General features: G+C 38.0%; 2 protein-coding genes across 5 annotated transcripts; one reads left to right on the top strand and one right to left on the bottom strand.

Moving 5' to 3' along the window:
- Positions 1–98701: 98701 nt before the first annotated feature.
- On the top strand, positions 98702–200136 carry L3mbtl3 (L3MBTL histone methyl-lysine binding protein 3). Of its 4 annotated transcripts, none has more exons than XM_070010931.1 (23): positions 98702–98804; positions 102709–102787; positions 117475–117591; positions 124590–124701; positions 125069–125143; positions 126637–126793; positions 127876–128008; positions 130073–130157; positions 132264–132355; positions 133962–134066; positions 135729–135864; positions 137324–137415; positions 139833–139984; positions 151157–151233; positions 155647–155732; positions 158388–158498; positions 163859–163973; positions 166243–166345; positions 174560–174709; positions 187089–187168; positions 195572–195741; positions 197331–197393; positions 199708–200136. In XM_070010931.1, the coding sequence occupies exons 3-23, from the start codon at positions 117490–117492 to the stop codon at positions 199849–199851; spliced, it is 2340 nt and encodes a 779-aa protein (XP_069867032.1). In that variant the 5' UTR covers positions 98702–98804; positions 102709–102787; positions 117475–117489; the 3' UTR covers positions 199852–200136. The 4 variants fall into 4 exon arrangements, with proteins under 4 accessions (XP_069867032.1, XP_069867035.1, XP_069867036.1 ...); XM_070010933.1 differs by lacking the exon at positions 98702–98804 and adding an exon at positions 100605–100890; XM_070010934.1 differs by lacking the exon at positions 102709–102787.
- Positions 200137–204482: 4346 nt separating this feature from the next.
- Samd3 (sterile alpha motif domain containing 3) lies at positions 204483–249928 on the bottom strand. The gene is made up of 11 exons (XM_070011078.1): positions 249921–249928; positions 249620–249700; positions 248736–248925; positions 245831–245938; positions 227680–227865; positions 227357–227441; positions 226667–226834; positions 213464–213664; positions 206079–206250; positions 205124–205206; positions 204483–204903 (listed from the first exon to the last, which is right to left on the bottom strand). The coding sequence occupies exons 2-11, from the start codon at positions 249696–249698 to the stop codon at positions 204619–204621; spliced, it is 1557 nt and encodes a 518-aa protein (XP_069867179.1). The 5' UTR covers positions 249699–249700; positions 249921–249928; the 3' UTR covers positions 204483–204618.
- Positions 249929–288358: the final 38430 nt, after the last annotated feature.

Below are 288358 nucleotides of genomic sequence, written 5' to 3'. Positions count from 1 at the left end.
CCTTCTTCCCCAGACTGGCTGAGTCTAGGTGCTCGTTGCTGGGATGGCTTGTCCCAGTTGGTATTCAAGGAGGATTGAACTCAAGGCCTGGGCACTGTCCCTGAGCACTTCTGCTCAAGGTCAGCACTGAACCACTTTGAGTTATAGTACCACTTGCAGAGTTTGGCTGGTTAGAGATGAGAGTCCTGAGCCATGCTTCCAGCCTGGCTCTTTGCAGGTTAGTTGGGAGATGGAATCTTAGGGATTTTTCAGTCCGGGCTGGCTTTGAACTGCAATCTTTGCCACAAAAGCCCTTTATTATTTCCAATTATAGCAACAAGGAGATCAAGTAGAATAAGTAGAGTTTACCCGGTTCTTATCAAGAATTGCCAACAAATATTCTGAAATGACAAAACTCATTGGATGTGAGAATCTTAGCACAGATATGCCCAATATTTTAGAGTCATGTAGTCAGTACCAGAATACACAACACAAAACAAAAAAGGCAAAACTCAAAACCTAAAATTTTGACAACGTTTAGACATCTTTGCTAACAAAGCATATCAGATGGTTGGGCCTCAGTTACCAGGGCCTGTGAAAAGAGCAACTTGTTAGCAAGGCACCTTAGAATAGATGGAGTAGTAAGCTTGGCGGAAGGTTAAGGGTCAGATGGGGCCAAACCCTTAAACCACCATGTGGCCAAGATGGCCAATGCAGGATGGTGAATTTATGAAAAAATGCAAAGAAACCCTGAACAAATAGATCAAGCCTACATTGGCTAGCCTTTGAGAGAGAACCTTGAGGGGGGTCCCCAGGACCCAGCCTGCATCGCACTCTTCAGGGCACAAACCAAAAAGTTGTAGAAAAAAAAGAGAGAAAGTTGGACATGATTAGCAGAGAGAGCAAAGAGAGCCTAAAAGTAAACAGACTTCTGCCCATGTACCATTGCAGAGGCAAAAACTGTCTAAAACTGAGAATGGCATAAAAATTGACTCGCAATCAGTCTGGTGAGTGAAGGAGAGCTGACCAGGCAGAAGCGGCGTCCTGACTTCCCCAAGAGCCCTCTAGAGAGAAATGGCCAAGCCCCCAAAACCAAGTGTCCTCGGCTTCAGAGGTGAGCGGCCTTTCAGCTAAAGGCCATAGGAGCTCTGGCGTGGCAGAGAGCTGGACAGAGACTGAGCAACAGAGAACCGTAGAGAGTAGTTTCACTCACCAGAGTAGAGAAGTGGTGTGGATGTGGATGTGAAGACCAGCAATGGTATCGATGCACTGTGTCCGCAGCAGACAGACCAGTTCGCAAAAGGCCGTCAGAACGGTGGGTATTCCTCAGAGCAAAAAGGGAAGAACAAACAAAAAAAAGAAAAAAAGAGGGAAAAAAACAGAGAGGAATCCCACCTATCCTGACTTTAAGCCCTTTATCCAAGTTGTGGCACCATTTATGTTAGGTTTTTAAAAAGAGGTAGCCAAGAAAGAACAGCACCATGCACGTGGTATTCAGGTAAGGGGTAGGTTTATTCATCGTTCTGGCTGGCACCAGGCCATCTTGGTCCTCCACGTGGTGGGGAAAGGCCTGGGAAAGAGAGCTGGGAGAGCTGGGAAAGAGAGAGAGCTGGGAAAGAGATTGAAAAGAGCTAGAAAAGAGAGGAAAGAGTGGAATTGTACTTTGTTACCACTGCATAACCTGATAAAACCTGACTTATTACAATGGGCCTCAGTTCCTCCAATCCTCAAATGAAGCTAGATCTGGAGGATTGAATGATACATAAAAAGAACTGCAGAAAAATACACAGCATCATAGAAGTTAGATAGCATTATTAAATGATCTAAATGATCTAGACATATTTGCATGCACCTGTAAGTCCTAGCTACTTGGGAGATGAAAGTGCAGGGAATCGCTCGTGCTCAGGGTGCACAAGTGAGCCCCTATCTAAAAAATTAGTCTAAATGCATATGCTATAAGATAATTAATTTACTGAGTTACTACTAGGCTCCATAATGTTTAACTTATATCTACTTATACAGTATCTTTTCTTAGTGTGGGCATCCTTGTTTTATAGAACAGGACAGAAACTCTCCTAGTTCCATGGTTATCAAACCATATGTGGCTAAAGACCAGTTTAATTTTTTTTTATTCCAGGACAACCATGAATTAATACTTTTGGAAAATATAAACAAAGTGAATAATTAAAATTCAAGTCAAATGAGCAATTTTTTTCCTTTCTTTTCTTTCTTTTTTTTTTTTTTTTGGTCAGTCGTGAGGCTTGAGCTCTGGGCTGTCCCTCAGCTCTTCAGCTCAAGGCAAGTGCTCTACCACTTGAGCCACAGTGCCTCTTCTGGTTTTCTGGTAGTTAATTGGAGATCAGATATCCCAGACTTTCCTAGTCTGGCTGGCTTTGAACTGTGATCCTCAGAGCTCAGCCTGCTGAGTAGCTAAGCTTATGGGTATGAGCAACCGACACCCGGCTGAATGAGCAAATTTTAAAAGATACAAACTAGAATTCCATTTTATACAATAATGCTATCAGATTCAATAGACATAAAGTTCTATTTGAATTAATATAATTGGAATAAAATATAACAGTAAAATTACAAAAGCTATTTATATCATTTCTTAAAAATGCCTATGGACAATACAGAAAGTTACCACTTTACTTAAAATTCTCATTACTTTGTAATTATAACAAAGAAATGACAAGCAGCTTCTCAACTTAAAACACTATATTCACACCCAATTTGTTTTGTGTTCCAAGTTTTAAAAATAGACACCAATTGGTTGTATCAAATGGGTTTCATTTTAGCACGCCATTTATGTACAGAATGCTTCTTAATCAGGGTCATCTCTTCCATTATTCTCCCTCCACTCTCCCTCCTTCCATTTTTATATATGTACATAAAGTATTTTGATCATACTCATTCTCCTCATTCTCTCTATTTATCTACCTTCTATCTTCTACTCCTACTATCTATACTCCAGATGAAAAGCTTACAACCTCCTAATATTAATTTTTATTTAAGCGCATATTAATTGTTCAAAGGAGCTTCACCATGGTGTATTACACATGGATTTTCCATACTTCAGCCAGATTGATCATATATGTCTATGTACCTGTAAATATATGTGTATGTGTGTGAAAGCATGTATATACTTATGTGTATGTATATTTATAATCATATATATATATATATATATGAGTCTGTATGTGTTTACATGTATGTTTCGGCCTAATATCCACATATTTGAGAAAATGTGAGTTTTGTCCTTCAAAGTCTGGCCCACTTTGCATAATATGATGGTTACCAAATCCATCCACTTCCCTGAAAATGACATTTTTCCGTCTTTATGACTGAATTACCATTCATTGTGTATACGAATCACATTTTCTTGATCCATTTATTGGTTGTAGGACATCTGGGTTGTTTCCATAGTGTGGCTTTTTGAATCATGTTGCAATGAACAGCAGTGTGTGGGTGCTTCTATTATATTCTGACTTACATTCCTTTGGATAAATGTCCAAGAACTTTTCACAGAATTTGAAATGAAACAAATAAGCATACTTCTTACTTGTTAACGTATCCAATCTTTTATTTTAGTAGCACGTTGTAGTAGAGGTGGAAAAAAATCTCATAGAAGTAATTGAGGGACTAGAAAAGATTTTAAGGCAATTCTAGCAATCTTAGGATATTCATTTTAAACTTTTATCTGAAATGAAGGAAATAATGCTGTATGTTCAGAATGTATTGTTTTTATTGGAGCTTGAACACAATAGTGTACTCTGTAGAATTGCCATTAAATGTAAATTGTTTTTAATTAAGAAAATAAATTCCAGATTTAACACATTTGGATGATGGTTAGAAAGCGATTCTAACATACAATGCTATGACAAGATCCCACTATGAGCATCTTTGAGTCTATGCAGCATCATTGAGTCCAGTTCCCCTAGTGACTTCAATTTTTCACCACTATACTGTGACAAGCCAACCACCTGGACACGGATGTTAGCTGCTTTCTAAACCCTGATGCTCAGACTCTGACATTACCTTTATAGACCAAACACAGCCCAAGCAATGAGGGCACCCTGTTGTGTGAAACACCTCTTGAATTACATTGTGCTAGTGAAGAGGTGGCAGGAACAGATTTTAGTATGATGTCCATTTATTTGACTGGTCTCCTGTATTGCAGAAGGTGCCCTTTATACTAAAGACTGCTCTTCTGTAAGCAGATCATCTGACTTACAGATTATGCTGGTCTTACTTCCTATATTACCTTAGCAGCAGGACCAAGTACCTAAAAATAGCCTGGAGTCAAGCATTGAATTGATAATTTATCATGCAAATACACCTATAAGTTTTCATACACATTGTAATAAAAAATAGAGAAACCAAGCATAGAGATGATAATTTTATTATTTTATTTTTATTATTACACCTTCATATGAATAGACACACATGTAAATACATACATACATACATACATACATATATATAATACAGTATACACACATATGTATTTTTTCTATATGCTTATAGGTTAGCATGTGAGATAAATAAGTAAATACTGCATTTCATACCAAAATATTGATTTTTAGATATTTCTTGGGACAATAAATACAATTGCTCCACTGTGCACTTGCTAATAGAAGTAAAACTTGAAGCTAATAGAAGTAAAACTTGGAAATCTGTGTAGTCCCATACCAGACTGGCTAGCATTTGGCTGGCCAGCTAATCTTAGTTGGTTATAATGTTCAAATATTTGTTGGCAACCCATTCTAAATAAGCTTAATTTCCACATAAGGAACAAAATGAAGTCTTTTCAAGGAAAATTTGACACCTATATAATTCTAGAAATCAATCTACAAGCACACGTAGAATTTTTGTCAAACCTAGTTCATTATCCACTGTTAGGTTTTGGGTGTTGCTTTGCTTTGTTTGTTTTTGTCTTGTTTTATTTTGTTTTGTTTTTTCCCATTGTTTCCTTTTCTGTTTTTATTTTTCTAGTTCAAAAGATGGTTTTATTTAGAAGGCTGAGCAGGTGGCAAAAGCTTGCATTCTTTGAAAGCATTGGGAACAATGAGTCTTTCTCCCAGTATAAACATATATCCTCCTTTCTTTTTATTTCATTTAATATTGTTAATATTGTATGTTATTTGTACAGAAAAGTTTATTGTGGTATTTCTTTTTTTTTTTTTTGGGGGGGGGGTCTGGTGTGGGGCCTGAACTCTGGGCCTGGGCGCTGTCCCTCAGCTCTTCAGCTCAAGGCTAACGCTCTACCACTGAGCCACAGCGCCACTTCTGGCTTTTTTCTTTTTGCTTATGTGGTGCTGAGGAATGGGATCCAGGGCCTCAGGCATGCAAGGCAAGCGCTCTACCACTGAGCCACCTTCCCAGCCCTATTGTGGTATTTCTATACATTCATATAATTTAATTTGATCATATTTGCCTTCTCTATTTTTTTTCTATTTTTCTTTTTTGATCCATTCCCCCCCATTTTAGTTTTTACAATTTTTAATGGATTTCACTGTAAAATCACAGGTTTATTTAATCTGGATTCTGTTTGGAGATTCGAAGCATTTTCATTGTTAGTCCAAATCATTGAATTAAAGTGAAAAGAGATATTCTTCATCAACAGGCACATAAGTCAAGGGAGTTTGTTTATTTACTGTACTTGGTATTTTTTTCTTTTACTTCACAGCTCATACAATTATTATAAAGCTAAACATAGTATAAATGCCCTACTGTGCAACTAAAACTACCTAATAATATTTCATTCCTTTTGTGTATGTGTGAGTTTGTGTGTGTGCCACCTGTGGCGTGAACTCAGGGTCTGGGCTCTCTCTCTGAGCTTTTTCGCTCAAGGCTAGTGCTCCAGCTCCACATCCAGTTTTAACTAGTTAATTGGAGATAAGAATCTAATGGGCTTTCCTGACAGCACGGTCTTTTAACCTCAATCCTCAGATCTCGGTCTTCTGAATAGCTAAGGATACAGGCCACCAGTGCCCAGGTTTATTATATTTTTAAATGTAAGTTTTCTTTAACATTAAGTTAGGTGGGGTCCTAATTTCATCAGCTTAATAGTTGTAGTATTACATATATAATCTGCCACAATATTTATAGTGTCAAGTATTTTCAGCCTAGAGTAGCCAAATTATTTCAAAGAACATAGTGCCTAAACTTTCCTTTTCTCTGAGAAAGTAACTAAAGTAACAAGTACTGCAAACAAGATTTGAGTTCTAATTCCTTGAATAAGTAGGTTCTATTACTTCTTTGCAATTTTCCTGGAAGCAGATTCATAGGATAAAGACAAAATGAGCTACTGGATTCATGAAGAGTTTTCGTATGATTCAACCATCAAAATTATCATCAATTATTCCTTAACATCTGTCTCTTTCACCAAACTCTGACATCCTTGAGATGGAAAAATGATCCCATACTCATCTTTGAACTCCTAATGCCTACCCAGTGTTTGATATATGGAGAAGCACAATAGATACGGGCCATCTTAAATCAGATAGAAATAGTTGTATTTGCAAGGTATGATATAACATTAGAGAGAAACTCTTCTGCTCTGAAAAAATAAATCCTTCTTGAGTACTTGATAAAGATTTTGACATCACATAGACTCCTTCCATTAAAATATAAAAATATGATTAGGTGGGAAAATTATAACAGAAAGAAGAGAAATTATTCCCTATAGTAGGAAAAATGGGTGCAACACCACTACAGTGTTGTCCCAAGGAAAAGAACATTCCAGGACAAGGATGAAAAGTTGGATGTGGGCACAGATCACCAGGGTCATGTGTGTAGGATTTGAGTCCAGACAAAATAAATAGCCCTTAAAGAGTATTAATATAAACACTGACCAATGACCTGATTTATCATTAAAAGATAATCTGGCAGAGACTTCTCCTTATGAAATCCAGGCTAGGCTAATGACATTGCTCTTCTCAGTAAAGACTATCAGAACATCTAGAAAAATAATTTTCAAGTATCTGTAAGGTGTTTAAAAGCCAGAAAGTAAACAAGGGAGGTCCAGACCAAAATGAAATTGAAAATAGGAGGAATTCTTGAGAGTGAATTCCAAACAAGATCAATAAGTTCACACATTTAGATATGTCATAGTTGCAGAATACCCAGAAAACAAATACTACAAAGCAAAGAAACAAAAAAAAAATTCTTGGAGCAATCGATCAAACAAATAAATAAAAGCTGGTACATTCACGTGTAGAGCTGTCATTCACAAATAACTATAAGCAGAGTGGCCTGAAACAATGGAATTTATTCTTTTGTAGTTCTGGGGACAAAACATGTGAAGTAAAAATGATAGTGATTAATAAATAATAATAATACACAAGTAAGAATCTTTCTCCTGCCTGTGTTCTAGTGGCAGCTGAACACGGCAGTCTTCGTAGGCCTTGGCTTGTAGGCACATCCTTCCAGTCGCTTCCTCTGATTCACATGTTGTTCTCCTCTGTGTCCCTGTGTATTTTCTTCTTAAAAAGACAAATCAGGGGCTGGGAAGGTGGCTCAGTGGTCAAGTGCTTCCCTCACATGCATGAGGCCCTGGGTTCAATTCCTCAGCACCACATAAACAGAAAAAGCAGGAAGGGGCCCTGTGGTTCAAGTGGTAGAGTGCTAGCCTTGAGCACAGAGAGGCTCAGGGACAGTGCCAAGGCCCTAAGTTCAAGCTCCAGGTCCCACAAAAAAAAAAAAAAAAGACACAAATCACTGGATTTAAACCTAGACTGAAACCAGAATAATTTTACTTTGTACCTAGTACAAAATAAGGTCATGTTCTAAAGTTTCAAATGGACATATATTTATATATAACACCATGTGACATAGTAGAGATTTTGTCTCTTCACATTCACGTCCTTCCATGCACAAATGTGTCAACACTTCCCCTCAAATCTGAAGTTTTCATCCATTTTAGCATCACCTCTTCATCCTAAAACTCATCAACATTCAGAAGTCCTCAATATCATAATCCAACTCAAATATGGGTGGGATGTTGAGGATAATCACCTTCAGATAAAATTTCTGTCACTCTATGGACCTGTAGCTCAGAAAATGAAGTATCTGCATCCCAAATACAATGATGAGACAGGCATAGAATAGACATTGTCATTCCATAAAGGAGAAGATAAAAAGATTAAAAGGGTCATTGGTCCCAGGCCAGCTCCCTGCAGAGAAAAGTCTATTAGCTTTGAAAGTCTGAGAGTAATCTTTTGTGGCTCAGCCTATTCTTTGGGACTGTGGAGACCCAGGGCCCACTTCCCTGGCCTCTGTTTCTATACTGACAGCTGCTCTCAGAGTCATTTCTCTTTTCTTAGGAATTATCACATATTTGTAGCCAAGCAATTCTAGCACCATTTTCTGCCCATAGAATTGCAGAAGACCAACAACCTTCCTTCATTTCATCCACTCTCTGTCCTCAGTCTAAGCTGCCAGTGAATCGTAGATATGACACTTGCAAATTGGCCAGAGCAAAGAGGTGACATCTTGTCTCAAAAATAACTAACACCAAAAGGGGATAGAGGTATGGCTCAGGTAGTAGAGTGCTTGCCTAGCAAAGCCCTGATAGTTCAAACCCAAACCCAAATACTGGAGGAGGAAAAAAAAAAGAGCATTAAACCAGCAAGGATTGAAGGATACCTTTTCACCAATCTACAAATTTGCAGAAATAAAAAAGCTAAAATGTTATTTTGTTGTATAAAAGGTAATATAGCCAAGTAACATTTTCAGAAACTTTAAAAACAAAAGTCCAGTAAGGTTGAGAACCCTTATTTTGCCACTGTTTACCTCACTCACTCCTGGCTAGCAATTGTATTCACTATTTGTATTATTCTCATCACTTACCACATGCTTTCCTCTGCACATTTAGCAATGTCTTTCTTACGTTTATCGAAGTTTCCTGGAGAGATTTTCTTATCGGTGCAGCTCATCTCTTTTTTTAACAGCTGCCTAATATTCCACCACAGGTGTGTACCATAATTGAATGAACCATTCTTCTTCTCATAGACATTTGGGTTGTATCCAGGTTGTTGCTCTTACAAACAATACCATAGTGGATAACCTTGAACATAAATCATTTTGACATGGGCAGATGTGTCAGTGTGATGCATTCCCAGAAGTGAGATTGCCGGGTCAAAGGGCAAATACATTTGTAACTATTAAAAACATTGCCAAAATGTCCTTCAGGAAGGTTGCCTCACTGTGTGCTCCCAGCAGCGTGTAGGCCTGCTATTTTGCAGCCTCTGAAGCACAATTTTGTAGAAATATGATTGGTGCCAACCTGAGAAGTAAAATAATGGTATAAGTTAACAGTGTCTGACTTTAATTCACAAGGATAGCAGGTTATTGTGAATAATGTGAGATTTGGGGTTGTTTTCTAAGGCAATTGTGTCCTTGCCACGAAAATCACAATGGTATGTGGAACTATACAGCTATAAGTGAGAAGTTCTACGATTGACACTAGGCCTTGTGGATATGTTGATAGATGGGGTAGCAAGAGTGCTTGCACACAAGCTAGGGAAGGGGGTAGGGGATGCAAGGAGTGAGTACTTGAGTCCTAGATGCCCCTGAAATTGTCTTGAGCCAGATATTGGCTCACTATAAGTTCAGTAGAATCATGTGGGAAGAGTATCCAGAAACAGAGTAAGGGGAAAGAAGGCTATGATGACTATTACTGAAGAAGGAGAAAGGGAGATGGCCCTTAGTCAAGGCATCAAAACGTGCAACTTCCTCATGCCTTCAACGGGAAGTAATGGGATAGTGGTGCTCTGGGGTGTGTGGGGGTGGGTGTGTGAATGAAATAACCATATCCTGGAGTTTATTCTAATATAATCAATTCCAACATAATCTCAGATCTGTGTGATACTAAATTCTGATTAATAGGGTTCAAACCCACTTTGAATTGGGAAAGGGATTGTTGCATTTAAACATTTTGTTAAAAAAAATCTACCATTAGAGGGACTGGGAATGTGGCTCACTGGTAGAGTGCTTGCCTAGCATGCATGCAGCCCTGGGTTCAATTCCTCAGTACTATGTAAACAGAAAAAGGCTGACGTGCTGCTATGGCTCAAGTGGTAGAGTGCTAGCCTGGAGCAAAAGAAGCTCAGGGACAGTGCCCAGGCTCTGAGTGCAAGCCCCAGGACTGCCAAAACCAAACCAAACCAAAATGAAAAACCAAAACAGAACAGCAACAAAAACCCTACCATTAGAAATAAATTAAAAATACTTAGGAGGAAAGATGCCTCTGTTAAGATCATAATTTAAGTTTAAATTCCAAGATGATCTGCTTAATATTATGTGTTAGATTTCTGGCCATTAATGTTTATTAAATCATAATTCCCTAGTTGCTAAATATTTAACTGAAAGTACATAAGGGACCCATTTCCAAAACATTTAGCAGAATATATAGTATAATCCTATTGTATTTGAAATCTGTTATTTGGTAGACATCCATGCAGAGTAATACCAGAAAGTCTATGCAATAAAGTGGATATACACTTCTAACCTAGTCTACCTAGGCTGTAGAATTTCAGAAATCTTAATATTCGGATTGCTAATATGTATTTTTGTAATTTTTCCACAATGAACATTTACTAGCTTTGAAAATAATTTTGTAAAATTGAGAAAAGTTATTTCAGTAAATGATGAGGTAGAGGAGAGCTGTTCGTTGTCAAAAGTTGAGTTAAACTCCTGTGGTGGTGGTAGTGGGGGGAGTTGAGTTGACAGAACTGTCCATCTTCATACATGCTGTTCAGCTAAGCAGAAGTATTTTAACTGAAGTAGAGTAACAATTTGCTAGCTACCTTTTTCTATACCAGGAATCTATCTGAGCATTTTCATAGTACAATTATTTCCTCATTTTACATTTTTTCATTTGAACAGAAAATAGAGGAAACCATAAAGCTTGAAGGTGGCGAAGCCTCTCAGTAGAGTATTTTGTGTGTAAACATAATTTGTCAACTACTTTGTTTTATGCCTCTCATGATTTCCATCTGATGTAATAGGTCTTAATCCCATTTTCTATTGTATTATAATGGCTATTTTCACAGGACACTGTTCACAGTATCTTTTTAACTGGTCTCCAGGCAATCCATCTGACATGCAACCAGATTAATATGTTCCTGAAACACCACTTTCACTGTGAAAGTTCTTGCTTAAAAATCTTCAACCATGTCTCTTATTTATGGTCATGATTTTCAAGCTTTTAGGCAGTAGAATTTTTTTCTCCCAAAGGAAACCTTATGCAGAATCCCTATATATAAAATACACGAAGGTAGTATTTCACTGAGACTCAATGATAAAGCCAAACAGTAAAACCCATTAGGGTATTTTGATACACACAAAAAGAAAAATAATTGAGGGTTATCACTGATGATGAAAGACTTCTACTTTCTGTACTGTACTTTGATTGCAGAGATTTAATTTATAAAGATGAGTAGATATTGCTAATAAAAGTGGAGGTTTTTGGGGCTGGGAAGGTGGCTCAGTGGTAGAGCGCTTGCCTTGCACACATGAGGCCCTGGGTTTGATTCCTCAGCACCACATAAGCAAAAAAGAAAAAAGCTGCAAGTGGCGCTGTAGTTCAAGTGGTAGAGCGCTAGCCTTGAGCTGAAGAGTTGAGGGACAGTGCCCAGGCCCAGAGTTCAGGCCCCACGACCGGACCACCCCCCCAAAAAAGTGGAGGTTTTTGTTTTTTTTTTCAAACAGAGCTAAGAACCACAAGTCACCAATTATATCAAAAGTTGACCCCAAGGTTCACGATGAAATTTAAAGGGTTGGAAGTTACTATGTTAATATGGGGTGTGTCACACATTTCAGTGTGGGATGGATTTGATTGCTTGTTTCCTTGTTTCTTTTAATTACAAGACTTAGAATTCAGGAAATACATTTAGAGATCAAATTTGGTTTTTAAAGGTTTTTAGTCTATGGGAAGATTTTTCACTAAATAAGAGTCCACTGATTCTTTGCAGCTTTAAAGTAGGTATTCTTTTCCCTTTTCTTAAATGTTGTCAAGTATATATTTCCAGAAAAGTCCTGTCTTGTCTAACCTGAAAGTCTGCTGAGGTGAGAAACAGTCTCTCTACAAATGCAAGGATTGTTCTTGTAGTTTTTTTTTTTAATTGTGAAAATACTGTACAGAGGGGTTACAATTACATGGGCAAGATAGTGAGTACATTTCTTATCCAGCATTGTTCTTGTAGTTTTGCCAGTTTCTTGGCTTTAAGATTGTGCAGACCTTGATCCTATGGAGGAAATACATCTTTCACCAAGTATTTCAAGACTATCTTGCCACTATAGTGAGCTTCAGCTCCTCAGGCCCTAATAAACACATCCTGAGTAAATGTTAGACTAAAAAGTAGGTCACTCTGAGATTGCTCCTTAGCCCATATGTGTTTTTTCAATATGACATTTCTACATTTTCCCTGATAACAAATATAAGTTTCACTTGCTGCCTGACAGACTCTTAGTTCCTCAGAATCTGTCTTCCTAAAGACTTAACTCACACAAACAAAAAGTGTATTTTTCGTATCATATTTGTCTTTTAAGACCTTTGGTTGCTGGTCCTGGGGCTTGCACTCAGGGCCTGCTTCTTTTGCTCAAGGCTAGTGCTCTACCACTTGAGCCACAGTGCCACTTCTGGATTTTTTCGAGTACTTTTATTGGAGATGAAAGTCTCACAGACTTTCCTGCCAAGCTAGCTTCAAACCATGATCCTTAAATTTTTGCCTCCTTAGTAGCTAGGATTGCAGGCGTGAGCCACTGGTGTCCAGTCTTTTAAGATTATTTTTATTTTGGTCATTGTCATATTCTGCCTTTGTCTGTGTAATAACATTTTAACACTAAAAATACTATAGTGTATGTCTAGTTATATAAAATTCCAGATTTCATTATTCTGCATATTCTGTATATTTTGTGTATATTCTGTATGTTGATCACATTCACCTTCTTAGTCTCTTTTGTTCTTCCTCTCCCTTCTTTTTTTTTTTTTTTAAGCTCTTATATCAAAGGCTCTTTTTTTAATTGTGAAAAGGAGTTACATTACTGGGCAAGATGAGTACATTTCTTATCAAGCATTGTTGCCTCCTCCTTTGTTTCCCCTTCCCATCCCTTCCTATCTCCCCACAACCCCCCGTCTATCTCCCTATAACCCCCTTCTCACCAAAGTTGTAAAGTTCATTTTTCAACATAACGACTTGTACATCTTGTTGTTGCAATGGGTCCACCTGTATCCCTATTTAAATGATTTGTTTTTTCCCTTCCACTCCACAAATTATACCAACATCAAATACAGTGAAAACAGGGGTTATACCATGGGAGAGGGACATAACAAAGCAACAAAAAAAATCATCTTATAAATATGTTAGAAACAATCACATGAAAGAAAAAACATTTGAATACTTATCTTGGGGCTCATTTCACCTAATATCAACTTATCTGACCTTTTCTGCTTGTCTCAGACATATACTAGTTATTGCAAATAAGGGAAACCATGGGGCCTATGTTTCTTTGGGCCTGGCTTACTTCACTTAATGTAATTTTTTCCAAGTCTTTCCATTTCCTAACAAATGGAGCAATGTCATTCCTTCTGATGGAGGCATAGAACTCCATTGTGTATATATATCACATTTTCTTGATCCATTCATCTACTGAGGGGCATCTGGGTTGGTTCCATATCTTAGCTATGGTAAATAATGCTGCAATAAGCATAGTTGTGCTGGTAGCTTTAGTATGGTTTTGTTTGTGATCATTTGGGCAAATGCCCAAAAGTGGGATTGCTGGGTCATAGGGGAGCTCTATGTGGAGTCTTTTGAGAAACCTTCATTCTACTTTCCAAAGTGGTTGAACAAGTTTACACTCCCACCAACAATGTAGTAGGGTTCCCTTCTGTCCACATCCCCTCCAGCATCTGTTATTATTAGAGTTCTTGATTATAGTCATTCTAACTGGGGTGAGGTGGTATCTCAATGTTGTTTGGATTTGCATTTCTTTTATGGCTAGGGAGGTTGAGCATTTCTTCATGTGTCTACTGGCCATCCTTCTTTCTTCTTAGGAGAAGTTTCTCTTTATGTCTTTAGCCCACTTATTTATTGGGCAGTTGTTTTTTTGAGGATTTATTTTGGCGGATTTAATTTTCTCCCTTCTTACTATACCCTTTTTTCCTCAAGTCTCCTACTTCTATAAAACAATTAGAACCTGAATATGATAGAAAAAAGTGATATTTGTCTTTATCTTTCTACAGCTGATTCATTTTTCTTATGTTAAGCAAAATGTTCTCCATTTCTATCCATTTTCCTTTAAATGATATAATTTCATTCTTCTGTATGAACCAAATAAACTCCATTGTATAAACAGAACCAAAACAACCCTATTACGTATACATACCTTATATTCTTTATCCATTCATCCACTAATTGACATTTCAACTGATTTCCATAACTTGGCTATTGTGAATAGTATCACAATAAATATGGGTGTGTAGATATCTCTGGTGTATTTTTACTGAAATTCTTTTGGGTATATACTCAAGAATGCTTCATCTAGGTCATATGATTTTTGTATTTCAGTTTTTCAGAAACCCCCATACTGATTTCCATTGAGACTGCACTAATTTGCATTCTACTCAATAGTGTATTATGGTTATTTTTCTGCATATCCTCACCAATATTTATTGTTGCTTATTTCTTGATAATAGCTATTCTGGATGGGGTCAGATGGAATCTCAAAGTAGTTTATATTTGCATTTACCTGATCGTGTAGGATATTGATCATTCTTTATGGGTATATTTGACATTTTTCTTAATTTATTGTCCACTTATACTTCTTTTGAAAACTTTCTGTTCAGTTTATTGATTGCATTAATTTTCTTTTGGTATTTGTTTTGATTTTTTATATATTGTAGATTTAATCCTCTGTCAGATGAATTTCTATTTTCTTCCTTCCTTCTTTCCTTTCTTCCTTCTTTCTTTCTTTTTTTGTGCCAGACCTGTGTTCCTGAGCTTCTTTACTCAAGGAAAGCACTCTACCACTTGAGCCACAGCTCTATTTCTGGTTTTTTTTTGGTAGTTAATTGAAGATAAGAGTCTTCAGATCTCAGGCTTCTGAGTAGCCAGCATTACAGACATGAGCCACCAGCAATTGGCTTTGTCAGATGAGTCTCTGAGAAAGATCTCTCATTCTATAGGCTCCCTTCACTCTGGCCCTTAATGTTTCCTGTGATATACAGATGATTTTTAATTTCATGAAATCCTATTTGCTAAGTCTTGAACTCCTGAAGTCTTATTCAGAAACCTGGTGTTTATGCCTATGTCTTGAAGACATTTTTCTCTCTTATTTTTGATACAGAGATCATTAACACTTATAAACTAATAATATACAGATGGTAGTTTCACAAGTCCAGTGACCAAGAATGTGGTGGGCAGAATGAACTCACAACTAACTCAGAAAGTAGTAATATACCTTATGGAAATGTGTAAGTCCCAAGTTTGCAAACTGAACTTTCCTAAGGAGTTTCTGTAGTTAAGAAGTATACTCTGTAGTTAAGCAGTTTTAATTAAGCATGAGCAGAATACAAGTTTATTTTAGATGTGACACTAGTAAACTTACCTTATAAAATATCAGACACAGCAGTAAATATGTATGATTATGAAAGTTACACACAATTTCAATCCTGACTACTTCAATCTGTGGTTGTAACACAAAAATGGCCATAGACAGCATATACATAACTGAGTATTACTATGTTCCAACGAAACTTTATGGCAGCAGGATAGAATTGACATACCAACTCCTGTGTTAGTTTAAGCAATTCTTTTTTTATTACTCAGTGAATACTAATAAACAATTGATAAGACAAAATGGCTAGAAATACTTCTTCCATTGAAAGGTAGAGTATAATTCCCCTTACCTTTAGCAGACATTGTTTCTTGTTTTTCCCTTGCCCATCACAGTGCTGTGCCCATGTCATTCTGAGATTCTGAGATTTTAGAGGCTGTTAGAAGCCTTGGAGCTTGTTCCTGGGCCTGATGAGGTGCTTGTGATAGAGAAGTGGCAACTCAGAGATTGACCTATACCAAAAGAGTCCAGGCCATGGCTCTCAAGGACAAGATGCCATGGAGGAAGAGAATGAGAGAGAAGCATCAAGATAGGAGATAAGTAATCGAGAATGCCATATTGAAAGTAGCTTCAAGTGGAGCCACTCCAGCAAGGGTCCAAATAGAGCAGAGATCAGCCATGTTCACCACACTGCCTGATCCACAAACTGACCCAAACAAATATCCTTTTGACTATTTTAAACCATTAAGTTTTAGAGTGTTGTAGTTATGCAAGAAATTAGGGTTCAAGATGGAGAAATCAAGGTCTTGAGGTGGCCGGGCGGTACTACAAGCTTGATATGGTCCTACAAGCCTGAGCAGGTTGCATGTGAGGGAAAAGCCCTCCCAGCAGACCTTGCAGACAGCAAGGAAGTGTCCTCACCAAAAAGAGAAGAGGGCATGAGCATTGAAAGGGGCAGGGGAAGTAGCCAGCAGGATGTATGCAAGTGACTTTGCATAGCAGTGACCCATGTCTGTGATCTCTGTGAGGTAACTGAACTGTGGGGTCACTGATAACCTCAGGATTTATCATATGCATGCTTAACACACATTAGGTATAAACTATGCAAAGAAGGCAATCACTAAATGGCTAAAATAATGTCTGTTTAGCCTGTATTTTTTTAAATTAGATGTATAAAAAACTTTGAATTTAGCCATGCGCCACTGTAATCCTGGCTACTCTGGAGGCTGAGATCTGAGGATGGCAATTCAAAGCCAGCCCAGGCAAACAGTCTATAACACTCTTACCTCCAATAAACTATTTAGTAAAAGCTGGAAGTGGTTCTCTGGCCCAATGGTAGAATGCTAGCCTTGAGCAAAAAAAAAAAAAAAAAAAAAGGGAGGGGGCAAGATTCAGGTCCTAAGTTCAAGTCCCAAGATGAGGGGAAAAAAAGTTTGAATTTGGTGCTGAAAGTTTTGAGCTAGTATTCAACTTATTGTGAATAAGTAAACAACATAAGGGCTAATGCACAGAGGCCATCTTTGGCTCATTATTATGACAGGTGGTTTATTATGCAGTGATAGATAACTAGAACAATCATACAGCTTTGCTGTATCACAATATTTTCAGGTATCTCTATTTTCTTTGCCCAATTAGATTCCATATTTCTTCAGAACACAACAGATGTCCTAAGTGTTTTGTATTCTGTACAGGATTTGACCTAATGCTTTGTAAACAGTTGCTAGGTAATAAAAACATTCTTAAATGATAGTGCTATCTCAATGGCCAAAGAAGTCACTAGACTGATTGGTAGGAACAAAATAATAGTATCTGTTGTTATGCAGAATACAAATGCAAATATTGTAGACTCCGTGGCTGAGAGAACTTTTATGCTGTTTTGGAATTTGTCTTTGCTCTGCGTGGTCTAAGCATATTCTTTGAAATTTACCCTTATTTTCTGATGATTGCATATTGTTTAAAAAATGATAAAAATGCACTGATATGCCAAAGAGAGATTTTTTTGTGTGTGTGTTTTTTTTTTCAGTAGAATTAGAAGTCTTGGCATCCTTTGAGTGAGCTGTGCTGACTGACATGAGTTAGAATGCTTATTTTGTTAAGTGGTAGATTTTAAGCACTAGAATACAACATCCATTTTGAGGACTAGGTGTATGAGATCAGAGACTGGCACAAGGTGGGTGATATAGAACATGGTAGCCTCGGCTTGCTTCTGTCTACAGAGGTTGTAACAGATTGAGCAGGAAGTCTGATGTTTCCAAATATATCTTACCAATTGTTGTCCGTGGTCAACTTGACAACTGGTCATATGGGATTTTAGAATCTGAATCTAGCAAACTGGAATAAAAGTGTTGATATTAGCAAAATTAAGGAAAACAACTTTATGGATGAGTTAGGTTGTTGATCATTAGAGAATAATGTAAATAGATTTTTGCCTATAATTTTTTGTAAAAGGATGGAGAAAACTCTTGAGAGAGAGAGAGAGAGAGAGAGAGAGAATTGCCCAAATTTTGTTTATTTTTGTTTATTTTTGTTAATTTAGCTAATTTTCTTCCTTCCCCCTTTCCTTCCTTCTTTCCTTCCTTGCATCCTTCCTTTTCTTTCTCTCTCTATTTAGTGTCTTCCTTCTCTCCCAAAGGAGAAAGCTGAAAATGACAGCTGCATGAACTTGATTTTTAAAACCTTGCTCAAAGAAAAAATCATCCTGTGGGCTGAAGATAACCTTGCGTATTCATGTCTATTTCTTGCTGTAGTGTGATCTGATTGAGCAATCTAGAGGACAAGCATCCAAATCCCAATACAAGAGCTCAGAGAATTTTCAAATTGTTCTCATCCCAGGAAATGTCTTCCTGAAAGTAAGGCAAATTTTGCTTTCTGTCACCATTACATTTTTCCCCTCTGAAGTTGTATAGGGGAAAAACATGCTAGTTGTTCATTTCTTATCTGCCATGAGTTTTAGATCCCTCCGTATTTCCTTCCCTTTCTGAGTATACTGATGATTTGCCTTCGTGTGGCCTGAGTCAAGTGCTTACAAACCTAATGATCAAGGGTTTGGTAGCTCAGGAACTAAGAACAGAACCTAGCTTTTTAATTCTAAGCATCCTTTTATCCAAGAATGACAGTGACAACATTGACAACAAACACAAGTATAGATCTCAAAGAATCCAACTGTTTCTTCCCATCCCTATGTCATGGCAGTGATAATTTTCTTCCTGGCACTAGTGTCCAAGGGAAAGTAGATAGTTATTATCAATGGATTGCTTTAAAGAGGAGAGAAAAAACTTCTACTTATCAATACTCATCTGATCTGCTCTTAAATATCTTTTAAAACCTCTATTGCTAGAGCTAGTTAATTGGTTTTTGAATACGTAATTTATCCACTTAGTGGTAGAGCACAATTGGTTAAAAAAATAAAGAAGGGCTTGCTCAGCACAAGGCCCTAGACTCAATCTCTAATATTAGCAAAAAGATACTTTTTGTACACTATAGAGTAATTCTCCCTCTGATCTAAAATTTCTACCTCTCAGGAGTCCCCTAAAGACTGATTGAGGGCTGGGAAGGTGGCTCAGTGGCAGAGCGCTTGCCTTGCATGCCTGAGGCCCTGGGTTCGATTCCTCAGCACCACATAAGCAAAAAGAAAAATACCGGAAGTGGCGCTGTGGCTCAAGTGGTAGAGCGCTAGCCTTGAGCTGAAGAGCTGAGGGATAGCGCCCAGGCCCAGAGTTCAGGCCCCACACGAGACCCCCCCCTCCCAAAAAGACTGATTGATAACCAATTTTCTTTGTAGAATTCTATGTAGACATTCTATAAATATGCAATCACATATGTAAATGTCTTTGCATTCACAGAAAAAAATTCTTTGTGCACAAATGGCAGCAATATATTTTGGAGACAACTTTCTGACAGAATGCAGAATTTCCTCTTTCTGTTCAAACATTCATTGTGCGTTCATATCACAATTTAACACTCCACCTTTGTTAGACATTTTGATTGTCTCTGTTCTTTGCTAATAAATTCAATACTGCAAGGGATATCTTTGTACATATTTTTTGCCCATATGTGCAAGTAGACTTGTAAAATTAATTAATGGAAATGAAAATGAAAAGGATGTGCCAAAGAGCATACAGATCTTAAAATTTTTTAATGGATGCCAATTAACCTCCAAGAGAGTGTGTGTGCTTAGTGTCTGAGGGTGCCAGTTTTTCCACACCCTTTTCAGAGCAGTGTGGTATCAAATCTGTTGATCTTTGACAGAAGAAAGACGAAGTATAGTGGAATGTATCTCACTTCCATTTAAACTTGCCATTTTCTTATAGTGAAGTTGAGCTTCCTTTCAAATGTTTAATAGTCATATTTCTTTTCCCCTTTATGGTCTGTTTGTAATCTTTTTGTTTCTATTGTATGAGTAGTCTCATGCAATAGTTTATTCATAGCAATGTTTTATAGATTAAGATGTTAACATTCAGTCTATAACATGACAAATGTTTTTTGAGTAATTTGTAAATAGCTTTGGATTCTAGCCAAAGAAACTTTGACCTGCAAATTTTAAATATATATATATATATATATATATATATATACACTTATATATACATGTACATGGGTACATATATACACTTATATATACATGTACTCATGTACATGTATATATACATGTACTATATATAATGTATATATAAGAATATATATTATATAATGTATATACACACTTAAAGTTTTTAGTGTTCTGTACATTTACATAAAAGCCTCTCATTTTCTTCTACTAATATTATATTTGGGGAATGTTTAATCCATCCAGAATTTATTCTGATATAGAGTGAATGAAGATTCATCTTCTAAATTTTTTAAAAGCAAGTATCCTAAGTGAAATAGGCTAAAATTTTTACTTTTAGGTTTGATAAGTTTTTGTCTTGACTATTTATCTGTTCCCTAATTTCTTTAAAATTTTCCTTATTTGTCTTTGTTCTGGATCAGCTAAATTCTTACTGGAGTTCTCTATCTCTATTCTTGGGAGATATCTGGGTCTTGTATACTTTCAGGAAAGAGTGGGATTAGAGGGGGCTGTTGGTGAATTTTTACTACTTTTGTTTGTTTATATTTTATACTTCTGTGAAGAGCTTGAGAATCCCCACAAGCTAAGCTATCTCACAGAGATTTTCAAATTATTTTACACATAATTCATTGGCATAATCCTTTACAATGATTTAAATTTACTCTGTATTTAGATTATTTCCCACTTTCATCCCCAATTGGCTTATCTTTTTATCTTTGTCAAACAAGCTAGGACTGGCTCTATTTTATTATTTCGTGTTTTCTTTCCCCAACAATCACCTTTTAGATTGGCTTTATTTGTACTTTCTGTTTCATGATCTATTGTTTTCAAAATCCTGGTCATTTTTATTTTAGAGTTGTAATTCTAAATACTGTATGAACAATCTTGGGAAGACGCATATTTAAACCTATGTCACATAGAGTCATTTGTATTTTAGAGTAAATGAATTCCAGATCCTTTTCTGAGGCTGGGTTTAGGAAGAGGAGAATCAAGCAATTACTTGAGACCTAAACAGGCTGAGTGGTGACAAGTTTAGTTGTCTGCTGGGGTCTGGTAAGGTGGGTACCGCCCAAGTCACAGGCTCCCCCATCCCACATTCGTACATTACAATGAGTCCCTGCGTATACCTCACACAATGATCTGATGCTCTATAGAAGCAAAATAAATTAGTATTTGTAGAAAAGTATTAAATGAAAATCATGCAATCCAGTTACATACATTATGAAACATGAGTCATGGTGCTTCTTGGTTGTCAATAACATAAATAAACCAAAATTAGGGAAATCACTTCATAAGGAGGCTTTTAACTAGCTGAAAATTTTTTCAAGGAGGCCATTTTATTCAACAAGATGTGCCCAGTGAGAGGAAAGGGCAGTGGGAATGGCTGACATCCCAGGACTGCCCCCTCCCTCATGCCTCTCCACACTCCGCTAACCCCAACACCTCCTAACAGGTTTGAATATTAGCTCATGCCAGGTCCTAGTGGCCCATGCTTATAATCCTACCTCCTCAGGAGGCTGAGATCTGAGGATCATGATTCAAAGCCAGATTGGGGCAGGAAAGTCCATGAGACTTTTATCTCAAATTAACCAACAAAGAGCTACAAGTAGAGCTGTGGTACAAGTAGTAGAGTGCTGGCCTTTAGTGAAAAATCTAAAGGACAATGTGCAGGCCCTGAGTTCAAGCCCCAGTATGGGCATATACACATGTTAATATTTTATTGTTCTTTTACATTATTTGATTCACTTAAGCTTCTCTTTCTCTTAGGGGCAATACTAGAGTTGAACTTAGGACCTTGAGCTGGATAGGCAGTTGCTTACTCACTCAGCCTTTTTTTTTTTTTTTTTTTTTTTTTTTGGCAGTAGTTGTTTTTCAGATAGGATCTCATGCTTTTGCCCAGGTTAAATCTCAGACCATGATGGCTGGGATGATAGGCATGGGCCACTATACTCAGACCCTTTCTCTTGAGTCTTAGTTCTTATAATAACCCTGTTAGTTTTTTTTCAATTGACTAACATCTCATTCAACCAGTCACAGTCTTTATGATCCTTTTTATTTATTTCCCTTGTTGGTGTGTTAAGTATTGAGGTTTAAACACGCCCGCTAGGCAAGTGTTCTACTCTTGCCGACACATTCCTCAAATCTCATCAGAGCCTCCTTGTGAGTTTGCCATCTAGTCATTCCCAGCACAGATTCCTGTGGTTGTCCCCCTCTTCCTCCTCATCAGCCTACTAGCAGCCAGTTGGGTTCTTGTAGAACCAACCACTTGAAAATCTTAACGGCATCCCGCGGGAAAGGTTTATTTCACATTCACATCACAGCTTAATTCACAATAAAGGCGTATTTCACATTCGTGTCATAGTTTAATACAGTGTATGAGGTGGGGCGGAGGGCAGGGTTAAAAATCCATTTCTGCCATGAATCCAAGATCTAGGCTTCAAACAGATCCAGCGGCCCATCTAAGTCTGGAAGCTTCCTGCTGAGCTAGCTCACTAGCCTCTGGCTACAGGAGGGAGGAGAGTATGCAGAGACTGTGCAGAAGGAGGTGCAGGGACAATTCTGCCCACATGCCATCACTGAAAACTCAGCCTCAAGGATATCATCCTTAACAAGAGAGGCTGGAAAATGCAAATGCAAAATATATCAGTAGCATTCATAACAAGAAAACTTCTCTCTACCTGGAATGTATGACCATTCTAAAATTGCTTGCAGTTATTTATATGACCACACCAATTATAGAAGACAAAAATTAATGAGGTACAGGATAATAAAACTATAGGATAAATGCATCATTTTCTTACTTTTTAACCTAATCCAATAATTGCTTTCAAATCCTTGTAGAATCGTCAGAGATAACGCTTAATTAATTGATCCCAAAGCTATGGTAGTGGGAACTTACTCAGTTACTAAAGTTTGCAGTTATGGGTCCAGATTGTCTTCTGCAAGGACTGGGAGTATGTAGGATTGGTCAAGTGACTCTCTCTTGGGCACAGGGCTTTCACTAGTTTGACATTTTTATTTTTTGTCAGTCATGGTGCTTGAACTCAGGGCCTGGGCACTGTCTCTGAATTCTTTTGCTCAAGCCTACCACTCTACCACTTTTTGTTTTGGTTTTTGGGGTTTTTTTTTGTAGTTGATATACAGAGGGATTGCAGTTACACGAATCAGGTACAATCAGTACAATTCTTTTTGAACCATTTTCCACCTCCATTTCTTTCTCCCAACCTTTCCCTCCCATCCCCTGCATAAGATATCCAGTTCATTTTCTACATAGTGTCTGGTGAATATCAATGTTGTATTTGTTCATTATTGTTCCACCTTTTATGTGCCCTCTCTTACCCTCCCAAATACAAAGTAACAAACAATACAAAAGGAAAAGAGAACAGAAACAGCAACAATGACAAACTAAACTAAATGATATGTTATGAAATGCACTCTACCACTTTAAGCTATAGTTTCACTTCCAGTTTTCTGGTGGTTAACTGGAGAGAAACGTTTCACAGATTTACCTGCCCCGGCTGGCTTTGGATCATGATTCTCAGATCTTAGCCTCCTGAGTAGCTAGGATTACAGGCATGAACCACCAATGCCCACCCAGTTGTCACTTTTTAATGAGACTTTTCTCCTTTGGTTACACAATTACTGTAAAATTTGGTGCAACCTTCGACTTGGGAAGTCAATCAGAGGCTACAACTTCATTAAATAACTACAGATGAAGTGTCAAGGTTAACTTTGAAATGAAATGTACCAGTGGCATCTCTTGTTCATATTTTTATTTTTAATCTTTTTAATTGATTCTTTCCTTGATTTCCTCAGAAACTTTTGAAGATTTAATAGTTTAATAGTAACTCACATATAAAATTAAGACGTCACAACATTTACATGAATGGAAAAATCTATCCTTCCTGCCCCCAAACTCCAGCTTCAAATAGACGAAACATTCCAAGTTACCAAATGATAGGTTGTCAAGCTGATGTTCTATGCTTTTTTCTTTTCTTTTTTCTTGTTTTTTTAGTCTTTACTATTTATTCTAATTCTAGGCACTAATCCATCGTAGATGTTAAAGTAGGCGTGACAATCTTGTTCATTTCCTGTATAATGTTCCATTGCATGAATGAAAAACATTTCCTCTGACCAGCCCCATCTACAGGTTGTCAACAGTTATCATCTGCCACCAATAGCACTGCAGGCAACAGCTCTGTACATCAGACACCTCTGTGTGCACACTGGAATGCATCTGAAGACAAAATACTTAAAAGTGAATGAGGACTAAGCAGAGCTCAGTGGTAGCTGTCTACCTAACCTGTGTGAGGCTCTGCTTCAATCTCCAACATGAAAATGAAAAAAAAAAAAAAAAGAAAAAGAAAATGGTGTGTATGTGTATTAGATAATTTTGGTCGACATTACAAATTGTTCCATCCATCCAGAGAGAGAAGTTCTACATATGAATAGTCAACAACAATTACTAAAAGTGCTTGTATCCCTGTATCTGGGCCAGAATATATTACAATTAAAATGTTCATTTTTAGCATTCTAATAGGTGAAAATTGGATTATTAGTCTCAGCTTAATAAATACTGTTCCTATGACAATAGGATTAAGTATCTTTTAAAAATACCATGTTAGTATTGATAAATAATGACTACAGTAATTATAGCATATATAATAGATATAGTTTATATAGTAAATAGTGCACATGTAATATATATAGTATATATTATATACACAATATATGTATATTATAACATATGTATATGTTATATTAATATAATAAATTTAATTCTATATATGTATGCATACATGTTATATAATAATATAAAATAATTATGTGTTATATATTATATGTTCATATATGGTACATATACTATATAGTATATATATAGTATATATATATACTATAGTATATATAGTATATATTGTTATATAGTGTATATACTATATATGTGTATATGGTATATACATATATATTGTATATATACATATATAGCATATATAGTATATAGTATATATACTGTATGTATAGTATGTAATATATACACTATTTGTCTATAGTTATATACTATACTCATTATATAAGCATATATGCTATATGTATATGAATGTGTATATGTATATATACATATATAGTACATATAATATAATGGTCATAAAAATGTTATAGATATGATAACAATAAATTAGATAAGTATATATACTTTGGCTAACAAAATATGTTTCTAATCTGAGGGAAACTACTGTATACTCTTCCCTAGTTACATTTCTCTATTTCTTCTTTACAGAAGTATTTGAAATCCTAAATTTATTTATTGCTTTCCAGTATTTGTTTATATTACCATGCATAAATACACTCCCAAGTTCCGTGTGTGTGTGTGTGTGTGTGTGTGTGTGTGTGTGTGTAGGCATGCACTTAGTATGCACGCTGTAAAAGTTTGCAGTGTATCCTGCATGTAGTCCTCTGCAGTGCACGCTTCATCCTCAACATTATTCTGTGGGATTTCACTCATGCTATGGCTAGAACTCAGATTTGTCATTTACAGTACTCACTGAATGACTGTGTTACTACTTCTTGGTTCTACTCTTAGTGTCTGTTTAGTCTGTTTCCCAAATTTTCTCTTCCAGACAGTTACTAGAAAAATTCCTATCAATAATTCCTCATCACCAGGAGTGGACACATTTCCAGGAGTGAGCTTGCTGGTCATTGATTTGGGTTTTTTGACTTGGGTTCTTTGCCAAATTGCACTCAGAAGTAGCTGTGCCCGTTTATTCTCTCACCAGCAGTATAGACACATTCCTCTGGTTTCACATCCTGTCCAAAACTTGACAGCATGACATATTAATTTTTGCTGTTCGGATAAGTTTAGACTGGCATTTCATTGTTGTTTTAATTTGCATTCCCCTAATTAAAAATAAACATCTTAGCTAGGGGTGGTATTGCAGGCCTGAGCAATCCCATTACTCTACAGAAATTAAGGAAGGATTACAAGATGGACACCAGCCTGACTGTATAAGGAGACCATGCTTAGTAATCATCATCACCATCTAAAGTAAAATGAAATAAAATAACAAACACAACTACGATAAGTAAAATTCAAAAATAACGTAATAAAAGTATTGCCATTAAAGCAGTTTAGTGGCAGAGCGCTAGCCTAACATGCAGGAGGCCCTAGCTTCCATCCCCAATTGGTGGTGAGACAGTACCCATGAATAAACATCTTTTCAGATGAATGAAAGCAATTTGCATTTTTCTTGTATATAAATTGCTTGTTTTGGTCTTGACTCATTTTCTATTAGATTATTGTTGTCTTATTTATAATTGCTTCATACAAAGGTTTTAGTCTTCAGATTAGCTACTTGGCAACTTTGAGGTGACTTTTTTGCCACAAGTTCTCCAGATTTTTCCGTTCCTTTTGTGCTTATTTATTCTGCCTTGGAATCAGATCAAACTCCAGAAATAGATAGATAGATAGATAGATAGATAGATAGATAGATAGATAGATAGATAGATAGGTAGATAGATAGATAGATAGAACAATTTGTAAAAATGGTAAATTTATATAAATGCTTGTTTTGTAGAAAACAATAAATTCATTTACTTATACATATACTAATATAAACATAATTTAAATGTGATGGCAAGTAGCACTAGTGTGTGGGCAATTGTTTCCCTGGTTTTGTTTATCTTTTCCTGGTCATCTCCTCCCTCTCTCTTCACATGACCCACTTTGTTCTGCAGGGTAACTCATGATGCTGACTCTAAACCCCAACCCATAGCTTCACTGCATTAGAAGAATTCCATGTAGACCTATATATACTTGTACATTTTCATACATACCACATAGGATGCTTTAACTATATTATTATGCAGATCGCAAACATGGGCAAACGTGTGTCATATTCTTGGATCTTTTACCCTTTCACCTAGGTGTACATTATGAAAACACCCTATGATTCTAACTCACACTTCCAATAACTTTTAAATTTTGCTAGGGCAACAAAAAGTCGGTTAAGCCACAGCCACAGCACAGAAATTTTAAGGGACAGAGTCAAAGATAATTGTACTTAGTGAAGATTTTCAGAACTGGGTCTTGGATGTTTATTAGATTCACAAACTTGGACATAATGAGATACATTTCCCATAAAGTCTTTTGTAGTAGAAATTGGGCATAAATCTATATTAATACATAGTCATCAACTGAAAAATATATGGTATTTATAGATCTATCCATATGTACACACGTGTGTGCATTTATAATAATATGTTTATGTGTGTAGGTGTGTATGTATATGTATGAATGTATGTGCATGCATTATGTAGGGTACAGATCCGAGTGACAGGAAGTACGTCATATTCCTGGTTCAATAGCAGACCCTATGTGGACTTAGAGGGAAAATTTACCTCTCTGGACTTTACTTATTTTATCTGTGAGATGAAGCATGCATTCCTGAGAAGATCAGTTCATCAATGAATTAAAGACTAATCCAAAGTTTACCAATGTTTTCCATTCATCAGCTGACATGGCGCCACCATGTGGCAGCAGTGTGAATAGTTTACATGCAATGGTCCATCAACTTTTAAATTATTGCTTATTAACATTTTTAACTTGAAGAATTAACATTCTTCCAAAGTTAATGCATACTCTGATGCTTTAGTAGGACATACACTAAAGGGAAGCACATTTTACACTTCAATAGTGACATAGTAAATAGAACCAAAGTATAACTTCATTTTTGCCATTTATTCTAGCATTTATGTACCTATTCTCATATACCAAAAATAACCAAGTCAACTTGACACTACTGTTTATTAAATTTATTTTTGTATACATTCTTAATTTTAGTTTTAGATTTGCAGAGCTACTAAATTCTTATTTAACATCAAAATTACCATGTCCATTTTTCCCAAACAAAACCTGGGATTTTATTATTAACCAAAGTCTACAGCTCATTTAATATTTTAGTTTTTATCTAATATCCTTTTTCTTTTCCATGATTCAATCCAGAATAACATTACTCAGTCATCATGCATTCTTATTCTTTGAACTGTGTGACTTTTATTTTTGGACTTACTGTTGAAGATTAGCAATTTTGAAGGTACTTTGTTGATTGGGCCTTAATTTGGTCTTGTCTGATATGCCTTGCAAGATTAGACTGTGGAGGTGTATTCAGGGAAGGAGGTTTCAAGATAAAGTATCATTCTCTACACACAATATCAAGTGTTCCCACAGTCAACAAGGCCTATCACAGTTGATCATTTCATCTTTTAGATTGCTCCATTTGAAACTTACTTTTCCTCCTTTCTACATATTCTTTGGAAGTTATATATAAAGTAAACACTGAAGGATAGTTATATATTACATAGTTTTATATATATTATATACTTATAAACATATATATAATATAATATATTGTTATATAATATGTAGTATATAAACCTATATTATATAATATAATATCGTTATTAATATAATTACAAATTTACATATAATATACTAGTATATTATTGTAATTTATATTATTATACATTATATTTAATTAATATAACATACTGTCTATTATATAGTTACATATTACATACTTATATCCTTAAGTAAACTTGCATGTATATTCTTTGAGATTCTTCTGTATGAGATATTTATGTATTCAATGAGTTGCTTATATCAAACACACTTATGGATATAACTTGTGATACTGATTTCTACATTTTGGAGTGTAATTTTCATGCTCAGATTGTTCTACCCATGGCTATGAAGAGCTTTTTTGTGTTGGCTTCCATGTCTTTTTGCTCTGTCACTTGGATTCTAGATACTTCCTTAATCTCTGGCATCACACAACATCCATGGTCTTCTTGCCCAGCCTTGGAGTCAGCCATTTCTCCTTGGAGTTCTGTTCCATCAACTGCAAGAAAGAATTAGAAGTTCAGATCTGGTCCCTAGTTGTGACAGATGTACTTTGAGTTCTTCCGCTGTATGGGCATGCTAATTATTTTCCCTTCACATTTTCGTCATTTTAAAATTAAGATTTTTTTCCACAAGAACCTTGAAATTTTATGTAATAATTTGGTCCACAAAACTCGCTTCGTTCTTCTTACCTATTGGTTTGGTTATTGCTACTAGGATCACACCAGTGTGAAAAGTTTCCCAAATATGAATTCAGGATAAAAAGCTTCCTAGAAAAAGAATTATAAATTATTTATGCATTTTTTCTCACTACATTCCTTTTCACTAAGTCAGCAGCCAACAAATTTTCTGTAAGTGAATTAACAGAGCTTTGCCTGTGTGCATGCATACAGGTGTTTCCCTTTAGCTTCTTTACAAGAGCACAAATGTGCCAAAATTACCAGACTGATTCTCTTGAAAGCAACACCCATGTGTTTGCCTTCGCATTTCCAGAACTAAGTTGGATGCTTGATATGAGGATTCCCTAAAGGTTTACTGAATAAATTGTACAGCCTTCCTGGAATATGGTCAAGTTTACCATCGATAATTTAACTATGAACTGGAGATGGGCTGAAGCAGCAAGATCATGAGTTCAAGGCCAGCCCAGCCTATACAGTAGAACAAATCAACCAAAAATGTCAATTGACTAACTTTTTATTCTCACATTTTGGCTGCTCTATATTTGCATGTTTTTATTTGGGAAGAATTCAGTGTCAATAGTAATAGTTGTTACTATCACAGTATTTCATGGAAAATGTTTTTTGTCTGATACTATTATATCATGAGCCATGATAAACTAAACCTAGATGTAGGCTACTATTCCGTTGGTGAAATAAAGCCCAAATGTTCTTTTTAGATAAAATGCTTGCCTGAAAAATACCTGTCAATGAACAGCTTTTCTCTGTATTATGTTGAATGTGCTGCCCTTCCACTAGGTGATATTGAACATAATCACACACAAAAAATGACTCCATGAAAATAAGGCTTTGAAAGGAACCTTGCTTCCATTTTCACATCAGAAGTCCTCAGGTCCGTTAAATGCTGGGAAAATGACACGAAAACGAAACACTACAGAAGAAAAAAGATATCCGTTTGATGTCAGACTTTCTGTGGAAAACGTCTGCATTTTTGTACTTCATCTTCCTTCTATTCTTACTTCCAGTTCCCCACTTGAAAGGAAGATGCTCTTGTATGATCTATTTTAATTTTACTCTAGATTCAGTGCAATTTTTATCAAATGAAATTCATTTAAATATAACCCAAGAAGCCAGCACTGATGAATGAAAGTATTTTTAAGACAGCACTCGACGCTTCCATATAAAAACCATCATCCGACCGTTCAATGATGCACTTATCATTACTGACATATAGCCATTGCCACGCCGGTGCGAGGGACACCTGGTTGGCAAGAGAGATGCATGCCCAGCAATTAGCTGAAGGAGAGGAAACAGAAACCGAATTATGTAGCAAGTAGCTCCGACAAGAGCATTAATACCTGGATCTTCCGTGGAAGATTCTGGAAGAGTCTAAATATGGCAGCCCGCAGGTAAGAGTGCTGTGCCCAGGTGTACAGCAAATAGGATGGGTGCGCACTGAGACGGCTGGCACGCCGTTTCTGGGCACGAGCTTGCTTCTCTTCTTTTTCCCTTTCTAAAATAGCAATTGCAAATGCCTGGCCCAGTGTGGACACGGCTCTATGGTCCTTCTGTGCTTAAAAATTGGTGCTTCATCCTCCAACACAAATCATCAGAGCATCCGGCTAGGTTGTCTTCAGGAGGTCCCAGTAGCTCTCCCTTCTCCTTAGCAGAGGATGAAATAGATGCACAGAACGGGGAAGTCCTTCCACAGCCTCCCTCCCAGGACTCCACGGCTCCATGGATAGAGCCTCCCCCACCCTTCCCTTCCTCCTCCCTCCACAACCTGGCCACACGCACACAAATGACTCACCACCTGGTGAGCTCAAGGAAAGAAGCTGTTTTCCCAAAGGTGTCCAAGGGACAAGTAGAAATAGTGAAGAGCGCAGGGTAACCAAGAGTCTGGGAGAGTGAAGCTGGCCCTGCTCCCTCCAAGGAGGGCATTGTTCTGAAATGAGTCAACTCCACGTGGATGCTGTGCCCCCTGGGAACTGGAGTGGCCCTCAGCAGTCCCTTTGGTAGCTGCAGAAGCTGAAGACAAGAAGAAGAGGTGGAGGAGGCTGGGAGGAACCACTGTGGGTAGAATGGATCAAGAAAAGAAGTGGAGCTTACCAGTGTTATAACAAACACTGGACGTGTGGGTCCAGCTGAGCTTGTTTTAATGCAGGGGACTCTTTTGTTTTTTTTTTTGAAGACAAAGTCTTGCTAGGAAGCTCGGGCTAGTCTTGAATTCATGAACCTCCTGCCTCAGCCTCCAAGTGCTGAGATTATAGGAGTGTGCTATCAGGCCTGGCATACATGAAGCACATTTTGATAGCCCTGTCCATGAAATGTCCATGACATTATTTTCTTGTTGGTTATGGAGTTCCTTCCCCAAGAAGTGCATATGACATTGATGAACTTTTCCTTGCTTCCTTGGGACATCAAGAGTTCATGAAATTATATATCCTACATCCCCGTAGATGTTTTTGTATATTTGTGGTGTATGGTTTTTCTTTGAGGCTTGTTTTTCATTGTTGTTATTTTTCTGGTTTGTTTTGTTTTTGCAGTGGTAGGGATGAAACTTGGGGTCTTTTATAAGGTGAGCCTCTATTTATTTATATACTGGGGGAAGAAGTTTCTCACATAATTTGACAGAATTGGGATAACTTCTGATGGAACCGCAGTCCTGTTCACCCAACCCATCATCAACAATACAAATTTACAACTGTAATTATTGTTCATTTAAGGAATGCTATTGTTATTAAGGAATGAAAGAAATGTAATTTAACTGAGCATTGTTGTGCAGTCTAGACTGCAGAACGAGGATCAGAGATGTGGACTAAATCTCTCCCTCCCCAGCACCTTTCACTTTCAGGGAGAGCTGAAGAAATTTGACGTGCCTCATTCAAGACGCAAGTGTGATTCTCAGAGTTGAAAGGCTCGTGTCTTGGAGCCAGCGACAGCCTTTACTGGGATGAATGCAATAAACAGAAAATTGTGCCATTGTGTTTCTGCCAGAGACTCCGGCCTAGTTTCCCTCCCATCTCTGATCTCCTGCATCTTAGCTTACTACTGTATCCACAGAAGGAAAGGGGATAGGACAAAGTGGTTCAGGTCTCCATTACCTATCAATACAAATTGTTAAACAAGAAAAAGGACCAAACAGGATAAGGCTTTATCCAAACCTCTCACTGGTAACTGTGCCTTGGAAAACAGTGTCAAAAGTAACTGCTTCTAAGTCTCTGAAGTCAAAACAACTACATGCCCATAACTGCGTCAAAACAGTGCTATCAAGATCACTCCCAAGCCCATCCCATCTAAATGTCCTGTGTCTGAACCCACCCACAAAGATGATCTCGAGATACTTCAGGCGTAACAGGACCACACTCTCCTAATAGGGAAGAGGGAAGGAGAGGAATGAGGGAGAAAAAGGTCTGAGTGGGAGAAAGCAGGTGTTCCAGAACTAATGGCAAGATGAATACAGGCACAGGGTGAGAGATTCCTGGAGGCATCACAGTTGCTCTGTCCTTAAGGAGAGACGGTGTACTATGTACTTCTGTACTTACGTTCTTGTTAGGTTGAGCTAGTACTGATTCAGACTTTTTGTCCTTCTTCTCAACGATAACAACAAAAAGTACATTTTTGTCGTACATCAATTTTCAAACAAGCTTGGTTTTAGGTTATATGGTGTTTTATTTTCTTCAAGCATTTTTCAAATTAACCTTCAACTCACTTGGATACATCAGAAAAAGGTTCTAATTTTGTTTTTTCTTTGTTATCATCTTTAAACAGATGTACAAAAGTGCAATAGTTGTAAACAGTTTCAACTCAACAAATTATTTTGTAAGTATAATACATCTTGAGCGATGTCATCCATCACCTTTCTTCTTCATTTTTCTCAATTCCACCCTCTAAAAATGCTACTAATTTGGCCCTACTGGGTTTACATTCAGTTCGCTAGGAAGATGTTCTACCACTTGAGCCACAACTCTAACCCTTTTATTTATTTTTTAAATCACTTTAATCTAAATTAAATACAAGTAAGTTACTTGACTAATTTTAAAACATACAATTACTTTAGAAATACAAACACAGAAAAAATGCTGACCTATTAACTATTAAGCATTTGCTTGGTATGCAGTAATACTTTATGAAAAGAAAAACACCAGTAATTGTTCAATTTTAATAATAATACTGTATGCTGTAAAGAATTGAAAAGCATGCTGAATCATTTGAAATACAGTATGTCAATATTCTTAAAAAAACAAACCTTAGATGTGGATTAAGTACAGATTATTTTTCTGTAACATTGCTATTAACCTGAATGTTACCATAGTAACAAGACATCTAACAGAATATAAAGCAGATAATGTTCAATTTTTAAATCATAACTCATAAATAAAAACACACTTGTAGTTTCACGAAAGTTACACATTAGTATTATCTATCAGGGTGCTGAAATTTCCTAAGGAATCACAGTTTTTAAACTAATACGTTAAATTTTATGACTAATTTCCAATTACAAAAGCAATTCATTCTCTCTGTGGAAAAAAAGTGGAAAATATATTGAGTTATATAAACTCTGAGATGAGTACCATTAATATTTGTTTTAATTATTTTTACATAGTTGATTTATCATTCTTTAAAATGATTTTTGGATCAAAATATCAATTTCATTTTGTAACCTTCATTTTTCTTCCCATGTTGTTAATTATCATTTCAATTTTCTGTGGGAGAGTTGTTATAGTCTCAGGAATGTGACTTTATGCTTATGTAATTTCTCACCAGCCTTGTAGACAAATCTAATACTTGTAGTTGTGGAATCATATTTTACCCCATCAAAAAATAACCATTCAAACCGCATTTTGATTCTTTGGGTCATTTTGTATGATGATTTTGGTAGGTTTAGGACTATAGGCTTCCAAAATTGACTGAAGTCTTTTCAGACTAATTAGTTCTCACTAAACCATGCTTCTTTGCCTCTAAAACAGTAACTAATTGTTTAAGAATACAATCCTAAACAATGCAGATTTGAAAGGGAACTTGGAAGAGTGTGAATGACCTTATTTGGAGCAAATATATCGTCATTTTCATGGAAGACTATAGCATGTTTTAAAGATTTTTGTATTTAAAATTATTGCTTTGACACACTGGAAAAATGATAACCAGAAAATGTTCTATGCATGGATCTTTTGATTATTAACTATATTTCATTACATGAACTTTGACATAGTGTCAAATAACAGAGAAATACAGTATCCCTGCTATAATGGTTCCTTTAACAGCACAGGAGCTGTAAGATCTGACAACCTCAATCTACTTGAATATATCCTCCTTGTCAGACAGGGGTTGTAAATAGTCGTGACAAGGAGAAATTCACAATCGGTTATAGAAGAGCTCATCCCACGAGGAGAAATGTACTTGAGAACCCATAGCCATTGGGATAGGAATTAGAACCAGAAGGAACTGGGGAAGCACCAAGTCTTTTCTTTCCCAGCAGCCTCTTCTCAGTAGCTCACTATCAATGGCTTCCCCTTCCCTTCTCTGCCAAGACAGCTTTCTCTGCTCTTCAACCCAAAGGGCCAGGGGAAAAAAGCCCTTTACCGTCCTGACATTCACAGGAAGGTTCCTGGCCATATTGAAATGAATTTTCAGTCCCCCTTACCAGTTAATTGCCTTGGCTTGAGTCAGATGCCCAGTCTGCGTCATCAAGCTGAAGCCAGATTGTAGAATCACCTTGTAAAACCCCAGGTTCCCTGATTTCCCACTGGGGGCAAGAGATCAGCCCATGCATGTAATCTGGGCTATTGCAATCAAGAGACTGACAGTAGGTTCAGGAGTCATATGAAGTGTTTTCATCTTACTACTTTTGTGTTGAGAATTTTATTAATAGTACATGAATACATTTTCCTTGTATCCATTGTGTAAATTTCCAGGTCTTTTTCCTCGGGGGACTCTCACTGGAGGCATTGTTCTGTAATTTGTTTTCATTTTGTCACGTAACAGTACGTCTTCTATATTAGAGCTATATATTTTTAATGAATTCATTTTTAAAGGTATATGGGCAATTCACAAAAGCATTTGTATTATAAGAAAAATTTACTAATGCAGATAATGTGGGTGAAAAAGACAAAATTCTTTTTTATAAGACTTCAGAATTATGACTTTTTTACTTTTCTAGGATCATGATTCATATATACTCATGAATCAATGCATAAATGTTCTTTCATTATTAAAAATGCATTGCTTTAAAAATATTATTTAAAAATACATATACAGAGTAAAAAAAACAAAATCCTCTTTCAACTCCTGTCACCTATAATAATCCAATTTGTTTTTCCAGAATCACACACACACATATATACGTATATATGTGTGTGTGTGTGTATATATATATATATATATATATATATATATATATATGCTAGTTGAGCTTTTTTAAACTTCAAAATAATTGGGATCAAAGTATAGAGATAAATAGCACTTTGTTTTGTTTCCCCACGGAGGATACAAGAGCATTTTTTAAAAAATTGTAGCTATGTAGTGCAGATGGTTGGTTCTCTAACAGCCCATATAAATCCATCTTAGCAAGTTCTACATAGCATTCCATGTTAAAACATACCATAATTTAACTCTTCCTTCATTGGTTGGTGTTTATTATGGAATTTGTTTATTTGGAATATGCTGAAATAAGACTAGGGAGTGAAATTTGGTGACTCATCATTTGCCTAGTATACACAGAGATCTGAATTCAAATCCTTGCATCCCTCAAAAAAATAACTGTGAAACATAGATGTACATATTTCTTCATGCTTTCATAGGATATTTCTTCTATGTCAAAGACATACAAAAGGATGTTCCAGCAGAATGCCATAGTTCTGTTCCCAGTATGAGATACCCAAGTTGGTCAGACCCAAAGATCAGTAATCCTTTTCTATTTTTGTCAGTCTGAAGGGTTGGAAACCATCTTTTCCTTTTATTATAATATGTGTTTCTTGATTATTCATGGGGATGGCTATCTCTTCATACACTCACTGCCTATTTATATTTCATCTTCTTTGTTTTATTTGTTCTCTTGGAGTTCTTACCCTACAGTTAAAAACCAATATGTAGGGCCAGGTGCTCAAGGCTTACACCTGTTATCCTAGCTACTCAGGAAGTTGAGATCTGGAGTAAAGTAGCTTGAGGCCAGCCTAGGCAAAAAAGTATGAGACTATCTCTAAAGAACTAGCAAAATGCCAGGCTGAAGGTATGGTTCAAGCAGTAAAGCATCAAGCATGAGGTTCTAAGTTCAAATCCCTATATTGCCAAAACCAAAATAACAAATGCAAAATAAATAAAAGTAAATTTGTAGAAAACAATCTATTGGTGTATAATTATTTATGTTGTAAATATTTCCAATTTAAACTTTTATCATATGAATTTTAAAAAGTTGTACTGAACATTGGAGCCAGGGCATTGTAGTCGCTAGACAAGTACTTTGCCATTGACCTATATCCCAGTCCTGAATTTTAATTTTTTAAGCAGTCAACACTGTTAGACTTTTTCTAATATGTAATGTTTAGGAAGGTTTCTTTGTTTAGTTATTGTTGTTCATTTTGAGCAGTACTGAGGACTGAACTATTGAATTCAAGGCCTGTGCCTCTTACTCCTTGAACAACTCCTTCAGTTCCTTTTTGTGTTGTTTATTTTCAAGGATAGTACACACTTTATGCCAGGGTTTTCCTGGATTACAGTCTTCCCACTTATGCTTCCCATGTTACCAGGCATGGCAGATGTATGCCACTGTACCCAGCCATTTGAGTGAGATGGAGTTTTGCAAGAGTTTCTTCCCCTCCTGGCCCTAAAACACAATTCCCTATTTCTAAATCCTGAGTAGCTAAGATTACAGTTTGACCCTCCTTGTCCAGCGAGGAAGTTGTTTTTAAGCTTTAAAGAAAAAAAAAAAAAGGTTTATTTTAGGTTACCTTTTTGTTACAAGGGCAAGGGGCCACATCTGGAGATTACTTTTCTTGCTGGCAGAATCCCAAAGTGGCCCAAGGCTTCCTGTTGTAAGCTATAAGAAGCACACATGCACTGGAAGATTTCACTGAATCAAGACAATTAAATGTTGTTTAATTTGTAAGTATTGTCAATTTGGAAACTTTTTTTTAAAGTTAGCTTTTAAAACATTCTAGAATAATCTCTTGTTAGTTGTCAGCTAGTTTTCCTATCTAAATGAATAGCTAATTGTTATGAGAGGAACTGATTAATATTTACCCACTGAATTAAAAGCTTTTCTTGTAAGTTAAATATTCATGAATAATTGGTACATTTCCAGATCTTCTTTTCTATTTATTTTCTACTCTACTGCTTCAGTTATCATAACTAAATTATGTTTTGGTATGTTTTCTAAACTTTTCCTAGCAAATGATTCCTAGGGATGATTGATAGATGATAGATCGATAGATAGATAGTTATAGATAGATAGAAAGCTAAAGAAAGAAAGAAAGAAAGAAAGAAAGAAAGAAAGAAAGAAAGAAAGAAAGAAAGAAAGAAAGAAAGAAAGAAAGAAAGAAAGATAGAGAGATAGAGGAGATAGAGAGATAGAGAAGAGATATATGAAATTGCCTATCTTCTAATTGAGTTCCATAAGCCATATTTTTTGGATGCTTTCCCAATTTCCATCCAGTCTTCCAAAAATGTGAAAGACTCACCTGAAGCCTAACTGGCACCAGTGCCTTTCTCCGATTCTTCATTGACTGCCCGCCAGTCTCTTCTATGGTTATTGGTGAATCTTATGCAAATTTTATACTCCTTTACTGTCAAACTCAATCATTAATATTTTCTAGAGAACTGTACCTTTCATCTATATTTTCAAGTGTATTTATATAATATGCTCATTCTTACACATTTCTTATGTTCCTTACATATTTCTTATGTTTGCAATTGTGTTTGAATTTTTATCTTAATCATACAAGACAAAAGATTTGTTGTTGGATAAAATCGTCTCTGAACTGTGTTGCTTTTCTTCCCCAATCAGCCCCTTCTCTGAAGTGAGATCTAATCGTGTACTGTGTGAATTTGGCAAGGCATGCTAGATGGCTAGCTTTCATTTTGGGACAGGAAAAAAAAAATTAGGTGAGTTGGTGACCTCTCCAAAAATCCAATCCAGTTCCAAAAGTTCAAGTAGCTTTTAGTTAAACTATATTTGTACCATCGTTTAGATGTTGTACGAAGGAGTTACTATTCAACACATCAGTCTATAAGGACAATGCATCTTGGTCCATATCGCCCCTTTCATTCATTCTACCCCATCCCCCCCAACCCAACCTCTCCCCTCAATTTTCTTAATTTCACAGGATAGGCATTAAATATTGTGACTGTATCCCTCTGCCCCTTCCTCTTTCTAGCTAGTAGACTTCCAGAAACATCAACCTTAGCTATACTTAACAAGTCAGAGCAATTCTTCTGAGAAGACTTTGCCTTCTAGAGCAGATTATTCGCCCTCCAGGAAGGGCTTTACTGACTATGTCCAGGGGCACACACTGCTAATCCCTGCCACTCCAAATAAGTAGAAGGGGAGAAAGGAATAAGATGCTCAACTGGCCTAGCTATTTCAAGAATGTGTTGATTCTGAGTTGGATAATCACTGAAATTCCTTTAACACTGTACGATTTCCTCCTATCCATGCACAGCCTGAGGTTTTCTTTAACCTTATTTCTTTTTCAATTCAATTTTGTTTCTATTTAGTCTTCCTAAAATCTTTCATGCTCTGGGCATCTTTTTTTTTTTTTTTGTGAAAATACCGTTCAGAGGGGTTACAATTACATGAGCAAGGTAATGAGTACATTTCTTTTCTTTTCTTTTTCTTTTTGGTCAGTTGTGGGGCCTGAACTCTGGGCCTGGGTGCTGTCCCTCAGCTCTTCAGCTCAAGGCTAGCACTCTATCACTTGAGTGTCAGCCCCACTTCCAGCTTTTTCTGCGTACGTGGTGCTAAGGAATCAAACCCAGGGCCTCATGCATGCAAGGCAAGCGCTCTACCACTGAGCCACCTTCCCAGCCCCAAATGAGTACATTTCTTATCAAGCATTGTTACCTCTTCCTTTGTTTCCCCTTCCCATCCCTTCCCATCTCTTAGCTCATTTTTTAGCCCCAGTACAGATTTATTTTCAAGAAATAAACAAAGCTGTTTCTGTCATTTCCTTAAGGAATTAGACACGAGAAAGAATGTATACATGTGCACTCTGCCACCATTTTTAGCCTGTCTTTTTTTTTTTTAATAAAATTTGTTTACACTGACCTAAAGAGCATAATCCAAAAAAGTAAATGATGAGGCACAATCAGGACTGGATTAGGAGCTCTTGCTATGAATTCCTTTTGCTGCAACCTTCTCCAGTGCTTCAGTAGTTAGACCTGTGTCCTGACTGTGGAAGTGACAGGAAAGTTAAGTAAGGCCTCCTTGTTTGTATACCATGGTTTCTCTGGTACACAGCCTCAAATGTGGAAGTTGTTCCATAAACGCTGGCTAGGGGAGCAAATGAGTAACTTCATGTTTAAGCCAAGAATGCACAAAATCAGTAGCAAGCCCTCTGAAGAGCTGGATGCCAGCTTCTCCAGGTACTGACAGTCCCCCGCCTTACCTGCTCCTTTACTGACTTTCCCAGGCTATTTGCTTTGTTATTGCGTTTCTTTCACTTACACCAAGACAAGTGAAAGGAAGTCACCTTCACTTCACAGCTGCAGGCACTGTCATCCATCCCGCCGCACACCTAAACTACTTCCCAGCATTTCAGGTTATCAGCTGGAACAACCATCCTTTTACCTGGAGTCCCCTGTTGGAGTGACAGACTGAAGCTCATGCCACCTCGGTAATTATGTTGTAAATTTTCTTTGCATGCCAGGCCTTTAATTTCTTTTTCTTTTATTTTTTATTTTTAATAAGTTTTTTTATTGTAAAAATACAGTACAGAGGGGTTACAATTACATGAGCAAGGTAATGATTGTTGTCTTCTTTGTTTTTCCCTTACCATCCCTGCCCTCCCATAACTACACCTCCTCCCTGCCCCCGCACCTCCCCCTCCACCCCCCCACCCCCCACCCCCGCCAAAATTGGAAGGTTCGGTTAGACATAGCATCCTGTACATTTCATTGCTGCAATGGGTCCACCTGTATCCCTGTTTTTCCCCTTCCCCTCCCCAAATTATACAACATCAAATACAGTGAAAACAGGGGTTATACTGTGGGGGAGGGACATACAAAGCAACAAAGAAATATCTTATAAATATGTTAGAAACAATAGCAAGAAAGAAAAACCACTTGAGTCCTTATCTTGGGGTTCATTTCACCTAACATCAACTTATTTGATCTTTTCTGCTTGTCTCAGACATATACTAGTTAAATGCTCAACCTCTCTACCATAAAAGAAATGCAAATCAAAACAACACTGAGATACCACCTCACCCCAGTTAGAATGACTATAATCAAGAACTCTAATAACAACAGATGCTGGAGGGGATGTGGACAGAAGGGAACCTTACTGCATTGCTGGCAGAGTGTAAACTTGTTCAACCACTTTGGAAAGTAGTATGGAGGTTCCTCAAAAGACTCCACATAGAGCTCCCCTGTGACCCAGCAATCCCACTTTTGGGCATTTACCCAAATGATCACAAACAAGACCATACTAAAGCTACCAGCACAACTATGCTTATTGCAGCATTATTTACCATAGCTAAGATATGGAACCAACCCAGATGCCCCTCAGTAGATGAATGGATCAAGAAAATATGGTATATATACACAATAGAATGCTATGCCTCCATCAGAAAGAATGACATTGCCCCATTTGTTAGGAAATGGAAAAACTCGGAAAAAATTAGGTTAAGTGAAATAAGCCAGGCCCAAAGAAATATAGGTCCCATGGTTTCCCTTTAATTTCTTTTGTGGAGGCAAAGATGGCTATTAGACTCAGTGGGGGTGTGGATGGGTAGAGGAGGATATGAGAAGGTAAGTGTGTAAGGCTTATTTGATTGTTGCTTTTTACAAGTTAACTTCTGATTTAGGGAGAGTAGTGAATTATTAGTAAGCCACAAGTTTCCTAGAATAAAATTATTACTTCCCAGAGAAGGGCACAATGGCCTTTTTCTCTTTTGTTCTAGCAACATAGTAACCATGAGTCTTTGAACTGAATAACTAACTTGTGGTCATCACAGAAGACCTTTCTAAAATACATTTTGATATGAAGCTGTTTGTTCTTGGGTCCTTACCATAGGTAAATGCTTGTTCTTTTCCCCAAAAGTGACTATGTTGCTCCTGTGTGTAATGTGGATGACAGGCTGGAGCCAGCAAAAATATTTTTTGCTTCCATACTATAAACTGTACACAGATCTTTAAGGATTTTTTCACTGTACCTTATTATGGGTAAACAAATGTTTATCTTGAAATTGATTATACTATTTATATACCTAATGTAGAAGACAGTCTGGGCTTAGCAAAATATTTTATGTTTGTTTGGGTTTTTTTGGTCGGCGATAGGGCCTGAACTCTGAGCCTGGGCGTTATCCCTCAGCTCATCTCTTCAGCTCAAGGCTAGCACTCAATCACTTGAGCCATAGCTCCACTTCCAGCTTTTTCTGCTTATGTGGTACTGAGGAATCAAACCCAGGGCCTCATGAAAGCAAGGTAAGCACTCTACCACTGAGCCACCTTCCCAGACCAAAATATTTTTTCTTTCTTTTTAAAATCAAAGACATAAATTTGTACTTAAATCTGCTTTTTATGGATTAATAGAAAGATGAGTATTTCTGAGGAATTTAGTAATATATTTCACAAGAAATAGATAAGACTGTTGAGATTTTTTCATAAAAATGCTTACTATCTTTTAATAGATACATGCAATAACTTCTGTTACTAATAAAGAAGCTACAGTGTTTCAGGCTATAATAAAATTAGACTCTCATAAAATTAAATCTATTTACCTTAGATTAAGAAAATAGCTGCCAGGGCTGGGCATGTGGCTTAGTGGTAGAATGCTTGCCTAGCGTGCATAAAGCCCTGGGTTTGATTCCTCAGTACCACATAAACAGAAAAAGCCAGAAGTGGTGCTGTGGTTCAAGTGGTAGAGTGCTAGCCTTGAGCAAAAAAAGCTCAGGACAGTACCCAGGCCCTGAGTTCAAGCCCATGAGAAAAAAAAGAAAAAAAAATAGCTGCCAACATATTTAATATTATTTTAATCAGGCATAGTAAGTGTAACATTCCCGCAATCTCAGCCCTGGGGAGGGAGAGGCAGGAAAATCATGCTGAAGGCATGCTGTAGGTTATATGGGGTGACCTTATTTAGAAAACAAAACACTGGGGATGTGATTTGGTGGTAGAACACTTGCCTAACACACACAAGGTTCTGAATTCTAGCCTTAGTACTTCAAAACAAAACTAAGAATTGACTTTAAGAACTGACTTTTGCTAGCTTTTATTTACAGTGGTTATGGGGTGAGGGGAGGCCAGAGTGGAAAGAGGAACAGATTATTTTGAAGGTAGCCTGTAATTCTAGTTTACAAAAAAAAAAATATCCTACAATAGGAAACAGGACAACTATACAATGTCACAGGTCAGGGTTGTCAGAACAGCATAGCATCATAAAATAATGTTTAGAAATTAACCTGGAGATATTTTAGGTCATGCATATATATGTTATATATGAACATATATATTCATTTACACACACACACACACACACACACACACACACACACACACATAAATATACTGTTCGAATTTACTTCATGTCCAAAAGGAAGACAAAATAAAAACTAGAAAAAAAAAAACATTTCATACCTTTTCCAAGTCAAATGAAGCCTTAACTATACCCCTATCTGTTAACATTCTTGAAAATCTATTCTTTATCATTTGGAGCTGTGGCCCTTTCCTTCAGTAAGAATTCAGAATCATACACACAGTGCAGTGAGCTCTGGGGACAGTCTTCAAGCCCTACATCAAGGTCCCTATGATGGTTTATTTGTCTCCTTGAAAGTTATGGTCCTCGGTTTCTTCACTAATCACTAATCTAGATGTTGCTGTGAAGGTATGTATTAGATGTGATTACTATCTAAACGAGGAAACTACCTCATCCAATTAGTTGAAAGCTTTAAGAGTAAAGATAAGGCATCCTAAAGAAAAAAACAACTCTGTCTGACATAAACCCTGATTAATGCATGTCCACATTAAATGTTTCCTGACCCTATGTCACATTCCAAGTTGAATCACTCTGCTGCTCTTGACATTCTCTGTGAGGCCTTCTGCCACCTCCAGCCATTGTGGCGCTTGCTTTGGTCCTCAAGACAGCAAGGCTTAGCATTCAGTTCCAGGAGTCCTCATGCCGACAAATCAGTCAGAGGCCCTGTTCCAGCCTGAGTCTGGGTGGCACTGGGGTTTTACTACTCTGCTACCTTCTCAGTCTCCGGAAATCCAGCTCTGTTCCAAGGTTAAACTCCCCACCACTATCCTCACTGTCGGAGTTTAGAATATGTCCCTTCCTACTCACTCATCTCCTACCCATGAGCAAAATCAACTCCCTCCTACCAAAGAGCTGAGTAAGAAGGCATTGGAAGCCCCTTTTAAAGTGCAGAAAAGCTATTTATGTATTTATGTCTTTTGGGTCTATAAGTGATAGCACCCAAGTTGGTCATTAAGAACTTAGAAACTACCCTTCTATTCCTGTGATTATCCTGTCTTAGTGAGAATTCATAAAAACGAATGTCTTATTAAACTATCTTGCTTTGGATGTAAGGAGACAAGACCCAAGGGAATTGTCTTCCTCAACTTTGCCAGAACACTCGTGAAAATATTAAGATGTTATTTAATCCCATATCCCTTCTTCTCCTCACTCCTCCATCCATCGTCTTCTATAAACTGCCATGAATATGTATGCATGAATTCATGAAGTCCTAGCATTGAAACCACTTTGTTACACACATGAAGTGACAAGTTGGAACTTGATTCTTTTGTTTAGTTTTTAGTGATATTAAAGCTTGAACTCAGGGTCTCCTGCCTGCTCAGCTTGCTTGCTTGGCTGGCATTATACCATCTGAACCTTGCCTCTAGCCCTGCTTTTTTGTTGATAGTTTTGGAGGTGGAATCTCTCAGACTTTTCACAGTCCTCTAGATCTCAGCTACCTGTATAGCTAGGATTATAGGTATGAGTCACTGCTGCCTGGCTTCAAATTTGATTCTTAAATAGATCACAGTCTCTGCTCCTCTCACAAGCACAGATTCTTCCAAATAATGTAGCCACAGGATTTCAAGGGAAGAGGGTCCCATCTCAAAGAAGTAACAGTCCAAGTTGGAAATTCAGTGGGCCCCACCTAGAATCAGTGGCCAGAAAGGTCTAAAAAGTATGTGCTTTATCTCCTTCTTGAGTAGTAATCTCCCTCTCTTTTTCATTTTTAACTGTAGTAACTTAGGACAGGGCTAATGCAAAATGGAGCTTTGACTGTGGCATTACAACTCAGGTTTTTCCTAACAATCTCATGGGCTCAATATGTAAGCTTATTTCTTGTGCTGATATAAAGCAAAAGTAAAAAGGCTGACTGTGTTTGTTTTTTTCCGGTTATACTCAGTTGTTCGAATGTGCTCAGACATTCAACAGTGCAGCAGTAGGAGCTATTTGGTCCTTCAACCAGGAGCTTGTGGCTGGAGTTTGCTTGAGAAAAATATCTGCTTTTGATCAAAATAAAATTCAAAGTGTAAATCAATGTAATTCATCACTTATAGCAAACCTTCTTAAAGTTGTAATAAAACCATCAGCTTCACGAGTCACCAGCTCTGTTTCTACTTTCTTTCCCCTTCATTCACATACTCATTCTTTATCTACTTTTGTAGTTAATGGTTTCTGTACTTTGAATTATTTAAAATAGATCTTCTTTCCATAGAGGTCATATATTGCAACCTTGAGTTTTATTTGCAACTTTAAGAATGAAGCATATGTATATAGGAAGTCAGATAAGAGAACATGGACTCATTTGCAATCACAATGTACCCCTGGCCTGCTACCACTGAACGCATCTGTGGAGCCCAGAGAGCTCAAGATTTTCCAAGAATCTATTTCTGCCACATTAGCATCTGTGACTCCTGCCTTAGGGTCACTTGCTATAGTTGCTCTAAGAGGCAGGTTTTAGATGAAAGCTCCTTTATGAAAACAAACAGAGTCACAGCGTAGGATCTTATGGAGATTTTGATTCCTCTAAACAATTTACAAAATAATTAGAGGTAAACGACAACTGGGAATTTTTACACTGTCCATACTGGATATCCAGTGTGGACAGTGTAAAAATTATGGATAATATTTTCAAGAGTGATAATTCTATCCTCGGTGCATTTGAAATAGTCCTTTTTTGCTTGCTTGTTTTTTTTTTTTTGGGGGGGGGGAAGGGCTGGCCCTAGGGCTTGAACTCAGGGCCTACATGCTCACCCAGAGCTTTTGTGCTCAACACTAGTGCTCTACCATTTGAGCCACAGTTCCACTCTTAGCTTCCTAGTGGTTAATTGGAGATAAAAGTCTTACAGACTTTCCTGCCTGGAGCTGGCATCAAACCATAATGCTAGGATTATAGGCATGAGCCAGCAGTGTCTGATAGTCCTTATTTATTTATTTATTTATTTATTTATTTATTGTAAGATACCTTCTGAGGCATTTCACAAATCAAGTGATAGAATAGCTGATATTTGCTTCAAAATTATACAGAGATGGAATGGGCAAATCGGGAGAATAACTGAAGTAAGTCTGGCAATAGCCAGTGGGCATTGCTGAAGAGACTTAAAGAAGGTCATTATTCTGTGCTTTATGTTGATGTTCCATCACAAGAAGAACACCAGAGGGAAGTACTGTATGGGGCCATGAATACACGCCTTACAACAATATGTGTTAGTAGATACATGAATGGATAACTTCTGGTTATGTATACATGCTTGCGTGAGCCTGTAGATAGTCTCTGGTGCGGTAAAGGTGAGGACTGTGAGGAGGAAGAAGTCTGGGGGACCTCAACTCCATGACCCGTTTCTTACTTCTTAGACAAAGTCATGTGTCATGTGGCTATTGTTGCACTGTTCTTTGTATTTTGTATAATCTCCTTAAATTTCTCTAAACCTATTGTCTTGAATTTTTTTGAAAGAACAAAACATGCTTTTTAGCAAAAAAGAAAATAACGTTGATCAGTAGCTACCAGGAGAAAATATGGAAACTGGTTTTTAATGAAAGAAATACAAATTTAGGTAAGATATCATGTTGGTTTCCTTTTTCCTAGCAAACTGGAAAAGATGAAAGCATTACAGTGATCAGTGTTTATTAGCACTGTGAAGTAAACATTCTACTGAAAGTGAAAATTGTTTTAAACTTTCTAGAAAGTAATTTGAGGGACAAATCAAGACAAAGCAATGCCACTCCTAGGTATTTCTGCTGTAGAAATAACCAGAGAGAAACAAAGATTATCTATTAAAGGATGCTCATTGTTTTATAGGAAATGTTGGAAACTTTCAAGTCTAACCATAGGAATCTAGTTAAATACGTGATGGTTTTGTTCACGAAACAATTGGATGTAGGAAGAGAAAAATCACATTTCTCATGATAGATGATTCATGCTCTGCCTAGTCTTGCAGTTTACAAAGCAAGATAAAGATCATGCCTGAAGTGTGATCCCATTTCTGTGAACAACAAATAGTATGTCACTGCGGGGGTGGGGGTAGGCCTCCTGTTGGGGATTGAATGGCATCTTCTGAGATGTAACAAGTCTGGGCAGGCCTAAGGAACTAGTGAGTGGCCTTTGGGGCATCTTTCTGTTTGCTTAGGGAACAAATGGACCTCACAGAAAACAATTTATTTGAAACAAAATGGGATTTGTGGAAAACAAATTGGAGTATAAGACCAAGCCTGGGAAGAAACCTGGGAAGTCTTTAGCCTGCCTTTGAAGGGTTGAACCTCCAGGCTCTCAGTGGGGAAACAGAAGACTAGGTGCAAAGGTAGAAATGGTTCTTCACCAAAAACACTGGGACACAGTGGGAACACTGCTGTGATAGAATGCAACACAATTGTGAAGGGAAGCTTTCTCTGCTGTCTTTCTGTTGGCCCATACAAAGCTTAGGACCTTGAAGGCTTCAGTGTTGTGAAAGACATTGCAGAAATTGACCTGGGCTGTGGGAGCTACTTGGAGATCTGTGTGATAATAGCCCTCTAGAAGCCTCAGAAACACAGTGGGAACAGGTCAAGAGTTTTCATGGGACTGATGTCCTGCATTTTCACAAAACCATGTTGTTGAAGAGACTCTATACTTAACTCTAGACAAGCATGGTTTAAAGAAATTTGGATTGCACATATGTGTATATATTCCCAGCAAAATGAAAATAAAGAAAACAAAACATTACTCACTCTTATTTATTTATTTATTGGGCAGTCCTGGGGCCTGAACTCAGAGCATGGGCACTGTCACTGAGCTTCTTTTGCTCAAGGCTAGGGTTGGTGTTCTACCACCTGAGTCACAGCCCCACTTTCTACTTTTTCTGTTTATGTAGCACTGAGGAATCAAACCCAGAGCTTCATGTATGCTAAGCAAGCACTCTCCCACTAAGCCATCTTATGGTAGGTAATTTCAGTTTCCCTGCTTTGTGATGGCATCAGTCAAGGATTACATATTTCTACATCAGAGATGGAAGTATCACTGAGTATGCTTAATGAGCATTATGGTGAATGTTCTGTAGTAATTAAGGCAATGATCGCAAGTTTCTGACTCTGAAAACCTGAGCATTACTCTAAGAAATTTGGCTACAGGGTTATGTATTGTAGCTCAGTGGTAGAACACCTGCTTGCCACCCATGAAGTCCTGGATTTGATCCCAGCACCAGAGTTGGGTGGGGTGGGGGGATTTTACTCTAAAGAAACAGAAAGCATATTTGATTTATGTTATTATTCTTGTCAGGAAAATATTCCATTTTAGATCAAATATTATGTATGATTTTGCAATCCTATGAAAGGTTTATATGTTTATGATGAAATAAATACATGTGACTCAAGTAGGAATCCGGGTAGATAACTAATGTTGTACAGACTGTGATTTGTTCACTCAGCATGTTTTATCTCTTGATGGAATTTTAAAAAATTAATCATGGAAACTATTGGTCATATAGTAGATTCAGCAGCTAAAAATATCTATAACAATGAGAACAATAAAAATTATATAAATTGTATTTCTATTTGCAGTAATCTTTTCAACCCTGTGTGTGTATATGTGTGTGTGTATGTGTGTGTGTATGTGTGTATAATATATGTATATATATATAGAGAGAGGGGAGATTCAACATTTTTACTATTAGTAAACTGTTTTCTGTTTTACATTTGTTCCTTCTTTGTTTCTTCTTTTCTTTGTTTTTCTCTCTGTCTCTCTTTCTCTTTTTTGGTACTAGAAATTGACTCAGAACCTCTCATACTTCATAAGAACATTCTCTTGAGCCATGCCCAAAGTTGTTATTGCTTTCAAGTTATAGGCATGAACTGAAATATAGAAATTATAGTTTTGTATTTATTAGGAAATGAACCCCGATTCAACATATAGTGCCAGGTGATTTACATGATAAATGCATAAAAGGAAGGAATCAGTGGTTATAAGGTAGAAAATTTTACAGAAGCAATTTTAAAGAAATATTAATAGTATACACTTGAAAGTCCCAAAATAAGACATTAAGGCTATATAAAAATATTCTCAATCTTTGTTCAGGAAAGTATCACATTAAGAATCTTTTCACTTCCTTTGGTGGAGATAGTTAATATTTAAATACCTCTTTTGATTAAGGAAGAACTGGCCTATTGATTAAGATTATTCATATATCATTTCCAATTTTTCAATTGGCATAAAATATTTTACCTTTAGTATGATAATTATATTTGCTTTGGCAAATAACCTTTGTCATGTTTCAATGATTTTCTTTCATTTCTTTTTTACATTTACCACCAGGAGGTTCTTAAAGCAATTTTAGCATCTAGATATATTATTCTGGGGCAAATGCTATCAATGTATTCATCAAGGTATGACATGCTAGGCTGCTATAATTAAACCAGTAAGTCTCAGACCCTAAACACAATAAACATTTATATCTGATTCATATCACAGTCTGAGATGGGTCAGTGACTCAATAAGGGATGGGTCAGACGCCATCCTCCAGCGTTTTGACATGCTACCTGGAATATATGTATTCCAAAATCATCAGAAAAGAGACCTGGAGAGGTGAACAAGATATTTTTAGGTGCATGGCCCTGAACGTGGATTTTTGTCACTTGTATTCTCACTACTCTGGCCAGATCTTGGTGTCATAGTCCCTGTGTAACAAGGAAGAATCTCTTCATGGACTCTGTGAAGAAGAAATGGTAAAGAAAGGCAGTGCTATCCCTCTTGTGATGGTAGCTACATTGCTGTGATATCATCTAGTTTTCTAGATTTTCATGTCCTTTACCATGGAATTGTACACAAATATCTTCAACAGTCCATTTTATTTTATTTTATTTATCACCTATCTTTCTTGTGTATAATTTATCAATTTTGCTCTAATCTAGCTCATCTTTACAGGAAACAAGTCTTCCAATTTTTATTGTATTGATATGTCATACACACACCTAAAAACAACAACAGCAAAAACAAACAAACAATAGCAACAAGAAAACCCAAAACTACTGAGCACCATTCTAAGTCAGTGAGTACTGGGAGTAAACAAACAAAAAATAAAAGGCCCTGCTCTCATGAAATTTGTAATTCTTCTGCTTCCAATCTCTTTTGTTAGTCTTCTGTCATAAATTGGATCATTATCATTTATCCTTAATCTTTTAATAAAAAATTTCTAAAGCCATAAATTTCCTTTCAATTTTAATGTGTTCCATAGGTTTGAATATTAACAGTTCTCATTTTCTCTTTTGTGAAACTCTTTTTTTCTTATGGTTTTGATTTTCTTCTTTGATTCAAAATATTCTAAAACAGCACAGTTTCATTCCAAGAAGTTAATTTTTTAGGAAAATACCTTTCTTACTTCTCTGTTGAACTATCATTATTAGAAAATGTGATGCATAAAATATCTACATTTTAGAATTTGTTAATTTTTTTTCTTTCTGGCTGAAAAGATGATTGATTTTTTTTAATCTGGACTACAGGTCTGAGTAGAGAATGTATGTTTTCTAATGCGATTTAGTATTATATGCAAGTTGTGGTTTCTGTTGTTAAAATAACCTATGTCTTTACTTATAATTTATCTACATGATCTAAAAAAATCTAAAAAAAGTCATATCAAATTCTTTTACTATATTTCATTTGAGATTGAGCACTTTAGTTATGGAGCTTTTTTATATTTTTAGGTCTATGGTGGTTTTTTGCATAAAACTTTATTTATGAGTTTCAGGAAAGGACTTTTCTAATGCCAGATGTCCTATATGCTTCTGATTAAACAAGGTCTTTCTCAGTTCTGATTAATATGTTTCACCTTGTTTTTTTTTTTAATACTTTTTATTATAAAAAATACTGTACAGGGCTGGGAAGGTGGCTCAGTGGTTAAAGCGCTTGCCTTGCATGCCTGAGGCCCTGGGTTCGATTCCTCAGCACCACATAAACAAAAAGAAAAAAGCCAGAAGTGGTGCTGTGGCTCAAGTGGTAGAGCGCTAGCCTTGAGCTGAAGAGCTGAGGGACAGTGCCCAGGCCCAGAGCTCAGGCCCCATTACCAGACCCCCCCCCCAAAAATACTGTACAGTGGGGCTACAGTTACATGAGTAAGGTAATGAGTACATTTCCTTCTGAGTAGCTAGGATTACAGGTGTGAGCCACCAGTGCCTAGAGTACATTTCCTATAGAGCATTGTTGCCTCCTCCTTTGTTTTTCCCCTACCATCCCTTCCTTCCCCACCTCCCCTACTACTCCCCCCACCCCCTGCTGAAGTTCTAAAGTTTGTTTTCAACATAGTGTCTTGTACATCTCATTGTTACAATGAGTCAACCTGTATTTTGTTTTTTCCCTTAGCTTGTTTCTTGATTCTTTAATACCTGTGTTTATTCATTTGTGCTTACTAGTATATGTCTGTTTATATTTTCAGTTTCAATATGTCTTTTCTATACTCTTCTAGGGAAGTTTTACCTTAAGTGATTTTTGTAATTTGTCATGGTAAAAAAGTTACTGAGAACTGATAAATTCTGTTCTACAATTTTTCCCCCAGTCATGGGGCTTGAACTCATCAGGGCTTAGGAGCTATCCCTGAGCCTCTTTGTGCTCAAGGCTAGTGCTCTAGTACTTGAACCACAGTGCTACTTCCGGCCTTTATCCTGAGTGGTTTTTATTTTTGGAGATAAGAGTCTCACAGGGACTGCTTAGGCTGGCTTCGAACCGCAATCTTCAGATCTCAACTTCTTAAAAAGCTAGGATTACAGGCATGACCACTGGAGCCTGGCATCTACAAATTATTTTGATTTTTTTTATTTTATTAATCTATGTCTGTTAGTTTTTTATTATTTCCTTTGCCTTGGTCAAACTTTTCTTCATTTAAAAAAAACTTAATCATTTTGATTTCTTCCCTATTTAAAATTCTGCTCCTGGTTAACTCAATAGTAAAATCTATACTTATCTATTATAACATCCCAATTTAATAATCCCATCAAACCCTATGTGTTTTATTTGTTTATTGCCCACTCCAAAGCCCTGGCAATAATTCAATGTCTTGCCTTACTTCCTTACCCACCCATCGTCTGTTCCTCCTGGCTTTAAGATTTTTATTCTTAGAGTTTAAGGATTTCAATAGAATCCTCATACTCTCTCTAGGCCGTAAGAGGGCTGTTTACAAAGTTCCCTACATTTGCTCCCTTGCTACTCACCACCACTGGACACTTACTGGCTGGAAGTCTTCTTAGGAATTAAATGGAAGTCCATTTAGTCTCTCTAATTCCAAGATATTCTTAAGTAAAAATTGCATGTGCTTTTTTCTAAATAATCTTTCCTAAAATTGGACATGTTCTATTAACTTGTAAACTCAAATCTCTTACTACTTGGAGACATTTTTTTCATTATTTTTCCTTCTCCCATTTGCTTCCATCTGAAGTTGCACAGGAGTCACACATACGGAATGAATCTCTTGTAGGGGATGCTGGATCCATTCTTTTTTCTTTTTCTTTATTAACTCCACGTCTTGGTATGTTGCTCCATGACCTGACACACTTTCCCTGTCGAATTTCTGCACCACTAATTTTCTTCTCAACAGTAAATATAGCCTTAGGAAAGTTGTTATCTGCTATGATGCAGATAACAAGTCATCCAATGGTGAAAGCAGAGTAAAGCTTTTTACTCATGGAAAGCAGCAATCAACCCCCTTCCAGACCATGAAGAACAAAGAGAACATTAGATGGCTGCTATTTGGGACGCATTAACTTCTTTCTGAAATCCCATGGTATCCAATATTGAATTCTGGACATTAGACTATTCCAGACTTTCTTAAATTGAATTGAGAATCTGTTTCTGAAAATTCCAGGTTTAAGCTTCACTTAGCAAAAAGCTATTGAATGTTTGCTTTGCCAAGCATGAGTTTGGTGACTAGAGAAATAATAATAAACAAAATCCTTGCTGTATTAATACTTAGAATCTAGTCAGGGAGAGGAGAAGCAGAAAGTAAACAAATACATTATGTCTGGAGGTGTGAAAAGTCCTGGGGAGGGGGGCGGTGGAAGAAAGAAAAATGGACACATGAAATTCAGACTACAATTTAAATTAGGATGTTTTGGAAAGCTTCTTTAAATGCAATCCTGAAAGAAGTGAGGGTAGAGAGCAAAAAGGGACAGCAAATTCCGTGACAGACTGGTGGAAACGGTCAAGAAATCAGCTGAACGGAGGACGTGAAGGAAGTGAAGAAGGAAGTGAAGGAAGGAGAGCGGAGATGTAGCTGCAAATAGGAAATGCAAGGCCGACTCATCCCAGCACACAGCAGGCTCTGTAGCACCATGTAGTCGGCAGTTATCTGGGATTGGCAGGGGGGCAGTCACAGATACCTTTTTAAAATCTCCCCTAGTTAACTCAAATACACAATTGAAGTTTATGTCCTCTGAGGTACAGTTTTGTGGAAAAAGTAAAGCTTCATATTGTGCACTCTGTGTGAGCTAGGCGAACGCTACATTACCGAATTAATAAGAGCTGGAGGTGTGGCTCAAGTGAATGCTAAGGCTGTGAGTTCAAGTCCCAATACTGCACAACAAAACAAAGCAACACAAAAGAATAATTAGGCACTATGAGTAAAGACTGGAAAGGTGGAGGGGAGGGAGGAAGGAAGCACAACAAAGATAGATATTAGAGGAGATTTATTTTAAGAAAAGTAGTTGTGGATGACAATTACAATAACCAAAATAATAAAAAGCTACCCCAGTATTTACCTACTGAATGCATAAACAAATGGGGTGAGTGCTTACAATGAAAAATTATTCCACTCTTAAAAATGAAGAAACTTGGGGCTGGGAAGGTGGCTCCATGGTAGAGTGCTTGCCTCACATGCATGAGGCCCTGGGTTCGATTCCTCAACACCACATAAGCAGAAAAAGCCGGAAGTGGCGCTATAGCTCTAGTGGTAGAGCGCTAGCCTTGAGCTGATTAGCTCAGGGACAGCACCCAGGCCCAAAGTTCAGGCCCCATGACCAACCAAAAGAAAAAAGAAAAAAAAGAAGAAGAAACTTTCTGACACATGACAACCTGGGTAAACATATAAAATATTATGATAAGTGAAAGAAGATAGATACAACAGAATAAATATTATAGGATTCCACTTATAAGAGGTTCCTGGAAAAGTCAAATTTTTAGTAAGAGCAAGTAGAACAGTCCTTACCACAGCCTGCATGGAAAGCTACATGGATGTTAGTTTCTGATAAGCACAAGGATTAAGTTTGGGTTGGTGAACAAATTCTGGAGGTGGGTAAGGTTGCACAACAGTGAAAACATGTTCAATGACCTTGAACTATAGATCTAGAAACACAAAATGGTATGTTTTGTTGTATACTTATCTATATAAAACATATTAATAATCCATATTTGATGCATTACATATGCATTTCAAATACAAAATTAATAGTTTAGAGAAACTCTTTGTACTTTATGTTTTTATATTGCTGAGTATTTAAAACAGCTCTAAAAGATATTCTGGTGTTTTGCTTTTTAGAGAACAAAATAAAATTCAGGTTGTTGGTGACAAAATGTATGCAGCACCATGAAGGACAGACATGTGGATTTGAGGGCTAGGTGTTCTAAAACAATTAAGGAAAATGGATACCAAATAAAAGAGTATAATTATGCAGCTATATGGTGTTCAAGGCTATTTGACATTGTTTGGAGGAGATAATGTCAGATTCCTGGTGTGAATGAAAAGCAGAGAGGGATGAGAATACATTCTGCTCTTGGCCTGCAAAGTCTGACTTTGTATGTGTTGACTATGAGGTCTCTGCACCATTAGCACAAAGTCTTGACAGCTATAGGCCTTGATCATTCTACAGCTTGTATGGGTGCAGCTTCCCTGAATGGAAACAGACAACCAAGATTACCCTTCCGCACCTTCAAGTGGTTCTTGCCTATTTTTTTGTCCATCAAGTCATGTTTAGCAATCATTGCAAGTCTATGTTAGTGAAGAAGATGTGCAGTTTAATGTATTATGTGTCCATGCTTCGAATGCTAGATAGAACTTCCTCCCAAGCCGCCCTGGGTTCTGCTGGATGGCAGCAGCCTCCAATCCCCAGCCTTGCGTTTCCTTTCTTCTGCTCTGTCTAAGCCGCACACTGGGGTGTGTGGAGCGAGGAGTGGAAGTGGAGGTGGGCAATGGAGAAGATCCTACAATGATGTCCGCAGGCTTTGCAGCGTAGGGGTGGAGCAGATTCTCCTGCTCATTTTGCTGCTGATGGTGACTTCCTGAATTTTCTGTAGATTCTCCTCACTGGAGGCATTCCTCTTGCAGTGAGTCTCTAGACAAAAGAAATGTCTCTGATTTTCTGACATCAGCAAACTTCCAAGTAAGGCTTTTAAACTTGATTCAACAGTTTTCTAACGTATGGCCTAAGTAGAATCTACTAAGAACTAAGCCTATTCTTGCTCACTATTATGAAAAAAGCATTTTATTCCTAGTATAACCTTCTTTGCTTCTTTGTTCTGCACCTTGGGCTGTTCCTCATAGCTCTTCCCTATCTTCATTTTCCAAACTGAGATTTTACAAGTCCTGTTAAACTGTTAACACTAATTCTCTCCATTAAATGGAATATTTGTATTTTGTTTTAAAAATGACTGACCTATGTCAGTCATGTTACCACCATTGTCTGCCTCTCCTCTCTCCCCCAGTAGTTTTTGTGGCTTACTAAATGACTGAAAATTTAGAAAAGCAACAGAAGAACACTAATTATCTCACTGCAAAAGAAAAAACTAGAAACTATTTCTCTCTGGCTTGACAAATCAGTTTAAAAAAAAAAACCCTCTTTCCACCATATGAGTAAGAAGAAAATGTTCTATTAGTAAATACAAACAAAGTATAATTAAATCTTGCTTAACTGGAACATTTTAAATGAATCATTTAGCTAAATTGAATTCTCAGGTTAAGCAGCAACCCATTTCTGTTTCAATGTTTGTTATTAAATATCTTTTTTAAGTTTCTTAGCTGTCTTGAATTCTTTTTTGAATTAGCATATATGTGAAGTTAAATTAAAATATAGTCATTTTTCTGCATAAGTAAGCATTGTAGGAAACTTAATTGAATATTTGAGAATCCGAGGTAACGTCAGGTAGCCTTTGAACACCTGCTGTCCACTTCTGGCTTATTCTTCTCTGGCCTTGGGAAGAGCCACACCACATAGGACATGAAACAACAAGACACGGGAAATATCATACCTGAATAGCTAGGACTCAGCTAGTGTCCTTCCAGATCCGGTTCTGTGCAAGGCTGTCAGAACCAAAGGACCTAGATCCCAACCTCTTAGTATGTGGCCAAATAATACACCATACAATAATCTGTTTATGCTCCTATCTCCTGTTGTTCTATTTCATATACTAACTGGCCTTTGAAATCTTCAATGAGAGATTTGGGCAGTAGATGCTGAGGTGTGGGATTCTCTCAGAAACATCCTCTGAATAGATCACATGGTACGGCAACAGAGTCGGGGGCAGAGTGACTGACAGGCCGAAAGGAATGGCATGGGGTTTATAAACCTAGAAAGAGTAAGGAGCCCTGGGTCTCTGGCATTGTTTAGGGAGGTGGCAATCTGAAGAAGGAATGTCTGGAGATATGTCTAGGGAGAAGGTATTCTAGGCCCATGTGTCTAGCTTATAGGCTCCCTGGTAAAAGTAGAACTTTTGAAGATAATACATATAATAATAATATTATAATAATATAATAATGATGATGACAATAATGATTATACTAAAAAACTAATATAGTCTAATAACTGGGTGGGTTTTTATGTATTCCACTCATGAAACTTAAGGTCCCCAAACTTTTGTGTAATTTAAGGTATAAATGTGTGGAATCAGGAAAAGATGTAAGACAAATGTTTATCAGACAAAGTGAGATAGAAATGATAGTCTAATAAGACTGTCGTTTGAAATCAGAATTGAGTTAGCACTAAGCTATTATTAGCCTATATAGCTTTTATATGCTATGTAATATTTTGCTTCTGTTCCTATCTTCTGTTGCTCTGTTTTATATACTAAGTGGCCTTTTTTTTTTTTTTTTTTTTTTGGTCGGTCATGGGGCTTGAACTCTGGGTTTGGGCTCTGTCCCTCAGCTCTTCAGCTCAAGGCAAGTGCTCTACCACTTGAGCCATAGCACCATGTCCAGTTTTCTAGTGGTTTATTGGAGATAAGAGTTTTATGGGCTTTCCTGCCCAGGCTGGCTTTGAACCGTAATCCTCAGATCTCAGCCTCCTGAGTAGCTAGGATTACAGGCATGAGCCACCAGTGCCCAGCTCTAAGTGGCCTTTTGAAATCTTCAATGAAAGAAAGATTTGTGCAGTAGATCCTGAGGATTGTGATCCTTTATTATACAGTGTATAATAACTATGTAAGCTAATATTCGCCTTGATTGGTGACTAGGTACAATGAATTAAGAGTCCTTAGTTGACTTTATTCACCACTGAATAAAATGATGGCAATGAGAAGATGCATAGTAAAGTAGAAATATTTTAGTCACCATCACAATCTGCCATTATGTGGTACAATAAAATAAAACAAATAAATAAAATGAAATATTGAAAAGAACTTATATCTTAGAAGGTTGTAGTAAAAAATAGAATGAAAAGAACCTAATGTTTGCTAGTCAGTGAGTTTCCATCTTCTAGATTTGCTGTGACACCAGGAAAGTGTTTGCTTTGTCTGTGGTCCCTTTGAAGACTTTCTACTTGCTATAAAATCTTAATAAACTTTTGAGAGATGAGTTTGTCTGTCTTTTCTTAGGTGTCTCCAGAAGCAGTGATTAATACCAGGAAGATCCTGAAGTGGGTGTTAATATCAACAATGGCCATCTAACTAACAGACTAGATGGCTGCCCAATAGTGTGTGGGGTACCTGCAATTACACCTGCCCCCTGCAGGATACGTTTCTCTGGATGGTTTCTGTCTAAGACAGTTAGACAGTCTGTTGGAAATTTCAAATACAAGGTACTAGTGGAGGTAGAAAGTCATCCATTCACTTATTTAAGACTATGAACTTCATGCATTATAGGAGTATTTTCCAAATGCTCTTCAGCATATGAATAGCCAATGAGTAATACAAATTTTTTCCTGCTCTCCTAGTACTCACATTTTGATGTGAGAGGTAAACAAACTCATGCTATATTTAATTGAATTAAATACGTACTTACTCCCTTCCCCTCCCTTTCCCACCCAGTTTCAGAACTCTGCAAAGAGAACCATCTCAAAGCTGTTAGTAGTATTTTCCAAGCACAGTTGTATTGGTCATAGAGTGGTTTTATTATGGGAATTTATAACTACAAACACAAATCATATGCATTGTTGGTACCATATATATAAAATTTAAATATTGCTTAAAATAACTTTCAAAGTTGATATTCTTATATGGCTGAAAATGATAAAATACTAAATAGACAAGCCAGGTTCAGAAATATAGCAATGGTCCATAAATTTCATATTAAGAAAGAAAGTACTATCATTTGAAAATTGACCACAACTCTATTTCTTGCTTTATGGGTCATAAGAAAGGAAAATACTTACAAGTAAATGAAACTGTTTTGCTTTTTATTAGTGAGAAACTGTATAGAAATCCAATAGCATTGATAATGCTTAGTTCAAGAGTAAAGCTAAAAACTAAACTTTAAAGCTATTTCAAGAATAACTTATATTACCTATAGTTTCATCTTTTGTGTATAAAAGATAAATATGTTTAAGAATCATGTTTAAGTAAGTCTAGGATCATATTTTCAAAAAGTATATAATGAATTTTTTTAATTTTTTATTGTTTTTTTAAAATTTATTTATTTTATTTTATTTGTGAACATACTGTACAGAGGGGTTACAATTACATGGGCAGGATAATGCATACGTTTCTTACCAAGCATTGCAGCCTCCTCCTTTGTATAATGAAATTTTTAAGTGATAAGCTGTCAGTTTTATTTGTCAGAGTTTCTCTTTCTCGATGGTTGAAGAACATAATGGCACAGGTTTCAGGTAATAACATTGTGAGTTGATGAAATTCAGTAGCTCTATAATGTCAGAGCTAGGTACCGTAAAGAAAAATAAACACGTAAAGGGAGACAGAGTGAACAGGAGATCATGGAGTTTTTGGATGTAGTGGTCAAAGAAAGCCTTCCTACTGAATAGAAATGTGAGTAAAAATTGGAAATAATTGAGAAAGTAGATATGCAGATATCTAGGGGATAGCTTCCCACAACTAAGTGAATTCCAAAGCAATTATTCCTCAGAGAGCATGTGTGAATTGATGAATAGAAAAGAGTTTTCTGCTAGAGCAGAGTGAATAATAGGAAGAGTGGTAGTTCCTAGAATCAGAGTTAGTGCTGGAGCTGCTCATTAAAGAACACCTGAGAGACCCTGACAATGGCCTTGGGTTTTACTCTTGGTGTGATGGAATGTCATTGAGGATTTTTCTTAACATTGAATTCTGCACTTAAAATGATGTTGACAGCAAGTTGGGCAGATGCAATGTCTGTTAATTCTTCAATGCTAGTGGTAGGAGTGGTAATGAGATTTTGAATTCCGTTTGGAGATAGAATTCACAGGAGTCACTGATGGGTTGTACATGGGGATAGGAGAATAAGAAATAATCAGGCATGGTTAAATGGTGATGTCTTTTACTGAAGTAGGCTAAGATTCTAGGAGCACAAGATCTGCATAGGGTGTCAGGGAGAGCACTAATAGGTTAAGATTGTAAGCATTAGAAGAAAAGGCAAATCCATAGTCATAGGCAAGACTTCAGTCAGAAAAGAAACTTGGGTACAGAAATTCATTTCAGAGTCACTAGAATACTGCTGGCACAAAGTCATCAGACAGACTCCCCATGGGAGTAAGCAAAGAGGGGAATTACAAATGGATTGGGGGGAAAGCAGGATTAGGAAACCAAGGAGAGAAAATGTTGCAAATATTGTAAAATGGGTGTTAAACCTTGAAGAGAAAGCAATCAAGCTGAAACTTGAGGCCTGACCCTTGAATTAATGAAGGTGAAAGCTGCGGATGGCATTGACAGAATCTGCTTCAGGGGAGAGGTAGACACACAACGGGACTAGAGTAGATTCAAGAGCAACCAGGAGATGACAAAGATGGCATTGAGGAAACAGGTAATGTAGATGACTATCAGGTGACTATTTCTTCCTATATGCAACACAGATAACATTTTCCACTAATTCTGTTTTGTTACTGAAAAATTAGGGTTCCTCTGGGGTTCCTATAGGTGGTCAGGTGTACAATATGAAAGCAATTTTTAGTGACAGAGGTGACAAAGAAAAGGACTGGCTTGGCCAGCCTTGGTTTTTCAATCACTAGAGTTTCTGAGGACCAAGGAGTAACAGTTGGTTCTTCAACCTAAGTGAATACCTCCAGCAAGTCTTTATCAGGCTAACTATAAAAGGACTGAATTTTTCATTCCTCCTTCTCCTTCTCCATTCCTCCCTTCTTTTCTACCTCCCTCCCTCCTTGCTTCTTTTCTCCTTTTCTATTTTTTTCATATATATTTTTACCGTAAAAATACTGTACAGAGACGTTATGGTTACATGAGTAAGGTAATGAGTACATTTCCTATCGAGCATTGTTACCTCCTCCTTTGTTTTTCCCCTACCATTCCTTCCCTCCCCACCTCCCTAATTCCTCCCCCTGTCAAAATTGTAAAGTTCATTTTCAACATAAGGTCTTGTACATCTCATTGTTACAACCTGTATTCTTATTTAAGCATTTTGTTATATCCCTTCCCCTCCCCAAATTATAAAAGTGTACATAAAAGATGCAGGACACCAGAGATTATTTTTAATAATAAATCTCTTTTATCTAAGGTAGATTTGGTATATCTATGGCCCTTGACAATAAAAAAGGACCTAATACAATGACATTAAATCACAAAACCTCACACATATTGTTAGTCTATAAAGAGCAAACACACACATACACACACACACACACACACACACACACACACACACACACACACACACACACACAATGAAATTGGCCTGCCTGAGGATCATTCACTTTCTCTAGAGCACAATTGTCTAATTTCAGTGTGCAAATCAATCATTTGTTAATCCTGTATATTTTCAGCTTTGGAGTAGGGTCCAACATTTTATATGATACTCTGCAAACCACATTTTGAGAAGAAAGACTTTAGAGCAGGGGAGAGTGATATGGGAATTTTCTTTTCTTTCCTGGGTTATTTTTATGTTTATTTTATACTTGGTCTCTTTTTCCCCATTGTATGCAGTTTTTAAATTATCTTTAAGTAGTTATACAAAGGAGTTGCTATTTAGCAAACTGTTTATGAATACAATATATCTTGATCACTGTTACCCCTTTCAACAGTCTCACCCTACCTTTCCTTCTCTAACTTTTCCCTCACTCTTCTTAATTTTGTAGGTTATATATTGATTTACTAACTGCATTCTCCCCATCTTCTTTCCATCTTCTTCTATTCATCTTTTGATCCCTCTCCACCCTTCTTGAATACCTGCTTCCTGGTGTTTTATTTTGAATTTGGACATTGTTCTTCTAAAGCAATCACACAATTTCATTTCTTCCTTGAAACTATCATAATTCAGTTAATACATTTATATAAACTTACAGACCATCAAACGTATTTGCTGGTAGGCTAAATCTTGCATCTACATATGAGGGAAAACATTCAGCCTTTGTCTCTGTGCACCTGACTTACTTCACTTAACATAATTTTTTCCAGGTCTTTCCATTTTCTTACAAATGGTACCATGTCATTCTTTCTAATGAGTGAACAAAATTCCATTGTGTAAACATACCACATTTTCTTGATCCATTCATCCATTGAGGGGCATCTGGGCTGATTCCATATCTTAGCTATAGTGTATAATGCTGCAATAAAAATGGTTGTTCTGGTGGCTTTACTGTATCCTGATTTGCAATCTTGGTAAATTCCAGGAGAAAAATTGCTGGATTAAAGGGTACTTCTATGTCATTTTTTCCCCAGGAAGTTCCATACTATTTCCAGAGTGGTTGAACAAGTTTGCATTCCCAACAATAGTGTATTAGGGTTTCCTTTTGATTCCATCCTCCCCAGCATCTGTTATCATTTGTTTTCTAGATAATGGCCATTTTACCTGGGGCGATGTAGAATCTCAGTGTTGTTTTGATTGGCATTTCCTTTATGATGAGTGATGTTGACCATTTATTTATGTGTTTTGGCTTTTTTTTACCACTTCTGAGAAGAGCTCATTAGTTTATTAATTCAGTAGTTTTTTTTAAGGAGGTTTTTAAAAAGTTGTTTGTATATTCTAGATATTATGCCATTGTCAAATGTAAAAATAAAAATCTTCTCCCATTCTGTAGGCTGTCTTTTTAGCTTATTGGCTATGTCCCTTGCAGTGCAGAAACTTCTTAGTCTGAAAAACCCAATTGCAAATATTTCAGACTTTGAGGACTGTACAGCCTCTGTACAGCTATAGCTACAGCTCAGCCATTGTGGCATGAAAGTGAAGGAAATGTGCCTTTGTTCTAGTAAAACCTCATTTATGGACACTAAAATTTGAATTTCTTATGATATCCACACAATACAGATTTTTGTATCATTTTTCCAAACATTTAAAAACGTAGAAATCATCCTTAGCTTTCATGTCATTTGAAAGTATATGTTAAACCAGACTGGAATCCTGAGTTGTGCTTTGGTGACTTCATGAGTTGACAGCCAATTTTCTATGCCCAGAACTTGTACTTTCTCATAAAATACCCTGGTATTTTATACCCCTACACTAGTAGTATCCTTCTAATAGCTTCTCCATTTCTCATTATCACAGTATAGGATAACCCTCCATCATCATATCCCAAATCAAACAGTAAGCTCATGATGAAAACTCAGCTCTACTACTTGAGCTACAGCGCCACTTCCAGCTTTTGCTGTTTATGTAGTGCTGAGGAATCAAACCCAGGGCCCCTGCAAGGCAGGCACTCTACCGCTGAGCCACCTTCCCCGACCCTAATAACAATATGAAAAAAAGAAAGAAAGAGAGAGAGAGAGAGAGAGAGAGAGAGAGAGAGAGAGAGAGAGAGAGAGAGAGAGAGAGAGGAAGGAAGGAAGGAAGGAAGGAAGGAAGGAAGAAAAGAAGGAAGGAAGGAAGGAAGGAAGGAAGGAAGGAAGGAAGGAAGGAAGGAAGAAAAGAAGGAAGGAAGGAAGGAAGGAAGGAAGGAAGGAAGGAAGGAAGGAAAGAAGGAAGGAAGAAGGAAGGAAGGAGTTCGCTTGCCATACCAGTGTGGGCAACACTCCCTGCACCTAGTCCCTGAAGCATGCACAGCTTCCATAGGACTGGGAAGCCAGCAGCACCTAGTGGTCAGCAGTTGCACTGGATGCTTGTCACATGATTTTTCTATAGAGTGGACACGTAAACCACATTCCTCAGTTTGTAGATTCCCAGAAAGTTACAGGATGTGTGTGGTTTTCCAGAAAATTCTACCGATGAGACATCACAATGCCTTCCCAAGTGTCCAGATAGCTATGCAATGCCCCTCCAATAATTTTGCCTAATTATGTATTTTGTCTACATTTTGGAATTTAATTGTTCTCATTCCATTTTCTTTTTCCCTGTTGTCATTTCCTTTAAAACAAAAACCTTTTTTTGACCCCACTTTCCCCCATCTTTGCTCCTTCTTACATTATTTTTATTATGACTCTTTTACCTTCATTAATGTTTATACTTTATTCTACATTACTTTTGTCTTTTCTGTGGATATTGGTGGGGTGGGAGTTGTCTTTAAACTTTTAATTGTATTTAAATATCTGGTTTGCTTCAGTAGTATTGCTGTTAAATTGATTTGCGTTCACCTCTCTGAGTAATACTGGAGATTAGAGACCCTAAGAGAAGATTGTTCATTAAGAAAATACTCATATAAAGTAACAAAAACAAGAAAGCTGAGTACCGGTAATCATACCTGTAATCCTAGCTACTTAGGAGGTTGAGATCTGTGGATTGAAGCTCAAAGCCAGCTGGGGCAGAAAAGTCCCTGTGAAACTCTTATCTCCAATTAACCATTCAAAAACAGGAAGTAGTGTTGTGGCTTAAGTGGTAGAGTGCTAGCCTGAGCATAAAGAAGCTCAGGGACAGTGCCCAGGCCCTGAGTTCAAGCCCCACAATCAACCAAAAAAGAAAAAAGAAAAAGTTTGTAAAAGGAAGTACATAATTTGACATTTAAAAAAAGAAGAAATATTAAAAAGCAAGGCACGTGAAGATAGCATTTCAATTACTTTACTACAAAGTCAGTAAAGGGGTTAAAACGTTAGAACTGAAATGATTAATAAGTTGGGCACTGGTGGCTCACATTTGTAGTGCTAGCTACTTGAAAGGCTAAGTTGTGAAGATCACAGTTTGAGGCCAGCCCAGGCATAAAAGCTAAGACTCTTATCTCCAATTAACCAGCAAAGAGTTAGAGGTGGCTCAAGGGACAGTGCATCACTCTTGAAAAAGAAAGCTAGTACATAAAGCTCTGAGTTCAAGCTCCAAAATCCACACACACACATTAACATACACATATGAACTCGTGTGTGCACACGAGGAGGAGTCAAATAACCAAAGTAAAAAAGTAATTTCAATACTTGCATAAGACACTAAAAAAATCTGAGAAAGAAATTCATCAAAGAAATATATGTTCTAAATGTATATGCACACACAAATGGAAACACTTGAAATTAAAAAGTATATACTGAATTAAAAACTCAATGGAAAGCTTCACAAATAGTTTGGATCAAGTGGCCAGCAAAGTTATCTTTTAAAAAATAAAGAATTAGCTAGGTGCTGGTGGCTCACACCTGTAATCCTAGCTACTCAGGAGGCTGAGATCTGAGGATTGCAGTTCAAAGCCAGCCGGGGCTGGACAGTCTGTGAGACTCTTATCTCCAATAAACCACCAGAAAACCAGAAATGGTGTTATAGCTCAATTGGTAGAGCACTATCCTTAAGCTGAAGAGCTCAGGGACAGCACCCAGGCACAGAGTTCAAGCCCCACAACCAACCAAAAAAAAAAAAATTAAAGAAGTGAACAACTTCCAAGGCAATCATAAACTGAAGTAATTTATGACCACAAACTGCTACTACAGAACAGAGGAACAAGAAAAATACACAACCATGACAGCTTAGGAAAAAACAAGTCACAGTAGAAGAATAGGTAAAAATAATGAGAATTAGGAAACTTGAAAACATCTAGATGAGTAACAGAAAAATTACTACATAATTTTCAACAATGACCCTAGATGTAAGTTGTCTTAATTCTCCAATAAAGAGATGAAAACTAATTCAATGCACTGAAAAACAATAACTGGCTCAGTCATGTACTGTTTAAAAGAGATTCACTTCACTGGAAAATTTACACATATACTTAAAGTGAAAAAATGGAAAATAATATGCCAAGCAAATGGAATCCAAAAGCAAACAGAGATAACTATACCCATATCTGATAAGGTTGATAACAAACAGATATTAGTTAGACGAGATAAATACATATCAATATCAACTTATACAGAGAGTATGATAGTTAAATATAAATGCACCAAAACGTGACATACTCAATCTCCTAAAACCAACACTATTGGGCATAAAGGGCAGATAGGTCCAGATACATACTAGCCAAGTTAAATAATTCCATTCTCATCAATGGATAGATCAACCATACAAAAACCAGCAATGAAACGTGAGAATTAAAAATGAACTCAAGTAGTATACCATATAACTACAAGGGAGTAGAACCCCTGCCTTGCAAACATGAGACTCTGGGTTCAAATTCCAGTATTGCCCCACAATATGTACTACTGAGCCAATCAACAACATATATCTATAGAATGTTTCATCCAACAGCCAACAGAATACGCAATCTTTTCAGTAGCCTTTGAAAATGTTCTCCAAAGCAGAACATATTTTATTCCATAAAGCAACTTTTTTTTTTTTGTCAATCATGTGGCTTGAACTCAGGGCCTCTGTGCTGTCCCTATGTTTTTTGTTGTTGTTGTTCAAGATGAGTGCTCTACTACTTTGGGCCACAGTGCCACTTCCAGTCTTCTAGTTGTTAATTGGAGCTAAGAGTCTCATAGACTTTGCTGCCCAGGCTGTGATCTTCTGATCTCAGCCTCATGAGTAGTTAGGATTACAGGGGTGAGCCACTAGCACCTGGCTAAAGCAACTTTTAACAAATAGAAAAAAAAAATGAAATAATTCTTTGCCTCTTAACACAATATAATGAAATAAACCAAAAATATTGATAGCAAAAAAATTACAGAAAATATACAAATACTTGGAGTTGAACAATATACATTGGAGAAATCTGTGGATCCTTGAAGCTTAAAATACATGAAATGAAAACTCATATACATATATGTATATATATCTACAAGTAAATCTAAACATGAAAATTAAATAGTTTGATACTCTCATTTTTGTATTGATAAACCAAGTAGAAAGAAATATAGCATAGCTATGGGACAGCTGAATAACATCATCCAGCTTGTTTTAACTAATATTCAGGAAATCCTCTATCAACCCAAGTCAGGATATATTTTATTTTCCAGAGTATAAAACACAAAATTAGCTCACAAACCAAAAATGAATCCTCTTGGAATTTAAATAGACCAAAGTCATATATATAGTACTTCTCACCCCCACCCCCACCATCCATAATCTTGTTTTCTACTGTTTCAGCCATAGGTGGAAACTATGGTCTGAAACTATGAAATATAAAATTCCAGAAATGATTCATAGGTTTAAAGTGAATTCTGCTCTGAGTGGTAGGGTGAAGTCTCCCAGTAGGCTGCTCCAGCCTGCCCCAGGATCTGAATCATCTGCTTATTCTATTGTTTCCACACTGTATATTCTACTCAACTGTTGGTCCCTTAGTATCTCACTTGATTTACAGATCCAGTGTCATGATATCATGGTTCTTGCATTCAAGTAACACACACACACACACACACACACACACACACACACACACACACACACACACACACACTCATGAAAAATTGAGATTTATATCCAGAAAAGAAGATTGAGCTAATAATTTAAAATCAGCCAAAGTAATTCACACTATTAACAGAATGACTAAGAAAAGATCATCTCAGACTAAACATTCATGCCAGAAACTGGGGTGGAGGTGGGTAGAAAGTGGGAGGCTCTCTGGTTCAAGGAAAGCATGGGTGAAAAGTTAGGGACCTTACCTTAATGGAACAAGCTGCCTTGGTGATGTAGGCCTGTCATCCTAGCTACACAGTAGGTATAAGCCAAGCTTGATCTTAGGTAAAAAACCTTTATGAAACAGATGGATCATCCAGGCAAAAGATCAACAAATAAACCTCAGACTTATATCACAATGGAGACCAAATAAACTTGACAGATAGTACTGACATAGTATTTCATCCAGCAGCTGCACAAAACACATTTTTCTCAATAGCAGAGAATTTTATGGAACTTCCCCAAAATAGATGACATTTTAGGACATTAAACAAATCTTAGCAAATATTAGAAAACCAAACCAACTCCTGTATTCAATCAGACCAAAATGAAACTTCTTTGTATCAGTAACTAGTACTAATAAAACTTTGGAAAACAAAGAAAGAATGACAGGATGGGTTATGATACAGAGATGGGGGAGATGTTCCAGCAGGAGGGGGAATGAAAGATGGAGATGGTGAATGAACATTAATATGGTCAAAGTAGTTTATTTAGATATATGAAGACCGAACAATGAAGCCTGTGGAAAATAATTTTAGGTAGGGAAATCAGAATGAGGGAGAAAAATGGGAGGGGTAAGTTTGACAGGCCTATATTGCATATATGTATGGAAATATCATTATCAAACCCTCCTAATTGTATAATAAACATATGCTAACAAAAATATTTAGTACAAATAAGAGAATATTTTAAATTAATTAACTGTTTCATAAAAACTCCATAGTATTACATATTATGCTGAAAATCTTAATATCATCCTTCTATGATCAACTTTTGCATCATTGCAAATCTACTCCATTGGATAGCTATTATTCTCCAGTAATCTACTGAATTTTTTTAGCTATTCCAGTAAGTCAAGAAAAATGGCTGCAGATTAGAATGTTAAACACATTTTAATTACCAGATAATGTGATTATGTGTTTAAGTACATGGAAAATATTAAAGAACCTACAATCTAAAAAAGCAGATATTAGAATAATTAGCAATGTCATAGGATAAAACATCAATATATTAAAACAGATTGCATTTTAGTAAGAGCAATTAGAAAGGATTATTTTAGAAATAGTATTTAAAATAGCATAGAAAACACATAAAATACTTGATATATACTCAACAAAATAGTGTAAACTCTCTGTACCAAAATCAACAAAACATTTCTAAGGAAAATGAAAGCAACTCAAATGCATGCAAAGGTTATGTTAATGGACTCAAAAACCACATAGTATCATAGCAATTTTCCCCAAACCAACCTATAGTTTTAATTAAGTTTTAGTGACTACCTAGAATTTGGTAAACTAATTCTAAAATGTAATTAAAGACTTAGTGATATAGCTTAGTGGTACAGTATTTGCCTAGCATGTTCACAATCCTAAGTTTTATTCCTAAACTACAAAAAAGTAAGCAAAAACAAAAGGCTAGGTATGGTGGCTCACACTTGTAACCTTAACTACACTTGTGGTTGAGATCTGAGGATCAAAGTTCAAAGCCAGGTCTGCAGAGTCTGTGAAATTCTTATCTCTAATTAACCACTAAAAATCCAGAAATAGAACTTTATCTTAAGTGATAGAGAGTTAACCTTGAGCAGAAAAGCTCAGGGACAGGCCCCAGGCCTTGGGTTCAAGCCTCAGGACTGGCGAAAGAAAGAGGGGGGGAGAGGAAGGAAAGGAAGAAAGAAAGAAAGAAGGAAGAAGAAAGAAAGGAAGGAAGGAAGGAAGGAAGGAAGGAAGGAAGGAAGGAAGGAAGGAAGGAAGGAAGGAAGGGGGAAAGAAAGGAAAGAGAGAAAGAAAGAAAGAAAGAAAGAAAGAAAGAAAGAAAGAAAGAAAGAAAGAAAGAAAGAAAGAAAGAAAGAAAGAAAGGAAAGAAAGAAAAAGAAAGAAAGAAAGAAAGAAAGAAAGAAAGAAAGAAAGAAAGGAAAGAAAGAAAAAGAAAGAAAGAAAGAAAGAAAGAAAGAAAGAAAGAAAGAAAGAAAGAAAGAAAGAAAGGAAAGAAATAGTAACACTTTAGTGAAAATAATAACACTTCAGTGAAAATGCAAAGACCTAGAATGTGTAAGATAATTTTGAAAAAACAAAACAAAATCAGAGGTTTCACTTCGATTTCAAGATTTAATAAGTCACTGAATTATTCAAGTAGAGGGGAATTTCTACAAATAATCTGTATTCCCTATGGACTAATAGAATGGGCACAAAAGGAGCCAGAGGGAGAGCCACACATATATTATCAATTGATTTTCAAGCAAGTTCATAAGGCAGTTCAGTGGATACACACGTGAAACAGCAAAACAAGCTCCCATCCACCTGTCACACAGCATACAGAGGAAGTTGGCTTTAAGCAGATCACAGGAAAGCCCAATACATCAAACATCTGAAGAAAAAATGTAAGTGAACATCTTCATGATCTTCTGATAGTCAAAGATATCATTTACTAATCACAAAACTCACTAACCAAAAGCTATTAAAAACCATTGTTCATTCTTCCCACTGATAACAGTGATAAACTATAAATGAAGTCTGAAAAACATTGACTTGAAAGGTTTGAAAAGATCATGGAGAGAAATCAGAATTGAGAAGTGACTGAGTCAGCATGGGTTTACTTGGGTTCTTACTGTTATGTATTATTAGTGAAGTTCTTTAGTTTTCCCCAGGGTAGAGTCATAGTCATGAAGCAGTGCAAGCATTTAAATCTCTCAAAGGAGCCTTGACTTATTTCCTGAGAAAGGAAGGATGTTAGTCTCTTAGGCAGGCTGAAGAGTAGAGAAGAAACTCCAAGGGGAGAAAGTTGAAGGAATCTATCACCTAATTCTGTTTATAAACACTCAGATAATGTCCGCCAGTCTCTAGACCCAAAACAGCAGAGCAAATCTCACAGGGGGGAAAAACTTTTTGAGTAATCACTCAAAGAAGGCAAGAAGAGGATAGGATCTGAACCAACCTAAGTTAACTGCCTACTAAAAGAGAAATGTCATTGTTCTCCAGAAGATGATAATAGATGACAAGCACATCACAAAAATCACAATATCCAGTATAAAATCAAAACCACTTATCATAAAAATAATCAGGACCATGATGAAAGACCCTGGCATTGTCAAGATACTAGATTTATCAAACAAAACCTTCACAGAAATATAACTTTCAGTGAGATAAAGATGAATATATTCAAATGATTGAAATGAAGGATAACTTATTAGAGAAGCATTTCATAAAAATAACCAGATAAGAAATATTATAATTTTAAAGACATAATGTATAGTGGAGTAGCTTGGTGATAGAGCTTGTGCTTAGCATGTGCAAGGCCCTAAATTCAGTTCTCAGCACCAGAAAGTATAACTAAACTAAACTAACAAACCAGAAACAAAATTTTCATTGGATGAACTCAAAAGCAGAATACAGATAATAAACATTAACATAGATCAACAGAAATGTTCCAGTCTTTCAAATTGAAAAGAGAGAGTAAAATATATGTACATATATGTGTGTGTGTGTTTGTGTGTGTGTGTGTGTGTGTGTGTGTGTGTATGTGTGTGTGCTTGTATATACATATATATAAAGAGAGAAACACAGAGATGTCTATGAATTTTTTTTTGGGGGGGGGTCTAGTCGTGAGGCCTGAACTCTGGGCCTGGGCGCTGTCCCTTAGCTCTTCAGCTCAAGGCTAGCGCTCTACCACTTGAGCCATACCGCCACTTCGGGCTTTTTTTCTTTTTGCTTATGTGGTGCTAAGGAATCAAACCCAGGGCCTCGGGCATGCAAGGCAAGCGCTCTACCATGGACCCACCTTCCCAGCCCCAGAGATGTCTATGAATTATGAATAGATACATTCAAATATAGTAATAAGAAATCCTGAACTAATTCAAAAGTAGGGAGGAAAAAGTGAAGAGTGACACAAAATGTGGAGAGAAAATCAGAAAGCAAAAAATTAACTGGTTTACTTAATCCATCATATCAAAACTTATCTTACATATTAGAGCCTAAATACATTGATCAAAAGAATAACAATTATCAAGTTGCACAATAGAGACCCATTTAAATGCTTTCTTTCAGGGATGAATATTAAATATTAAACAATTAGGTTGAGATTAGCTGGATAAAATAATAAGCTGTTCAAAGCATAAACAAAGAATGGAATGGTTATTTTAATGTCAGATAAATTGTCTTTAAGAGAGAAATTTCATAATGGCGAATGGGACGATTGGTTAGGAAGAAATCAATGTACAAACATCAAAGGACAGAACTTCAAAATATATCAATATAAAAAGCTTATGATATCTTCATGTAATGTAATACTGCCTAGCAATAATAATATACAGATAGGTAGCAAATAAACATATTGAAATGTTCACCATGATTAGTGATTAGGAAAGTACAACTTAATCCACAAGACAGAGCTAACATAGCACTCATTACCATGACTACATTGATGATGACAGATCAGACCAAGAATAAAGAAGGCTATATAGCCACTAGAACTCATGTATCATGGCACTACCATATTAAAAAGATGATTTGGTAAATTCAATATATAACTATATATAAATTCAATATATAACTACTCTATGAGTCACCAATTCCACTCTCATCAAAGAACTACACCGAACGATACATACACAATTAGAGCAGCTAAGTCAAATGGTTTGAAGATAGGTGAATGGATAAAACTTTTGTGGTATGTTCATTACATGGGATACTATTGAACAATAAGAGGGAGTGAACTATTGATATTTGCAATATATATGCATGTCAAAATCATTATGTTGAGTAAAAAGAAGCTAGGCACAAAAAGTATAAGCCATATGATTCCATTTATATGGAACTTTAGAGGAGGTAAAAGTAATTTAAAATGACAGAAAGTACTTCCCAGATGAGTGGTTGCCTGGAGCCAGGAAGTAAGAAGGATGGAAGATTTTATGTGATAGACACGTTGTGTTTTTTGATTGGGGTGATGACTGCACAGGTATGTACATTTGTCAAAACTCATTAAACTGTAAAGTTAAGATGGTACATTTATTTTATGTAAATCATCCTCTATCACATTGATCCAAGCATGAAAAAATAAAAGTTTGCTTCTTAAGAAGGCTAAAGGTTTTTTGAGGGGGTTGGGTGGGGGGCTAGCTTTCATGAAAAAGGAAAAAGGAGGGGAAGAGGAGGAGGAGGAAGAGAAAGAGGACTGTGTCAGTTAGTGATATGGACAAGGAAGAAAAAGAGGAGGAAGCAGAGGAGGAAGAAAACAAGCATAACATAAGGAAAGCCTTTGTGGGGACTTCATTTTTGAATCTGAATCCATCTTGACATATTTGTTTATTTTTTATTTTAGTTTTATTGTAAAGAGGCTGTACAGAGGGGTTACAGTTACATGAGTAAGGTAATGAGTACACTGCTCATCTAGCATTGTTACCCCTCCTTTGTTTTTCTTCTACTATCCCTTCCCTCCCCCACCCCCTGACTTCTCCCTTGACATACTTGTTATTCAGCTCCGGGAAAATGACTTATTCCTTAGGAATTTCTCTCTCCTGGTATATAAAATGGTTACAATACCTATCTTGCTGGACTGCCAGGATTAACTGACACAAGGTTTGTAAAGTACCTGGTGTACAGAGGAAATCTGAAGGAAATGGTGAATTTCTTCTTCTTTTTTTTTTTTTAAGGAGAATTATGAGTGCCAGATTTTCTAAAAAAAAAGAATATCCATTTCACCAACCCTCTAATAGCATTCATAGCACGCATTCTGGGTTTTCTTGGTTAAAAACTAAGTGACTATCTTCAAGCAAAGATTAGGATTTATTTCACTTATTACCAATTTTAGAAGTCTGTGAGTCACAGTCAATTATGTGTCAGGAACTTTTCTAGCTATGAGGCCATGGCTGGAGAATGGGTAGAGAATATCTAACTCTATCAGTCAGTGATAGATACACATTGAATGCATTCATTGTGTGAAATATAGACATATATATACATATTTATATTCACAAATATATATACATATAAAGAAACCTTACATGTAAAACCTATTTTATAATAATATACTTTTTTGTCCTACTCCAGGTCTGCCAAGACTCACATCAGACTAGACAAATGAAATAACTTGCATTTTCTTATCTATAAACATTAATCTGAACTGTGGTTCCTTTTAACTTCAAGACCGTATATTCTCAAAAATATACTTCTCAATTTGCAAAGACATTCACTAATATGTTATTTCTACCACTAGTTTTTGATATGCACCATTGAGCAGTTTTAATTCTGTAGGCGAATAGCAGTTTAGAAGCTGAATTATTTCAAGCAAAAATTATGATTCATTCATTCTTTCACTAAACAAATACTGTATACCTTCTGTGTTAAAGTAATCATGCTAGGTCTTAGTCATTGAAACCAAACCATGTTGGCCTCTGACACCATGGTATTAATTGGGTGTAGAGGATAAGGAAGAAGTTTTCTAAATAGGTTAACTTTTATGATCTGAGAGACATCCCAGTGGAATTAGCATTCATTCTATAATAAAGAGGAAAACATCATCAGCTACATGATCTTTAGACCCTTGAGGCCTGAATGTGGCCAATTTGAGAGACAGTGTACAGTGAGAAGAGAGCTTTTTGAAAGAGTGGAGATTGAGAAGTTCACCCTAGGTAGAAAAACTAACAAAGAAAAAGACAAAAGACAATTAACAGAGAAGGAAAGCCAGAAGAGTGCAGTACACCAAGAAAAGGCAATGGAAAACTGTCACATTACATGAGAGAAAGATCCACAGAACCTGAACAATATTACATTACAGAAGCACTTAGATGACTGGTTGAAGTGAAGCAGGATTAGGATGGTGTTCAAGTACAGAGCAGGAGTGGACAGCATCCCTTAGAAAAACATTTTATAGAGGAAACACTCCATAGAAAAAAGCTGTGATTGTAGGAAAGATGTAAGACTGTCATTGTTCTTATTTGCTTTTTTACTGTGAAGAGAAAAATCCCTGGGTGATACTAGGACTGAAAGGGAAGTTGAAGACAAAAAAAGGAGAAAGAGACCGGAGAGAGTGGCAGAGGGAGAAGGAGAGAGAGAGAGGGAGGGAGAAAGATAGAAGGAGAGAGGGGGGGAAGGAGAGAGAGAGAGAGCTCTTTGAAGGTGGCAACAATGTCATCTAAAGAGGAAGAGAAGGATTGTGTTTGACACAAAGATGGACCTAAAAGCAGTGGCAAATGTGGGAAGGCTTGCAAAGGAAGGAGAAAGGAAGAAGAGGGGGCATGGTGGAAAGTTTAGGAGTACCAATGAAGGGACAGACTCAAATCCATCTCCTTCCATCCACTGCCAGCGTGGTCAAATTATGCCATCTGTAAAATGGGGGAAAAAACTATTACCTAGGTCAAAAATTCATTATGTGTATTTCTAAATTAACCAATGTTCATAGTAGCACTTGAATAGTACCCTGTATATTGTGGGGCATAATATGGCTCATGTCTGTAATCCTTGGGACTCAGGATGAGGAGATCAGAAGATTGCAGTTCAACGACAGCCTGAGCAGGAAAGTTTGTGAGACTCTTCTCTTGAATTAACCACCAGAAAGCCAGAAATGGAGCTGTGGCTCAAGTGGTAGAATACTAGCTTTGAGCAGAATATTCAAGGACAGCTCCCAGATTCTAGGTTCAAGCCCCAGGACAGTCATACAACGCCCCCCCCACACACACACCACACACACAAAGTACCCTGTATTAACCAAGGAGCACTTTAACTCTCACTAGTTATGTTGGCTTTGATACAGAAGTCCTATCTGATAGTTTTTATTTTCTTTCTCCAGGAAATCAGATACAGACTGAAAGATTATAAGCCTTTCTAACCCCCTCCAAAATTACATATGTAAATAATAAGAATTATTATATTAAATTGCTAAAGATTTAAGAACTTTGATGCCCCTATAACTAATGGTGGACTGAATCAGGCCTCCAAAGGTTTAAATGAGTAGATCCCTTGCAATCATTATGATTCATTAGATTTTATGATGCCAGTAACACAGAGGCCATCAGTAGAGGGGTATGTTTGGTAAAAGGGGTGGGAAATAGGTCACTGATCAAGCTAATGAAGCGAGACTTCACTCCATCCCCAGCTCTCTCATTGGAGAAATTCAGTCCTCTGATTTGCAACTCTGGTAAACTCTGCGTTAGGCTCCAGTGTTTGTGTATTGTCTTAGTTCGTCTCTACAACAATGCAACCTCTTCACAAATCCAAAAGGAATCCTCTGGCAGGGTCCCATCCTTGAATCACTAGTCTGCAACCTTAATCTTCTTCACCACTGCCTCAAAAGTCTTCTCATTTGGGTAGTGCTCTTTGGCTTTTATAAATTTCGAATTCCAAAGTCAGAAATTGTTTACAGGCACCCAGGAGAGTATTCTCTGTTCTTTGCAGAGTTATCAGTGGCAAAGTTTCACTACTACTCCAGTAATCCCATGTCTAGAACTTATCTAAAGAAGTATTCAAATACTCATTTCATAATGACAAGAACACTGCATATTGAAATATTTTATGAGGAGGGTTAAGAAAGGGTGGAACGTTACACATTATTAAGATGCTATTTTGAGGGGCTGGGAAGGTGGCTCAGTGGTAGAGAGCTTGCCTTGCATGCATGAGGTCCTAGATCCAATTCCTCAGTACCACATAGCCGAAAAAGCTGGAAGTGGCGCTGTGGCTCAAGTGGCAGAACACTTGCCTCGAGCTTAAGAGCTGAGTGACAGCGCCCAGGCCCAGAGTTTAGGCCCCACGACCAACCAAAAAAAAAAAAAGTGATTTTTGAATAAGATTTAATATGGATATATATTTGCAATATGTTTTTTTAAAAATTATGCTGAATGGGATTGGTCCCAGCATGTACCAAGCCCTGGGTTTGATATTCAGCCCTATAAAAATAAATATAAGAATGAAGACACTGAGGTACAAAGATGAACAAGAAAGGGTAGACTTTAAAGTCCCTTCCCATCAACATTTTCAACAAGGGTAAAACATGTTTAGGATTGTAAATGTAGTGTAGAAGTGGAAAGAGAAAAGCTGCATTCCTCTCCTCTTCTTCCTTACTGCTTTTCCAAGTAAAGAATTGCCTGTTATACTTACTGACTTAAAAAGAGAAATCTGCATAAATTCACAACTATCTTTAATTCTCTACAACAGGGAGCATTTACATTTTCAAAGATGCTATTTACATTGTTTTTCTACTTTTAAGAAGTATGTTCTTTTGGAGATCTTTCAGTATTAGTCTTATTTTTTTTTTTTTTGTCAGTCCTGGAACTTGAATTCTGGGCCTGGGTGCTGTCCCTCAGCTCTTCAGCTCAAGGCAAATACTCTACCACTTGAGCCACAGTGCCACTTCCAGTTTTCAGGTGGTTTATTGGAGATAAGAGTCTCACAGACTTTCCTGTCCTGGTTGGCTTTGAACCGTGATCCTCAGATCTCAGCATCCTGAGTAACTAAGATTCAGCTGTGAGCCACTGGCTCCCGGCTCGATGTTTCATTATTATAATATCAACATAATAACATATTACTATAGTAACATATTAAAATATATGCATTTATCTATTGTTTAATGTAACTTAGATGGTATTCCATAATATTTATTATATCAACATATCCTTATTGATTTAAACAGTCCTTTATATTTGTAAAGCCTGTTTGCCTTATTTTCTTCCGAACTATTGCTACAATTTACACCATAACCTACAATTTGCCACATTCTCATTGCATCCATACTGACCATTACTAAAATCGATAATATAAAAGAAGTAAAAGCTCAATACAGAAATGTAAATAATGAACTGAAGTGCTAGTTAATAAAAAAACATATCACATAAGTGTTAAAAATAATAGTACAGGGCTGGAAAGGTGGCTCAGTGGTAGAGTGCTTGCCTTCTTCAGCACCACATAAGCAGAAAAAGCCAGAAGTGATAGTATGGCTCAAGGGTTATAGCACTAACCTTGCACTGAAGAGCTGAGGGACAGCACCCAGGCCCAGAGTTCAGGCCCCACGAATGACAAAAAAAAAAAAAATGATGGTACAGTTCTATAATATATGAAAGTTATATTAACCATTATTCATCACTTAAAATATTATGCAAATTATTAACAGTTCTATATAATTCTCTGTCTTTAATCTAATAATCTGGATCAGGAGATGAAGATATAATAACTAAAAGTGTGGGACGTGGTAGCATACCCTTGTAGAATCCCACCACTCTAAAGGCTGAAGAAGGGTTATGAGATGCCAGCCTGAGCTACACAGGGAGAACCTGTTGAGAGAGAGTAAGAGAGAGGAGAGAAAGAGTGAGAGCACACTAAAACTAAAGTAAAGATCAGAGCATAGAGCAAGAAATAACATGTTAAATAGGACACAGCTATTTAAGCCCAGCATTTGGGAAGCTAAGACAAAAAGATGAGAAGGAGTTTGAGGTCATCAAGTTCTACATAATGAGATCCTATCTCAAAAGGAGGATATTCTTAGGAGAGGATCACAAGGGCTCAATATCTATGTGCATATGATCACATAAAATGATGCTTATCAAAATGAACTCCAAGAAATAGAAACAAGATTTTGTATGGTACTGTTTTCAGTTCTTTTTTTTCCTTTCCTTTTTTCTTTGGTTTATTCCCTTTTGTGGCTGTTTTATTATTTCTGTACCTTTTGTCTTGTATATGAGTTTACCTGATTTGGAGAGGGGAAGGGGAAGCACAGAAATGGTGGGACAAAGGGTGAATCAATTCAGCAGTGATACTCACTAGACACTAGGTTGGAAATAAACTTTACAACTTGTGGGGGAGGGGAGGTAGAGGGGGGAATTTGTAGAGAATGGAGGAGGAGGTGATACTGTTCAAAAGGAAATGTACTCATTACCTGACTTATGTAACTGTAACTCCTCTGTATATCACCTTTACAATAAAATTTAAAAAGAATTTTTAAAGCAACAAAATAGCAACAAAATGATTTAAACTGGGCATAAAAAAGCTTTCACCCAAGTACAGGTGATATTTTACTTAAAAATTGTGTGATAATGATAACAACTAGCAGGTTGATGTGTGGTATGTATACTAGGCACCAGGCAGTACTTGAAGTGTGTTTTCTATTTTAATCTCTACAACAAATGAGGTAGATGTGACTTTCATAGGTATTTTATAGATGAGAATTCTGAACCAGAGGGAGATTAATTGCTTAACACCATGTAGCTCTTACCACACACACCTTCTGTGTACAATTATTTCATTCTTGTAACATTTCTGACGTAAGTGCTATTGTTGTCCCTTTTTACAGGTGATAAAAATAAGGTCCAGAGTACTTACGAAGTTATTTGCTCGAGGTCATGCAACAGAACAGTGGTCATGCAACAGAGCAGGAACCTGGACCCAGGCTCTCTCCTGTGGGCCCAAGTCAACCCTTCTTGAGAGGAGTAAATGAGATGTCAAAGAGCAATCTTAGAAGAAAACACGCGGAATAGGCAAGCTCAGAAGCACAGTGATGGCGTCATTCGGTAGAGAATGGACCAATCCAGTGGGACTTACAACAGAATGAAGTGAATGGAAATGAGATCCATTGCAGAGGTAGAATAAGGGAAGAGTTAATGTCTAATTGGACGTTTCAATCCTGTCAGCTCTCTCAGCCGAAGCATTTCACTCCTTTTAGTCAGAGCTTCAGCCAGCCCCTTTATGCCTTTTCTTTTGATTTTAGGGGCCTGTTTCAGGATGTTTCTGCTAGAAATATGACCATGCCTGTGAAAAGTGGACGTGAACAAGAATGATGCTAATGAGTTTTGCAGTTCAAATAGTTCCTCTCCATCTCTCAATCATGCACCAATCAAATAAGACAAGGATAGCGCTCAGTAAGCAGATTGCTAGAGAGCTGGCCTCCTACCTTCCCATTGTTCTAAGATGAATAAAGATCATTGGATTGACATTGACATTGTTCAGCGATCCCACAAATACCATCAACAATAATGATTATTTCCTCCATGAAATTCCGTAATTAACTTCTACACTATCTCCTTGGCTGATTTTCCTTCTACCTCTCTCATGTGTTTTTCCACTCCTCTTAAATGGCATCTCTTCTTTGACGCTCTTAAAGGACTGGATGTCCCAAGGTTTGCTCAGCATTCTTCAATTCCCCTCTCTATCTCAAATAAGTATACACCAAACTTTTCAGCTATCAGTCTGATGAAATTAGAGGACACTGTCCTTCTTACTTATTTCATGTTGCCATTTAGGAGAAGATTGTTAAGCTCACAACATTGGTGATGTTTTATACTGCAACTAACTTCTGAGAAATTCACGTGGGCTAGCTTTACCTACTTTCTCTTACTTCTCAATCCAATGCTTGATGCTGCCCCTCAGCTCTGATCTAGGTTCTACACCTTGTCAAAGCTAAGCCTTTAACTACATTACTTCCACCTGCTATGTATAAATCTTTCACTTGACCCAATCTATATCAGTGGTTCCCAAATTCATCAGACATTTAATTACACTGGCCTTAAAAAAATAATCCTGGGCTCGGAAGGTGACTTAATGGTAGAGTGCTTACCTAGCATGCATGAAGCCCTGAGTTTGATGACTCAGTACTACATAAAATGAAAAAGCCAGAAGTGGTGCTGTGGCTCAAGTGGTAGAGTGCTAGCCTTGAGCAAAAGTAGCTTAGGGACAACACCCAGGCCCTGAGTTCATGCCCTAGGGCTGGTAATAATAATAATATAATGATGATGATGATAATAATAATAATCTCCCCAACCAGACATGCTGACTTATTTGGTATGAGATAACACTGAGAACATTGCGCTTTTTAATTTTTTTAATTTTTATTTTTAAAGGTTTTTAATGTCAATTCAAACTTTGAGTCCACTTCTTTTCAAATTTTTATTGTTATTATGCAAGTAATGTACAGAGAGTTTAGTTACATAAGCCAGGAGAGTACATTTCTTTTTTTTAATTTAATTTTTTGTTGTTATTATACCGGTGATGTACAAAGGGGTTACAGTTACATAAGTCAGATAAAGAGTGCAGTTCTTGCTGGGTACCAGTGGCTCACGCCTTTAATCCTAGCCACTCAGGAGGCTGAGATCTGAGGATCATAGTTCAAAGCCATCTTGGGCAGAAAAGTTCCTGTGAAACTCTTATCTCCATTTAACCACTTGAAACCAGAAGTAGTGCTGTGGCTCAAAGTGGTAGAGCTCTAGCATTAAGCAAAATGCCCAGGTCCTGAGTTCAAGCTCCCAGACTGGTACACACACCCCAAAAAAATGGATACATAGCAGGTAATTCTAATCACACCCATTGCACTTCTAACTTTTGAAGGGCATCTTAGGAGAGTCTTCTTGAGCACCTGATGACACAGGCTACTTCTGCCTCTACCATGTTGATGACCTCCTACTGGGCACTCCTCCTGAGAAGATGCTTCCTTACTTACCCCTCAGTTGCCTCTTTCTCACTAAAATCTGTCCTACTGGCAGCTTTGTCTCATATGCCTGTTTATCCTCAGACGCCCAGTACAATAGTTAGTACAATAAATGTTGAATGAATTACTAGACACAAAAATAGACACTGCTGTTAAGTAGATGGGGAAAAAAGCAATAGGTCAAAACATAGGCAAAATTAGCAATACAGACAATCTTTGGAATTAGACTCTAAGGTGGGAGGTTCAATGCCAATCATTTAAAATGCAAGTGGATTTAATATAACACAGATTATAAGTACGGGATCCTCCGAGGCTTTTAATTACAAACAATAGACAATGATGCACATTGATTGAAAAAAAAAGAATTTACTGAGAGGTTTCTAGGTAGCTACAGAATTAGTAGGATGGCTAAAAGGTCAGACTTCAAAAATAGGCAGGAACAAAGGAAGGCAAGTACCTCAAATCGTATCCATCCTGCACAAAAGAGGTTGCAGCTCACCCAGCTCCATCCACCACCATGAGACCAACCGGCTGCAGCCAATGGCATTGTGTCTAATGGCTACTGCTGTAATCGCTGCCAGCTACATGGATTCTCCACTCACCCTTGTTCACATGAATGGGGAAGTGTGGGTCTAGAAGTCTATGAATACTTCTAGACTTGTCACCATCCCTGTACATGTGGAGTAAAGACAGTTTATTTGTTTGGTGTGTGTGTGTGTGTGTGTGTGTGTGTGTGTGTGTGTGTGTGTGTGTGTGTGTGTGTGTGTGTGTGTGTGTGTGTGTGTGTGTGTGTGTGTGTGTGTGTGTGTGTGTGTGTGTGTGTGTGTGCCTTACGGGCGCTTGAACTCAGGATCTACTCACTGGCCCTTAGCTTTTTAAATCAAGCCTGGAGTTCTACTATTTGAGCCACACCTCCACTTCTGGCTTTTTGCTGGTAAATTGAAGATAAGATTCTTAAGGACTTTTCTGGTAAGCTGGCTTGTAATTATGATCCCTGGACTTCAGCCTCCTGAGTAGCTAGGATTACAATTGTGAGCCAACAGTGCCTGGCTAAAGGCTCAGATTCTGATGAACTCTTCCAAATAAAGAAAGAGGTTTAAGAGCTAGAAAACCATTTAAAAATTGTTTCCCACTTTATATGATAATTTAGAATGGTAAAATTAATTAAAATTAATCTCAGGATAAATAAATAATTTTGAGCAGGTCCCAAAACACAATTAAAACCAACTCTAGGATTCTGTTAAATTAATTTCTGAGTATAATAACAACATTCACCATACACTATGATAGCAGACTCAAAGAAGGAATGAGGCATAGAAGGAAGGCAGCCAAAGTCATAGCATGGATTCTTCCAGAAAATTTGGAGGAGGAACAAAGTCTGAGGAGAAAATGAGGCTCCAAACACTGAGGACAGAGACAGCAAAGGTGGACTTCAAGGTTAATATTCCAGGGTCAAACGCTGGTGCTGGGGAGGTAGAACAACACAAAGAAAGATAAAGATAAGCTTACGTTTGGAGTGACTGCCTCATATAGAGAGAAGAATTCTAGGTTGAGGAGTTCATTGAAAATGTTATTCATTTCCTACTTAAAGATTTTTTTTCAATAAAAATAGACTCATTGAAATTTTTATGCAATATTAGAAGTGCAAAGAAAAAACTTAAAAGTCACAGCAGGGAAACACCCCTCTAACCATCTTCCAACACATGTGTAAAGGTAGAACCATCTAGACTGTCATACTGCACTATTCTACAAGTCACCATTCCTATAGATTGTAGATGACTGAATGGATAAGAGGATGGATGGATGCATGCATGCATGGATGCATGGATGTATAGATGATACATGGATACATGCATGGATGGATGGATGCATGCATGCATGCATGGCTAAACTTGTGTTATATAATCTCAGTGGAGAGAGGAAATATGAGTGAATGAAGTCATAATATTAAATGTACATGCATGGAAATGGAACCAGGTAAATTGAGAGGATGTGTGAGGTTGGGATAAATGAGGGGGACACTAGAAGGCGACCACTGATCAAGATCCATTAAACACATGCATTGACATGTTGAACAGAAACACTCGTTTATAACTACTCCAAGATAAAACATAATTTTAATTTTATTTAATAGGAGAGAAAAAAGAAGGTATAGTTTGACCTTAAATATGTTTTACCATCATAAAATACATTCTTTAAAAAAACTTCACACTAAGTGTAAAAGAGAATTTATTTTTAAAATGAGGCCAATGCTATATTCTTTTTTAATTTCAACTAAATGTTTTGGTTTTCAGCATTACCAGTTGGGTGAAGATGAGGATTGTGGTGCTCAAGCATCTTGTTACCTGCAATTTTTTTTCTCAATTTTTCCATGTTTGTTGAGTATTTATACTTTTTGCCTTACCAAGGCTGACTGTTTGCACAATTTCCCCGTGTTCTATCAGGAAATAGATTCATTGCCCAATTTGTATTCTTTTGTCACTACATACTCATTCTTCATTTAAAATTTTTGATTCATTTCTTAACCAATTAGATGCTGTCATTAAATGTCTCTCTCTTGGTGAGAAGAACTCATTGTGTCTTATTCCCTGAGATCTTTATTGTGTGTGTAAGTGACTTTTTCTAATCTAAGAAAATCTGAGTTTTGTCTGGTTTTGTTTCTGACCTTGATGTATGGAGACAGGGCCTTGTCACTATAGGCCTGGCTGCTATCAAATTCTTGACCCTGGCTTTTTTTTTTTCTTTTTGCTTATGTGGTGCTGAGGAATCGAACCCAGGGACTCATGTAAGGCAAGCACTCTACCTCTGAGCCACTTTCCCAGTCCCATCAAATTCTTGATCCTGCTGCCTCAACTTCCAGAGTGCTGGGATTACAGGCATGTGCCACCTCATCTGGTAGAATTTTTTTTGTTCTTTTTCTATTTTACCATCATCTCTGGCATTGAATAGTGCTAGAGGGAAAATGGGATGATGGTATTTTCCCTTATTTTTCTGCTTAGACATTCTACTTTTCCATATTGACATCGAAATATAAATTCACATACACAAAGGGAGGATAGGACTAAGGTTCTAGAATTCTATCAAAACCTCCTGAGTCCTGAGCATCTCTGAGGTACATGTCTGGTAGTTTTGGTTAAGAGGTTTCCCCTCCCATTCCTAAAAGGTGACTCTAGAAACTGACCAAGTACTGAACAAAGAGGCCATGGCTGGCTTCCCTTGCCTGGCTTTCCTTTACTTTGAGGTTGCAACATCTCTCCTGGGCTGGTATTTTTGCCTGAATCAATGTGAAGGTTTGAGTTTCTGACTCCATAACGGACAGAAGTAGAGAGCAATGCCATCCAAAGCAAGCCTGTGCCTCTCACAGTCTTGAGTGGGGAGGGGTTCCTATGCTAACATTCTGAGCTCCCTTAACTTAGTACATTAACGTACATGTAGTTTATTTTCCCTTAATGGGGAAGTCAGCCTTGGTTGAAATGAACTACTCTGATGAAGAGAAATGGACCAGCTGCGTTAAAATCCTTCTCAGTGTCCAGCGCCAGTGGCTCACACCTGTAATCCTAGCTACTCAGGAGGGTCAGATCTTAGGATCATGGTTCAAAGCCAGCCTGGGCAGGAAAGACCACGAGATTCTTATTTCTAATAAACCACTAGAAAACCAGAAGTGGCACTGTGCCTCAAGTGGTAGAGTGCTAGCCTTGAGCTGAAGAGCTGAGGGACAGCCCAGGCCCAGAGTTCAAGCCCCACAATCAACAAAAATAAAATAAAATAACATCCTCCTCAGCTTCAGAGGGTAGACATTAAGATATTAGAAAGTTAATTTAGATCAGAGAGGTCAAGCTCTCAGCCTGTGATATGATGAAATCAGTCCAGGCCCATGTTCTATGGCCAACACACTATGCTGTCCTTAGGGTGCACAGTGTTTAAAAAAGTTCACTTTTTAAGGTGAGAAATGTCCTATAACAACCAGATTGCCACCCTCTCTTGTAAAATGAGAGACAACAGTCACACTGAGTGTACATTCCTCATGGCTGCAGAAGATCCTGAACTGTTAAAGAGAACGAGGAGTCAGGTGCCCTTTGACATAGCCTGTGTTCTCTAGCTCACTGGGAACCCCAATACTTCTAATTATTCTCCTGACACAGAAGCCAGCTGTCAGTTCCTATTTATTATTACACCTGAACTTTTGTTTTTCTTAGGATAAAGTCAAGAGGAATGTGACACATTTGCTTTAACTCTACCTCTAACCTGAGCAGAAATATGCCAAATACATAGCGTGGCCAGCAAGCGTCTTTTCCTTCGCTGGCTTTTCTTATTAGTCTTGCCTGTTGGAGGGCTCTCAGTTTATGACTATTGCTTTACATGACAGAAGGGCAGATAAGTGAGGCAGGCCCAGGTTAGGATGTCTTCTAGTTTATAGGAAAGGGTAATTCCTCCCAAGGTACAATTTCACACAGCTGTTGTTTGAACCTATTAATTTGGGGATGTGGATGGGAAGTGTGCCTTGTGGGGGGCAGGGGGAAAGAAGTCAGAAATAATCAGGGACTATTGGATCTTCTTTTCTGTTGTTTTGTTTTTGTGCCAGTCTTGAGGCTTGAACTCAGGGCCTTAGCCCTGTCCTTGACTTCTGTGCTCAAGGCTCATGCTCTACCACTTGAGCCATAGCTCCACTTCTGGCTTTTTTGGCTGTTAGAGATAATTGTCTCATGAACTTTCCTGCCTGGGCTGGCTTCAAACCATGCTCCTCAGATCTCAGCCTCTGAAGTAGCTAGGATTACAGGCATGTAACCACTGGTGCCTGGCTTGGATGTTCTTAATCTTTTGCAGTTACATTAAAGTTTATTTTTAAAAATTTTCCTTCTCAAGTTGTATTATCAAATTAGGGTTTGATTTATTGCAAATTCCTTGCTCACTCACTATACTTGAATTATGCTAACTAGCAGTTTGTATGAGATCATAACCAATGAGTCTAGGCTGAGCATCCATATGAGCCTTGGTTCAAAAAATCATCTGAGCATTGTCCCAGACACACATTTTGTTACTGTGCAGAATATTATTCATGTATAAAATATAAGTTAACATCTCATTTGCCTTGATGCAGACTGCAAGATACTTATATGCTACAATCATATTAAAACTAATTTTAGAATGACCCTTGGTTCAAATTTAAGAACTAAAAAAAAAGCATATAGTTGAATGTCTTCCTCCCACTCCTGACTCCAACTATCCAGTGCTATTTACTGAGAATAATGTTTCCAGCTTCCATTTTATTAGAACAAAATTATTTTATGTCAATGACTTTCAATTTGTGATCCTTGGATTCTGGGAGGCCATAAGGCATTTTGAGGGAGTCCATGAGATAAAAACTTTTCTTAATGACAATAAGATATCATGTCATTTTTCAATGTTGGCATTTGCACTGGTGTTACAAAAAATGTTGGTGAGTGGTCCTTCATGGTACATAAGTGACAAGAAGTGGTACCAGGAGTCATTTCATTCTTTACCACCAGACACAAAGATGAAGACATGGAAATTTGACTTCAGAGTAATTTTTTGTGGTTGTTGTTGGTCGTGGGGCTTGAACTCTGGGCCTGAGCGCTGTCCCTCAGCTCTTCAGCTCAAGGCTAGCGCTCTACCACTTGAGCTACAGCCCCACTTCTGGTTTTCTGGTGATTTATTGGAGATAAAAGTTTCTCGGAGTTTCCTGCCCAGGCTGGCTTTGAACCGTGACCCTCAAATCTCAGCCTCCTGAGTAGTTAGGATTACAGGCGTGAGCCACCATCGCCCAGCATTCAGAGTATTTTTGATGTCTTAATTCTATTAAGTCTTGACTTGAGCAACTGTGTTGAGAACTCTGCCTGATATGACAGGAAGTAAATGGGAGGTACTTCCCATGCACACCCATGCTGCTGTGAGCTCAAGGAAAAATCTTTGTGTGACTGAGGAAAACTCAAAGAGCTCAATATTCCATGGACTATGGTTTCCTTTTGAAAAAATGATGGACACTACATGGTTAGGTGAAGGTTTGGCAAATGTCTTTTGAAAAGGAACAAAATAAACCTGTTACCTAAAAATATAATATGAATTGTCATTGATAAAGTTTGAACTTTTTATGTGAAAATTAGAAAATTAGAAAACTTGTCTTCACCATGTTCAATTGCTTCTATTGCAATCTCAGACAACTGAGCTCAATATTTTGTCTATTTGTATCTGAAGTTATATGTAAAAAAAAAACAACCAACTTACAGTACCTGTAAGTACCTGGTATTGAATGACATAGCTCTGGTTTGTTTTGTTTAGTTTGCAAGGCTGAAGATTGGACCTAGTGTTTCACATGTGCTAGGCTGGCTGAGCTACCTGAAATCCAGGCCCAATCCAAGTTATAGTTTTGAAGTGAAGGGTTTTTTCTTTTTATTGAAGACTACCACTGGTCAGGACGCCATTCCGAAGGCCTGTGCATCACGTGTTGTCATTTGTGGCCCAGAATATCATTGATGGCTGGAGTTAACTTCCATTCCATTCTGTTCTACTCTACAAGTATTTATTGAGTTCCCATTATGTGCAATGAACTGTATTAAGAGCTTTGATAGATTAAAAAATGAATAGATAAGACAGAGTTCTTGACCTCAGGGTATTTTATTATCGCAAAAGAGAGACAAATGTTAGAAGGACCAGACACAATAAGGCTATGATGAGTGTTAAGAACTGAGAGGGAAGAAAGCTCTAAATTTCAAGTGTAGTTACCTGGAATTTTCCTGTGAGAAGTAGAATCTGAGCCCTTACTAATCATAGGTGTCTCTCTAGAATGAGAAGTGTTTGTTTTTTGTTTTTGTCTTTCTACTGCCTAGCTTGGTCCCTGGTCCTTAGTATGAGCAACTGAAGATGACTTTACAAATTGTTTAAATTGTGGTAAAGCACGACATAACATTTCCTAATACAACCATTTTTAAGTATACAGTTCAGTGGCATTAAATACATTCATATGTTATATGTCATTTATCCAAAGAATTTTTTATCTCAAAAAACTGTCTTAACCATTATCTAGTGACTCCCTATTATCCTTCTTCTCTATTTCTCCTCCCTTTTTGGCTCTATGAATTTGTTTACTTCAGGTACCTCATTTAAGTGAAATAAAATTCTACTTGTCCCTTTGTGATTGGTTTATTACACTTACCACAATGTCTTTAAAGTTCATTCATTTTATAGTAAGTTTTTTTTTCTTTTTAAGGCTGGATTATATTGAATATGTGCTCAAGTACACAACACACATATGCACACACCCACACACACAAAAATACTTCTTTTGTTTATATAGTCATCAATCAGTGGACATTTGGGTGGTTCTCATGTTTTGACAGCTACAAATACTGCAGATATGAACATGACCACACAATTTTGTGTTTGAATGAGCTAAAACTTCAATAGGTTGAGATACAGGCAAGAGAGGTCATTTCAAGCTTAGGAAATGAACCAAAAGTCAATGTGACAACGCACTGATCTGGCTCCCTATAACTTCTTTTTGGGTTTGTTTGGCATGGGGCTGAAAGTGGAAAAGGTTGATCCTCACTAATACATAGGGAAATAAATATCATGCCAGGAAGCAATTAGGAATCATTTGGAATTGAGGCAGGTAACATTACTGACTCCATACTTAAGGAGTAGGATTGTACCAGTAAAGGTATCAGGACCATCATGTTGGCAGGAGACTACAGAGGATTGAGGCAAAGGAAACAGTTAAAGGGAAGGAGGAGAGTAGGATGTTACAGAGGAACAATCAATATGATAGCTTGAGTGGCAGGAAAAGGAAGTTGTTGTCATCTGTATCTAAGAGCACCTGGAAATTATACATTGAATATAAATTGAGTTGAAGAATTCAGAAGGATGGAGATGCAGGTAAAAACATCTATTGAGTTTTTAGTGTATGTGGTACATCACATATGTTATCTCATCTAATGCTGACAATGGCCCTGAAAAGAAGGAATTATTAGAAGTGGCGCTGTAGCTCAAGTGGTAGAGTGCTCGCCTTGAGCTGAAGAGCTGAGGGACAGTGCCCAGGCCCAGAGTTCAGGCCCCACGACCGACAAAAAAAAAAAAAAAAAAACAGAAAACAAAACACACACACACACAAAAAAAAAACAGAAGGAATTATTGAATATGGGAGGAAATTCAGTTCATGTAGACGAGAAGTTAAGGGTTGGAACTGGTACTCTAAGCCAGGTGTAACTCCAGTGTTTAAACACTGTTTTTAATTTCTGCACTAGATTATTCACATGGGTTTATCTTTTAAGAAATGGAAAAGCTATTTTTTTCTCTTTTTTTTTTGGCAGTCCTGGGACTTGAACTCAGAGGCTGGCATTTGCTAGGCAAATGCGCAATCACTTAGGCCACAACCCCTAACCCATTATGCTTTAGGTATATTCTTTTCCTTGCTTTCTTTTATTTAGCAGTACTAGGGTCTGAACTCAGGGCCTCATGCTTGCTCTGCAAGTACTCTACAACCGGATCCAAACTGCCAGCCTCATTTGCGTTGGTTACTTTTGAGACAGGGCTTTGTGCCAGCCCTCCTCCTCTGTGTACCTCCTTGTACCCCTGGGATGACAGGCACACACTGCCATGCTTAGCCACTGGTGCAAACAGAATCTTGTAAACTTTTGTTTCTGTTTTGGTTTTTTCCCACAGGATGGCCTTAAACTACAATCCTCTGCCACCAGAAGTAGCTAGTATGAGAGGCTTGAATCACCATGCCTATGTAATTCTTGAAGCTCAATAGAATGCTCATAACCAAAGTATAGTCTAGTTCTTCACACAAATATGAATTCAAATGATGCTGAGGAGGCTTGTGTTCTTTCAAGAGACAATGTAATGACACAAAGATTGGAACTTAATTCCAGAAACATACTGTGTTGACTCAGGGTTCTCCATATGGATAAAACTGATAGATGACAGACAGACATGTCTAGTTAAGAATTTATTAGGTGACTTGCTTCACATGATTTTGGAAGCTAAGAGGCCTCATGACTGGTTATCGTCAAACCACAGACACTGGATGCTGATGTGTCCTCAATCTATTTACAAAGACCTCAAAAGCTAAGAGGTCAATGAAGTAACTCTCAATCTGAGACTTAAGGCTTGATATGGTGTAAGCCTTCAAAGATTAGAAATCTCAAAGTACTTATGTCCAGGGACAAGGGAAAAAAGAGTTTATAAGAGCTCCATGAGCTAGAGAAGTTGCTCTTTTTTTTCTATTCAGGTCTCTAGCTCCAAGTCACTGAGCCTTTGGAAACATCTTGTAGACATGCTCAGAAACAAGTATTTGCTAGCTCTCTAGGTAATTTATAATCTAGTCAAGTGGACACATAGTTATCAGGTGAGATGAGAAAAAGGGCCTGACTGTGAAAGACAAGAGACCAACCTGAACAGCAAATTGACAGAGAAGTTGCATGAAAAGCCAGTTTCAAAGGAGAAATTAGTCAGTGCTGTCAAATGTTTGTCACATCTTAACTAGGAAGTTGACTGTGGCCACCAAGTTTGGCACATAGGAAGTCAATGGAGATTTTATTCCGCAGAAAACACAGCAGTGTCCTGGAATCAAAGAATGACTAGGAAGTAGGTAAATAAAGAAAGTGCTTCACACGGTTGGAACCAAAAGGAAAAGGGAAATTACTGAACGTTATTTGAAGGCATGTACAGATGAGAAGAGGTTCTCATCTTTAGGACTGAGACAATAAGAGAAAGTTGGAAGCTGTGAAGAAAAAGCCAGCGGAGAATAATAGATGGAAAATTGAGAGAATGATGAAAATCAATGGTCTAGAGAGAGAGAGTATGATGGAAAATGAGTGTGAAAGCCTGGCCTGTGTAGCCTGGATACAGGTCTATTATTTCCCTGAAGACTAGAAGAGCTTGGAAGTGGAATGAAAGAGCCCACAGAGTTTCCCCTTTGTGAGGGATCTGGATATTTTGATGCAGGTTAGTCTCCAGAGTAGTCAACAGTTGGTCTCAAGATGAAATGAGTTGACTAGGATCAAATGAATAGTTAATCCACAATATTGAGAGCTCCTCTAGATTATTACTTTATTTTAATCTATAGGGATAGTGACCAACATTCTCTCTCTTTCAAACCAATACATTTTCAGACTTTCCTGAAACTCCACAAAGACACTTGATTGGATTTGGGTATTTCCCGTATCTCTTTAGCATATGTATAGCCACTTAGGTTAGACTAGTCTTGGCTGATTTCATCAGTGCTATGCTGATTTTTCCCATTTCATTTTTCTCTGTTGACAAAATTGAAGAACATATGTGCGTCCAGAGGGGACCCCTCCCCACCGCAGTTATAGACACTAGGAAAGACTACTAACGTGGCTATTGTAAGGAAATATTGGGAAATTACAGAGGTATAGTAAGTATTTCAGTTTTGAATCACAAAATTTATGATTATTTTTTAATGTCAAGTGTTATCAGTTGGGTCCTGGTAACTCATGCCTGTCATTCCAGCCACTCAAGCAGCTGAGATCTGAGAATCACAGTTCAAAGCTAGGCTGGGTTGGAAAGTCTGAGACTCTTTTCTCTAATTATCCACTAAAAAAGCTGGAAATGGAGCTGTGGCTCAAGTTGTAGGATACTATCTTTGAGTAAAGAAAGCTAAGGGAAGCCTGGCACCAGTGGCTCATGCCTATAATCCTAGCTACTCAGGAGGCTGAGACCTGAGGATCACGGTTCAAAGCCAGCCTGGGCAAGAAAGTCCGTGAGACTCTTTTTTTTTTTTTTTCGTGAGACTCTTATCTCCAATAAACCACTAGAAAACTGGAAGTGGCGCTGTGGCTCAAGTGGTAGAGTGCTCGCCTTGAGCTGAAATGCCCAGGGACAGTGCCCAGGACCAGAGTTCAAGCCCCATGACTGACCAAAAAAAAAAAAAAAAAGCTAAGGGATAGCTCTCAGGCCCTGAGTTTTCAAGCCCCAGTACTGGCACACACACACAAAAAAGAATAGTCAAGCCCATTGACTATAGAAATAGAGCCAAGTGCATGGCACTGATACACAGCAAGTATAATTTAAAGTAACAGATCATCATCTTCTGACTTTCTACTCATCATTCTATGTGAACAAAGTCATGTCCCAGACTTTATTTTTTATATACAGTTACATTTGCTGTATTTATGTGACAAATTCAATTCCAGATATAGGTATTAGCAATGGGAACCATGCCTCAGTTACCTTCTTTATGAAAGATAATGTAGGAATATTATAACAAATATTTAGTTAAAAAACTGAAAGGGAATTTGAAAATGGAAAAGTGTAATATAAATGCTAAATAAAGATAATATATTCTGAACAGCAGGCTTCTTTGAAATAGGGCCTATGAATTGCATTAGCACTCTCTGTTTACATGCTTTTAGGAACTTTTAGGAGGATGTAGCCTGGGAACATGGCTGTGACATGAAGTGTGGCCCAGTTACCAGGAAAGGGGCAAGAAGTGCAGCATATAATAATGTAGAATTCACATAATAATGTTTTTTTCTTTTTCTGGTCCTGGGGCTTGAACTCAGGGCCTGAACACTGTTCTTGAAATGCTTTCTACTTAAGGCTAGCATTCTATCATTTGAGCCATACTGCCACATCTGGCTCTCACTGAGTAGTTTATTGTAGATTAGAGTCTCCAGGACTTTTCTGCTTGGGCTGGCTTTGAACTGTGATCCTTAGATCCCAGCCTCCTGAATGGCTAGGATTATAGTTGTGAGCCATCAGTGTCCATCTAATAATATTCTTCTATAACTTATGTAATAAGTGCTTATTCCACACTTTCTACATGCAGGTACTGTCCTGGCACTAGGAGTGAGGGAAATAAAACTCTGGCAATGCACTTGAACAGGCAACTTTCTAAAGAAGCCATGCAGATGGCCAATCACTAAGCAAAACATGCTCAACATTACTTGTCATCAGGGAAATGCAAACTTTTGCCACCGTGATGAATAATTACCTCACACTGTTTAGGATGGCCATTATCAAAAAGATGAAAGAGAAGAGTGGGCAAAGATATAGAATATCTATCACATATATACTGTAGATGGGAATGTAAATTGCTAAAGCCCTTATGGAAAACCATAAAGCGGCTCCTCACAAAATTAAAAGTGAGGCTGCCATATACAGTGCAATGATCCAGAGCAGGTCTCACACCTGCACCTTTTGCTCCACCTGCCAGCTAAATCTGCTTTTCCATGTAGTGTCTACATTTTGTTTTATGGGCTTTGTTTTGTTTTGTTTTGTTCTGGTCCTGGAGCTTGAACTCAAGGCCTTCAGTTCTTTGTTTAGCTTTTTTGCTCAAGGCTGGCCCTCTACCAGACAAGCCATCCCTCTCTCCTTTTGGCTCTTTGCTGATTAATTGGAGATTCAAGTTCCCGGAGGCTTTGAATCTCAATTTTCAGATCTCAGCTACGATTACAGATGTGAGCCACCAGTGCCCAGCCCTGTGTTTTTTTTTAAGTATAGTATTTTTTTGTTTTGTTATTATAAAGGTAATGTACAAAGGGTTACATGTAAGTATAGTTTTTAATACATCATTCGTTTTCCTCCTCTTCCATGCTAGGAATTAAACTTAGAAACCCCAGCATCTCAGGCAAAGGCAGGCAATCTATCATTGAGCTACATATATCTCCAGCCCAACCCCATCCTCTTTTTTTTTCTTTTCTGTCAGTTGTGGGGCTTGAACTCAGGGGCTGAGTGCTGTCCCTGAGCTTTTTTGTACTGAAGGCTCTACCACTTGAGCCACAGGGCCACTTTTGGTTTTTGAATGGTTAATTGGAGATGAAAGTCTCCAGGGGACTTTCTTCCCAGGCTGGTTTAAAACCAGATCCTTAGATCTCAGCCTCCTGAGTAGCTAGGATTAGAGGCATGAGTCACTGGTGCCCAGCTCAATCCTGTCATTTTTTAGAAGCAGTGTTTCACTGTCTTACCCAGGGCTGGGCCTGAACTTTCACCAGGGTACTGGGATTAGAACTGGCACAATACCATTTTCTCTCTTATGAATTGTTTACCTTTTCTGATTTCTTATAACCAACGTTGTCTCTATTATCTCCTGCTCATATGGCCAAATGTGTGAGTGTGATTGGCCTTTTATATAAGCAAGCTTTGTTGACTCATGTGCTACTACTACCCATGTTCAGTTCTTGTGTAAATGCATATCCCTAAACCAATCAGTTGTGGCCAGGCCAATTTAAATGGGTGAACATTCTAGAGATAAGGGAACTGAAAGCTATTGTCTCAGTGCCCACTAATACTGTATAATTATAAGGCTTCTAGATTTTAAATGAGTGTGTCACGGGGAAAATAGTATTTTTTTTTTGTTAGAAGCCAATTTATAGCCCAATATTATTCCACTCTTCTGAATATGTCAGGAATATTTCTATCTCTTATTTTTTGTATCTAAATGAAATGATGATGACATTCTCATCTATCCAGAGGCTTTTATGTATCTAATTTCCTTCAGCTGATACATACACGCTTACTTACTTGATAATATATTCTTTTTTTGACCCTCAGCATTTCTCCTTTCTTCTTTCCCTTCCCCCTCTCTTTTTTCTTCCTTCCTTCCTTCTTTCCTTTTTTCCTTCTTTTCTTCCTTCCTATTCTCCTTTAAACAGGGTTTTGTCATGTGTAGCTTGTAGTCTGTGTAGCTCAGGCTGGCCTCAAACTTGAGATCCTCCTACTTCACTCTCACGAGTTCTGGCATTACAGATGTGTACCACCATACTCCTCTTTCTCTCAGCATTTCAGTCACATTTCATTATCAAGAGTACCGTGTGTTACAAGATAGTGAATCATGAAACCAGGATTCAAGTTAAAGTATCTACATCAATCTTTCACAGGGAGATCAAGCTCAGCTCTTATAAATATAAGAATCTTGGCCAATCAATGTTAACATTATTTTATACTTAAAAAATCATGAGGAGACCAGGTGTTGATGGCTCTAGTCCGTAATTTTTGCTACTTAGGAGGCTGAGATCTAAAGATCACTATTCAAAGCCAGCTGGGGTAGGAAAGTCCGTGATACTCTTCATCACCAAAAAAACCCACAAAAAACCACCACCACCAAACAAACAGAAGTAGAGGTGTGGCTCAGTGTTAAGAGTACTAGCCTGGAGCAGAAAAACTCAAGGATGGCTCCTAGGCCCTGAGTTCAAGGCCCAAGGCCAAAAAAAAAAAATCATAATTATAAAGGCTGAAGAATGTGCAAGTTGACTCACACTTAATACATTAAAAAAGAGTGATTTTAGAAAAAGTTTCTGGAAAAACATAATTTAACCTTAAGACCAACAACACGCATTATAACATGGGAGTTTGGGTTGGGGAAGCAGTTGGAGGCTCTGAAAAATGACCAAATCTAACTAGCCCCCAAGGAATGGAATTCATGACCTTTATCTCATTAGTATTGGCTTAGCTCAACTGAATTAGCTAGTCATTGATAGCCCTTTTTTATTTTTATTTTTTAAAGATAGGGTCTTACACAGTCCTCACAGGCCTTGAAAGTCCAACTCTAGAGCCTCAGCCTTGCCTTTAACATCATTCTGATAGCAGAATGATGAACCTTCCCTTCTTACTTAAACTTTATTCCCCGGTTCCATATTATTCATACTAACATTTGAAGTGTTCTCCTTATATGGAGAGAGGCAGGGAATGACACAACTTGCAAACAGACATCAGGAATTACTGATTGTTTTTATTGTCCAACTTGGGAGAGAATTGAAGTCCTAACAAGCGAGGTGACCTGCTAAATGTGTCCCCATAGAGATAGGAGAATTGGATCAAACACCAATTCCTTGGACTTCATTCCTGGGCACTTTCTATTTGTGTGAGCCTGGCGCATGGAGGCCATCCCTGAATTCACCCATTCGAGGAGCGCGTCCTGTCTGTACAGGACAAACTTGCTACTAGGAACAGAAAGTTTGTGAGTGGGGTTTATGCAGAGTAGAGTTACAGGTTGAGTACAGTAGGGGTTTTAGATGACCTTTCCTTGGGTGCCAAAGAGTAACTTCAAAAAATCTCTGAAGTGTGAGTACTGTGATTTATTTACAATATTTTCCATGTAAAATGACATTGGCTTTTGCATATTTAGGGATGGAGTAACTTAAAATCATTTTAAGGCGTGCGGCAATTTGGACACAACACATAAATAACTAACTAAATAAATAAAGGGACGAGCCACTTCTTCTGGTTGAGACATCAGAGAAGATGCAGGCCTGGGTGTGAAGGATGAGTGCAGAAGAACACAGGGTAAAGAAAGGTGAATGGGCACGGGTGGGAAGAGTGGGGAGAGATTGTCCACATGAAGTGATGCTATGAAAGAAGGTATTCGCAAAGACTCATTAACCACAATTGCAGGAGGTTGCAAGCTTCTAGTAGTAAACCACCATTGCAGAAAGATATAGGGGAAAATACCCATTTATATGAAGAATAAAACAATGTTACCTGGATTCTAATGCTATATTCTGCTTCTGCCTCAGATGGTGATGCCAAAAAATTCTTTGTAAAAAATAGTCATTGGTACCCACTTTGGAATTATTATTCTTATGGCTGAGTACCTTTAGGATTTCCATGACCATAATTCACATCTTGAAAACAATGATCTCTTGAGGAGAAAGACAATGTATTGCAGACAGCATCAGGTCATCCTTACTTCTGTTAGTGAACCTCAGTCAAAACAAGCATCCAGAAAAACATTGTTCTCTAAACCTTTGGGCCTTCTCTGATTGGTTCATTTTCCCAGATATCTTCTGGGAAGGGGAATCACACATCCTGGTTGCTGCACTTTTAGGAATCAGCTGGACCATCATATCTGAAAAACACTTTTCTGTATTGCCTCTGGTGCTCTTCAGTCGTCCCTGTTACTATAATATTTACTACTATAATACTCATCATATTGGGCAATAATGACCAGTTCAGTACACTGTCTCTGTCACCTGATTACCTTTGAGACAAGGCCTAGTTTTGATCACTTTATTCCTCTCAGTGTGCTCAGACAGGTAGGTAGGCTGTTCATAGTATTTATAAACCCTTCCCCCACCCCTTTGGCTAGTCCTGGGGCTTGGATTCAGGCCTGGACTCTGTCCCTGAGAATTTCTATGCTCAAGGCTAGTGATCTACCACTCGAACCACAGCACCACTTCTGTTTTTTTTTTGTTTTGTTTTTTTTTTTCCTGAGTAGTTTAGTTTGGAGATAAGAGTCTCACAAACTTCCCTGCCCCATTGGTTTCAAAGCTTGATTCTCGGATCTCAGGCTCCTGAGTAGGTAGGATTACAGGCCTGAGTCACCAGAGCCCACCGTTTACAAATTCTTAGAAATAACATGCATAAATTATCTAAAGAGAATAAATGAGATTTTTTTTTTTTTTTTTGTCGGTCGTGGGGCTTGAACTCTGGGCCTGGGCACTGTCCCTCAGCTCTTCAGCTCAAGGCTAGCGCTCTACCACTTGAGCTACAGCACCACTTCCTGAGATGAATTTTTAGAGATAAGAATCTAAAATTAATTTTCATTTTTTTTGGGCGGATGGCAAGGACTTACTTGAACAGAAAACTCATGCAAAGACTTTCCTGCTCCCATTTGTAATAGTCTGCCTTTGGCCATTTGGCTACTTATTATTCAAGAGCTAGGAAGAAGAGAGTAGCTGAAATTCCTACTCTTTGACGAAGCTGTTTGGAAGCATCTTTGAGAGGTTGGATGTAGGGAGTGAATCCATAGTTAAATGGTGGTGTGGGATTCTCTACATCTCTAAAGGGAACTCAGCCTTCTTCCTTCACACCCTGAACCAAGGGCTTCCCAACCCACAGACTATGGTCTATACATTCATTTCAGCTTTGCAGGGATGGCACCTTTGTTTCAGTGTACATATCATGCCTTGGTTTTTTTTTTTGGTTTTTGTTTTTTTTGGTTTGAGGAATTTGGTCACTATACCAACATAAGAAATAGTGGAGTGGTCTGCTTCTCTAGGGTAATTTCATGGTCCTAGGGAAGAATTTCTAATAGTTTATTTTTCTGAAACCAGTTCAAGGAATATTCTTTAAGTGAAAAAAATTCAATCAAGAATAATATTACTTACCTTTCAGAAGAAGGATTTTTAATACAGAATTTCCATCTGTGATATATTTAAATTCTAAGCCTCAAGCAATAATTTCAGCAAAATGCCTCCTTTACCTTTTATTAGATACAAAATAAATATTCCAATCTGGAGGTGGTAGCATCTTCTTATCTTCTCACCCTAAAAAGTCTAAGATTTGCTCAACCATTTCTGATACCACACATGCTACTTAAAAAAAAAATTCTGGCAGAGGAAGCTCTCTTATTGGCATCAAAATGTTCATCACCACTTTAATTGACTTGAATTATTTTGTCCACACTCATATCTAGTAGAAAAGGAGATTGGTGAGTTGCCCAAAAGACAGTTTGCAGTCAATACGTGGAAAAGCTGTCAATACTGAGAAATCCAATACTCTCTTGATCTAGTTTTGACATGTTGACAAAGACAGGTTTTGCTATTTAGGACCAGATTCTTGACCCTTTAGACCAGATTCTTGACAAGGTACTTTCACAATGATTTTCAAGTGGAGGTAAGGACTCGCAGAATCTCACAACACAGGCCTAACCCCTTGAAGATATAAATACAGATCACACTTAGGAAGTATAGAACACACACGCAAGTTTTATTTGTATAATTTTTAATACATTCTTCCAGTCCTAAAAAGGGTGTGGGGGGGGGGAAGGGAGGGAGGAGAGGATTGAAGTCTATAAAAGCTTGAAACTTTATCTCCTGTGTTTCATGACCTGTAGCATACGTTTAGCCTTGGGTAGTAGGGTTGGTGTAAAAGTAAGGCCCACTCTTCTAATGGCTGAATACATATATTTAAACAGCAAGCACACCGTGGATTATCTGTTCCGAGAAGAACTGCCTTGGGGAGGAATAAGAAAAAAAAAAGTAAAGTGAAAAATAGACAAAGAAATCTATAACCTTAAAGCAGTCTTTCACATTTGTTTATAGACTGTTCTGGAACCAGCTTGGAATCGAAGACCAGGAGAGCGACAAGATGCACCTGAGACAGTATCTGCGGGCGGCTGCATTTGCCAAGCGGCTTTCTTGCTGCTGCTTCCCAGCGGCGAAGGCGCAGCAGCAGTAGCAGCAGCAGCAGCGCAGCCAGCGCGAGCCTCCCGGCAGCGGCGGCGGCGGCGGCGGCGGCGGCGGCGGCAGCGGCGGCGGCGGCGGCGGCACCGGCACCAGCGCAGTTTCCCCTCTCCCCAGCCCTGACTCTACGCGCACATGCGCACTGCGCCCGCAGCCCTGGACCATTTGTCAGGACTACTCGTGAGACGGAGAAAAAAAAAAGAGAAAATTTGGGGGTAAGAAGCGGTTGATCGGATCTAATCTGTAATTAATCCGCAGCTCTGTCCGTGCCCCAGCCATTCGTGGGTTTTTTTTCTGGGTGCGGATGAAAGTTAAAGAGCCCTAGAGAGGGAAGGAAGCGCACCCTCGTCTTGTGAAACGGATCAGGGGAGGGGAAGGACAGAAGGGGTTTCTCCCCCACTTCTCTGCGCCTCTGGGAAACAGGAGAAAACTTAATCCCGGGGAAAAAAAGTGGGCAAGTGACTCGGAAACGGCTGGAGGGGGAGTCTCTGGCATCTCACTCCCAAGTAGTGAGTGCGAGTGTGAAAGAGGAACAAAAGAGAGAGAAAAGAGAAAGGAAAAAATGGGGGGAGGAGAGACTTGTATTTTTTTCTTTGCGCGCACACGGGGAAGGGTGTGGGGGGCCGTGCGGAAGGGAGCCGGGGCGAGGCGGCCGCACCGGGCTCTCCGGGGCGCGCAGGCGGGCGGGATGCGTGTGGGCCCCCTCCTGCGCGGCCCCCCTCGCCCCGGCTTGTCACTTTGGTCGCTTTCGTGACACCGGGCGCGGGGTGGGTGAGGGGGGGGGAAGGGAGCGCGGCGGGCGCCGAGGTGCGTGTCCGGGTGGGCGCCGCGGAGCCCGCAGCCCGGGGCGGGTGAGCGGCGGCGGCGGCGGCGGCCGAGGCTGGGGCGCCGGAGGGGGGCGCGGGGGCGGCCGGGGCCGCGGATCGGTGCGGCGGGAGACGCGAGCCCCGCGCGCCGCCCCTGCGCCCCCCCCTCCGCCCGTGTGGCCTTTGTGCCGGGCGCGCACCGGAGAGCGAGCCGCGCGAGCGCGAGAAGTACAAGTACGGGAGACCGAGGCAGTGGGAAAAGAGGCCGGGCCACTTTCTTCTCCGCTCGGGCTGCGGAGAATGGACTGGTTGAATGTACAGGCGCGTCTCCCCGGCGTGTGCTGTGTGTGTGCGCGGCCGAAAGGCCTCCCCGACTCCCACGGCGCACACGCACACTCACACGCACGCACACACACGGACCCGCTGCGGGGCTCGGCGGCCGCCGCCGAGAGTTTGCGTGTGCTTCCTCGCCGCCTGCCCCCCCTTCCCGACCGAGTGTGTGAGAATTTCATATAGATCAGCTCCAATTTCCGCCATTTTGGGAAAGTTGCACAAAAATAAACCCTCCGGTTTATTTCTGCCCGAGGCAGGAAAGTGCTTCGGGGAGCGAGCGAGGCGGCGCGGGCCCGCGGACGCCGTCCGCGCGGGGGAGGGTGCGGGCCGCGGCTTGGGCCGGGAGCCCGCGCCGTCGCGGCGTTCGCCCCGCGCCGTGCCGTGCCGTGCCGCGCCGCGCCGGCTGGGTGCGGGCGCGGGCGTGTGTCGGGAGGCGGCGGCGCGGGGCGGCGGGCTTGCGGTGTGGGGCGCGGGGTGGGGTGGGGGTGGGGGCTGAGGCGGGCGGGCGGGTGGAGGGCGCGGGGCTGCCTGCCCTGCAACTTGTTTACGCCCGCCTGGTCTACTGGGCAGGCCGGCGGGGTCGGGAGTCGGGCCGCCGCCCGCCACGCACCGCGTGCGTGTGCCATTTCGGAATAATGGGTTTTGCACACTCGCGTCCTGGGCCCGGCCGCGGCGGCGGCGGCGGCGGGTTGGGGGGAAGTAGAGGCCGGCGGGGGTGGGGATCGGGAAGCGCAGGAGCAGAGGCATCCGCCGCGCGCGCCCCGCGAGCTGCGGGGGGGGGTGGGTGGGGGGAGGGAGGGAGGAGGGAGGAAAACTTGAGATCCCCGGGAGGGGAGGGGGCGCGGTGGCACGGGCGGGGGCAGGGCGCAACTTCGGGACTGGTGGTAAAACTTTAATTACCTTTAAAGAAAAAAAAAAACAAAACGGGGGGTGAGGGGGGGTTATGATTTCAATCAGCCCCCCGATTCCGGCCAGAGCTCGGCCCACCGCGCGACCGTGAGAGAAAGTTTAAACGCGGGCGGGTTCCTCCTCGCCTTCCTCGTTCAGGGGTGGGGGTGTCTGGCTCTCCTGTCTGCGCCCCGAGAGGTTTGGGGGTACCGAGTCGTACTCCCGGGTCGCGTGGACCGAGACTCTGGCCCCACCCTTCCACCGGGAGGCGAAGGTAAACGGCGCTTTGGTTTCCCTTCTCAGTTCCCCGGCCGCCACCACCCCGCTTCCTTTTCCTCCTCCTCCTCCTCCTCCTCCTCCTCCCCCACTCTGATAATTTTTTGAGGGGGGGAACCAAACCACCCCCCCCAAAAAAAACCCGGAGTCTCTTTCCTTATGCAACTTCCTCGGGCGCCTGGAGCCCAGCCCTTCCCCCTCCCGCATCCCAGGCCCGCTCCTTGGCCACCTCGGGGCCATCGCCGGAGAAAAAAAAAATGCAGACGAAATCATTCAAAGTGCACGGAAGCAAAAATAGATGAAAAAAAAAAAGGCTCCAAGTAAGGGGCAACTGAGATGAGAAATGAAGACATTTGGGGTGGTGGGTGGAAGGGGGGAGGGGGCGTCGGCCGGGGGTGACGTGCGTCGCCTCTCCGCGCTGATCTTCCCCGATCATGGTCTGGGCCATGTCTTTATCGGGGTGCGGGGCCCCGGAGTCTCCGTGGCGAGAGCTATCTTGGTCGCGTGGATTTTTTTTTTTTTGCGCAAGTTTTTAGAAAAACACTGCCTCGGAGTAGTGAGCATTTCTCCGGAAAGTTTCAAGTGCAGCCACACAGCGAACGTGCAAAAACTGGCCAAGGGGAGACCTCTAGTGGTTAGACGCATCGCAAGTTCGCGGGGCCGAGAGCAAAGTTTGGCCTTTTTACTTGTAGCTACGTAGTCCCTTCGGACGTGGAAGTCATTAGAGGACCTGAGCCGCGAGCAGCAGCCAGATGTGGTGGGGAAGGATGCTGCTGCTCCGCAGAGTTTGGGAAAGGATGAGCTCCGGTGAATTCGGAGCTTTGGGGACCCTCTGATTCTCGCTGTTGCTTCCTGTGGCATTGTGTTGCAGGCCTTCGTGTTGCTTCTGTGGGGGAAGACACTGGGCTTCCATTCTGCGAGTGGCGATTGGGCACTGTCAGAATCAGAAGCAATAGTTCGATTTATGTATTTGTCTCCCTCGGTGTCTTTCACCGAGTTGTCAGTCACGAACAGCAGCGGAGGGCTCAATTGTAAAGAGTGTTAGTAAAATACAAAGCGAAATGTGCCTAAAACTGAAAAAAAAATGCGATACACTTTGGAGATTGGCTTTTGATGTGAGCTGGTCACTTTATTCTGGGGTATTTAAGGCTAACCTTTTGTTTCTTAGCTGTATGACATATATGTACATATATATGTATATATGATCAAACATAAGTAGGCCCTTTTAGTTGTGTGTAATTTTGTTTCATTGGGTAAAGATTAGTTCTGAATACTGAGTACTTGATGTCATCTGTAATTTAAAACACTTCATTATGTGGGTTAAAAAACTGCTTACATAACCTACATAACACCCCCCTCGCTGTTTTTTAAACAAATCTTTTCAAAAAGTAAGGCATCTAATTAAAGATTAAAAACAGCAAGAGAAAGAGAAGTTGTGTCAAATGGTCCCCATAACTAGTTTCACCTACTTGTCATTCAATTCACATAATGGTGTTTTGTTTTGTTTTTGTTTGAGACAAGCCCTCCTTATGAAGCCAGGCTGGCCTTGAACTTCTGATCCTCCGGCTTCAGCCTCCAGAGTGCTGATATTGGCAGCTCTCATCTACAATAAGGGATTTTATTGAGTAAATTTAGGATATGGGAATGATATAAATGATGAAAATATCACCTCACCCAGAGCTAGTTCATTTTAATATACAAAGTGATCAAGTCAATATTTGAGAATGTAAATTTATTAATTTTGGATTGTGGATAGAACTTTTTGATGACAATTCTTTTTTTTTTTAACTCCCCCCCTTTTTTAAATGAATGTTAGATCCTTCAGAGAAGTCTTGGGGGGTGTTCACCAGTTGTGAAGTCCATCCGACTGTTCTGACTTTCATTACAACTACAAGGTAAGATCGACTTGTTGATGTGAATCACTTGACTTGCCTTAAATTTTAAAGACCTCATTTGGAAATTAGGAAGGAGTATGGGACAGAGTCAGCAGAAAACCCAAGTTTGTGGGGGCTGCTTGGGAATTACGTGAACCTATTGACACCCAGTCTGATTAAGGCTTGAAAAAACCATTAGGAAAAAGGAGATTGCCCTGGATAAATCTTTAGAGGGACTTCTTACTAGATTCTTCATTAGCATTTCAGCACCTGTTTTCTACTGAAAACAAACTGGAATTCAGTATTAGTTTTTGGAATTGAAGAAGTGGGGGAACTGGAACAAAATAAATTGTAGCTGAAAGTAACTTTCAGAGATATACAGTGATTGGGAAGATTCTGGAATTTTAAATGTCTTTGGAGTCCATGGTGAGACTTAATAGCTAAAATTTGCAGTGAGAGTTTGTATGCGATTCCTGGCACCCAGGAAGTGCCAGATACCATGTTGTGTCATAAGGGTAGAATGAATCAGCATAGATTTGTTAACTTTTGAACCAGTCTCCACAGGGAAGATAGCTGTTGTCCAGTAAGATCTTATTGGTAATTTTAGAGTGTGTTGGTTTATCCCCAATAATCCAGAACCCATTCACAGACGTATATAAATCTCTAAGTACCTTTGTGTCTCTTCTTCCCATCTCTTCTGCTTGTTTTCCTACCTTCTCTGTCATGAGCATTAAAGGGGCTGGTAATTTTTATTTGGCAAAAATGAAAAGTAATGAAAATTAGCCTTCCTTTTATGAGCAGGACTAATAATCCTGTTGACTCAGGTATGACTGAGAAGTCACATGGAGTAGTTTTCTAGGCAGGCAGTTTGACCACTTGAGCCATGCTCCCAGTAAGCTTGTTATTTCTCCATCTGGAAAATGGGAACCACAATACTTGCCACGCTTTTTAAAGATTTCTTTTAAAAATAGTTATTATTGTTTTAAAGGATCAAACAAAGTAAGATCTTGAGCTCTATAAAAAATTACTCATTTATGGCTGTCGTATTATCATTTCACCTTAGTTATGCTTTGTGAAAGGCAGGAGCTAGATTTTCTAGGGCAGAACATGGTGCTTTAATTCCTGGCTAAGATGTTTAGATTGGTTTTGGGCATGTGTATTATATACTCTTGTCAAAACATTTCTAGCAGTATTTTTCTTTCTTGAGAAAAAGTAATTTATCTTTGACAGTAGTGGTTCCTAAGGGAGGGACTGTGTTCTAACGTGGTGCTGGGTACAAAGCCCACAATTCATCTCAAATCAATCATTTAATAAGTAGAAGAGGTAAATGAAAGAAATACTTTAACATGAGGCCTACTTATGGAAATGGTCAGGTGGTGGAAGGAGAAGAGTTGTTGCGAGGGGAATTCATGTGCTGTAATTAAAACTTTGGTTTCCTGAGTCTGCTGGGAGTAGAGGATAATAAAATAGGTAAATGGGATAGTGGTGATTTAAACTAGTGGGAGACCAAGGAAATGATTCTGGTGAATGGCTGAATTTAGGGAAAGATCCACATAAGACTTTCTCCAGCTGCATTTTTAAGTCTTTTTCTGCTATATTCTGTATATAAATATAAACTTATTTACATACATGCATATGCTATATATTATAGCCAACACTCTTAAACTCTAGGTAAAAAACAAATCACAAGTACTATTTGTCATGATGATATTGAACTTGACACTTTTTTTTTGCCAGTGTACAGTGGGGCCCCATTTGACTTTTTTGCTCAAGGCTGGCACTCTACCACTTGAGCCATACCTCCACTTCCACCTTTTTGGTGGTTAATTGGAGATTAGAGTCTCATGGATTTTTTTCTACCAAAGGTGGCTTCAAACCATAATCCTTAGATCTCTGCTTCCTGAGTAGTTAGGATTATAGGCATGAGTCCCTGGTGACTGGATATGTTTTGGTTTTATTTCATCTCTCTCTTTTGTAGTTTGTCCAATCCATGTTCTAAAAAAAGAAACGTGTCCTATTCAATTACTCCTGGAGGATTTAGAGTTGGTTCTTGGACAATTTTGACTGGCTTGTTACTTTTAAGATCTATGTTCTATTTGAACTAATGCTGGTTATAGTAATATTATAGTTACTTCATGAGGTGTGGGAAAAGGATACCTTTTAAAAAGAGTTCTAAGATGAGTATCTGAGTGATCACTCTAGCAGTGTTTCTGATTATTTAACTGGGGTTTTCAGGGTCTCCCTTTATAGCCTCTAACTCCTGATCCTCCTTCCTCAGCCTTATGAGTACTGATGTAACAGGTGTGCCCCACCTAGCTGTTGTAGTGCTAACTTCAGTGCCCTTGTGGAGTTCCTAGATCCTTACCTCAGGAGCGGACTCAATTCTGAGCTCTGCAAATAATACTAAAACTATTGTGCATTTTGTCAGTAGAAAAGATTAAGGGCTTAGTAGTCATGGAATCTAGTGGGCCAAGAAATGATGGTTCTATAATGGTAAACATAGGCATTCCATTTTAATGCCTAGCTTTCAGAAATAAGTAGCTTTTTAGCCCTTTGGGGTTCGGACTGACCTTCTCTTTGACCCATGTGTTCACATGGAGATGACTTTCTGGTAAAGATCTGCAATACCACTGTCCCTACTTGATGCTGTCCAGGGATTCATCCCTCACATAGATTTTGGGGTTATTATGGTATAGATGCAGATACTATAGAGAGAACTACTTATGTGATTGTATGTGTATATTTTTGTATTTGCTGTCTTCAAGTTCAAGAAATCTGTACAAGATACATTCTGAAAAGGGTTTCATTATCTAGTAAGAATATTCTCAGGATTTCTGTTTATTGTGTTATGTTATTTCTTTGACATATATAGATATGAGTCAATAGTGAAAGATCATGAACCGAACCGATTTATATTGATTGTGGCTATTATACAGCAAGCAGATGAAAGGAAAACACCAGGAATATTTCTGTGTACCCTTGATATATAACTAAACTTGATTTATAAGGTCTAGGAAATCCCTATTTAGGAGTGAGAAAAGTTGGAGGAAAGAACAGAAACATTTGAAAGGAACTTTAGTGAGTTTTGGGAGTCTTGGGCAAGAGACTTTTTCTGATGAATCCACGTTTCTTCTTCTGAAGTAGATTTAGGATTAAGGACCAGGATTGTGATTGTAACATATACATGTTATATGTTATATGTTACATAGTTAAGTATATTCTGTGTTATACTTTCTCACTTTGTGATCAGTCAGCTCATACTTATTAAAGCTCTGTTGCATGTAAGTCAGTATTATAGAATGCTTAGAACGGTGTTAGAATGAACCCGTGTACTCTGTCTACAAAGGGATAAAACATCAGTCCTTGGCCTAGTGTTCTTGTAGTCTGGTTGGGTAAGTAAACCAACCATATAATGGTAATTTACAAACAAAGCCATAGTTCAGTGTGAGCAAATGGTAGAGATAAAGCCATTGGTTTCATGTGGGTGTTAAACTTGCTCCTGTGGTAGGGTGGGGCAGACAGGGAGCCCCTGGCAAGAAAAACAGTTACGCTGTTAAATTGAGATGCACTGGAGTGCCTTCTGAATGAAAAACATTGAGCTTGTTTTGTGTTTTTTAAAAATTTATTTATCCAAAAAATTCTTCATTTCTTCTAGGTACCAAGGTATTAGTCTGTGTGCTGAGTCTTATTTCTACTGCTTTCATTAGCCTTGAATAGTTGGTGTATTATTTCTGAATGGTTGATTGAAGGACTGTATCCCAGGCTGGCCTCCAAGTGATTGTGTAGCCTAGGTTGGCTATGAACTTTTGATCTTCCTGCCTTAGCCTTCCAAGAGCTGGAATTACAAGTGTGTGCCACAGTGTCAACCTGTGCTCAGAGCTACTTAGTAACTTGTCTCAATTCATCTTATGCAGTTTGAAAAGGCTAGGACCAAGGAAAATGATACAGTTCTATCTTTGGGTTTCTGATTTTCAAAACAATATTTCTTAGCATACTTCAAAGAAGACAAGTAATGTGTTTGCTCTTATAACTTTGCTTTGTACTATAAGGAGCAGCAATGCACATATATAGGAAACATGGATGGGACAAAAGGTCTTTTTACTGTAGTGTTTTTACTCCCTAAACCAAGAATTGAGAAAAGACCAATTATTTTATTATGCTAAAAAAAAAAGACCTCACTTTTTACTGTGAATAATGCAGTTAATAGCAAAGAATGGTAGAGGTAGTTCATTGGTAGAGCATTTTCCTAATACATAGAAGACCATTGGTTTTATCCTCAACATTAAAAAAAAAGAATGGAATTCAAATCTGCCAAAATAGACTTAAAAATGATGTAATTTATTCAAATGCCAGGATTATGAAAAGAAAGGATAAAATTAAAATAAGTGATAAAGATAATAGGTTAGAGAAACTGGAAGCATAATGACCTCAATTCAAAATCAAAATCAAAATGGAGCATAGCTAAAATGATTTTCAATAACAGTACTTTAATTACTGGTGCTTTGTCCTGACTAGAAGGCCATCGCCTGTATTTGCATGAAGAGAAGAGTGTTGTGTGGGTTTCTGGTATAGTATTACAGGTCTTGTCTAGATGACTTGTTAACTGAATCTTTACTATGAGTTAGAAGGATGTCATCATAAGGCCCCCACATTGATGGCAACTCTTCCTTTTTTTTCTTGAGAACCTACAACAGACCAGGTCTTTCTTAGGTAGATCTATAACTTCATGTTATCTTTTATTTTAAGGAATTATATTGTCAGTTTCTACAACATTTTGAACAGGATTGTATAGTCACAAAGATCAGATGAGTATTTTTATCCCATCTCTTACACTGTTGAACCTTAGGTATGAACTGAAAGGCCTTCGTGGTCAATCTGATCAGGTTACTAAATAATCTAAATAATTCACCTTGTGGGTTTGTGGTTTTATTTGATGGACTTAAGACTTAGCTGTTCAATCTATTGATAAGAAGATTGGCTACAAATTTTATCTAGATAAGCCTGGAGGCATGACTTTGTGGTAGAGGAAGGAAATCTGGTTAAATCTAATTTATTACAAGTAAAAGAGAAATTGAGTGTAAATCTTTTAATTTTATCTTTATGGTCTATAAAAATGTGAAGCAGAAAAAGATACTACTTTTAGCATTTTTAGAAAATTACAAAGTGAAATAAAAAATAAGACACTTATTTTTAATTCTTTTTAAATTTAGGCTCATGCATATGTAGTAAATGTGCAGAAATCTGTGTCAGACAGGTTCTTTTTATGGCCTTCAAATCTCTCTAATGGGTGTAAAATTTCTATTATTGCTGTTCTAGTATAGTATGTGATGGAGATGATAACACTTTTAAGGACATGTCTGCCTCCTATTGAAATATCTTATATTCTGCATGTTGAACATGAACTTCAAATAAAAGCATTTGATGGGAGTGTATTAAATAGGCCATTGGCTCATTAATATCAGTTAACATGATTTTACTCTCTGTACATGTTTTTTTTTGTTCTTGAAAGATGTTTTTTATTTTCTGTTCCTCTTCTAGAGGAAGTAAGTAGGTTAGGCCACAGAATCTCAAATTTTTCATCCTTACAGTAACAAATGAGAGGCAGGAAGTTGAGATTTTTGCAAAGGTTACCTTCTGTGGCTTCTTTGCTCTGTGGCAGAACAGAGGGCAAATCAGATAAAGCATTACTAGATTATAAGTAGAGTTGTTCTCACTAAAATACCATGGTAGGGAGAGCGGGAATGGTGAAAAAATACCAGTAAGATGGAACCACTCTAGTAACTGATTTCCTGTATAAAGGGCTGATGGATTACTTGACACTCAGATGTCTGCTGTTCAAGGACAATTGAGAACAGAAGGCTCAGATTTTCAAGGATTTGTTCTTGGTTATACTGAGGTTTCACTTGTCACATTGAACTAATCTAGAATTTTTCTTGCCTGAAATCTATGAACTTGGGCCCTGGGGGCAAGACTTTACGTCTCTGAACCACAGATCTCAATTCTAATATGTGTGCAATTCAGAGTTCTTATCAGGTTGGGTGAGTAGAATATCAAAGCTGGTATCTGTCATGCTTGATTTGAAAGGAAATTTTTTTTCTTTGTAGCAATATGTGTTTGTTGAGAGGTGCTCAAGTACGAGTTTGGGTTTTTTTTCTCATCCTTATTGAATAAGTCCTGTTTAAGAGGTTTGAATTTAACTTCTTTTGATGTACTCTTCAGTGATGCTTATGTGAGGAGGGTTTCTTGGAGTGGTAATGTTATACTTCTGCCAAAGAAGTAAATAAATACTTAGCAGATTAGTTGTTAGCTGGGGAATTTTTGCTGAAAATATGAGATAGGTGGATAAATGAATTTCTTTCTCTGATATTTCTCTCTCTTTCTCTTTCTGTCTGTCTCTCTTCCACTAGTCTCATTTTTACCCTTCTGCTTTTGGTTTTACAGTGTTGGGGATCAGACCCATAGCCTGGCCATATACTAGGGAAATACTCCTACTACGGATGTACATTCTCAGCCCTTCCCCCTTCAATTTGTAAAGTTTATTGATACCTTCTATGACTCTTCATAAGGGAGAAAACAATGACTAAATGAACATCTCCTTTAAAGAGAGGAAGAATATTGTCATAATAGTCAAAGTACATATGTGAAAATGGAACCAAATTACTTGAGAGGATAGATGGGGTTCGGAGAGATGGGGTAGAATGATGGAATCGGTCACAATAATCAAGGTGTATTGTGCTCACAAATTGACATGTTGAGTTGAAACCCTTTGACCCAACTACATAAAGATAATTTAAAAAAATAAAAAAACTATGTAAAATACCTTCTTTTGAAAGAACTCTTTTAAGTCGATGATCTTGACACAGTATAGTAGGTGTTTTAATCAGAGTACATTAGTGATATCTTCCCAGGCTGTCTTCTGGCGTTTTATGTTCACATACATATTCCAGAGCTCACACAGAGAGACTCTGGAACCCCTTTGGGAGGTCTCCTAGCTTTTATCTCTCCTTCCCATTGGCTTCTCGCCGCAGTCTGGGCAGCACTTTCTGTTCACCTCTGTAACAGCCCTCTTGAAAGCAGGTCCTGGAACCAGCGTTGGTATGTGAGGAAAGTTTTATATTTCTTCAGCACAAATGGCATCGTAAGGTTGCCAGTAGCCTAGTTTAGGATAGTTTTTCAGAAATGGTGTCCTATTTATTTATTTATTTTTGTTGTTAAAACTTTTTTTCTTTCCCTCTTCGGAGAGACTTGGCAGTGTGAACAGTTACATGTGGGAGAGCTTACAAATTCTCCCCAATCTATTTCACAATCCACTTGTCCATGAAATAAATCTCAGAGTCTTACCATTGTCGGTTAACTACCATTTCTATCCCCTTTTCTGGACTCCTGAAGAATTCACGTTGGGCATTGTGATGTCCATGTCTGGTCTTTACACAGTTCTCACCCTGCTCCTGCACTAGCTGCTTCAGATACCTGGCAGCCTGATGCTTGCAAGGGTGTGGACGTGAAGAACAGCTTGTTTTCTTTGCTTCCAGTGACTGTAGCTCTTATGAACTGAGTGTCCACTGTGCAGAGCACTCCAACGTGCATATTTTTTTTAAAGTTCTTAAGTTTCTTGGAAGTAGATATTCCTATCAGTTTCCTAGCTGAAGGAGCTAAGGCTCAAGACAGACAATTGTACAGCTAAGGTAATTGCACAGCTTGTAAATTGTGAGACTGAGATTTAACTCTAGTTGCCCAGGCTTCAGAGCCTTTGCTTCTCACGATTACAGTTTGCTCTCTTTGCTGTTGACTAACATACAAGATGCTGAGCACTGTCTTGTGAAGTATAAGTCTTGTTTCTTTGTCTAGGTGATCTCTATTATTAATATTATTATTTTATTTTTGTGAGCTGGTCTTGGGACTTGAACTCAGGGCCTGGGTGCTGTCCCTGAACTTTTTTTTCTTTTTTTTTTAAATTTCCTTGTTTTTCTTTTTTTGTCAGTCATGGGGCATGGACTCTTGGCCTGGTGTTATCCCTGAGCTCTTCAGCTCAAGGCTAGTGCTCTACCATTTGAGCCACAGTGCCACTTTCAACTTTTTCTGCTTATGTGGTGCTGAGGAATCAAACCAAGGGCCTCATGAATGCAAGGCAAGCACTCTACCACTGAGCCACCTTCCCCTTTGTCCCTGAACTTTTTGTTCAAGGCTAGTGCTCTCCCATTTGAGCCACTGCTCCACCTCTGGCTTTTTGGTGGTCATTTGATGAGATAAGAGTCTTACAGACTCTACCTGCCAGGATTGGTTTTAACACCTGATCCTCAGATCTCAGCATCCTTAGTAGATAGGATTACAGGCATGAGCTACTAGCACCTGATGCTCAGTTATTTTCTTTTATCCATGAAGTGACAATAATAGTCTGTTTTACTCTTAGAAAAAGAGTTGTGAAGGTCAAACAGCTGGTATTGATGGGATCTTTTAAAATCGAAAAGCACTGAAGAACCCCCCTTTTTTTTATGTCAGTACTATGACTTGATCTCAGGGCTCAGGCACTGGCCCTTAGCTTTTTCACTCAAAGTTGTCATTCTACTTGTACAACCACAACTCCACTTCCAAGAAGTACACCTTTAATGTATGTTAGGTTCATTGGCTGCTTTTGATTACCCCCAGGTGACCTTGTATTGCTGGAAGTAGGAATTTTCTCAGCAAAGGCAGGGAGGGCAAAGAAGTGGTGTTAAAGAAGGATTTTGAAGGAGGCCCAGAATGTTTCATCCCTATTCAAAAGTTAGATGCTTGACATTTTTGAGGAGTATGTCCCAAGTCAATTGAAATTACTAAAGTTAGTTGGACTGTTTCAGTGTTCTCTGTAGACCCCTTATTACTTAGCTTAGTTGACAAGTGATTTTTGTACTGTCTGGAGCACGTCCTGAATCAGATTCACATATCTCATCTACTTACTTCCTTTCTGAGCATTTTGTTCACACAGTGTCTGACTCATAGTTGCGTTTGACATTTCAGTCTTTAATTTATCTGAAACTTCTGTTTTGTGGCTAGGGCTTATAACTTCGATAAACATTTCCATATACCCCGCATTCTGACATCAACACTAGACTCAACTTGGAGTTAATTTTATCTGTTTCACGTTTTAAAAAGAAAGAGTTTTATCACTTTATTTACAGTGTTCACAGCACTAAGTAAGTACTATGACTAAGAGACTCCCTGGACTTTGGCCAGGCCTGACGATGTGTCCCTGCTCCTCAGCTTTAAGGCATGTGTGATTCAGAATTATGTCTGCAAAAGGACAAATTACTAAATGTCATGAGAACTTCAGGTGTCACTCAGGAATTGGAGAAACCATAAATATCACTCTGGGAATGCATACCTTTTGTCAAGTAGCAAACCCTGCACTTCTTCCTCTCCTCCTTATGTTGCGTGGAGACATGTGCGCTTATAGTTAACACCGTCTAGTTAACTTACCGAGAGGTTTGCGTAAGTTGACTTGCCTCTGTGACTTCTAGGCTAGAGTTTCAGTGGTTGACAGAGGGACAAATTATACTTTTTTTTCTTTTTCTTTTTTCTTTTTTTTGGGTCCGGTAGAGGGCCTGAACTCTGGGCCTGGGCGCTGTCCCTCAGCTCTTCAGCTCAAGGCTAATGCTCTACCGCTTGAGCCACAGTGCCACTTCCGGCTTTTTTTTTCGGCTTATGTGGTGCTGAGGAATCGAACCCAGGGCCTCATGCATGCAAGGCAAGCGCTCTACCACTGAGCCACCTTCCCAGCCCTATACTTTGTTTTCTTGAGACAGAATCTCACTCTATAGCCAGGCTGACTATATTGATCATCTTTCTATCTCAGCTTCCTGATGCTAGGATTATAGGAGTGGACCACCATGCCCAGCTCTGTAATCAACTTTTAAATAAGCCTGAAATAGATTCAGAAATTTCTTATTTTTATTTTTTTAAACTATGTTATTTGAGGGCTGGGGGCATAACACCCAGTTATATGCACATATATGTATGTGTATGTATGTATATATATATGTATATATATATATATATATATATATATATATATATATATACACATGTTATTTGAACACTCAACAAGTACATAAGAATGTATAGACAGAAGACTCCCTTTCTCACAGGGTTGTCTTTTAGCAAGTTATTTCCCATTCTTGAACATAGAACTACCAATTTCTGACAAATCTTTACTGAGATTTATGCATGCACAAGCAATCCAGACTTGTATAAACATATATATATATATATATATATTTATATTACATAAATATATATATCCCCCTTTTTCCAGACAAATTGTATTTTCCTGTTTCATAAAGTTAGTAGTGCTAGTACAGTACTTTGCAGCTGTTTCTATTTCAGAATGTGAGAATTTCCTTTTCTTTTATGTAGCTTCATGTAGCTTTGTGTTGATCTACTACAGTTGTCCTCCATTGATTGACATCTGAATATGTAATAGTCTTTTATATATATGTTCAAGTATCTACAAGCTAATTCTGTAGAAGTAGAATTGATAAATTGGAGTATACATTCTTGAGTATTGACCTCTACAATGGTTGTTGCCCCATTAGGAGTCAAACCCAGGGCCTTGTGCAGTCTGATTACCAATTCTACACGGAGTGGTGATAAAATAGGATGTTTGAATAGATGATATTGATTACTGAACCTAGAGGTCTGGCCCAGGGGAAGAGCATTTTGCCTTGCATGTACAAACCCTAAGTTTAGGCCCTAGCCCTGGAAAAAAAGTGACTCATTTTATTAATACCTAATGGAAGAGAGAAATGTTAGACGGCAGCTACCAAAGACTTATTTACACGATATCATTCAGTAGAGTATCTCAAGGAAGTGTAAAGTTACCCATGTTCGGTTTGGAGAAAAGGAATTCATGCTGGAGAGACATTTTGGATAGACAATTTGGAGCATGGTGTCCTTTGTCATTTAGCTTGCTCTCTAGTCCTGCTGGAGAATGCTTAGGCCAAGATCATTGTAATCCAAGTAAGTAAAAGCTGAGGGGAACTATTGCACAGAAAATGCTTGGGTATATCTGTGCTGATGCCAACAGTGATGGCCCCTGATTTGTTGAGGTAAAAGGATTTTGCCTACAGGTTTGTATGCTGGTGTACACACTTGTAGAGGATGAAGAGGGAGGAGGCCTTGGACTATGGGATTCTTATCCTTCATATAAGCAACAGCTCTTGTTAAAATAATATTGGTTGTTGGCTGTTCTACACGATTAATAGCTAGTGGAAAAATATTTAATTTGTTTTAGTCATTCAGACTTCTTGTGAAAATGAGTTTTGCCAGTGGCTTAAAAATTGTATGGTGGGAAAGACAATGCAGCAAATGTTTTCTGTGATACCTATATAATATATTGATACATTTTTTGATCAATACTGGGGTTTGAGCTCAAGCCCTCACATGCATCCTAAGCAGGCACCGTACTGATGAACCATGACTCCGATTCTTTTCTTGTAGCTTTTGAGGTAGGGTTCTGCTTCCTGTCTGGTTGCATACCTAGACTGTGTTTCTCCTATTTTTCACTTTCCTCCATAACTGGGATGATACTGCATGCCATTATGCCTGGGTTTTTCTGTTGAGATGGTCTGAATTATCCTGGAACCATGATCCTCTTGATTTCCGCTTCCTACACAGTTAGGGCAACGTGTGTTCTACTATGCCCAGCCATTTTTTGAGATGAGGTCACGACCACTTCTTCTCAGGCTAGCCTCAAACTATGATTATCCTGATCATCGCCTCCCAAGTAGCTAGAATTATAGTGTGTGGCTTTGTGCCAGTATTTTATACAAAGTATCCACCTTACCTTAGAGTGAAAAATAGTTAACTAATTTTGTTTTTTCTAATTTTAGGTATGGTTTTCCAGGCAGAGTAGACTTTGAAACGTTTATTATTTTGTGTACCCAAAGCATATTTTGCTATTTCCTAAAGGATGTAACATTTACTGCAGATATTGTGTAGTGGTAACTTTTAGATTTCTCATCTTAGATGGACAGGATTTTACTACCAGTATGGTTTTTACATAGGAAAACATGAATCATTCAGGTTTCATCAAGTTTATTCAGTAGGGGAAGTTACTCTGTCATGGTTTGGGGAAAAGTTGCTACTCCCATGTAGGTTAAGAGGGAGGTAGTTTCATGGCTTATCTTGGCTCATTTAGTTCAAGCTTTAATTTGTCTCATACTTTCACAGTTAATTCTGTCTTAAACCTTAATGTCTAAATTCCTGTTTGGGGGGTTGAATCTTTTTTTTTTGGGGGGGAGGGTCCTGGTCTGGGGCCTGAACTCTGGGCCTAGGTGCTGTCCCTCAGCTCTTCAGCTCAAGGCTAGCGTTCTACCACTTGAGCCACAGCGCCACTTCCGGCTTTTTTCTTTTTTGCTTATGTGGTGCTGAGGAATCGAATCCAGGGCCTCAGGCATGCAAGGCAAGCGCTCTACCCCTGAGCCACCTTCCCAGCCTGGGATTAAATCTTTTTGAGGGTGAAATTTGAATTCTTCAAATTCAAACGATATATTTGAAATGTCTTGCTGCTTTTTTGGGAAGAGAAAGGAAGAAAACTGAAGCATCTAGAAATTTTCAACAGAAGACAATTCTCATTCAAAGAAATAGATACCTTTTTCCTATTGATGATTTTTAAATAATTGCATATTTTATGTGTAAGGAAACTGCACTTCAAAAAATCCTGACCTAGTATGGTGGTACATAGCTATAAGAAACCCAGGATGAGTGGGGAGGAATTTCAACGCCAGCCTGGGCTACGTAGTCAGACCCAGCCTCAAAAACAAATGAGTACATAGTGTTCTCCTCTCCCTCTCCCCTTCTCCCCCCCCCAAAAGCAGTGTAAATAATTTAAATAAATAATCTTTATTTTTAATAGTTTAAATTCGAATCCAGGCCATCTGTAAATTGTGGTATTGTGATTGGCCACATGCTTCTTAAACTCCTTTACTCTAAGTTTCACATTTCCTCTTACGTTTCTTACTTTTTTTTTTTTTTAATGGAGGAAGCAAGTTTTATGTTGTACAGAGTGACTTTTAGATATTTTTGGTCTCAAATTTTGTTCATGCTTAAAAATAATGGAAAGTCCAGAGAGATACTGTATTATGGGATATGTATTTATATTATGGTATATATAGACACATATATGCGTATCTATATATGCACACATATATTGAATATGGTATATATATGGTATATATACATGTCTTGACATTTACTCTTAGAACTGATTATTTGAATGATTTATTTAAAAACAAATGTGGTGCACAATAGTATATATAAGCATAAAGCTTTGAAAGGTAATCATAGTTCAAAAATAAAAACATGAGAAAAAAACCTTGTTTTACATTTTTGCAAATCTCTAGCTTAATAGGAAATAGCTGGAAATAGCTGGATTTAACTGTTTCGGTATTGTCTGTTGCAGTGTTTTGGTTGAAATATGTGAAGAAAATCTGGTTTATGTGTATATAAGGTTGGAAAATATAATTTTTTGTTAGCTTTCTTTAGTTTTCCCCGGGGGACTTTTACTGTTACATATGCACACTCATTTACAATGTACATTCAAGTCAGACTCACCCCTTCTGTGACTTTCCCTGCCTCTTACTCCCTTCCCAAAACAGTTTTGTCAGGTTTCATTGTTTGCAGTGAATAATCTGTTTTGACCATACTCAGTCTCTTTGATCTTTCTTGTTACCGAAAACCTCTCTTGTTAGTACCCATCCCCTGACCATCTGTTTCTCTTTCCCATCCTTTCATCCTCTATTGATCAATAGCTTTACTGAGGTTCATTATATGTTGTTATAGATAGTTACAAAGTAGTTAAAATTATTCCCACTCTATTTTTGTTTTTCCTATTTCCATTCCCTTGTTCTAAGTAGTCTTTTAGTTAGATTAATATTCAGTATTTGTATATAATTATGGATATAAGTGCTGTACATGTCCGTGAGACCTTTTAGGTCTACCTATTTTGGTTTTTTAGCATGTCTTGAGTTGTGTAACATATATCTTCCAATTGCATCCATTCTCTTGTAAATGATATCATTTTATTTCTCTGTAGGGTTGTGTAATATTCCATAGTGTGTGCATGCATATGGTTATATGTATATGTATATATGCATGTATATATGTATATTTTTCCATACACATGTGATATATGACATACATGACATGATATATGACCAGGCAATCATATATATATATATATATTATGTGGTACAAATATGAGTTATATATGAGAGATGTTATATGATATATATAAGAATTTTTATATATATATATATGAGAAAAAATTTTATATACATAATGCAAGACTCCATAGTATGTATATGTATGTATATATGTGTGAGTGTGTGTGCATACATACATACATACACACATGTATATATATATAGTGAGAGAGATGAAGGGAAGGAGGAAGGAAAGAAGAAAAGGAGGAAAAGAGGGGAGAAGAAAAAGAGAGAAAGAGTGAAATGTTTGATTTTTTTTTCCCCCCAGGGCCTTAGCCATGCTGGGCCAAGTACACTCTACCACTGAGGTGTATATCCCAGCCCTATTAATGGATGTTTCTGAAGCAGTTATTGTTTATGGATATGGGATATTACAACCAAGAAAATTAAGAGAAATGAAGTAGTTATCACTAAATGGAACACTGTTTGCATGTGTAATATTTAGTGGTATTTCTCTTTTTCCCTTTCCAGATTAAAAAAGTAATCATGACTGAATCCGCATCTAGCACAAGTGGGCAGGAGTTCGATGTGTTCAGTGTTATGGACTGGAAAGATGGAGTGGGTACATTACCAGGAAGCGACTTAAAGGTAAGCTGTCTTTATCAAATAGAATTGTGTGTTGTATGCATCTTTGTTTTTAAGTGAATGCCTACATGAAATAAGAATTAAAAGCATTAATCCCACTCCTTTGGGCTTTATATAATACTCAGACCTCTACAATAAACTCATTGGACAGTTTGAAATGCAGATGGGTTGGCAGATGCTTTTGTCACCTGGGTAAGAAGTCAAAGGAGTAATAAGCATGTGCTTATTTTGCAGAAATCCGTCTATAGCTTCTAAGAGGAAATGGTTAGGGATTTTTGTGTCATCAGTTGTTCAAAAGCAGGTCCTTCCGGAAGTGACTATTTTGGTATGGATGAGAACTCTATAGGAGCTGCCTCTTATATATGAGCTGGTCTTGCCCCTGTTGTCATTCAAGTCCTGTCCCCCGCCCCCGCCCCCCAACCAAATCCCACTTATTTCTGCTGCCTCTTGAAACATGGTTGCGAAAACACCCATCTGGGGAGCCAGCTGCCCCCACTTCTCATTTCTAATTTGCTTTTGCTCTGCTCCTATCTCTGAGACCTTGAACTGAACTGTGGCCTTTTAGACTTTGTGTTTGTATTCAGTCATTCAGGTATTGGAACTTCCAATCTCCCTAACAGGCTGTCACTTGGCTTGTCTCTCCAAGGCTTGATGTCCTGGGATATCTCAAATAGAAAAAGTCTGTCCCCTCACATAGTCTTGGAGACTAATCCTTTTTGGTGTTTGTTTGGCAAGTATCTTGGCTAATCCTGCTCTGTCTCATCTTCAGTGGTATGACTGGGACAATCTTCCTGTTGAAACACTGTGAGATTTCTAGTTGGGCTCAATTTAATCAAGTGCAGTGTGCAAATACCTCTTATATTTAGTGTAATAAATGCTGCAGTAAGGCTTTGTGACATCTGGAGATTTAATGAGTATCAGAATACAGTTAGGCGTATTTAGTTCTAGTATTCTGTAGCCTAGAGCAGTGTAGGATATATTTTAATATAACTAAAGGAGAGGATCCCAAAGGTTTCCAACACAGAAATTATGTCAGGAGATGGGAATGTTAATATCTTGATCTGAGTATTATATAACATGTGTATATATATATATATGTGTGTGTATGTGTGTATGTATATATATATATATATATACACATATACACACAATTAACATACTCCAAAAGTGTTCACAATTATTGTGTGTCCATTTAACTCATTGTTTTTTTAAATTGAATTTTTAGTTTCTGTGACTTTGAACAAATCAGTTGATCCCTTTGGGTCAAGTTTCCTCTGCAGTAAAATAAGGAACAGAATGAATCCTGGGGATTTTTGTCTGCCCTGAGAATCCTCCAAATGTCTGTGTGGTTAAGACACAAGAGAGATAAAGGACTGAAAATGAGAAAGGAAAACAGTTTCTCCACCTCTGATGATGTCAACCACAGCTTAGTTACCTTGGCTTTGTTGCGTTACTTGAAGTCTCAGAATTTTGGAAGTCTTATTTGTAAAATGGGCTATTCTAGTCTGTAAGATTCCTAATTGTATAGTGATTATGAGTTTAAAAAAAGAATTCATAGGAACACTTAACAAACTGTGTATGTTTTGGCTTTGCAACAAATTATATAAATTGTTTTTTTAATAGTTTCATTCCCTTATTTTCTTCTACATTTTTATCCTTTCTTTTCCTCAATGGCTTTAAAATAACAGGTGGATGATGAAAATTATAATTGTTATGGTTCATTTAACTGAACTAACTAACTCTGATAGTAGAGTGAAGTTTCCATCCCTAAGAAATTTGGGTTGCTTTAAGGTATTCTGAGTAATTGAATTTAGGAATTAGCCTATTACTTTTTTTTAAAGGTAATCTGGTAATTAAGTCATTTGATGAGTATAATAATCTGGGTTACTTGATATGAATTTTAGGCTCATTTAATTGAGTGTGAGCTAATTGTCAGATGTCAAGTCTACTTCATGTCTTGTAGATGGTTTAGAAAATAATATAAAATTATTTTCACCTTTATAACCCTTTTTTTTTAAAATCGGAGTTTCAGAGACTACCATGTTGATCCTGATGCTTAGAATTTCTAATTCACCTGCTCCTTATATTGAAATCTTTGTTGTTTAAGAGATTGAGAAATTGATTTTTCACAAAACAAAATAATGGAACCTTGAATAAATCGTGAAATTTATTGCCTTGTATTTTTTACCTATTGTACACTACCCAGGCCTCTGAATTCTAATGGGTATAGGCATGTGGGGTTCAAAGCAGTGGGTAAGCAACCAGCTCAAGTTCATGAACTTGATGATGTCGGCTGATGTGTAGAGGTCCGCCTCCCACCACACGAGCTGGCTTCATATGCTTTAGATTTTGTCACTTAGAACTTTCCTCTGTGAAGACCTTACCATTGCTGACCAGGCATGTTATGTTACGTCTTCTGCCTAAACTCCTTGAGTGGTTGCCAGCATCTTTCACAACCAAATTCAGGCCTCTGAAGTGTGTGTGTATGTGGGTGTATCTGTCTGTCTGTCTGTCTGTCTGTCTGTCTGTCTGTCTGTCTGTCTATGTGTGTGTCTATTTCTGTGTTTACTCTGGCTCTCACTTCTCCGTACACATCACTCTATCTTTTCTACTCACCTCCAACAATTAAAGATTTCATGACTTGCACCCTTTTCACTGTGTCTTGTTCCTGGAACACACTTCCATTCTCCAAACTGGATTAACATCCTATGTATACAAAACAAAGCACAACTCTTCTCAGAGTGCAAAGTGTGAGGAATAATGAACTTACTTACGTTCTGCTGGACTCTTTGCTTGTAGTGTCTTATTTATCCTTTAGTTTGGTCCTGTTGAGGTAGTAGAATCTTACCTTTTTTTTTTTTTTTTGGTTGGTTGTGGGGCTTGAACTCTAGGCTTGGGTGCTGCCCTTGCGCTCTTCAGCTCAAGGCGCTTGAGCCACAGCACCACTTCCGGTTTTCTAATAGTTTTTTATTGGAGATAAGAGTCTCACGACTTTCTTGCCCGGGCTGGCTTTGAACTGTGATCCTCAGCGCTGTCCCTGCACTCTTCAGCTCAAGGTGAGCTCGGAGCCACAGCGCCCACTTCCGGTTTTCTAGTGGGTTTTTTTTTTTTTTTTATTGGAGACAAGAGTCTCACGACTTTCCTGCCCAGGCTGGCTTTGAACCGTGATCCTCAGATCTCAGCCTCCTGAGTAGCTAGGATTACAGGCGTGAGCCTCCAGCACCCGGTTTAGTAGTGTCTTATCTTTCTTGTAGGGTTCTAGATGGGGAAACAGTGTTCTAGAATGGCTGACTGATTTGCTCAAATCTAACAATTAACAGACAGAACTGGGCCCTCAGCCTGGGTTTCTCTGGTATAGAATTTGACTTAACCACAGTACACTAAAGACAAGATGTTTTCAAAAGAGGAATGAAGGAAATTGCTACAGATGTGGGAGAGGCAAAAACCTCGTTTCAGCTAGAGGGATCTGGAAGAGCAGATACCAATTGGATCTGCAGGCCTTGTAAATACGTAGGCGTTTCTATGAAAACTTGGGGGGGGGGCCCACAGCCATGGGACAGGATGAGAAAAGAGCTTTCAGAAGAGCAAGCAGTCTTGAAAATGATCATTAACAAGACATTTCTTCCTGAAGAAGCTTTTAAAACTTTGCTATTGTTTAATTCATTATTTTAAAATGCAAGTGTTTGTTGATTAAATGACTCAAGCATGGCTCTAAGGACAGGCAGGCACAGGTGACTGAGTGGTAGTGGAAAGGTGCCTGGTAGTTTCTGTGCCTGAAACTTATTCAGACAAGAATTATTCCTCTGAGTAATAAGGATTTAGTCTTCCCAAATGCTTCAGTAAAATGCAGATACCCTCCAGAGAGTGGTATCCTCTTATCTAGTAAAAAATACTGCATTTAACTGAGAGCAATACCAGCAACAGCAAGGCTGAAGCCCAGATGTAAAATTACCACACTCTTGTAAGTCTCTCTGGGCTAGCATGAAACCAAGATCCTCAGATCTCAGCCTCCTGAGTAGCTAGGATTATAGGTGTGAGCCAACCACACCCAGCTGCCTTATCTTCATTAGTATTTAAAATAGTTTAGTTATCAATCCTCTCTGCCATTTAAACACATTGGGAAGTAGAAATCAGATTTCAAGATTGAACATAGTAAAAAAAAAATGATCTCAGTAGTATCTTTTAATGATCATTTCAGTAAAGACAGACATTGCAAAAGAGCATTTGCTTTTACAAGCAAAAATAAACAAGGGAATTAAATCTGTTAAAGGTAATTCAAGTCAACCCAAACAAACCAAACCTTTTCACCATTGTATATTTCAGACATAATTGTTTTCTCATTGACTGGATATATCTACAGAAGAAGTTGGACATGTCAGCCGATGTGTTTGTTTTGCTTCATAAATCCCTTTTGTGAAGTTAATAATTTGGTTATTTCTGATTGTGGAATGTAACAGTTGACACGTTTACACTGTTTTTAGATGTCTGGGTTGAAAGACTTGATAATTAAAATATACAGATGAAGTTTACATTATCCCAAAGCCATTCATAAAAGAACATTAGCAGTTTCAGAACCACCCACACTGTTTTAATTGGGGAAAAGAAGGTTGGAAAATATATATGTCTATCTGAAATTTCATCCCTGGGGCTTCAATGACATTAACGGTACTTAAAAACATATTCTGTGTAATGTTTTCTTCATAGTGGTATTGTGTAAAACACAGTAAATTAAATCCAAATTGAGAAGTCCTTGAACTTTGGAAATAGGTTGAGGTTATTAATTTTTGAAATAAGTAACTTTGGAAAGAGCAGATGTGCTTCACTTGTTCAGGGTTATAGGGTTTATGATAAAATGTATGAGTCTCTCCCCCCCGCCCCCGCCACCCATCCCCCAATATGTCTATGTACGTCCCCGGATTTTGCTTATGTTTTATGCACCAATCCTGGAAGTCTTTCCATGGATCTCTGGTTTAGAGTTTTTCACTGTGTCCCAATGTGATACCATCTGCCACCTTTGTACTTAGACAATTAATTTTAGAAGAAGGAAAACATGATTGATAATAAATATTGTACTGTGCAGATATTGCCTTTAACTTTGAAAAGGATTGAACCAAATACTTCCAGGTGTCATAATTGTGCATTTTTACTTGGTGATTCTGCTCAGTGGTTTTCTTTCTCTTGGAGTCTGCTAGATGGGATTTTGTAGTGAGGAGACAGTTTGGACCTGTAAGTCACAGGATGTTTGCTGTTTCATGGAGATACTGGAAACTGCTTCTCACACTTTGTAATTGTCAAATAAGCATTCATTAGAATCACTATAATATCATCAAGGGAAATTTGCTCACCTGAAGTGAATTACCACACTTGCGTCTATTTCTTTTAAAAATCGAAGTTTTCTATTACGTTCTTTAATATCGTTAATTAATAATCTTGATGGCTTGTTTTTTCTACTCTTGCCCAGTAGATGGTACTGTCAGCCTTATTTTGAAATATTTTGGTTTCAGAGTTGATTCTTAAGAAGAATTTTTATTTTATTTTTAGCTTGAGGTTTCTTTTTTCCCCCAAGAGTGAAATTATCTTTAGTTCTTTTCCATATAATGTAGACTGTATCCTAGTCAGACACATCATGCTATGCAGAAGATATAGTAGAGAGAAAACATTGTCACATTTCTGAAAGTCTAGAAAGCATTTAATACTTGTAGAGTATATCTGCAGAAAATTGTTTAAGGCACTTAATCTTTATCTGATGCAAAGAATAATTGTTATGTATTTTATGATTTTTCTTACTTGGAGCCTTGATTTAATGTGGTAGAATAAATAGTTCTGTTGGCATGCTGACCAAGTAGGCCTTGCTTAGAGACTAGATGTTTATGTACTTGTAAGACCTTTAGACAGATCTGAAAAGTTTTATTGACCTTTAACATCTTGAGCCATCTGTCCATTATTGGTTAAAATTGGTGGACCCCTCATGCCATCCATTTATTGGAACCCAGAAGAAATACAGAAAACCTTTGCATTCACAAATTTCTAAATAAGAGAGTAAGCCTATGTGTTCTAGAGAACAGGAAATCTGTACATAAGTAATGGTTAAGCCTTCAACACACACACACACACACACACACACACACACACACACACACACACACACACACACACACACACACACACACACACACACACACGTATAGAAGGTTGTTACAAAAACATACTTGCCATGAGCTGGGAGGAAATTTTGAATATTAGAATTGTAAAAGTCCAGTGAAAGCAACCAGAAATTAGGTAGCAAAGATAGATGGGGACATCACCTGGTTCAGCTTGGAACACAAGAAGGGTGGGCAGGCTGTTGGTTCTTTGTCTTTGAACTAGATGATTTCAGGAGAAAAAAAGCTGATTCCTGAAAAAGCAAAACAAAAACTTGTTCTCCTGCTGCTAGCTTTTATTATTAAATTAGCAATAATATGAGAGAAAGAAAAAAAAGTCTGAGTAAAGAGTGTGTTTGAGGGGTTGGGAAGGTGGCTCAGTGGTAGAGCGCTTGCCTTGCATGCCTGAGGCCCTGGGTTCAATTCCTCAGCACCACATAAGCAAAAAGAAAAAATCCGGAAGTGGCACTGTGGCTCAGGTGGTAGAGCGCTAGCCTTGAGCTAGCTTGAAGAGCTGAGGGACAGTGCTCAGGCCCAGAATTCAGTCCCCACGACCGGATCCAAAAAAAAAAAAAAAAAAAGAGTGTGTTTGAATGACAATATAAGCAAAACTCAAGTCTGTGGCAACATGGTCTGAGAGCACAGGTTCAATGGTGGTTGCTGTTTTGTTCCATTCTCCTTCCTCGATCCCCAAAACCAGTAACATCCAGCAGTTTCACCCTTGGCAGCTTCATCCAAGATGGAATTGTTTAACTTTCAACACATGGTTAATTTGCTTTTAGAGATTGCCTCTATCAGTTATGAAGTAAATACTGTCCTGACCTTTTTGTAAGGCCTGCTCTTCCCTTCTCTGTTGCTTAGTTTCGGGTGAATGAGTTTGGAGCTCTGGAGGTGATTACGGATGAGAGTGAGATGGAAAGTGTTAAAAAAGCAACGGCTACGACCACATGGATGGTACCAACCGCTCAAGAAGGTAAGAAAGAGTCAGCCACATGGGATTTCTTGTGAAAAGATTAGAGATAAGAATATCTAAGGTTTTTATGATAGGCTGGCACATTGAGAGTCCTGGATGCTTTTTGTATTTCATGTTCTTAGGTAAATTTCTGTAATGAGCCTAACTGGGGCCAAGTGTTAGATTTTAAAATAACCATAAACTGTCTTCTTTCCTAAAGCCAGATCTGTAATAGCATAAGGTTAGTTGGAAGTGATCAAGTTAAATCCAAGTTGTCATCACCTGCTCAGGTGATTTAGCCAAAAGCCTGCCACTATTTTTTCTTATCTACTCCGATGGTTGTTAACTAACACCTATATGCTGATGACTCCTAAATCTATATCTCCAGCCCCGACCTCTCCCCCGAGCTCCAGGCCCGTATTTCCACCTGCCTACTGGACATCTCCACCTGGATGTCCCACAGGTACCTCAAATTCCACATGTCTGAAATTCAGTTCATTTTCTATTTCTTCCTCCCTCCCCACCCCGGAAACCTGTTCTTTCTTCTGTAACTCACACTTCAGTTGATGGTAGCACCATCTACCCAGTGGACAAACAAGAAATAGAGGAGTCATCCTGAGTTTGTTCTCCCCATCCCGTATCCTTTCCTTAAAGCTCTTGGTTTTTATTTCCTAAATAATGTCTCAGATCTGGCCTTTCCTGTACTTATTACTACTGCCTTAATTTAGGCCTATATTAACTCCTCCCTGAACTATCTCAGAAGTCTCTTTAAATAAAAATCACTTAGCTTCTAATTTCACCCCCTTCCAACTTATCCTGCCCTCCAAAGTCAGAGTAACTTATGTAGACTGCTTATCTGACACTTTGCTGATTCTCTGTTGCAAAACACTCAAAGGTTGTGTACCCACCCACCTGCTTGCTTTGTCTCCTCACCTTCGGTTCCCTTCTTTGTGTATATGTTGCAGCTGTGCCAGCAACATGTAATTACATGTCATTTTCTCATTGTATGATTTCATGCTTTCTTGTCTTTTCTTATGCTGTGTTCTTTTTTTCCCCTCCTGGCTCAAAAGCTACTTTTCTCTTTGTCCATTTCTCTGTGGCCTTCAAAACCCTGTTGAAGCTTTGTAGCAGAAAATCCTCTGACCTCATTCTTGGTAGAAGGAAGCATTTCTTCTGCACAACTTCTGGAATGTGTCCATCTTTCTATTATTGCATGCATCACATTTTATTATAAATATTAGTTTTCTTGCCTGTCTTCTCTTCTAGAATGTGAGCTGTCTTGGGCAAAGGTCTGTACTATCAGTATCAATGTCTAGTATAAATTGGTGCTTAATCAATGTATGCTGAATGAATGATTAGTCTGGCAATTCAGACAAAAGGAAATGTGAGTTCCTAAGACATTGAATTATTATGATTCAGGACATCTACTACATTAAAATAGAAATGTTGATTGATTCAGTTAAATCAGAAGTACTCATTAATAGGCTTAAACATTAAATAATATAAATCTTCACCACCTACTTTTTTGACATAGGGTTTTGCTGTGTATCTTGTGCTGGTCTTATACTTGTGATTCCCCTGTCTCAGCCTCCCAGGTGCTGGGAGTACAGGCTTGAGCCATCATACTCAGCTGTTTGCCATTTTCAATTTTATCCAATATCCACCTAAAGATTCAAATACCGTGGACTGATAGTTGTATTTGAATTTACAGATTTTTTTTCCTTTACATGGAATTCTGCACAAAAAGCCTGATGCCTGCTTTTCTTTAACCTTTCTGCAGGTTTTTGTTGTTGTTACAGAAGTGGTTTAAGTAATTTTTTTATTGATAGTTCAATATTTCATTCATTCAGCAAACATTACTCTTTATGTGTGGCTAACAAAAATTATTAGAAAAGAAAGTTGATGCATATAGTGGAATACCTTCTGACATGCTTTTAATTCTTTTTCACTTTCTAGTCTTTTCAGAGAAGACTGGGGTACCCTTCAGGTTGAAGGACCCAATGAAAGAAGGGCTTCAATTCTGTGAGAACTGTTGCCAGTATGGCACTGTAGATGAGTGTCTTTCTGGAGGAAACTATTGCAGCCAGAATTGTGCTCGGCATGTGAAAGACAAGTAGGTTCTTGCCTTGTTTCATCTATAAAATGAGTTTTAGAATAGAAAGGCATAATAATATCTGAGGCTGCAGAGGGTAAATGCACTCACTGACATCTGTAACCCTCTTGGTTCTCCAGAGCTGTCCCTCTGGAGACCTATGGACCTAGAACTTGTGTCACGCCAGATCTGAGTTACACTGCTAAAGTTCTTCCCCAGAGTCAGCTTCTGCCTCTGTCTACAGCCTTGTATTCACATTAATTTGATGACTTCCCCCAAAAGAGTGTTTAGATGTTTCTGGGCTCTGCATGTATTTTCATGATACTGATATTTAGGGCAACCCACTTTTGCTTATATTTTGGGACTTCTTGGTAACTTGTTTAAAACTCCACATATAGAACAAAGCTCCCTCACTTTAGGTGATGGGCACTTAACTGAACACAAATGACTGTGGTGGTTAATTTAATGATTGGTACTAGAATGATCTCAGAGTGCCGATAAAGGAGGTCACCTGTGGCTGGCAGTGTTCTGTGGCCTTCACACTTGGGGACTGTCTGCCAGAGTTCAGTTTACCAGCAAAAAGATACGTTTCTTGAATTTAATTACTACGATAAATAACTTAAGCTTTCCACTTCAGATATTTCAACCAGTATAGCCTTAGAAATTGTTTTTGGCCTGTTGATGCTTTAACAAAGTTGTAGTTGGCCTCTTCCACTGGATTTGCCATTTTTTAATAATTGCTAGATCCTTTACCTTCAGAATTGCTCCAAAGACAATTATGTTAAGTAATTGATTATTTTATTAGTGTAGATGGCAGAGAGTAGTTATAAACGTGGTAGAACTTATTTCACATAGATTGCTTGTTCCTTGTAAAATTAACATGTAAAATTTCCAATTTTTGCCTTGACAAACTTTCTGTGTAACAGTGATTTTTAAGTATCCCTATATACAGTAGATCTAATACCCGTGGATTTCTCCTGGTGATTAAATTTTTTTTCCTTTAGAGAGTGATTTTTAAAAATAATTTTGGCATTGACAATCAACATGTAGATGTTTGATAGGTATTGTTTCCTCTCACTGTTTTGGGGTTATAAACACAACAGAGATCAGAAGGAAGAAAGGGACGTAGGAGAAGACAATGAGGAAGAGGACCCTAAATGTAGTCGGAAGAAAAAACCAAAATTATCCCTGAAAGCAGACTCCAAGGAAGATGGAGAAGAGAAAGATGATGAAATGGTTAGTACTTCTTGTCTGCCCACCCAGGAGCACAGGGGTTCATGGCGGGTGGCAATTCCCAACTCTGCTCTATAACTGAGATGAGTTGCTTGAGTTCAAATGTGGGTTTGGGGACAGGTATAATGGGGAAATTACCTAACCTTTCCTGGCCTTTATCCCCATATCAAAATGGGAATCATAATTATACATATCTCGGGTGAGGAAGTTGTGAGTGTACTGGAATTTACTGATGGGCTAGGAGGCCATAACACATTTCATAGATGAAGCTTAAATTCCTATTACCTGCAAAATGCCAAACCCAATTGGTTAAATTACAGACAGATCTCATAAAACTATGTGAGTGGGTGGGAAATGATATGTAAATAGCAAGTATATTTGAGGAAGATTTATTTAAAATGTGCGGTTTAAAAAATAAAGATCTTGAAAAGTAGTATTCCTGGTTCTCTGTGAACAGAGAACTTGGACATCTTGAAGCATTTCACTTACGATCAATATATAGCAGTTGTTATTTGCTAGTCACTGCTCTGTGAGCTGGGAATGTAGACATGAGTAAAGCAAGTAAGGGACAGGGTCTTCTCCCAGAGACATGTTGTTCTGGGAAAGGGGGTGTATAATAAGCAAACAAAATGAACAGGAGAAATGTCAGCTCATCTTAAGTGCTATGTTGAGACTAAAAATAGGGCTCTAGGATTGGATGACTCTGCATTGAGTTTTCAGGGAGACTTCCCAAAGAAGGTCACCTGACCGCTGTAGTCTGAACAGGAAGGAGGAGCCTCCTTTGTGCAGTTAGTGAGGAGCCCTCTGGACAACAGAACTTCTAGAGAAGGGTCCCAAAGGTGTAGCAGGTTTAGTTGTTGGAAATATAGAAAGTTGAAGGCAAGGGAATGCTTTGATGTAGTTTATGTTTTTACAGGAGCTAGGGGCTTGTGAGCAGAAGTAGAATCACGGAAACCAGTTAGATGGTTCTTAAAATAGATTACGTAAGAGACATGTCAGCTACAAATTCAATTTTAGAGGTAGGGATGTCAGTGTGTAGGAGGGCAAGAGAAGAATCGGCGATGCTAAGTCTTAGATTTTAGGATTGAACAAGTCTGGAATTGGAAGGGAGAGGTGGAGTAGCGGCAGTGTCCTCTTTTAGGCATGATGAGTTTAACACGGTCACCGGCTACCCTTTGACATTATCATATTAGGTAATTTTTGCTTTCTTCTTGGACACATAAATAACAGTGGTTGTTTCTTTTCTATGACTTTCTAGTGCTTAGGGATTTCTCCTAATTGTTAAACATTATTCCTTTGGAGAAAGGTTTTTTTTTTTTTTTTAAATGTCAATCTTGGGGTTTGAACTCAGGGCCTGGGCACTGTACCCGAGCTTTTTCACTCAGGGTTTCACTCAGGTTCACTTCCAGTTTTCTGGTGATTAATTGGAGATAAGAGTCTCATAGATTTTTCTGCCCAGGCTGGCTTCAAACCATGATCCTTAGATCTCGGCCTCCTAAATAGCTAGGAGTGTTATAGGCATGAGCCACCAGCACTCAGCTTGGAGAATGATTTTAAAAAATAATTTTTGCATTGCTAATCATCATGTTGAGTCCAACTGAATATCCCAAATAAGCATTGAATGCAGGCATTTGGAGACAGGAACCAAGAGCTGGGGTTGGAGGTTGGGACTCTTCAGCACAGGAATGACTTTGACAACTTAAGGACCAGACAAACAAATTGTTAGATTGGCAGTTGTCAGCAGAGTGGCCTAAGAAAGGGGCTAGTGAGATCTGAGGGAGAAGAGTGGTGGTAAAGCCAGATGTGGGGGTGGGGAGCACATCATCCTTGTTCTTGCAGAGTGTAGCTCTTGGAAACATTCAGTCTTTTTTGCTAGTGACCTCAGGCCAAAAGCAACACAGTTCTCAAATGAAGACAGAACTCAAATGGCCTATATCCTTACTTTCCATAAAAGTTATGAAGTGAAATGGAAGAACAAAAAACAAAAAGCCTTCTGACAGCCCTCTGATTTCTATTGGTGCCAATTTCATGAACTTTCAAAGTCAGTATTTTTCTTTCTTACTGCAGGAGAACAAACAAGATGGAAGAATACTGCGGGGCTCTCAGAGAGCCCGGAGGAAAAGACGGGGGGATCCAGCTGTCTTAAAACAAGGTGAGCTGATGAAAGCAAGGGTGAAGTTGAAAATAGTTGATTCAAGTAGAAGTTTTAGTTTTCATCGTCCTGCACCTTGTCAGCACAACAGTGTTGCTTCCATCTCCTCTTTCATTCCATTTTGTCAATACTAATGTAGGTTTTGGAGAAAGACTTGGGATTAGTAACTTCTAAATGCCTTCAGGGTAAGTGTGGGACCCTCTTTGTTTATTCATTAAGTAGGTAGTGCCTGCATTTAAACCTTTACCAAAACATCTGTTCTTGTTCCTTTCCCAAAGTTTTAGGCCTTTTGTAAGTTTCTTCTCACAGGAAGTACAGCTCCTGACTTGGTACCTTCTCTTCTTGCTTTGTTCCGCAGGCAGCATTTTGTTCTCAGGAGGAAGCCCACCCTCACTTTCATACTTGGATTGGTAGACTTTGGGGCCTTTTCCCAGCAGCCTCAGCATCCTCCCCTTGGCTTTATCCCCAGGACCTGCTGTGTCTGTCCTGGTTGGCCTTGGTTCTAGGTCACTCTGCTTTGCCCAGCTAGCACTAATCCCTCAGAAAGTGGTCGATAAATCCTTCCACCTGCCTCAAGCATACAGTGGAAACTTGTGTGATTTCTTACGGAAATTTACTTTCCATCTGAGATCAGAGGGAGTCAGTTATATTCCTAGTTACTCTGTATCAGAATGTCTCTTTTGTGTCGCGATTTTTTCCCTTCAAAGTCTATTCTAGATGAAATTTCAGACCCTGAATCTTTTAGAAGTTCCTTTAGTCATTTTCCCCTTAAAATATTCTACTTTTACTTGTCCTGCACATTCCCCAAGTACTTTAACCACCTTTGCTACTGCTGAAGCTCTTGTGCTCCTTTCATTTCTAATATTGCCAAATTAATCCCAAACAAAAGTGTTAACTAACTGCTTCCTCTCCTTTTTGTTTTCATTTATTTTGGTAGACAAGGCCTCTTTGTAGGTAGGCTAGACTTGAATCCACCATCTGCTTCCCTTACTTAGTTCTCAAGTGCTTGGATTATAGGTGTATATCACCATGACTTGCTTTCTTCTCTGTTTTTATTACTTATTCTTTTTACATTTAAAAAATCTGACAAGAAAATGTGGTATATATACACAATGGAATTCTGTGCCTCCATCAGAAAGAATGACATTGCCCCATTTGTTAGGAAATGGAAAGACTTGGAAAAAATTATATTAAGTGAAGTAAGCCAGGCCCAAAGAAACATATGTACCATGGTTTCCCTTATTTGCAACAACTAGTATATGTCTGAGACAAGCAGAAATGGTCAGATAAGTTGATGTTAAGCGAAATGAACCACAAGTTAAGGACTCAAATGTTTTTTCATTCTTGCTATTGTGTCTAACATATTTATAATATATTTCTTTGTGGTTTGTATGTCCCTCCTCCACAATATAACCCCTGTTTTCACTGCATTTGATGTTGGTATAATTTGTGGAGGGGAAGGGAAAAAAGAAATTGTTTAACTAGGGCTACAGGTGGACCCATTGTAACAATGAGATGTACAAGTCATTATGTTGAAAAATGAACTTTACAACTTTGGGGGAGGGGTGCGAGATGGGAAGCGATGGGAATGGGAAAACAAAGAAGAAGGCAAAAATGCTTGATAAGAAATGTACTAATTACCTTGCCCATGTAATTGTAATTCCTCTGTATGGTATTTACACAATTTAAAAAAAAAAGAAAGAAAAAAAAAAGAAAAAATCTGACCTTTACTACATTGATTTATTTATTTTTTTCTTTGCCAGCAGTAGCAATCATTTTTTAAAGATTCAGTGTACTAGTCTTTTCTAAGCATCTTAATGTCTTAGGAAAATGTTTTGAGCATCCTGTTTCTGGAATCTGTTGCTTCCATGATGCTGTTCTAAGTTGGCTTCCTGCTCATCTTCATTTATTCAAAGTTCTGACACTTCTTTCTTGGGACCTCCTACTGTGGTTATATACCACAGTTCATTTCTTATTTTCCTGGAGGAGGGACCAGGACAAGAGACACACCAGCCATGGAAGCAAAAGGGCCAGGCATAGCAGTAGTTGGGGAAGTGTAAACTCACAACCATCGATTTCTTACATTTAGTTTCACTTGTCTTTCAGGTTTGCCACCAAAAGGCAAGAAATCGTGGTGCTGGGCATCCTACCTGGAGGAAGAGAAAGCTGTGGCAGTGCCCACAAAGCTGTTCAAGGAGGTATGGCATCTTCCAGAGAGATTGTCTATGAGGGCAAAAGACAAGGAATACGGGTCTCAATAAGCATTGCTATTTCTACTATCTGCTTAGGAAATGTGACTTGGGATAATTTCTTATTCTACTTTTTGCGTGTGGGTCATGTGGAGGAGCACTTCCACAGACAGGATAATGCATGTACACCTTCCCCAGGTCATAAACAGTCATATAAACACAGAAACACATACATACACACAGATTTCTCTCAACATTTACTGGGCTTTTCACTCTTAATTTTGAACAGGAATACTAATACTGTTATTGAGATATCAATACATTAAAAAATAACTGGCATGAAATTTAAATTATCATGGTCTTGAGAGAATAAAGATGAATGAATTACTGGTATTTGCATCCTATTGGTAACTTCAAATGAGTTACTTTATGATATTAGTGAAAAGAAAAATACTTCATCTAAGTAATTTAAAATCAGTTACAGATGTAGATACCAAGAATAATTTGAAGTAGGAATTGCTGTCCCAGGATTAAAACAAGGCTCAGTAAACTTTTTTCATAAAAGGTGAGATAGTGTTGTAGGTGTCTTTTGCAACAATGTAGCTTATTTGTATAACATGACTTAAACATTTTCTGTGGCCGAGAGCTTTATTCCAGTTTTTCTCAGCTTTATTCCAGAATGATGGTGGGCCAGATTTGACCCATATATTGTGGTTTGCTGACCCAAATCTTTATTTGTTATTAAATTATTTTAAGTCATAATCCGTTGTAAACCTTCCATGGATGTCTTTTCTTCTGTGAATGAATGTAAGGAAAAACTTTTCAAAGTAATGAACAATAAATGTTAGAATGGTTACATCCAAGTAAATAATATTTAATATAAACGTAATAGTAACTACATCTGTTCTTGTTCTAGATAATTTAGTTGCACATGTGTGTATGCTTGTGTGTGTATGTGTATATAGAGAGATAGATATAGATACTGGTTGTGTGTGTGTATAGATATAGATATAGGTATCATTATCTCCTTGGTTCTTGACAGAATAAACTTGTTAGTATTTTTTAAGACGTTAAAGTACAGCTGATTATATGAGTCTGGATGCATTCAGATGACTCAGGCCATAATGTAATTCATCTGATTCAGATCATATGTCAAAGAGTAAAATGGATGTTCCTCCTACCCATATCATCCAAAGTATCAAGTTTGCTTCTCCTCAAGTAGCTACAATTATATGTACATATAAACAGCCTTCGTTCGTAAATCCTCTCTTTCTTTAACCAGTTGGCATTTTAACCACGTGCCTTATACTTTTTGGACTTCATTTTTTTTTAACATGAAAAGTCTGAAGGTTATTCCATTTCAGTTTATCAGAGTCCTCAGACGGTTTGAGGCTTACCAGTCTGACAGGTGAAATACATCTTACTTTTGTGTGACTCTGATCGTAATGTTGACTATCTTTTAAAATATATAAAAGATAAAGGCTCCAAGTCATGAACTTTTCTTTCTATGACTTCTTTATAGACATGTCTGTTTTTATTGGGTTGATCTTTTAGGGTTTAGGGGTAGTTTGGCCCTTTGTGTCCATACTTAAGCTGCGGTCATCTTGTATTATAGCACCAGTCTTTTCCATATAACAAAAATGGATTCAAAGTTGGCATGAAGTTAGAAGGTGTGGATCCTGAGCATCAGTCCGTGTACTGTGTCCTCACTGTGGCTGAGGTAAGTGGTGCTTCATTTTATTTTTAAGATAGAAGTGATGATGGGGGGTATTATAGTGAGAAAAACTACCGTTGGTGGAGTACTTACTTCATGCCATAGTGCTTAGTGTTACAGATACGTTATCAACCTGATCTTCCACCTTGTGCAGAAGTCTGACTTGTTCAGGCCATGGGTTTTTTTTTGGGTTGTTGTTTGTTTTTAAATCCCTGATCTAAGGAGGAGAGAACTATGACTCAGAGGAGTGAAGTGATGTATACCAGGCCACAGAGTTGCAGGATAGGCTTGAACCCCAGTCTCTCTAACTACAGATCATGCCATGGTCCCTAATGTAAGGAATGGAGTAGCAGATAGGTTTTTTTTTAGTATTCAGGATATCTCTGAAAATTTCAGGCTAAGGTGATGAGGTCACATACAGATACTTTCATATATATTACAAGTCCACTATAGTACTGAGAGCACTTTTTAAAATACTTCTTCCTCCTATGCTGACTTCCCTGCTCCTTCCCTTGAACCAGGGTAACACATCTTTTAAAAATTCCTCCAAAATGGTTAAGAAGGCCCTGGACACTCGTTTTAGTTATTATAGTGATTGAGTGAATTTGTAAGAAGCACGAGTCCTACAGATCACATAGCATGTACCTCTGGGTGCTGGTAATCACAGGGAATAATGGTCACAATGCCTACCAAGTGCCTCCCATCTCTTAGAGCATATTACCTCTGAATGCAACAGAGTTTTGAAATGGAGCCCAGTCTCCTATCATTCAGGTAGCCCAGTCTCCAATGCTGCTTGTATGAATGAATATGTGTAAGTATATATAAACGTATCTGTATAAAATGTCTATATCTTGTGTTATGTGTATGCAGGTATTAGGGCTTGGACTCAGGGTCTTGCTTTCTCAATTGGGCTTTTGTTTCAGTCAGTGCTAGCTCTCTACTACTTGAGCCATGCCTCCAATCTCGCATTTTGCTGATTAATTGGAGATAGTATCTCAAGTACTTTTCTTCCTGAGCTGGCTTGGAACTGTGATCATCAGATAAACTAGGATTACAGGCATGAGCCAGCAGCACCTTTGCTGAATGTGTATACTTTTGATATGTATATAGACAAGTATATAACTATACACATGAACTTCCATAAATATCATTTTCCCATAAACTGACTCATCCCGAATAATCTGTTCTGCCACTTGCATTTTAACAGTGTGTTTTAGAGGTGTTTTCTTGATAGTTACTATTCAGCTCCCTTGTTATTTTGGGATTAATCTCACTGGCTCTGCATTCTGTGTCGAACTCCTTGTGTGGGCTTCTGCAGAACGGGCACTCCTGAAGTGGGTAGAGGTCTGTGTGAGCAGGTCATTTGGAATTTGTCTGCTCCTGCTAAGAAGGAAGATCACTGAGAAATTGCACTTGTGACCCAACTTCGGTCCCATAAACACACAATTTCTCAGGTATAGCATGTGTTACAAAGAGTGAGTTCTTACTAGCATTCCAGGGATCCTGTCTAGCCAGCCTGAATAGCTAGAGAGGGTGCTGGACACCTGAGCTTAAGTTCTTTGCAGTACTGCTTTTAGATATTGTGATTTGTTAACTTCTTTTTGTTGCTGTTGAGTTTGGTTTGATGGACATAGGCAGCATTATGCTCAACCTGCTTACGTATTTCAGGTTTGTGGATACCGGATAAAGCTTCACTTTGATGGCTATTCAGATTGCTACGACTTCTGGGTAAATGCAGATGCTCTGGATCTTCACCCAGTCGGGTGGTGTGAGAAAACTGGTCATAAGCTCCATCCTCCCAAAGGTACTGCTGCTTTTGTTTCATGTTTTATGTTCAGTAAAAACTTAGTTTCCTGGATATTAGTTGGAAAATTGTAAGAATTCAGGTTTTAAGATAATTCAAGTAGCCTCAAATCCATGCCTTTTTTTCCATAATGAAAAATACAAATTTATTAGAGTGAGAGAAATCCTTTGATTTTAAATTTAAAAAAAAATAAACTTAGTGGTGGTTTGTATTTCCAGATAGCTGAAGGACCTAGAAACAAAGTAAAAAAGGAAGAATGCAAGTCTTTTTCTAAATTAACCTCTTATATATCTGGTGAATTATTAGCTCTTCTTATTGCCTTTTGGACTTTAATGATGATCTAAGAGAGGGCTCATTAGCAGATAAAGTAAAATGTTCAATTTCTACTTCTAAGAAAATGTTGACTTGTATGAAATTGTGAAAATTAGAGCAGGAATATTTCTCTGACTGCAATTTGCTGATGACCATTTTTGTAGTGACCAGCTGAAGAGATTTACCTGCTTTATTACTATTGTTCCAACTTCCCACCTGATTCCATTAGTTAGCCCCCTAATTAGAACAGGTGAGGGAAAATAATTTGACTACTGCCCTTAACTGTCCACACTGCCCAGGAGTTGTACCAACAGACTGATGAAAGGATTCTGATGATTAGAAGTACACTGGTATAAAATATATTTGTGTTTCTCACTTCTTTTCTTTGTAAACATTACTACTTATTTATTTATTTTGGTTCTGGTCCTTGAGCTTGAACTCAGGGCCTGAACACTATTGTTTTTTTGTTGTTGTTTTGTGGTGGTGGTGGTTTTGTTTCAGTTTTGTTGGTTGTGGGGCTTGAACTCTAAGCCTGGGCACTGTCCCTATGAGTTCTTTCCCCCAAGGCTAGTGCTCTCCCACTTTGAGCCACAGCATCACTTCAGGCTTCCTAGTAGTTAATTGGAGATAAGAGTCTGATGGACTTTTGTGCCCAGGCTGGTTTTGAACTGTGATCCTCGAATCTTAGCCTCCTGAAGAGTTAGGATTACAGACATGAGTCACCAGTGCCTGGCTGTCCCTGAGCTTCTTTTGCTCAAAGCCTACTGCTCTACCACTTGAGCCACAACTCCATTTCCAGGTTTTTTTTGATAGTTTAATGGAGAGAAGAGTCTCATAGATCTCATACCTGTGATCCTCAGATCTCAACCTCCTTAGTAGCTAGGATTATAGGGGTGAGTCACCAGTGCTCGGCTCATTACTGTTTATTTAGAATTGGAAAAGTAATAATAAACTTTGTTGACAGAAAAATATACCTGTGCCTAAACTACAGGTATAGTTATGGGTTAAATTTTATTTACCAAAGAAATCATGAGATTGCTTGATTTTGTCATGCTTGAATTACAGATAAAAGTAGACATGGGTGATAAACTCAGTGTGAAGTCCTTTGATATTTTACTACGCCTGTTCAAATCTGGTTGTATTCTAGGATATAAAGAAGAAGAATTTAATTGGCAGACATATTTGAAGACATGCAAAGCCCAAGCTGCGCCTAAGTCATTATTTGAAAATCAGAATATAGTAAGTACCTTCAAAATACTTCTCTCTTCAAAGGAAGCGAGTTTTGAGTGTCTCACAGGATGAATTACAAATGATAACAAGGCACTGTGATAAATTTTATTACCTTGGTAAATAGACTTCTCTTATCTTAATTAAACTTTAAAATTAGCTTAAAATCTTTATGAGTAAATATCTCCAGTCATGGTTGTCTTGTTATAGGATGGTAGAAGACAACACAGTACAAAAGCTAGGTGTGATTTGCAATTAAGATACATAAAAAATAAATTGCCTGGGATATTTTATTGTTGTCATCATTTAATTAGGAGTGCTGTTCACATGGGATTCACCCAGTGAGATGAGTGTAGTCCCATTGGAGCATATAGGCAGGAGATAGCGGGTGACTATGTGCCCTCTCTCCAGCTTGTAGCCTTGTTTGCCATGCAGTGGAGGCAAAGGCTGCATGTATGTGCCTTTTTCTCTAACTTCTTGACTTGCATTGGCATGTCTGAGAGGGCCCGGTACTATTTTATACTATATGCCTCTTCCAAGTTCTGATCTGACTAAAAGAATGGTGGAAAACCAAACTGATAAGGACAAGGTTGGAGATCAAGTAGACAAATGATCTTTGGATTCGGGACCTTACAATCAAAGGGATTTATTGCCATCAGTCCCAGGACCAGGGAGTGCTACTCCCTCAGCAGCAGAGTACGAACCATGCATCCTGTATCCTAGCTTGCACACTGCCTCTAACCCAGTTCCTCCTTTCCAGATTCACTTGTCAGCTTCACTGCAAGTAAAAGGTGAGAGTTGGTGATGTCACCTGCCAGGGGCCCCTCCAAATGAAAATAAATATCAGGAGTGGGAGGAAAAAAAACCCTGCCACTTGGCAAATGATGCTAAGCAGTTGGTTTGAGGGCATACATCTCATAGATGAAATATTCTCTCATTACATTGAATATAAACCAGCTTGACTAAAAAAACTGAAGAAGTGAGTGTGTCTGGGGGAGAGAGAGAGAGAGAGAGAGAGAGAGAGAGAGAGAGAATATGCCTAATAGATCTAAGAGCCAGCTTATTACTTTCTAATATGTATCATAATTAGGAGGATAGCTTAATTGCTAAAATATAAAGACTGACTTGTCTGAAGGTATTCTCTTATAAAATGTGCCCGGAAGGAAGGCCTTTTAGGTGGAATCCCAACACTCTTTGTCTGCTCCACCCACATTGCTCCATGTTTCCTAATCCCTATCAAATTCTCTGATGATGACTACTGTCTGGGCTTTGATTTAACTGCTTTCAACTCTTCATGGCCAGCATACAACTTACCTTACCATGTGTTTTGGTATCAAAGAAGCATTTTTTCTGTTTCTTGGTTGTTGTTGTTATTGTTTCTAGATTGTCTCCCTCAGAATAGTCAAAAATTTATTGTTATAATTGATAATTTCAGAATTGAAATGTATGGTGAATTTTTCTGTATTATTTATGCTTGCTCCTTCATTTTATATAGGACTTCTAACATTTTTCAGATACATGACTGTCTATAGTGATAACTATATAATTATAGTAAAGTGAATAACATTTGGTTTTTTTCCTAACACGGAATATCTGTGTGCTTCAGTCTGAATGTAAAAGTATTTTAGAAGAGGAGAGAAGATGACTTAGTGTATTGTAATTGACATAATTGCTATCTTGAGTGCCTTGCTCTGAGACTAGGGCATTTTTCCTCACAAAATACTGTAGTCAAAGGTGTTTCAATATTACTGCCGTTCCAGCACTTACTCTTCAGTGAATTTTCCTTGCATTTGTTTCAAGTCCCAAATAGCTGATCATCTTTAGACTTTCTTTAAATGCAAACTCTCTTGAGTGACAATGTATATTAACAATGTATATTATATCCTCTGCAGTGGATTCAAAATATCTAGTGATAAGTAAGAGTTGTAATAATTTGCAGCCCTTCATACATGATGACCTACTTTCGGCAGTACTCTGGAGAGAGCCACTCAGAAGTGGGAGTGCTTTTGTACTGACTCAGGCACATTTTGAACTTGATTAAGTGCATATTCTGTGGGAAATAATTCTCATCGCTAAGTCTGTAATCAAGGAAAAGAAGGCCAGAATGTAAACTGCCTGGTGAATATAGCTTGCCTACCTAATGTAGCCTTCTAACCAAGCTAGCAAAATGCATTCAAATTTTCTTAAGCCCTGCCAGGGTGTGGATGTTTTAGTTTTGAGGCTCAGGTTGTTGAGTGTAGCCATAAAGCCTTTTTTAAAAAAAATATATTTTATTGCTGCTTGTTGGAAAGAAACCCTGCTGTGAAACTGGCACAGGATTTTTAAATTATGTGAGTAGAGGAGTAGATGCGGGGCCTTGGAGCAGGGGGTGCAGAGTGTGCTGGGTTTGGTGTGCTCTTATCTCTAATTAAATCTGCATGTTTCTGTAGACAGTGATCCCATCAGGCTTTCGAGTTGGAATGAAGCTTGAGGCTGTAGACAAAAAGAATCCTTCATTCATCTGTGTTGCTACGGTAACAGATATGGTGGACAATCGTTTCCTGGTCCATTTTGACAACTGGGATGAGAGCTATGACTATTGGTAAGACAGTTTCCATTTATGCACGCTTTTTTAGAAGTTAACGTCTGTCTGGGTAAATTTAGGTACACGTTTTTAAATTAGTGACAATGCAAAGCTCATAACAAAAAATTACAGTGATTGGCCCTATCTCAAATTTTTTTTTCCTTATTGTTCCATATTGCATATATTTCTAAATAATACCCTTCAATGCTACTTCATGATTTGTATTTTTACATGACTTTCTCCCGTGGTATTAAAATGTACACATCTACCATTCCCAACATGCACTCACATGTACACAAAAACATTCATTTTGAGTGTGTCTTCCATCAGCTTTTAGGAACTGTGTGTGTGTGTGTGTGTATGTGTTTGCTGGTCTGGGGGATTGAACTCAGGGCCTGGGAACTATCTCTGAGCATTTTTGCTCAAGGCTAGTGATCTATCACTTGAACCACAACTTCACTTTGAGCTTTTTGATGGTTAATTGGAGACTTTTCTGCCCAAGGTGGTTTTGTTTTGTTTTTTTTTTTTTTGGTTTGGTCATGGGGCCTGAACTCAGGGCCTGGGCGCTGTCCCTCAGCTCTTCAGCTCAAGGCTAGCGCTCTACCACTTGAGCCACAGTGCCACTTCCGGCTTTTTTTTTCTTTTTGCTTATGTGGTGCTGAGGAATCGAACCCTTTGCTTATGTGGTGCTGAGGAATCGAACCCAGGGCCTCAGGCATGCAAGGCAAGCGCTTAACCTCTGAGCCACCTTCCCAGCCCCCAAGGTGGTTTTGAAACATAATCTTCAGATGTCAGCCTCCTGGGTTGCTAGGATTACAGGTGTGAGCCACAAGCACTCAGCTTAGGCACTTATTTTTTATCTCCGGTTTTAGTTTTAAATCTAGTAGCCAATTTACCCATTCTTGCTAGCTGAGTACAATTACATGAATTGAGGAATATTGTTCTTAATGCTTACTATTATATATATAATATATTATATAATATATGTAATGTATAATATAACAATATATTATTTAATATATAATTGTTATATAATTATATAACATATATAATATAGTATGATAATATATTATATAATATTATATAATTAGTAAGAGCAACATAGGATAAAATTATATAATTATAAAAATGGTTGTAGCTGGGCACTGGTGGCTCAGGCCTATAATCCTAGCTACTCAGGATCTGAGGACTGTGGTTCGAAGCCAGTCTAGGCAGGAAAGCCCGTGAGACTCCTCTCCAGTAAACCACTCAGAAAACCGGAAGTGGCCTTGTGGCTCAAGTGGTAGAGCGCTTGCCTTGGGCTGAAGAGCTGAGAGACAGCGCCCAGGCCAGAGTTCAAGCCCCACAACTGACCAAAAAGAAAAAAACGTCGTTGTAATAAAGCTGTCAAGTTTGTTTGCTGGAAGGTGAAACTCAGGGCATTCCTCTGGAGTATGCTACCACTGAACTACATCCCTAGCTTCTTTTGTTTGTTTGTTTTCAATGAAGTCATTGATGTCTTTATTTACAAAGAGTTAAAAGGTCGTTTGGATTGCTAGAGCTCAGCAAAATATCCTGTGTATGCAAAAACAATCCAGTTTTTCATAGTTTTTTATTCCCTCCACCCAGCTCTCCTTCCTGCCAAAATGTAAAGTTCATTTCCACCATAGTGTCTTGTGAGTGGTGCTATTGGATTGGTTCACCCTTTGTCTTTTGTCTCACCATTTCTGTGATTCCCCTTCCCATCCCCAAATCAGATAAACTTATATACAATACAAAGGGTACGGAAATAAAAAACAGTGACAACAGGGTAAACCAAAGGAAAAATAAAAAAAAAGAAAGAAAAGTGAAATAACAACATACAATACACTAAAGAAAAAAATCTCTTGTTTTCATATCTTGCGGTTCATTTTGATTAGCATCATTTTATAAGGTCATGTACATAGCATAGCTATTGAGCTATTGTGATCCTCTGCTAGATCCTCTACTATTTTGCATTCATATGTTTAAATATTCAGCAGACTCTTCAATAACTCCCATTACTCATTGAAGTCAATTCTTTGACACTCATCAGTTTTAATTGGATTGTTTTACAGTTCAAAGCCATTTACTATTTAGATTTTTAAATGTTTTCTACTATTTGTTTCTATGATTTATTTGATTTGTTACATTTATTGTAATGTGTTAAGACTTGTGGACAAGTCATTTTTTGATTATATTACAAAAGATCAAGTTCTTCAGAATATTTAATAATTTCCATATCTTTCTGAAAAGCATAATTTTTTCTCATAAAATGTGTTTGTATTCAGTTTGGAACATTTTTTTTTCTTTTTATCAGTAGTGGCATTTGAACTCATAGCCTTCTGCTAGGCAGATACTCTACCACTTGAATCATGTTCCTAGCCCTTTTTTGCTTTAGTTATTTGATCCCAAACTTTTTGTCCAGCTCTGGCCTGCACAGTAATCTTCCTGTCTGTGCCTCCATTGTAGCTGGGATGATAGGCATATCCCACCACACCAGGCTTGTTGGTTGCAATGAGATCTTCATAACTTTTTGCTTGAGCTGGCTTCAATTTGTGATCCTCCTTCTTACCACCTACTATGTAACTGGAATTACAGTCATGAGCCACCATGCCTGGCTGTAATAAAAAGAAAAAAACCCTTTTATTGAACATAGGCATGTACAAAATCAACAACAAAGTTGTCCCCTTGAGACCTTACTCAGTACTAACAATGATTAATTTACAGGCAGTATTGTTTCCTCTGTATTTCTATTCTCAAAATCCCAACCCTAAGATACTTTGGCAGTCAACTGCATATAACATTTTGTATGTGACTAATCACTAAACATGTGAATTATTTTTTAAAATTACAGTCTAAATTATTTGGGGAGAATTTTTTTAAAGCTTTTATGTGATTTTTACAAAATGAGCAGATATTAGTGTATTTGTATGATTTTATATGTATTACTGTGTTTTAAAGGCATACATTGCTGTTTTAAAATAACATATATTGCCTTTTAAAATATTGTCCTGGGGAAAATGAGAAATTGTGAGAGGATTTGGCACATCTAGTTTTCTTTGATTTTGAATGCCTCAGGAGAAAAATAGGAAGGGTCCAAGGTTCTTTCTGAGAAAGAACTTAAAACTCTGTGCACTTTTATGAGCACAAACTGATGCTATTATTTTTTAGGATGGTGTGGCTTTGAGGATTATTTACACTTCTAACTATTGACACAAAGTCATATTTTGTTAATTGTCAGAAATCAAGTACAGTGTATTTTCCTTCATATGAAATAAAGGCACCTTGAAAATTGTTTACATATACTGGAACTTCTCTAGTTTTATTAAATGTTATATTCTTTGATATTTGAAGTGGTTTTTATCTACATCAATTGCTTAGGTGTGTAATTGAGGTTACATATTGGCTAGCCTTACTCTGTTTAAAGTAGCTTTGAAATGAGATTGTTTTTTTCGATTTGAATTGAACAGCGATCTTACATCGCTTTTTATATGCACTGGGGATTGGAGAACATGTATCTGTGTTCTACGTGTTTCGTTGTAATGAAATGTGTACCTTCTACAAAGGAACATGATGAACAGTATGTAGGATTGAAAAAATTTGTTTTGTGCGTGCGTGTGTGCGTGCGTGCGTGCGTGCGTGCGTGCGTGCGTGTGTGTGTGTGTGTGTGTGTGTGTGTGTGTGTGTGTGTGTGTGTGCTGGTACTGGGGCTTGAACTCAGGACCAGGGCTCTCTTTCTTGGCTTTCTTAAGCCTAGTTGGTGCTCAACAACATAAGCCAAACCTATACTTCAGGTTTTTTGGTTAATTTCAGGTATGAGTCTGACAGACTCAGTTCTCATCCTCCTTAGTAGCTAGAGATTACAGTTAGAAACCTTTGTTTCCCCTCTGTGTTTCTTCTGAGCTGGTTGATTAAGTTCCTTGGATAGCCATTGGACTTAGGAGTGATCTTATATGTTACAAAATATTGGAACTAGAAAGAACTTTGAATCCAGGAAAGAAAGGGAGGAATGAAGGGAGAGCCTTATATCCCCCAGCTTGTGCACACAACCTCTTTTCCCTTCTTCCTTCCCTTGACTGGAGAGTTGGAGTCAGGGGCAGAACACATAAAGAGATCAGTCCCCCCCTTTCTCCTTTAAAGCAGACTTTATTTAAAGAAATACTTCTTTCATGTGGCCTTGTCCTTGAGCATCCAAGAAGGCAAAGCAACAGGACTGGCTGGATGTTTAGTACCAAAACCTAAATGAATGAGATTGCAGCTTCCTCCAGCGCTAGATCTGTTTCATGATAGTATCTTAATGAGTAAGGGTGCCCATCAGTGAAATGTGTGCCCGTGAAGAAGAGCAGCTTCGAGTTAGTGGTTTAGAATAAACCTCTGATTGACTCTACATGTACTGCCAGCTGTTTTCATAGAGGGATCCTTTTTGTTAGGGAGAGAAGCTCTGGGTGTTGATGTGAGGGTTCCAGAGCGAAGGGAACCCAGGAAGCTTTCAGCTTAACACAGAAGCCTTATAATGTGGGGTAGTAGAGAAATACAATTAGCTCTGCTTTGGCTGGGTGTAGTTGCTGGCTAGTTAGTGCCTAATTATTAGAGGCAACCACTTGTGGCTTACAAAGATGCATGGAATGAAGGATTGGCTCACCCTCGCTGGAACATTCATGGGGAAGGCTTCTGGAAGGACATGGGAGTGAGGTATTCTGTGAAAGAAGAAAGGAATTGATACAGAGATAGGGAATGAACTGTTCCAGGCCAAAGAAAGCCTTAGCTTGTATTGTGACCCACGAGTAGGATATGTATGGACTGGCAGCAAGCTGTGGTTTTGTTTTGTTGTTTCCAGTATTTGCTTCACTCTTGTAGGCTTCAGTTGCTTCCTTTCCAACAGGTACGAACAATAAGATCTATATCATCACCTGGCATCAGAAATAAAGTAACTTTTAGGTGCAGAAACAAATGATAAAGAGAAATCAAGCAGAAAAGTTTGATGCTGGAAGCAAAAGAGGATGACTGTTGCCTGATGAGACATCTGCTGCCACGGAGAGCTCCCTGGTCCTAGAGCCTGGCTTGTGGGGCAAGCTATTTGGGGGCAGAAGAAGGTCTCAGCACGTGGAGGGGGGGAGAGTGGAAGTATCTGAGACTATGGGTTATCCCAGAGAAAAAGGAAGAAAGGAAAGTTCAACACTGTTGACACCAGGGAATTTAAGATGGTATCTATCACTTTTGTCTTTTTCAAGTCAGTAAGGGGTAGAGCTTCGAGCAAGTTAGTTAATGTGCTGCTACGAGGGGGAAGGGATTGTGTGTGAAGAAGGGATGGCAAGGAGAAGTAGGGAGCTCACCACAATGAAGTGTGGTATTTGTGGGTTAGTGGTAAAGCATGAATTTCTCTACTATGGGGAATCACAAGAAGTGGGCACTGGATAGAAATCTGGCAGTCATGTTGTAGGGTGTGGAAGAGGCCAAGTGGCATAAGGTTCTCCAAAGAAACTCAGCCATTATGATGCAGGTCTGTGGAGCCCTGTATGTGTGCATTAGCTGTGGAAGTGAAACCCCTTTGAAAAAAAAATAAAAACAACAAGGGGTTGGAGGGCAGGGAAAGAGAAAGGAATAGAGAGGGTTAAATTCTGATTAAAATAGATTCACAATTGAAATACCGTGGTGAAACAACTTGAAACTTAAAACACACCACTAAAAAAATAAGTGACAATAAAGTAAAGCAAGTTCTGTGGTTCAGGGTTATGTCAGTGGAAGAGGGAGGACTAATGAAGAGGGTGAATGAGGATGAATATGATTCAAGTTCTGTTTCTTTGTAGTTACATTTCTGCCTTTGAACACTAGGTGGGACTAAGAGATGACTTCTTAGTGTCTGAGTAGAGTTCACAGTCTTCCAACTTTTGAATGAAATATTGGGAACAGGAAAATAAATAACAGTAGTACTATTTTTATTTTTCCTATCGGCTTATTTTAAATAGAGACTTTGATCAATATGTATTTATCTTTAGTAACAATAATATGCCAAAGTATGTTTCTTAATTGCAATTTGTAAAGGAATCTAGTACGATCAAGAGTATAAAGAATATTTATTATTGGGGCTGGGAAGGTGGCTCAGTGGTAGAGTGCTTGCCTCACATGCATGAAGCCCTGGGTTCGATTCCTCAGCACCACGTAAGCAAGAAAAAAAGAAAGCCAGAAGTGGCTCTATGGCTCAAGTGCTAGAGCATTAGCCTTGACCTGTAGAGCTGAGGGACAGCAACCCAGGCCCAGAGTTCAGGCCCCACACCTGACAAAAAAATATTGTTACTGTTTTAAAATAATCATCATGAGTCTGGCAGATAATTATAAAATATTACTCTACAGTTGTAGTAGACTAAGGAGGAAAGAAATTAAAGAAGTATGAATATATATTTGTGTGTATATATATATATATATTATTCTGTTTTGTTTTTTTGTTGTTTTTTGCTTCATTGTTTGAGAAAGGATTTCATTGGGCAGCTCAGATTGGCCTAGAGCTCATTATGTACCCTTTTGCTTCTGCTACCCAAATACTGAGACTACAGGAATATTACCATGCCCAGCTGTTTTTACATTCTTACTGAAGGCATATGCAATCCTTTCCTAAAATACATAATACATAATAATATATAGTTAGTAACAAGCCATGATATAAATGATTGTCTAAAAAAATTATTAAAGCAAAGAATAAAGCTTCATAGTTAATGTATAGCCATTTTAAAATGATGCATTTTAAGGAATAGCGCATTAAACCATGAAGATATATATTGGAAGAACTGTAGTGATTGCCACATGAACTTAGCACTGGTAGATTTGTGCTTGTTTTCCTTTCATACTCCCCAAATAGTGACATCACCCTGTAACCTTAACAGATAAAAGTAATTTGGGGAAAGAAGGGTTTGAGATAACAAGTCAATGAAGGAAGAAGATTTTAACTGAACAGCTGATGGTATTTTCTTCTAAAGTAGAAAATGTTGAGTTCCTATGGTTTCCTGTACAGGGCTGTTTTCATGAGAAGGACAGAGTGGAATCTGTGAGTGGGCTGATCTTATTCGTCTAAATTTTTGTTGTCTAGAGAGTTGTTTCTAAGTATCTATGAGACTTTTTTATTTACTAGAAACAGCAGCCATTGTTTCATCCGGGCCTTTTACCTTCTATTTGCCCACCTGGAGGATTCTGCTGAAGTTTCCAGATCCTTCATTGTTCTAGAGCAAGACCCTTCTCCTTGCCAAGTCTTTTGGACTAACATTTCCCAAACTGTGTTCTGTAGAACACTAGTGTTCAGTGTAATGTTAATTTGCTGAATACATGGTGTTTTATGATTAAACGACTTTCAGCAAAAGTTACACAACTCAGAACTTGTTTCTTCACAGTCTTGAATATGTTCATGCATACACTGGAACTCTCTCCTATATCCTATTTTGTTCTGAAATATTTTGACTGTGCCTAATGAGTAGTTTAGCCCTGGTACATTCTTGTATTTATGTATTTTTAAAAAGTTCAGAGTACCTATTATGTTTGAGAATACATATGGGGAAACGTTCTAACCCGTTTTTTTAAGATGGTAATCTGATATGTCTTTAAGTGCCTATGTATTTATATTAACTACTATATTTTCCTGTGAGTTTCGTCTCCATTTACTTATACTACATTTGCCTGGCAAAATTTCAGCCTGATTGAATCCAACATTCTGTCTACCATGTGCCTGTCCCTGAGTAGTTGAATGGAAATGGAAATAGTCACATGTCATGCTGACTGGTTTGAATTCCCATTTGTGGCTGCTAAACTCCAATGGACCTGTTCTTTCAGACTATTGAACTTTATTCACCTGGTTCCCAGGCTTCTGCCCTCTTCCTGGCCTTCCTCTCAGTTGTCTTCTTTCCTGTTTTGGTCAGAAGGGACTTCCCTGCGTCTGTACCTGTGTTGCCCTCCTTCCTGTCTCTACCCAGTAACTGACTGGGTGATGGGCTCTTCAGGGCCTGCAGGGGGGAGGTAGGGGAGCACTTCTCCAGGTACCGGTTCTTTGCCTCTGCCTGAATCAGTAGGCTACGTTGCTAGTGCATAAAGGGGAGAATTCTTACTTGTCTTAAACCTGCTGTGTCTTGAGCATCTGAGAACCTCTGATCAAAGGATTTGCTTAGCATGTATTTCTTGACTTAACCAAGGGAATATTTCTCATCTGGTTAAAACTAAAATAGTTTTATTATTTCTGAAAAACAGATAATTCTCCTGTATACCTTACCTTGCCTCCTGCAACTCCCCAGATTCAACAATAAAACCTCCTTTGTGTCCTATAAAGCTCCATGGTTTCATAGAACTGTCTCTATAACTTCTTTCACTTTTTTTTAAACTTGTTGTGACTAGTTTGTATTTTGTATGTAGTGGAAGAGCTCTTTTAATCTATATTAGAGATTCTTTTATAAAACTCATTTCCATTAGCATATATTAGTTACTCGGGAGGTCTCATTTTGTTATTTCCATACATATGGGGTACCTCATTTCCTTTCTTGCTCTCCCTCATCCCCATCTCCCTGCTTAAGACAATTTCAACAGGTTCCATTGTTGTGTTTTTCCACATGTATATATAGCTTTAGTCACATTCACTGTCCTTTACCAGCTCCATTCCCCCCACACTGACCCCTATTCCCCAACAGAACCCATTTTCCTTCTTGTCGTACATTGTTAAGTGTACATTAATTGTATAAAGGGGTTTCACCATGGTATCTCACACATGCATGTATTACATCTTAATCAGATTAACTCGCTCTGTTGCTTTCTCTTTCTTTCCCTGTCATTTCCCATTATCCTCACCACTACCCCTGTGGTCCAGGCCACCAGGATCTACTTGCAGCAGCCTTCTAAATACCCTCTTTTTTGCTTTCTATGTGCTGAGCAATTACTTTAAAATATAAATCAGATTAAGTGACTTTTCTGCCTAAACACTCCCCCCCTCCCATCCCCATGATGATGTTCTAATTCACTCAGAAAAAGCCCAAGCCTTATGGCCATCATGGACCTTTCTCTTCTCTCATTTTCCTGCTTCCTTCTGTAGGCTTTTACTTACGTTTAGCCAGGACTGAGGTTAGAACTCAATGCCTTGTGCTTGCCAGGCTGGTGGCTCTACCGCTTCGCGATGCCTCCATCCCTTTACTATGTTGGTTATTTTGAGATAGAGTCTTCCTTCCTGTCCTGTCATGCACTTCATCTGTTGATCTGCCTACTTTAGACTTCCCATTGTAACTGGGCTCACCACATCTAGCTTTCATCCGTGAAAATGGATGGCCATGGCTGCCCAGATGGTCTGGAATCACAACCCTCCCAGTCTCAGCCTCACCTGTAATTTGGGATGGCAGACTAAGGATGATATTTAGCTATGGATTGAGCAGAAATCTCTGGAACTTTTGTACCTGATCTGGCTTCAAAGTATAACCCTGTTCTCCGCTTTTCCAAATAGCTAGGGTTACAGGCCCGAGTCCCCTGGTGGCTGGCTCTCATGCCTTTATATTTCTGAGACAGTCTTGCTAGGTTACTTTCCTTAACCTTTACGCTTGCTGTGTCCTCTTCCCAGAATTGATTTTCTTTATATATTTGAGTTGTTCATGTCTTTCTTTCCAGGCTGGGCTCAAATGTTGCCTTATTGAAGAGGTAGCTTAATCATCTTATTTTGTTGTTTTGTTTATGGCACTGGGTAGTGAACTCAAGGCTGCCTTACTGTTGTTGGTTTTTTGATAGAATCTTAACAATTTTCCCAGCTGGCTGTGGACCACAATCCTCCTACTCAACCTTCCAAGTAGCTCGGATTATAGCTGTGCACCACCACGCCCACCTGAGGTTGTCTTTAAAAAAAAAAAGTAGAGTCTAGTTACGTAGCCCAGGCCAGCTAGAAGTCATGATTCTTCTCCCTTAGCCTTCACAGTGCTAGGATTATAGGCTTGTGCCACCACACCTGGTAAGAGGTTGTCTTGACTAGGCTGTATGAAGAAATAGAGTTTTGCACTCACTCAGTCCTCAGTTATTTCCTTTGTCTGCATAGCATTATGCCACCAAAGTACATACACAGTTTTTTTCAGTACTCATGGGCTCCACATTAGCAGATCACAAACATAGATCAAAAATGCAGTTAGTCCAGTAATGGTTGCACCTGTACAGAATATGCACAGTGTTTTCAGGAGTTTATTATCTTCCTAAACAGTTTAACAGAATAACAGTATAACAACTATTTTATATATTTGCATTATGTTATACTTAGAAACCATGATCTAGGTATTATAGATAATCCAGAAATAGTTTACAGTGTACAGGAGGATGTCCATTGAGATTGTAGGCCACTGCTACTCTATTTTACATAAAGGATGTGCACATTCTCTGCCTTTGGTGACTGAAGGGATTGTGGACCAGTGCTCCATAGACATAGAGGGGGTGGGTCCATTACATTTTATTCATTTCCTGTCTCTCCCTGCTGTACTAAGTGTCACAAAAGCAGGACTCTATCTTTCTTATTGGCTTCATCTTCCTCAGGGTCTATCACAGTGTCTGGGGGAATCATTTTGAATGAGTTAGCAAAGGAATGGATGAAGTGTTTTATGGTTAGGAACATATAGAGCAAATATGCTTAGGGGCAAGGAATCATATGCAATCAGTTTGCATGTTGATAAAAAGGCTCTGGAAAAATGTATGCTTGACTAAAGTAAAGATGACAGAGCAGAGAGGGAAGAGAAAAAGAGGCACCTTGTTTTAATACATTCTCTACCATCCCAATGGGTAATAAAACAGCATGTGACTTTCCGGGAAAGATTGAGCTTCCTGTCTTTGAACATGCCCTTAGAGAGGCCAATATAATTTTAGCCTGCGTATGCACACAGTCTATTTTCCCACATGATGTTTATGAATGGAAATTCTGAATTTTAATGATGCTATCTTTGTACTTGGGCTATATGTGAAATTTCAGGATATAAACTTCAAATATAGCAAAAGAAAACTGCTGGGTGTCAGATCCATGTGCTATTCTAGAGTAAAAAATCTAGCTGGTATATATGGCGACATTGCAACATCCTTTGGCTTAGCAATTTTGTTTTCCAGTCAGAACTCTGTAATGTGTTCATGGTGTCCAGCCTTGTTAAAACATTTACTTTCATTTGTGAGTTTTTCTGATAATTGCAACTTTTTAATTTATATATCCTCCAGGTGTGAAGCATCTAGTCCACACATTCATCCCGTTGGATGGTGTAAAGAACACAGAAGAACCCTTATTACTCCACCAGGTTGGTGCCTGACACTGTTCATATACATAGGTGCTTGGTGCCCTCAGGGCTTTGGTTCCAAGGAGACTGTTGTAAAGGAAAACAAAGTGCTCAGGATACATGGGTTTCATTGCACATGCTCAGGTCATTTTTCCCATAGTTATACCCCACTTCTGCACAAAACGTGCCACCTTTCAACAGATCTAAAACTTTCCCTTCACCCCATAAGCTCATAACGTTTCCCATTTTGGGGGGTCACCATTTGCTTCTGGGGAGGAATATTTTTTACAAAATTAAGGGCAAGGAAACACTCAGTGGATCACACAATTTAAACATAACTGTGATAACACAAAATCAAGGGGTTCTCATCAGATAAGCTGAGTAATGTGCACATAAGCCTTAGCTTCTGAAATTTCCTTTGATTCTTTATTCACTCATTGATAGGTTCTTTCATTCATTCATTTTGACTGCTTGCTCAAAATCAAATGTAATAATATTTGAGAATAAAGCAGGCCTACTGTATTTTAGGAGTTGGCAAAGTTTTTCTGTAAAGAGCTAGGTTGTTCTTTTTGTTTGTTTGTTTGTTTTTTTTGGTCTGGTCATGGGGCCTGAACTGTGGACCTGGGCGCTGTCCCTCAGCTCTTCAGCTCAAGGCTAGCGCTCTACCACTTAAGCGACAGCGCCACTTCCGGCTTTTTTCTTTTTGCTTATGTGGTGCTAAGGAATCAAACCCAGGGCCTCAGGCATGCAAGGCAAGCGTTCTACCACTGAGCCACCTTCCCAGCCCAAGAGCTAGGTAATAAGTACTTTCAAGTGTTTGTTGTTGTTGTTGCTGTTGTTGTTTTGTATTTATTTTGTGTGAGTTGGTATGGAACTTCAACTCAGGTCCTAGGCACTGGCCCTGAGCTTTTGCATTCAAGGCTAGCACTCTACCACTTTGAGCCACAACGCCACTTCATGTTTTTAGATGGTTAATTGGAGATGAGTCTCATAGAGTTTCCTGCGGGGGCTGGCTTTGAACCATGATCCACAGATCTCAGCCTCCTGACTAGCCAGGATTATAGGCGTGAGCCATCGGCATCTGGCTGCTTTTAAGTTTGTGTGCCAAAGTCTGTCACGACCACTCACCTAGTTGTAATGAAAAAGTAGCCATAGACAGTGCACATAGCAAAATGTGGTTGTGTTACAGTAACACTTTATTATACTGTGGCTACCTGTGGTCTTCTGACCCTCATTGTTCCTTCAGTCATTGTCTTAACTTTCCACGAGAGTCTGAAGCATTGTCTTTGTTGGAAAAGCAAATTCTGTTTAAAAGAAATCTTTTATGCTTCAGTTTGAGGTTCATTTCTAGACTTGATTTTATTAGTGTACAGTTAAGGATGGAATGTGCACCTGCATTGTTAAGCTTGGACAAGTTCAGACAAGTGACTACAGGGGACCTGGCACTGTAGGTATAGCATGAACAACATATGTCGTGGTGATTCTGACAGAAGCAAGAAGCTCACCTTCAACTGAGAACCTTGAGACTTTCGATCTTTTACTTACTTTAGAGCTTTCCTGTTTGCTGTCCTGTTTTTTTCTTCTTTCTGTTGTGCTTTTTGGTTCCAAATAGATTTTGCAGCTCATGTTAGTGCTGTCTCTGTTGTCTGAAGTTTCTGGGTGCTTTAGCTGTGTGCCTGTGGCCATGCAGCCTTCTCAGTTTTTCTTCTGACAGGAAGCAGTGTCACTGCTGATGAACAGTGTCCTTGTGGTATATCATTTTGAGTTATTCTCATATGCTCAGGGCATCTTCTGTAGCAGCATCCTAAGACTGTGAATAGTTGAGCATGTCACGATGGAAGGTGTTATGATCTCTGCTGATCGGAATAGATAGGCAGGGTCAACGGCTTACATGAAGTCTCGTTGGTTAGGAGGATTGTTCTGTGGACAGGCACACAAGTAAAACAGGTTTCTCAAATCACAGGAAAGAATGAGTCCTTACTTTACTGCCAGCTGTTTTGTAGATGGAGCTCCACAGCTTGTAAGAGCAGAGACTCCTTGAAGAGCTTCAGATACTAGTCTTCATTCTACTGTAACAGATGGCTTCATTGTATGGCTTGTCCCTGTTCCTTGACACAATGCCTCATTCAGGGTGTATGATAGTTTATTCATTCAAGGACTGACCATTCCTGTGATATGCAAATCTAGTACCTTCCACTTCCTAAATTTTCTTGTATGCTAAAAAGAGTAAGGGGAAACTGGTGGCCTGACTAACATATAGATCTGTTTTAAACATAAAAGAGACAAAAGTCATCCAATACTAAGACAAGTTATTAATAATGACTTGGTGGCCCAAATGTAGTTCTATCCAAAAGATTTCATGTGTCCACTTCTTCCACATCTGGTGGCTTATACAACACTCAAAGCTGGGAGTACATAGTTGACTCCCTCATTTGGTTTCATTGAAACTACTGTGAGGATTCTTGGATTTTTCTTTCTTCCTGTTACCAGCTTTTGGTAATGATGAGAGACCTGGTGAATAAACATTGACATTCTGTAGTGGTTCCTGCTGATACTGCTGCATAGGGGTGGTAGCATGACATCTGACTTCCTGGATGAGACAGAATGATCCCTGTCTCCTTTTAGGTCCTATTCCTGAGCTTTTCCTGTCCAATGCTAGTGCTCAATCACTTGAACTCTGGCATTTTGTGGTTAATTGGAAATAAGAATCTCATGTACTTTTCCTACCCAAGGTGGCTTCAAACTTCATTCTTCAGATCTTAGCCTTCTGAGTATCTATGATTACAGGTGTGAGCCACCAGCACTTAGCTTTCATTGGTTTTAATAGAAGAAAAAAATACAACTTCTGGCAAGATTTAAAAAAATTCAAAATTGGGGCTGGGAATGTCGCTTAGTGGTAGAGTGGTTGCCTAGCATGCATGAAGCCCTGGGTTCAATTCCTCAGTACCACGTAGACAGAAAAAGCCAGAAGTGGCACTGTGGCTTGAGTGGTAGAGCACTAGCCTTGAGCACAGAGAGGTTCAAAGACAGTGCCCAGGCCCTGAGTTCCAGCTCCAGGACCAGCAAAAAATAGAAATAAAAATAAATAAATAATTCAAAAATAGCCAAATATATAATAGTTTTTGAATGTTCTTAATGCTATTGAACTGTATATGTAAAAATGGTTCAAATAAACATTGTAACCTCATTTATTTTGTATTGGATTTTCAGAAGATTTAAGCTGATTTCTATGTCTTTTGGACATGTTCTTTCATTTTTTGAGGACAACTGTTCCTACCAGATTTAGGTTTGCCATATGCTTACCTTACCCACCCTACAGTTGTCCATTTCCCTGAGAATCCATGTTCTTTTCTAAAGAGGGTGATACTTACAAACTAAGATCTTGTAACTACTTATACTTGTTCTACTAGGATCTGTCTGCTTCCAGTCCTCCCCCCATATATGTATATATATAGGTATATGTATAAAATATAGGTATATATTTAATATATAGATATGTAAGTAGGTATATGTAAATATACCTACTTGTATGTTTATATACATGTAAATATACCTATTTGCATATTTGCATATGCCTTCTTAAAAGACCTATATGTAAATCAATTAGTCCCTAATGCACAAAAATTTACTTCTCTCTCTACCGATGGATCGAAAGCTGTTTGTTCTGCTTCATATCTAACATCATTGATACCATCCTAGTTTTCCTACAGGCATATTCTCTGTCAAGGAGAAACCTGATTTCCGTTGTTACCAATATATTTGCAGATTTGTTTATTCCTCTTCTGTAGCAAATTCCTACTCTTCTGGACCCCCATTAATTCCTGCTCATGCCTACTAATAGACTTTGAACTTTGAAAGGCAGTGGAATGGAGCAAATAATAGCTATTTTTACATATAATCTATAATTTTGGTATATTTCTATATTTCAGCCTAACCATACAGAAGATAATTGAGATTTTTCATGTATTAGTATCTATAATGGTTCTATATTCCTTTTAATAAATGATTTCTATTTTGTACTGATTTTTATCTACAAAGAAATCATGGGGCTGGGGAGGTGGCTTAGTGGTAGAGTGCTTGCCTAGCATGCATGAAGCCCTAGGTTCGATTTCCTCAGTACCACATAATCAGAAAAGGTCAGAAGTGGTGCTGTGGCTCAAGTGACAGAGTGCTAGCCTTGAGCAAAAGCCGCCCAGGGACAGTGCCCAGACCCTGAGTTCAAGCCCCCAGACTGAAAAAAAGAAGAAATCAAGATGAAAAAGTCATTATTGTAAATAGTTCTGAACATTGAGCAAGTTTCAAGTTATATGTGTATGAATGTTAATTCCTAGATTATAGCTATAACTATACCTCATAATTTTTTAGAATAGCTTCTTGTTCTCATAGTCATTTGGGTTAAGTTTTATAGGATTTATATTTTTCTTTGTTTCTTAGGTCATCCTAATGTGAAACATTTTTCTTGGGATAAATACTTAGAAGAAACCAATTCTTTACCTGCTCCTGCAAGAGCTTTCAAAGTGGTAAGACAATGCATTTTGTACTATTCTAGTTTGTGTTGATGATACTATTTGTTCATAAAATTTAAGAACAGAAAAAGATGATACTGGCAAACCTGAACAGGAATGAAAAGAGAAACCAACTAAGACATTCTTAGAGTTTCACAAGGTTTTTTCTTTTTTCCAGTTGTTTTACCTCAGGTCCTGGGCACTGTGCCTGAACTTTTTTACTCAAGGCTAGCTCCCTACCTCTTTGAGCCATAGCTCCCCTTCTAGTGTTCTGGTGGTTCACTGGAGATAAGAGTCTCAAAGACTTTCCAGCCTGGGCTGGCTTTGAACAGTAATTCTCAGATCTCAGCCTCCTGAATAGCCAGAATTATACCGTTGCACCATCAGTGCCCAGCTTGAGTTTTCCTTTTTTTTTTATTTTTCATTTTTTTTTTTTTTTGTCAATTGTAGGGCTTGAATTCTAGGCCTGGGCACTGTCCCTGAGCTCTTCAGCTCAAGGCAAGTGCTCTTCCACTTGAGCCACATTGACACTTTCAGTTTTCTGGTGGTTATTTGTAGATAAGATTCTCACAGACTTTTCTGCCCAGGCTGGCTTTGAACTGCAATCCTCAGATCTCAGCCTCCTGAGTAGCTAGGTTTACAAGTGTGAGCCACCAGCACCTGGCTGAGTTTTACAGTTTTTAAAGTCAGAATTTTCAGAATTGTTACCGGAATTTTTGCTGTTGACATTTTAAAAATACTTTCATTTGGACTTTAAAGTTTTCTTGAAAAATAATGCTGCTTGAGACTTGAGTAGTTGAAATCTTACAGCTAACCTCTTTTTTATATGCTAACTATTCTGAAAGGCCAAGAACAATCAGGAAAATACTTGCAAGCGAAATTATATTTGTAATTTCTTCAGATTTGTTTATGGCAAGTGGAGATGCTGTCTTTGGTTTTATTGCCACAAATCGGCACATTTAATTCCTAAGTTGCAAGGCCATTTGTGTTTAGTACGATAGTATCTAATCCAGAGTCATTACTTTTTGAGTCAAACATAGTAGGATTCAGAGTATACTTTTTTCCTATTCAAGGGAAGAGTAGGAAATAAAAAAAAATATATATATATGTTATATGTATATTACCTTAAATGAGTATCGAATTCTTAAATAGAGTTTCTCTTCATGCAGCATGGTTTTTGCTCTTTACAGTCTTGATTTCGGTTTCATCCATATCTACATCCATACTTAATTCTATCATTAAAAACCACCAAGTGTTATCAGTTTAAAGAAAAAAATATATCTTTATCATTTATATTTTCTCATGAATTTAAAGGAAAACAAACAAGCTAAATGGGGTGGTGCCCACCTTTAATCTCACAAATCTAGAAGATAAGACAGGAGGATGATGAATTCTAGACCTGTCTAGGATATATAGGTGGTAAGACCTTGTCTCAAAGAAAAGAAGAATAGATTTGAATAGGATAAAAAAATAGAATGGATAGAAAGGATAGGGTAAAAATATTAAAAATATAGCCACATCTATCATAAACAGTAATTTTCTTCAAATGATACTTTTATGTGTATATAATTTTTAGTGATAAAATTCATAGATTTGGGTTCAAGTGTAGATGAAAAGAGCATCAAGAATATGAAAAGCAAAATACCATGCTACATGAAGAGAAACTTAGAATGTTTGCATGTCCTACCCTGATAGTAAGCTTTGCAGTGCATAGCTGCATTACATGTGGCTTTAAATGGGATGAAATTGTGGCAGGATCAGCCTCTGTGTCTAGTGTCATCTCAGAGGGAACCATGAAGATGTCTCTAGTGCTCCTTTTCAGGTGGCTTGCATTGATAGTTCTTTCAATTAACTTGTACAGCAACATTTTTATTATATTGCACTCTTTACAGAAAACCAAACAATCACCTTGCCTTCTGCAGCCTGTCACTTATTCACAGGTTTATAGTTCTGTTGACTATTCAGCTATCTTATCCCTAAGATCTGTCTTGTTTATTTTGATAGCTCATTTTCTTTTTCTAAACTGTCTTCTACTTTTTTGCATCCATCATCGCTTCTAACCTTGGTATCTTGTTTCAGCATCTTCAGCATTTTTCTTCTCTCTCTCTCTCTCTCTCTCTCTCTCTCTCTCTCTCTCTCTCTCCTCTCTCTATATTTTGTGGTTATGGTTTGAACTCTGAGCCTTGAGCTGAAGGACAGCACCCAGGCTCTACCATTTGAGCCACAGTACCACTTCTGGCTTTTTCTGCTTATGTAGTGTTGAGGAATTGAACCCAGGGCCTCATGCATGCAAGGCAAGCACTCTACCACTGAGCCACCTTCCCAGCCCTTTTCTTCTCTTTTTAAAACTGAATTTGATGCTTTTATTGGCTTTTGCCATATCACCTCCAGTCAGTGCAAATAATTTCCTACCTTCCCTAATCAAATGACTGTCATATCTTTGCATCAGTGTTTCTGTTGATTCCTTGGTGAGGTTCTCATGGCATTCTCTTGCATGTGTGTAGGGATTGTGCTTTTTGATTGGGAAGGTGCCATCCAGAGCCAATCCGTAACTCGAGAGTAGTTGGAAAGGTTGGTGCCCTAAATAGCTCATCTGTTTATTATTCTTAGTGCCATGGAGTCCACCTGCTCTTCGCCTAAAATCTCTCTAAAATTTTTCTGTTGTGGCAGAAACCTCCACATGGATTCCAGAAGAAAATGAAGCTTGAGGTTGTGGACAAGAGAAACCCCATGTTTATTAGAGTAGCCACTGTTGCAGACACGGATGATCACCGGATAAAGGTAAGTGTTTTCTGTTGTGGTTTGGGGAAGTGGCGCTGTAGCTCAAGTGGTAGAGTGCTAGCCTTGAGCTGAAGAGCTGAGGGATAGCGCCCAGGCCCAGAGTTAAAGCCCCATGACCAACAAAAAAAAAAAAAAAAAAAAAAAAAAGAAAGAAAAAAGAAATGAAAACTGTTGTGGTTTGGTTTTGGCTTTTCTTTTCTTTTCTTTTCTTTTTTTTATTTTTTTTTTTGGTTTTGGCTTTTCTTTCAAGACATTTTAGCCCTACAATTAAATTAGTCAAGCCATAGGAGTATGCAAAGTGGCTGTGCATAGTTTGAAGTAAGCATTCTTCCAAGGTTTTCCTTGGAAGATAATTTCTCTCTCTCTCTCTCTCTCTCTCTCTCTCTCTCTCTCTCTCTCTCTCTCTCTCTCTCTCTCTCTCTCTGTGTGTGTGTGTGTGTGTGTGTGTGTGTGTATGTGTGTGTGTGTGTGTGTTCTGATCATCAGCATGGCTTTATTTAGTACACATATTTTGAGCCCTTTAGGTTAGACACTAGGGGCCAGAGAATAAATAGAATGTAGCCATTTATCACTTGATAATTTCTTTTTAATTATGAGTGACAATTTAGTGTTTTGAATGTGTATTTGGAGAAAGTGGAGATAGAATGTCTTATTATATTCAGTTCAAAATAAAATACTTCACTCTCTAATACTATGCTCTTTTTTTAAAAAATTTAACATCTTAAGGAATATGCAAAGATAAATTCTCAATGGAAAAATGTAGAGCCCTGATTATAGTAGTTGACACTGAGAATACCACAGTAGCTTCTACTGTATCTACAGTATATCTGCATCATATTAGAATTAAATATTTACAAGAATATTTAATACTGGCAAGTGAAATATCAGGGTATAATATTTTGTTCTTTATTTTTTCTCAGAAGAACAGATGCATAAGCAATTTTGTAAAGAGATATAAAAATATGTAAGAAGAACATCAAAACTAAACTCAGGTTTTTTTCTTGTTAATAGTTTGGTTTCTGGAGCATATATTAACTTTGTAATAAAAAAATTAATTAACTCTCAGATTTGACATGTGGGATTTTGACACAGAGAGGTCAAATATTGTGATAGGCAGTTCAGTGAGCTCTTTACTTACAGCTGAACTCTTTCTAAAACAACATCCTGGCCAATCCTTGACATTCAAACTGGAGCTGGCCATAGGCCTTGCAGTGGACATCTTAGTGCAACTATTGTAATGTCTCACAACTGCTGTGCAAATACGTTGGTATTTATGATGTCCTTTAAATAAGGTCAGTAAACAAGGACAGCAACTCAGTTCCAGCTTTACCAGAAGCTTTTGAGAATAGAAGATGCTTCCAGCCATATAAGAGAAAGAGAGAAATAATTCATGTAGTTTTCGCTTTATATTTCAAGTTTCTCAGGAATAAACTCAACTCTTAAGCTGAATGAAAACCAGCTTTTAAGTTACATAATGTATAATATTTCACATCTTGAACTAGTACAATAAAAAGTTTTAACTTTTTATAGATTGTACCACATGTTGTTGAAGAAAAATGACCAGAATATGTTTGCCAGAATCTTGCAGGTTTTTACAACGAAAGAGTACAGTCTACCCCATTCCGCCTCAGTCCTCCTCCCCCTGGTCTGGCTCCCCAGTGGCAAGAACCTTTATGTCTTCTAGTCATTACTTATATTTTGTGTCCTATTTTGTAAAATATTGCCTATGTTCCTATTTATCTTCAGCTTATCTATTTAAAATTTATTAAATATTATTTTATGGCAGGTCAGGATTTAGATCTTGCCATTGTTTTGCCTAATAGCCTTCCAGTAAAGGAATGTTGGTTTGCTTTTCTTCCAGGTTATCATTATGAATAAGCAAATCTGTTCACTGCTGAACAGTCTTTCCAAGTTATTTTTCCCTTATTGACTTTTGTATTTCCTGTAGTCAGTAATTACTTTATAGTTTTTTTTCTTTTATATTTTTGTTTTCTTATTAAAATTTACAAGGTCTCCAATTGACTTGATGTGTTTTGAGTCAGAAACTACAGTATACTAATTGTAGTTCTTAGCAGTTAGTCTTAGTTTCTTCTGTTCTTTAACTCTCTTCCTCCAGTTCAGGCAAGTACTTGTATTCACCTGAGAGGACAGACCATGCCTTTACAAAGCTTCCATCCTGAGATTTCTTTTTGCTGATATATTCGTGTATATAACATTTTCCTCAAAAGCACCAAGTATAATCATATACTTTCTTTGGCCTGGTATACTTTTACTTTGCTGAAACATCTCTTTTTGTGTCTTCCTAAGAACAGGTGTTGGAGAAACATATTTTTTGACTCCTTGTTTGGAGATGTCAGCAGACTGGCTTTACATTCACTTCATATTGTACCTAGGTCATACATTCTAGGTAGAGAACATTTCTCTCAGATAATGTCAGCATCATACCTCTGCCTTCTCACCTCTGGCATTGTTTTGCCATTCTGATTCCTTTTATCTGGGCTGTGGGCCTCTGGTCTCTAGAATCTCTCTGGCAACTGGTTCTAGCCCTGTTTTATGATGGTATGTCTGTGTGTTGGCCTTTAATTTGTCAGGTTCAGTTCTTTTCACTCAGAAGCCTCGTATTCAGTTTCAGAAAATGTTCTGTCATTGAGGCTTTGATAATTTCATCTTCTTTTTCCTTGCTTTTTGGAAGTCCTGCTACTCTGCTGTTGTCTGTTGAGCTAATCCTCTTACTTTTCTTTTCTTGTGCTTCTCTCACTTTTTTTCCCTAAGTCCTATTTGCTTAGGGATACCTGTTTTAGTTTCCAATCCTTCTATCACATTTTTTTGGTATGCCTGTGATTACTCCCTGCCAGCCTCATGTTTTTGCTCTCTCTTTCTCACTGTTTAGTCCAAGATAGCCTAAAACTCACAGTCCACCTAACTTAGCCTCTCTAGTGCTGGAATTGCATAGGTATGCAGTCCTATACCTTGTGAGGATTGTTTGCTTATTATAGTTCAGTTTTGTAAGATTTAGTTGGTTATCTCCAATAACGGGAGCATGAGTTATATGAACATTGAGTACAGAAGTTGAATCAAGAATTAGAAAGTAAGAAAATGTAGATTTTTATACTTCAAGTGAAAGAATTGTGCTTTACTGTGATTAGTTGATAATTAGAATCATCTAAACTGACTTTAATGCCAAAAATTATGATTCATTGTTATTGGTAGCATTGATGTCACAAACTCATATTTTCAGAAAATTATTGTGAACATCACTCTCAGTATCTCTTTTAATCATAGAAAAAGAAAGAGCTACTACTTAAGCCAACTTTTTTTTTTTTTTTTTTGTCAGTTGTGGGGCTTGAATTCTGGGCCTGGGCACTGTCCCTCAGTTGAAGGCTAGCACTCTACCTTTTGAGCCACAGCACCACGTCCAGTTTTCTGGTGGAGACTTTCCTGCCCAGGCTGTCTTTGAATCATGATTCTCAGATCTCAGCCTCCTGAGTAGCTAGGATTATAAGCATGAGCCATCAGTGCCTGGCTAAGCCAGCTTTCTGAAGTGATGTTTTATATTCAATGTATGTGAATGACAAGTGATTTTATTTCCAATTCTTGGATTTTAGGCCTGGTTACTTCTCTAACTAGCTATATGTAAGCTGGCCAATTACTCATTGTCTCCTCTCCTTTTTAAGATTATATTCATGATAGGTTAAAATCCTATGGGGCTTTGACTCCAAGCAAATGGATTTCTAAGCTTGAGAGAGTATATTCAATGTATCTTATTATATGTACCTTCAATAGCTGCATACAATTTATCGTGTTAATGTAGCATAACTCCTGAAAGTCTGCAGTCTGGTTACTTCTTGTTATTTTCTATTACTATGAATTATTTTAAGTGTCATAATAAAGTATATTTTAAGTGTTGATTATTATTGTCAAATAGCTCTTTAGAATTATCTCATCAATTCCTAATCCTCCAATCAATAATCTGTGGGAGTGCTCATTTATTCTCTTTTACCAACTCTAAGGATCACTGAAATGTGGGCATTTTTTTTGCTGGCTGATAGGAGAATAATTGCATTTTGTGGTTTTTAATTTTTTTGTTTTTTTTACTTAAAAAATAAATGATTTCTTCATATGTTTATTGGTCATTTATATTTCTTCTTATCTTTGGGTTTTTGTTTGTTTGTTTTGGGTTTTTTTTGAGAAATGGTCTAGCTTTAATAAAGTCCAGGCTGCCATAGAATTCATGGTCTCCTAGATTCAGCTTCCCAAGTGTTGGGGATTATAGGTGTATACTTGTACACTAAGCTCATACTGATATCTTGATAATGAGCCATTTATATGTATTTGCCATCATTCTGTTGGGTTTTCATCCATGGGGTTTAATAAGTTAAGTTTAATAAGTTTAATAAGTTAAGGAATGTCTTGTCACTTATGGTAACTGTGTTTATTTTCAAGTTTCTTGTGGGTTTTCCATCTTGCTTTGGTGATATTTATCATTGAAGCTTTACGTGTTTATTTAATCAAATCAGTCAGTCTTGTCTTTTATGAGTTAAAATTTGATCTCTTGACATGGTTATAAGTAAGTTCACCCATGCATTCTTCTAGGTTGTTTATTGTTTAGCTTTCAATGTTTGAATTTTATCTATTTGGCATCTATTGCCTTGTGTGTAATAAGAATCACAGACTTCTAAAAACTAATTGGCCAACATGATTTAAAAGCAAAATATATAAAGCATTTCAGTAGATCATTTTATTAGAGAAAGTGAAAAAATGTATGTATGTAATACCTAATATCAGGTAGCTGGTGCCTGATAATATTGACTAATAGAGCAACTGCCTCTTTACATGATGTCCATTAAAATATTAATAGTGACCATCTTAAAACCTGTCTTTGAGAGATGGTATAATTACAAGAATATTTTACAAATTGAATGTTTCTAATAGGGTATTGGATTTTTGTTTTTTAAAGCTTTGCTTTGTATTTACTTGAAAGCACTTCTTGTCCACTCCTCCCTGTAATCTCTCCTCCTCCCTCCCCTGGTTTTTTTTTATTACCTTAGCAGTATTTATTGGGTGTGTGGCGTTGATTGTTTGAAGATGTTATAACTCAGTTCTTCTTCTCAAGTTGCTCAGTGTTGAAAGATACTGACCCAGCAGTGCTTCTGTAAGGCAGTTATTGATGGTTAATTTATTGTTGGGATTCAGAAGTGCCTTTTATTTTGTGCTGTGAGCAAAATATTTTAAATAATTGAAATTGTTTACAGAATATTAAATTTTCTGTGATAAGTTAGAAGAGAATACAAAAGATAATACTGTGAGGCCAATGTTACTGTAGGAATTTTTATGATTGTTGTTGTTCCTCTGGTATCCAGGTTCACTTTGATGGCTGGAATGCTTGCTATGACTACTGGATAGATGCAGATTCTCCTGATATTCACCCTGTGGGCTGGTGTTCCAAAACTGGACATCCTCTTCAGGCACCTTTGAGTAAGAGAGACACAAGGATAACTTGACAAATGCTTTCATTCTCTTGTGTAGTTTGTGTTAATTTTCCTGTTCTTTCTTTTTTGAGAGATGGATATAAAGCTTTAATTAACAAATGTGTCAGGAGTTCATGGGCCACATACCATCACTTCCTGTTTTCTTCTTTTAACAAGTTTTTCCATTAGCATACATTAGTTGTACACGGGGAAGGTTGGGTTTTATTGTGACATTTCCCCTTAGATATGCAAGGTATTCTGATCAGCCTCAGCCCTTCTGACATCATCTCTTGTCCTCTCTCCTCCATCTTAAAACAATTTCAGTGTAGTTTATTGTCCTATTTTCATATAGAACAACAAACTACTTCAAATATATTCATCTTCAATTACCCTCATTAGCCCCATCTCCTTCCTAGTTTTTTTATATCTTCTTTCTTTTCCTTCTACTGTATGTTTTTTTCCTGTTAAACTTCTTACTCTATGTTTATAGTCATAATACTTTTATAGTCACAAAAATAGAAAAATTGCCACATGGAAAAGTAAAGCATGTGTAGCCATTTGATCACTTTTATTTAGAAGTAAACACTGTGTTCATAAGTAAGTACTTGATTTTTTGGAAGATAATTAGTGAGACTATTAAAAGTTTAATGTATTAATTTCACAACCCTTATAGTAACTTTCTATTGTAGCTTTGCACAATAGAAACTGAAAAGAAAGCTTGTTTATTTATTATTGCTAATACCTGTATGTGAACCTATATCAATAAAAACTTTAAATTTAATTTTAAAATAGATGTACAGAGATCTACCATGTTCTCAATTTGAGGGAATATTGATTTTATAGCAAGAAGTATAGTAAATGCAACAATCTGTCCTTAAGTTTGAACAATTTAGTGTTCTTCCCTGTCTAGTGGCCTCATTTCTGTATGTTATGTGCACACTGGGTTTGGCACAATGACACATGCACATGGCAGCTAGTGCAGCACATCCAGGAAACAAAACAACAACCCCAAAACCCTTGAAATCAATTGTAGGCAAGTACAAAGCATCCCATAAAACATACACATGCAACAGTCATAAAACATATTGAAATTGCAATAGATAATATCTAAGAGGAGGTAAAAAACCAAGGGAGACTGTTTCAAACACAACATCCATGTTCATTTTTATGTTTGGCAAAAAAATTTTAAACCAAAGCTTAATATATGTGTAAACATAAATATATATGTGTAGCTGACTGCTTAGTGCCACTTCCGAGGGCATCTGCACGTGCACGGTCAGGAAGAGGGAGGTAAGGGCTGGAAGGAAGAGCCTGCATGCGCTTGGTCCATGTTTTCACAGTACTTGGGTATTCATATGCAGTTTGTGTCACTTGACGAAACTTCTTTACATCTTTCTTATTAATTCAAATTTGGCTTCTCTAATTTGTGTGGATTCTTTGGTGTGTGTGTGTGTGTGTGTGTGTGTGTGTGTGTGTGTGTGTGTGTGTGTGTGTGTGTGTGTGTGTGTGTGTGTGTGTGTGTGTGTGTGTGTGTGTGTGTGTGTGTGTGTGTGTGTGTGTGTGTGTGTGTGTGTGTGTGTGTGTGTGTGTGTGTGTCTAGGATTGAACTCAGAGCCTGGGCACTGTTCCTGAGGGCATGGGAGGGTACTCTAGAATGGTGCTCTACCACTTGTACCACAGAACCACTTACTGCCTTTTTTTGGGTGGTTACTGGTGATAGGAATCTCATAGACTTTCCTGCCTGAACTGTCTCCAAACCACAGTCCTCAGATCTCAGCCTTTTGAGTAGCTAGGATTATGGGCTTCTAATTTATGTGTGTGTGTTTTGTTTTGTTTTGTCAGTCCTGGGGCTTGAACTCAGGGCTTGGGCACTATCTGGCTTTTTCTGTTGATGTGGTTCTGAGGAATCAAAACCAGGGCTTCATGCATGCTAAGCAAGCACCCTATCACTAAGGTACATTCCTAGCCCCCAATTTATGTTTTGAAAGAAGATTATATCGAAGTTTACTATTTCACTATAGGAAAAAGGTAAATTGTGTGAACAGAGTTAGTGAGATTCTATAAAAATAGAACATTTAAGATTGTTTTGATTTTTACAGGCCCAACTAATTTTTCTGTTTATTTTCTTTTTTAAAAATGTTTCTGTTTATACGTATTGATTCCAAAATTAAATATTTAGAGATTCTTTTTCTTCTTTAATCTGACTCCAGATATTTAACTTGTACAACCATTTGCTTAACTTCTGGCCCTTTCTTTCTCTTTTTGCTTTTCCATAGGCTCTGCAGAATTAATGGAGCCTTCAGAAAGTGGAGGATGCTCAACTCTAGGGTGTAAAGGGATTGGCCATTTTAAGAGAGCAAGGCACCTGGGCCCTAACAGGTATGTGCTCGCTACCTCTCACAGAAGGATTTCATACATGGTGATGGCGGGAGCCTTTGTCCCTTATGTCTAGAACACGATTTTCTTGTATGTAAACAGATGGGAGCTGATTTTACATTCAGATTCAGAAGAAATATGGTTACCACGGAGAACATTTAAAATGAAGGTTTTTATCTAAAGTTAAATCTTCCTAGAAGAAAATGTATTCAAGGTTTAAAATAGATTTACTCTAGCTCTGCCTTTCTTGGCAACCCTGACTAGTTTTACAGATATGTGGCTTCTGAAATGATTAGTTTGAGTTGTCCATTAATAGTGAAAAGAAATTAAAAATTACTGGCAAGAGTACTATGTGATCGAATGACTGAATATGTTTTGAATAGTAATGGATGAGATAATTGTCAGTTAATAGTGGGGATATTTAAACAATGCTTATACTTAGCCATAAACATGTAATGGTCAGAAAGAATTCCCTTCATATTTTTTTCTCGTGCTCTTCAGTCACTTGAAAAGGTAGCAAAAGAGATCTTTGTAGACATTTTAAAAATACTAATGAAATTACAATAAATACTGTAATTTAGCTGGAGATTTTTAAGGAACAGAAGCATACCATTTGGTTATGTATGAAAACAGTAATTTGTCAGTGCAAGTGTAAACATGGTAATTGGATTGCCCACTAAGAAAAAGAATGACTTCTCAGTCATCCAGCTTTATAGGATGGGAATTTAGATCTTTAAAAATTCTGAAATTTCATCCCCTGTTGCTCTAAAAATGAATAGGAACTGCAAATTGGTGTAATTACTTTCTCTGGAGGTAGTTGTCGTTTTCATTTCTTCAGCCTCAGTCCTGCTTATCTTCCTTTAGCAGTGTTCTTCCCTCGTTGTTATGAGATTCAGTAGATTCCAGAATAAAAAGACATATGGTGATTGCACTTAAAAATCCTTTTTATTGCAAATGGAAAGTTAACAGGACTCATTAAAACTGAGTTCAAAATATTGCCTCTTTGACATTGCTAAATATTGGCTAGTCAGGCAACTGGGTTCCTTTTAGATCAGTAAGTCTAAGTGTAAGAAATACATCATGAGTCTGTTAAGTTTCCATGGCATGTTCAGAAACCATGGAAAATATTCCCCTGTTCAATAAATATTTTTGAAGAGCAGCTTTTTCCACAAGTCAGGTAACATTGAGCATTTATTTACTCTGAGTTAGGGATTATTCTAATTGCTTTCCATGTGCTGAAAAGCTTTCAGAGCAAGCCTATGATGCAAGAATTATTACTTCTTACAAGCTTTGATGAGGCCACAGAAATACTGGAGAGGTGTGGGGAGCCTGGTATAGCTGAGCATCTGATCTTTCCTTTTTGTTTTCTTTTTTCTCCTCTATTTTTTAGATTAGAATATTAATTGTACAGAGGGGTTTCATTATAATATTTCCATACATACTTTGATCAAAATTATCTCCTCTATTGCTCTTTCTTACTCCTTTTTTAACACTTAGAATGCATTTCATTATTCTATTTTCATACATATGTATAAAATAGTTTGGTCATATCAATCCTTCACCCTTTTCTCTCACTCTTCCTTCTCCCACTGATTCCCCCCCCCCCCCCCCCAATTCTCCTTTCCTCTGCCCTCAGTTTTACACTGAGTCGCTCTTTTTATTTTTAGGTACAGATTCCACATATGACAGTGAGCATGCGATATTTCTCAGTCTGGTTTTTTTCACTTAGTATGATTTACAGTTCAATTGTATTGCAAAAGACTATTTCATCCTTTTTTTGGCTGAATATAATATTCCATTTTATATATATATATATATATGTATATATATACATATCCAACTATATTTACAATCTGTGTATATGTGTGTGTGTGTGTGTATATGTATATATATATAGTATATGTACCATGTTTTCTGTATCCTTTCATCAGTTGGTAGACACAGAGGCTGATTCCATAGTTTTGTTCTTGACCTCTCCCTCTGCCTCTCTGTACTTTGCTCTATGAGTTAGTCACAGCCTCAAATTTCAGACTCATGTACTTACTTATAGAATACATAATTTAGCTAAAATAGAAGATAGAAAACAGTAACTAAAACTAAAGCTTTGCACATGGATCTTTTCTCCTATACAATACTATCATGTTGATTAGACTGGAGATGATTTGCTCAAATTGTGATGAAAAAGAATTAAAAAACCCTAGATGAATGGTGACAATGTTACTGGGATGTAATTGAGTATTTAACAATTTGACTTGGTATTCTGTGGAAAATGAATCCAGTTGGGAGTGATATGCTTAGCGTCTCTGAATGGTAGTTTGCCTGTGATAGCGACGTCTTTGGTGATAGCCATGTCCCCTCCCAGTGTCCCCACCACTCTTCAGGCCTGCCTCCCCCCTTCACCCCCCCGCATGTTCAGGTGAAACCTCAAAGGTCTTCAGCTGGGCCACTTCTTTTTCAGTTTCAAAGGTTGTCTTTGGGGCATTTCTCCATTAGATTCAGTGTTGTTCAGGAAATGGAGAAAACTGTGAGTGATTCAGGAAAGAGTTTGTGGGGAACGTGGCAAAGAAGTTCTTCTAGAGTAATTGGAGACATACTAGGGAATTCCTCATTTCTTGAAGGAAATTAATTCATATATTTATGGCTGGAGGGGGAACCCCGATGAAGAAGTAGTATTCATTGTTCCTTATAGGGCATAGCTAGTACAGTCTGTGACTTGGGCAGTTTGTGGACCAGGGTCTCTGAATAAAGGAATACCATTCACAGAGCTAGTGGCAGGTTCTACTTTCTGTCCAACTGCTGTCTGCCCTTCTCAGCCATTTTCTTAGACTCTGTGGCCAGCCTGTCCTCTTTACAGCCCTCAACACTCCCTTTCTGGCAGGACATTAATCCTCAGCAGGCCGAGCCTGTTTTCCATTTCATTAGCAGACTTGTGGAATTGCTTGCTGCATCATGGATATTTTCTGAAAGGTTCATTTCACTGGACTTATTTCTGTCCTTGCAAAGAATGCTGTGTTTAGGAAAACATAATGAGAAAATTCTCTTTGGATTAATTTACTGGGAAACTGCATACATCAAAACATGCATTCTTTGCTTAGATAACAAGGAAAGTTGCTATTTTGGCAAGAACAGTCAGTTTTATTTTCACATAAGCAAAAGACTGTGTTTTGATGAGCATTTGTTATTACTGCCCCTGAAGATTACAAATCAAATTTGATCTAAGAAGTGATAGAAACTTCACGTATACCTCCAAACTGAAGTCTGGGAATGTGACCTTGTAAAATGTGATACGGATGATCTGTGAGAAAGCGGGATGTGGATATGCTCTTCTCATTGCTATGGATGGATATTCAGTGGCTGGCATACTAATCAACTGGCATGAGAAGCCATGTGGTTGTATTGTTTCTCTTTGTCACTTCCCACTCATTGGGCCTTTTGAGAGGACAAAGAACATGGTATATTTAGAAGTGCGTACTCAACCCAGGGTCTTCAGAAATAAAATTTATCTTGGCGACATAGAAAAGAAAATGCAACAAATCAGAGCATTTCCAGCAACCTCCAAAAAGTATTTCTGAGGTCTATGGAATGTCTTATAAAAATGTCTAGCTCTGGGTACGTGTACACCTGCAAGCTGTGAGCAGGTATTAATTGAACATCCAATTTTCCAACCCACACAGTTGGAGTGCCTGTTTTGTTCCCCTTTCTGGGTTAGGTGGGCCTTACTTTTAAGGAGGCCCCTCTGGTGTAATAGAGTCAAAATAGGGATATATATTGAGTGATCCTCAGAAAAGGTTTCTCCTTGGAAGTGTTTGTTGTCTCTACAAATAAGGCGTGTGGTGGAATTTTTAACGCTGTTTTTTGTTTGTTGATATTTTGCTAGTATTCTTTACACAGTAGGGGTTAAATGTCACTCTTCACTTTTTGAAGCCATAGTAATGTGTAGGATGGATTAATGACTTCCTATTTTGGAGGCACTCAGATGTGACTCACACGTGTGACTCACATGTGTGACTCATTGAATCCTCTCAGCAGTCTGAGAATTGAGCACAGTTTGCAGATGAAGAGAGGTCTGGATGGCTGAGTCAGTGCCCGGGATCTTACATTGGCAGAGGCAGGATGCGGCCGAGCTCTGAATGGCCCGGTAGCTGTGGAAACTCTTCTACAGAACAAGGTTGCCTGATAGAGCCTGTCTTTTGTTTTTGTCAAGACTGAGCATGAGATTGGCTACGTGAACAACAAAACTGGAGGTGTTCCCTGATTGCATAAGAAAATATATTTACAGTCAGAAGGTTTTTTTTTTTAAGTGGCAGTAGAGAGCCATGGATAAAATTGTCCTTTTATCATCTCATGATTTTAACCAGTGTTTCCTAGATAAAACAGCCTCCTGAGAGGGAATAATGAGGCAAGTGATACTCTAAATGGCTAATATTGAAGAATTTGTTAATGGAACAGGGTACAACCTGATAAAAGAAAATGTAGTCCTATCTATAGCTAACCCTCTGCTCTCTGAAGAATTGCAAAAGTGTGTGTGTATACACACATCATAGAATATACACATACTGTGAAAAATCAAGCCTTTCTTGGAAACTTAGCACATGAAAACCCACTCCTTTGCATAGATGTTTCATCAGCAACATTTTTTTAAATGATTCATATCCAGTTTTAAATGTTAATAACCTTCCATACTAGAAGAAGTATTGAACAAAATAATCAGCATTTCCAATGTGATACAAGCCACATCTCCTCTGCTCTTTTAAGTAATGATGGATACTGGAGGCATCCTAACACCTCCAAAATGAATTTCTTGTAGATTTTACTTATCTTAAAGGGTATTTCGTGGAGAGGGATGAGATAGTGACCACTTGCCCTGTACCTGTAGGTTGGCTTGCTTTAAAGGCATCTGGTAAGCATTGTTTTACAAAGATCTACCAAGATTCACTTCCCTGCACTGGAAAATTGGTGATAGTCAGTTTTGATTATAGAAAGAATGGGATGAAGAGGTTAAGTCATCTAGCTGCTTTTGGCACGTAATATAATGTACAACCCACATAAACCGTGTGTGGTACAGGAAACAGCTCTCAGCTCTTTTCTAGTAGTTGATATCCAGATCATTTCCATTGCCTTGGATTATGAATAAGGAAATTTCCTTTTTTGTTTGTTTGTTTGTTTGTTTGTTTTTTGTGCCCATAACTGGGTTTGAACTCCAGGCCTGGGCACTGTCCCTGAACATTTTTGCTTAAGGCTAGTGCTCTACCACTTGAACCACAACTCCACTTCCCAGCTTTTTGGTGATTAATTGGAGATAAAAGTCGCACTTTCCTGCCCAGACTGGCTTCAAACCATGGCCCTCAGATCTCAGACTCCTGAATAGCTCCAAATACAGGTGTGAGCCACTGATGCCCAGCTGAATAAGGAATTTTTTGATATTGTAAGCTACTGTTTTCCCAGATTGTGTAGCAGTAAAAACAAATTTTGCCAAGGACTAATTGTGTGACTCTACAAATCACCCTTAATACCTCAGTTTCTCCATCTGTAGAATGAACTTCACCATTTGCAAGAATTACGATATGGCAAAGCAAGGAAAGCATTTAGCCTGGGTAATAGGCTCATTATGCGATCACTTCTGCTGTTTTCACCCTCATTTTGCAAGTGAAAAAAAACCATGTCAGACATTGTGCTTGCCTAATGCTGAGTACAGAGCAAGGCTGCAGGGGTCTGCACACTTTGGGGGACTGTGTATCTCCTTTTCTCACTAGTCCCTTCAGGAGCTAGCTGGCTGTTGTTTCTACCCTTTGTAGGTGTGAGGTTGTGAGGCATGCAAACCTGAATAGCTTTTCTCAGGATTCAGACAGACAGAGCAGACAGTATAAAACTACATTCTCCCTTGGAATGTATTTTTACTTACTCTTTAGGGTTGCAGTGGTTTCCCTATTTTAAGTTGAGAATTTGAAATCCTTCTCTGGTTGGGCTATCATAAACGGAGATGATATTTATACCATAAATCCCCTCTGGCCAGCTTTTTGCCTCTCTCTAAGCTACCAAGTTTATACATGGTGATCTAGAGAAACATTTTTCATTCACATTCTCAACAAACACATCCAAGTCACCATCATTACTTCCGCTATTAAATACTTACCAGGCACCAATTCTATCCCTTAGAAATCTTTCCACAAAGCATCCTCAATGATTGCCTTCATTTTTTTTCTTTTTATTCTTTTTCATATATTTTAGTCTGTACCTCTCTTTCTCCTTTTTTGAGATGGTCTCAATATATAGCCCATGCTGGCCTTGAATTCACAATTGTCATATGTCAGCCTTTTGAGTACTGAGATGACAGGCCTATACTATACCATGTTGGGCTGATTCTGGGTGGGCTGTTTACATTGGGAGACAGACCTTCTCATTCTTTTAACATGCAAGCTTTCTGATGGCTTCACATAGATGCTGAAGTGAAAAATAAGAACTCCTGACTGTGCCCTACATGATACTTTTCCTACCCCAGTTTCTGAGCTCATCTTGTTCCCACACATAGCCAAGCTGTTTCTATCTCATACCAGGCCTTTCCTCTCATTTTCTAAATGTGAATGAGGATGGGCTTAGCACCATCTTCCTTATTTTCAGGACTCTACCCAAATCCTTCTCCAGGGAGGCCCTTCCTTCCCATCATCAAAGCATCCTGTCCTTCTCACTGTCCTACTTTGTTCATGACATTGATCACATTTTGAAGTTACATGATTCCTTATGCATATGGTTATACAGTGCCCATCTCCCCTTTTAACCTGTAGTTTGTCACATAAAATGCCTTTATGGAAGTTGGGAAGACTGAAATATTACGTGTCAAACAGTGAGCCCACTGCTTAATGTATAGCAAATGCTCCATAATTTTTAGTGGTTGTTTGATATTGTTTAACCAACATTATGTATATTGATGGCAACATATAATCAGATGTTACTTACTTTTTCTCTTACTTAAAACACAAAAATATATGGTAACATGTAGTTTAAAAGAAGATAAATGTTACATTTTTTGCTTAGAAGATATCTGATAAGCCTGGTGCCGGTGGCTCATGCCTGTAATCCTAACTACTCAGGATGCTGAGATCTGAGGATTGTGGCTTAAAGCCAGCCCAGGCAGGAAAGTCTGTGAGACTCTTACCTCCAACTAACCAGCAGTGGCACTGTGGCTCAAGTTGTAGAGCACTTGTCTTGAGCTGAAGAACTGAGGGACAATGCCCAGGCCCAGAGTTCAAGTCCCATGACCAACAACAACAAAAAACAACAACAAAAATTTTCCCTTGGTGATTGTCAACATTGTATCACTAATCAAAGGAACACATAAGAAACAAATATACTTTACCTAAGGTCCACAGCATTTCCAGGTTTAAGAGGACAAGACAGTATGTTGAGAAATATTGAGTATGAGACGACTTAGACACAGTGGCCCAGTTGGAATGTTGAAGCTCAGACCCAGACATGTGCTACTACTGCCAACTTAACACCGAGTACTCTCAATTTCCTCTTAGAGAAAGGTCTCATCATCTGAATTACAGTCCTGTAAGCACAGATGAAAGGAAATGAGTTACATGGATTATTCAAGTTGGCCCCTGTCCCTTTCCACATAGGGGCAGGTTGAACTATATCCCATGTATATTTTCCTTGGATATCAGCTATAGGTGCAGTTCTGGAGACAGGAGTATTCTGTGGATGGCCTTTCTTTCATTGGAAGGCAGTAGCTGTTAAAAAGGAAGTTAAATAGCCTATGACTGACCTGCATGTGCAGTAGAAGGTGAATGGTCATCTTAGGAAGCAGATCTGCTCTGTTGATCAGAGCATTCTCTCTTTACTATTTCTATCACCAACCTTCCTGTTATGTTTTAGCATTTCTGGCCTGGGCTGATTATTCCCAGTGATTGCTACAAGTCCTACCCATCCATGGACAATTCAAAGATAATCATCAGTTCCCATTATCATAGGAGGTTACTTTTTAAAATCTAGTGCAAACACATATTTTCTATCAGAATAGACTTAAATTATGTTTTAAACATACATTTCATATTTGATGTTTAATCATACATACACACACACATATATAAACATATCAGAATGGGTTCAGTTCAATTTTGGAGTTATATATTCTGTAGTCTGTCATTTTAATTGCAAGAAGTAAATATGGTTTAATGGAAGTGTTCTCTTTTCTCTCTCTCTCTCTTAATCTGTTAGTGCTGCCAACTGTCCCTATTCAGAAATCAACTTGAATAAAGACCACATTTTTCCAGACCGCTTAAGTGGTCAGATACCTCCAGCTGGTCCAACATTTCCAAGAACTAAAAGAGCAGACACAAATGAAAGCTCCTCATCTCCTGAAATCAGGTAATTAAAACGATGATATTTGCATTGTTTGGCAGCACTCTGATTGAAGAGGCTGTCCGTCTCGCTGAGATGTTTGCTTGCGGATTGCTGAAAATGCACTTGAATGAATGTGAAGTGAGATGATGATGGTAGCAATTAGAATTTGAAAGCTCCACATCTTCTATCCTGCCTCATCTTTTCCTGAAAAACTGGAGTCTTTTTTTTTTTTTTTTTTATCATATTGGTGGTTTTCTTACAAAGCTTCACGTGGAAGGGCAGTGGACACTTCGTACGTAATTCCAGCTGCTTGGGATTGTTTGAGGCTAGGAGTTTGGTTCAGTAAGATCCCATTTCACTGAAACTTAAGTGTAACCCAAGGCTGGAAACATTGTCTTAAGTAGGTTAAGAAATGGTCTTCCACTTGTTTCCCAATGCATTTCCTTCTCAGGAAAATCCTGTACCTGTTACTAGTAGTAATGGTAACTGGTAATCTTTGTTTTTTTGTTTCTTTTCTTTTCTTTTTTTCTTTTTTCTTGTTTTTTTTTTGGGGGGGGGGGCAGTCATAGGGCTTGAACTCAGGACCTTGGCACCGTCCTTGAGTTCTTTTTGCTCAAGGCTGATGCTCTACCACTTTGAACCACAGCTTTACTTCTGGTTTTCTGGGGGTTACTTGGAGTCTCACAAACTTTCCTGCCTGGGCTGGCTTTGAAGCATAATCCTCAGATCTCAGTCTCCTGAGTAGCTAGGATTACAGGCATGAGCCACCATCACCTGCCTGGCTTGGTATTTCCTTGTTTATTAAATATGTGCATTTTAATATCACTGTGTCTTATTTATGGCAAAAGTGGTTAGGGATGTCCATATCTAACTCGTGAAGACACTGACTGAGTCACGTGCTCTGCCTCTGTCCTTGGAGGCTCTTTGGAGGAAGTCTACTTGTCATAGTATGGAGAAGACTAGGTTTTCTCTGCAGAGCATCTTAGGAATTTGCCTTGCTATTTAACACTGAACACTGTAAACTTTTTTTTTTGGGGGGGGGTGGGTCCGGTAGTGGGCCCTGAACTCTGGGCCTGGGCACTGTCCCTCAGCTCTTCAGCTCAAGGATAGCGCTCTACCACTTGAGCCACAGCACCACTTCCGGCTTTTTTCTTTTTGCTTATGTGGTGCTGAGGAATTGGAACCAGGGCCTCGATGCATGCAAGGCAAGCGCTCTACCACTGAGCCACCTTCCCAGCCCCCGAACACTGTAAACTTTTGCTTTAACTACATCTTTTCAACTCTCACTTTTCTGCCTCACCTGTGACAAAGCTATGATTTCAATATGTGAAAGAGTCGCCAGGTAGATTTTAACAGCTGGTTATGTAGAATTCTGCTTCTCATTTCCAGTTCCATCAGTGGACAGTCATTATGCCCAGAGGTTAGAATAAAAATGACTTGGAGGCTTATGAACTTTCTGCTTAATTAAAAGAAGTTTAGTCCGTTAAAACCTGAGGGTAGTAAGTAATCCTCATATTATTAAAAGCTTCAGTTATTCCTGGCAGGAAAGTAAAACTTTTCTAAAAATAAATTAACACTGATATATGAAAATTCATTATTAAGCAGCTTCTGGTGCTATAACTAGGTTTTATACAAGGATAATTCTTGTTTCTCATACACATCTTTTTCTGAAGTATTATTTTCCTGGGAAAATATTGTTGGAGGCATCCTTTTTCTGTTAGTAGTGCTTTCTCACAATCTTACAGATGAACTGATGAGAACTGCTAAAATGTTGGAGGTAGAAGTCTGTGATTAACTGAAACTCCTTAGGTGTTTGTTTGTTTATTTATTTTTATCCTAGACAACTTTAACACTTCGCCTTGTGTCACATTCTCTGAGTATGGACCTATGATGAATTAATCAATGTTTTCCTTTGTATCTCAGTTTATGAGGCTTTATGAGATGAATATTGTAAATGAGAGCTCTTAGAATAGTGGATAGTACATAAATAATAAATTAACATGATAATATTTTTATTCGTATTATTCAAAGTAATATAGATTTATTACTTGTTTCATAGTACAAGCTCAGTGTTATCTGTCCACAGTGCTTGGAAGCAAAAGTGATTCAGACTTGGGTTTTTCTTAAGTTTTTGTTTTATCTTTTGTGGCTGGTGGTGGGGAGTGGGTATTAGCAAGCCATTTCTAATCAGAAATGCTAATCATCACTCTGTTTCTGCTCTTTGGAACATGTTTGCATTATAATTTTTTTCATTTAGAGATACCCAACCTGTATTTCTTTTGTTTCTTGAGAGCAAAGGAATGGTTGGCCAATTTCATTAAAATTCCCAGGTTAAACTTTGAATGGATTACTCAAGTATCATGATTCTTACAGTGAGCCATTGTGTTGCTCTTCTTTTCTCATAATAATTTGGTTGTTTGAATGAAATTTTTTCACTCAGGTTCTTAGAAATTTTATTTTCATTTTCCTTAATAATGGGTTAAAATTTGAGTGCTGTTCCCCATGCATTTTGCACTGCAGGAAGCAACCCCTGAACCAAGGGTTTGATTGAAGGTGGTTTGCTTGGAAGCTAAAGTGAGGGAGTGAGGGAGGAAAGATGAAAGGCAGGGCGGGAGCTAGAAGAAGCTTAGTTGTCACACCAGTTACCTTCTGTACATCAGATGTAGAAAACCACTGGGGACACTCTGGGATTCTATGTAAGCCACACATCTCAGAGCTGCCCAGCATGGGCATGAGAAGCTGAGCTATTCACATACCAGTTTTCTTCAAACCCTGCAGGAAGGCAGTACACATAGGACGGGGGGGGCATTAGGTAGACTGAAGTGGTAACAGTGACTGGCAATATGGATAGAATATTGATAGTGGTAACTGTACCATCCCATCATTCATTTACCTGTTTCAAATGCCAGACGGTCTCCTAAAGGAGTGATATGCTGGTGTGGCTATTGATTCAGGATCTGATAGAATGTAGCCAAGAAAAAAATAAAAATACAAAAAACAAACAAGGCAAGCTACATGTATATCCTTCTCATACCATAGCATCATTTTAAGAAACACCTAATCAAGACAGGTGTACAAGTAATGTCCTGTATCCTGTAGTAATAATTCCCAAACTTGGTTTTACATCCCATTCTTTACAATCTCTTTAAAACTCAGACTTAGGAATCTGTCTCAGACCACCAGAATCTTCTAGGCTAGAGCTTGGAGTTCACATTTTAAAAATTCATTTGCCAGTGTATCTCTCTGCTTAAACTTCCGGTAACTTCCCTTGATGAGGACTAAGACTTTTTATAAATATATATTTTTTATTGTAAAAATGCTGTATTGAAGGGTTACAGTTACATAAGTAAAGTAATGAGTACATTTCCTATCGAGCATTGTTGCCCCTCCTTTGTTGTAAAGTTCATGTTCAACATAGTTTCTTACCGTGACTAACAGAAAGAAATCCTTCAATGTCTGGCTCCTGCTTAACCCTCCAGCTTTAGGCCTACTAGGCTCTTTTCATATCCATATGATTCAGTCAGCCTGATGCTGAAACCTCGCTTTCCCTCTTCATAGAACCTCTGCTGGATTTTCATCTTTCAGGTTGCAGACTTACTGCCCTTCCCTCAGAAAGCTTAGAGAGCCTCCACACTATAGATTGAGTCCTCCATCACTTGTTTCATAGCACATACTGAAGTTGTGCTATTGAAGCTGTGCAAATACTTCCTCGGTCAGTGCTCTCTGCTTGGTTATCGGCCTCGTGAAGCTAATGGCTTCAGAGGCATGGCCTGTCTAATCCTCTGGCTTCCCCTCAGCATGGCACACAACAGGCACCAAGGGTGCCATCAGTCTTCCAAGGAGTCATGATGATTGTACAGGCAACACAAATCTTCTTCATTTAAAACTCTTCTTACATTTTCCTTTGAAAAGTCACCCTACAAAGGAGTGATTGCTACGCCATGAGATAAAATATCCAAATACACATTTGCACTCTTTTATAAAGTTGGGTGATGTTTCCTTAACCTGTTGTTTACCGTCCTGGCCTCCATAGATAAAGATACTACCAAAGTAGTAACATAGTTATGGCATATATCTGCCTCTCACTGACCAAAGAGAAGTGGAGAGCCACAAGGATCAGTGTCCTAGAACTCTGGTACTTGGGATTCAGGGTGTTCTCACTGACAAGCTGTGGTCCACATCTGCACGGCTCCCCCTTCAGGAATTTTCTAAAGTGCTGAAAAAACTTAGACCTGTTTTTCTAGCTACTTGTTGAGTGGGTAAGAGCAAACCACTGTGCTTCTCCATAACAAGAACATGTGTATTTCTGTGTGTCTTTATAAAACTGTGCATTTCAAACTTAGAGTTGCATTCTAAATATTTGTGATGCTTGTTTGAAACATGGCTTTGGGACATCATTGCCAGAGATACCAGTGAGGAAGTGGCATGCATGTGAGCTCTGTGTTGGGGCTTTGGGAATGATTCTTGGTTGTAAACACCCATGTGAGTGGAAGCATCAGGCATCTCTCTTACACAGTCTATGGAGTCGTCTTCTCCTGAAGTCTGTTCTACAACTGCTGTACTTGTGTTCTGATTTAGGTGCTATCTCTATTAAAACTCACCTAACATGCCTGGAAGCAGCAGCGATTCACACCTTTTGTTCATAGCTACTTGGGAGGCAGAGATCAGGAGGATCAGAAGTTGAGGCTAACCCAAGGAAGAAAAAGCTCTGGAAACTCTTTTCAACTAATAGTCGGGCATGATGGTGCATGCTTGTCAAAATCTTAGCTACATGAAGTCTGCAATTGAGGAGATTGTGGTTCCAGGCCACCTTGGGCAGAAAAAAAATCCCTGAGATTCCAGGGTAGAAGAAACAGAGTGTACTAGCATGGGTGGGTTGGGAAGCCTAGTATAAGTGGATTTCAGTCTAGTGTGTAACTGGTCAGGAAGCAAGGCTGTCTCAGAACATAACCAATGCAAAAAAGCACTAGAGACACAATTCAGCAGTAGAGTTCCTGCTTAGTAAGTGCTAAGCCCCAAGTTCAAACCCTGTTACTACCTAAGATAAAAAAAGGCCAGGCACCAGTGGCTCACATCTGTAATCCTAGCTACTCAGGAGGCTGAGATCCTAGGATCATGATTCAAAGTCAGCCCCAGCAGGAAAGGCCAAGAGACTCTTATCTCCACTCAGAAAACCAGAAATGGTGCTGTGACTCAAGTGGTAGAGTGCTCGCCTTGAGCTGAAGAGTTGAGGGACAGCACCCAGGCCCAGAGTTCAAGCCCCACTACCGACAAAAAAAGAAAAAAGAATAAAAGAAAAGAAAAAAATCACTTAGTGTTTTAAGCTCCCATGTTGTTTAATTCTGCTTAAACTAACCACAGAAATACAATAAAGCATCTTTAAAATACTTGCTAAGTAATTGTATTACCTTGTAAGGCTTTTTGATAAACTAATCGAATGAAGTGCAGTTTGTTGTAAGCCATCAAAATGGCTTCTCAGTGTTCCCACTACTGAGAGATGTGGAGATCTCATTGCTCCCATCAATCTGATTTATGTTTTTCATGCAAATCCAATTTTGCCAGTCACACCAAGAACCCATCTGTACCCTATTAAACAGATGGGAAAGTGAGCTAAAATAAAATACGGAACTACCATATAAATATATACACATATATATGTATATATATGTAAATAAATAAAAAAATATATATATATATTTTTTTTTTACTTGGCCAAAGTATTGCACCAAGCAGAACAAAATTAATTTAGAGCCACAGTTCTAAAAGATTGCAAGACTTAATTAGTTGTCTTGGGGAACCTGGCTTTGCCTCTGGAGGCTTTCCAGGCCTGAGGGGTTGGAGTAGAAGACTGGAGAAAGTTATTTCATAGGCTAGGCTTTCCCTGGCTTTGCAGAGGCTCCTTCTCTTGTGTCCAAGGGCTGCCAGGTATAAATTAGGAGCTGTGGGAGTTTTGAAATACTCCAACTCTTGGAAATCTGAGTCTAATCTGTGTAGCTGTTTGTGTGCACCAGAAAGAAACTCAGTTTTTAGTTAAAGCACTCACAGTTCGGCTGCCAACTGCTGTGACACCAAGGCAACCATTGAAGGTGTCAGGAAAGAGATGAGTGTTGTGAGATGCCTGGGAAGTTGTTGAATAGTGTTGTAACAGGGTCTTACTTTATCTCCTTGAGTATCACTAATTCCTGCGCAGGAGGACTCTCCCACTTACGGTAACATCGGTTCTCTTTTGTACAACAGAAAGCACCGCAGCCTCCATCTTTCCTGTGCAGCTCCATCTTTCCTGTGCAGCGCCATCTTTCTCTCCCAGAGTTCACCTTCCTCATAGGAAGAGTGCTTAATTAGTTGCTGAATGAGCTTTTCTGGAGAGTTTTTCCCTCGGTATCATGATGATACCCACTGTATTTACTCGTTATATTCCTTTTTTCCCTTTACTAGCTGATGTTCTCCTTGCAGTTATATTTTAAGAGGTTTATTGATCAAAATGTCTTCCTCTTAAATCACCAAAGAGTCTCTTCTGGATCCTGTTTGTGAAAAGATCCTTAATAAGTAAAGCTCTTGCTATGGTGTAACCTCAAAAAGAGTTTAGCTTTCAAGACTCTTTACTTTAGAGTTCTTTTCTGAATTTCCCTGACGGTGGTACCTTCCAGGTTCTGAGGCATTTCATATGTAATAGGCATTTTAGGGGCAGCTAGTATCTCTTGGATCCTCCTGGGAGTCTCCATCTCCGATCTGTTTTCCTAATGAGTGTGTTCTGCACTGGAATTAAAAAAAATAAAATTGAGGGTGTGCAGAGACATAACCCTTTTGACATTCAAAACAGGAAAGCCTACTTTTAAAAATGTATTATCTTTAGTTGATCACAGGTGTTCCACGGAGGGATAAAGGGTGAATCATTTCAGCAGTGATACTCACTAGACACCTTGTTGGAAGTGAACTATACAACTTGCAGGGGTGGGAGACAGGAGAGGGAAACCGGGAGAGAACAAGGGAGTAGATGATGCTGTTCAGAAGGAATTGTACTCATTCCCTGACTCACGTAACTAGAACCCCTTTGTACAACATGTTAGTTCAACATGTCAGTTCAACATGTTAATTTACTAGTACAATGAATCTTGGTCAATATCACCCCTTTCATAATTCTTCCCTTCTTAACCCCTTAGTTATCCATTTTCACATCTATATGTTGAATATTATTGTCCCCTACTTGTTAGTGAGGGCAAGTCCTCCTCAGCCTTGACAGCCCTTCATGTGACGGGGGTAGTCCACCTGGAAAGAGAAGGATGAGGCTGGAGTTAGCATCTTATTCTCCTGAGAAGTCCCTGAGAGACTTAAAGGGATGAAGCCTTCAGTCACTTGGCCCCATTGCTTCTGAGCACAGTGTGTTCATCCTGGCAGGAGTGAACAGACAACAGACAAAAGGAGGAATGGGTTGGTATCCTACTGCCCCCAGTAAGGAAACACGCTAACTCCTTTGACCAGCTCCACTTCCTAAAGCTTCCACCAGGCCCCAGGAGCACCTCAGGCTAGCAACCAAGCCTTTAACTCTTGGGTATTCTTGGGGACATTTGGAATGTAAACATTCTAGCCAAGCCACAGAATAGGGCTTTTCTGTGTGAGCTGTGGACCATCAGTGTCTGACACCAGCCCGCAGTGACTCTAGGTGCTGAGCTGCTTCACTTACACTTCATAGTCAGCTGTCCCTTTCATCTGATTTAGACACATGTCTGGAATTAATGCATCCTGAAATTGAGGCAGAATAATGGATTTTTCAATACATTTTCAATATATTTTACTATCTTTAAGTAGTTGTACAAAGGAGTTGCCATTTACCAAAGCAGTTTATGAATATAATGCATCTGGGTCAGTGTCACCCCATTCGACATTCTCACCCATCCCTCCCTCCCCTCACTTTTTTTTAATTTTGTAGGATGGATATATATATATATAACTTTTAGTAGCCTGGGCCTGGTTGAGACATAATTGGTAAAGGATTGCTTTCAAATAAAAAAAATGAACAAACTTGAGGAAATGCAGGTGTGGGCATTCACACACTGTCTTGTTTCTAGACATTGGCTCTTCTCTTGTTTGTTTTTCTGTTGTTTACCTGAGGCATAATTAGAAAAGGATAGTAAGACATCTATCTACACTCTGACATGTAATTACAGAGAAAAAGAGCATTCTATCCTGTGCTGCATGTGCTTCTCCATCTGAGTAGATTCCATGGCTTACTTAGAAGCCAAAGGAATTTCCTTGACTTAAGATTTTGCTATGATTATATTTCAGTTTAAGGTTAAAAAATGTCAAACTGGTTCTTGGAAACACTAAAATCCCCAAAGACACTGCCAGGTTCAGGGCACTTTTCTGGGTGCTTTTCCCTTCCTTTGCTCATTTAGCCCTCATGGCACCTTATTTAGATGGTACAGGAGCTCTGTTATGCCGACTTTTTACATGTACAAACTTCTCATGGTTACAAATTGCACAATTAGCCATAACGTGGAAAGTGTAACTATAGGAACTATTAACCTAAAAGTTGTGCTATTACTTGAAAGGAAATAGCTTACTTAAATAAAACAGCTGGAAATAGGACAATCATGGTTCAGGGTCAGCCAGAGAAAAAGACTCTATCTCAAAACAACAAACCGGGCTTAGTGGTATACATTTGTGACTCCAGCTATGTTGTATGTGTGTAGGAAGGTGGACTGTTGTCCAAGGGCCTGCCATTGCAAAAGGCATGAAAACTTGTCTGAGATCTAACTAACACGGAAAAGGCTGGGAGAGTCATTTATGTGGTAGGAAGCTTGCCTAGAAACAAAAAGGCCTTAAATTTAACTGCCAGTACCGTCAAAAGGAAAAACAATTTTTTTTTTTAATTTAAGATAAGGGAGAGAAGGGATGGGAAATAGGTAAACAGGTAGCTGTAGGCACCTAGTAAATAGTAATAACTGCCACGTGTCCTGTTCCTGCCTACACTCCTAGATTCATGCTCAACACCTGTGCGTTATTTTATGCAACTCTCACAGTGCTGTGGGAGTCTTGATTACACTCAATTTTTAGAGGAGAACTAGGGAAGTTAGGTCATGCTGCTAAAGGTCATGTAAAACTGTAAGTGGCAAGCTGAAATTTGAACCAAGTCTGCTGCCACCAAGGACCACATACAAACCACTATTACCTGGCTACTGTGGCTGCTTTGTCCATGGAAAGTCTCACATTCAGGCTCAAGCAGTCCTTGTCCCTACCTCAGGGAAAGTGATGACAAAGAGAGCTGTCCATCCTAGAGAGCAGGTCAGAGTGCTTCTGTCACACAGTATAGTAACATTTTAAATACAGCAGAGGGCTGGGAATGTGGCTCAGTGGTAGAGTGCTTCTCTAGCATGCATGAAGTCCCAGGGTTCAATTCCTCAGTGCTACATCAGTAGAAAAAGCAGGAAGTGGGAGCTGTAGCTCAAGTGGTAGAGCCCTTGCCTTGAGCAAAAGCAGCTCAGGAACAGTGGCTAGGCCCTGAGTTCAAGTCCAATGACTGGCTAAATAAATAAAATAAAATATAGCATAAATCTTGTCTAGTTTTAGGAAAAAATGGCGTAGGAGTGTATATTGTCCTAAGCTCCAAAGCATATAATAATAATATTCCATAGTATAATCATATTTTGTGTGTAACTGGAAGATTAGCTAAAGTAAATTTGCCAAGGAAGTTGAAATCCAGAAACAAGGATTTCAGTTTTTTGCATAGAGAAATTCTCCTAATACTCCTTCAGCCAGAATTAGGGTAATGAAATTTCTAACCTGCTAGAATATGGAGTCAGATTCTTTGTTCCTGACCTTATTGACAAAGGACAATTTGAAAAGAAGATTTTGGCCCCAAGGGCATGTTCTCTTTCACTTCATAAAACAAAGAGACATAATACACTTTGGAAAAACACAAGTGTAAACACTGAAGAGTAATTGAATCTAATTATGCATTTGGGTGTTGGGAAGACCTAGTTAGTTATATTTGCCTTCTGAATCTTGACTTTTTTATGTGTGAGTGGTTATAATAGCAGAACCGTGCTCCACGGAGTGCTGTGTAATTCTGAACTCAGCCAGCCTTTGGCTTGCGGTATGTGCCTAAGAATGCTGACTTTTCTTCCTGTGATTGGCCACTTCCACACACGTCTGGATGTGCTCGATTAGGATTCTGCTTGCTTCAGTGTGCCTGGTGGCCCATCTGTTTCACAGTGCTGGTTTTAATAGACTGCAGATTGACCCCATTCTGCCGCCTCATTCTAGTTAAAGGAAACAGCGTGTGGAACACAGGACATCTTGTCACTTAGTTAATTTTAAAGAATTCTATGAATCAATTACTCAGAAATAAAACAGGCCATAAACATGTCCTGTGGAGTCTTTCGTTTGAATTGTGTTTGGAAAAGATAAATATTCATGCTTGTAATATTCCCAGGTTTACCCGGGTCCAGTTAAATGAAATATCCTGATTTAAAACCGGGGAAGTAAAAGCCGATCATGCTTTTGTAAAGAAGAGGTGAATAATAGAAGAGCACATAGCTTCCATTTTACTTTTCTTTTAGCGTGGATTTTGGCAGATCTAAGCATAAAGAAGCTTTTGGTGTTGAAGATGACTTTTTCTTTTCTATCTTTGTTTATTCCTGAGAAATGTCTTGTCTTATTTTCAAGAAAGAAGTAATTTGTGTTATGTTTGCATGGAAGAATATGAAGGAACTTTTCTCATGTTAAATTTTTGTATCTTTATTTGATCCAAATTTCTTTACTAAAACCATAGGAGGATAGTTGTTGACTATCAGTATGTTATTCCTGATCATGAAAAGTTGAAAACCTGATTTTAGTTTTTAGTCTTGCTTTTGATCATCCATCAAAGTTTCTAGGAAAAGCAAATTCTAGGGAATTTGCTCTCTCTGACTATGGGAAATGCCAGTTTAAAATTCAACCACTATAATAAATGCTTCTGTCTGACAAATACTAAGATAGCCACTCTCAACTAACTTTTTTTTGGCCACACTGCTTACTGAAATGTAATTGTGGACTCAATGTTATTTCCAGGCTAATATAAACAAGGTTAGAAGTTTATGAGTTAATTTTAGTACGAAGTACGTTTTTTTTTTTTTTTGCCATTACTAAGTATTACTTCAGCATTGTTTTTACAAAGAACAAATTTTCTATCAATACCTCAGATAATATCTTTTGTCCAATTATCAGTGATATTCTTAGTAACTTCATTCTCTTCTTCCAATGTAGTGAGCACCACCATCCATTGACTTGACCTGATGTTAAATTAAACATGCTAGGGAGAGTCTAAATGGAATGGAGTCATTAAAATCTTAGTTCAGAGCTTTTTCTTAGAAAAATATTTTTTTGTTGCATAGTCATAGTAAGTCTTCCCTGCTCTCCAATTAGCATGAGTAGTTTTCAGCCTCTGTGACAAGTTATTTTTAGTTTGGTAATTAAGCCAGAGAACTCAGGTTCAAATGAAGTTTTACATTTACTCTTGGAAATAATCTTCCTGTAAAATAGTGAATATGTGTCACATGTTTACTGTGTTAGTAACATTGTGTTCCATTATCATAATCTTAGATAGAGAATAAATTAGTTTCTAGCTAAAACTATAGAATCCCCACTTTTACATTTTGTTGGGCTATTTTATTTTAAATGTATTTACCCTGATCTTCAAATGTGATACTAAATTTATGGTTTGGGTCAAAGTATTGTAAAGCAGTAAAGTGTATCACCAGATAAGGTAAGATAGCCATATCCTGGAGAGTCAAGGAAATTGCAAAGTGGCGTTTACTTTGAACCTGAGATGTATTTACTTTGAATGGGATGTATTAGGTTGAAATTCTGTAACCCATCCTTAAAATTTAGATTAAAACTCAGTGTGTACCTAACTCCTTATTTTATTGTATATTGATTTTTGGTGCTAGTACTTGTGCTTGAACTTAGGGTCTCATGCTCTCATTTGGCTTTTTTACTCAAGGCTGGCACTTTACCACTTGAGCCACAGCTCTACTTCTGGCTTTTTGGTGGTTAATTTTGAAGATAAGAGTCTTACAGACTTTTCTGCCTAAGCTAGCTTCAAACCACAACCCTCAGCTCTAAGCCTTCTGAGGAGTAGGATTGCAGGAATGAGCTCCCAGCTCCCAGTCCTCACTATTTTAAATGTATTTTGTGCCCCTGACTTAAAGGGGGAAAGTTTTGGCGTAACAGTTTTAACTAATGCATTTCCTTCCAGAGCCTCCTGCATGTTTAGTGTTTTTAGTATTACTTGCTCTGTGGTAGATCTCCATATCCTCCCTAACATTTTTATAGCACCGTTTGTTAAGTAAAAGTTAAGATGCACTTCTGAGCCATTTGGAAAAATTCTTCTCTTACAAAATACTGAAACACCTGTTTTCCTTAGAGATCAGCATGCTGATGAAGGCAAAGAAAACTCCGAAGAAAGAAAAGAAAGTGAAGTGAGGCCATCACATGAAGCCAAAGGTATCTATAGTAATCTCCTATATTGATGGTTATAACTGTTAGTATTCAGTAATCAGAACTTAATTACAGGCTGGGAGGTAGCTTGTTGGTACCAGACAGCACAAAATAGGTAAATGAGTAAATATAGCAGCTACATGTTGCAGATAAACCTCAACCACACTTCATTTGGTTGCTTTATTTTTACTTGTAGGCAATAGAAGTTTATTGTTCAGGTTAAATATAGCATGGAATTCATAATGCCATAGCTTCACCTGTGACCTTCACATATCGGTACAGCATTGAGTATGAAATTCAGGAAGGCATTCTCTTTGGGTCTTGTGATACTTCTACTTTTGTGTTATTGATGATGTTTACTTCATATCCTTAAAACTCAGTTCAGAATGTATTCTGAAATCCAAATAGAATATGGTCTTAGGGAAAGACCACAAAACGAAAAGAAAATCACTTGAACAAAGGTTTTAAGATGTACCAGAGAAAGTAATTTGTCTTAACAGTCTGGTTAATGATTTAATTAAGCAGTGAAGTCATAATGGCTATTAGTTATAGTATAGGTTATACTTGTAGCTCATATATAACTGTATAATTATTATTTATTTCTATAAGAAAATGCCAGCCTGGTTAATGATTGTTCTTGGACACTTAGTCATGTGCATTTTATCCTCTAGATTATAAGATTCAAGAATGGCACCTAATGACTGTTTGCCTGCTAGGATTTATTCCATAAGTGCTGGTTTGGTTTCCATATCTGATTGTCATAAAGCAGCAGTTAACGATTAAATTGAAAGCTGTGTTCTATGCTGCCATCAGCATGTTTCTGGTATTTAATATATCACCACAGTCTAATTGTGTGGCTGTGCCTCAGTTTGCTCTTTAGGGCTGACTGTATCAGTGATTATACTTACAATTCCTTGTCATTGATTACTGTGATAGTATTGTGGAATAGGTGATAGAAGGCTTATGTAGATTCAAAATAGGATTTTCTAGGCTCTGAACTTTTCTTTTTAGCATATATTAGTTGTATTAGGACAGTTATATTGTGACATCTGCCATGTGTATGCAGTATAGTAGGATCACCCTCACCACCTTTATTAACTCCCCATACTTCCCCCTTTTCAAACAATTTCTACAGGTTTGATGTTCGTTTTTCATGCATACAAAAACCTACATCAACCATATTCATTCTCATTCACCGTCTGTCTGTCCTCACTTCCTCCTCCTGATGTTTTACCCATCTCAAAACTTTTTAAGTAGTATTAATTGTTAATTTGGTGGTCTACTTAAGTTTTTATTTGCAGAACTAATTTTGATCATTTTTCTGAACATGATCCATTTAATGAGAATTTAAGTTTTTTAATATTTGATAGTCACAGTACGCTCCCTTTTTTGGTAGTTTTTATTTTTTTCTTATTTTTCTTATTTATTTTGTTTTGTGTGCAATGAAAGAGGTGGAATGCATACACAGTTTTCAGTTAAGTTTTCAAAGTAAAACCTATGGTTATTTAATAAGTATAGTTTCTTACCCTTTATTGATGGAAAGGAGTCTTATATTGGACATGATACGTTGTTTTGTGAATTTAACTCAGTTGTTCTTATATCAGATTGTCGTTTAATTTTCTCCTTTCCTATCACTCCACCTTTAGCTTCCTAAGTGAGTTTGGTAACATTACTTCTTTTTCATATTTTTGAAACAATTTGAATAAAGCTATCCCAAAGAATTAAATTTATCTGTAATGAAATCTTGTTATTTCTTTTTTCTTTTTTTTTATTATCTCATTTATTTTTCCATTTATATAATAATAGATTTATAGAAATCTTGTTATTTCTTAAAGCTGGTTTTTACTTAACATCTTTCTTTGATTTAGACTTTGATCATCTCTTTTCAATAATTGTTTCTTCTCCCAGAATCATTTGGAACAGGAGAGATGTATCTTTTACTTTCTCATCTTCCCATTCAGTAGTTTATTGGCCATCTTACCCTGAAGCCAGGGACCTTCCTTCTCCAACCTGGACATCAGAGATGTCCCAGGTCCTAGGCAGTGGTTGGCTCCTAGCTTATCAGTTCTTGAGCCACAACCTGAAGTCATAGATTGGGATATCTGGAGGCTCAGGCGGAGCCTGTTGAGCTGTGGGAGGAGCACTGGTTGGTGAGTAGTAGAAAAGTGGCAGGACCTAGACTGGATGGTGAGAAGCTGAGTTGTGATAAAGTTACACCAGAGGCCTTATAAAGCCAGTGCTGTGCTTTGGGACTATCCCAGATTTGAGCGAGAAAACGACATCTTTATGTCTTAGAGCTGACTGATCCTCAGGTGCCGGCTGGGAAGGGGAAGCGTCCTCGGTGAGCAAGGCCTTCCTGCGGAGGGATACTGCCTTGCGTCATTGGCACTCAACAGGCAGAACGAACGCCTCAGTTCTGAAGAGTGACCTGAGTCCCTGTCACAGCATCCACTCTACCCTGCAAGAACTTTTGCTTTTTTTCCTTGAAGAAAAATCAAATAGGAAAGAGACTAACCAAAATATCATTTCATGCTTGTGGGATTGTTAGGCCAGCCTAAGTCAAGTTCAGTCTTTAAGGTTTTGAAAAAATGGACCTGACTCTTAAATTCAGTCTTCTTTTTCTTTTTCTTTCTTCCTTTTTTTTTTTTTTTTTGGCCTGGGGTTTAATGAGCAGGCTTGATTTTTTTTTTTTTAACTCATGTCTGTTTTAGATCTTAAAAAAAAAAACAAGACCTAACTTCCTTCAGTTATAGTTAGGCTTATTATTTCTGCCCCATTTGCCTCTTTCTTGACTGGAAATATGTTTTTCTTGGAGTGGAGCCAAGGGTTGACAGCTTCGTTTGAGAGCTCACATTGCATGGAATGGTTAAGCAAACAGTGGTGTTGCACTGGTACAGGGCCTACAGACAGGCCGCTGTGCCAGGACTTTTCCTGAGAGGCTAGATCTTAAGGAAGCCCCAGAAGGGGCCAGCTGCAGCTGTAGATGGGGAAGTAACTCTTCTCGACCAGTATGGAAATATTTCTAGTATTTTTACATCTAATTCATTTTTCATGTTCTATACATGTTTCTCCAATTACTTCTTATTGCTGCCTTTAACATAGAGTTTAGAAGCATTGTGTTTTATTTTTGTCTAATTTTCTACATTGGTTTGTTCCTTTTCATATCCTGTTTTGCTTTTTATTGTGCAGAGTTTCTGTCCCCCATGGCATACTGAAATCATAAAACAACTCCTGTCCATAAATCAATGTGCTTCTTCTGATGTTTTATAGAACTTTCATTTTTCTCAATCAGAGGCCCTGTGGTGATTATTTATGTTTGGTTATTTTTGAGTCAAGCAAAGTTCTCTGTCTTTTGTGAAGAACACTTAATGTTTATTGCTCCTATTTGGGTCCTGACTTGAATTTTTTTTAGACAGGACGCTGAAGGTCAGGTGGATATGCTCCATTCTGGGCTCATACTCCTGGGCTTTTTAAGTGCTCTGTAGTGTTTGTTCACAATCCCATTCCTGGGGCAGAGCAGCCCTTCCAAGGCTAGCTTGGTGAGCTGCCATTGGGGACACCATAACAAAGCTTGAGAAGCAGTTACTCTCAATTTCTTTTCAGTGTGAATGAGATGTAAGACTCAATGAGACCATGAGTGACCATCTTGTTTAAGCTCTTGAAACAATTGATTTATTTTTCCTCCCACAGAATAGCTTAGCCTGAACACTGTGATAGTTTCAGCTAATATACAAGATGTGGATTATCTCCTTCCTTTTATTCTTTAGATAAGATTGTGGTATTTGTGTACTTGGAAAGTGGAAGATACCAGTGCTGCTGGTGGAGAAGCCTTACTTTTTACAATGCTATGTTTGACTGTATTTCAAAGTTTTAGTAATCTCCTATGGAGCTCTCACTATTCAACCCTGATGGCTTGGGTAAAATGCTTTTAGGATGAGTCTTACTTACTTCATTCGGTTATCATTGTATGCATACAGTGGTTGTGATATGTGTTTGCTTGTTTGTTCTTGTTTTTTGGGGGACTGTTTTCCTGGTATTTTAAAACTGTCTCTTTTTTTTTTTTAAGCTAATGTTCATGCCTAGTAGAAGTTAGATCTGTAACACTAATGAAAGAAATCCTATTTAAGAAAGTACAGTTCTGCCGGGTACCAGTGGCTCACAGCTGTAATCCTAGCTACTGAAGAAGTTGAGATCTGAGGATTAAGGTTCAAAGCCAGCTCAGAAAGGAAAGTCTATGAGACTCTTATCTCCAATAAACCACCAGAAAACCAGAAATGGTGCTGTGGCTCAATTGGTAGAGCACTAGCCTTGAGCTGAAGAACTGAGGAACAGGAAGAAAAGTCCATAAGACTAATTTGCAACAGTTAACACCAGTGTAGCTGGAAGAAGGGATATGGCTGAAGTGGTATAGCTCTAGTCTTGAGCAAAAAGAAAGCTCAGAGACAGCACCCAGACCCTGAGTTCAGGCCCAAGGACCAGCACAGACAGACAGACAGAAAGAAAGAAAGAAAGAAAAAAAGAAATTTTTTATAGAGCTGTGTCATACCATCCTGTGAGCAAGTCACAAACAGTGCCTTTTCATTATACTATCTAGCATTACAGATGTAGGACTGTACTGTATCACACCTCTGTGAATGCAGAATTCCCTATGCCTGCTTTATGATAGTGGTGACAGGGCGTTATCAAAGCTGTGTTTTTAATGATGTTTCTCTAGAATGTTTTCTTTTTAGATGATTACTGAGAAGCTCATCAACAAAAGGGGGAAATAAAAGAAAAATCTCCCTAATAAAAGCCTAATAAAAGTATGCAGTTAATTCAGTACAGTAGATGTAATTGTGAGGTCTTTGTCTTGGTTCCATTCATTTACTAAGTTTCACCTTCAGAGGCTTTTACTGAACAAAAATTTTTATCCTTATCCCTTCTACCTGAAAGGATAAAAAGCTTATCCCCACCATTGTGAGAAGGTTCATTCACAAAGGATTCTATAAATTGGGCTTCAAACTTAATTTTCATATTCCTGGGGAAGTTACAGTTTGCTTTTTCTCCTGTAAGCATTCTCTCTGTTTATGAGTGGTTCATATATAAAAACAATAGGATGGTATTCTGTACTGTGCCACACTCTCAGTTGAAAAAAATAAGGCTTTTTTTTTTTCTGGCATACTTTGTAGCAGTTGCTTTGTGATTTTGATCATTAACTGTGAAATGATCTCCACATATTTTTCATGCCTGAATTTTTAAGTCTCTCAGAAGTTAATTGCACTGGGCTGGGAAGGCGGCTCAGTGGTAGAGCGCTTGCCTTGCATGCATGAGGCCCTGGGTTCGATTCCTCAGCACCACATAAGCAAAAAGAAAAAAGCCGGAAGTGGCGCTGTGGCTCAAGTGGTAGAGCGCTAGCCTTGAGCTGAAGAGCTGTGGGACAGTGCCCAGGCCCAGAGTTCAGGCCCCACAACCAGACCCCCCCCAAAAAAAAAAAAGAAGTTAATTGCATCATATTCTTCAATGCTTTGAATATGCTGATTGTACCTAAACATTTATTGTTCATACAACTTAAACAAAATGCTATTAGATGGTGATCCATGCCTAATCGTGGCACCTTAATAGCAGAGATTGGAGGATTGTTGTTCAAGGCTAGCTCAGGCAAACAAGTATGCGAGAGTCTCTCACATCCTATGGTTGTTGTGGTGATCCATACCTGTTAATCCCAGCTGTTGAGGGAAGCACAGTGGCTGGGCACAGTGATGTGTGCTTGTCATCCCAGGTGACACAGGAAGCAGAAATAGGAGGAGCAGAGAATGGGCATAAAGTGAGAAAGAACCAAAGCAAAAGGCTTGGGACGCATGGCTCAAGTGGTAAAGAGTACTTGCCTCGCAATCATGAGGCCCTGAGTTCAATGCCCAGTACTGTCATAAATAAATAAATAGTACATTTAAAAAAAATAAATAAATAGTACATTTAAAGTTCTCAGTCAGCACACTCAAGGTTGCAGAAGGTCAGTTCTTAACAAATATATCTGTAATTAGAGGAAATCTGATTGAAATCTTAGCATGTATTTTACAGCTCACTTTAAAGTTAGCATACTGCAAGAGGCAGTATCATCAAGGTAATATTGAAGAAGACTTGCACCACAAACATCAGGACACTGATGATAATGATTCATTGGGGCATAGAGGCAAGGGGATAAAAATAGATAACCTAGAAACATACATTGGTGTTTAATGTTAAACAATTTATTATAGTTAGGAATTTTAGTTTTTTTCAATAAGCAGTTAGAAATCTATATGGAAAAAATGCTATTATCGTTCTTATGTCATAAACACCCAAAAAGTAAGTTTCAGATAGATTTAGGTCTAAATGTGAAAGGTAGGGTGTAAAAAATTTAGAGGAAGACAGAATATATTCTCCTCATGACCTTGAGGTAAGCAGATATTTCTTCGGTGGACATATAAAAATACAGTAAAGGGAAAAATGAATAAATTGAAATTTATTACATTTGAATAGTTGCAGTTTTTTTCAAAAGATCCTGTTAAGAAAGTGCAAAGGAAGACTGAGTGAGGGAGATACTTACATATTTCTAACAAAAGACCTTCCCAGGGCTGGGAAGGTGGCTTAGTGGTGTAGAGTACTTGCCTAGCATGCATGAACCCCTATTCCTCAGTACAACATAAACAGAAAGAGCCAGAAGGGGTGCTGTGGCTCAAGTGTTAGAGTGCTAGCCTTGAGCAAAAAGAAGCTTAGGGACAGTGCCCAGGACCTGAGTTCAAACCCTAGGACTGGTTTGACAAGAAATACTCACTACCTTAGTTATGTAAATATAACCCCTATGTACACCACCTTGACAATTAAATTTAAATTTAAATTAGAAGAAGATACCATTTTTTTCCAAAATGTAACAAAAACCACAAAAACCTCTTGCCCAGAGTACATTTAGATAATATCTGTAAATAGGTTAGGAAAAGGCAAGACCATTCAGTGGTTAAAAGGAACAAAGCATGAATGTGCACCACAAAACAGGCTCCACAGGCACAGGTAAAAACCTATCAGCATTGGGAATCAGCAAATGCCCTTGAAACCAGCGTGTAATGGCTACAGTGAAACTGGAGATGGGAGTGCTGGTGAGGATATGCCAAGGGAACCCAGGCTTGGTGACAGTGTGTCTTCATGGAAAACTGGGAGGATTTCCTGGGGCCTCTGACCTCATTGTGTTGTGCTTTGGAAGGAATGTTTGTGTTCAGAAACATTGCACACGTTCTCCAAAAGGCATGTTATATTCACAGTGCACGCTTTTTTGACATGTTCAAAAGTCTTCTGAAGATAATTCTAAATTAGCAGAGTAAATGAGTGGATGCTGCTTGTAGACAGGGAAGTAAGTCTCCACCCAAGATATGGGAAGTGGGTGTGATTAGAAGGATGTGTCATCATTTTCTGTATGATTCAGCATTTGACTCCAGAGGTGTATTCCCTTTGTTTAAAAAAAGAAAAGAAAGAAACATGAGCTATATGCTTATGACTTGTACACCTTTTTATCAATATTAGTCTCCAGGAGAGGAACACAAAAAGCTTACTTAAATATATTCTTAGATACAAAACCCTAAACTAGATAGCCATTTATTTGGCAAGGACTCATGATTGACTTGAAGTATCCTTATGGCTAAGCTGTTTATAGAAGGAGCATCAGTGTGGAAAAAGTACCTCTCTTCCTGACTTCAAGTAATCAGGAAAGGTTTCTATGCTAAAGGACCACAAAGAGATAATCTTTGACAAGCTAAGTCAAGAGTTCAAGGGCAAATGTCATTTTTAGAGGGTTTATGTTTGGCGGGGAGCAGCAGCAATATTGCACATAAACACAACAGTCTTCAGTTTTAATTTTGATCAGCATAAACCAAGTAACAAAAAAGCATTTTGCCCTTTTCTGTTTTATTCTTACCACATCATTTCTAAATATCTTACTCAAAGAATGTTCAACTGGCTAGTCAGATAGCCAATATGATTAGTAAATTTGAAGTGCAAACCAAGGCCTGAGATAAGAGATATAACGATGAGGTATAAACATAGTTGGTTGAGCCTGCAAATGGGCAGCTTTTACCTTTCCAGCATCCCGTTTCCTAAGATCAAAGTTTCTTTCCTTGTCACTGAAGCCAAGGCACATTGCTTACCTGAAACACAAAGGAGACACATGGAGCAACATCATGAAGCGTGTCTTTAGCTGCATGTAGCAAGCATGTAGGTTGACTATCCTGGTTGTTATGGCGACCTTTAGGAAAAACAAAAAGGAGGAGACCAACACTTTGATTTTTACTACCTCTACTCCTCATACCATCTCGTTGCCTAAAGGAGATATACGGAATTTGGGACTTTTCTATTCTCTTTCTGCTTTTAGACAGTGATTTCCCACTTGTTTCATTTGACCAGGTGCCCGAGAAGAACCTACTGTACAGCAGGCCCAACGTCGATCAGCTGTCTTTCTGTCTTTTAAATCCCCAATTCCATGTCTGCCCTTGCGCTGGGAGCAGCAAAGCAAACTTCTTCCAACTGTCGCCGGAATCCCTGCTAGTAGAGTTTCCAAATGGAGCACAGATGAGGTAGGTTTTGTTTTTCTTGTCTGTGAGGCTCAAAAAACAGGAGTATTGGATTACAGAGTGTTGGATTGTGTGTGTGTGTGTGTATGTGTCTGTCTGTCTTTTTATCCCCTTCTTTTCTTTTGTCTATAATAGTTTAATACTTTTCCACTTTTAAATACAGTTGTTTGAATGTTGTGACTATAACATGGAAGATCCAACTTTATTTTTTAAAAATATCAGAGCCTGGTGCTGGTGGCTTATGCCTGTAATCCTAGCTACTCAGGAGGCTGAGATCTGAGGATCGTGGTTCAAAGCCAGCCCAGGCAGGAAAGTCCATAAAACTCTTATCTCCAATAAACCACTAGAAAACCAGAAGTGGCGCTGTGGCTCAAGAGGTAGAGCACTTGCCTTGAGCTGAAGAGCACAGGGACAGCGTCCAGGCCCAGAGTTCAAGCCCCACAACTGACCAAAAAAAAAAAAAAAAATCAGAAGCAGGGCTGGAAAGGTGGCTCAATGGTAGAGTGCTTGCCTTGCATGCCTGAGGCCCTGGGTTCAATTCCTCAGCACCACAGAAGCAGAAAAAACTGGAAGTGGTGCTGTGGCTCAAGTGGTAGAGCACTAGCCTTGAGCTGAAGAGCTGAGGGACAGTGCCCAGGCCTAGAGTTCAGGCCCCACAACTGACCAAAAAAAAAAAAAAAATCAGAGTCATAAAGTAACTATAGTTACACTCTACATATTCCCAAGATACTTACAATGATTGTATTTTGAGTCTGTTGATGAACAATTTAATCGTCCAAGTGTATTGTTTGTACCCTTAACTACTGGTTTGTGTAATTGGACATACAACTGATAAGCTAAACAAACCAGCACTGTCTCACAAGAGAATCAGTTCAGCCCAACCAAAGTTCAGTAGTGACTGTATAGTGTCAGTGTATGGACTAGCTAAGAAACCTAACACGAGGAGCCTGTCAGAGGAAGGAAATTATGCTGAGAGAAATACTTAAAACACCTAGACCAAATATTTTGAACTTGCAACATTAGATTGACTTTTTTTGTTTTATAACCATATATTAGTTGACATTTTTATGCATGCGTACAGTGTATCCCCATCAAACTTACCCCCTCCATCTTGCTCTCATTTTCCCTCTTTCTTTCTTAAACAATTGCAACAGGTTTCTTTCACTGTTCTATTTCCATATATGTCTATATATTACCCGGACCATATTTACCCTCCTTTTGCCTTAAAATTTTTTTTATTATCTTTAAGTGGTTGTACAAAGAAGTTCCCATTCTACAAAACAGTATATGAATACAGTGTCTGATAACATTGTCACCCACCCCTCCTAACCCGCCCCTTCTCTCACTTTTCTTTTCTTCTTATTTTTAAATTGAGATTAGGTGATTACATAAATTTCATATATTTTACAGTATTGTGAAATAGTGATACTTAAAGTCACAAACACATTTGAACCTTCACAAGGCAAATTGTCATTATCATGGTCTATAAAGTTTGTGGATTATATGAGCTTTGACAATACAATTATTTCTTCCACATCAGGTGATACTTACATTTCTTTTTTATATCTAGAATTTTTACTCTATTTTGGCAGGTATCAGAATTCATACAGAGCCTACCTGGGTGTGAAGAACATGGAAAAGTATTTAAAGATGAAGTAAGTGATCTGCTATGTTGTAGTGAGTTACTAAATGAGATAAAGCACTAAGTTGCAGATGTAAAAAAAGAGGAAGTGTGTGGGACCTGGTGGTCAGGAAGACATGGCTCTTGGGGAATTTTACAAATTAATGCTTAGTTGCCTTGTATAAAAATGTCATGGTAGAAGTGAGATTCAAATGAACAAGTACCATTTGATGATTCCATACATAGTAGTAGCACTAGACTCAATAAAAATCTCCCCTGGGGATAAAAATCCTCAAAAACTTAATAGTATGCACTTAACAGTCTATAGCACAGAAAAAAGCAACAGTTGTTAATAAACTAAATTAGTTCCCATTATTTTCCAATATCTCTAATAATACTGATTCATTTGATGCTTATAATAAGTAATATTACTACTCTTTTAGAAACAATCTCTTTAATCTTAGGCATTTCTCCATTTTATATGTATATATACATACATATACACACATAATGACAGTTAACTTAGCATAGACATCTTTGGGAAGATTATCTTATTGGTTGTTCTAATGACTTTTCAGAACTTCAATATAAGGATGACTAACAGTGCCATCCCCTATACTTTGCATTAGTGGATTAGAAGTGAATCAGTCAGAATGCAGCAGGAAGTTTTCATTAAAAATCTGTGAAAATAAGATACTTGCCATCTCTCCTACACTCAGAGCATTCCAGTACCCCTCTGTATAACATTGCCAAGAGGCAGTAAATAGATTACGTAATCTCAGAAGACTTTACCCAGCCTCTACTAACTGTAGTTGGTGCAGGTGTATAAACCTTGTTTTCCCTACATATAAACTCAACTATTATGAATAGCACAGTTTCAATCATTACTAGTACAGGAGCATAGGGAAACTCAGAATCTAGTAACAGTAGCTGTCAGCTGCATTTTACTGATAATTCTTCAGATGGATGCCTGTTAAGATGATGATCTGACTTTCAGCATCCTTTCCTGGCTCATGCTCTTACTGCAGAAATGTCTTACCTTTTTTTCTAACTGACTTTTAGTTGGGTTGTTCATTATTCTGCTTTTGGGTTTCTTTCCCTAAGAGCTGAAACCTGAATATCAGTGGAGACCATCTTCCATCAATTTTCCATCCCTGGGTAGATTTAGGTCCATACAGGAGCTGCTGGGCTTTCTTTGAAAGAATCATGTGTGGTCACTGATTTTGAAAATGATTAACATTCTGAAAATAGATTTGTGGGACATTTATTTCATCAGTGCTATTTTTGGTTCTACTAAGAAACAGTCCATACAGATTTGCACTCGTATTTAGTTTAAAGGACAATTTAAGTTCACACTCAAACCAATCAGATTTGCCTAGTATTTAGCTTTCATTTATTATTCTTAGGAGACACAAGACATACATGGACACATACTCTGTCTGAATGTATCTCTCATCCATATGTTTATTAACTCCTTTATTCATACATCTGGTTAGATTTCTTCCTTGTGTGTTTTCATCTATGAAATGGTTTGGTGAAAAGAATGTGTCAAAAGAAAATGCAGCCCTTGTTCTAAAGTATCTCACCAAGTCGGTGGGTATTGGTTTTGAATGCCAGAAGTAAGCCATCACAAATTGAACTAAAGCTTTGTAAGTTACCCACAAAAGGCAACAGGGGTGGAGGATAGACTTGTATTTGAAGCCATCCTTTACTTCTGTCTTCATATCTGTTGAGAACCCGATTTTAAAAATATGCCCAACACACCCTGTCTCCCTCCACAACTACTTTCCATCATCCTCCACCTGGCTTCATGAAGCAACCTTTTAGCAGGTCTCTCTGCTTCTGTGTTTGCTTCTCTGTAGTCTGTACTCAGCAAGGCCAGGGTGACCGTGCTAAAGCTGGAGTCCTGACTGTCTAACACTCTTTAAGGCTCTCCCCACCTGGCAACTTCAGTAGGCTGCCTCTTACAGTCCCACACCAGCCTGCTAAGAGGTACAAGGCCCCGAGTACTGTTAAAAAAAAACAACAAACCTATTATGACATGCATGTGGGCACCCTCATTGTTTCTGTATTCTGGACTGGGCATTAATTCAGAGTGTGTACAGGGAGGCATGGCTAGCTTCCATTTCCTGTGGGTTGAGTTTTGGGGTGAGTGAGTTTTACTTAGTTCTTAGTCCATGTTTGGATGTGTTGTGTCAGGTAAAGGTCCATGTCAGGAAATGTGCACATGGATTTCTAGTGCCTTCTTTGGGATGTTGTGTGGAAGTCGGCGGATAATGTCAGCTGATATTTCCCATGATAGTACACTTGATGAATCCACATTCTTTTGTTTCTTTGTCTTGTTTTAGCAAATTGATGGAGAAGCATTTTTACTTATGACTCAGACAGACATTGTTAAAATCATGAGCATTAAGCTGGGTCCTGCTCTCAAAATTTTCAACTCCATCCTGATGTTCAAAGCTGCAGAGAAGAATTCTCACAATGAACTTTGAAGGTGGTGAATCCTGAGTCCAATCAGCTTTCTGCTTTAAAGCTCATGTTTTCTCAAAGCACAAGGACCTTTATGACCTCCTAAGTGAGAAGTCTCCAAAATGCAAAAGAGCAACACTATTGGATTATTTATATTCCTTGAAAGACAATAGATATGAATTCTTATGAAAGTGCTTGAGCTTTTAACTAGGTACTGTCTAACAACAGTCATCCTTTGGTTCTGTTCACTGAGCTAAATTTATCTTTGTAAATCTTTTTGAGGCTAAGGGGTGGGTGGGGGAGGGGGGTGAAGGGAACTTCATTATTTATGGATAAGGGGAGGGCAAAGTAAGAACTTTTGGCATTTTGTAAACATTGTTGAATTCTCTTTCATGTACACTGTTTCTTTTTCAATACTTTGAGAGACCTTTTTATATAATTCAATTTCAACTTAAACCAAATTAGTCAAAAACTTGGCTACATTCAGCCAGTGGGACTGTTATCTGTATCGTTCATTTTGTGCCATATTTTGAATTGCAACATTATGCTAAGTATAACTTTGCAAGTCATGATATTGCCTAACTGCTTGTCATCGTTTGTTGTGGCTGTATAGTCTGTAGAAAGTACTTTTTTTTTCTTTTTGAATCAGTGTTTTTACTTTTGCACGCATTAGGAAATGTTACACGAATTACTTTCACCAGCATCTTTACTCTTATTACCAAAAACATGTATATAAAAGACTGGAATTGAAAAATAAAATGTATAAAGATAAATAAATTAGGTAGTATATTTGAGTGGCATCAGTCTCAAGAGTTGTGGTGCCCTGGGTAAGTAGAGGAGCCAGGTAGCATCAGAAGAATATGAGGTTACACTCCAAGGGAGGTTTATAAGATCTGCAGCTCCTCTCTGATTGTCGTTGAATTAACTGTGGTGCTTTACAGAGATGAAGGGCTTATTCTGTGGATGGAAACACGAATCCTTAAAGAGCTCTGTCTCAGATACTGCATTGTCCTCCAAACCCAAAGGTTTTCTTCAGGGTGGGCTGAAGAACCAGTGTATGGATTTTACCAAACTGGCGAGGTGTGTGAGAGCAACACCAGCAGACACCAAGTTCTCAGTGCTCACTGGTCAGGACATGAGTCCCAAAGCAGTTATTAGAGCACCCTCGTCTGGAAGGAGTCTTTTTTTTTTTTCTTCTAGAAAATACTTTGCTTCAATATATGAGTGTTTGGATGCACTTTAAATGAAAACTTTTGATTATCTATAAAATGATAGCTGGCAGTGTTTCTTTGTGAAGAATGCATTTCTAAGGGAAAAGGTAAATTGTTTTGTCAGTCTGGTGATGTACTTTCTAATTCCAGGATTAGACGTACAGCTAAGGACTGTTTTTAAAGTAGGAAGTAGGTTTTGTAGCATGCTGTCTGAATTCAGAGGAAAGTCCCACCCTTTCCTTAGTTGCTCTCATTCCTTTGATGTTCCCTGTTAGGAGGCTTTTATCAGTCCTTTGTGATTATCATGATAAATAGGTAAAATATGGTCAGTGAGTGACATGTACAGGGTTCCATTCATTTCTTTGCATGACTAAGTAAGTTTTTTGTTGTTGGGTTCCCCCCCTTTTTAACCTTCTGTTCATAATTTGTACATTCAAATTGTACTGTTACATCTATTGTAAATAAAAATAAAATCTTGATTGTAGATTCTGTTTTATATTTATGATTTATAAGGAAGCTTGTCAAATATGAACAAGAACAGGACCAGCATCAAGTGTAAGGACATTATTGATTGAGACAGCTATATAGGGCTGGGGATAAGGCTCAGTGGTGGATGGGGTGGTTTCCTCACATTGGATTTGTAAGGCCTTGGGTTTGATCCCTCATATCACCATTCTTGTCCCTTCCCAAAAAAGAAGGAAAGTAAGGGCAATCTATTAGTCAGTCTACTTCCCAGATTATGAGTGGTTTAAAAAAACTCCAAAATTATATTGTTAAGTAGGATTCATCAATGTAGGAAGTGTTCCTTCCTAGTGTAAACTATATGTTGCAATGAAGGAAAGTTTTAAATCTTATTTGAAATACCCATTCCTAGCTCAGTGTGATGGTGTACATTTAATCCAAGCTACAGAAGAAGTAAGGCAAGAGGAATGCAGGATTGATGCCCATCCAGGCAAAGATAGCAGTGAGATCCTGTCTTAAGATACACGAAGCCACAAACCAGTGTCTCATACCTGTAATTCAAGCTACTCGGAGGCTAAGATCTGAGGATCAGGTTTGAAGGCAGCCCAGACAGGAAAGTTCCTGAGACTCTTATCTCAAATTAAGCACCAAAAGCCAGAAGTGGAGCTCTCACCTCAAGCAAAACAGCTCAGGGACAGTGCCTAGGGCCTGAGTTTAAGGCCCAGATCTGGCACACGTGCAGGCACACACACACACACACACACACACACACACACACACACACACACACACAGCATGCAAAAGGGCTGAGGATGTAGCTCAAGTGATAAGATTGCTTATTGCCACATGCAAGTCCCTGAATCCAGTCCCTGTACTATCAGAAAAAAAATAATTACTCCTAAACAGCATATATTGATATGACTTTGAACTGCAATCCCAAGTTCTCAGCCTCCCTAGTAGCTAGGATTACAGATGTGAGCCACTGGCACCCAGTCATCATATTAAGTTTTAAAGGAAGAAATAGGAAGACCTGATGGGAATCTCTGAGATAAGAGAAGCAGGCTTATGTAGAGGATGAAATGTCATCTTCAGGAAAATGGATGGAACTGTAAATCATCACATTAATAAAACCAGACCAAAAGGACAAATATTTCAAGTTTTCTCTCATAGATAGAGGTAATAATAAGATGTGACATAATCAAAGTCCATCATATGAATGAAAATGTCAGAATTATACATTTAATACATGCTAATAAAACTTAAAGATCAAAGTAGATGTGAAGATGGACATGCTAATAGTAATATGATGAATTTAATACCACTGAACTTTATACTTAATATGTGGAGAAGGGAGGCAGATTTATGGTAAAACAAGAGAAGAGTAGGAAATGATCTCTCCATCTAAAAGGCAAAGGCATTTGTGTTTGTGTGTGTGTATGCACGCGTGCGTGCATGCACGTGCGCTAATGTGCACAACTGTCCTGGAGTTTGAACTTAGCCTGGGCACTGTCCCTGAACATTTTTTTTTCTTTTGTGCTCGTAGCTAGTGCTCTACCACTTAAGCCACAATTCTACTTCCGGTTTTTTTGGTAGATAAGAATCTCACAGACTTTTCTGCCAAGGCTGGTTTCATACTGCAATCCTCAGGTCTCAGCCTTCTGAGTAGCTAGGATTACATGTGTGAGCCACAGGCACCCTGAATAAAAGGTATTTTTTTAAAAAAACAAAATACTGTGCAAACCAAGTAAAACCTGTCTTGAGGTTGATATTTGTTACAGGCTACAATGCACAATGCATAGGTTCAGTAGACTCAGGCCCTAAAGAAAATAGAGTATTATTAGTCAAGCATTATTGAAGATTTACCAAGTGACAGTACCAAGCTGGGTACTAGGATGGATACACCAATGGAAAAGACAGTAACGTGGACTTCAGCCTTCCCTGAAGGTCAGTGCTTGTCTTTGTCCTGTGGAGCTTGTCTTTGTCATTGCTGCTGCTTCATTATCAACTATCATCATTGTACCCTGCCCCCCTACTCCATCAAAGAGCAGTTGCCATTCAGGTTCAACTATAGACAGTGCACTTGATTTGTAAGGAAGGAAATCTTTAGGAACTTTGCAAGTTCACTTGGGAGAAAATGAGTAAGCTAGGTTGTAGACTATTTCTTTTTAAATAGGAGATAATTGGAAGAAATAAAGGAAAGCTGGTAACAAAGGTGCATTGCAGTGAGAGGGAGAAAAAATAAAACTATACAAATCTTAAGAGTTCATTTGTTAACCTGGTACAGACATTAACAAGATGAAATCTTTCTCTAGTCTCCCCCAAAGCTTTTTCAAAATTAATTAGAAACACTCATATTTTGATGGTAACATCAAAGTGCAGCTTAAAACTAGTTTTGTAGTTTTTCCTGTGCAAAAGAGTCAAAGTGAACAGAGGCTAGTTAGACTTCAAAAGTACTTGTGCCCTACGGTGAGAAACAGAGCTCAAGCATTGGTTGATAGGCAGTAGCTGGTGGGTGTGCATGGATCTCTTGGAAGGAAAGCAGTGGGAGTGAAGACAGGACACAGGTAGCAGAGCCCTGTGCCATCAATGTTGGCCTGCAAGGAGGAGGCCTCAGGTTTGCAGCATACATTATTAAAGAGAACATAAGCACCTCAGGGCAGCAGGTCATCTAAGGTAAGAAGAATTGGATTGCTATGTCCCTTCTTAAAACATGCCATTTCAGAATGTTTCTAAGAAATGTTCAGAACAGAGAGGCAGGCCATAGGTCACACACATGCAGCTGCTGAATTTCCAGAAGTGGGCATCTATTGTTCAAGGTTATATCTGAATCCACAGGATTTGTTTACCTTAGCTATAATGTCTTTTAAAAACTAACACATTCTTCAAAGTATAACTTGGACAATGGAATTTCTAAGAACTCAGATCACATTAACAGCTCTTAAGTAGTATTTTATTACAGAATTGCGCAAAGAATGCACAGAAGGCATTGAGATTTATTCTCACATTTGATACAAGATGATTTCCTAACATCTACTTCTACCACACCCTCAATCAAAACAATTTTTATAAGGCGTCATTTGGCCAGAGATTACATTCTGATACACTATTTGGCTTCTATTAAGTGATTGAGGGTTGAGATCCTATTTCCTTCTCCTTTTCTTTGGAGGAAGGAAAATGGGGACTATGCATATCAAAGATCAAGGTCTCCAGGAAGTTGAGGGTTTGCGATAGTCTTCTTGGACATTCAATCCCAAACACATGAAAGGCCGCCACCAGCGCAGCCAAGGCTGTGACACAGTCATCCACTTTGGTGAGCTTCTCTTTGTCCAAATATAAAGAAAACTCACAAACATCGATGTTGAAAGGGTTTTTAACTTTCAACACAGGTGTAGACACTTGTACCTGGGGGGAGGGAATAAAGGGAAGTCATTAGTCCACAATAGCTTATATATTTAAATCATAAAACATGCCTGCACTGAACACTAATATTGCAATCGGTGAGCTTGTTGCACGTTAGCATAATTGTAACTATCATAAACTATACTTCAAAATATACAACTCTCTTGCTTGTAATCAGATGCAAATGTGACGTGGAAAACCAATGGCTTAACACACTGCATACCTTCTCATTCACAACAACAAAAAGACTGGAATCATCTCCAAAAACATCCGGGAGGAGTAAACACGTGGCTGTCATCTTCATATCTGTCAAAGCAAGCATGTTCACAGGCTGAGTAAAAATAGATTTTCAGTAACTGTAAGCAAAAGTAGTGTTAAAACATCAGGATGGTGTTTTTTTTTTTTTTTTAATTACTTCTTACAGAGAACTAGCCATCTTAGATGAGTGTTCCAAAATCTTTTAAAGCCAACATCTACCAAAGTGCTCAAAATGTCATACATGTTCTCCAGATCACTCCCTCAAGAAACAAGAGATCTTCACTCTATCCTTCTGCCAGGATGATTTTGCTCAGTGTTACCTCATGACTTGCATTATGAAAACTAACAGCATACTAGCTGGGTGCCATTGGCTCACCCCAGTAGTCCTAGCTACACAGCAGTCTGAGATCTGAGGATCACCGTTTGAAGCCAGCTCTAACAGGAAAGTCCATGAGACTCTTATCTCCAATTAACCACCAAAAAGGTAAAAATGGAAATAAGGCTCAAGTAGCAGAGTACTAGCCTGGAGCAAAAGAGTTCAGGGATAGTGCCCTGGACCAGAATCCAGGACACACACACACACACACACACACACACACACACACACACACACACACACACACAGCCCTGGACCAGAATCCAGGACACACACACACACACACACACACACACACGCACGCACGCACGCACACACACACACACACACACACACACACACACACACAGCTAATAGTATACTGCTGCCCAAATAGAAATTTATAATAGTATACTTTTAAAATGAAAACATGCACAATTTGAATTATTTTCCTAATTGCCAATTATTTTCTCGAACTTTACTTATTACCAAAGTGGAGCATTCTTAATTATCCTGAATTGTACAGACAGCTGAGCCCAGCTAACCTGTGCCCAGGTTTACTAACATTTCAGCATGTCTTCATCTGTATACTGCTTCAGTTTTTCTTGTAATGCAATGTTGATTGGATTGTCTGCCACTGAAAAGGCAGTCAGTACATTTTCTGAATAGGATTCCAAAATATGCCGTGTTTTCTTACAAATATCCGTTCTTGTAAGAAGCTGGAATTCTCTGAACATCTGATAAAAGGAGAAATCAGTAGATATATCAGGTCACCAGAAAATCTAATATAGATAGGTAAATAGATAGATAGATAGATAGATAGATAGATAGATAGATAGATAGATAGATAGATAGATAGATAGATATCCATGTAAGTAAATAACTTTGGAATTATATTAAGTTTGGAATTGGTTTAAAATAGATACTTTGTTAGCTTTAGTGGAGAAGTGAAGACTTAGGAAGAGGGAAGAGAAAATAATAAAAGGCTAAAGTGAATGAGAAATGATAAATAATGAACATGGCAAAATTCTAGATCTATAGAACTAAAAAATTGGAAGCGGGGTGTCGGTGCCTCATGCCTATAATCTGAGCTGCTCAGGAGGCTGAGGATCTGAGGATCACGGTTCAAAGCCAGCCTGGGCAAGAATGTTCGTGAGACTCTTATCTCCAATAAGCCACTCAGAAAACCAAAAGTGCCACTATGGCTCAATTGGTAGAACGCTAGCCTTGAGCTAAAGAGCTGAGGATACAGTGCCCAGGCCCAGAGTTCAAGCCCCATGACCACACACACAAAAAAAGGGAAACACTGTATTCAATGGAATAAAGAATCTTCTAATTCCAAAATTGAAGGTCAAGCCAATTAAGAATTAAAACGTAGCCAGACGCCAGTAGTCATGCCTGTAATCCTAACTGCTCAGGAGGCTGAGATCTGAGGATCACAGTTCAAAGACAGCCTGAGCAAGGAAAGTCCATGAGACTCATCTCCAATTAACCACCAGAAAACTGGAAGTGGTGCTGTGGCACAAGTGGTAGAGAGCTAGCCTTGAGCTGAAGAGTTCAGGGACAGCACCCAGGCCCAGAGTTCAAGCCCCACAACCAACAAAAACAACAAAAAAGGAATGAAAACATTAGCCAGTATCAGTAGCTCATGCCTGTAATCCTACTTGGAGGCAGAGGTTGGAAGAATCATGGTTCAAGGCCAGTTTGGGCAAAAAAGTTTATTCTCAGCAGAATAAATTGGGCCTGGTAGCATGTGCCTGTCGTCTGCCTATGGTGGGAAGTATAAATAAGAGATTGAGTGCCAGGGTGGTGAAGGCAAAAAGTGAGACTCAACTTCAAAAATAACCAGAGCAAAAAGCTGGAGATATGGGTCAAGCAGTAGAGCACCTTGCCTAGCAAACAGATGCCTGAGTTAAAAACACAAGAATAAAAAACAAAAGAAATGTAAAACTGAATTCAATCCCAGATGCAGATTCAACTAAATGAGGAAAACAAATTATACAGAAGTCTGCTATTTGGGTTGGGTATTATAGGATTCTAGGATCTTCTATCTCTTCAAGTAAACTCTGGTTTTGATTTGACAGTGTCTAACAAGAGGCAAAAGCAAGGAAACTACTAGATTTCAGAAAACAACCCTTCAGCAATACCTTATGATAGCATCCTAAGTTGAAAAAGCTGCAGTGTTCTTGAGATGATAACATTTGAAAAACAAGGAAAAACAATAGAAATGCAGAAAAGTTGACCATTGTGATGCCTACGCATAATTATCAACTTGTCTGTGACAGCTTTTCCTGAGAGGAATAGAAGAGGGCTGTGACCTAATGAATAGAATAATCCTTGATAGATTCCCAGGCTCAAGGCATTATTGTGAGATGGTTAAAAAGTAGCAGGTGGACCCTAGTTGGAAGAAGTAGGTTAATGAGAGTGTTTCCTTAGGGATTAAATCTACCTGGACCACTTCTGGTGTTCTTTTGCTTTGCAATGCGAATTACTCCATGCTGCCATGTCTTTACATCATGATAGACTGAAATCATAAGTCTTTTCCTTCCTTCCGGCTCCTAATTCCCACTCTGATAATTCTGTCTCCACTCCCATTTGATTGACAAAGTGGCTTTATCAAATCATTGTTCATTTTTTAAGGGAATGTTATGGCTACATATATTTATTTTCCCAAAACTGTAAATAACAGTTACATACTGTCTAACTGGGCCCTCATTGTTCATTGAATATTTTGGTAGATCATAACTTGAACAAACATAATTCTGAAAGGTAAGTTTTCAGAAAACTGGGATCCTCATAAATTCTCCTAAAGATGTAATGGTTTTGATATTAGGCAGCTCTCTGGATAAATAACCTTAGAAAATTGTTCTCTTATTAGGCTGACAAGAAATAAATTTTAAAAAGGTAGAATACACTATTTCCCTGGGCCCATAGCCTAAGAATTTTTAAAACTATTTATTCTGAAATACTTTTAAGTTTACATTGATGTTATAGAAATAATAGAGCTCTCAATGAAATATGGATACTGAGTGTCTACGTGAGACCATTTTGTCCTCACTGCCATCTTGGGAAAGATGGGGACTTTCTGGGAATGCGCTAGAGATGAAATAGGTCTTTCTTTGATCTGCAGATGTGTCATGTTTAGCTTCAGAAAAGTCTTGCTCCCAGGAATTCTTGCCATAATCCTCTAATTGTTCCTCACCTGGTTTGTTTTACTTATGTAAAACACTTGCTAGGTTCAGTTCCTCACACTGCATGTGGTTTTTGCCTTTAGGAGCTTTGTGCTAGCTACATTTGGGGCTGCAAGTTTGTAGACACCCATATTTTAATAAAGACTCCCAATTGGACCTCTTAAAGGTGTGGCTTCTCTGTATCTTGCTGATCAAATTCCCATATAACAAAAATACCCTTCATTCAAATGGCCCTGATCTCTGGTCTGCTTGAACATAAGCTGTAGACACAATGCCCCATTACTCCTTAACTCTTTGTTTGTATTTCTTTACCATAAAATTCAAAATCAGGGAATCTAATCCACCGGTTTCATTCAGATTTACAAGTTGTTCCAATCACGTTCTTCATAGGTCAGACATCGAATCCAGAATCACATGGATTTAAAAAACATGTTTCAAATTCAGTCTGCATTCAGTAAAAACTTCTTGAAGTCTTTGATATTTTTGAAAAGTGACCATTTGGGACATAGAAAATCCTTCGATCTAGGTTGGTTTAATGCTGTTCCTTCATGATTTACACATTCAGGACAAGGATACTTGGATGGCTCCCTGCACCAGGAAGCACAAGATGTTAATTAGTACCTATGTTGCACATACTAATTTTTATCATCTGGCTAAATTGGAATCTGCCAGGTTTTTCACTGTGCAGTTAATTCATAGCTGTTGTATTGATACCTAGAGTTTTTGGAAATAACTTGTTTCTCATGTAAATTTCATCTACCAGATTTAGCATCTGCTCATGACCTTTGTCTCAAGTATCCCTACAATCATTGCCAACAGCAACTTTCTTAGCCCATTCTTCTTTTGGCTTCCTATAATAGGGTAGAATTTTCTCTTCTTCTACATTCATTTACCTTTGCATTTATTATATCACTACAGACTAATATATCCTTATTCCACTCAAATCTGATCCTTCAATTATCTTTGTATTTTTATAATCTGCTCAGGTTTTCCAGATTCACCCAGTGGGAGCTGCTTTAAGTCTATTTCTCTGTCTTCTGGACATACTCTATTAGACTGTGAGTACTTCCTTAATTTCTGGCATTAGAACACAGTACTTCAGATAATTTTGTATCTGGAGTCAGTCATTTCTCCAAGGGCTCTTTTTCTCCTTTTGTTGAAAAGAAGCATTTAGAAACTAAAGCTTCATCCCATATCGAAGTGTTATTGCTCCAGGCTTTCTCAAAGAACAAGCTAAGACATTTATTTTTATATATTGTGACAGTGTCGGAATCAAAATGGAGTCACTGGTGTCAAACTCTAACAAAAAATAAAGCCAGAAGTTTCAAAAATAGAAAATTTCCTGCATGGATGCCTGGTAACAACTAATGCCAAACCCTCTATCAGAACCAGACTTTTCCCAGAGACCACTGCAACCCAACACAGAGAGGGCTTTGTATAGGATCACCTGTCCAACCACTACCTATCTCACCTTGGATTGATGTCACCTTTAATGGTGACCTTGAGTCAAGGATATTGTTAAAGCAACTTGGGTAATCCTGCTCAATTTTCCCTTTAAAATCTTCATATACCTTTCCTCCTTGATTACTCATTCCCATTGCAGTGTCAAATTTATTATCTCTTCAGAATCTCTTTCTGTTTATTATTTAGGTTGACTATATGTATATCTATATAGTATATAAGCATATACATGTATATATATAGACATATATATAGTTATTAATATATCTGTATATATAATAAAAACTGTAAGTTTCACTCTAACATTGTAGGGTTTTCTCTAAACTTCCTCTTTGCCTACTTCCAAGTTTGCAGTAGTGAGAAGCCTGGTTCTCATTATCATCAATGTATTTACTTATTGTCATAAATCTCCACTCAGCCATATAGCCAAACTCTAGCTGTGAAAACCGCCTTTCCCATCATATCTAATTTGGTCCCAGAAATTAACTGTTATCTTTTTCTTTGTTATCCAGATTAGTAACTTCTAGTGGTCTATTTTTAAATTCAGATTCTTGATTTTCCTCCATGTTAGTAAGGTTACCCAGGAATGTTTGCATTTCAGTTAAATATTCTTTTCAGGTCTAAATTGCTAAATTGAAATATTCATATTCCATTTCTCTACTGAGTCCCCCCCACAGATAAAATGCATGGAATTCATTGGTCTTGCCATGTTCTTATCACCCAAAATAACTAGCTTGATAAAAATGATGGAGTCACCTGGTGAAGACTTGGGTACAGCACCAGCTAAAATGTCAATACCTGGAGATCTTGGACAAAATTCCCCAGGGCTGTCTACACTATACATTAGCATTTTGATATTACTATACAGACTTTTCTATGGTCAGACTTACAGGTGAATCAAAGGGCAACCGAGCAACATCACTGATGATTGCCCAGCGATCCACTAGCAGAGGGTTTAAATTGTGTTCCTTTAATGAGTGCTTGGTTTGAGTCTGGCAGGCAGTTAAGTTGCTGGTTGTTTTTCTGGTCTTGTCAGAATTGATGTTATCATTTGTTTGGGCAGGTTTATTTTGAAGTTTCCTCTTAGTTACAGGTAAAATGAAGCCCAGGGCATAATTCTCTCTCATAAGGCATGGACTTCCTGGAGCGATGAGTCTATGCCTGAGGTGCTCGGCAATGCTTGTCTACTCTGGTCAGAATGCTTACTGTTGAGTGTGGAGGGTCTTCTGACAGCAGCTCTCTCTGTCATGTTGGAGCCCCCTATCTATCTCTCTTTCTCCTTCTCCTCCCTCCCCTCCTTCCCTCTCTCCTTCACTCTCCCACTCCCCACTTCCTCCCTCTCTCTCCACATTCCCCTCTGGCTTTGTGCAGTCCCATCCTATGAAGGCCAGTCCTCAGCCAAACACACTGGGAGGCTTTGTGTGGGCTTCTCCTTCACTTCCTTCCCCTCAAAAACCCTGTCCTACAACCTGCTTCCTCATTCCCCACCTCCAGCCTGTTTGGGCACAGCCTTTCTGTATAGTGGTCTGGAAGCTCACCTATGGCAGAAATCTGAGGCACATCTTCTATGCTTCTTTTAAGCAGGCACCTGGGCCGCCAGTAACTAATGTCAGCAAACAGTTGCCTCGTTTCTGGTTTCTCTAGTTTTAGACATGTGCGTGGGCAAGACCAGTCCAGCACTTACTACTAAGTGAATTTTTTAATTTTTAAAATGGGAAATTTCAGTTGAAAATGTTTTTGAGTGGAGGAGGTTAATGAGGAGAGGAGGAAAAGAGGGACCAAGGTCCAGGGCCTTTTCCCCTGCCCGCTGCTTCTGTTCCTCAGCAGCTGCAACACAGCTCCATCAACACTGAAGGGATTTCACAATAGCAGTAGCAGTAAGCCTTGACACAAGCATGACCATTCTGCTCTCCAAGTTGTTTGTACAAATACCTGTAGCTATGGTCAAGTTTGCTTTAATTTTAAGAAGTACAAGAGTTTTGGCAATTGTACATCGCAGCTACATGGGTCGAAATCATAGAAAGTTATGTCCTGGAGCAACCAAAAATATTTTATTATTTTGTGAAAAAATACAGTCAATAGACAATTTCATCTAATACACATAGTCAGTGCAAAAAGCAATCTTGGTCTTTGTCCTTCTTTGGTGCACATTTTAGACATAGAAAGTGAAAAGTCTAAGGGAATATGGGAGCAGCTGGGGTAGGTCATGCATGGGATAGTTTGAGATGTCTGAAAAATCTAAATATCTCCAATAACTTCTTGGCTTCCTCATTCAGGTCAGACCTAATGCCATCTATGATTCTTTGAAAGAATCCCTAACTGTAATTCACCTATTCTATCACTAAACTACTGAGGGCTGCACTCCAGTGAAAACTCCTAACATCAGTGACTACAGCATCATTACTAACATCCGCTGATTTATTCTATGTCCAAAAATACAATGTGCTTTTCTGCCATGCACACTGCTTAACTAGGGACCTTGAGAATGACTGATATTTAAACCTTGTTTCTTGTATCAAAAGAGTTTACCCCCTATCAGACTGGCAGATTTTACTTTAAAATTATTTGCCGGTACATCTGTCTGGCACTGCTTTCACATCTAATAGCAGCTAGGGGCTATTGCCTGTGATCTGTCCTAGCAACCCAGAGATTAAGAAATAAGCAAACAAAAATCAAAGTAAAGTTGCTGCAGGTTAAATTAATTAACCCACATAAAACCCCGAAATACACCAGCTGTAAGCACTCACATGTTTACTATTGATATTATTAAATTAATACATGCAGGCAAATGCTTCTTGAACGTTTTTGTAGAAAATGAAAAAGTATGTCAAATGTTTTATTTTTCATGTATGTGATTGAGCTCCTAAAATTCTTCCATGAAATGTGTTCTCAGACAAAACTATGAAAAATCTCTTCTTAAAATCACACTAAACTGGTGATATAACTCCTGGATGGCCGTCATAAAAAAACTCAAAAGACAGGTATTTTGTTTATCCATTAAACTATATGTATGTATATTCATATGTGTATATATGTATAAATATACGCATATATACACATACATATATACATACATATCACTTTATAGTTTGGGGTTCTAAAATAAAATAATGTTGGATATTTCTTGATATGTAGTCTTGATGATCTAAACACATACAAAGGAGAAATAATTTATACTGTCAAAATAACTTGAAATAATGATTTCCAAGCTTCTACAATAATCTAATGAGAGGCAACTAGAATTCTGAAGACTACAGCTTGATTCAGTAATCAGAGTGATATAGGTGAATCAACATACCTGGTAAGGGCATTTCAAGAAAGGAAACATTTTAAGAATATCCTTCAAAGGTGTCCTCTTGTCAATCATCTTCCTTCTGATTTCCAAAGTCTGGCTCATCCTCTTGTCAATTTCTCTCCAGTTCTTTTCTGTTTTCACATATTCTTGCTGGAACCAGTTAATGTGTTCATCTACCTCAGAATCTAAACAAACAGACTCTTCCTGCCAAATATTTTCAAAACATCAGTGAGTTTCATGTTTCAAGTGGCAGTTTGGTACTACATGAACACTTGAGTTGCAGCCTGTTACTGCAGTCTTAATAATGCACTCCTAAGGGGAGCATCACCATGCCTAATTACACTTGGCCTTGGACACAGTTAACCAAGGAATGGTCTTTAATGAAATCTAATTAGGCGATTACTTACCATGGAATTATAAGCTATGCTCTTGACAGACTTAAAAAATTAACGTAATTCCTACTTACCCATTTATAAGGAAACTTAGATTACCTAGAAAGTTCACACCTAACAGGAATGTTGTTTATTTTTATATATGAAAATTTTAGAAGACAAAATGTCAAGAATAGATGAAAAATTTATAGTCAGGTTCTTACTATTGGTATTGTCCTTTTTTCATTATAAATGCCTGAAGAATCAGACATATAAACCAAACTCAAAATAATAACATTAATTGTGTTGTGTAAGTATGTGTGTGTGTGTGTGTGTGTGTGTGTGTGTGTGTGTGTGTGTGTGTGTGTGTGCCTGAGATGCTAAACCATAATGCTATTATTTTCACCAGATTCGGGAACACTAGCTGGGGTAGGAGAAGCTGAAAAGATATTAGAGACTCTTGTTGAAAATCTAGGGCAAATAGCTTCGAGGAAACAGGCAAATGATTTTTCTAGGACAATTGAGAGGATTTCAGGAGAACTGCACTTGAATGAAAGTCAACTTACCTAACTGATCTGATTGTGAACAGATATTACCTATAAATGGTGAAGAAGATGACATGGAGTCTACATCAAAAACTTTAGAATCACATTGAGAAAGTGTCAGGTACACCCACTTCCTATGAAATCTGAACGACTAGCAGGACACAGATGAAGTGAATACATTCCTAGGAAAATATACTTTACCAAAATGGATTAAAGTGAAATTTCCTACAGCCTTACAGAAACTTAACTGCAAGGTAAAAGTATTTGCAGAAGAGAAAGCAACACCAACTTGTTCTGTGATACTCTGTGATGTTGACCCTCACTCCTGGAGGAGCCTGTGTAGGATAAAGAAGTACAGGTCACTCCCACCATGGAAACCTGACAGAGAGGGAGCAAAAAGTGCTAATGGGACCACTAAACAAAACAATAACATTGTTTGCATGTGTGTGTGTGTATGTACAGTTCAATGTTTGTTTGATAATAGTAAAGAGGCTAAGCTAAAGTAAAGAGAAATATGATTGATTTACCTATTATACTTCATGTACTGTCATATAGCAAACTGATCTGGAGCAACTGTTATAGGAAAGCTTGGAGCAGGAAAAACATAGTTATATAAGAAATGAAGGGTATTAACATCTTTATGATTTACTTGTTATCTAAATACCTGTAAATATTTTACATCAGTAATAAAACTGATGATAAAATAAGATTTTTTTCAGATAATGCAAGAAAAATGTATAATTCAACCTCCCTTTATGCTTTAGGATTAAAGAAAAAAAATCTTGATCAAGCTGAAATGAGAAACCTTAGAAACCTATAAAGCTGTCCAGTCAAAATTTTGGCTAACAGTATTTTTTTTTAATTTTGAAAATTTTAAAGAATTATCTTTAAATTCTAAGACAAGAAAAGGTATCAGCTGTAGATTTAGCCAGAGTAGTAAAATAGAGAAAATAAGGTATAAAAATTGGAAGAAAAGAATCAAAATTATTATTCATAAATGAGAGTTTTTCCAAAGCCACTAAATACAAAATCAACATACAAACATATACTGACCAATGAAGAGAAAGATTTATATTTTTATTTATTTAGAGACGTCGTCACTACGTAGCTCAGGCTGGACTTGAAATCATGATCTTTCTGTCTCAGCCTCTACAGTTGCTGCTGTGAAGGCCACAGGCTCATTAGTTCCAGCTAGAAAAGGTATTTTGTTTGTTCTTTACAATTGGCAAAACACCTTTAATGTATCTAGATAGAAAATTAGCAAACTATGTGATAGTTTGTGATAGACGTAAAGAAAATTCCAAAAATCACTGGAAAATATTGCTGAGATCTCATAAATAGATAAATTTTTCCATGCTCACTGAAAGATTCAATTAGTACAAGGAAGTCCCCCTTATAAATATAGATCCAATGTTTATAGCAAAAATCTCTATTGTTTTAATAAAATGTGTTTTTCTTTTATTATGATCTTTAAGCAGTTGTACAAAGGCATTTTGATTCAGCATGTCAGTTTATGAGTACAATGCATCTTGATCAATGTCATCCTTATGTGAAAGTTTTATAACCAAGACACTTATACGAGTGTAGTGATGAGAATGAATGAAGACATTTTGTAGCTATGCAGTAAGGAAAAGTGGTCTTCCTATAGGAAGAGAGAACTTTCCTGATAGAAAAAAACAGATCTTCTAGACAAGAATCATGGAAGTAACAGATGGCACCAGCAAGATTCCCAGGGAAGAGAAGGCTTGTTTTATAAAAGGTTCAAAAAATTGGTCTACCCATCATGGGGGCTGAAGGAGAATCCTATGAGGCTTATGAAATTCAGTATTAAAGGCAAACTAAAAAAAAAATTAAAGGGAATTTCTTATCACTTAAAGGCAGTGATTATATAGAATACTAATTATAGGGGAAATGATTGTCAAGTCTATATTAAAATGACAAACTTATCTTTATCAAAAGGCACCAGAAAGAAATTTATAAAATAAAGCATCAAGTGGGAGAAGATATTTACAGTAAAAATAATTGGGAGGTTAGAATACAAAATATATTAAAGATTCTTGCACATAAGTAAAAGGCTGTTAGACAAATAAAAGACATGAGCAGGCAAGCCTTTTACAGAGGAGAAAACACAAACATTTCATAACCATATGAAAATCTGATCGATTCATAAATAATTATAATTAAAATAAGGTCCAAATAAGATATCAATTTATTCTCAATAGGTTAGGACAGGGAAATCTGGTAATAAATGACTACGATCATCTTAAGTAAACTATTTCTGTCCTACAAAGATGAGTATTTGCATACATACTCCAGGAGCCAGCAACGCCACTACTAAGCTTGAAGCCTTGTAAAATGCTTGTGCATATGCCCCAAGGCACACATCCAAGAATGATCAAAGCAGCGTGGCTCAGAACAGCCAAAACTGGAGACAAATCAAATATAAGTTGACAGGAGAATAGCCAGATAAACTGTGCTTCTCTGTCAAAATAGATTATTAAGCCAACGGGAAAATGAATAAACTACACAGATGAATTTAACAGCCTGGATGAATCACATGGAGTGACAAAAAAGGGAATCATCAAAGACAACATATACGACTCGTATTCATTTGTAGCCTCAAAGATTAAAAAGGTACACAGAACAGGTTCCTCAGGAACCCACTGCATAGATACCCAAATCATTTATGTAAGTGTACTTATTTAAGAAATCAGAGATATATCCGGGCGGTGGTGGCTCATGCCTGTAATCCTAGCTACTCAGGAGGCTGAGATCTGAGGATTGCGGTTCAAAGCCAGCCCAGGCAGGAAAGTCAGTGAAACTCTTTTTTTTTTCATGTACCAGATTTTTTTTTTAATTGTGAAAATACTGTACAGAGGGGTTACAATTACATGGGCAAGATAATGAGTACATTTCTTATCAAGCATTGTAGCCTCCTCCTTTGTTTCCCCTTCCCATGCCTTCCCATCCTCCCCGCCACCTCGCCACCCAATCCTCCTGCTCCCCCCCCCCCACCAAAGTTGTAAAGTTCGTTTTCGACATAACGACTTGTACATCTCATTGTTGCAATGGGTCCACCTGTATCCCTATTTAAACTATTTGTTTTTCCCCTTCCCCTCCACAAATTATACCGATATCAAATACAGTGAAAGCAGGGGTTATACTGTGGGGGAGGGACATAAAAAGCAACTAAGAAAAAGTCAGTGAAACTCTTATCTTTAATAAACCACCAGAAAACCAGAAATTGGTCTGTGGCTCAAGCAGTAGAGTGCTAGCCTTGAGCTGAAGGACTGAGGGAGAGCACTCATGCCCAGAGTTCAAGCCCCATGACCAAAAAAAAAAAAAAAAAAAAAGTCAGAGATGCGATCAGCCTAAAATTCACAGCTCTGAGTACTTCTGGATGTTGCAAATGTGGGTAAAGGAAGAGAGGAATGGGCACCAGTGTCTCATGCCTATAATCCTAGCTATTCAGAAGGCTCAGATCTGAGGGTCACAGTTCAAAGCCAGCCCAGCCAGGAAAGTCCATGAGACTCTTATCTCCAAAAAACCACCAAAAAACTGGAAGTGGCGCTGTGGCTAAAGTCGTAATGTGTTCACTTTGAGCTAAAGAGCTCAGGGACATCTCCCAGGCCCATGAGTTCAAGCCCTATGCCTGACCCAAAAAGAGAGAGAGAGAGAGTAGAAGAGAGGGATCCAGGTCAACATGACTGGATCGGCCATGATGTAATTCTAAAGCTGGGTGTTGATATCTCAAGTGTTCTGTGAATAACATATATAACCCATATATTATACATTTAAAAAAGTCTCAAATGAGTAGAATGATAATTGTTAAATACATGTAGAAAAGTAAAAGAAAATATAAATGTTAATTATATAAACAGCTTTCTACTACTGCCGTATCATGGAAATTCTCTAAGTACTGATAGTGACATTTATGGACCACCATATACATGATGTATTGCTTCTCCCAAAAGTCCTACACAATCATTTTTAGGAAGCTTCTACCTGACTTGACTAGGGATTCTAGTCCAGATTAAAAGCCTGAATTAGATTTGAAAATTCCCAAATCTCTTGCTTTTAATCATTTATATATTGTTAGATTCTATTATTTATGACTTAAATGCTTTCAGGGCTGGAAAGAACTGGGTCCATATACCCCTTATACCAATGAGAACAAAGCGGGAGGTGACTTCCCAGGACGGGTGGGGATCCTGGTTGATATAGCCCCACTTCTCTAAGAAGAAAGATGGCCTAGTTGTGAAAGCTAGTTTCTTTGATGCACTGTGAGAGGAGGGAAGCAATGAATGAGAAATGGCTGAATCTTACAGAACTGCATGCAGCTGTAATAGCATCAATTCCAAGGTGTTGTCACTAAAGGACTCAGGATAAGCCAGGAAAGAAACACAGTGTAAAGAGATGAGGTAGAAGCAAGATTATTCCTGATGGAGGAACACATGGAAGAGAAGTGGAGGACTCCTCTGGGGGGGTTTGTGACTTTAAAGGCATCCACATAACTTAACCAGAACATGAACTCTGACACTCTGGACCTTCCTCTATCATACCAAGTAAACACAAGCCATAGAGAGCCATACAGCTTCTAGAGAATTGGTTGGAATCATGGAGTTCAGCTTTAGCCAAGTTTGAGTCTAACTTGGCAGCTGGAACAGAAATATGACAAATATTTCTAAATTCAATTTTTGACAGAAGATGGGGACTGCTTTTGAAGTAGTAAGCTACTGCAGGATGATTAAAAATGTAGTTATACCCTTTTATTTCTCCCAGAAATAAACTCAGTTGACTTTTATTAACATAATTTTAACCTACATTCTGCTATCTGAATAAATTTACAAAGAACATACCTCATTATGAAAATTTAATAATTCTTCTATAGCTATATATTATCAAAACTCTGCTTTAATGGATCTGTGCCAGCCAGGTGTGATTGGTAGCTTCTGCCTATAATCTCAGGTGGAAGAGGCAGGCAGATCATGAGTTCCAGAACAGCCTAATTACCTGGCGAGGTTCTGACTCAAAACAAGCAAACAAGCTAAAAATAAAAAACAACAACAGGCAAGATCCTCTGTGTAAAGGAACAACATAAAGACTGGGAGACTAGTTTCTAAATACAAATACGATTGGAAAATGATTGGGCATGCTCCCTGTTCACTACAGCGTCACCTCACTTAGTTTCTAGTTCTTCCAAGGTTGTGCATATTGAGCTATCCAGTATGGTAGCCACTAACCACCTATGTAATCCTGTCAATTTAAACGTGGCTAGACGAATGTAAAAATGTGTACTGGAAATGCTGAATTTTAAAGATTTAATATACAGAAAAAGAATGTAAAATATCTTATTAATAATTTGTGTAATGAGTATGTACTGAAATGATAATATTATGGATATGTCGAGTTACATAGAACACACTACTAAATGTTTGTTTCTTTTTACTTTTTGTAGTGTGGCTACAAGAAAATTAAAAATTGCATGTTTGTGTCTTCTATGACATTTCTATTGAACAATACTGTGTTGGATGCTAAGGGTTTCCTCCTACTAAATTCCAGTCATCTCCTCTTTCAACCTTTTTGTCATCAAGAGGACTTCGGGAGGGATGCATCCCCTGGGGAACTTGCACGGTCTCTTTGCTTAATATGCAGGCATGTGTTTCTGTCAATCAGCAGGCAAAGTTTGCTCCACGCAATATTTTCCCCATGCTTCCCAATGTGCAGCTGACTTGGAAAACTTTAAAGTATTAGTAAACTTGCCACCTGCTAATGGCAGTAATTGCATGCTATCCAGAATCCAATTAACTGTCAACATGTTTCTCTGATTTTTGCTGTCCTGTGCAGCTTTGAGCCATGAGAAAAAACAGCCGTGGAAAAGACAACCCTTTCGTTAACTACTTAAAGGCAAAAATATAATACTAGTAAAGCCAAACTCACAGCTCCAGAACCAGATCTGGATAAGGGTGTTCTCTGCACTGCAATTTGTATTAGGAAGAATGGAACTTGATGCACGGAGTATTAAAAAATGGTTGAAATCAATGCACCTAAGATTCAAATAGAAACATGAATAGATTTGAAAGGGTATCAGTAAAGGAGAAGGAAGGAAGGTAGGAAGGAAGGAAGGAAGGGAGGGAGGGAGGGAGGGAGGGAGGGGAAAGAGAAAGAGAGAGAAAGAAAGAAAGGAAGGAAAGAAAGAAAGAAGGAAGAAAGAGGGAAAGGAAGAGAAGAAGGAAGGAAGGAAGGAAGGAAGGAAGGGAGGGAGGGAGGGAGGGGAAAGAGAAAGAGAGAAAGAAAGAAAGGAAGAAAGAAAGAAAGAAGGAAAGAAAGAAGGAAGAAAGAGGGAAAGGAAGAGAGGAAGGAAGGAAGGAAGGAAAGAATAAAGGAAAGAGAGAAAGAAAGAAAGAGGGAAAGGAAGAGAGGAAGGAAGAGAGGAAGTAAGGAAAAAGTAAAAGAAAGAAAAGAAAAGAAAGGAAGAAAAGAAGGAAACAGGCTGGCACTGGTGGCTCATACCTGTAACCCTAGCTACTCAGAAGGCTTAGGATCACAATTCAAAGCCAGCCTGGCAAGGAAAGTCCATGAGACTCTTATCTCCAATAAACCACCAGAAAACCAGAAGTGGCACTGTGGCCCAAGTGGTAAAGCGCTCACTTTGAGCTGAAGAGCTCAGGGACAGAGCCCAGGTCCAAAGTTCAAGCCCCACAAGAGACAAAAGAGAGAGAGAGAGAGAGAGAGAGAGAAAGACAGAAAGAAAGGAAGAAAAGAAAGGAAGGGAGGGAGGGAGGGAAGGAGGAAGGAAGGAAGGAAGGAAGAAAGGAAGGAAGGAAGGAAGAAGAGAAGGAAGGAAGGAAAGAAGAAAAGGAAAGAAAGAAAGAAAGAAAGAAAGAAAGAAAGAAAGAAAGAAAGAAAGAAAGAAAGAAAGGAAAGAAAGAAAGAAGAAAAGAAAGAGAAAAAATGAAGGGAAGAAAGAAAGAAAAAGAAAACACACATGATGAATTCTGTTTACATCAAATATACTCAACCTCCATTGAAAGAATATGTTTTGGAATACTTGTAAGCATACAAAACTGTTTTCTCTCACCAGCACAAGTGGAGAAAAAAAGCAAATAGAAATGGGAATAAAAATACAACAAATACTAAGAGAAAAGCAACCATAATAGACAGGAAGTGATGAGTTTTATTCACTTAATTTTCACACTTGAGATTTTTGCACATTTATGACCATATTGATGATATTACTCTGTGGTTCCTCACAGATCCTGTGAACTTTTAAAACCAGTGTTTTCATCATTTAAACAAGGTAGTATGAGGATCTAATTATATCTTTTCTTACAAATACATAATGAAGTATATAGTAAAAGACCATTGAAAAACAAAACATTAATTCAGGAGCTATTTGGATTTATTTGAGCCTATTGACTCAGCCATGAGTAATTATCGTTGCTATAGGCTAGACTTTTTTCTTTATCTCATTTACTTCTTCTTTATCACTGAAAGTCAAGTGCTTAAGAAAGGCTGGCACACTGCTGCATATAATTGAATGCATATAAGCAGCAACAAGGGGTCTTGAGGGGGCAAAAGTATTTCTAAACTTTTCAAAATAGCTTGCCTTTTGCAGAATTGGATTGAAGACAAAACCTAGGATTTAGACTAGTATAGCTATATATAAAATAATATTGCGCAAATCTTTTAGCAATAGAACAAGGGGAACCCAGGCATGCTGACTCACAGGTGGTACTTCAGCTTGATCAATGTCTTGGGTGTTATTATAGCCAAGAAAATATAGTTTATTTACGCAGAGCTAACTTGGAAACAGATTGTGGTAGGCGGAGCTTTAGAGACAAAAGATCTCAGTCTCTACTTAAAACCACACAAGTGGCACACAGCATCTTGGGTTACCTGTGGGAATTCATACAACAAGATTAAGAAATCCACACGCCTTCTTTCCACCTTTGAACTATCTGCCTTCAATTCTTGCATCTTACCACCAAAGGAAAAAGTAACCATGGAGACAAAGCAAAAAAACCAAACCTTCTCCCCTTCCAAAGACTCTTTCAAGGTCTTCCAAGTGAGCCATTCTTACCTTCCTACTCTTTGGTTCCATCTCTATAGCAGACAAAGTAACGTTTTTGTTTTGTTTTGTTGTCAGTCGTTGGGCTTGAACTCTGGGCCTGGGCACTGTCCCTCAGCTCTTCCCCTCAAGGCTATTGCTCTACTACTTAAGCTCTACTACTATTGCTCTACTACTTAAGCCACAGCACCACTTCTGGATTTCTGGTAGTTTATTGGAGATAAGAGTCTCACGGCTTTCCTGCGTGGGCTGGCTTTGAACCGCGATCCTCAGATCTTGCCTCCTGAGTAGCTAGAATTACAGGCATGAGCTACCAGCACTCGGCAGTAATGGTTTTTTTTTTTTTTTATATGAAAGCATTTTACTCAGTCAAAAAATTTTGAAAGATGTGAAAATTACCTAAAGGTGTCTTATTTCAAATGTTTCTAAGATTTTTTCAAATCTTAAGGAAATGGAAAAACCTCTATTAGGTCAAAATGGAGATTAAAAGTAATTTAGACAATCAATCTGAAGCTTACAATTCTGTGACATAAATTCAGTGTTTGGGAGGTTCTTCCGACCCTTATTTCCCAGTATTTATATCCTTTGCTTCATCACCATAGAAAAACAAAAATGATCCAGTAGACAGAAACAAATAATTAAAATTAAATCAGAATTAAGTGAAATAGAATCCAAAAAAATCCTCCCTAAACCAAAACAAAACAAAGAGTTGGTTCTTTGAAAAAATTAATAAAATGACAGACCCTTAGCAAATCTTATCAGAAAAAAAGAGAACACACCCACCAAACTCAGAGTTGAGAAAGGAAACATCACTATAGAAACAACCAAGATTCAGAATATAATAAGGGGATATTTCTCAAACCTTTAGGCTAATAAGTTTGAGAACCTGAAAGATATTGACATGCCCAAACTAAACCAAGATGATTTAAACCAACTTAACAGACCCATTTCAAGCATCAAAATAGAAACACCAATAAGAAACCTCCCATCTAAGAAAAACCCAGGACCGGATGGATTTACAGCAGAATTCTACAAGGCCTTCAAAGCAGAGCTCACACCAATACTCCTCCAACTCACCCCCACCCAACCCTCCTCCTCCCCCACCAAAGTTGTAAGGTCAGATAAGTTGATGTTAGGGAAATGAACCCTAAGATATGTATTCAAATTTTTTTTCTTTCATGCGATTGTTTCTAACACATTTATAAGATTATTTCTTTGTTGCTTTGTATGTCCCTCCCCCACAGTATAACCCCTGCTTTCACTGTATTTGATGTTGTTATAATTTGTGGAGGGGAAGGGAAAAAACCAAACTCTTTCTATGATGCCATCATAACCCTCATCCCAAAACCATGCAGGGATTCATCAAAGAAAGAGAACTATAGACCCATATTTTTTATGAACATCAATGCAAAACTTCTCAATAAAATTTTGGCCAATAGACTTCAACAACTCATCAAAAAAATCTTACACTATGATCAAACAGGATTCATTTCAGGGATGCAAAGCTGGTTCAATATATGCAAATCAAATAATATAATTCATCACATCAACAAGAGCAAGGATAAGAACCACATGATTATCTCAATAGAGAAAAAGCATTTGACAAGATCCAACATACCTTTATGCTGAAAGCTCCGGAAAAACTAGGAATCCATGGAACATTCCTCACTATAATAAAGGCTGTTTATGACAAACCTACAGCCAGCATTATACTAAATAGTGAAAAGTTAAAGCCATTTCCTCTAAATTCAGGAACGAGACAAAGATATCTGCTCTCTCCACTCCTCTTCAACTTAGTATTAGAGTGCCTAGCTAGGGCAATAACACAAGATGCAAACATAAATGGGGATTCAAATTGGGAAAGGTGAACTAAAACTCTCCCTCTTTGCAGATGACATGATCTTGTATTTAAAGAACCCCATGGACTCCACTCACAAGTTACTTGAGCTGATTCAAAACTTTGGCAAAGTAGCAGGGCATAAAATTAACCCTCAGAAATCAACATCTTTCCCTTATGCCAATAACGAGAAGAGCGCAGCTGAAATTAGGAAAGCAATTCCTTTTGTAATAGCCCCACAAAAAACAAAATACCTAGGAGTTAACTTAAAGTGGTGAAGGACCTCTATGACAAAAACTTTAAAAACCTGAAAAAGGAAATTAAAACAGTGCTAAGGAAGTGGAAAAACTTCCCAGGCTCCTGGATTGGGAGGATTAGCATCATGAAAATGGCAATACTGCCAAAGCTATATACAAATTCAATGTGATACCTATCAATACCAACCTCATTCCTCAATGAAATAGAAGAAGCAATCCAAAAATTCATATGGTACAAGAAAAGATCCCAAATAGCAAAAACAAACAAAAAATTCTTAGCAGAAAGAACAGCGCTGGAGGAATTTCAAATTTCAAACTACTACAAAGCCATGGTAATCAAAACAGCTTGGTACTGGCACAAGAACAGACCTGAGGACCAATGGAATAGAACTGAAGACCCAGAAATGAACCTGCAGACCTATAGCCACCAATAGCTTCAATAAGGGAGCCAAAAAAATAAATGGAAGAAAGACAGCTGGCAAAATTGGTTAAACACATGTAGAAAACTAAAATTAGATCATTATATATCACCCTGCACCAGAATCAACTCCAAATGGATCAAAGACCTCAAAGTCAAAGCAGACACCCTGAAAACATTACAGGAAGGAATAGGAGAAACACTAGGGCTCCTTGGCAGAGGCCACATTTTCTTAGTACAGACCCAGAAACACAACAAAGGTTGTATAAATGGTTGCATGAAACTACAGAGATTCTGCATGGCAAAGGACATAGCCCAGGGACTGGGAGAAGATCTTCACTAGCAATACAACCGACAAGGGTCTCATATCTAAAATATACTTAGAACTCAAAAAATTAAACCCCCCAACAAGAAATCCTCAGAGAAACAACTGCCCGATTGATAAGTGGGCTAAAGACTTAAAGAGAGTGTTCTCTGAAGAAGAAATAAGAATAGCCTGTATTTGATGTTGGTATACTTTGTGGAGGGGAAGGGAAAAAACAAATTGCTTAAATAGAGATACAGGTGGACCCACTGCAGCAATGAGATGTGCAAAACGTTATGTCGAAAAACGAACTTTACAACTTGCGGGGGGAGATGGGAGGGGATGGAAAGGGGAAACAAAGGAGGAGGCAACAACACTTGATAAGAAACATATTCATTACCTTGCCTGTGTAATTGTAACCCTCTGTACAGTATTTTCACAATTAAAAAAAAAAAAAGAATGGCCACTGACACACGAAGAAATGCTCATCTCTAGCTATAAAAGAAATGCAAATCATGACAATCATGACAACATTGAGATTCCACCTCACTCCAGTTAGAATGGCTATCATCAAGAACTCTAAGATGCTGGAGGGGATGTAGCCAAAAGGGAACCCTACTGCATTGTTGGTGGGAATGTAAACTTATTATGACTTTTTTGGTTGTTTTTGCTGGGGGTTGGGAGAGCCAGTGTCTCCCTAAGTACTTAAGACTGGCTGGTACTAACTCAGGAAAAAAAAATGTTTCCAAAGCCCATACTAAAAGAATGGGGTGCACTCATCACCATAACTATAGAGGAAAGAAAGCATAAATAGGAGAATCACAGTCCTTGCTGGCCCAACCAAAAGAGAACTGCATAGCAAGCACAAAACCCAGTGCTGAAGCCCCAGTACCAGAAGAGAGAAATAAGAAGAAAGAGGAGACTATAGTCATAATATTACATGTATATCCTATGAAATTGAGGGGAAGAGTTGGATTGTAAGAAATGAGGGATAATAATGAAAGTGGGGACAAGACCAAGATGCATTGTACTTATAAATTGATTAGTTGAATGGAAATTCCCTTGTACAACTACTTAAAGATAATAAAAAATATAATTAAAAAATAAACCACCTATCATCTAAAGAGAAGAAAAAGAAAAAGAAAAAAAGCTCATAAACATAAAATATATAAGAGAATGAGAGAAAGAGAAATAATTCAAAGGCCCAGAACTTCAAGTTTTCCCAGGTTATTTAAAGAAAAAAATGACCACGAGATAGTAACATTCTTGCCTCAAACTGCTTTTGGAGACATGACTCACATGGTTTGGTATGCAAGCTATTCATTTAATTGGATCCTGACTACACCTATAATTCTTTAAAGGTGTCTCATTTAAAGTCTGAACATTGAATGATGCAATCTTACTTTTATCTGTACAATTTTAACTTCATCAAATCTTGTATCAGCAAGGGATTTCCTCGTCTGGCCTCTTCGGTGTCCAAATTTGTACTTATTTCTCATTACTTGTTCATCATCTTCTATAGGCCTTCGAACATATTTAAAACGATCTTTGAGGGCTCGTTTCCATAAAAACTGTGTAAAATTAAACAGGTTAGTTATATTTTTTTACAGGAGATTAGAAAAAACACTAAGTGTTAAATTCTTTATTTGTTTATCATCTTTGGGCTTGAAATCGTAATAGAAGTAATGGATCTATCCTTTGATTTATCCTTACAATAACTTTGGAACATTATTATACAAATTATAATCCTAAATTGAGGAAATTGAATCAGAAAAACACAATAGGAATGCTACTAAAATAATGTTAGGCAAGGTTTTGGCAAGAAGGAAGTAACTATTTTTTTGTTTTACAACAAAAGTCTCCATAAGATTATTTCTTGCCCTTCAGGGAGTATCACAATCTCAGTCGGGAAGTCCCACATCTAGACCAGCTCTAGTACATATTACCGAAGGAACTATTAGCAGGTGATCTGATCATCAATGGAAAAATAGACTCAGTCTTGTCAGCTGCAATGGTTTTTGAGGAAAGTCAAATGAGCTATTATTTCAAGGTGGACTGAGAAAAATAGGATGACTGGACCACAGGTCACTTACAAAGCCACAGCCGTCCTCATCCAGGAATGGATGGGCCTGCAGTAAGGCATTGACCACATCATTGTACTGCTGGGTGGTGGGATACCTGTTAACCACAAGAAAGAGTCATTTCACTTCAAAGAGCCTACATTCAAGAGGAGTCTATATTATAGTCACTTTTGAGACATTTTCCCATAAAACAAAATAGACATTGGAATATTGTGCATGTGGGACTTCTATCCTGTGTCATCCAAGAGCTGAAAATTTGATTCTAAATGAACTTCTACTCTGCTCAGAAAGCAGATCCTCTCCCCAAACTGAAAGTCTTCCCTGTTACTACTTACAGCGAGCCATCCAGGTATTTAGTCATGTCGGCCTGGAGAAACTCAATGATGCGTATCCTCATGCTGTGATCTGGACACTGCTGCTCCGTTAACATGCACTTGACATCATAAGGAAACTCAGGTAAAATGTAGGACTTGGTCCATTGTAATGCTTTGTTCCTTGCTAGAATATGTTTCACGTTTCTTCTGCGAAATAAAAACACAAGAGCAGTGAAGTCCTATTTCAAATCTTGGGACAACTTACTACTTCTCTATGCTTGGAGAACATGTGACGCAAACCACTTTCCTGCGACCTAAATATATAAAATCATGGATCCATTTCCCATTCATTCATGTGCTCATACACATTTGAAGGTTTATCTGATGTCTCTGGGTATTTTTTCCCCTTTGCACATGCACCAATACTTACAATTCTTTTTTAAAAGGGCCATTCTAATATAGATTTTTAGAATAAGGCCTGCAGTTGAAAAGAATACTAACTCATGTGTCTTGAAGAGGTGACTTGTAATACACAGCTCAAAACTGCAAAAGTTCTCGGAAAATTGCAATTATGTAAAATCAAATGAGGCCTGCAATAAATTAGTCTTAGTTACTGATTAAGAATTTTTTTCTACTCTATTCTGCTTCTGAAATATAGAGTATACCTGATTTAGTTGTTTGTTATTTCAATAAGAAATATTGAGTTAATAAAAGAAACATTGAGTTAATAAATTAAAAACAAATATCTGATATTCTGCTTTCATTCACTGGAAGTTTCTTCAACAGATGATAGAAAATTATAACTTCTAAAAACTAATTCATGGTTGCCTAAAGTCTGAAAGTAGCCAAAAATGCATAGTTAGAGTGGTTGCACAAAAATTACTAAACATAAACTTACTATAATTAACTGACTTTTTACTTCAAAAGGTGAATTTTATGTCATCAATAAGTAAAATTAAGTCTCAGGAATACTTTAAAACCTTCACATTAGTGGCTGACTCTTGGGTGTATAAAAAGAAGACTCTAATAGTAAAGTTTACAAGCATCAGTTAACCAAAGGCACCAGGTAACTCTCAATCTATTTCACCAATGGGATTGACTGAGATGCAAGTGAAGGAATAGTAGACAACAAAGAAATTTCTAGTTTCTTTTTTATTTTTTATTTTTTGTATGTTTTTTATTGTGAAAATACTGTACAGAGGAGTTACAGTTACATGAGCAAGGTAATGAGTACATTTCCTATTGAGTACTGTTGCCTCCTCCTTTGTAAACAAAGAATTTTCGAAACTAACCAAGCTAGGTAAATTTTCTGAAGACAATGGATTTCTTGGTAACTCAAATAAAATTCTGATGAGTTTTCAAGGGCTAAACTTCTTTCAGTATCATAGGTCATCTTTTAAAAGAAAAGAGTAGTTCTATCAAAAGATAGAATTAGAAAGCTGGAGAAAGTACTCTCATCTCTTTCTCTGATAAGCTCTCACACTTCTTCAATGGTGGGAAAAATCTGCTGGCTATAATACACACACCTACAGTTCAATACTACAACACAGCAACTGGCAATTCTCAGAAATTTTACTGTATTTGATATTAATATAATTTGTTGAGGGGAAGAGAAAAAACAAATTGTTTAAATAGGGATACAGGTGGACCCATTGCAACAATGAGATGTATAAGATGTTATGTCAAAAACGAACTTTACAACTTTGGCATGGGGGGGGATAGGGGGATGGGAAGGGATGGGAAGGGAAACAAAGGAGGAGGCAACAATGCTTGATAAGAAATGCATTCATTATCTTGCCCATGTAACCCCTCTCTACAGTATTTTCACAATTAAAAAAGAAAAAGAAATTTCTGCACCAGCCCAAAATATTTTTCAATACATTTTTCTCTCATATTGCTAATTCATTCAAATAATATGCATTGGGAATCTAATATATACCTGGTATTTTTGTACATTTCCCATTTCCTTCTACAATTCATTGTCTGGCCTTTGCCTCCTATAGCCAAATTATCTCTCCCTTATCTACAGAGACCAGGGGTTAGTTTGGTTGACTGTGCTTTGTGGCTCTCCGGGATTTTAAGAAGGCAAGTGACTAACCTGGTATCAGTACATTCTAGCATACCTTTCCTTTTTTATTTTTGCCATTTTGTTGTATATATATTTGTGTATGTTTGCGTATATGTGTTGTGTATGCATAGGCTTATTTCTATTAAACACAGAATATAAATAGACACATACAGGATCTATTAAAGATCTATTAAAGAGTTATCAGGCAAAATCAGAGGCATCAAATATTCTTTTTATTTATATTGAAACTAAAATACATGTACTTGGAAGTGATCCAAACTATCTTAGCTAATACAAATCAAAATGAGTATTATGTAAGGCAGTCCCATCAGAAAGTAGTTCAATCTAATTTAGAAACAAGTAACTGCTAGAATAACCATTTCCTACTGGTAAAATTACTTTTGCATTAAACTAAATATTTATCATTATGTTAAAATTATTCATAATAATTTGCTGAGCTAGAATTGGGCAGAGCACCAAAAAAAGCCACTGTAAAATAAGTGCCGGGCACAAAGAACTCTCCATTGCAAAGGATGCTACTAATTCTGTTCATACTTCACAGCTATTTATTTATTTATTTATTTATAAAATCACCACCACAACATAACAGCTCTCAAAAAAATTTAAAAATAGTTGCTCTCTAATTTAGTGGATCTCAAACCTAGATCCATAGAAAATTAACCAGAAAGCTTTAAAATCATATAAATGCTAACCCTGATCTCTGTTTAAGTGAACCAAAATCTACTCTTTACTAAGCACTCAGCTCATATAAGCATTAAAATACAACTTACAATAAAGTTAAGCCAAAAGTTTGACAATTGGTGGCATTATTATTACACTTAAAATTTTTTGTTGAATAGAGACATGCTAATTTTATGTATTCATAGGACACAAGGTCCTATTATTTATGATACAATGGTATATAGTGAAGGTGGAATTACTGAATCAGGCTAGCTAACATTATTGTTTTTTCCTTCCTTTTAACTGAAATAGTATATTCTTTGACTATGCAGTTTTTATGATCATAAGCATCATAAAAATCTCATTAGCTCTCCAACTTTGTGTAACTGTAGTGAGAGTAGAAAATCATTCATTTTTTTCTGCCCTCAAAAAGCAGACATCATATTTGTATGGAATTTACATACAATAAGGAAGATCATCCTGTTAAGACAGGTTCAATTGAGTACCCTAAGGAAAACATCTGAACACACAGAAGAGAAGCTGATTGTTGGAAGGGAGCAGAGGAGAGACAAAAACTATACATGGCAGGAACTATTTCTTACTATAGTATATATAGCAATGCTTAGTGTAGCTGCAGCCCAGTACTTGAAGAAAGGAGCTATGGCAGTTTGAAACAATTCTGTGGCTCCCTACTTCCTACTTAAACTCCAAACATGACCTCTGCTTTTTCTTGACTCCTTTATCATACATATTCTCTTGCTCATTGCTTCATTGTGATTACTTTCTCAAAGGTCTATGGTATCCTACTTACAAACCAAAGGGCTTAAGGGGAGGTTAGGGGGATCAAGAAATGTAGGAAGGAATGGTAGACAAATGCAGTCATAATTCTCAATGTACATATGTGAAAATGAAACTAGGAAACTTGAGGAGCTCAGTAGGGATGGAGATGGTAGTGGGAGAGAATGATGAACGAAATGCTTGGTCAAAATGTACTGGGTCTGAGTACAAAAAACAAGTTGTAGGGCTAAAACTTTAACAGAAAATCTGGAGTGTTTGTAGCCTACAGAACTAGTCTGTGGACAAGGAGAGGAACATCCCAGAAAAGAATGTGCACATGAAGAGCAGCACCAAATTCCATACACAAACTGTTCCAATCTTTGGGATATTCATAGTCCAATTAAAAGAAAAATAACCAAATAAATTTAAGCTAATGTCTAAAAGACAAATTTTTCTCATTTATGTTTAAGGCCAAACAATTTTCCTGCTCGCTAAAACAACACTCAGAGTGAACAGTCTTCACATAGAAACATTTACAATCTAAAGCTATATAAAATATCAAAAGAAAAAATAAAGAAGGAAGGAAGGAAAGAACAAAACAATATTGGATGTGTCATTATTTATGTTGTCCATAAGAATATTGCAATTGTTATAGACATGATAATCTCCCTGATTTCTGGCAATGTCATCCATATATTAAATGACATTGAGTAAGGATTCTTCTATCACTAGCAGTGATACATGGTACAGTGGACATGGTAAGCAGGGATCCAGGTTACTATGTAAATAACTAGTAGCACCTTCAGAATCCCATTTCTATCCAGTATCCCTGAAGGTGTCTGTTTCCTGGTCAGGAGGGCAACTCTGAGCCAGGTCCCTGTTGTATTGATCATTCTTTTAAGTTCCTGATGATTCTTCAGAAGAGAGTAACCATGATTTAGAAACGCATTTGGATATAAAATTTCACATTTGGAAAGAAAACCTGGATTTGTTCTTCACAGTTAAACTCCATTTGCAGTTATTGCATGTTTGCAATAATTTTTTTTTTCCCTTGTGAAAGTGGATGATATTACTTTGGGGACAAAGTAAATTCTTAAACTTCTTCACTAGAAAGCTAAAGTATTTAGAGAATTTTACTTCCCTGCTTCTTTAAAAATAGTGTGTTAAACTGGAAGTGTCACTGTGGCTCACGGTGGCACAGCGCTAGCCTTGAGCCGAAGAGCTGAGGGACAGTGCCTAGGCCCAGAGTTCAAGCCCCAGAACTGATAAAAAAAAAAAAATAATGTGCTAGTTGAACTATAGTTTTCTGGCTGGTTGAAACTGTGGCTTTCAATTTAGTTGATTCTCACGTTCAAGGAACTTTGTTATTTTTAAAAACTCAGCTCTACAAATAAAGCAGCAATGGGATTTTTTCAGGTATGTTCTCAGAAAAAAAGAAAATTCAGTAGTATATAACCTACTTAACATCTCAGAATTTAATTTTACATGCTTAATGATTAGAATAACTCATAATATGGTACAATAATAAGAACATTATACTATCTAATTATGAGCCACTACACAATGTAAAATTTCAGATCTGACAAGAAGCACGCTTCACTAAATCTCCAAAAATTACTCCCCAGCAGCCAGCAGTTGTCCCACAAGTGCTGTCTCGGGCTTATCTTATGCTGTCACCTCGGGTGGATCCTGCACCCTGCTCTCTTGGTCCTAAGGTGTTTTTCCCTGTCTGAATACTCTACATGGCTCTGTTGGACATTCATCTATTCTCTACTGCCTACCTTGATTTTCCTGTTATATTGGAGCTGTCTCATAACTAGGACTTAAAAATATACAAATTGTCTTTATAGTTCCAATTTCACAGGGAATATGCTGAAGGGAAGAGAGACAATCCCCACAAAATCCCTAGTCCCTGGGATACAACAAGAACCCCAAAAGCCAGAACTTCAACTGTTATATATCTCCCAGTTTAACTCACTGGGACTACATCTAAATCTACATAGGTACTTACACATATTTTTGTTAAATTGTTTCTATAGGTTGTGATATTGCTATGGGAGGGTGAAGAAAGCCACTGCTCCTCCCTTACCCTAGTTTCAGCTAAAACTGTAAATCCATTCATTTTTGCCTTTATTTCATGCTATTTTTCTCTATAACTGGGCTGGTTGTTGGACTCAGAACCAGGTCCTCATAGTCAGGGTAACAGGTAACAGAATTTGACAGCCATGAAGGGATTGTTATCTCCGATAATGTCATCTAGGAACATGTTCCCAGACTGTTGAGTTGTGGCTGCAAAGGGAGAATGGAGATAGTTCATATAGCTGTGAAACCTCATTTTGTTTCAGGACTCTTTGAACAAGATCAATGGCCCTTTGCCACTTGAGATAAAATGGAAAAATGAATGTCTTGGAAACTATGGGCCCAATGTTTGTTCCCCTGGTGACTTTGTAATGTTGTGTCCAGCTTCTTCCTGTTTTTTCTTGTCATATGTGGCTTTCTCATGAGCCAATTTGGGCTTAACTTTTCTTAAACTGTCTGTCTGACTTGGGTTTTCTGTGCTGTGGATTATATTTTTAGAGGAAATTTGCAGAGATGTTAAGAGACATAGGGAACTATGTATATTTGGAGATGCTAGTTGCATAGAATGGAAAGTGCTAACTAGTTTGGAGTCCTCTAGAGAAGATTTGATTGTGATTTATGATTTTATTATGATGTATATTTATGTCATGTGTACAGAATGAGTACTTTGAGATGAAGGACTCGAACTAACTGACTGGAGTATCTCTGGCCACCTTTTGCATTTTTGAGCTCATGAGCATTTTCATTTGTTTTGTTTTTGCTTTTCTGATAAATTCACATATTAGTTCTGTGTACTGAAATTAGTATGTCTTTGTTTTGTTTTGCTTAGTTTTGTTTGATAAGAGGTTTTGGCTCTCTCTGATTATTCTTTTATACTAAAATAACATTATTCCTCGAAATTCCTTAGAGGATTGTTATTCAGTAGAAATGTATACATCAAAAAATAAGTTTCAGATTGTTTGAGAGAACAGAAAAAGAAGTCTGAAGGCTTTTTAGAAAACCTACTGTTACACAACGTTTGCTTAAGAGCAGATAAGGCTTGAAAATCTTATTCAATCACATAACAAGATGGCCTCTACCTGTTTCAGTTTGTCATTAATATAATTAGAATTTAGCTCTCAATTCATAACCATAGAAAATTAGTATTACTATGCTGCTTTGTCTTATGACAAAAATTTTAGCATACCTAGCTCTCTGAAAAATGAGTTAATTTAAATGTATTGACAATATAAAAAAATGGTGTCCTTAGAACTGCTAATTTATATACTAGCCAATAAGGATATTTTAACTTTCTATGTCTGTTTATGAAGGGTTTTCTTTGGTAAAGAAAAGTTTTTGTCTGGGATCCTAAATTTCATAGAAAATCTAAAAATACCTATTAAAAACCAAATTGAGGAAAAACAAACTTCATGATAGAGCTAAGACATATGAGTTATATATAAATAAATTAAAATGATGCTAAATATAGTCCTTCTTAACAATCTACAAAAAGATAATATATTTGGATCTATTAAATTTACATAAGTTATCAATATTAAAAACACAAAACTAAGCAAGGAAAACAACAATAAAATCTTGTATCATCAGATGATGGAGTCTTATGCTAGTAATCCTAGCTATTAAGGAGTCTGAAATTCGAGGATCACAGTTCATGGGCAAGAAAGTCTGTGAGACTCTTATCTCTGAGTAATCACTTAAAGACTGAAAGTGGAGCTGTGGCTCAAAGTGATAGAGTACTAGCCATAATCAAAAGACCTCAGGGATGGTGCTTAGGCACTGAGTTGAAGCCCCACAACTGACAAAATCAAAAAACAAAAAACCTTGAGTTCAAGCCCCACAACTGACAAAATCAAAAAAACAAAAAACAAAAAACCTTGTATCATATGAGGCAATGCTGTCATTTCAAATCTGATTTATGTTTGTCTTAATTAAATAACTGTCATTGTATTTATGGGATGCATTTGTACATAAGCAATGATATTTTGTCATTAGCATTATTTCCTAAGCCTATGAAAAGCCTAAACCTTAGAACACTTTACCAAGTTGATGTCCTCCAAACTAAAATTGTTGGCATGATAGGCTTTTTCAGGCTTATGTGTGTGTTGCTCATTGTTTTATAACTATCATTATTGAAGATAATTGGATGTGCCTAAATGCTGTGGAAGTCCAAGCATGGCCACTTCTGATAATTGAAAGGATTGGATATTAGTCACCTAGGGAATATATCTGCAACCAGCATCAATTTAACTGGGGACTTATGTCATTTAACATTTTGTAATTGGATAAAGGTAACCTATTGCCAATATTTCACAGGATTCAAGGTTGGATGCATTTTTTTTTTGGTGGGGGGGGGTCCGGTCGTGGGGCCTGAACTCTGGGCATGGGCACTGTCCCTCAGCTCTTCAGCTCAAGGCTAGTGCTCAACCACCACAGCGCCACTTCCGGCTTTTTTTCTTTTTGCTTATGTGGTGCTGAGGAATCAAACCCAGGGCCTCAGGCATGCAAGGCAAGTGCTCTACCACTGAGCCACCTTCCCAGCCCTGGATGCATTTTTAAAGGATAAGAAAACCCTGGTCAATTAAAGAGTGGGAAAATAAAAATATGACAAGTTTTCAGGGCATGAAAAAAGAGGAATTATAATAGGACTCCCTCAAAATTAGTACTTCAAAAAACTATCTTTTTCAGCTCTAGTCCCACAGGAAATAAAATAGAGACAGCTCTCGAGAATCCTCACTCCCCTGCTTCTAGAACCAAGAAGGTACAGTAAGAACTACAAAAAATGGTATTGCACTTTTGTAACTTATCTCCCAGTTCAACTCACTAGGACCCACAGCGTTTGTTCATTTTCTATAAACTGTGAAACTGCTATAGGGAAGGCAAAGGAAGACATAAAATGATTCTCATCTGCAGTTTGCAGAAACTGTAAATAAAAGCATTTTTCCATTTTGTATATTTTATGATATTTTCTAACTCATGAAGGCAAGGGAATAGACCCAGAGCCAGGCTATAATGGCAAAGGGCTCTGTTCACACTTTGTCTTTTTGTGTAGAATGGTTTATAATAAAAAATATCATAGAAAGATTTTAGGAAATACATGATTAGATTTTATAAAATCCTACAACAGAAAAATCTATTTTTGGGTTCTGTAAACCTTTGACTGATTGTGTATATAACATCTTTCAAAAAAGAAGGTTCTCTTCTAATAAAACAGCTCACTGATAGCAATTAAATAACAAGGGACCAAGGTGAAAAGATACATCAAATCATTAGGCCCTAAATTGTTAAGCCTTCACATTTGACCTATAACCCAAAGCAGGATTTCCAGCACTGGCAGAGAGAGATGGAGGCAGCTAGAAATACCAAAGTTCCAAGGGCTGAATTGAAATCATCCATTTCATTGTATTCCACACTGCAGTATAGATTGATAGGGTACCATCAACTCTAATACTAAATGGCATGTGATGCTAGAAACATCTAAAAACTTAAATGTTATGGGAACATAAATTAAGAAGTGAAAGCTAGGAAATGCTAGACATCTGTTTAAGGAATCTGCTGTCATCTTATCCTGGAATAAAGAAGGATGTTTTGAAACACATCTTCACAGTAATGAACACATTTTATCAGACTACAAGTTTAAGCAGAAATGTAGCTGCTGTGTTAATAATGCCAGTAACCTTACCAAGAGTTTCTTCTCTTATGAAAACAAAGAAAGTAAGAACTTTTATTAATCTGAGTCTAGGAAGGCTATCTTCTGGCTTTGTTTTTATTATTTCTTTTTTAAAGAAATTTGTTTCAGTTTTTTTTGTATGTTGCCCAGATTGGCTTAGAACTAACTATGTGTTCTCAAACTGGAAACCTTCCTGTGTGAGCCTTCCACTCTACTTCTTTGTCTTTTGGTACATTGTGACACTAATATGAACAGGGTGGACACAGAATTCTCTCTTTCTGACTCTCTTTCTCTGTCTCTCTCTCTCTGTGTGTCTCTGTCTGTCTCTCTCTCTGTCTGTCTCTCTGTCTATGTCTGTGTCATCTGTCTATCTGTCTGTCTGTCTTCTGTCTCTGTCTCTGTCTCTGTCTCTCTCTCAAGTTGTAGCCAAAGCTATAAATAAATTCATTTCCTCACTTCTTTCTGTATATGTTATTTTCTCTTAATGTGGCTTGCTCAGACCTACAGCCAGGTCTTATGGCAGGGGGCAACAGAGACACAATAAAGGGATGTATGCTGACCTGGGGAAGAAGATGAGCAACAGAACATTTGTCTAACACAAATGAGGTCCCAAGTCTCTGGGTTTAATTCCCAGCAAAGAATTTTAAAAAAGAGAGATGCAAAGGCACACCCATACAAACTTGTCAGCAAGTAAGGAATAACAATGTCAAACACTGGCACTCTATGGCATGTGGAGACCAAGAAGGAAACTCTATTGTGTTATTGCAACTGATGACATCAATCACTAGTTCAGACATTGTTTGCCTCAATTCTTAGGACTCTGATGTTTACTTATTATATATATATATATATGTATATGTATACAATTTTATATAATATATAATTTATATACTTATATGTTATATGTTATATATAGGTTTATGTTTTGATATATATTGTTATACTGTATGTTATATACTATATATAACATATCAAGTATTTAACATATAGTATATATGTATATATACTATATAACTATAAGCTATATAGTATAGTATATAGTATATATAGTATTTATAGTATACTTTATAATTTATAATTTATATATAATGTAGTAGATATGTTTTCATAGTCTAGGCATTCACATATGAAAATTAGCTTCTAAAATGCATGTAGAAACACACATAATCAAACACAAAGAAATGAGAGAGCTGAATAAGATCAGAGGCGATGTAGACAGATGCCTTGCGATCCTTCTGTTCTTGGCTCTCAGTGTCATATTTAAGGACTCAGAAGTAAGCAAGAAAAGAAACAATACATAAATACTTTATATCCTGTCACTCCCCAATTTCTCCTGATATTTGACAGAAATACAAATTTCTAGAAATCTGGTCTTTGTCTTCAAGGTTTCCACTGACTACCATGACACTCACCTAAGCAGAGTTCACAGAGGTATCATGTCCAAGTCCTTCTTTTATTTTTTTCCTTTCTCATTCGCATATTAGAAAAGGTAATGAGATATGACCTACTTATTATTGTAAAATGGCTCAGTAGTATTCTTTTTTCTGTTAGGAAGTATAGGAATCTGTTAGTTCACACTTGATTGGATTGATCTAGGGCAACTTTGTATTTACCCACCTTCACATTGCTAGGCTTCTGCGCTAATCTATAGAGAACAGCAAATGTCCTTGGATAATTTTGTTTCTTGGCTTTAGTTTTTGTTTTGGTGGGGGAAAGGATGGTAGGGAGGATAGAAATGGAAATACTACTCTTCAACTCTTGTCCAGACTTCTGGTTTTATATGCCTCATATGGTAACTTCTTCAATGACTTGGTCCTAGCCCTGTGCTGTGTAGACTGGTTTGCCAGAACCTCTGAAGCAAATAGCTTCCCTCAAATTAGAATCTTTTGTTTATAAGAATTCAAATAATCTGATTTGTTTGCAACAGCTACAAAAGGCAGGAGTTCTCAATAAATGCTGAGGAATGTAGAAAGCTGGGTTTTCAAAAAAAATGGTGAGTTGTTCTTACCATTATTAAACTGTTGGTCAGGCTTAGTTCCATCGATTGTTTGCCTTTTTACAAAGCTAATATATAAACTAGGGAGAAGAAGGCCTGGCTTTATCAGAATATTTGTTTTTCTAACTCCACTGAATCTTATTGAATAAGGGATTAAACCTATCTTTCACAATGCTATCCTATTCTTGTTCTCTGTTTATTTGTTTGTCTGCCCCCCTCCCATTCTCTCTCTGAAACAGTCTTATTCTGTAGCTCAAGCTGGCCTCAATCATCCTGCCTCTGCCTTCTGAGTGCTGGAATTAAAAGTACATTCCACCATGCTCATCTTCTGTTGTTTTCTCATTTTGGATAATGGCAAAGCAACCATCTTGTTACACAAGTCAGAAATATACAGGAAAAAATTGCTATCTAACAAGTCACCTCTTCCTTCTATTAGCAGAACCATCAAGTTGTGTTGATTTTGTATTTAAATCCATTATTACCATCTTAGTTCATACTTTTATTGTCTCTTGCTTAGACTTTTCACCTAGTGTTTTGGTGTTTCTTTGTACTCGCCTCATTTATTCCAATCAATTCACTAGCCACCCAGAAAATTATTTTTAAAAGCTATACATATTCAAATCATCCCATTTACTGATTTTTTTCATTATCTTCTAGCTTATAGCCTGATGCTCAACTCTCATTGCATATTAGAATTGTGGAAATAAAATAAGTGAATATCCTGGCCCCACTTCTAATTTTTGTTGGTTTAGTGCCTAGCTGCCAAAACATAAATCCCCAAACAACACCTGGATTTAAAAATGCAGAATCTCAGGTCACACACCTGACCTTTTAAAGCAGGATTTGTATTTCAACATTCTTCACTTCCATTTGGCTGATTCTGCTCTTCCTCTGTGCTCCACAGATGGACTCTACTGGAGAAAAGATCGATTCTTCCTCAGGGAGTCAGTAGTCCTGACTTCATCTGAGTCTCTGTTCTGGTGTCATCTAATTAAAGTTGAAGGCCTTCTCCAAAACCTTCTCTGAACTAGAACCTGTTCACTGTACACACACACACACACTCACACACACACACACACACACACACACACACACACACACCTTGCTTACTCTCTATCCCCTCCCCCCTACTTTATATTCTTGTTCTTGATAGCATTTCAACAACTACATAATGTAATATATATTTGTTACTTTTCTTCTTCTTTAGCATGCAAATTCTGTGTGGTGGGAGGCTGGATCTGCTCTGCTAGTTGCTGTAGCCCTAGGCCTACAGCAATGCCTCGTACATAAAACATTCAATAAATATTTATCCATTGAACAAATGAATGTCTGAATCCTGACTTAGATCAGAAATCTTTAAAACAGTATTTTCTGAGGCATTTTCTGTGATGTTAATAGATGCAACCCAGAGAAAGGACAGGGTTAAATAGCTAAACAGCTTTCTTACTGTAGGATTCCTTGTAGCCTTTACTACATTTCTGTACACTTGAAATGTTTAATAATGAAGCAGAGTTAGTATGCAATGCATCCCAAACACAGACCTGTAGGTATGAGGTCATCTATGAGCCCATCTGGTAGGAAATAGTTGGTCTTACACTTCCTTCAGAGGTCCACTTGAGATTCAGTGTCCAAATGTGACAAAACACCCCCTGTGTGCTCTCTCATGCCCCTTGGTTGTGACCAGGTTTCGTTATAAGGTTCTTAAAAGCCCCACTCCTCCTCTCATTGCACAGCATTCACAGAACTTTTTTTTAAAAAAATGTTGTTTTCTATCACAACTATCAACAGATGTCCCAGGCCTTCTGGAAAGACTGAAGCTGTCCTCCTCTGGCCTGGAGCCTGAATCCGGGGAAGGCTTCCAGACCTTGCTGGCTGCCCATTCTTCCTGGCACAAATCCTGCTCTTCTACTCTGGGACCACTTGTTAGAATTGAGAACAAAATTGTTTTGAGTTTTATTGGATCCTGTGTTTGATACTTGGCCAGCGAACAAAGATAATAGCTATAATTTACGAACTCTTCCTATGTGTTAGGCCTTCAAGACTTCTCATTATTCTGTTCATTTTACAGGTGGGAAATGAGGGTCATGGGGATTAGAGAACTTGCCTATTCAGCTGGCACACAGCAGAGCTAGGATTCAAAACTTATCTGGTCCCATCACACTTACCTGACTGTTCTTGAACTACACTTCCCCTCACTCCTGCCTTTTTTAGCACATCTGTGTCATAGGACTATGAGTGAACCACCATCTATGTTGATGAATCTCAAAATGCCACATCTCAATCTGATGTCATTCTACAAGGCTCTTTTGATCTCTATTATGGTGGTGCAGATTGGATTCAGTTAAGATGAGACTAAAGAAAAGGCTTAATGTTCCTTTCATGTAGAGAACATTTGTTGATCATGTCAGGCACTGCAAAACTCTTGTCCCTGACAGTCTCAATTCCCACAGCTCTGGGACATTAGAGGACATAGATATGTATGAATTGTGGAATCTAATCCCAGGGGTGGGATGTGGCATACATGATAGAGTGTTTTACTTAGTCCTGGGTTTGATGACTAGCACTGCACAAAAAAAGAAAACAATTGCTGAGAAGATTAATCACAAATCTGATTGGAACTCATATAAATATACCTGTAACTAGGCTTGCACATATGACTGAACATTCCTTTATTTCATACTAGAGTAGGATGCATTAGGGTAGGATGTGTTTCCCTTTGTCTGAGCTGCTTATGTAGAAGTGACTGGAACTAATGTATCAAAGGTGTTGGATCCTATTGATACTGCTTTACTTACTGAACCAAGGCAGAAAGCTAAACTTATTCTATAGCACTAATGCTAATTTATAGCAATAATCAGACCAAATGGAGAAAAATCATCATTAAAATGATCTTTAAATATGCATAGACCATGATTGATTTATAATTATCCCCCAAAGCAAAATTTAAACATCTGTACACATAGAGTTCAAGTGAAGTGTCTCTAAAGCAACCTTCACCTGTTTATCTGATTTCATGCCTTATTAAGTACTAAAAGAGAAGAAAGGAATAGTTACTAAGGAGATTAACAATAAGAAAATACTGCTCTAGCAAAGAAGTATTTCTAAAGCATCATCAATACAGGATGCTGATGGGACCAAATGATCCAGAAAGCTTTTAAAGCCACTCAGTAAAGAGCAATCTCCTATTACTGAAGAAAACTGCATCATGCTGTAGCACCCTAGAGTTCCCTGAGGACCTCCAATTCCTCTCCTGGGAGACGCGCACACACGTGCATGCACACACACACACACACACACACACACACACACACACACACACACACACACACACACACACACCTACCTCACTTTCATTACTACCAAAGACTTTTTGAAAGCCAAAGTCAGGTGTGTTTCTAGTCTGTAGACACTTTTTTTTGTTTGCAAATCATCTGGATGGAAGGTATGTATTACTTCTAGGGAATTAGAGTAAAAGAAAAAAATCACAAGAACAATGTTTGTATGGTGTGTTGTGGTGGCACCTGCCAGGTGTTTGGCTGTGTTCTCCCATTTGGACCTTGGACATTTCCCATCAAGGTGGATGGTTTCATCCCAGGTGGGCACAGAATGTACTCGCTGAGCAAATGAGGATCCAGGAACTGAATTCCAAACTCAACACTTATTCCACCTTCTCTTCTTACTTCTTCAAAGCAGTGGCTTCATGAAAGCCTTGTAAGCCTCTGTAAGTCTCTGAATGGTTTATAAACCTCTGAACTTTAGCCTAGCATTTAGTAGGCAGTGTCTTGCAAGGTCTAAAAAGAAATTGGAGATATTCACATACTTGTCCTCTTCCATGAAAGTACATTCCATCTTTGACTCACAAACCTTCAGTTCATTGTTAAATATCTGCTTGAGCCTCTAGGGGTTGAATTAGATGCTAGGCTTATAGCTGTGAACAGGCACGGTCCTCATCTTCATCATGCTTCTTTACTCAGTGTCATTAGGCACTTTCTGAAAACACATGGAAAAGGATTCTCTATAGAGAAGGAGGCTCCTTGTTTAGCCTGGATGCCACTGGAGACTACTCAGAGAGGGATATTGGGCACCATTTTAAAGGATGAGCAGGTCTTAGGTATGTAAGAGGGGGAACAACACAGCCCACCATAAAAAGCATGCAAGGGGCCTTTAATACACAACTATTAAGCATAGTGCCCTGAGAAGAGGGGCAGAAGGAAAAGATCCAGGGTAGTGGCAAGACTTTTGGAACACATGGTTGTATGGCAGAGCCACTGTCTGAGACATGACATGGAAGGAAAAGGGTAGAGGATGGATGCTGTCTTCCCATTCCACAGCCCTTGGCAAAGGTCAGGGCTAGAGGGCTAATATTTAAAGTAGGTCTCTCTGACCTTACCCATCCCTTATTGAATATCCAGTTTCTCAGTAGGAGACACCAGACCTACATGAGACCTGTTTGTTTTCCTTCGCCAGATACTTCAGTACAGGAAGACTGAAAGTCTGGGTCAGTTGGCAGAGAGGACTAAGCTATTTTCAGAAAAAGATTTCCCTTTGCAGCTGGTGTGTGGCAAGGCGTTTGTGCACCAGCCAGCCTGATGAGAACACAGCAGCCATGATTAGTCGTATAAATCCATACCAAAGCAAGAAGCAAAGGAAGGAAGCCAAATGGAAAATGAATAGCCCCATACATTCTATATTATTATGTATAAAAGAAGGGAGACCTTAACCAACTACCTTCTAGCACTTAGGTGTTGGGTGTTGGACTCTGTGAAATGATATTCTTACAGTAAATGTTTGCCATTTCAAGGGATTTTTGCTTTTTACATGCAAACGATTGGCTATGAAAGTAGGAATAAGCCGGGCGCTGGTGGCTCACGCCTGTAATCCTAGCTACTCAGGAGGCTGAGATCTGAGGATCGCGGTTCAAAGCCAGCCCGGGCAGGAGAGACCATGAGACTCCTATCTCCAATAAACCACCAGAAAACCGGAAGTGGCGCTGTAGCTCAAGTGGTAGAGCGCTCGCCTTGAGCTGAAGAGCTGAGGGACAGCGCCCAGACCCAGAGTTCAAGCCCCATGACCGACAAAAAAAAAAAAAAAGAAAGAAAGTAGGAATAAAAAATGTTTAGATGTAACTCTGAGGGTCTTGTGTGGAGACAGGGGCATTAGGTGGTGTCAATACACATATGGAGCAATCAGTCTTGGCTTCCACACCTTCCTATTTTCTCCAATTTTAAGCTTGTCTCCCATTTTACCCCTTCTTTTTGCCAGATGCTGTGAAGAATGAGATATATCATGAAGCACAGGCAATTCCTTTAAATAGAATCCATGAAAAGATGGAAATGCAATTCTGTGTCATCACTATACCTGAAACACAGTTATGAAGATCTGATAGATACATGGGAAAAAGAAAAGGCCTATGCATTTAGAAGGTATCAACCATCTTTCAATGCTGCAGGTAGGGAGTTAAAAGAGGACATCCTAATGAAAGCAGGGACATTATGGAAAACAAGGCTGGAGAAATAGCTGTGACAGTGCCTTCCAGGTGCTTCCATTCTGTCTGGCACTTCAGTGCTAACAAGAGTAGCATGAGAAAGGATTATTATCTCCCTCTTGAGACAGTGGTGCTAATCGTACTTCTCCCTAATCACACTTCTGTGACAGAAGGGACTGCTGCATTCAGCAGCTTCCTGTTGGAGGGAGTAGCTGAGAACTCATGGTTTTACTTCTCCTACTTGGAGCCCCTTCAATGGGAAAGTTCTAGCAATCAATCAACAATCACCTGTGGGCAGAAAGAAGGGAATGAAGCCACCTTAAAAATAAAGTTGTGTTTTCTGAAACACCATTCAATCTAGGAAGGACAATAGAGCTGATTTCTTGCCTAAGATTCCTCCCTGCACTTTTTTTTTGCTCACTATCCCAAACAGAAGTTACAACATGAAGAAATCAGGGTTCTAACACTGGGATATACTGCTCATAAAGGGGATTCCTAAATCTCCGATATACTTACTTACCAAGAAAAAAAGACAGGGGAAAATGCCTTCTTTGCAGGACTTCCATAAGGACTAAGTAGGATGATAAGGTAAAGGATAAATGACCAATCACTGTTTGCTTGGTCATTGTAGATTATTTCTGCTGTGCATGTGGACAGTCTCACCTCTGCATAACAGTAAACTGATGAAATGCATTTGCTGTGAAATGATGCTATGATAGGTACTGTGAGTTTCAAAAGGACAGACCGCCCAGACCTTGTGGCCACATAAGCTGTCAGGAGCTGCCAACCAAGGCTTCTCTTACCTGCAGTCCCTCTCCAATTTTGAGTTAGTACCACATTCCTACGTGGAGTTCTCTAAGTACACAGTTTTGTTTTGCCTTTATTGTGCTCCAATGAAATCCAGACCCGGGAAGCATTACACTATGTAAAACCCAGTGTAGAAGCACAAACAGAAAAGCACCTCTGCCTGGTGTGGTCAAGTTAAAGCAATAACATCAAAACTCAAAAAAAAAAACCCACAAAAACCCCTGTGACTCGACAGAGGCATAATCTGTACAGCATTGCTCACATAATAAGTTTCATCCTTTTCAGGCTAATATGAATTGTCCTGGGAAGTTTAAGATGCTAAACTTTTTTATTTCCTTAAGAATATATGTATGTATGTATGTATGTATGTATGTATGTATGTATGTATGTATGTATGTATGTATAGTATCATTTTAAAACTGTACTTGATCAGTACAAAGAACAGAAAATTTGATCCTTAAATCTTACAAATATCATTACCACTTGATATAAAAATATATTCTTTTCTAGAAAACAAAAAGTTTCCAATGAGAAATGTACTAAAAGCATGAAAAATAAAAAGAAAGAAAGATTATGATTTGTCTTTAAAATACTTTAAAATTGGTACCTCACCTCTGTTTTAATACTCTTTGGTCAATTAGTCCATTATCAAGGCTTTTGGCTGGGTAGGGAGATGGTACCATCTCCCTATGGCTGGCAGGACTGTAAGATTGTTCATTCCTGGAACCAAAAGAAAAGTTGGGTCAGAAGTCATTCAATGGGAGCTATCACTGTTATCTCACAATGCCACTGCTGGTACACATAGTCAATAACGTGATCATCATCGATGTCCAAATTCACGTGACATGACTCAGAACTGAGAGGAAGCCCCTCTGGATTCTCTCAGTGGTTCCTACTTTTTAGGAAGGAGATGGTTGCAACTTACCATGCTGTTTTCACCAGGCTGGGGTATTTTTAAATAGTATTAAGGAACTCCTTACTTTTATAAAATGACGATGATTCTCTTAGTGAACATTACAAAATAAAATGGTTAATGGTGGTAGACCCCTCTTCAACTCATTGCTGTTTTGAGGGGTCCTTTATTGTCCATAAAAATCTTCCATCTTACAACTACACTCCTTTTATTTTCCAAGGGGTGCAACTGAAGCTCAGAAGGGAAAGTCACTTTTTACTAACTTGGTGATAATTCCAGAATTCTTACTCATTATTTTTTTCAATTTCTAGTCCAGTGATATTCTACCAGATTTGTGATTTTTTGAGTCACAAGGCAACTGCAAATGCTTTCATCAATTTCATATTCCTATCATTGGCCTCATTGTGAATAGATTGTCAAATATCTGTCCAGACATGGGCCACAGATCTTTTATAAGTTGACATACCGAGAAAGTATTGTCCTGTCATTTGCCAAGTTCTGAATGGATTGTCAAACATTGTGTCCAGATATAGGTCACAAATCCTTTACAAATTAACATACCAGGAAGCTACCAGCTCTTGGATGGAATTTTTCTTAAGTGTAAAATTTTCTGTTATCTCTGATCAAGATTGTCATTCAGAAGAGCCAAAAAAAGAATCATTTATTTGACCCACTTTATTTTACAGTCAAAGGAGCTAACACTTTGAAAAAGATGAAACAAATGGCTAAGGTTAGATGAATAGAAGACGTAGGACAGGTTTGAAATCAGGTGTTTTGATACTTGGTTTTAGAGATCTTTCTTATACCTAGTTTCTTGCTTCCGAGAAGCATTTTCTACAAAGGTTTAACCAAATAGTGTATTTCTATACCTTCCTACTTTAATTTGCACTTGACAGTAATGGCAATAGATTTGTCAATAAGCAAATATAGCTAACAAGCACTATCTTCTCACATGCAATTGTGAATTTTTGTGTGCCAGAATAATTTAACCTAAATATAAGACAACACAGTTGTCTTACAGAGGGTCACCTGCTTACTGAGTAAAGTAGCAAGCCTTCACTCATAAGCCCTGTACAAGCAGCGATTCTGCCTTGCCTACAACTGAAACTAGTAGACCATAGTAACAAAACTTCCTAATTAACAAGGACTGTTTAGGACTGGTATCAGGAGGAGAGATTTGCTGAAAGATTATGCTACTCCCTAACGTTGGTGTGAATTAACAAGGTGCTAGGTACTATATTACTTATACAATGTACAGAAGAAGAAACAGAAATGCCATCATTTAATTTAATCAGTCCAAGGCAGTGGTAGAACCAGGAATGAAGCCCAGATTTCCTGGCAGCTGAGTCAGTTCTTGTTTACTAGAGAACATCATAAAGTGATTTGTCGTGGAAACAGGCCTCCTGTTTCCTTCTGAACTGTGCCCAAGGCAATATCAAGATTCCAGTCAGCTAAGAGGGACTTCCAGCTTAAGAGTGCTCATCATCCAAAATGTCCACAAATTACTCTGAACTGTCTTTGAAGTTTGTAGCCTCCCTTTTGCTAAAAAGGAGTAAATGTTTGTTGTGGGAACTTCACCATGAGTCACAAGTTCAAGACTATGCCAGAACAATGTTCAGGATACATTTTCAAATATGTCCCTTGGGAAATTTTCCAGTCTAACTATAAACCAGACCTTCAAGGATACATGTCCTGAATATTTAATTCTAGGAATCAAATTACTTTAGGCAAATCAAACATTACATTCCTTATCAGAGAGAAATACACATACGATTCCAGCTCTAATTTCAAAATAGTATAAAGTAGAAGGAATACTATAAAACATCACTCTTATTTTTTCATTAAAGAATAATTTATCTGCAAGAAATATTTCATCTTAAGTCTTTTAAATATGGAAACAGCAAATCAGAATATTTGAAAGGATTCCTGGGCATAGATTTGTAAATGAAATTTTTACAAATACATTCTACTATCATTCTTTTGTATTACTTAGTAATGTAAAAAAAAATAAAAATAAAAAGACCGAAGGAAAAAATCCACTCTAAAATCTCAGAGCATTCATCTCATACCAAAAATTTTCTGCATATTTCTTTGAGGGCACATTCTTTTTTTAAAAGGATGACTCTTAAAGAATTAAAAACTTCATGGTGGCAAAGGTGATTAGTAAATTATATTGTGAGGACTTGGAGCGGGAAGGAGAAATGAATTACTATAGACTTCTAAACAAATAAATACACAAATATATAAATAAGTAGGTCGTTTTGGACACAGCAAAAGGAGCAGCAGACACAGATGCCTTTGCAAATACTATCTTAAAAACAAAAAACCTGAGCTACAGAAGTTCCTACCCATACCTTACATCTTCCCTGCTTGATCCCTAGCATTTTGTGTGGGAACTCAAAGTTCCTTACAGAAGGACTTCCCTAATCATTGGAGTCAATGATTACTTTTATTACCTTTTATTCAAAATACTAGAAAGGCTGGACACACAGTCTTGTGGTAAAGCCTCAGTGTACAAAGATCTTTGAACTCCAAATGTGACGTTCTAACCTCTCTGGAGGCTACACAGTATCAAAACAAGCAGCCATTTAGGAGCATACTTACTCTGGGGCTGCATCAGTTGAGGTTACCAAGGCTGACTCTCCCAGGCTTCCAGAAGACTCTAGGTTTTTACTGCTTTGCTTGTACTTTTTGATTAAATCCATCAGAACAGCTTGGTGTCCGATTTTCTTCACCAGTTGTTGAACCATCCTATCATTAAGTGCTAGAAGAGCAGCTCCACTTACTTCTTCCTCTGGGAAAAAGAAAAATGATTCAGTCTATAGGAATTCCCAGTAAAAATACAGGCACTGCAAAAGCATTTCTGGGGCTCAAAGGGCTATCTAAACTTGCCTTCTGCTGTAAGAAACTCATCTCTATTTTTGACAAAGATAGAACTCTGATACTGCAAATTCTAAATTAACTTCTGCTTCTAACAAAATACTAGAACAAGGAGGCACAATCAAAACTTTATTTGCCCATTAATATCCACCCCCATTCCTATTAAAGCAGGTATTATCTTTATGAGGCCAAAGGGAAAAAAAAGAAAATCTTGGGAAATTATTCTTATCTCCCAGCCAATATCTAATGCTTGTAAATCAAACATTGCTCAAAATACATACTAGATTATATGTGACAAAAGCAACAGAAAGTTGGTATAAGACAATGTGCCAACAAAAAATGATATACAGTATAAATATATCCATATATATATGGAAAAAAACATAAATTGTTATGTATTTTGAGTTAACTCTTAGACTGAGTTCTTGAAATATGCAAAATAGAAACTGTCAGTCAATAGAGAAGTGAAAATATCTCTGCTCCAATAACCCTATATCCCCACTCACATATGCAGACATTAGACAACAAAATTAATTTTCACAGCAGAAGACACTCATAATATCTGGGATGGTCAGACAATTTTTTTTAAAAAAGTAAAAACAACTCACCTTGAAACCTAGGAATTAGCTCTCCTAAGTTTTTCTCCACTAACCAACTGCAGACCTGCTCAACTGACCAAGTTTCCATTGCTGTAGAATTAACAGAAAAGAATCACTAATTTTTTTTTAATTATTCTTCTTTGATTAAAGAAATCTTTCCTCTGCTAAACTCCTTTAGACTGTCAAAACTTAGCTTCCTAAAAGTTAATATTTTTACCATACACATTGAAAAGTTGCTAATAAAATAGTCATTTTTTAAAAAAAAGATAATTTTAACTACTGTCTAGTCTCATTTCTTAAATCTCTTTACCTTCTCCTACTTTTTTCCCACAGGCATCCCTGGGCTTTACTAACAGAGAGACAGAGCATACAATGGTACCCAATCCTGTACCATTAACACCCAGGTTTCTTCACAAAGAAAAGAAAGGTGTGAAATCATCAGGAAGTGGTTGACATTTACAAAAGGGGTGGGCAAGGGAGATGGGGAGGAAGGATCAGATAAAAGGCTGACAGATACTCAGTAAACCAAGATCCAAGATGGGTTAACCCTTTGTGGCTCCCAGATAGGAATAAAAGCTGAAACAACTTCTCACAGCTCTGGTTTGCAAGAAGAGGAGCCAAGTTTTGCAGGAGACTCTGAATGGGTCTATCTTTCCTTCCAATATTACTTTCACTTTTCCTAAGTTCTAGAACTTTGTTTGATTTTGTGATTGGGAAGATAACAAAGATATCTAGTATATTAATATATCTTGTATATTAATTGCATTTTTACCCCAGGGGGATTAAAAACTGGCAATTATATATGTGAAAGAAGTATATTCAGTTTTCAAGACAGAGTCTTAACATTGTTTTGCATATTTCCATCCTGCAAACACCAAATATATCAACTTTGACCCCAATTTAAATCATTTTCCTGTTTGCCTGAGGCACCTTATTCCCATTTTTAAATTTAGACCAAAAGTTTACTAATAGATTGACTAGTCTAATCCATTGATTTGTTACATTAGAAACTGGAAACGAACATCTTAACCATTTAGCAGTTTTCAATTTTGATTTTCAATCTAAGCGACTGATTAATTTGGATCCTATGATACTGATGATTCTGTAAAGACAGAGGAAAAAGCTGCTATTGGTGAAATGGAATCATAAGCAAAGAAAAATATGTTTATTAGATTATATATATATATTGTTAGAAGTTCTAAGAATAACTATTCTGCCATTTCTTATTTGTATATATCCAAGAAAGTTACAATAACCTACCTCATGGTAGAAAGGGAAAAGATGTTACTTCCATCATTGACAATATAATAAAAACTGCCTCCAAAAATGATTTCCTAGAAAACAAGTACACTTCAAATCAATAAGAACATAGCCATGAGTATTCACAAACCCTGACGTTGAAAATTTGAAAACAAGGGTTAAATATAGAAGAACGTCTTTTGCATTACAGCAGTGAGTTTAATTTGCTATGACAAACAGTAGCCACAGAACTCTTCCCCTAGGCAGAGCAGCAAGAGCAGGGTGTGAAAAGTCATTATTTGCGAGACTCTGGTGTAAATTAAAAATCACACCTTCCTGTCACACTTTTGGCTTTCTTGTGAAGAGTAGGATGTAGGGAAAAATAAAGAAGTAAAATAAAAAGGAAGAAAACAATTCACAAAAATCCAAGATTAAAAGATACTGATTTGAGGGATAAGGGAAATTTAACAATAAAACCAATACTTGCACTTGAAACCATTTACATATTTTTATTTTGCAGCTTTTAATTTCAATACTACTTCTGGAAAGAAAAAAAACACTTGTTAGATGATAACCTCATACAAACAAAAAATAAAAATAGTAGGTTTATAGTTTCTCTGAATATTAAGTAAAATAATATCACTGCCTAAGGCAATGCTACATCTTTAGGTAGCAACATTGCAGCTTCTAATATGAATGAAAGATACATATTTTGAACTTCTATACCATATGAACAAAGGTTATATTAAATGAGAAAATATCTGGAATATTTGAGATGCGGAAATATTTTGAAAAGAATACAAAATAGGAGAACAACTATTTATCCCTAAATATTTTAAGACTCAATAATAAGAATAAAGAGAATTAATAATAACATTATGTGTAACTGTTCCAGTGAGGACAGTCTCATATGATTAAGTTATAGTTCAATAAAAGAAATGTATATTAAATATTAAAGGGACTCATCAAGCTGAAGCCAATAAGTAAGACTTTAGGTAAAGCACCCTAATATGAGCTCATTAATTTAATAAATGTGCTAACACTCCAATGAAAGATAATAGAACACCCTGCTGCGAATCTTGGGATCTTAAGGGACAATGTAACACAATCACATAGCAGTATTTTGAAAGAATATATAAGAACATTTTGTCAGATTTCTTCATTTTTACATTCAATTTTTTTTTTTCTGAAGCTCATAAACTAAGACAACCAAAAGACAAAAGGACATGGCCGGTCCTAGGTCTACATCTGTTTTTGTCCTGGGATAAAGCAGGTCCCATCATGGCTGAATTTGAAAGGACAAACCCTTAGGCTCAAATCTGTAGGCAAAAAAAGAAGGTAAACAGAATTACCAAATTAAGAAAGGTATAGTTTCTGGGCAACTTCATTAGGGAGTAGTTTTGCTAGGATACAGGCAAATTGTTGATGGTAATCCAGTAGAGTGAACATCTCATCCGCCTGGGGCTGATGATCATCCTAACCATCACCAGACCAAGAGGACTGAAATAATGCACTTCCTTCAAGCTTATTGCCCTCCAGTCCAGCTGCCTCACATTTCTAATCCTGGATACATGGGAGGCAAAGAACAGGATATTGCAATGGGAGGGCAGCTAGGGCAGAAAGTTCGTGAGACTCCTTTTTAAGCAATAGGGGGGTGGAAGTCATGGTGTCATATATCTGTGATATATCCCTGATCTCAGCTCTGAGGCAAACTCAATGGCAGGACACAATGGTGCATGCTTGTCATCCCCAGTGACACAAAGAAGCGCCAGTAAGAGAGTAAAGTCCAGGCCAGCCTCAAGTATTTATTTGATATTCTACTTCAAAAATAACCAACACAAAAGGGGCTGGAGGCATGGCTCAAGTGGTAGAGCTCCTGCCTTGCAAGTGGAAAACCCTAAATTCAATCCCAATTCCTCTATCCTTTCTCCAAAAAAGACATTTACTGTCCAGATAGCCCAGAGTTAGATAAATGATGAGACACTAAAGAAGCTAGAAAACTTACCACCAAGGAACAACACACTAGAGTGACAGAATGCTTGAAAATAAGGTTAGCCAAAGAAAAAGGTGATGTGTTCTCTCATACATTGCTAAGGGGAATATAACTCGATATAGCTTTTCTGTCATGTCATTTCTATCTATGTTATTTATAGCTGAAGATCTTGAACTTTCCAGAGATAAGTTATCTAATATTCCATAGCTCATGCCCAAAATCAATCTGAATTCCAATCTAACCAGCTGAAAATATTATGATTATAAAGGTGATGTACAAAGGGGTTACAATTGCATGTCATGTAACAAATACATTTCTTTTTAGACAATATCACTCCTTCCCTCGTTGCCTACCAGTTTTTCCCTCTCATCCCCAGACAACGGGGATGCATAGTGTCTAGTGAGTCCCACTGCTACATATGTTCAATCTTTGTCCCTCCATGTATGTGACCCCCTTACCCTCCCAAGGACAGATAACTGAACAAACAAGACACAAAGAAAAGAAAAGAGAAAACCAAAGAAAACACCTCTTGTTTCCATTTTCTGGAGCTCATTTCGACAAATAATGTCCATGTCCAAACTTTCTGAATGTTTTTACCCATCAACCTTCTAATAATATTCCTAATACCTAAGGACATAAAAATGAATGTAAGTCTGCATGCTGTAGCAATTGTTTCAATGGCAATTAAATTTCAGTCTAATGTAAACCAGAAACCATCATCTAGGATGACAACTGTGTCTTTTTGGAATCTGCGTGCTGTGTTCTACAGTACTAGCAGGCCTTCAGAGATTACCGAGTTAAAATTGCAAGCACAGATGCATTTACAATTACTGTGTGAATATGCTTTGAAGGCAATTCTATTAATGTAGTATAAACAGAAAGACTCCTGGGTGCCTCCAATTGGTGGACAGTATTAAGAACCAGCTCGACCTTGAAGCTGCAGTGATAGCCTTCCCCCATACTCAGAGACTTTAAGCAGCCTCACTTATTCAGCCCAGCATGCATTACAATTTTTTTCTCCTGCAATCAACAGAATGGGATCTGCAGGTTGAGAAATGAGCAGACCAGGCCGGGAATACCACAGCAATGAAAGTAAGTGTGCAGGTATCTTTATTGTATCCTGACTTGAAATCTTTTTGGCAAATGCTCAAGAGTCATATCAAAAAACAAAGAAAAGAAAAAAGAAAAGAGCTGGGTGTCACCTAGCAATTCAGATGGCTGATATCTGAGGCTTGTGGTTTTAAGCCAGCCCAGGAAGGAAAATCCATGAGATGCTTGTCTCCAGTTCAGCACACACACAAAAAAAGCCATAAGTGGAGCTGTGGCTCAAGTACAAGAGTTCTAGGCTTGGGAAAAGAAGTTCCAAGACAGTGCCCTGGCCCTGAGTTTCAAGCCTCAGAACCACCACCTCCACACATACACAAGAGAACAATGATTTGCTGAATATAGATGTAAATGTCCTAAATAAAATGCTTACTCATCAAATTCAACAGCTACTAAAAAATTCATACATCATGACCAAGTTGGCTTCATCTCAGGTATGCAAGCCTGGCTCAGCACATGTAAATCAATAAATTCTATACAGCACATAAACAGAAGCAAGGTCACGAACAGCATGATCATCTCAGTAGGTGGGGGAAAAGCCTTTGACAAAATTAAACACCCTATTATGATTAAAGCTCTGGAAAAGCTTAGGAATAAAAGGAAAAAGAAACATATTTAATATAATAAAGTCTTTATAGCCAACATCATGATGAAAGAATAAAACCATTTCTTCTAAAAGATCAAGACAAGAATACTCATTTCTTCTACTCTTTTGTGATGTAATACTAGAGTTTCTAACCAGATCAATAAGGAAAGATATAAAAGGAATCCAAACCATGAAGGAAGAAGTCAAACTGTCCTATTCGCAGATGATATGATCCTATATCTCAAGGACCTTAAAGATTCTACCCCAAACTCTTTGACCTGATAGGTACCTTTGACAAAGTAGCAGATTATAAAATCCATAGGTTTTCTGTATCAATTAAAAAGATGAAGAGGGCTGGGAAGGTGGCTCAGTGGTAGAGCGCTTGCCTTGCATGCCTGAGGCCCTGGGTTCGATTCCTCAGCACCACATAAGAAAAAAGCCAGAAGTGGCGCTGTGGCTCAAGTGGTAGAGCACTAGCCTTGAGCTGAAGAGCTGAGGGACAGCGCCTAGGCCCAGAGTTCAGGCCCCACGACTGGACCAAAAAAAAAAAAAAGATGAAGAGAGAAATTAGCAGAACAATTACATTCGTAATAGTCACTAAATATATCTAAGAAAAAGTTAGCCAAGGTGGTAAAGTACCTGTACAACGAAAACTATATGAAGAAAGAAGCTGAAGAAGCCAGGAGGTAGTGTTTTCTACTTTTTAGTTTTAAACAAAACCCAAGCCCTAGGGAGAGTTTAGATACTCCCCGGTTTTAGAGACTGTTGAAACAGGAAGAGAGGAGAACTTGACAAACTGGAGGAAGAGGCAGATCTGCAAGGAAGCCTTGACACTGCAGCAACATTGCTGAGCCTGAGTCTTCATGCTGAGATCTCTGTGGGTCTTAGAAGAATGCCTAAACACATGGGGATACAGTAATGAGGAAGGGTCTCAATGTGAGAACTGGTTGACATGTGTGTCCAATGATGAAAGGCCTTGCTCCACAGCCTCTGCTGCCGAGACCCTAGCGATGTCCATGCTGTGGAATTCTTAACAGAGCTCCAAGGAGTCCAGCAGGAGATCCCCATCAAGAACTAAAGCTGTTTTTCTTTCTCTTTACTATGACCAAACCAGGACTCAGATATTAAATGACTTGATATTAAATGACTATGAAAGATGTATATCTCCTGCTTTCAGTGGACTGAGATTGATAACCTTGATAACCAAATGCTGATACTTTAAAAAGAAACAACCAAGTCATAGAGTAGCACAGTATCATATTATGCTTCTATTGTTCATCATGGAATTACAATTGGTTTCTTCATTAGATGGAGTTTGGGGCTAGCTCTGAGGGAAGGACTGTTTCTTACCCAACATTGTGCATAGTTTCAGTACTTAGCACCATGACTGGCACAGAGGAAGCCATTGACTGGATAACAAGCTAAGGAACTGCATAGAGAGGAGCTGGTGTAGGAAGCTCAAAGCAGAAAAGAGTAAGCAAATCTCACCATGTTGACACTGCAGATCCTGAAACACAGGCAAGCTTTACAGCTGGAGGAATTCTTTTCCTCTGGTCAGAACTCATAAGACAATTACTTCTTTCTACAAATATTATCTCGTAATAAATTGTGATGTGTGCTGTCCCATCTTACACAGTGTAAGTTGTGGTGCAGAACACTGCTGGTGATTAAATTCCTAATGAAAAGAATCCAGATTTATTCCATAGAATCCCTGTGAAGAGACCCTGAACACTGCAACAATTACATCAAGCCTTTTAGAAGAATGGCATTATGTTGAAACTCTGCATTTAGAATATTTAAACTACAACTCAAAGAGGTTTATAGTGCAAATGGTCAGCAGACTGGGCCCACACAGGAATGGCTGAAAAAGAAGATGGACTAATGGACTAATAGACTTGGGTTTGTAAACATCCCTAAATTATTTGGAAAAGACCATTGTAGATTCCACAGCGACACAGATTCTCTCGGACTGCAAGGGTTCCTGAGCAGGATCAAGTTCAAATTAATCAGTTAACCTTCCTACCCTTTATTCCTGATCTGTATTTCCACTCCTCTTCTAGTATTTTTTCGAACCATAGTTTTCTTTTTTTTTCTTTTTTTTGGGGGGGTGGGTGGGTCTGGTCGTGGGGCCTGAACTCTGGGCCTGGGCGCTGTCCCTCAGTTCTTCAGCTCAAGGCTAGCGCTCTACCACTTGAGCCACAGCGCCACTTCCGGCTTTTTTTCTTTTTGCTCATGTAGTACTGAGGAATCAAACCCAGGGCCTCATGCATGCAAGGCAAGCGCTCTACCACTGAGCCACCTTCCCAGCCCTCGAATCATAGTTTTCTAAGGATCTTAGGAAACCAAAACTAAGAGTGCTGTCCTCTCCAAACCACACCAAGCTAGTGGTACAAATAGGAATAGTAAGTTCTGAATATATACAGTTTAAAAGTTCAATGAATGGACTAGACAAGAGCTTCCTATCTTGTCTCTTTCTCGGTATGAATGTATGACTTTGAACAAGTTCTATAACCTAAGCCTCAGTGTCATTTTCTTTTCTTTTTTTTTGGGGGGGGGTCCGGCCGTGGGGCCTGAACTCTGGGCCTGGGTGCTGTCCCTCAGCTCTTCAGCTCAAGGCTAGCACTCTACCACTTGAGCCACAGCGCCACTTCCAGCTTTTTTCTTTTTCTTTTTCTTTTTTTTTGCTTATGTGGTGCTGAGGAATCGAACCCAGGGCCTCATGCATGCAAGGCAAGCGCTCTACCACTGAGCCACCTTCCCAGCCCCCCTCAGTGTCATTTTCTATAAAACAAAAATGATAATTGTACCAGCCTCATAAATTGCAAAAAACGTTACTGGTCATTGTACTTAGAATTTATTATGTGATGTGGTGTGTGTGTGTGTGTGTGTGTGTGTGTGTGTGTGTGTGTGTGTGTGTGTGTGTGTGTGTGTGTGTGTGTGTGCGTGCATGTGCCAGTCCAGGGGCTTGAACTCAGGGCCTGAGTGCTGTTCCTGAGCTTGTTTTTCTCAAGGCTAAAGCTCTACCTCTTGAGCCACAGTTCCTCCAGCTTTTTGGTGGTTAATTAGAGATAAGAATCTGAACTGCAGGCTGGGAAGGTGGCTCAGTGGTAGAGTGCTTGCCTTGCTTGCATGAGGCCCTGGGTTTGGTTCCTCGGCACAACATAAGCAAAAAGAAAAGAATCTGAACTGCAATCCTCCGATCTCAGCCTTCTGCATAGCTAGGATTATAGGCATAAGCCACTGACACCTGATTATGTCTTATTTTATTGTTAATTTTAGCAATGCTGTGGAGGAAAAGTGCATCTGAGACTATTACTAATTGGGCCTACCTTTTCAAGTGGAAGAGTAGTATGCCTTCCAATTTTTGAAAGAATTGCTTGATTAGAAAGTACAGAGAACATTCCATAGATGTGACATAAGCTTCGGCTTATTATTTGCTACATGATTGGCACAAGTGGTGTGTGTCATGCCAGGCCTCTGACTGGCAGAGGCAAGCCTGCCTGCGAGGTTTAAGGCAGTAAAATGAGTTCCCTAAACTATACAGAGGGCAGGGCTGCCCACCACACCACACTCAGCTCCAACACCAGCTGCAAGTTCAGCAATCTTGACAGCTACTGTTACTGCTGGCTACAAATTGGGGATACCCTCTCAATACCCCCTAGAGTCCCATGATAGAAGACTAACTGCAAATGCTTTACTTATGATTAAAGTTTTATTGTGGAAAGGGGGTGCAAATTAAAATCATCTAAAGAAAAGACATGGAGGGCAGTCTGGGGAATATCTAAATGCAACGCTTTCATTATTCTCCAGACAAAAGTCTCCTTATTTTGAAGTTTGACAATAGTCAAAGGGCATTGAATCACCCAAGATTCAGCATCCAGTGTGTGTGTGAAGACTCATTAGGTAGGCATTCTGGATTAAATCACAACAAAGATATTCCCATCACTTGGAAGTGCCAAGTACTTAGACATTCTCTTCCAGGAATAAAGACTAGCCAGACAATTTATAATCCAGATAATTGTCTGAAGCATAGTAAGACCATGAGACCATTAACCACCCAGATGATAGAGCATCCTGTTTGGACCCGGGGTCCTTATTCTCCCTAAGTTTTGGGGTTTTGATCCCTAAAGGAAAAGTACTATAGGGCTGTGGCTTAGTGGTAGAGTGCTCACTTAGCAAGCATGAAGCCCTGGGTTCAATTCCTTAGCACCATATAAACAGAAAAAGTCAGAAGTGGTGCTGTGGCTCAAGTGGTAGAGCTAGCCTTGAGCAAAAGAGGCTCAGGGACAGTGCTGAGGCCTTGAATTCAAGTCCCAGAACTGGCAAAAGAAAGAAAGATGGAAAGAAGGAAGGAAGGAAGGAAGTAAGGAAGGAAGGAAGGAAGGAAGGAAGGAAGGAAGGAAGGAAGGAAGGAAGGAAGGAAGGAAGGAAGGAAAAAAGAAAAGTAACTATAAAGCCTGTATTGCAGTCATGACAGGTCACAAATATTGGACTTAAAAAACAAACCCTCTCCCTTAGCATCATCTTATATGACCATATGTACATAGTTATTGAGCTATTCTGCTCATCTGCTAAGATTATCCTAGACATATACTAATCTGCATATCCTAAACATATATTATTTACAAATAAGGGAAACGATGGGACCTGTGTTTCTTTGGGTCTGGCCTACTGCACTTAATATCATTTTTTCCAAGTCTTTCCATTTCCTTTCAAATGAGGCGGTGTCATTCTTTGGACACAAGAGGTTTTTCTTTGTTGTTGTTGTGTTTAATGTAGTATGTGCTTTTCTTTTGTTTCTTTTGTATGTTCTTCCCCCTATGGTATATTCCCTGATGTCACTGTATTTGATTTTGATATCCTGGTATTGTATATACGTTTATTTGAATGAGGGAAGGGACGGGGAACAACAGAATGGTGAGACAAAGAACCAATGCAACAGTGATATACACAAGACAATATTTTGGAAATGATCTGTACAACTTGGGGGTGGGGAGAATGGAGGGGAGGGAAAGTAGGAGGAAAATGAGGGAAGGGGTAAGTTTGACAAGAAATGTACTTATTACGTTATTAAGTAACTGCAACCCCTCTGTACATCACTTTGACAATAAAAACATTGAAGAAGAAAAAAAATAAGCCCTCTGTGGGGTGCCTGTGGCTCATGAGGAAGCTGAGATCTGAGGATTGCTGGTCGCAGGCAGGAAAGTCCTGTAGACTCTTATCTCCAATTAACCACCAGAAAACCGGAAGGGGTGCTGTGGCTCAAGTGGTAGAGCACTCGCTTTGAGCTGAAGAGCTCAAAGACAGTGCCCAGGCCCAGAGTTCAAGCCCATGACTGACAACAAATAAAAAAACACCTCTAACAATACATAGTACATATGGCTGAGTTAACCAAATACAGACATATACAGGGGGATGGAAGAACCTTCTTTCACTTCCCCAAGATAATGTACACTTGAACTTATGCAAATCCCTGGGAAGAACAAAGAAGGGGCAGAGAGCAATATTACAACCTTTACTTTCCCCTGACTTCTTTGAAAGAAGCAAATGTCTGTGAACAAAATCTGTGTGTGTTCACCTCTAAATTCCAACTCGGGCCCACCCTAAGTTACTGAGGTAGTTTTCCTTCCGTTGGCAGGCAGGATTCACATTTCCTATTGTGGCACAAATTAGAAATGTGTGGCAGCACCAAAAAAAAAAAGTATCCAGTTTTTGCCCAGGATGGAGATCATGTAGGCTGGTTAGAAGTCTTGTTTTGCCCTGGAAAGCTGCCAAGAAATTGTCCACAAATGGATTTGTCATTTTGGCATAAAGTCCTTGAGAATTAGATAATCCTAACTTTATGCTTTGATTGCTAACCATCACGGGATTTAAATTTCAATCTAAAAATGGAAAGGATTTGGTTTTCAGTTTTGGATTAACTAATGTGCCACATTGTCCTCCAGCAACCTAGCAAGGTGAATGCAAAATGTATGCGGTCATGAAAGATCCTGACTTGCATGGAAGAATAAATGTCAAGAAGCTGTTGATTTCTATTAAATGCTGACTTTTTAGGAAAAAAAAATCACAAGATTTGCTGAAAGATGACATTTGACCTTTGTGATAGGCCGTTTGGCTTATTTTCTATTGATTTAATTTTAATTTTAATCCAGAAGTAGAGCTGCTTGATTTCTATCACCACCGAAATTGATTTCCCCCGCATAAGGCTAATCTAGTATTTGAAATGAAGACACTGACTTTATTTTTTAAATTAACTTTATGGAACATTACTCTGTAATACAGGGCAATAGCTTTTTCAGTGAAGATCACATTGCTTACTTTTTAAAAACCAGGGCTGAAGATGCTGATATAGCTCAGTGGTAGAGTGCTACCTAACACATATGAGGTCTGAGTTTCATCCTCAGCACCAGGAAACATTAATTTATTAATGGGTGAAAATGTGGTTTATAGACACTTTTCTATATGCTCTTACAACATGAGCACAACCCCATGCATTTATAAGGCCATTCCATTATCATTTCATGCTTATTTGGGGATTGAATTTTCTTGCCCAATTACGTTTAGATTCAAATATGGTATGTTTTTAGCTATGATTTGTATGCAAATTATCATCACCAAAATTTATTTTGAAATATAATTAGCAGTGTGGTAATATAGTTATGAGATAAATCTATCATTAAGAAAGAACAATCTCTCACACACTCTCTTGCTCTTCTTTCTTCTTCTTCTTCCTCCTCCTCCTCCTTCTTCTTTTTGTTGGTCATTGGGCTTGAACTCAGAGTGTGGGCACTGTCCCTGAGCTTCTTTTGCTGAAGGCTAGAATTTACCATTTGAGCCACTGCACTGCTTCTGTCTTTTTCTGTTTCTGTGGTACTAAGGAATCGAACCCAGGGCTTCATGCATGCTAGGTGAACACACTACCACTAAGCCACATTCCCTTGCTCGCTTTTCTCTTCCCCTATTCCAGGCTTCTTTTTTTCTCTCCTCTCTTTCTTTCTGGGAAGTTTGGGGATGGAACCCAGGCTCTTGTCTGTACAAATGTTTTCTAGTGAGAGTGAACTCTGGATCTGGAGAGTCTGCTTTCATTTCTGGGAGAAAAGATAATTTTAGAAATTAGGCTACCTTTCCTCTTTGTCTCTTCTGTACACGCTCGGCTGCCTGTCTGCTTCCTGACATGGGGTGAAACAGCGCTGGGCTCTCACCAGAAGCCAGCAGAGGTATGTGCCTCTGACATCCTAGCCTCAAAAACTAAGAGTCCATTCCTTTCAAGGAAACGCCCCAATGACCCAAGACTTCCCATTGGGTCTCATTTTTCAAAGTTCCATCGTTTCATAATAGTGCCATTCTGGGGATCAAGCCTTTAACACACGAGCTACCCAACATCTATAGGTTTGGAGGCATGGTTCAGTGCAAGACTTTCTGCCCAACAAGTCCAAGGTGCTGAGTTCAAGCCCCAGGACCATTCAAATAAAGAAATAAGTATACAACCAAACAAACAAGAAAGAAAAAAAAAAGATCAGGTGTAACACTAACAAACCCACTTAACAAACATGACAATATCGTTAGTCTTTGTTTCTGTTTTAATAGATATATAAATATTTCCATATTTTAAAATTAAAAACATTCTAGTTAAAAATCAAAATAATTTTATAAGAAACATAAACATCATATTTCCATTCCTGCTTCCAACTACCAACTCTTCCCTTGTTAGAAGTAACGTGTTATTTTAACCTACTCTCCTCTCATTTTGCTATGAACAAATATGATGAAATCACACGTTCTCGTTTTGTTAGTAGTACACTGTTGTCTAGTTTTATTAAAAACAAGTTTCAGAAATACTTCCTCATCCTAGCACAGTGCACACCTCCTGCCTGCAGCTCTGCAGCACCCGGGGCAGACTTCCCACCACTTCATGAAGCACTGCTTTCCAACTCATTCCGACTGTGGTGCTGTCTGTGGTTATGCACCATTTATCCTTAGAAGAGAATCTGGAGAATACAATCTTCAGAGAAGAATTGCTGGATCAAAACTAAACACATTGTTGTTTTGGTAGAAATTTTGATAGCATATGCCAGATTTTAATGTATGGGCTTTTAATCATGTTTTCCATGACCATTAGAAATGTGAGGAAGTGTCCTCTCATCCGCTCCCGTCTTTGTCATGGGAGCTGGCAATCCAGGTGATTTTCACCACTCCTGTGGTTAGCTAAGGTTTAATTTTTCTGTTTGACTTGTGGTTAGAATTTTAAGAGGAACTAAAAAAAGTATTGTACTTTAAAGTGACATTTGGTAAAGGTCCATTTACATTTATTCTTATATAAAATTTAAATTTGCATCTCTAATTGTTTGACTATTTCCAGTATCAAAGAGGTTTTTCTCTTTTACTATCTTTAAATAGTTGCATAAAGTAGTTGCTTTTGAAAAAGCAGTTTACAAATACAATGCATCTTGATCAACGACCCCCTTTTCAACATTTTTCACCCATGCCTCCCAACCCCCAAATTCCCTCAGTTTTTATTAATTTTGTAGAATATTCATTGAGCTTTTGACTGCATTTTCCCCTCAAAGAGGGTTTTTATGATGGTATTTTAAATATATATAATTTGATTATTATTATTAGTGTGTTCTACAGAGGGGTTTCATAAGTCAGGTTCAAAGAGGTTTTTTAAAGAGCAACTTCATGAAAGTTAATTGATCTACAAAAAGGTACACCTTTTAAAAATGTACACTATAGCTGGAGGCTGTTGGCTCATACCTGCAGCTATTCAGGAGGCTGTGATCTGAGGATCACAGTTTGAAGCCAGCCCAAGCAGAAAAGTTGCCATGAGACTCTTAACTCCAATTAATGACTCAAACACCAGAAGTGAAACTGTGGCTCAAAGTGGTAGAGATGAGCCTTGTGCAGAAGAATTCAAGGACAGTGCCCAGGCTTTGAGTTCAAGCAACAACAAAAAGTACAACATGATGAATTTTGATATACACAGCAATGAAATCTATGGAAATCTAACTGTGTATATTTGTATCTCCATAAAATCATTAATGTATCTCTTCCAAAGTTGCATGTCTTGAATTACTATCAAATTTGCATAGTAAATCTAGCCCAGGATGTAAGAAGACTGCTGAATTCCTATACGAACCCTGCTCAGAAGGTCTATCCTACATCTCACTCGGCTTTTCTGCCCTACTGATGGGGAATGGTTGGTCCAGGCCTCAATACTCACCTATGGTCATGTCAGAGATTAAAGATAAGTTTTCTTTGAACTGCAATCTGTATGCATTTTGCTAAAGTCTTTGAAATTGCAAAGAATTGTAAGAGGAACTAGAAAAAAGTATAGTTCTTTAAAGTGACAAATCAAATGCCTATTTTAGCTATATCCCAAGAATATGAAAACATGTTAACTTTTGTTTGGTAAGTTTACTAAGTTAATGATAGAAAAATATGTATGTATGCAATTTATCTACATGCATGTGCATATACATATGTATGATACATCTATAAACATACATGTATCTAAATACATAATGTAATATGCCTAGTGGCATTGTATATGATGCTGTAAAATACATTTTATACAAACTATATTACTTGCCTCTGTGTAATTGTGTTATCTTCCAGCATAGCTAAATCTTATTGTGCATTATAGTCTCTCCACTTAACTCCAATGTAGGGCATTATTTTTAAAAATTATTTTTATAAACCAATTCCAAGGTTCTATGCTGAGTTTGAAAGTAATAATTTGATTTTATACTACACTTGAACATTGTGATGAGTTTTGAATTTAGTACAGTTTTTTAAAATGATGTGATTTTTCCCATAAATATGTTTTTCATTGATTTGAAATCTAAATCTTAAGTATGAGTCCACTGTTAGATTGAACACAAAATATCAGCCCTCAAAAATAATTAGGAGTGAATTTTGTCATTGACCATAGCTTAAGGTTGTAAAACATTCAGCTAAAACTGCATGCTTTCTGAGTGTTATGAGGTAAAAAGACACTTGACTCGAATATAACTAAATATGTGATACTGTGTATACAATGAATAGAATCCTTGTATACAGTATATCTATCCAATCAATCATTCCCTTCCAACATTGCTCTTTGCCCCCTTTCTCATACCCAGCATACTTCCCTTGACCTTGTTGTTCTTTTTTTTACAGATGCAAATGAGCTAGCTCCTCTATATTCATCAATTATCAGTTGCCTCCTCAGAGGGTTAACATAGTTTTCTCTCAGTATTTAAAAATGATGATATACATATGGCTATATTTTCTAATTATGTACTACAGACTATTTTTCAGTTATATTTAAGAATAATGATTTTAGTATCATGAACAACACTTCCTGAGAAGTACTGTGCAAAATCCTAACAGATATCATAGTATGCAATCGTCTGTGTAGTAGTACAATTACATTCATCTTATAGTTGAGATGCAGTGAAGCTACCCAATAGCCAGTAATTTCCGTGTCTCAATTCAGGGGTAAACTCTCCAAAACCCATTGCCTAAATGATTATTAATTTATTTGATTTTAGTTATAACCTAAAAATATTCAAAATTCACAATGAGATAATATCTAGAAGAGACTTTTGAATGAATGCACAGATTTTATTTCTCCAAATCATTTAATGTAAATTATTTGTAAATTCTACTTAATAGCCAAACACTTTCAATGATTTAGTTTTTAAAGGCATGCTGTAAAACTTTCAACTTGAAATTCTGGATTACACAGTCATGTTCATCTTTGCAGACTAGTCTATGTTATTTTTGTATACTAGTCTGAACTAGCATGAAAAGTTAAGACTAAAGGTTTTTTTTTTCCCTACTCTAAACAAATAAAACTAAGAAAAAAAATAACCAGGATTATTTTGTTTAAATGACCAAAGTTATGTCTAGTTTACAATACAAAATATATCCTTTCTTTTTCTTAGCCTTTTTTGTGGTACTGATATTTTAACTCACATCTTGGCACTCACTAGGCTGATGCTCTTGAGCCATGCCTCTAGCCCTGTAAATTGTTTTTTCTTTAATTTTCCATTTTTCATTTTTGCTATTAGTATGTATTAATTGCATTAGAAGTTTTATTTTGACACTTCTCTGTGTGTACACAATCTATCTTAATCAACCTACCCTTCTCCATAATTTTCACTTTCTTTTACCCCTCCCCCATTCCCTACACAATTTCCATGACATCATTGTTCTATTCTTCAATGCAAAGAAGCCATTCAATCTCATTTACCGTCCTTATTGGCCCAAACCTACCATGTTGATACCCGCCCCCCCCCAACAAAGCTTATTTCTATTTGTCTGCACCTCCACCCCACAGTGAATCAACAGCTCTCATTAAGATTCGCTATGTCATATTCATATACAGGTGCGATGAACTGCAAAATCACTCACCTTCCATCCTTTATTTTGCATTTCACCTTCCTTTTATTGTCCTAAACCATCCCCTAGTCAGAATCAAATCATGTTCTCTCTGTGTCCCTCTCTTTCTGTGTGTGTGTGTGTGTGTGTGTGTGTGTGTGTGTGTGTGTGTTATGAGTGTGTTATACTGTAGATTATTTTTGAGATAGAATTATTTGAACTTTTCTGCCTGGAGCTGGTTTCAAACTCAGATCCTCCCACTTTAGCCTCCCAAGTAGGTAGGATTATAGGTGTGAGTGATGATTGCTCTGGTTACTTCTCTATCATTAGATAAAGATTCTTATATTGTGTCATTTGCACAATTCATCATTTTAACCTATTAACTCCTACCTAATTTTCATTGCATTTTGTGATTTTTCCTTATACTATGCTTATTATTCTGAGACACTTTTTCTTTGCATTTAACTGATATGAACACAAATATTCACTAACAGAAAACTTAGCTGTTTTTTTTATCACATTCTTACCACATTTTATTACTCTTATTGCATTTGTACAATCAAATAATAGAAAATAAAAATCTGAAACAATATGATTTATCTATTTATTTATCGTGGTGCTAGTGATCGAACTTAGAACGTTGTGCTTACTAATCAGTTGCTTTACTACTTGAGCTATGTAAACAGTCTTGAGATGATACTTTAAAAATAAATATTATAGGACTGGAGATGTGGCTCAGTGGTAGAGTGCTTGCCTAGCATGCATTGAGCCTTAGGTTCGATTACTCAATACCACATAAATAGAAAAAAAAGCCTGAAGTGGCCCTGTGAGTTAAGTGGTAGAGTACCAGCCTTGAGCCAAACGAAGCTCAGAGACAGTACCCAGGCCCTGAGTCCAAGCCCCATAACAGGCAAAGAAAAAATAAATATAAATAAATAGATAAATAAATATTATACAATTTAAAATCAACTTTATTCAACGGGAAGCATTTTTTAGTTCTATATTAATTAATTAATCTATATTAATGTATAGACATTGATGAGATTTATAGGAATCAGGGATTTGAACTGTGTTCTTGCTAAATGTAAGCCCTTCGGTTATGGAAAAGCAGACTGATACCGTTGAATTCATTTAGAAACCATAGGGTTCAATGAATCTTAGTAACTTCCCATTAGACAGCTAAAACAAGATGTCTAATCTGTATTACACACACACACACACACACACACACACACACACACACACACATATACAGTGACACACTGTATACCACATATGACAAACCTGTCATTAATTATAGAATAAAAATTAAAAATTTATCCATGGCTGCTTGTATGTTGCTCTGTTCTTGTGTAGCCTCAGAAGTGTATATTGTCTGAAACTTGATTTTGGATTTCTTGTTTATGATATTAGATAAAAAGTATAGGTAGCTGAGTCCAGAGGAAGATGGCAGAGAAGCTGGAGGCTAAACAAGCTCTCACATAGAAAGCAGTTTTAGTATTCCAGTGAACAGTCCTAGGCTAGAGAATCACACCAAGTGTGCCATCACAGTACAGGATGTTTGGCCAGAGAGAAAAAATCCAGGCAGCTTGGTCAAGGAGACAGATCTGAGCACTTGCTGATGTCCAAGGTGGTGGTTGTGACAGCTGCTGCCGATGCCATATCAACAGAGAGCCCGGGCCAAAGGCACCAGACTCAGTGTGCAAGCGGATTCTATTCACCACCAGCAAGAACTGACAAGGAGCAGAAATCTTCATCCTGTTGATCGCAGACCAGGGACAGCCCAGAAACCAAGAGGCTGGCATGAGTAGACCCAATACATCCTCACTCCTCATGGAGCAGCGGTGGAAAGGTAGCCTCTCTCCCACCACCAGAGAAGAACTCCATCGTTGACACTGACAAAGGTCCAGCAGAGTAGCTAGCTCCAACTCAGGCCTTGGAAGAAAACAATAGGAGCCATTCACTAAGAACCTGTCCTAACCTGCTGGGCTCAGGTCCACCCAGGGGAAAGTCACCTTTCCCAGGTAGAGAATGCTCTGCCCCCAGAGGAGTGACTTTCTTCACTGGGTAAACAGAGCCAGAGGCTGCCCCTCCCCACTGCAGCCTGGACAGCAGGAGGGGTAAAAGACAAACAATTAAAACTCAGTAAACATAAATCCTGAGAATGGCTCCAGACGGCTCTGTGAGAGTCTCAGGAGCTAGCCCCTCAGAGAAAGGCTACAGATTGCAGATAGGCCTCAACCCTACCCAGAACCTAGCCTAATCACAGCAACTCCAAGCTAGAGGAAACAGCCATGTCCTTCTTTTATGATACTCAAAGCAGATCTCCCTCCCATTGAACTAGCCTGGGAGGAGGATTACAAAGTCCTAGGTAAGGCAGGGCATTTTTCTGCCTGCTCAAACAAACTGACTTAAGAAACCAATCAAGCCACAGGAAAACCAAACACCACAAGCAAACCAGAGACTCCACCAAGAGACTGGTTGCATGACTTAATTGCTGTTCTGCTCATCCCCAGATATAAACTTGTCATCTATTATTAGACCTTATCCTTATTGTGTACATACTTAATTCAGAAATTGATTACTCAATTCTCAACCTCTTTAACAGTAATTCTTAACTTCTTTAACAGTAGTATTATTTCTTTATACCTATATAATCATTAAGTATTCCATTTTTAATTTTTTAAATTTTTTTTTCTTTTTCTTTTTTATCTCTCTCCTCTCATCCTATCCTTTTCTTCTATCAGTATTATTTCTTTATACTTACATAATTTTTAAGTGTTTCATTTTTTAAATTTAAATTTTTGTTTTTTCATTTTTCTTGTTTCTTTGTCTCTCTCCTTTCATTCTGTTCTATCCATTTCCTCTCTGAGATTAGGATTTGGTTAAATCCACTCTTTCCTTTTACCTCTTCCCATCCCTGTAATCCTATTCTTCCCCACAATTCTCCCTAAACCTATTAATTTCTGATCTGCTGAATCCCTTTTTGATGTTCTTAGCCCATTAATCAAGAGTTGTTTGATGTTGAATAGATTGTATCTGTTGAACTAGATTGTATCTGCAGCCATTTTGACTGTGCAACCATAGGACTCTGGTTGATGCTTGCCTTAAAACTGGTGTTACTTTCATACCAAATGGGCAGAACATAAGAAAAATGGCAAGTCCAGGTATCTCAACTCCCACTCATGATAATCAGGTGACAGAACAGTTAATGAATAATCCAGAGGAGAGTTCCCAAAAAGCTCTACAAACACTACTGGTAAACATGGTGAATGAAAAGATTGAAAAACTGCAAAGGAGTCAGTGTGAGCATGATAGGGAGCAAGAAGAAGTTTACCAAAGATAAATACAGGAACTTCGCGAGCATGATAAGGCTAGCCAAAAATTAATACAGGAATTACATAGGCATGAGGAAGCTAATCAAAGAATAATACAGGAATTGCATGAGTTGGATGAGAATAGACAAAGATCAATAGAGGTATTCATGGAATTCATAAACAGTCAGATAAGGGAATCCAGGGATACCACAAAGGGAATGCTGAATGAAGCCCGTCTGAAGGAAAGGGAGTCCAATGAAATCATAACCAATCAACGAAGGAATTTGAGAATAAACAATGAGCACCAAATTAAGGAAGTAAAGAAGTCCATACAAGACCTAAAACAAAGCTCCCACAAAGAATTTGAAGCCATCAAAGCCAACCAATTAGAAGGAAAGGAAATTTTAAAAAAGTAAAAATCTTGACATTAGGTTAGACCATGCAGAAGATCAAATCTGGGATTGAAGACAGCCTAGATATTATAGAGAAAGAGCTCACAACTATCTAAGACAAATTCAAGAAATATGATAGATCTATTCAATATTTAGAAGACACCATCCAAAGGCTTAATCTGAGTATAATGGGTGGAGAGGAGAAACTAGAGAAAGAAGTTAATGGTCTAGGAAATTTGTTTAACAGGATCTTAGCAGAGAACTTCCCAAACATGCAAAAAGATAGGCCTATTCAGATACAGAAAGCTTTTTAGAACCCCAAATAGACCAGCCCAAAACAGGACATCCCACCATCACATTATAATCCACACAGCATCAATTCAGATCAAAGAAAGTATCCTTAAAGCTGTCAAGGAGAAAAGATCAATCTAAAGGGAAACCAATTAGAATCACCTCAGATTTCTCAGCAGAGACAAAGCAAGAAGAGCCTGGAATGATGTATGCCATGCCCTACAGACAAACAACTATCAACCAAGAATACTTATCCAGCTAAACTCTCCTTCATAATGGAAGGTCAAATAAAAACCTTCCATTGCAAAGAAAAACTGAAACAATATATCTTCACCAAACCAGCCCTACAAAAGATACTTAAAGATATCTTTCGCATAGAAAACTAACAACAGCAAAATAAAGACCAAGAAACCACACCCAAACTGAGACTCCAAGAACCATAGGAAGAACCCAGTTGTCATAGCCCCCAAGAAGGTGGATAACATGGCAGGAACTACCAAACACCTCTCAGTCCCAACTCTCAATATTAATGGACTTAACTCTCCAATTAAGCAACATAGACTGTCTAGTTGGATTAAAAAGCAAGATCCTTCTATCTGCTGCCTTCAAGAGTCACACCTTGCCCATAAAAACAAATATATTCTGAAAGTGAATGGCTGGAATAAAATCTACCATGCAAATCTGTTTATAAACAGGTGGGAGTTTCAATCCTAATATCAGATAAAATAGACATCAAATTAAATTTAGTAAGAAGAGTAAAGAAGGTTGCTACATACTAATTAAGGGATCTCTCCTTCAGGAGGATATTACAATTCTAAATATCTATTCTCCAAACAACAGAGCACCCAAATTTATCCAAGAAACACTATTTTCCCTCAAATTTCACATAGATCCAAAGACATTAATTGTTGGGGACTTTAACAAACCACTATCCCCACTAGATAGATCAACGCAGCAAAAACTCAACAGAGATACCACAGATCTAAACACTTGCACAGATTAACTAGACTTAACAGACATCTACTGAATATTTTACCCAGCAGCATTAGAATACACGTTCTTCTCAGCAGCACATGGTACTGTCCAAATTCAAAAACATTGAAATTATACCCTGCATTCTCTCGGACCACAAGGAAATAAAAATAGAACTCAACAACAAAAGCCACCAAAGAAAGTCCTGAAACACATGGTGAGTGAACAACACACTGTTGTTCATGGAAGAGATCAGAATTCAAATGTTCATGATATTCAACAAAAATGAACTCACAAATTACTAGCTCCTCTGGGACATAGCAAAGGTAGTACTCAGAGGCAATTTCATAGCTCTGAGTTCCTACATCAACAAATTAGAGAGATCTGAAATCAACAATTTAATGAGACACCTGAAGTTCCTTAAAAGAGAGCAGCAAGATAAACCCAAATCCAGTAGACAGAAACAAATAATTAAAATTTAACCAGAATTGAATGAATTAGAATCCAAAAAAACATAGAATCAACAAAACAAAGAGTTGTTTCTTTGAAAAAATTACAGAATTGACAGACCCTTAGCAAATCTTATCAGAAAAAGAACACACCCAAATAAACAAACTCAGAGATGAGAATGGAAACATCACCACAGAAACAACCAAGATTCAGAACGTTATAAGGGAATACTTCTCAAACCTTTATGCTAATAAGTTTGAGAACCTGGTAGAAATGGACCTTTTTCTAGCAAATACCGACATTCCAAAACTAAACCAAGATGAGTTGATCCAACTTAACAGACCCATATCAAGCATCGAAATAGAAACAGCAATAAGAGACTTCCCATCTAAGAAAAGCTGAATTCTACAAGGCCTTCAAAGCAGAACTCACACCAATACTCCTCCAACTCTTCAATGACATTGAAAGAGAATGTTCACTACCGAACTCTTTCTGTGAAGCCATCATAACCCTCATCCCCAAACCAGGCAGGGACTCATCAAAGAAAGAGAACTATAGACCCATTTCTTTGATGAACATCAATGCAGAACTTCTCAACAAATTTTGGCCAATCAACTTCAACAATTTATAAAAAAAAATCATATACCACGATCAAACAGGATTCATTTCAGGGATCTAAAGCTGGTTCAACATATGCAAATTAATTAATATAATTCATCACATCAACAAGAGCAAGGATAAGAATCACATGATTATCTCAGAGGCAGAAAAATCATTTGACAAGATCCAACACTTCTTTATGATAAAGGCTCTGGAAAAACTAAGAATCCATGGAACATTCCTCAATACAATAAAGGCTGTATATGACAAAACTACAGCCCGCATTATACTTAATGGCGAAAAACTAAAGCCATTTCCTCTAAAGTCAAGAATGACATAAAGATGTCCACTTTCTCCACTTCTCTTCAATCTAGTATTAGAATGCTACAGCAATAAGACAAGATGCAAACATAAAGGGGATCCAAAAAGGGAAAGATGAACTAAAACTCTCTCACTTTGCAGATGACATGATCTTGTATTTAAAGAATCCCATAGACTCCACTCCCAAATTACTTGAGCTGATTCAAAGCTTTGGCAAAGTAGCAGGGTATAAAATTAACCCTCAGAAATCAATGGCTTTTCTGTATGCCAACGATGAGAAGGGCACGGCTGAAATCAGGAAAGCAACTCCTTTTGTAAGAGTCCCATAAAAAATAAAATACCTAGGAATTAACTTAACTAAAGAAGTGAAGGACCTCTACGATGAAAACTTTAAAAACCTGAAAAAGGAAATCAAAGCAGAACTTAGTAAATGGAAAAACCTCTCATGCTCCTGGATTGGAAGGATCAACATCCTGAAAATGGCAATACTTCCTAAGGCTATCTACAAATTCAATGTGATACCTATCAATATTCCAACCTCATTCTTCAATGAAATACAAGAAGCAATCCAAAAGTTCATATGGAATAATAAAAGACCCTGAATAGCAAAAACGATCCTTAACAGAAAGAATAGTGCTGGAGGAATATCAGTACCAAATTTCAAACTCCAATACAAAGCCATAGTAATCAAAACAGCTTGGTATTGGCACAAGAAGAGACCTCAGGACCAATGGAATAGGAAGACCCAGAAATAAACCCACAGACCTATAGCCACTTAATCTTGGATAAGGGAGATGAAAAAATAGAATGGAAGAAAGACAGCCTCTTCGGTAAATGGTGCTGGAAAAATTGGTTAATCACTTGTAGAAATCTAAAGCTAGATCCTTATATATCACCCTGTACCAGAATCAACTCCAAATGGATCAAATACCTCGATGTCAAAGCAGACCCCCTGAAAACATTACAGGAAGGAATAGGAGAAACTCTAGGTCTCCTTGGCACAGGCTGAAATTTCTTAATAAAGACCCAGAAACACAACAAATCAAAGAAAGGTTAGACAGATGGGAATGCATGAAGGTGCAGAGCTTCTGCATGGCAAAGGACATAGCTAGCAAGATCAAGAGAAAGCCCAGGGACTGGGAAATGATCTTCACTAGCCACACACTGGATAAGGGTCTCATATCTAAAATACACTTAGAATTCAAAAAAATTAAATCCCCCAACAACAAATCCTCAAAGAACCATCGCCCCATAAATAAGTGGGCTAAAGACTTACAGAGATACTTCTCTGGAGAGGAAATAAGAATGGCCACTAGACATATGAAGAAATGCTCAACCTCTCTAGCCATAAAAGAAATGCAAATCAAAACAACATCAAGATTCCATCTCACTCCAGTTAGAATGGCTATAATCAAGAACTCTAATAACAACAGATGCTGGAGGGGATGTGGCCAGAAAGGAACCCTACTGCACTGTTGGTGGGAGTGTAAACTTGGTCAACCACTATGTAAAGTAGTATGGAGGTTCCTCAAAAGACTCCACATAGAGCTCCCTTATGACCCAGGAATCCCACTTTTGGGCATTTACCCAAATGATCACAAACAAGACCATACTAAAGCTACCAGCACAACTATGTTTATTGCAGCATTATTTGCCATAGCTAAGATATGGAACCAACCCAGATGCCCCTCAGTAGATAAATAGATCAAGAAAATGTGATATATATATATATATATGTATATATATATATATATATATATATATATATATATATTCACAATGGAATTCTGTGCCTACATCAGAAAGAATGACATTGCCCCATTTGTTAGGAGATGGAAAGACTTGGGAAAAATTATATTAAGTGAAGGAAACCAGGCCCAAAGAAACATAGGTCCCATTGTTTCCTTTATTTGCAATAACTAGTATATGTCTGGCCAAGCAGAAAATGTTAAAAGCTATGTACCTATGACTAGATAAGATGATGTTAAGCGAAATGAAACCAAGCTAGGGACACAAGTGTTTATTTTTTTCTTTCTTGCTATTGTTTCTAATGTATGTGTAATGTACCATGTAATTTTTTTATTTCTCTGTATATTCCTCCCCCACAATATAACCGCTGTTTTCACTGTATTTGTTGTCGGTGCCCTGCATCTTGTATATACACCTCTAATTTGGGGAGGGGAAGGGAAAAAACAAAATGCTTAAATAGGGATACAGATTGACCATGGTAACAATTAGATGTACAAGACACTATGTTGAAAAATGAACTTTACAATTTAGGTGGGGGTGGGGGTGGGAGGAGGGGGGAGTGTAGTCGTGGAGGTGAGAGGGAAGGGATGGTAGGGGAAAAACAAAGGATGAGTCAACAATGCTTGATAAGAAATATACCTTAGTCATGTAACTGTAACCGTATTTTTACAATAAAAAACATATTAAAAAGTATAGGCAAACACTAACTTCTCATTAGATAAATAACAAAATTTTAATCAGTTTGCAAATGGAAAACAGGAGATAGATATTAAATAATGGTCCTTTTCCTATATAAATAAGAGTGTTAGCTTTGTTCCTAGTAAGTTAGAAGTTCATTTTAATTGCTCTATATAATTTAGTTTTATGGGATGACTTGATTTAGAGGAAGTTATTTCATGCCTTTGACAAAGGTGATTAAAACTTCTATTCAAAGGTAATTTATAGCCTCACTAACCTTGTCTGATGTGTTATAAAAGAATATGTGAGATACTTACTAAGGCAATGTTTCCTACCAACAAGGAACCAATTGTACTATCTGAGAATGGGTACAAAAGCTACATTGCCTTGTTATAATTCTTAACTCTTTCATTTGCTAGCTCTGTAATACTTTTTCTGTGTTTAGTTTTTCTGCCCATAAAATAGCATACATTTCACAAATTCGTGTAGAGTCATCGCAGTGGTAAGATGATGCGATAGTACCATGGAGAAGCAAGTTCTAGAGCGATGCTAGGTACCTAGTAAGAATGTTAGCTAATTTTCATTCCAAAGACATGTTCTAGAGCTTGCCTGGAAATAAGTGCTATGACTTAAATGTTCTGACAGCTTAGCAGAATTCAGTCATGTGTATTTCTATGCTGGATGAACTCTCAATAGCAGATCCCAATTTTTTTGGAATTTAGAAAGTTTTGTTTACTTACAATTGTTTCTGGAAAAAAATAGAACAAAGCATTGGAAAATCCACACTATGTCATCTCCATCTTCTACAAGAATTAAAGCTGTGTAGAAAGGGCTTCATCAACCTGAATGGTGGTTTTGCTGCTAAAGTTAAAAAATACATCATGATTGCAGGTGACAACAAATTTTCCATCATGAAAGAGCAGAAAGTAAAGCCATTTTGATGGGTAATTTCTATGTTTTGTCACTAGATCACATTGTTCAGATCCTCCTTTTTTTATTCCAGGTTACTATGTATTGCTACTAAGTAGGAATAAAAGAAACTGTATTATTTCACAATTTCTCTATGATGGCATTCTCAATTCAGACTTAACAATGGGCTTGAAGAGAGGAATTGGTATTTCACTTAGATCCAAGGTCCCTGTCACCTTTCAGGAGAAAGGCCACCTAATAAGGTAACCTCATATAAGGCAGTACTCTCTCTGAGCACATTGCTGTCAAAGCCACTTACCCATGAGGCTTTGAATGAAAAGCTTTACAACCATCTTTTGGAATAAAACCATAAATAGGCCTCAGGGTGTATAATGAGCCTTATGGAATGTGTGCTAAACTGTACATTCCAGGAAAGGCAGAAATTGTACAAATATCCACAAGGCAACACTTATTAGCTATTCAGCCTCTCCCATATCTAGTGGCAAAGAGCAAATGTCCCAAATCAAAATCATTCATTTGGGTTTTTTTAGCTATATGAAAATAGAACAGAGAAGGGTGACAGAGCTGGTATAGAAGCTTCAGTAACACTCAGACTTGTTATTGAGATTTTGTTTAGCAGCACTAGATCCAGGAAGTTCAGATGGATCTGTAAGAGATCTACTCATTCCCCAGCCATTTTTCCAAAGTTTTTAAGGACAAGAACCAGAAGCCAATTTTAGTAGAGGCAGCAGCAAAAGGTTTTATTATAAAGAAATTCAGAAACTCACAGAACCAAGATCAAGTCTAAATCTCCAAAAAATACATTAGAAATCATGAAACAAACACATGGAATTTTTACAAAATTATACAGCAAAAAAATTTTAAAAGCTATTTCTAAAAGACTGGAAACAGAGACATGACAACAGTATATCAAGTTGGTGGCAAAAACATATGAAAGTTGAATTATTTCCAAAGATAGAGAGGAGAGGGAGAAGGAAAAGAAATGGCAGAGCAGAGGGTATGAGAGAGAAAGAAAGAGAGTAACCTAGCTGGGCGCCGGTGGCTCACACCTGTAATCCTAGCTACTCAGGAGGCTGATATCTGAGGAACCCAGTTCAAAGCCAGCCACGGCAGGAAAGTCCGTGAGGCTCTTATCTCCAATAAAACCACTAGAAAACCGGAAGTGGCACTGTGATTCAAGCAGTAGAGCACTTGCCTTGAGCTGAAGAGCTGAGGGACAGCGCCCAGGCCCAGAGTTCAAGCCCCACTTCCGACAAAAAAAGAAAGAAAGAAAGAAAGAAAGAGAATAACCCATTTCCAGTAATTATGTCTTTGGTGGTAGTGTTAGAATGTTTTGAGACTATTGTGCACTAAGTGGGTAATTATTCTGATGTAATCAAGTGAGGTTTGAGTTGCTAAAAGAATAGACAAAAATGTGAGGTTGAAAAGGTAAGTAAAATTTCTCTACGTATAAGTTTTAATAGAAATGTTATGAATCTATGATTTGCTTTAAATATATATATTTTATTTTTACTACTGAAAGGTCTAAAAACATCCAGAACTTCTAGAACCCAGATTAGTATTTCTAAACACTAATTCCAACAGAACCAGTTCTCTTTGGAGAATGATTGATGCTTAGCCTCAGAGCAAAATGTGAATAAAATGATCCTGAGATAGTGAACAATATCAAATAGTGAACAATATCAGATAGTGAAGCAGTTATGACCAATTGTCATGTCAAACGCACGCAAGAATCAATTTGAAAATGCTGACAGTGGACAATTATGGGAGAATTTTATATCAATATAAAAAGTCCTATAATGTTGATTGCGTAGTAATTTCAGTTAAAACTATGAATTCATAATAATGCAAAATTTGACCTGAGAGCCACTGGAAGGTATTCAGTGGACAATCACAATTTTGAAAACTAGTAAGAGATAAACAACACAACAACAAAGTCACATAATCATCTTGTCTCATGGTTTTGAAGGCCCAGATTGGTGCAGTTTTCTGATATCACAAGATGACAAAAATAGGGATTGTGGCTACATATGCATGAGCAAACAATGAGCACACACAGAAAAGCTGGGTAGCACAAACAGAAAGCGGAGTAAAAAATGCTTAGGTTTTGTAATAATCCCTTCAGGAGAACTACATTTAGGTCCTACTAGACCTACATTCTGAGAGCAAACTTCAAAGACCTAAGAACCTCTCCCTAGGATCCACCCCCAAAAGTTTCCATCACCTCTCAATACCACTACCTGGGGTGAAACTTTTAGTAACAAGGTATCTGTGTATGGCAAATGACAATCCTATTTAATCTTAGCATTTCTAGGTCCCCACTTTTTTTTTGTCAGTCATGGGGCCTGAACTCTGGACCTGGGAACTGTCCCTCAGCTCTTCAGCTCAAGGCTAGCACTCTATCACTTGAGCTACAACACCACTTCTGGCTTTTTCTGATTATGTGGTGCTGAGGAGTCGGACCTAGGGCCTCATGTATGCAAGACAAGCACTCTACCACTGAGCCACCTTCTCAGTCCTAGATTCCCACTTTTGACCATTGCCTCCCTCTTACTAATATGAGTGAGGCGCACTATGACTGTCTCTTTCTAGTGTATGAATGTCTCTGCTTATATTTTCTATTTCTTCGTTGTTACATCTATTGCTTCAAGGGTATTTATAATACATTTAGTGCAAAGTATATCCCACGGCATTTCAATTACCTTCACAGTGTCATTTGATATTTTGGGCAAGATTTCGACTTTGTTGATGTTAGGATTCATATATCTACTTCCTTTTTGATAGCAGCCATCTCATATTTTTGATTATTTTGTTCTGAAACCACTGCGGGTCATTTTGTCTGAAGTGTTTGCTGAGATCAATCTGAAAAGTTAACTTTGCTTGTTCTTTTGCCTTTATCAGCAAAATTCACTCATAGTATTAAAAAAATAGTTAAACCTAGCAACTGTAACCAATGGTTCCCATTAATGATGACTCAATGCTTACATCAAAGCCCTACTGTGGAGAACATTGTTCTCTCCAGTTTTGCCCCTGCAATATCGCAGCCTCTCCTTTTCTCTTATTTTGCCAGCACCCCTGAGCATTTCAAAATGTGTAGAAACAAGATCACTTTAGAGGAGTTAAGGACCTTGCTTGTGAACAAGGAGAAACATTCAGTGTTGAGAACACACAGGAAGTGCATGGCCTGTTACCACCCAGGGGATTCTCATCCCCCCATTATACCTGTCTCTTCCATCTTCAACCTGAGAGACCTTAGCATAAAGAGAAAGGTGAAGGAAATAGTCCAAGCATGGCAGTGTCTGGCACAAGGAGACTGCTGCAGACACAATCAGCTGCAAGATGCTATAGCAATAAGTCAGACTTTTCTTGAGGACAGGGAGAGAAGAGAGAGAAGGCTGCTGAGGAATGATCTCAGCTCCATTTGTAAGGAGCTTGGCTAAGATGCCTCCAAGAAATTTAATAATGACTATTTTGGGGTTGTCAGGAAGTTTAAAATGAATATTAGATAGCTATTAGATGCAAATAGTTAAAATCAGCCCTCAAAGGCAAGGGATACCATCTGTGTATGGCCCACAGAGTATGTTTTAGGAGGCTCAATACCAGGTTTTAAATCAGGGTGTGACTGGGGACTTCTGAAAAGACAAAGAAACTTGTCTCTAAGCTAACTGCTTAGAAGTCTACCCTTGCAGAATCTCTTCCTTGGACAGTTTAGTATTAACATCTATGGTAAGGTCTAGTGTTCTGACTCATAGCAATTGGCCTGCATGCTGCTAGCTATCCAGCATTCCTAAGGAAGGAAAGAAAAAGGTGGAGTCCAAACAATGCTAATTGTCCTGAATTTAGCTCTTCTTTGTCCTCGTGATTCTAATATTACTCTAATTGTCTAGTGTACCTCTTTTATAACACTAAGATAGCTATAATCTTACCCTAGTATGAGCAGCTTTCTGTTAACTTGTTTTTTTAAAATTATTATTCCACAGCTATGAATGTCCTGAACATGAGCTGAAGTTTAGAGACTCACAGTGTCTATAGTGACTCAGATTCATGCATTTATCAACAGACACACTTGTATCCTTGTGCATTTGAATCCTATTACATAAACTTAAAGAAACAAAAATTAAGAAACTAGTGAAAAAGTTTTCCTAACTCAGCACAGTAATATGATAAGCTCAAAAGATATTTGACATTTTGTTATTCCCCTTCCAAGGCTGAAACAAGGACATAGGATTGACCCATTGCAACAACGAGACTCACAAGAAACTATGTTGGAAATAAACTTTACAACTTTGGGAGCCGGGGCAGGGGCGGGCGGAGGGGGCAGGTAAGAGTGGGGGTGGTAGGGGAGAGAAGGGATAGTAGGAGAAAAACAAAGGAGGGGGTAGCAATGCTCGACAAGAAATATATTCATTACCTTACTCATGTAACTGTAGTCTCTCTGTACAGCATCTTTACAATATTTTTTTAAAAAAAGAAAAAAAAACAGAAATAAAGATATTTGGCAATCTGTACTAGTTTCTAAAAGTTATCAGACTAGACCAGCCTCGTGAGAATCAGTTTGGGGACATAGAGAACCATTCATCTGAAGGTGAACAGTTGGACCTGTATCAACAAAAACTCTTTAGTAAAGAAGCACTGCCAGAGAAGTTACACTTCTGACTAGAACTTGACATAAGCTGAAGGTTATCCAGGGGGAAACAACAACCACAAAAGAGACTAAATGCTATTTTAGGTTCTAAAATTGTCTCTCTGAAACAGTAATCTCTGAGAGGAAGTCAGCTAAAACTCTGTGATAGTCTAAAATTAGGCTTCTCACTTATGCATCTAACTCTGGTCAATGTGGCACTGCAGTTGGATCTGAACTGTCTGCAGGTTGAAGGCTTGTCACCAGCTTGTAGCAAGGTTGGTAGGTAATGGGAACCATAGGAAACAGACTTAGTGGAAGGTTAGGTTATTGGGGGCCTTTACTAAGACCTAGTCCTTGCTTCTTGCCTCCCAGCTGCATGAGGTGGGCAAGTTTCCTCCAAGAATGCTTCCACCATTCTTTTCTGCCTTGCCACCAGCCCAAAGGCATCAGGACCAAATGACCATGGGCAGAGATCTCTGAAACAATGAGATAAATGTCTCCTGTTCCATTCTTTACCTTGGGTGTTCTGTAACAGTAATGGAAAACTGACCACCACAGGAATAAAGTAATAGGAAGAGCCAAAGATACATATAAGCTCCTCTATGATGTGAGCCTACAAACGTGGATATAAATTGGAATTACCAAGACAGTGAAATCTCTTTCTCAAAGATTAGAAACCAAAAGAAAAAAAAGGCCCAGTTAAAATACATTAGATATATTCTCAAAGGCAGTCAGAACCCTTGTAGGCATGGCAATGTTGATACATTCCATACTTTCCAAACCTTTCAATGACATGCTCTCAATCCAGCAAACCTTTACTCTTGGTGAAGTCCAGAAGAACTAGAAAGAAAGGGCATGAACAAGGACTGTAGAGGGTTATGCCCCTGAATAAAATCTCCCCCCCCTTACATCTTAGTTGAGCTGAATTTCATATAACATTAAATTTACCAATTTAAGCAAATACTGTGGTGGATCTAAGTCTATTCAGAGAGTTTATAAACATCACCACAATTTAAGCTTAGAACATTTATATCATTCCCAAAAGAAATTGCTCATATGTTAAGTCACACCCCATTTTTCTCTCTCCATTATTTTCTAACTTCCCTGAGCATCCACTTTTCTACCATCTTCCTCTTTGGATTTGCCAATCGTGGACATTTCATTTGCAGGGAATAAAATATATGGTCTTTTGTGTCTGGCTTCTTTCTCATATTGTGTTCAAGGGTTACCCATATTATAGCACAAATCAATACTTTGTTCCTTTCCATGGCCAAAATAATCCACTGTATTAACATATCACATTTGTTTGTATGTATTTATCTCTTGATAGTTATTTGAGTTGCTTCTACTTTTGGAGACATTGTGAACAATACTTTTGTAAACATTCATGTACAAGTTTTTATGTAGACCTATGATTTTTTTCTCCTTTGGAGTATGTACATGTTTAACTATTGAGGAAGTATTAGTTTTCTAAAGCAACTGCAACATTTTATACCCCCAGAAGCATTTGATACAGTTCCATTTTCTCAATGTCCTTACCAACACTTGGGATTATGTCTTTTCTTCTAGCCATCCAAAAATAATTTTTAAAAATGAATGCCACAGCATATGTCTTAGAATTAAACGAGTAACATTTCCCAATTTAAGTACTTCGTTTGAAGTTATAATTCTGCTTGAACTGCAGTCTTCAGCTCCTAGCCACAGGTAGCTACTTTGCTTCATTGGACTTTCTTCATTTATTAGGATTATTAAACATCTGCACATTTGCTCTTCTCTTCTGACCATGAGGTTTTGACTTACTGGCTCTAATCTTTTAATGTGATTTGGCATATATGCTTATGTTACTTAAAAATATTTATCTCTACTTTAAACAATTTAATATTTTAATTATTTTCTGAATTTAAAATGTTGCACAATGGGGTTACAATTCAATGAGACCACTTAAATATCCAGTGCTTGCGGCTGACAGTCACCCCTTCCATTCTTCTTCCTAATCCCATCCACTCCTTCCCCGATTTCTCACTTCCTGTGTCATACATGAGCATTAGTACTCTGGCTGTATTTGTCTCCTGTTCCTCTTTTCATTCACACATCCACCTTTGCTATTACTACCTTTTATAATCTCAGATACAAGAAACTGAAAGAATTTAATTTTTTATTATATCAATGTGCAAAAAACATCAACCCTGTCAATAAGGAAACAAAAGTATGTGACAATGAACCTGCTCTGAAGGAGAAAACATTGAGTGTATAACCTTGTTATTATATTCAAATAGAACATTACAATGTAAGAATAGGTACTAATAATTAAATGTGTTCTATCAATTATGTAGTACAGAAGTCTTGTAGTACCTTTATCTGTTTTATAGGAACTTTAATGAGAAGTATTTATTCTGTGTGTGTGTGTGTGTGTGTGTGTGTGTGTGTGTGTGTGTGTGTGTGTGTGTGTGTGTGTGTGTGTGTGTGTGTGCTGAAACTGGGGCTTGAACTCAGGTCATGGGCATCATCACTGAGATTTTCTATTTTTCTCAAAGCTATCACTCTACCACTTGAGCCACAGCACCACCTCTGGCTTTTTGTGGATGGATTAATTGAAGATTAAAGTCTCATGGAATTTCTTGCCCGAGCTTGCTTCAAACTGTGATTCTCTGATCTCAGCCTCCAGAGCAGCTAAGATTACAGTTATGAGACACTAGCACCTGGCTATTTATTCTTTTTAAAAAATTAATATTTTATTTTATTGTGAAGGTGTTAAACAGAGATATTACAGTTACATAAGAAGATAATGAGCACATTTCTTGTCACACAGTGTTACCCCTCCCTCATTTTCTCCCACTTTCCCTCCCCCTTGGCCTTCTGCCCAAGCTGTAAAGTTCATTTCCAACATAGTGTCTTGTGGTTATAGCTGCTGCATTGGTTCATTCTTTGTCCTTTGTCTCATCATTTTGTTATTCCCCTCCCTTCCCCAAATCAGATAAATGTATATACAAGACAGGGTACAAAAATAAAAAACAATGTCAACAAAAGATAAACCAAAGTGGGGGGGGGAGTAAAACAAAAGTACATTCACAAAATACATTAAAAAAACCCCTCTTGCTTCCATATCTTGGAATTCATTTCAATTAGCATCATTTTACATGGTTACTCATACATAGCTATTGAGCTATTGTAATTCTCTGCTAGGACTATCCTAGACATATACAAATTATTACAAATGATGGAGCCTATGTTTCTTTGCATCTGGCTTACTTCATTTAATATGATTTTTTCCAAGTCTTTCAATTTCCATGTGAATGGAGTGATGCCATTCTTTTTGATGGAAGTGTAGAATTCCATTGTGTATATATACCACATGTTCTCGATCCGTTCATCTATTGAGGGGCATTTGGTTTGGTTCTATATCTTAGCTATGGTAAATAATGTTGGAGTGAACATAGATGTGTTGGTAGCTTTAGAGTGGCCTTGTTTATGATCATTTGGATAAATGGCCAGGAGTAGGATTATAAAAGCAACTCCTAGCTGGGAGTTTATGGTTCACACCTGTAATCCTAGCTACTCAGGAGGCTGAGATCTAAGGATTATGTTTCAAAGCTATCCCGGGAAGAAAAAGTCTGTGAAACTCTAATCTCCAATAAACCACTAGAAAACTAGAAGTGGCACTGTGGCTCAAGTGGTAGAGCACTAGCCTTGAGCTGAAGAGCTGAGGGACAGTGCCCAGGCCCAGAAAAAAAAAGCAGCAACTCCTTTTGTAAAATCCTCAGACAAAACAAAACCAAAACAAAACAAAAAACCAACCAAACAAAAACAAAAATCAGAAAATCTAGGAATCAACTTAAAGAGGTGATTATGATGAAAACTTAAAAAAAAACCTAAAAAAGGAAACTAAAGCAGATTTAAGAAAGTGGAAAAACCTCACATGCTCCTGGGAAGGTAAACTTTGTAAAAAATGGTAATACACCAAAAGGTATCTACAAATTCAGTGCAATATCCATCAATATCCCAACAATATTCTTTAATGAAATAGAACAAGCAATCCAAAAATTCATATGGAATAATAGAAAAGCCTGAATAGCAAAAACAATTCTTAGCAGGAAAAACAGTGCTGGAGAAATATAAATACCAAACTTCAAACAAAAACAAAAACAAAACACAACAGCTTGGTACTGCACATTAACAGGCCTGTAGACCAATGGAATAGAATTGAAGACCCAGAAAGGATCCCACAAACCTATAGCCACCTAATATTCGATAAAGGAGCTAAAATCATAAAACGGAAGGAAGATAGCCTCTTCAACAAATGGTACTGGAAGTATTGACTATATACTAGAAAACTGAAGTTAGATCCTTAAATATCACCTTCCACTAGAATCAACTCTAAATGGATCAAAGACCTTAAGGTAAGATCAGATACTCTGAAAATATTATAGGAAGGGATAGGGGATACAGTAGGGCTCCTTGGCACAGGTTGAAACTTCCTAAATAAAGATCCAGAAACAGAACAAAGCAAAGAAAGCCTGAATAAATAGGATCACATTAAACTTTAGAGCTTCTGCATGGCAAAGGACATAGCTAGCAAAATAAATAGAAAGCCCAGAGCTTGGGAGAAGATCTTCACTAACTATACAACAGACAAGAGCCTCATATCAAAAATATATCTAGAGCTAAAAAAATTAAGCCCCCCAATAACAAATCTACCCGGTCATAAATTGATTAATTAGAAACTTCTCTGCAGAGAAAATAAGAATAGCCAATCAACAAATGAAGAAATGTTCAAAATCTCTGGCAATAAAAGAAATACAAATCAAAACCACATTGAGATTTCATCTCACCCCAGTTAGAAAGGCTATTATCAACTAATAATAACAGATGCTGGCAAGGATGTGGCCAAAAGGGAATGATACTACACTGTGGGAATGTAAACTGGTTCAACCACTCTGAAAAGCAGTATGGAGGCTCCTCAAAAGTCTAGCTATCACTCCCCTATTTATGCTTTTAATAGAAAGGTAAGCTAAGGAGCAGAATGACTAATCTCCATTCACATGCATAATCCTTGGTGCAGAGCCAGGGTTTCACTCATTCTGTGAATACTATATCTCTGCTAGCACTGTTGCTCTTCTTTCTCGGACTTCTCAATTTCACAGTGAGTGCACAGTAATCATCACTATCACACATCTACCACTTGCTTTCAGTTTTTCACTCTGGTCCCTGATAACAAGCTCTCCTCCTATATAGGATGACTGACAAGGTCAGGCACATCCTTGCCCACTCTCCATAGCCATGTGACCTACCTCTAATCAACAGGACTGAGGAGAATCCATTGGGAAGTATATAGGGAAGAATTTCTTTCCTTTTTAATGAAATGATGTGGGTAGGTTGCTCTACTCTTTTCTCAGCCAAATGTGTGCCTACAACTTTGGGACTATAGCAATCATGAGGGAAAGCACCAAGCAGATGAGCTGCAGATGGCATGTTGGAAAGTCAAGAAAATATAGATCTCTGATGTCTTTAATGAATTAGTTAACTGTAGAACTCTGGGCTTCTTGTGCTTCAGCACAATTGAGCAATGAGATACTCCCAGCTCTCTCTTCTGTAGCTAAATATTGTAATATTATAACGTGGAAGAATTTGCTTTCTAAGTAATGTATTTACTTTATATGTTGGAATTGAAGACAACCATTTAAAATTGTATGCCAGAGTGTTTCCAAGTGATGATTGCATGGTCTTGACTATTTGCTGTTACGTAGAAATGGAAAATGTTTTCTGGATTTTTTTTCCTGCCTGTTTTTGTTTAAAACTCTGAGTCATTATTGTTCTTTGTAGAATCTCTTCTTGGAAACAAATTTTCTTGCTCAGAGATCTCTAGTTTATACTGCTGCGTCAAGCTAGAAAGTCTTTATCCCTGACATGTCTGTTTACAATAGAGTTTTGTGTCTGGGCACTTCATGGAAACAGATGCTGTTGCCTAAGCTCTTCCTCCAATGAGATAAATGAAACAGGATTGAAGTGAAAACAAAACATTTTCTGCTTTCAAATTATTTTAAACAGCAAAGCCAGATGTTCCAGCTGATCCAGATGTCATTAAATGAATGAGCTCAATTCTTTACAAATGTAAAATATTTATCTCAGCTTATGGGATAGGATAAGAGAAAAGTACTTTACAAGTACTCAAAAAATCACTACCCAGCAAATATTTGGAAATAATTGCTCTTCAAATAAGTATTTTAAAATCTTGGTCCTTGTCCTCCCCAGGGACTGACTGTGTCCACAACATGACTCTATCTGGAGCTAGGATCTTTAAGAGATAAAGTTAAATGAGATCCTAAGAATGTGTGTGACCCTAACCTGATAGGATAGTAACTTTAAAAGAACAGAAAGATCTCCCATTCTCTACCACCTAAGGGCACAGTAAAGACATACAGAGAAAACAGCCATCTCATACCAGGAAGCTCTTCTCAGGGGCACTTTCCAAATAGAACTGGAAGAAAATGAATTTCCCTTCCTTCCTTCCCTCCTTCCCTCCTTCCCTCCTTCCCTCCTTCCCTCCTTCCCTCCTTCCCCTTCCCTCCTCCTCCTCCTCCTCCTCCTCCTCCTCCTCCTCCTCCTCCTCCTCCTCCTCCTCCTCCTCCTCCTCCTCCTCCTCCTCCTCCTCCTCCTCCTCCTCCTCCTCCTCCTCCTCCTCCTCCTCCTCCTCCATTGTCAGTCATTGGCTTGAACTCAGGGCCTGAGTGCTGTCACTGAGCTTTTGTGCTCAAGGCTAGTGCTCTAGCACTTTGAACCACAGCTCTACTTTCAGTCTTTTGGTAGTTAATTGGAGATAAGAGTCTCACAGAGTTTCCTGCCTTGGTTGGCTTTGAACTGTAATCCTCAGATCTCAGCTTCCTGAGTAGCTAGCATTACAGGTGTGAGCCACCACTGCCCAGCTCTTTTCTGTTTTTAAAGCCACTCAGCCTGTGGTGTTTTGTTGATATCACAAGAAGATTAATTCATGTGTGTAAGTCTAGTCAGGGTTATTCCTGTAACCTGACTTAAAATACAATGGGAAGAGTGGAGAAATTGGATTTATATCATTAGTTGTCATTCACTTATTTTAAAATAAATTAGTAGAATAATTTAATTATGAAAGATTAAGAAACATAATATCTTAAAACTACTAATTCCCTGCCTCTCAACAATTGTTTCCACTGTTTCAGTGATAACTCTTCTCTCTTGTTGAATCAAAATCTATGGTAATCATTCTTATCCAACTTACTATAAACATTACAGAATTCACTGAATTTTTGTGCAGTCTCATTTTTAAATTTTATTTACTTACTTGTTTATTGAAGTATTGAGTCAGAGACTGGCTCTGAATACACAATCTTCCTGTCTCTACTTCTCAGCTGCTGGGATTATACATGCCCCTAGACACTTCATTTTTTTTCTTGAAGTTATATACAGAAAAAATTTTCCACAGTTTGGATGTATGTGTTGATCAATCTTAACATAAGTATATGCACCCAACACACTAGACAATCTTTACCTTTTAACTGTACAAATTAGTAGCATTTATTTTTATTTTTTGAATTCATGAATTAATTTTTAATTTTACTTTTACATTTATTTAAATTATTTATTAAATTTATTTAAATTATTTACTTTTAAAGTAAATAACAATTTAATTGTTATTTACTTTTATTATCTCTGATTTTATTAATTTGTGTCTTTTTATTCTTTCTGATAGCTAATTTGGATAAGAGCTTGATGATCTTGTTGATCTGTCAAAGAAGCAACTCTGTTTCATTGATTCTTTTGTAATGTTTTTTGAGTCTCTGTTTCACAAACATCTGCTGTAATCTTTCATCAAGTTACATTTAGCTATCTAATTTATTCAAAAGAACCAAGGCATAAACAAAATCCAAAGGAACAGGTAGAAAACCAAAGTCAGAATTAAATTATACAATAATTACACAGTGTATATAAACTAGACACACAACAAAAATACTAGAGATTATCAGACTGGGTTAAAAAAATAAATAAAAATCACGAGTCACCATCTGTTTTCTACAAGAAACCAAATTTAATTATTCAAGGAGAGATAGGTGAAAAGTGAAAAGATGGGAGAGAATACACCGTGGAAGCCATAAGAAGGCTAGTATGTA

This window comes from Dipodomys merriami, unplaced genomic scaffold, assembly GCF_024711535.1.
Source record: "Dipodomys merriami isolate MVZ:Mamm:240054 unplaced genomic scaffold, mDipMer1.0.p SCAF_8, whole genome shotgun sequence".
Taxonomy (NCBI): Eukaryota; Metazoa; Chordata; class Mammalia; order Rodentia; family Heteromyidae; genus Dipodomys; species Dipodomys merriami.
Note: the sequence above shows the minus strand (reverse complement) of the source record. Positions and strands in the feature narration are given on the sequence as shown.

Coding starts and splice junctions, on each gene's coding strand:
- L3mbtl3 (XM_070010934.1), top strand. CDS start 117,490: ATGACTGAATCCGCATCTAGCACAAGTGGGCAGGAGTTCGATGTGTTC. Junction 130,158..132,263: donor TCCAGCTGTCTTAAAACAAG/GTGAGCTGATGA, acceptor CTTGTCTTTCAG/GTTTGCCACCAAAAGGCAAG. Junction 166,346..174,559: donor AGGCACCTGGGCCCTAACAG/GTATGTGCTCGC, acceptor TTAATCTGTTAG/TGCTGCCAACTGTCCCTATT.
- Samd3 (XM_070011078.1), bottom strand. CDS start 249,698: ATGGAAACTTGGTCAGTTGAGCAGGTCTGCAGTTGGTTAGTGGAGAAA. Junction 245,939..248,735: donor TCAACTGATGCAGCCCCAGA/GTAAGTATGCTC, acceptor TTTTGGTTCCAG/GAATGAACAATCTTACAGTC. Junction 226,835..227,356: donor ATGAGGACGGCTGTGGCTTT/GTAAGTGACCTG, acceptor AATTTTACACAG/TTTTTATGGAAACGAGCCCT.